The sequence below is a fragment of the Motacilla alba genome, chromosome 15 (genome assembly GCF_015832195.1).
Source record: "Motacilla alba alba isolate MOTALB_02 chromosome 15, Motacilla_alba_V1.0_pri, whole genome shotgun sequence".
Classification (NCBI taxonomy): Eukaryota; Metazoa; Chordata; class Aves; order Passeriformes; family Motacillidae; genus Motacilla; species Motacilla alba.
In genome coordinates, this window is record NC_052030.1 from 1,988,369 (window position 1) to 2,263,929 (window position 275,561).

The window sequence follows — 275,561 nt, forward strand, 5'->3', positions numbered from 1 at the left end:
TTCCCAGCAGCACCTTCCCTCTCTGAGGGTTTCTCCAGGTGTAAGAAATGCCACGTGGAACTGCATCCCTTTTCCAGGGCTTGAGCTACTTTTGCAAGCAGGGGACAGGAAAGATCACTTGAAACCTGTTCTTGTCCAGCTGTGGTCTGCAAGGAGGGGTGGATACTGCAGGGGGTCCAGGCAATGCCACCTCTGAAAGGGCCACCAATGCTCCCCCCAGCACAGGGAGAGGAGCAGGAAAGAGCTGGAGGGGTGTGCAGGGAGCTGCTCCTGTCCTGGCACTGCTTACCCTGGCTGGGGCTCAGACCGGCTGTGACACCACTGAACTGGCCATGAGCTCCTCTGCCTGACTTGCTCACGAGAACTGTAAAAACAGGAGGGGGTGCAGGACCCTATTCCTGCACAGTACTCTGTAATTCAGCATTGCTCTGCTCCTCTGAGCTGTTTCCAGCTTGGATATATTCTCTGTTCTTCATTTTTCAGGCTGCTCCTGCAGAGCCACAGGCACAGACAGGGATCTGGGATGGAGCAAGCCTGGCCCTTCTCAGAGGAGTGAACATCTGGTTTATCAGAGTTTGCTTCAGCTACTGCTCTGCCCCTGGGCAGGGTTTAACATATACCACTAGAAATACAGTTATTTCTAGACCTGGGACTCCTCTGACTAAATCACACCTACTCATTTACATCTGCACCAACTCCATGCTCTTATTTTTGAGGAAACACGAATTACTCCTGTCCATCACTTGTGTCAGCCAGAGCAGCACCTAGAATGGGACCTGTTTTATCCGGGCAGGACTTGGCTGCTGCTTTCCCTCCCTGCTGCACTCAGAGCTGTGAGTGGCAGAGGAAAGCTTAGAGACAACCGTGAGTGTCTGCAGCCTGCCTCGTGTGACAGCTGGAGGTGTGCAGCCAGCCAGCACTGCTCCCCCAGGACCAGCTCCCCTCTCCTGCAGCCTCTGCAGAGAGGGATTAGCAGAGCAGCAATGACTTCATGAGTCTGATGCAACCCTGGGAGCAGGCTCAGATCCTCCCCCAGCCCAGCAATGCCCACACGCTGGGCAGCAAAATGCCTTTGGCAGCTGAAGCACTCCTGAAGTGCTCCTGGGCAGGGACAGCCACAAGCAATGGGAGCATTTGTCCCTTCAGCTGTGCTGCTCCCCTGCTCCAGCCCCCAGGGACCGTTCAGGAGGTGCTGCTCACCTTGCAGAGGCTGTACATGATGATCAGGACGCCACCCAGGAAGTAGCTGCTGGACGGATCGTCCCCCATGATGTATTTGTACCACAGCTGGATGGGCACCAGCGAGCGGAACAGCTGGCTCAGCTCCTCAATAATCAGATAAAACTTTCCCTGCAAGACAACCAGGCAAGCGAGACACGATCATTATCAGGAAATCAAAAGAAGAACATTTAATTTCTGCAGGGTTGGTGTTCACTGATCACTGCACTGTTAAATGCTGCAGAGACCTCATGAGATGCAGCTTTCTCTGCAGCCCCTCAGCTCTGTGCCCAGAAAGGATAAATATCCCTTCATTCCTCCACAGGGCTCAGCTGAACACCAGCAAAACAAGTCACTAAAATATTCACTTGTTTTTTTACTGTCAACTTAAACTTGAAATTTGAAATCAATGAAATCTGCTATGCAGCATTTTGGAATTATAAACTTTAGAGCAGGTTACGGATAGGCAATAAATTGTGTGTCTGGACAATGCTGCAGAAAAACAAAGGTTAATATGGGATTATGATGTTAATTTGTAAATTGTATATATTATTATTAGTGAGAAAAGGAAAGCAAGTTAGATCTCTGACCTTACACCCCTTCTGAAGGTACAGGGATTAAATGTAAAGGGACCCCAGTCTTCCTGACAACTTTTTAGGTAATCCTAAATCAAATTAATTCTGTTTGACAGCATCCTCCCCTTCAACACCCCTGGTATTGGCTCTTGGGCAGTGCACAGATAAAAAAACTGGTGCTGGAAATTAAAACCTCAGGGCATTTAAAACTTTAAGGGACCAAACCTTCCTGAGGACCTCAAGGAAGGAAAGGTGGGGAGGGGGAAGTGTGCTGCTTGAAATGCTTCTCTCTCAAAAGAGACTCAAAGAATGGGCAACATCCTTTGTCAACCTTCACCAAAGCCTGAGTAAGTGTCTAATTTCGGGCCACCCCCACTTTGTTCTGTCCCCCTCTGTTTACAGGGACAGCTGGTGGCAAACCGAGCCCAGAAGGATGCTTAATCTGCAACGACATTATCTGGGCCGAAAGATTTGGGTTTGTCCTGTCAAAATCCTTTTATCTGCTAAGCTCCTGGAGAAGGGGAAATTCCCCTGGAATTTTGCTGTGTTGTCCCAGTTAGCTCTGTCATCAGTGATGTCATCGCAGGCCAATCACTAATTGCTGAGCTGGGGATGGGGATTGAGTCCTCGCAGCCGGGCTGGCAGCAGCCAGCGCCCTTCCCCGGGGGCTGCGATGAGATCACTCGCAGGCCATCCTGCTGCTCCCGACAATCCAATCCTTCCCACAGCTCTGGCACGCTCATGAGCTCATGTCCCCCGGGACGCGAGTGAGGTCACACCAGCGGCTGCTATCGGACCCGGCTGCTTCCCTGCCCTCACCATCCCATTCCCATCCCATCCCCATCCCCATCCCCCCTCCAGCCCCATTCTATCCCCATCCCCATCTCATCCCCATCCTCATCCCTTCTCCATCCCCATCCCCCCTCCAGCCCCAGCCCCATCCCCATCCCATCCCACTCCATCCCCATCCCATCCGATCCCCCTTCCATCCCCATTCTATCCCCATCTCATCCCCATCCCAACCCCACCCCATCCCCCTTCCATCCCCACCCCATTCCCCTCCGTTCCCCCATCCCATCCCAATACCCATCCCCCTTCCATCCCCCTTCCATCCCACCCCCATCCCATTCCCATCCCAACCCCGGGCAGCAGCCGCAGCAGCCCTGGGTCGGGAACGCCCCAATTTATTCACTGAGCACTCGGGTCTCTCCCAGCCCGCTGCTGCGATGCAATCATGGTTTATTTTGGGCGTTGCTGGGGCAGAAATGACAGCGCTGTCACCGTGTCCCTCCACAGGGCTCTGATGAAAGCTCCCAGCAAGATAAAGGCAGCGAATTTTGCTTTCGGCTCTCGTCCCTCCCACCCACCACCCTCCATCGGTCCCCGCTGCTGGCTGGGACAGGTCACTGCTTGCTGTCCCATTGCATCAGCCAGAGCTGCTGCGTCCTGCATCCTCCATCCTGCATCCTCCTGCATCCTGCTCGCTGCATCCTCCTGCATCCTGCATCCTCCTGCATCCTGCTCGCTGCATCCCGGCTGGAACTCTGCTCCAACGCAGCCTCTGAGCACCGAGAGCCCCGAGGGCACAGCGAGCTGTGAGCAAAGCTGGGCACAGCCCCGGGGCACAGCCAGGCTCTGGAGCAGCAGTGGCAGCAGTGACAAACTTCAGCATCCAACCACAACTTCTGCACCCTCCCCAGAGCTGCCAGAACTCCCTCATCTCCAGTTGCCAGTGGTAACTGCAGGGTAGCAGGATTTTTTAGCAGCTAGAAACTTGGTGACAGCCCCCCAAGAGTGATGTGGTGTTTTAAGGGATGCATCCCTCCCTGCAGCCCCGCAGCAGCACCCACCTGACCATAAATGTTGGTAGGTTTAGAGTGATTCCAGCAGGGAGGGAGCAGTACAAGGGGAGCTGAGCATCGCTTGAAGAGAACTAGAAACTTCAGGCATCTCAGTGCACCACACCAGACCCTTCTTTAAACTAGAAGCGTCAGAAAATCAGAAATAATTCTACAAAGGGCTGATGCAGAAGTGAGGCCCTCCTTCTGAGCCAGAAGCTTGGAAAATGAGGATTGTTCCCTACAGTTTCAGCAGTAAAATGTAGATTTCTGATAACAGCAACTTGCTGCAGACAGCACCCATCAGTGGAAGCACACTCAACACACCTGCCTGCCACTGCTCAGCTCTGTTATCTCTTGGCTATCTAGGTTACATTTTTCAAAGTCAAATCTCTGTCTCAGCTGTATTTTGTCAGAAAAATTCTGCTAAAATACATCAGCTTTTTTTTTTTCCTTCAAGATTAGAACTGTGCGTTATATGAAGCACAAACATAATTATTTCTCCTGTGCATCTGCTTTGGCACCACAGCTTGAAATAAGGCAAGGTCTGTCTCTGCCAGGTGACTTTTCCTATGTCACAAAAATCCCTGTAAATCTGGGAATTTTCTCTGGAATGTAGAGAGACTGAAGAGCTCTCTAAGATCAGCAGAATCTTTCTGGTGGGCCTGTGAGGCAGCCCCAGTGCAGGACTGGATTGTGTGGGAGCTGAAGTGCAGAGATTAAATAGGATATTTCCTGGAATTACGGCTCCCGATGAGGCTGGGGGTCGGGACCAGCAGAAAGGCTCTGCTCTCATCAAGGGTTAAACCTGCCCAAGAAGTGAGGAGGGCAGTGCTGGCCCTGCTTCCTCTGAGGGAGCTGCTGCTGCTGCTGCTATCAAACACTTCATTAGCACACGTGGGGAAGGGCTGTGCTGGGATCTAATTTTAGCAGCTCTGCTGATGAGCCTCAGATACCACATGGTGAAATTTTGATTCCTTTTTTTCAGAGCTCAGTTAAAAACACAAGTCAATGACTGGTGCATAATCCCCCCATTTTTCTGAACCTCCTTCACCACACAGAAGTACCATTTTTATACTCTAAACCAAGCACTTCTTTTGAAAGAGAGGAATTCAGCATTTTCACACAATTGCACTTTCCCTTCTGTACGTGCAGAGTTTCAGCCTGTGCTGCACTGACTGCTTTTGCATGGAATTTCTGGGTATTTTGTTACATCCTCACTACCTGATGGCAGATCTGCATCTGATCCCTTCCTGCCATTTGAGCTCTGCCCAGAGGAGCACATTCCTGGAATTTCTTCAGTCCCTTTACGACATCAGCACTACAGAAAACACTTTTAAAACCCCTTTATTTTCATGCTGCTGCCTGACCTCAGGGACAGCTTTTCTCTGCATTTTCTAAATGAGAACCTGAGACACACAAAGGTCAAGGCAAGGTTGTTTTGGTGTCCAAGCTGAGGTGCTGGGATTAGACTTTTTATAAAGCACTTCATTTTCTAGATCACGTTACCATTAAAAGCTGAACCCCTGACTTCAGTTTGCAGCTCTACCTGACTTCTCTAGATTCACACAGGAATTACTTGGCAAAGTAAAGGACAGGATTTAATTCTCCAGTGTAGCAACTGAACTTGAACTTGTAGAGCGTTCTTCTCTTTGTTTCTGTGAACTTTCCAGTTGCTGCAACAGCTTCTTTGAATCCCTCACCTTCATCCTTGGGGCGTGGTGGTGAAGGGGAGAAGTCTCACAGAAAAATAACATGGAACAGTGTAATTAAAACCTGAATCCCAAGCTAGACACAGCAAAGGAGGCAGGCTGCAGCAGCAGAGGGAATGCCAGCTCCCCCAGGGCTCAGTGTACAGCCTCCTTTGCCATAAGGCTCTGCCTCAGTGTGCCTCCCACAAGGAACAGAGGCACAGCAAGGATTGACACGGTGCAATCAGACTGGGGCAGGCAGGAGAAGTGAGAGAAGTTGCAATGAGGCAACTGCAAGGTGTGATTAGCACTCGAGGGAAGCTCCAAGTCTCACTCGCTCTGCTGCCAGCAGCAGCATTGGGGCATACTCTGAAACAGGCTTGAAAAAGCTTTGGAGTCCTGCTGGCAATTTGGATCAGAGAAGAGCAGGCTCTGCTGAGATTGCAGGTCATGGTGCCAACAGATCAAGTGCTGGGTAGGAGCAGCAGAACAGAGAAAACTCCCAGACTTACACAGCAAACAGCATTGTGGCAGGGAGGATGTTGGTGACAATCCATGCAGGACTAATGAGGAGTAATGAGGAGTAGTGTCGAGGTGGGACTAGAGGGGAAAATGAGAATTTAAACTGGTGCACAACGCTTCTGAAAATCACATCTTTTGTATCTTAAACTGGAAAGTTAAACTGGGAAAGCACTGAAGAGCAATGATTTTTAACAAGTTCAGTAGCAGTGACTTGCAAAGCAAGTTTAGAGAGGAGGACAGAGGAGTCCCCACTCCTCAGTACCTGCTCTTGTGCTTCAGTTAGTTTTTTAATTTTGTAAATAATAAATCCCACACTTCTGTCTCTGGGACAGCACATCAGTCCCAGCTGCAGCAGGGAAAAGTCCTTGCAGAACATCCTGGAGCTCCTGTGGCTCAAGAGGACCCAAGGTCAGACTGCTCCATGGAGAGTGAATCTGTCTGTGAGTGAGCTCCCCCAAAGAGGACCCAAGGCCAGAGAGGAGAGGGAACGAGAGGATGGGCTGTCACCTGCCTGGGAACACCTCCTCAGCCACACTGTGAGGGAGGAGCAGCAATAAATTCCATATTGCACAGACAAGGACCAGCAACATCTTTGCCTGGCTATTTTTTATTCAATATCATCTGTGAGCCAGCTCCCAGTGAGTTTTTTATTGCTTCTGTATTTTTAGAGGACTCAAATGCTCCAAGAGCCCTTTTTTTAGCCCTTAGGACCAAAAAAAAGTGCAGTTTCAGAGTTTCAGAAGGAATATGGAAATTAATGTGCCAGGTTCCCTGGCAGAGCTGTGTCCATCTATGACAGGAAAGAGGATGTGCACCTGAAGAAGGTTTCTGGTCCAAATGCAGAACTTGCAATTGCTGCCACATCCACGCCACATTTTCTCTGACCAGACTTGATGAGATGGTACTTTAAAAATAAAAAGCACTAATAAAACAATCAACTGGAACAAACCACCAAGCAAGTATTTTCAAAGCTGCAGTGAGGGGGCAGTGTCAGTGTTCTCCTTCTGCACTTTCACTCTCCTGGAAATGCAGTCCCCTGTAATTTGGCTCTGCACATGCAGAGAAAACCCTTCTTTAGGGCCTTTCTTATGCATTAAAATGTTCATGGTATCTTCGTCCCCTGTAGGGATAGGGACACACAGATGCAAGAACCTGGGTAACAGTTTCTTACAGTCCTGTTTGGTCAGGTTTTCTTCTTCCCTCCCCCCAGGTTTCACTCACTTCTCCAGCTCAGATTGCTGACAACAACATGAGGAGGGGACGGGAGGCTTGAAGGCACCTGGGATTTCCTAAGTGAAATCTTTGGCAAGTGTGTCTTTTTATTATTTATTTCCTGATTTTGAATTCCACCCCCCTCAAGCTGTCATTCCTTAGCAGTGAAAATGAAAAGCTGCCCTTGATGTGTGCACAACAATGGAAGCCTCTGCAGGCCACATGGCTCCTGCAGTTTAATTTACTTTAATTCATTTTATATTGAACCAAATGATCTTATTTGCCTTTTTTAATGGAGAGCCTTCAGCCAAGCCCTCCCTTCCAAAGGAATGATGAGCTCAGCTGTTACTGAAACCTGTACCCAGCTCAGGGTCCCTGTCACAGCCTGGGGGCAGGGAGGGACACCTCCAGCACGAGTGGGATCCTCTGAAAACTCCACAGAGCTCTGGCATCAGTCTGATGCTGGGGTTACCTTCCTTCTCCTGCTTTTCTCTCCACTCCACAAGCTCCTCTTTCCCTGCACTCCAGCCTGACTGGAGCCTCACAGCCTCTCCTGGTGCCTCTGTTTTCCAGATTGTTTTGGAACCTGGGACAGTCTGGGGTTATTTTGTCAGAATTTCAGTCTTCCCTCATTCTTTGGAGGAGCTGCTTGCAGAGATCTTGAATTTCTGAGTTACTCAGGCTTGGGGAACTCTGGCTGGCTGTACCCTCACAATAAAGCAGCTCTCATGCTTCACCCTTCCAGCCCCCGTGATGATGGGCTCTGCCCACTGTGCAAAGACAAACTTTTTCTGCCCCTCAACTGTAGTTTGCTTTTTCTCAGATAAAGCATAAACTGATGCTATAAACCACAGCAGTTTACAACAAAAATTGCCCTTCCTGTGATGGGCCACACTAGGAAAACATGACCCAGGTACTTTGGATGGAGGGAACTGAGTGTTCTGACCCGGATTTTTCATGTGTTGACTTTCAAAATGAAAAGATGCATCCAAGTGATGAAAGCAGAGCTTAGTGCAATTCACTGCTGTCATTCATGATCTTGATGGGACAAAGTAATGTACAGCTGACTCTAAACTGTAAGCACAATTGGAAAGAAGGATTATATTCCAAATTCATCTTGACAGACTGGAGAAATGGTCTGGAAAAGAAGGAGGGAATGAAGACAGTCCAGAAGAGAATAGTAAGATCTGGAATTAACAACCTCTGAGAAAAGACTCAAAAAATTCTTGGAGCTCAGTCTACAGACAAGAGTGAGGGGAGATACAGAGACTGATAAATAAAAGCAAAAACCACACAGTATTCAGAGAAAACCAGGATCCCAAGGAGCAGCAGGAAAAGCCAAACTAGGGTTGCAAGTGCCTTTGAACTTCCAAAATGAGGAAAATCTGAAGAGCCAGCTCAGAGGCTGAGTGCAGGATGATTAAAGTTCCCCACATCCCATCCAAGGGCAAGTTTTAGGATCTACTGCTGACTGCCAGCAGCTGAGGATTAAATCCCTGGGTGCTGAACTCAGCCCTGAGAGTGCAGCAAGCTCCACCTCAGGCCCTCTACCAGGGGAGCAAGAGGCTGCTGTTCTGAGTAGTTCAACTGGCACTAAAACATCTCACTATATAGAAATACCTTGAAAAATCGAGCTCTGCTGAGTTAAACTCCTATCTCTCCAGCAGCCTGTTACCATTAAGTGACAGCTACCCAAACTCATAAACTCCAAGCTGGGCTTCAGGCAGAAATACTACTTGGAGGACATTGGGAGGAAAAGAATAACTTTGTATCTGGCAAGCATTCAGAGAAAAAAAACTTGATAAAAATTTTGGTCAAAGTGAATGTGTCTAAACTGCACCAGAAGAGCTCGAACTGAGCAAAAGGTTCCATTTAAATCCCTCACCTGTGCTGGCCTGTGCAGGCCAGGGGTCAGCAGGAAGGAGCTCAGCTATGTGATCAGCAATTACCATTTCCATGGCGTCCTGCGGTTCTCCTGGAGCCCTCCCATCCCAGTTTGATCTTGCTTAATTTGTTACATCTCATCCTTGGCTGGGTTAAAGGCTGCAGAGTGGGGGAGAGAACCCCCAAACCAAACTCAGATCTGGTGGTGGGTGCCAGCAGTGCCAGGGGACAGCGAGACCATCCCCAACATCCTAAGATAAAAAGGGGCTTAAAAAAAGTGAGACAGACATATTGCTCTCCAGAAAAGGTATTAAAAATGAAGCATCTGTGCTCTGAGTCATTACAGGCCCTTGACAGATGTGATCCTACCAGCCTCTCACTGGAGCTGCAAATAAAGACCCCTTCTCTTTCTTCTCTCCAGACAAGGATTAATGAGTACTTGGGATGGCTCTCAGACAAGCAAGCAAAGGCTGTGAACCTTTTCCAACACTGCCATTTATCTTGGGAGGACTATTCACATCACTTCTCCCTCCCTCCCCAGCCTGGATTATGCTCTGACCCAGCACATTAATCTCCCAAAATATAATAATAATAATAGAAGGAGGGAAAAAAAAAAAAAAAGCTGGACAATTGCCAGAATTAAATTAATAACCATCTCAGATAGCCCTGCTGTGCAGGAACAAACTGCTCAACTCCCCTGCCACCCATGTCATTTCTAAGCAGAACTATTCCCAGTTTAGATCCCCCCTGAAGTGCCCTGCCCGAGACTTTCAGCAATTACTGCAGGTACCTGGGGTCTGCAGAGGGCCCTCCATCCCAACAGCTGCCAGAGGTTCCTTTACTGAATGCAAATTGTACACATTGCTACATCTGCCCCTGAAATGGGGACACTACTGAGTGGAGGGACAGGCAGCATGAGAGAGCTGCAAAATCAACATATCAAAAGGCGTTTGGGATGAGAGAGAAACTTTTACAACTTAGGCTTAGTCTACATGTGGTTTCATAAACATTTAAATATGTGAAGCATTTAATTAATTTTTTTTCTCCCGTGGTTAGAACTGCTGCTGCCTTTTGTGGCTTCAGTTTAACCCAGTTACTTCTTTGACCCAAGTGGGAAGCCAAAGAGACAAATATTTGCAATTTTTTCCCAGGAAATGAGGAGGTTTCTGCTCCAGAAATATGAATTTACAGAGATTACTCAGAAAACAAGACTTACTGAGAAAAGCAGTGATCTGGCTGCTAGCACTGATTCCTCCTCAAGCAATGCTCACCTCACTCCCTGGACTTTAATCACTGCTGGTAGTACCAAACCCTTGCTCAGGCCTGTGATGGCTCAAAAACCACCCCTCAATCCTAGGTGATTTTCTGCCAAAGGTTTAGCAACAGATTTTAATGTTTTTATTCTTCCATCCCTACTTAGCACTGGCAGAGAGTGCCCAGAGCAGCTGGGGCTGCCCCTGGATTCCTGGCAGTGCCCAAGGCCAGGCTGGACAGGGCTTGGAGCAGCCTGGGACAGTGGAAGGTGTCCCTGCCATGGCAGGGGTGACACTGGGTGGGATTTAAGGTCCCTCCCCACCCAAACCATTCCCTCATTCTCTGACTCCATGCTGCAAACGTGTGGTAAAGGTATCAGATTATCAAAGACAAAGGTTTGTGCCTCAAGAAGAGTCTCCTACCTTTGACTTGACAGCGAGGATGATCTTGGGCAGGGCCACCACGAGGCATTTCAGGGCAATGGTGAGGTACTTCAGCACAAAGTCTGCAATGCCCACAATCCACATCAGGTCGAAGAAGTCCAGCCTGTCCAGGTTGGGTTTCAGGAATATTAGGCTGAAAGAGACACCAAAGCTCAAATACCACTGAGGAGAAGCTTGCTGCAGCTCCTTGTAGCCACTGCTGGCTAGAGAGAGCCCAGCAAGTCCCCTGAACTTCAGGGAACACACACAAATCAAGTCTGGGCTTCCTCTGGGCCTCCTGACTTTGCTCTTGCCCACTTCTGCAGGGGTCAGCAGGTTGGCCCAGTGTCACAAAACAGAGCCCAAGCACCCATAAAGTCTGTTTGGAACCCAGCAGTGTCCATAACCTGCCTTGTTATGGGGGCTGTCTGGGGGCTGACAGTGCCCTCGGTGCACAGCGTGGCAGCTGGGTGTCACAGCTTGTCCTGGCAAGTCCTGCTCAGGACAGTCCTGCTTCCCTGGGCAAGGGAAACCCCCCTCAGCCCCTGAGGCTGCTCTGCCACAGCGGCACAGTCCCCAAACCTACCGGGCACATCAAGCAAAGTGGTGACAAGGAAACCCTGCCCCTGCCACAGCAGAAAGGTGAGAACTTCACACGTGTCCTGCTCTGACAGTGCCGCTGCCTGAAGCACAACAAGAGCTGGGCTCTGTTAATGCTCTTACCTGAACCAAAGATCCAAAAACTAATGCCCCTTACGTAATGTCATTTACTGGGCTGAATATTTGCTGTTTAAAAAAGCGGGGTCTGGGACAGCAGAATTTCACCCAGCAATGGGCAGGAGCTACTGGCCTGAGCAATAATGAGAACTAGACCCTACTCAGGCTGAAAAAACAGGATTCATGAATCTTCAGGGTATTTACCTGCTAAGGCCTCATAGTAGAAAGCAAAAACTTAACAGTAAAAAAAAAAGAAAAAAAAAAAAAAGAAAAAAAAAAAAAAAAGAAAAGTAAAGTAACCAACCCAAAACGAAAAGCCTGAACATGAATTTAAAATACTCACAACACTGGCACAGCACAACAGGTAAAATTACACCCTAAAAACAGAAACAGAATCAGAGACTTTACTACTATTCATGCACTAGAAACAAGAAAAAAAAATCAGGAAATGAAAAATGAAAGAAAGAAACAGAACTGAAGCAGACATTTCTAATTTGACAAGCCTGGCTTGTGAATAGTCCCAGGTCTAGCAAGCAAGAGATAGACCAGCCTGAGCATGACAGCACTGCAGCACTCACAGGAACAGGGCTTTTCCTGGAGCTGTGGCCCAGCCTGGCCACTGGTAATAAACCACACTCTAAACTGTCTGTAGGATGGCCCCAAATTGCTAAAATCCCTTTATTTTAGATAATCTACCCTTTATTTAGAACTAGTCCCATTCATGCTTTTAACCTTGGCCACCGTCTTAGAGACACCCTGTTACCCCGTGGTGCAAACAGATTTCACTTCCAGACCTTTCTGCCATTCCTGCTCCTCCTTTTCCACTCCCTTCCACAAGCTCCATCCAGACAATCCCACGGCTTGGCCCCTCCCATTCAGCCCCACATTCAAACCTTCTCAGCTCTCCCCCTTTCTCTGCCTCCTACCTGTGATTATTCCTGTCTGATTTACATTAAGTTGTGATTCAAATCCATTAGCAGAAACCTTTCTGTGTTTGAGAACTAACTCAGTCAGGATTTGAAAGGCAAGGCTATCTAAATCACCTCAGATCCAAATGCCTTGAGAACACTGGGGTAAAACTGCTACTTCAGCTCCTGTCCTAAACTCCAACCTGGATAGACTCAAGAGGAAAATCACGGGTCAGTTCCTCATCTGCCTCTGACACCTGCACTTGATGTCCAGCTGCAGTGATCACCATGGGAATTCAGAGGGCATTTTTGGAAAGGATCCACCCTGCTTTGACCCCATCACACCCTGGCCCACTTATCTGCTGATGTGTTATTGACAGGAGCATAATCCCCTGCCAAGGTGACACACACATTCTTTTCCTGCACTGGAAGGTATTACAAAGATGTAACAAAGAGAGCAGATGCTTTAGGGGCACACAGTTCCTCCCAGTGTGAGGGAGAAGCGGGCTTCCCTCTTTCCCTCCCTGGCAATTATCACCTGTTCCACCCTGTACATGTAGAGTTTGCTCACCTGTTGTAAAGCTGCTGAGAGCTGAATGTGTAAAGCAAGTACAGGGTGTTTCCAGTGAGGAAGGCCAGGATCCAGAAAACAACCAGCACTGATCTCTTCTCCTGAGCAAGGAAAAGCAGCAGAGTTATTTCAGCTGGAAATCTCAAGACTTGAGCTGAGCCTTCAACTGCTGAAAAATCCAACCCAGGGGATGCAAATACGTAACAAAGTGTTCAGTAATTAGTTTATTTAGAGGACTAAGAAGTAGTCTGCAAGGTAAAGACACCTATAAACACAAGCAGAAATGCCTCTCACTCATGTAACCTTTTCAAGGGAAACCAATTGAAATAAGCAGGTGAAGATGACAGAATTACTTGCAGAACGCATCTTCAAAGTTGGGATCTTTCTTGGGACACCTAAAATCCCCTGAGATTTAAAATGCAGTATGACAAACAGATTTTAAAAAAGTCCATTCCATGTATTGTCCTAAATTCTGAGCTGTCACCTGGCTGGAGTGACAATTCATGGAAGGGGTGCTTTATAAATAGATCCAAGGTCACTCAGTGGAAGGCTCAGCTAAATCAAATACACCCCACCACTACACGCAGCACACCTGGGTGCTATCCTAAGCACGGTGGTTATGGAACATTCATTTTTGATTGAACAAATAATTAAAGGTCAAAAGAAGTGGAAATTCTGCATTTCAACATATATGGAATGTAACAGACAAGCTGGATGGCAGAAGACACCGTCCTGAGTCTTGGCCCTTGGTAACTTTGGGGAGTAAATTTTATTCCTGAGAGGAAAACACCCACCATTTTTCTTGTGAGCTGATTTATGAAGCAAGGAGGTCTCTGTAGCTGTTCAGCAGCCAGGCCTGCTGTGCTGAGATTTAAAGCAGGCAGATCAAGGGGCACACTGCTGGAAGGGCAGAGGTGCAGAGTGCAAGGCAGCAGCAATCTGTTACTGGGCTGTGCCACTGATGTGCTCCCTCAGTGCTGGATCTCACTGATTCCACTGCTGCTGGCAGGTACAGGCATGCACTTGTGCCACCCATTTTGTAATTTTGACCAAAAAGCAACTCCAGCCTTGTGCTTTTAGTGCTGTTGAACTGTTCTCCTGACACAGAACATCAGCAGAGCTGAGAAGATCTGCTGGTTTCTTCACATTCTAAGCATATTAATGCCCAGAGCATTATAAAGCTACAAGCAAGCAACACATCTACAAAATCTTTCAGCTGAACATCTCAAAGCATTATGTAAATGCTAACAAGCTCAATCTCATCATTAGTAAGTCAAACAGGCTTCAGCATCTCTGCAGCACATGATGGGAAAACCAAGGTGCAGAGAAGGGCTGGAATAGGCACAGCCAGGCAGAGGGAGATGCAGATCACAACATCCCTGACCTGTCCTCTATTTGTTTTACTACACCACATTTCACAAAAAAGCAGGACAGAGACTGTGGGAGAGCATCAGAGCATCCTGCCTGAGAGGCAGGAAGGAGAAGACAGATCTGTGCACATATAAATTCATCCAGCCCTACACTGCAATCAAAGGTTCATCGCAGATGCTATTTTATGCATGGAAAATGATGTTTGCTGGGAACAGAAGTGTTGGAATCCAAAATGCAGGGAATTCTCAGAACTTTGGGCCTGTAAGCCAAAGCTTAGAATTAAACACTGGATTTGATTTGAGACCTTGGAAAAGGCTTCCAAACTTAGGTGCTAGAAGAGAGAATGTGGATTTACAGTTTGAAGCAGAGACACGTTAAGTGGAGGAAAGTCTGGAGTTTTATAGTTTTAAGATATAGAAAAAATAAAAGTAGTTACGAAGGTAAACAAGGAGTTTAGAATACAGTTCTGTAGGTCTGTGTGCCATAACAAGATTAGCTAAGAAAGCTTACACTGTAGCATGAGTCCGTAAGATGAAAGTCCATAAGGATTGAGTCAAAAACATAAATATCCTTGTTAGCAATGTTTTATTAATCAATAAATCATTAAAAGGTCTTGTAACCAGGGGTCTTGTGACCTTCTGAACCATGCTGTAAAGATGTGAGCTGAACTCAGCCTTCCTATCTATGCAGAAAATAAGAAAATAAATGGCACCATCTAAAAAACTCAGAGGTCCTGTCTCCAACTCATTCAAAACTCCTTCAAAAATCCCCATACAGGAAAAAAGTAAAATGCCAGACTGACCTTCAGAGCCACCTGTTCTCGGAGCGTGGAGTTGGCGTAGGCAAAGGTGCTGGCCATGCCAATGCACACAGCAATTCCTGCAGGGAAAGGCTCTGTCAGGGAGAAACTGCTGATGCTCTTTGACTTGATTTCACACCCACACCCCCCCCACAAGACAGGAGTCTCATCCCTCTGAACCCTGCTGTGCCACACAGAAATCTTTGCTGTCACCAGTGCAAGCTCTCCCCATCTCTGCTAGAGAGAGCTCAGAGGGAGAAGCCTTGGTGACATCCTGAGCCTCGCAGGAATGTCAGGGAGAAATCAGGAAAAGGAACAGCACTGGTCAGGACAGGACTCGGATGGATCTGACCTACTGAATTTATCACATGCATTATCCCATGCAGGGGGGAATCCCATCCCTGGGGGAATTTATCACATGCCTTATCCCATGCATTTGAGTATGTTCCCCTCATTCTAGACTCCACCTGGACACAGTAACATGGATAAATGCATCAGACATCAGAGCCTGATACAGTTTCCCAACCATGCTCTAATCACAGCTCAAAAAGGATGGATGCATCAGACATCACAACCTGATAAAGTTTCCCAAACATGTTCCAATCACAGCTCAAAAAGGATGCATGCATCAGACATCACAGCCTGATGAAGTTTCCCAAACATGCTATAATCACAGCTCATGGATGCATGAGACATCACATCCTGATAAAGTTTCCCAACCATGCTCTAATCACAGCTCATGGATGCATCAGACATCACAGCCTGATGAAGCCTCCCAGCCACCCTCTAAATCACAGCTCAAAAAGCTTTGACGAATGCTCACCGAGCTTGTGCTGGAAACAAACTTTAGCCAGGAGGATCAAGATGAAGGGAAGTCCCTTCTGCAGCCACCCAACGACAGCTTTGAGCTCCGAGAGAGCCGGGGCCGGCGTCCCGGCCTGTTCCTCGGCGCCCTCCTCGGCGTGCCCGTGCCGCTCGCCGCCGGCCATGTGCAGCAGCGAGGAGCCGCGGTGGTGCCCGTGCTGGAAGTGATGCGCCGGGGCCCGGTGGTGGAACGGGGCCCCCTCGGCCCGGCCGGGCCCCTCGTCCCTCGGGGCTGGCATCTGGATGAACACCTCTCCGCCTCCGGCCGCCGAGCCCAGCACCAGCCCCGCCGGGAAGGGCGCGGCGGCGATGGAGGCCGCGGGGATGCCGGCCAGCCCCGAGAAGAGCTGCTGAGGGGAGGCGGCCTCGGCCTTGAGGCTCTCGAACACCCCGCTCTCGTCCACGCTGGCCTCCGAGCTCAGCGTCTGGCTGCGGCTCCTGCAGCGGGCACAGACGCCGGGATTCAGCCAAAACATAGACACAAACCCCGGGATTCGGCCAAAATGGGGCACAGGCCCTGGGATTCACTCAAAACGGGGGCACAGACCCCGGGATTCAGCCCAAATGGGGCACAGACCCCGGGATTCAGTCAAAACGGGGCACAGACCCCGGGATTCAGTCAAAACATAGACACAAACCCCGGGATTCACCCAAAATGGGGCACAGACCCCAGGGACTCAGCCCAAATGGGGCACAGACCCGGGATTCACCCAAAACGGGGGCACAGACCCGAGGATTCACCCAAAACATAGACACAGACCCCAGGATTCACCCAAAACATAGACACAAACCCCGGGATTCGGACAAAATGGGGCACAGACCCCAGGGACTCAGCCCAAATGGGGCACAGACCCCGGGATTGAGCCAAAATGGGGCACAGACCCCAGGATTCACCCAAAATATAGACACAACCCACCCCCCCCCAGGGACTCATCCCAAATGGGGCACAGACCCCGGGATTCAGCCAAAACGGGGGCACAGAACAAGGTGCTGGTTTAGCCCAGCCCTGAGTGCAGCAATTCCTCCCTCTCTCTATTGTTGGTTGGGAGTTTGTGTACAAATCACAAACAGGATGGGACTGCCGTGGAACACTTCTCAAGCCGTTGTATTTTCCAGCATCACTCTCATTACATGGTTATGACAGTGGGAAGATGCCAGCAGCTCATGTTCTCGGCAGTAGCCAAAGAACTCAATGCTACAACTCACTCAGAAGTTTTTTGACCAATCACACAAGCAAAAGCATATTGACAGTGGTTCTATCCAACCACTGTAAGCACAAGAACCTTTGGTTAAACCATGCTTGCTTATTTCAAATACAGTAACTGCTTGTAAGTCTTAAAATACAATGCACAGAGCTCCATTATTAAGCTGAGAACTTTTCAATATCTCTCTAGATATACTTTCCTGTAGCTTAGGGAGTTATTCTAGCCAAGCATTAATACACAGACCATTGCTCTATTTGTCCTTACTTTCTACATCTCATATAACTTTTCTGCTGACAAATTTTATGGCTACTGCTTAGCTCCAGTCGCAGTTCTGCTGTCTCTGAGGCCTGCCTTTTGCAGCTTTCCCAAAACCCTCTGATTTTAAGGATTCCCACACTCTCAGAACACCAAGGTCTCCAGATGCTCTTCCCTGTGTTTTCTGTCGAGAAGTCACAGCTGCAAAACTGGAGGCCAGTGACCAGATAAGAGAGCCTCTCCAGACCTGAACACATCAGCTCCCTCAGCAAGGAATGAAGCTCCCAAACACCCTGCTTGCTTTTGGAAATAAACAAAGAAATAAATACATCCAGTACCAAATCCAGTATCTTCTGTATTGATTTGAGTATTTAAAGAAAAACACACAAAACCTCATGGAACCTGACACAGCACCACCAAGTCATACTATAAACAAACAAATTAGCCAAGCTAACTCAGAGCAATGACCTACCCCCAAAATCCTCTGTCTTTATTCTGGGACAATCACTACCTGCCCAGTGATGAATTGCACCAGAAGAGACAGAGTCACCAGGGGAAGAGAAGCATTGAGAGCTGCTTTGTGTGTCCCTGACCTGACACAAAAGTGAAGGATAAAATTCTTTTATTTTAATATTTTTGGCAAATTGGATATGGAAGTACCCAAATTACTGGGGCACTGGGCAGAACTGGTTCTGGCACTGATTCTTTCCTAAGCATGTTGGGATACAGCCAGATTCCAAAAAGAAAGTCTAAATACCTTTATCCTAACAGCAAAAGACAACAGGGGTTATTTTCTTCACTAGAAGTCAACACAAAGAAAGTTTAGGTGAGAGGGAACAATGCAGGTAACAAGTAGAATGATCACCGGGCCCTGTCAGTAAATGCCTGACAGACAGCAAACACTTCTCTAAGCTGCAAAAGCAGAGTAAACAATAAACAAACCCCAGCAAGAGGCAAAGCCCACAAGCAAGGCATGGTGCAGAGCTTTGGTCTCTCCTGATTTGAGTCCTGGGAGATCTCTGACTTTAGGAATAGTGGTTACAAGCTGAGACAGCACACCCAGGGCCCTCAACCCTCTCTCCCCCATGGGTTCCAAAGCCTCCCCAGGGCACAGAGCTCTGCCTTTCACCTCCCTCTGGGGACATCCTCAAACCTCTCTGGCCAAACCTTCCCACTAAGCAAACTCCTAATAAAGCTTTTTGTAGCTGCACCCCATTCCCACTGCATCTCCACAGGCTCCTGCAGGGAATCAAGTCAACAAGACGTTGCACACCTCATTCTGGTCCAAAATATTCATCAGCCAGGCCTTCAAATTCACACCTAACATTAGAACTCAGGGATGTACACACAGCTTAGGGCTGGGAATGTAACAAACAGCCTGGGAGCAACACAGTGCTACAAACAAAGACACACCTATCCTTTGGAATAATATTGCCAAGATACACAGTGTGCTTTCAGCAGGAAGGAATTCATCTATGACATATTTATAAATAAACAAGGGCTGTTTGTTGAAATTGTGAGGCTGCTGAAGTTAACAGAAGTGAAGACCAGTGGCAACAGCATTTCTTTCTACAGTTTGAAAAACTTAGCTTCTGTTCCTATGTATTTACACTGTTAAAAATCAGAAGCATCCTGGAGGAAAAAAAAAAAACTGAAGATGGCTTTCTTTCCCCTGAAATTAAGAATGGTACCATGTTAGTAATGGCCATGATATAAGGCTTCAACTCTAACTGCAAAACCACTGTAGAAAATAAAATATTGACTAATGATCTTTCACTTACAATTTCAGCTCAAACAGAGCAATTAAATTTCTTAGTTCCAGCTTTGTCTTGGAGTAATTAGATTAGTTTCTTCTTTAGGAATAAAAATTTTTAAAAAGTCATACTCTAACTCTGGGAAAGCACCAGGGAATATTTAGCACCAGAACAACAACAGTGGCAAGGCTCCCTTGCTGATGTTATAATTACAGAAACAAATTAGAGGTATTCTAAATACTCCCATACATGAAGATAGATACAGACTCTGGGAAGATGCAAAGGGTCACACAGACTCTTCATGAAACACTAAGTCAAAGTAGTTGGGAGCTTCAGACCAGCAGACTTTTTAAACACCTCAATAAGAGAAGTGTAAATGGTTCCTGTCCACACAGGTCCATCCCTGCACACTGACAGTGCTCAGGGTGCCATGAATCCATCCCTTCCTCCAGAGCTCCACAATCCTGCCCATGCTCAGCCAGCTGTCTGCCAGCTGTGTCCACCTGGATCACCCTGAAACTCTGTGGCTGGCAGCAATCAGTGAGTGACAGCAAGGAGAAAAGTAAACTTGTCTCTAGGATCCCCAGTCTCGAGCAGAGAGCCCGGCCACACCACACACATAGGAATGTGACTTTCTCAATTTTGAGCTTTCATCTTCCAAAACACCCCCTATGTCAGATTAAGCCTTTTCCTGGCCCAGAGATGGGGCACCTGAGAGGAATTTTAAAAACTTTTATTCCATTTTCAGTCTCATGAGAAGGGTGAGACATACGGATGTTATAATTCACACCATCACAATCAGAAGCCAACTATTTCCTAATTACAATACACTGTAAGCGTTTCTTGGCCTATCAGCTTTTGCCACAAGAAAAATGTGTAGAATGTGTCTGGGTCAGAAAAAGGCTTAATCTGACACCCCTACTCTTAAATCAGAACCCTCCTCTTGGGGAGGAACCTGGAGGGAAGAAGAAGGGGAAGGATTTACCTTTCGGGAGGCACGGTGTCCGTGTTGCTGCTGTGCCGCCTCTGCATTTTCCTCAAAACCCTAAAACACAACACGCTCAACATGAACCCTGTGGCTCAGCAAATCCCAGAGTGGCTACTGGCACAGGCCCTGGGGGCAGAGGGCAGTGGCACCAGCTCAGATGGGGACATGGCTGGCAGCAATCATTTGTTTCTGTGACAGAGCACCTCGAGCTCCCATTTGTTTCTCAGCAGGCTTGAAGAGACAGCTTTGAATGGCTCACGGGGACACACGGGCGTCCAGGCTGGGCAGGAGTCAGGCAGGTCCCCTCCTGCAGGGAGTGGCAGTCACCAGGAGGGATGGCATGTCCTGCCAAGGAACATGGGAACACCAACAATGGCTCTAGAGGTGACACGTGACTCAACAGCCTCTTGGGAAATGAGATCCAGTCTTCCTTTTCTGCAGGAACTTGCTCTGCAAAGCAAAACTGAGAGGGAGGAAGAAAAAAGAAAATGTGTAAACACTTGTAATGAAAAAATACTATTAGCTCATGACAATATTCTTTTAAACAAGCAACTCATTCATTTTAATGTACAGAAATGCCATTTGCAAAGTCTGGACAGTAGCCCTAGAGTACAATAGCTTCTTAATAAAATGTCAAGACTAAGATCTAAATACTCTTGAATATAAAAAGTTATTATTCATAACACATGTCAATACATAGATAGATGTGCAGCCCACGTGTAAAGGCACAGTGCTCTGGGAAGGTTTGCCAGCTGTCTCAAAGCACAGTACCTGAAGAACAGCTTTATCCACAGGTGCCACACCGGCAGAGATGGAAGCCCAGGAGTGTGCAGACATTCACAGATGGAGTGCTTCAGACAGTCCAGGACAGTCCAGATATCCAACTCATCCCAATCCTCCCAGGCAGTGACTGTCAGCACCGGCCCCAGTGCTCACACAGGGACACCTGGAGGAAGCACACACAGAGAGCAATTTTCAGCACAAAGAGTTTTGCCTCTCCATGTCCCTGGGAAAGGCAGAGAGCTGCAGGAACCCCGGGTGCTTCAAGCCCTGCCCACGTGCATGGCCCAGCAAAGCTGTTTTCCTGTGGGATTGGCACCTGCAGCCCTGCTCCCCACACAGGCACGCCCTGGAGTGCTCCCAGGGTTGTGCGCTGCCTTCACTGTGTCCATACACACACAGCTTTTATTACACACACACGTGTGTGTGCGTGTGTCTGTAATAAATACAGACACGTGTTCATATATACATGCACTTGTATCACAGAACATATCGCACACATATCATATATACTTTATATATCCAGCTATACATTCACATATGTACAAATGCATGTGTATATACATATCTATATGTATGTGTATACACATATATACACATACTTACACATACATAGATGCATAGATCTGTTAATGTATACCTACATACCCATCTATTACCAATCCTATACATACACATATGTGTATATACATATATATACAGCCATATCTATTAGTACAGTTCTATATATACATACATATACACATCTGTATATATACACACATACACACATCTATATATACACATATACATAGTACACATACATAGATATGCATAGATATATGTAGATAAAGATAGATATACATACACGTATATATACATGTATATATATTTATATACAGACATATCTATTAATGAGGTTCTATACATATACATACATATATAAATCTATATATATATACATATACATACAGTATACATATACAGATATACATACATATACATATGTGTAGGTATACATGCATGCATATACATATATATATAAATATCTATTCATATGGTTCTATACCTATTCATACATATATACATCTCTATATATAGACATATATACATGGTATACATCTATAGGTATACACACATACACATTTACAGACATATAGATATACATACATGTACATACATATACATTCAGACATATCTATTAATACAGCTCTATACATATAAATACATAGATACATCTATATATATACACATATATACATAGTATACATATATAGGTACACATACATGTATATACCTATATATACATACACACACACACACACACACACACACACACATATATATATATATATATATATATATATACACAGTATACATATATAGATATACTTACATATACATATGTACTGGTATACATACATGTATATACATGTATGTATAGAAATATCTATTAATACGGTTCTATACCTATACATACATATATATATGCATATATATATACATGGTATACATCTATAGATATATATATACACACACATATACATATATATGTCTATAAATTGAAAACATACAGTTCTATACGTTCACACATATATACAGGTACACACTGACATTAGCCAGGCCTTTTTTCCGGTTCGGTGGGGGAAGGATGTTCCCGCTGGAATCGGTGGCGCAGTGCCCCGGCGCGGCCCCGCGGTGCCCCGTGCCCAGCGGCGCGGCTCGGCTCGGTTCGGTGCCGGTGCTGCCGGTGGTGCCGGTGCCGCCCCGCGCACGCCCGGCCGCGGTTTCCGCCGCCCCGCCCCGCCGGCGGAAGCGCTCGGGCCGCGCCGGGGCCGCGCGGGGCTCGGCGCCGCTCGCTGCGCGCCCGCCGGTGATGCCGGCCCCGGGCCCGCGCTGCCCCTCGCCCCGCCATGCTGCCCTGCGGGGCCGTGCTCTGGCGGCGGCTGCTCAGGAAGCGATGGGTCCTCGGCGTCGTCTTCGGGCTCTCGCTCGTGTACTTCATCAGCAGCACCTTCAAGCAGGTCAGTGCCGGCCGCGGCCCCGGCGGGCTGGGTTTAACAGCCCTTGTGCCTCGGTGGCTTTCGATCTTCAGGTGCTGTCACCGCAGCCCTGAGTAGCGCTGCCGTGAGAATGACGATCCAAATGTTTAATGGAGTTTAAAATAGGAATGCCTGATTCTGTGTTTGACAGCAACAGCGGTTTGAACCAAAACTGGGAAAAGAAAGTCTCCGCTGGGTTTGGTAGTTGTTGGTGTGTGTGTTGGAAGAGGTGATTCCACTGGCAAAGGGCTCATGAAAGAGAAATTCGTTCAGCTGTGGTTATTTAATATAAAATATACTGCTTTTGTGGTTGTGGTGATTGAGTTCAGCTGTGTTAGCTGGTCCATGGTGAACTGGAATACCCTGACATTGTCTGGAAGTCCAGACAGTGGGTCTTCCTGTTGTATGTGGTACTACAAGCAGTAAATTGTTTGCACCATTGATGCTGGAGTTTCCTGTGCTGGGGAGTTTACAAGTACTAGGCGTCTTTAATCCTGGGAAAGGCACGTGGATTGAAGTGGCAGGAGGAACTGGTATGTTTGGTTGCATTCCTGTTTTTCCTTGCAGGAAGAGAGGATGGTGAGAGATCGGACTCTCCTCCAAGTGCAGGAGCATGAGCAGCCCATCATGTGGAAGGTGAAGTTCAGCTCGGGGAACAGCAGTCAGCTGAGCAACCAGTGCAGGAACTCTGTGCAGGGGAAGCTCCTCATTACAGATGAACTGGGTATAGTTGATATTTAGTTGAATTTGTTCTGCATATGGCAGTGCTGAACGCTGCTTTGCCTGTCTGACTGCTGATGGCACTTTGATGGAACAACTGCTCTTTATTAAGACATTTTCTCCCTTGGCCTGTTCTCCTCTGATGGCTGAATTTCACTGTGGCTGCAGGTGCTGCTGCTTTGGGTCTGTGCACACCAGACTCAGGCCCAGGGCTGTGGAGTGTGACTGTGACCACCTTAAAGAATTCCAGTCACCTTTGCACAGAACCCAGACATTGAGTCCTGCTCAGTTTGCTGTGGTTGCTTGCAGAGCTCTTTGTGTCTCCCTGCAGTGTGCTCCTGCTGTCAGGGAGCTTAGGGAGAGCAACTGAGGAAACCTTGGCCTTGTATGGAGGCAGCTCTGGGCCGGTGTAATTAGTGCTCAGTCACAGTTAACGAGCTTGTCTGACCCTTGTAAACCCAAGGTTATTAACCACTTGTTTTAAGCAGTAGAAGTTAAAGACTCTGTCCTGCCCTGTGCTTGTTGCTTAGACCTGGATCTTTCTTTGCCACAAATCAAGGCTATAGAGAACCCACCACATCTTTTGTGATTTGCATCAATGTTAAATTACCACTGCCTGGCTTAGGCTTAGTTCATAAGATCTCTAAAAATTACAGATCTCTCACTGTCTAACACTGTGGTAGTACTGTTTCTATATACATTCTAATATGGTGTATATTCTATAATATACACCATATTTCTACACTGTTAAGGATTCCACTCAGCAATTAATATTACGCTATCCTGCATGGCTAAATCTAAGTCTCTTCATGCTGAACTGTAAGAGAATTATCCAGACACAGAGCCGTTGCAAAAACGTGTGTTGTGGTTTTTTTCCAGTATAATCAATGCCAGTCCCGTTCCCCCTTTCACCACAAAGAACTATACCCAAAAAAGGTCAGAACTTAAATAATCTGCATTTAAATACTCGTGGTGTATGCAGAGCACATACTAGAGTAGGATATGATAGCTGTGCCTGTAACACCAGGCTGTCTGAAACGCTGCTCTCCACTTCAAAGAGTGGCTGCACAGGACTGAGTGGGATCATAATCTACTAAATAACAAACAAACCTGTTCCTAAGGATTGTGATTCTTACTGCAGATTTCCATAGAACATACAGAGGGGTGTGCCTTGCCACTTGTCACTCCTGTTGCTGTTTTCCAGGCTACATCTGTGAGAGGAAGGACCTGCTGGTGAATGGCTGCTGCAACGTGCACGTGCCCAGCACCAAGCTGTACAGCTGTGACAGCTGCCTGCCCAACGGCTGCTGCAGCATCTACGAGTTCTGTGTGTCCTGCTGCCTGCAGCCCAGCAAGGTGATGCACTTCCTCCTGCTTTCCAGGTGTTCTCAGCTGCTGGGGTCCCTCTGTGCCTAAAAGTGCTTCTTTGAGAGGAGCGTTTTTAGAGGGAGAGTTCCTTTCCTTGGAAGTTTGAGGAAAGCCTCCAAGGAGCGTATGGCTAGCTATAAATAAAGCCTTAACAACAGTCATCCTTCCCACTTTTGGGAGGAAATACTGGGAGCCTTGAAAAGTGTTTCAGCTTCAGGGGAATCGCATTTGCTGAAGAGAAATGATTGCAGAAGAGTTACTGCAGCCACTATTAGTTTTGTAATTGGCATTTCCCCTTTTTCTGTGAGCTTCTCTTAGATTCTTGTCCTGCTGCTGGGGTTCTGAGGCATTAGCCTTTCAGTGCTTGCTAGAAATCCTAAGTGGAGTTCCTTACTATTCCTCTGATACCTGAGCTTTGTAGCCTGGGGTGGGCTTTGATTACTCCTTGCTGAAGCAGAGTGTTTCTGATTTTTGCCTTCTCTTTGCTGACCACTTCAGCAACATCTCCTGGAGCGGTTCTTGAACCGGGCAGCGATTGCGTTCCAGAACCTCTTCATGGCAGTGGAAGATCACTTTGAGCTGTGTCTGGCCAAGTGTAGGACTTCATCACAGGTGAGGCACCAGCACATGTCCAGGGCCCACAGAGGTGCCCTTGGGAGATGGGGCTCCATGCTGTGAGTGGCTGGTTTGAGTCGTGTTTGTGTTTCCATAAAAGCTGAAGCTGTGGCTGAGAGCCAGTCTGGAGGCAAAGCACGCGTTTAGAGCAGGACGAGTTGCACATTCCTGTAGAAAAGAGGGGCTTAACCAAAAAGAGACCGAGTTCAGTGACCAGTGAAGATCTCTATGAGTTCTGGGGAAGATCTCCTTAGGATGAAGACAGTGAGAGCTGTTCCCAGTAGCCTCAGAATGCTCTTTATTTTATGGTACAGCTGGAGACTCACCATGTGCTGGCAATCACCTGCATGGTAACTCAAAAACTGTGTTGTAATTTCTCTGTTTATTAAGGGCAGAGGTGAATTTCTGTTACCCATGTGGTTTTACTAGAAGTTTTGCTCTAAGCAAGCAGTGGCCCTTGGAGAAAGTGCTGTTGGCCATGTCCTGCAGCTTCAGTATTTCAAGTAGCAGTAGGGATGGACTGCAAACAAAAGGTAGATTTCCAAATGTCTCCAAAGTTGCTGGGATTTTTTACCCATAAAATCTGAACTCTGCTTTTTGTCAAGAGAAATGCACACATCTCAAGTTGCAAACTTTGTTGTGCTCTGCTTGCTTAGAACATTTGATGATGCTGCCTAAACAGATCTAAATTTTTTTTAATGAACTCTGTTCCCACCTACTTGAGTGATCTCTTGAAAAGGAGGTTCTGGTTCAACACTGCAGTGCTGTAATACATCTGCTGGCTCTTGTGTGCTGGCAATGCAGAGTTCTTTGACTCCAAAGGCACTCTGATGTGTAGAAGAATTTGGGAATTTTTTTTTTGCCTGTGCTTAAACACTGTGCAATTTTTCCCTCCAGGAAGGGAGCCTTATTTCACTGTGTATATATTGTTAAAGCTTCTCCTCCTTTCCTGGCAGAGTGTGCAGCATGAGAACACCTACAGAGACCCAATTGCCAAATACTGCTATGGGGAGTACCCCCCAGAGCTCCTGCCTGTTTGAGAGCTGCAGATCTGAGCAGCAGGAGGAAGGAGCTGGAGCCTTGAATCCAAAAGGACAAGACAGCAGCTGTTGCTTTACCAAAGCCTCAGTGTAAAAGCTTGCCTGGTGTGGGGGCAAACCCAGAGGTGAAGAGAGGAAGTAAGGAACTTAAGTTCTTCGGGACTGAATCTTGCTTTCTTCAATTTATTGTGCACCTGCTTTGGAGTGCTGGTACTGTGCTGCTGTGCCAGTGCATTATTTGAATACTTCCTCAGAATTTTAGGAATCGTGGAGTCAATCTGGGCTACAGAACATCATGAGAAAAATATCTAATGTGGCTTTGCAGCTGTAAATGGAGGTTCAGCTGTGTCTCTGCAGTCCAGAGACTTTCCACGGTGACAGTAGGAACTGGAGGACTTTTCCTTTCAGAGGGCAAAGCATGCCCACTGTGCTTCTCTCTCTGGAACCCTTGACATGCATGGTGTACACTACATATGTAATTATGAGTTATTTATTCATTTTATATGGGTCACTGGCTGAAAGTATGGATGCTTTTCATAGCTAGTTGTGGATGCCTTTCAGTCCCTGCTTTGCTGTGTCAGCTAGAAGGGATATTTTAGATCCTGACTAAAGTTGGTAGGGTTTTTTTTTTCCTCCTTAGTCTAAAGGAATTGTATTGGGATTTGTCACTATAGTACTTATGTTCCTCTTAGTGAGTTTAAACCATTCAGAACTCCAATGGAGTTGTTCTGCCACAGTCCCATAGCACAAGAGAAGAGCAGGGATCTGCCTAGGATGGGATGTTTATTGTCTCTAAACACTTTCCTTGTTACTCTGCAGCAGTTTCCTCAAAGAGGAGTCCAGTTTTGTGAGCAGCTCTCTGCTGTCCACTTGCTGACAGGGAGCTGGGAAGATTTGTTTGCTTGAGCTTGTTCAGGCCTTGGTATTTCAAATGTACTTCACTCCTGGTTGTGCAGGAGGCCAAAGGGTGGAGCTGAGCTCTCCCCAGCACCTTTCCCAGCGCTGCCTGTGCCTCTCCGCCCTGCTCCAGTGAAGGAGGCAGGGTGGCTCTGCCAGCCTGCTCCAGCTCTCAGGCAGATCCTGAAGTGTTTTACATCGGTGTCTCAGGCAGCAAACAGCAGCTTCCTTTTAGCCCTTGGAACCCCCTTGCACCAAATTCCAGCTGATCTTCACCTTTGACAAACGTAATAAACAGGACTCAGTTAAGAAGACAAGAATTCATTATCCCCTGCTTGCTTTACACAATCCAGTGCCCAGCTCCTGCCGCTGTACCTCAGGCAGTGGGGAAAGGAAGAGGGCAACCTGCGGCCGGGAGTTTAGGATAAAAGGAGGCTGCATCCTCCGAAATCTCGACAGAGACCCCACGGGGGTATGGCGTAGTGGACTCTCTCCCTTTATTCGAATAAAGTTGCAGGACTTCTCTGTCTCCTTTGTGGGCACTGGCTTTGCGTAGCGCGGCTGTTCGCCCATGCTGAGCACACGAGCGGGGCAGGAGGCCGACCCGATCCCCGCGGGGCTCTGACGCGCACTGAGGTAACCCGGAAGTGACGCGCCTGGTTTTTGTCTTCCCCCGAGCCAATGGTAGCGCCGGACGCCCCTCACGTGACATCAGTACCCGCCCTTGGGTCCTAGCTCCCTTCGCCGGGCGCGCGCCGAGCTGAGCATGCGCAGTGCGGCCATCCCGGCGTTTTCCCCGGTTCTGAGGGAATTCTGCGGGAAAATGCTTCATCCCTGGGAGAAACCATCCCCACAGAGTCCCCGCGGGGCACGCGTGTCCCTGTGCCCTCAGGGGCTGTGCTGTGGGGCCGGGGGCTGCTCCAGGGGTGGGTGAGGGCTCCCCCCGGCGCAGAGACCCCGCCAGGCCCGCAGCCCCTCCTGCCCGCCCTCATGGCCCAGGGACGCGGGACGCGAGCCGCGGGCTGAGGATTAGCCTTTACTGCCTTTATTATCCTTGTTTAAACTCTGCGAAAGCCCCAGCCAGGTCCAGGCCGCCCCGTGCCAGGTGCTGGAAGAGCCCAGCACAGCCAGGCCACGGCCGAGCCCTCCATGCTCCTGCTGCAGGAGGCCCTGGCTGCTCTGCGGCCGTGCCCGGCTGTCTGCTGCCCCGCGGGGGACGCTTGGGGACAAAGAGGAGCTTGCTGCACTTCCCAGCACGGGTCTGCTCAAGCGTGCAAAGATGGATTTTTCCCATCCCTCCCAGGGCTGCCGCTCTCCCTGCTGGGATAGGGTGGCCAGGGGAAGCGTAAAAGCTTCAGGTGCCTCTAGAGCCACCTGAGGGCCGGGGACAGGGCGCAGTAATAGGTGCCGTTATCATCCTGGCAGGCGGCCGCGATGGTGAGGATGCAGGCGTTGCTGGCGAGGTCTTTGGTGGCCGAGAAGCGGTCGGGGGTCTTGGCAGGCTTGTGCTTGTCTCGCTCCGAGTTGTAATAGAGCAGGTACCTGAGGGAGTGGCCGGGGCGCTGCTGGTACCAGGAGATGCCGAAGTGGCTGATGTTGTACTGCGGGCTCAGCGTGCAGAAGAGCCGAGCGCTCTGCCCGGGCTGCACGAACACGGAGCTTGGCTGGCTCAGCACGGGCTGGGCCCTGGCAGCTGCACGCACCGGGGATGCAGTTAGTGATGGGCTGAGCCGTGTCCCCCTCGCCCTCTGTCCCCAAAAGGAGACAACGCCATTTCCCAACCACCACCCTGCTCATCAGATCACAAGCCCCGGAGCAAAAGGCCCTACTCAAACCAACCCCCCCTGGGGAGCCCAGGCCTGCCTTCCACCCTGCGGTGCCCCCAGGCAGAGCTGACTCGGCACAGCACCCTTACCTGAGCCCAGTGTCCCCAGCAGGAGCAGGACTGTGAAGCCCAGGGCCATGGCAGGAGGCAGAGGAAGGGAGGCTGCTTCAGAGCAGCTCTGGGATGCTGCACAAAGCCCGGGTGCTGTGCCGTGGCCACTGGTGGGGTGTATGTAAATGACACGGGGGGCTCGGGGACTCAGCTCCCCAGGGCTGCTCGCTCTGCTGCAGCTGGGCTTCAGGGAGGGGGTGAGAGCCACCCACCCTCACCCCAGCCCATTTCCTTCAGCTGCAGCAGCACACCCACAGCTCCCCCCACGCCCCGGGCGCTGGGGAGGCATCGCTGACCATCTCTCCTCGCTGATGGGAGGAGCAGGGAGGTTTCCCTGCAGTCTCACACTCGGGCTCTCTGCTGCCAGGCATGCAGGAGGCCGGGAGCCTGAGCCACACCGTGCCAAGGATGCCCTGGGAAGACAGCAGGCTGGGGGCCACCAGGGAGAACGGAAGATGACAGGCAGCTGTTCCATCACAGAAACAACAGAAGGAAAGCCGCTGCTCCCTTCACACAGCTCCATCACAGTGGCAGGAGTGACTGGGCAGGGTCTCAGCAGGGGCTGGGAGCTGCTGAGGGTGCTGCCTCTTGGCCAGGGCCAGCTCGGGAGCCGCAGCCGTGGGCAGCCCTGGAGGGTGGCTGCTGAGGCCAGCGGGCAGGAGGGCTGTCCCCAGGGAGCCGGGGCAGAGGTGGCTGCAGCACAGCTGGTGCGGAAGGACAGCAGACTGTTACAGCCAACGGCCACCAGCTCAGCGGGCGTGAAGCCACTCCTGCCTATGACACCTGTCACGGGGCCACTGCGTCACACGGCCACCGGCCAAGGCTGTCCCCAGCAGTGAGGGCAGCGGGCATTTCTCATGTGCCAGAGCCTCCTGCCCTCCACAGGCAGGCTCAGCCCGTGCCAGCGCCACCTCATCACCACCAGGGACAGCCACTCCCTCCCTCTGCAGCACCCACAGAGGCCCCAAGCCAAAGATGTTTGCAGGTTTGCCCCTGCAGCTATCAGAGCTTGTGTTTCATGAGCTCTTGCAGGTATGAGCACCCTGCAGGTGCAGCTCCAGCTGCTGCCCACCAGCACTGCCCACAGTCTGCCAAGTGGTGCCGAGATGAACACAAGCACGTGTCCCGGGGGAGGAGTGTCACACACACCCCTTGTCCCAAGCTCTGAGCAGGTCAAGTCCGTGGATTGGACTGACTGTGAAATGAAACCTGGCAAGACAGGGAAATCACCTTGTGCAAAGAGAGGCATTCCAGAGAAAGGGAACTTGTCCTCAGAGCAGTGAGCGCTGGATAATGCAGCACATCAGCGTTGTTACTGGTCCCACCATTCCAGCCTCCCCATCTGCTGAGCAGTCCAGGGACATGATTTCATCCATGTTTTCCACAGGAAAAGGGGATGATGCTACAGGGCCCTAACTGCAGGAACACTTGCACAACATTTGGGCACCAAATAGAAGATGCAGCTGGCACATGACCATGTCCACCATGGGGCTGCAAAACCCCGGTGCCTCCTGCTACAGAGCAGGACCTGCACAGGCAGGGTCCTCGGGGGATTTTTCCAGTGGCATCCAGCCATGTCACACAGCAGGCCAGGCTGGCCTTGCAGCAGCACTCAGTTTGGAGCAGGGTGAACAAATGTGGCACCACCACCGCCCAGATGAGCTGCAGGACAAATGGGGGGGCGGGGGGGCAGGAAACACCACGAGACTGCAGAAAGTCTGAAATTCAGAGCATCTGGGACCACATGGAGCAGGCGGCCTTCCCAACAGGCTGTTGTTTAGCTCAGCCCTTGCCCTGCCTCCTCTCTCCCCCCGCAGGAGGCTCGAGAACCCGCAGGGGCCATTCCCTGTTGCTGGGCACTCTGAAACCGCAGCAGCGGCCGTGGGATGGAGCCTGAGCGCCCGCGGCTCTCCAGCAGCTCCCAGCGCTGCCTGCAGGAAGGGGCACGGCAGCGCCATGTTCACCACTGTGAGATTCGGAGGCAGCTGGGGGTAGCCGGGCACCTGGGCCACCCTCGTCACCCCCACAAGGGGCGGGGAGGGACACAGCACCTGGTGCACAGCAATGGCCAGTGCTGAGGGAACGGGCAGGAGAGCCCTGCCAGGCACAGCAGCATCCTGCACCTCGCTGCTTTTCAAAAAGGGGAGAGCTGTTACCCCTATACTCCAAATCACAGGGAAACCACCCCAGCAGAGCTGAGTCAAGCACAGGGAGGGAGGCTGGAGGTGAGGAGGAGCTCCCAGCCTGGCAGCTCTGGGAAAGCACCGCAGGGGGCTCTGCTTATCTAGACACAACCAGAAGAGCTGTGGGGCACAAGTGCCAGGTGCCAGCAGAGCTCCTCTGTTCTGGGCTGTGTGGGAAGGGTTCCCTGACTGAAAACCTGGCTCTCAGTGTCAGAGAGCAGGCATTTGTGGGAAGGAATGAGCAGCCCCTATCCTGAGCTTACCCAGCTGGCTGAAAGCCTTGGCCTTACCCCAGACACTCGTGGCTGAAGCCATCAGACACACACACAGTCCTAAGCCTTTGCTCCCTCTGCTATTTGAATTGGATCCCCAGCTCTGACTACTGACGTGTGTCAGCCCTGGGGGATTTCTCAATTGTGACAAACTCGGTCAGAGTTCATGGCCAAAATATCCCTGGGTGACTCAGCCACAGTCTCCAGCTCGTTCCCCTTGTGACTGGGAACAGCCCCTAGGAGGGCGCTGCCAAGGACCAGGGCTCACTGCTTTTTCCTACACACGCTTGATGAAACAAAGGTGAAGGACAGAAACACTTCATCAATCAGAACCATTTTCCCCAAATGAAAGTGCTCATCTTCTCCCCTTGCCCTGGGGCACTCTCAGCACCCACTACCCGCAGCCATGGCTGTAATGCAGCTGCTCAAAGCCCTGCTGATGCCACGTGGGGGTCCTGCCTTTGCTGGCCACCGTGGGCACCTCTGAGCCACCTGCTGTGCCTCCTGCCATGCCCATGCGGTCCCTGGGTTTGGGGTTCTCGGGGGTCTCTTAGGTTGAGATGACCCCAAGAAGTGTTAGAAAGTCTCTTTTCCCAGCCCAGCAGTTGAAGAAGGAGTCAGGATTCTTCTGTTCTGGTTTTCAAGGTTGTTTATTTTCTCTTATCTAATACATTCTTTCTCTGAGGTCCATTCAGCCCAAGGCACACTGCCTGCCCTCAGGGTGCTGTTATCTTTTTATACTAAAAACTACATGTACTTTATTTACAATTATTTTCCAATACCTATCACCTATGTTAGACAGTCCATCTCTACTCTAAACCAATCCAAAAGTGCCACCATCACAGCAGAAGATGGAGGCCAAGAAGAAGAAGGAGAAAGAAGAATCTGGGCAGGTCCAGTCTATCTTGGGACCCTGAACCCCCATTCTAAAAACCCCAAAATTCTACTTTTCACCCTGTGACAAACTAACTGTCATTCTACTTAAACTTTCGTGACTTGCAGATCCTCATATAAGGTTGGTAACTTTTCCATGGATCAAAGGCACAGGGGTCTTGGGCTCTGTGCCAAGGTCTCTGAGCCCCCTGACAGGGGCTCGAGCCATCCAGGGCAGCCAGAGGGATGTCCTGGGTTCTGACAGGGGTGACCATGCTCCTGTCTCGGGTCTCATTCCCTGTCTGCAGCCAACTGCCAAGAGATGGTGAACCTGCTCTGCTGCGTCCAGACCCTGACCGGCCACCTGAAGAGGAAGTGTCAGTGCAGGCCTGAGGGTACGAGGGCTCTGGGCTGTGGTCACCGAAGGGTGCCACTCACCCATAGAGAGCAGCACAGGGTAACAAATGGGTCACATGGGAGTCACAGAACATCCCAAACACACAAGGGACAGCAAACCTCCCACTCCCCAGATCTCAGAACAGAATCTGCTAAGTGTAACTTGCCAAGGAAAATACCTCTAAACCCCTCAGGCTCACGTTGGCCCCACAGGGGCAGCCTGGGCTTCCTTCACCACGTCTTTGTCTCCAGACTGCATCGATCTTGTGGATGAAAAGGGCACCCTGATGAACCTGAGCAAAGATCCTGTATCTGAGTATGCCAGTAAATACCTGCAGGGAAGGCAGCGCTACATCCTCGTCAGAGCTGGCCGTGAGTGCCTGTGCAGGCAGCCCCGCTCAGCCCCAGGCAGGAAGGGTCTGCTCTGGGGGCAGCTTTGGGGAGGGCTGGCTCAGCAGCCACAGGACACAGCCCAGAAGCTCTGAGGAGGCAGAAGCCAGCTCAGATGAACAGCTAGAGCTGAGCCTTTGTTTGTCCAAGGGCTGCTCCAGGGGAGAAGGAACTTTTCCTGGGCAGAACCACCTGCCCCAGTTACAAGCCTTCAGTTCACAGCCAGGAGAGAGACTAATCCACTTCTCCCATTCTGCTGCCAGAAGAAAACTCTGAAGCCATGTGCTACAAATCCTTGCTTGAGGACCTGGGGAAACACTACCCTGACCTCCCAGGTAAGAGCCAGGCACCCACCTCACCTGCACAGAGGAGTCAGGGGTGCAGGCATGACTCCTGTTCCCAGCTCAGCCCTCGTACAGCACCTGCGGGACTCTCCTCTGATCCCCCTGTGCTCCTTCAGGGCAGGGAGTGCATTCAGGCACCAAGGGAGGGGACAAGCAGGGCTGCTGAGCAGGATCCCTCCCAGTTAAGAGTGACACCCCACACCAGGCAGAGCCCTGCCCAGCTTGTCTCCCTGGCAAAGAGGGTCATCTCCTTGGAACAAATGTGGGGGGGAAGGACAACAGGAGAAATTGGGAAACCCTCAAGTGTCTCTCCCAGGCTGTAGTCTCACAAGTTGGCAGTGCCAACATGTAATGGGCAACTGACCAACACAGCAGGAAAACACAACTCTGGAGGGGCTTGGTCACTCCACAGATTGGCTGCAGCAGCTCTCAGGAAAGACTCAGAGCACAGAGCAGAGGAAGAAGGGCTCCTTGCAGAGGGCTCAGCCTCACACCAGCACCCGGGCCAGGAACAGGACCACCTCAGAGAGCAAGAGGAGCTTGGAACACAAGAGCACCCCTAAAGGAAGAAGAGACCAATCACTGGTCACCCAGGCAGCACAGCCTCCACCAGGGCTCAAACACCTGCCCAGGGTCTTATTCCAGCACAGCAAGAGTCCCCTGCTACTGAGCCCCTCTCCTGGGATCCCGTCCCCCAGAGCTTCACACCCATCCCAAGCTGCACCCTGACAAACGCAGCATCGCAGCCAGGCACAGGCACCACCCTCCTGCTTCAGGGGGCTCGTGTTCCCCTGGCATGGCCTGCATCCCCAGGGACAAGAACCTGCAGCTCCTTCCCAGCCACCTGCACTCCCAGCACTGCCTGGGCCTGCTCCCACTGCAGCTCTGTGCAGGGGCCCTGCAGGGACTGCCCTCTGCAATCCCAGGAGGAGCTCCAGAGACAGCCAGTGCCCACAGCTGCAGAGGCAGCACCTTGCCAAGATGGGTCAGAGGCAGAACACACCTGCTGCAGGGGCTGCTGCTGGTTCTCCTTAACAGCTTCTCCCCCCAGAGCAACACACCAACAGTCTAATACACCTATTTCTTAAAGGGAGGTCAACAGCTTTGGAGTGGTGCCTCCCTGCTCACACAGGACAGCTCAGCACATGGAGCACTTGGGCTTTTTATCTCTGGCATCTACTTTTTCCCCTGGCTGTCTCTCAGAACACAAGACACCTCTGATAAGGGCAGGCACAGCTCAGGACATCTCTACCAAGAATTTAAGACTGTGACATTTAGAAGGGGCAGGATTTTCAACACCAGCCTCCAGTATCTGCTAACAGCATTTACCATCTAGATTTGGATTTCCTCACAGATCCCAGCAACGGGCTGAGAACTTGTCCTTTATTCAACAATCAGAGATCAAAAGGTTAAAAGACTCATTCTGCCATGAAAAATGCCTGTTAAGCACCTGAAAGTGTCCTGGCTTCACTGCTGTGCCACTGAAATTCCAGCTGAAACCTCAGAATTCCCTCTTAGACCAGTGTGAGGAACAGGGTGTCCTGCTGGAGGCCAGTCCATGGGCAGCAGTCACGAGGCTGTGCTGCCGAGGTGACTGGAAGAGCAAAGCAGCTCCAAACTTCACCTGACGCCAGTGACCTTGAGAACATTGCATAACCTGCTAGAGCTTCAAAGTCAGATCAGCCAGCCCTACCCAAGTGCCACAGCCAGACAGGTCGCACTCTTAGCTCTGAGGGCAGGACAGGTACTCAGGAAGAGGATATCCACAGAAAAGTCACTTGTGACTGAAAATACCACGGGACACGTGTTGGCTTAGCTCTCTGCAGCCTCTGCTCTGCCTGGAGGGCAGCCAGTGTCTGGATCTCCTTCTGCCAAGTCATGCAGGCACAGTCCTTGCTAGGCTGCACCCCCTGTGTGCAGGAAGTACCCACTTGTGCCTTGTCCTTTGGCTGACAATGTTAATGCTTTGGTAGCTTGATTTTAGCTTGAGGATTAAATAAAGAACATGCACAAGTGATAGGTCCAAATAAATTCTTTTATTTCTCTGTAATAAATACAGTGCTATCTGAACACTGAAGACCCTTGGGTCCAATCATTCCTTTCCTTCCCTACTAGTTCAGAAGTGAATTACCACTAGAATACTCCTGGCTGGTCAGTCTGTTCCCTCCAGCTCACTCCCTGTCTGTCCTGCCACTCCCTGTGGAGAGCAGGGCTCTACACCACGATCCTCTTCCCTACAAGGGGCGAATTCTTCACAGGAGAGAAGAAACACCTACAGGGAGGAAGCACAAGATCAGCATTAGGAACATGTTCCAGCAGCTGGAGTTAAAGCTCCCTCACCCAGTGTAACCCGATCATGACCTAAGTACTGACAGCAGCTTGTACCAAACGCAGCAGGAATTAGAGAGTCAGCCAGGGAGAGCACCCGGCTGCCCATGGCAGCAAGAGTGGATCCTCTAAGAAGGTACCGACAGCCTCCCAGCCTTCACAGAGACAGAGCCAAAATAGCTTCTCCTTCCCTTTCCAGCTGCCTTTTTCTCTTCAGGAGATGGCAAAGACACAGCTGTGTCCCACTAAAGCCCTAAAGGGCACTGTATCCCGAGAAGATCGCTTCTGCCACCTTCACAGCCTCGGAGGCGCCGTGCTGGCAGCAGCTCCCTCCCGCAGGGCCAGGGCACGCTCACCGTTGCTGTACTTGCACTGCTTCAGAGCCTCGTTGAAGCCCTCGCACAGGGTCAGGTCTCGCTGGTTGGTAGCGCACTCCAGGAACTGCTTCATCTCATAGTGGCACGGTCCGTACGGCGACTGCTGCAGCACGGCCGGGGGCTCCTGCGGCCATGGGCCGGGTCAGGGCGGCCGGGGGCAGCGGCGCCTGTTGCAGCGCGCTCCCGTCCCCTCGAGCGGGGGGCGACAGCCCGTCCCGTCCGTCCGTCCGTCCTTCCGTCCCTCCCGCCCGGCCCCGCTCCCCTCTCCCGCCGCCCCCCCGCCCAAGGGCGGCCCAAGGGCACAGCCCGGCTCCGCACGCACCTGGGCGGGCGCCGCCGCCTTGGCGGGCTCGGAGGAGCCGCCGCTGAAGACGCCGGTGATGGCGCTGCCCACGACGTGTCCAACGGCGGAGCCCACGGCCACGCCGGCCGCCGTGCTCGCCATCTGCGCCATCAGCCCGGGCTGCGCCGGCTGCGCCGCGGGCGCCGGGGCCGCTGGGGCCGGGCTGCGGAGAGACGAGAGTCATGGGGAGCGGCACGGGGCGGCGTGCCGCGGTGCGCCTGCCGAGCCGAACCGAGCCGAGCCGCGGTACCTGGCGGGCGCCGGGGCCGGGCCGGGCCGCGCCGCGCTCCTGCTCCTGCTGCCGCGCGCCATGGCTGTGCGCGCGCCCCGCCCCGCGCCCGCCTTTAGCCCGCCCGCGCCGCCACGTGACGCAGCGCGCACGCGCAAACGGCGGCCGGGGACAGGCCGCGCCCCGCTGGGGGAAGGGGCGGCTCCCGTATGGCGCATGCGCAGAAAGCGCAGGGGAGCCCGCGCAGCGCCCGCTCGCCACCGGCAGAGGGCGCAAGAGATCCGTGCGGGCGGGAACCGGGCACGGGATCGAGCATGGATCCATAGTGGAACCGATCATGGGATCATGGATCCATAGTGGAACCGGGCACGGGATCATGGATCCATAGTGGAACCGGGCACGGGATCGAGCATGGATCCATAGTGAACCGATCATGGGATCATGGATCCGTAATGGAACCGGGCACGGGATCATGGATCCATAGTGAACCGATCATGGGATCATGGATCCGTAATGGAACAGGGCACGGGATCATGGATCCATAGTGAACCGATCATGGGATCATAGATCCGTAATGGAACCGGGCACGGGATCGATCATGGATCCATAGTGAACCGATCATGGGATCATGGATCCGTAATGGAACCGGGCACGGGATCGAGCATGGATCCATAGTGGAACCGATCATGGGATCATGGATCCGTAATGGAACCAGGCATGGGATCGAGCATGGATCCATAATGGAACCTGGCATGGGATCATGGATCCATAATGGAACCGATCATGGGATCATGGATCCATAATGGAACCGATCATGGGATCATGGATCCATAGTGGAACCGGGCACGAGATCGAGCATGGATCCGTAATGGAACCGGGCACGGGATCGAGCATGGATCCATAGTGGAACCGATCATGGGATCATGGATCCGTAATGGAACCGGGCACGGGATCATGGATCCATAGTGGAACCGGGCACGGGATCGAGCATGGATCTGTAATGGAACCGGGCACGGGATCGAGCATGGATCCATAGTGGAACCTGGCATGGGATCATGGATCCATAATGGAACCTGGCATGGGATCATGGATCCATAATGGAACCGATCATAGGATCATGGATCCATAATTGAACCGGGCACGGGATCATGGATCCATAGTGAACCGATCATGGGATCATGGATCCGTAATGGAACCGATCATGGGATCATGGATCCGTAATGGAACCGGGCACGGGATCATGGATCCATAGTGAACCGATCATGGGATCATGGATCCGTAATGGAACCGGGCACGGGATCATGGATCCATAGTGGAACCGGGCACGGGATCGATCATGGATCCATAGTGAACCGATCATGGGATCATGGATCTGTAATGGAACCGGGCACGGGATCGATCATGGATCCATAGTGAACCGATCATGGGATCATGGATCCGTAATGGAACCGGGCACGGGATCGAGCATGGATCCATAGTGGAACCGATCATGGGATCATGGATCCGTAATGGAACCGGGCATGGGATCGAGCATGGATCCATAATGGAACCTGGCATGGGATCATGGATCCATAATGGAACCGATCATGGGATCATGGATCCATAATGGAACCGATCATGGGATCATGGATCCATAGTGGAACCGGGCACGAGATCGAGCATGGATCCGTAATGGAACCGGGCACGGGATCGAGCATGGATCCATAGTGGAACCGATCATGGGATCATGGATCCGTAATGGAACCGGGCACGGGATCATGGATCCATAGTGGAACCGGGCACGGGATCGAGCATGGATCTGTAATGGAACCGGGCACGGGATCGAGCATGGATCCATAGTGGAACCTGGCATGGGATCATGGATCCATAATGGAACCTGGCATGGGATCATGGATCCATAGTGAACCGATCATAGGATCATGGATCCATAATTGAACCGGGCACGGGATCATGGATCCATAGTGGAACCGATCATGGGATCATGGATCCATAGTGGAACCGGGCACGGGATCGATCATGGACCCATAGTGGAACCGGGCACGGGATCATGGATCCATAATGGAACCGGGCACGGGATGGAGCATGGATCCGTAATGGAACCGGGCACGGGATCGAGCATGGATCCATAATGGAACCTGGCATGGGATCATGGATCCATAATGGAACCGATCATGGGATCATGGATCCATAGTGGAACCGATCATGGGATCGTGGATCCATAGTGGAACCGGGCACGGGATCGAGCATGGATCCATAGTGGAACCGATCATGGGATCGTGGATCCATAATGGAACCGGGCACGGGATCGAGCATGGACCCATAGTGGAACCGATCATGGGATCGTGGATCCATAGTGGAACCGGGCACGGGATCGATCATGGATCCATAATGGAACCAATCATGGGATCGATCATGGACCCATAATTGAACCGGGCACGGGATCATGGATCCATAATGGAACCGGGCACGAGATCGATCATGGATCCATAATGGAACCGATCATAGGATCATGGATCCGTAATGGAACCGGGCACGGGATCGATCATGGATCCATAATGGAACCGATCATGGGATCGAGCATGGATCCGTAATGGAATCGATCACGGGATCAATCACGGGATCCATAATGGAACCGATCATGGATCCATAATGGAACCGATCACGGGATCGATCATGGATAGAACTGGGCACGGGATTGATCATGGAACCGGGCATGGGATCAATCATGGGATCCATCATGGAACCCGTCACAGGATCGATCATGGAAGCCGTCACGGGATCGATCACGGGATCGATCACCGAAGCACCGAGCCCCCCAAACCCCCTCGGAGCGCAGGCGCTCGGCAGCTCAGCCCGGGCCGCCAGTGCCCGGCGTGCCCAGCGCCGCCCCGCGCGGTGTGCGAGCACCCCCAGCCGGTGACCCCAGCGCTGCCCGGGGTGCTGCCCCCGTGCCGGGGCCGGACAGCCCTTCCCGTGAAGAAATTTGTCCCTGATGTCCTAGGAAACATTCCCGGCACAGCTTGAGGCCGTTTCCTCTTGTGCTGCCTGCGGGAACAGAGCGATCCCCCCGCTCCATCCTTGGCCCGGGAGCGCAGGGACAACAGCTCCGGGACAGCGGCTCCGGAACGGCGGCCTCGGGACAGCGGCTCCGGGACAGCGGCCTCGGGACAGCGGCCCCGGGACAGCGGCCCCGGGACAGCGGCTCCGGGACAGCGGCCCCGGGACGGCGGCCCCGGGACGGCGGCTCCGGGACAGCGGCTCCGGGACAGCGGCCTCGGGACAGCGGCCCCGGGACAGCGGCTCCGGGACAGCGGCCCCGGGACAGCGGCTCCGGGACGGCGGCCCCGGGACGGCGGCTCCGGGACGGCGGCTCCGGGACTGCGCCGCAGGGCGGGACAAAGCAGAGCTCCCGGAGCGCGGCTTTGCACGGGCTCGGGGTGCTCCTGCCAGGTGTGGGGCAGGCCGGGAGAGCGTGAAGGGGCTTGTAATGGGCAATAAACGCGGCCGCTGCGGAGGAGAGGCGGGTAATGAGCGGCTGGCAGAGGGAAGGGGAGCGCTCCGCAATTGGGGCAGGGAAGAGGCTGCCAGGGAGGAGGGAAGGGAGGAATGATGTGGTCTAAACCATTGACCGGCAGAACAATTTTTGCAGCAGCCCTCTGGATACAAACCAGGAGATCAAGGAACACTTTGCAAGGCGTGGACATTGTTGGGCAGTAGGAATCCACGAGAAGATGTTGATGAGCCCTCAAATCATGAAGAGACAGGCTGGACGACGCCAGCTTTACCTCCAAACCAATTTCCTGACAATCATCTCTTCCCTGGCACCCCTGCTAGACTCCAGGGCCTCTGTGGGTCCAGGTCTCCTCAGTGTCTCCCTGTGAACTGGCTTTGTTGCCATCTCTATCTTTGGGTGTTCCTTTGCCCAATGGAGAGAAAGACATTTCCAAAATTGAGAAGGATCCAGAAGATGTCCGGGGGAAAAAAAAAATATCCCAGCTGTGTCGTGTCTCTAGGGCTGCGTTCGTACATTCAGCAAGTTGTGAAAAGCAGCTCTTTGGGCTGGTTCATTGACTGGCAGGAATTAGAGAGCTCAGTCACTGCAGGGCTGGCAATTAGCTGCTGTGGAAGTGTTTTTGTAGAGTCAAATTTCCAGCGCGAGGGGAAGAGAAAAGCGTTTGTAAAGCAAGCCGCCCCTCGGCGCGGGAGCCGGGCGGGCAGGGGGAGCTGCAGCCCCTGAGGGAAGGGAAGGATCGTTCCTCAAACACCGCTGCGAGGGGAGCACCCCCAAATCCTTCCCCCGCAGTGTCGGGGGGCTGTCCTGCCCCGGGAGGTGAGCACTGCTGCTTTCAGCTGCATTTTACACCCAGCGTTTCCCTGCCTGGCTTCTCCCACCGACAGAGGGGCCGAGCAGCTGGAAAAGCTGGCATGGGACTGGAAAGCCCCTGCCTCAGCAGCACCTGCACTTTTCCCTTTCCCCAGGTCCTGGAGAAGTGTGGCTCCCTTCCTTGAAGGGAAGAGTGTGGCCCCGTCCCGAGGAGCCCTGAGAGCAAACAGAGCTGGTAGAGACAGGAGAGAGAAAGGGCAGGAGGGGAGACGAGGGTGAGCGACCAGGGGCCCCTGGCTGTGAGGAGCCCCAGCTCTGCCGGCTGAGCTCGGCTCTGCTGCCAGCATCAGCCGTGCTCCCGCGCCCCAGCCACCGGCGTGTGGGGCCGGGCTCCTTCCCCTGCCCGCTCGCTCTGGCCGCAGGCAGGGGCTCGGCATGTGCTGGAGGGAGGAGAGGGCGGACTGGCAGGGGCACAGGGAGTGCCAGAGCCCCAGCCGTAAGAAATCAACATTCATTAGTTCAGCACGCACAGAACTTGCTGAAGGAGCCCGGGCTTCAAGCTGAGCGCGCCCCCTCAGCCGCGTCTGGGGGACCCTTTGATTTGGTTAATTAGACACAAAGTTTTTCTGTGCAGTGGGAGGCCGGCTGTGTGCTGAGGAGCGCAGCTACCCCGGCTTTACTAATGAGATAATTTGGTGTGGCTGGCGGCGAGGCTGTGTACACAGCTCCAGCCGCGCACACCGCCCGCCCCGAGCCCCGCTCCCGGCCGGAGAGGCCTCGCAGCGGAGGCGCTGTCACGGTGTCGGGGCTCCCGCCGAGGAGCCGTCCTCCCGCTGCGGGGGGCCTCATTTACATCGAAACACCCTCGCAACAATTTTCAGTTTGACTGGCCGTACTTCCTAATTCCGCTATTTTTCACCCTAAATTTGACCTTTGATTCAGTGAAGTGGCTTCGTTTTGCCTCTCTCTTTTCCCCTGCCCCAGATCTCTCCGTACACAGTTCGCCTGTTAGGGCTTGCCCACACTTGAAGGTTGCCTCTGGATTGAAGGACATATAAATCTGAAAGACAGTAATTAATTCTTGAATACATCTGGAAGGATTTACTCAAAATCAGTAATTTCTGAATAACTTGGTGCCCTGGCTCCCAGTTCATCCTCCTGTTAGCAGCAGGAGCAGATAAGGCAAGGTTTGTAAAAGGCACGTCCGTGTTTTTTCAACTGCTTTCTCTCCATTGCTCTAAAAGGAACTCACAACCTCCCCCTCCGGAGTCTGCCGCACTTAAATCCTCTCTCTGTCACAGCTGAAATGCGCTACAAAGAGATCCAGGAATTCCCCAAGCCTTTGGCTCTCCGGGCTTGTTTCACAGGTAAGGAATGCAGCGCCGGCCTCCCTCCCTGCGTCTCCCGCCTGTCTGCCCCTGCAGCGGGCGGGCTGTGCCAGGCTGCCCTCGCAGGGTCTGCCCGGGCCACGGTGCCACCCCCGGCTGTCCCGGTCCCGCGGGAGCCTCGCCTCGCCGGGCACATCGCGGCCGGTCCGAGCCGCCGCCGCGGGGAGCGCCGGGGCTGCTGCCGGAGCCTGCCGAGCTCAGCGCGGCGCCTCCATGGAGAGCCCTCGCCAGGGCGTGCAGGGGCAGATCCGGGCCCTGCTCCGGCTCTACCCGGGCTGGAGTTATTTAGGTTAGCAGCAAATTGCACGGCATGATTGCTCGGGGATCTGGGCAAACTATTCAAAGCAGAAGAAAGTGTCTGATGGATTCGCCAATATTTTTGTTTGTGGACGATCCCCCAAAAAGACAGAAGCGAACCCTCCAGTTGTTACCAGTGTGTTTGCTACTCAAAATTACCCCATGAATCATTTGTGACTGAGTGTGTGCAGTCAGTGAGCTTCTCATGTCCTCCTTTTATTTTGTTCTTTGAGCTCTAGCTAGTCCTAGTTCGCTTGTGCCAAGTGGCTGATGTCAGTCCCCAGGTTCACACAGCAGAGCACTCTGGTCAGAAGGAAATACGCCAGAACTACCTTTTTATCCTATACAGTTTTTAGCAAGTAGAGTTGCGGCCAACAAATAATAAACAAACAAATAAACAACCCCAAAAAAACCAGGCAAGTTGCTAAACAGAAGTCACAGGTTTTTCATGAGCAAATGGCACATTTCCTACGGGCCTGCCTCACCACCGCTCCCCAGGGGATAACAAAAGAGCAGTGTCACCGGCAGGTGATGTTCCCTGGCGGCACACAGCCCTGTCTCACCCCGGGTGCCGCTCCCCACACCCCATCTTCCTGTCTGCATCCTTGCTCCGCTACTCTTTAGCCAAAACACAATGCCTGACACGAAGTGCCTGTGCTGCAGGAGCGGAGGTGAGCGATGGGAGGAGGAAAAGCCCGCGGTGTGTGACTGGAGGAGCCGCAGATGGCCCGACGTGGCTGACTGCGAGGGGAGGGAGCAGCGCCCAGAGCCCGTTTCAGCTTTCAAGTCCCGTGCTCCAGGATCTACATGCCATTTCTTGGATGTGGTTTGCCCCCAGGGCAATCTCAACAGCTGTGAAGTTTCAACAGATGAACGATGGAGTTTTCAATAAATTTCACCAAGCAGAAGAAAGCATTTTAACTCGTTCATGCTGTCCCACTTTTGGTCTGAAGGCTCTTCTGGACCCGAATCCATTCAGGTCAGGAGTGTTTGCTGTTTGAGCCCCAGGCACAGCTGAGCTACACTGAGAGGTTTTCCCTATCAGAAGAGGCTTCTCTCAGCCATGCCCGTGGCTCCTGGGAGGTGCAGGAGCATCCCTGCCTTTACCTGTGCCACTTAAACCCACTCTGGTGGAGGAAGGTACCAAATGTGGATGCCCTCAGCTCCTGGTGGGGAAAGGAGAGGCAGCAGAAAGACAATTTTCCAAATCTCCTTGTGGCAACTGCATCTTGGAAGTTCCATTTCCTTTGTACTCTCACATCCAGAAGTGGGGCTTGTGCTCCTGGAGTCACGTTCTCATCCCAGCTGAAGGCTGATGTCATTAATTGTAACTGAAAGAGGGGCTTTTGTGTTCCTCAGTTCTTCAGTCAGAGAAGTCAAGAAATTCCCTCTTCCAGAACAATCAGGTGTATGCTCAGATCACGAGGACAATTACTGTGAATTCACCTGCTGTACACAGGACAAGACAGCAAACCTGGGTCCTGAGGTAAAAAGCCAGCAGAGGGGTTTTGGTGCGTGTCTGGGGGATCTGAGCAGTGGGGCTGTGACCTGTGCTGCCTCTCCTCTGGCTGGGGTCTGTCAGGGGCTCCAAAGCAGAGAGCTCACACCCCTTGCAGGAGATATCAGTGCTGAGTGAGCCCTGGAGGGTCTCACACCTGCTCAGGCTCCCTGCTTCACCCGGCCCTGCTTCACCTTCAGTGTCCAGGCTCAGGGCTGAGCGTTTCCTCCTCACCCAAAAGTCTGCCCAGAGGCCATTCCCTCCTGCTCCTGCACAGCTGCTCCCTGGCCAGTCTGGTTCTCCCTCTCTCTGCATACAGACAGACAGACAAACAGCGAACATCTCCAGGAGCTGCCCCAGTGGTTCCCCGCAGCTCTGGAGGGCACTGATGGAGTTTCCCTGTAGTGAAACAGCACAGGACCAGCTACAAGCTCGAGGGTGGGTCTGTGTGAGGCAGGGTGCCCATGGCCTTCAGGAGGCTCTTAGCACCAACCCATGAACAGCTACTGCTTTGAACTAGAACGTGGCAGTGACTGCCTCCCAACCTCTCCCCCTGCCTGAGCAAAGACACAGCTCATATGGCACCCCAAGAGATCTTGTGGGTTCTGCAGCCTCTACACAACAGTGCACAGACACCTGTGATCTGGGGTCTTGTCCCAGCTCTCCAAAATGTTTCGTGAGTTTTAGTCACCACATTGCTCTCTCTGTCCTACTGAGGCTTCCCAACCATCAGCTTCCAACAGAAATTTCTCAGACAGAAACTAAATATCAGATCTCATAATTTCCTTCCTGTAAAAGAAGCCAGTGGAACCTCCTTTTGACATGGAAAGTCGATAACCCCTGTAAATGCACAGGGCAGCCTGGTTGTGCACTCTGATTTCTCAGGATTTCTGCTGAAGTGCTTTTCTTTGAGTTGGCATCTCTGCCAGAGTCATCCATGGGCTCCTCCACAGGGACACTGCAAACATCCTCTGCAGCAACAGCCTGACCTTTTGAAAAATCAGTGGTCTGAGCAAACCCCTCAGCTCTCTGGAAAGGCTGCACACTCTGGACGCTGTGCTGGATTCATTCCCAGCCTTGTGCAAGCTCTCGTGGTGCCCTTTTCAGATGGCTCTTCAGAGGGGTCTCTGGGTGCCCCCCTGGGTCTGAGGCTGCCACAGGGAGTTTGTGACAATGCAGTCTCAGAGTTCAGCAACTGCAGCCCAAGAGAAAGCGAGGAAACACTTTGGGAACTGATCTCTGCCACCGCAGACGCACCTGTACAAACAAATTTATTCCAGTGACATTTGCCAGTAGCAGTGCAGTGTGTGTCACACGGAGCATCCAGGGTAGTGTGGAATGGCAGGACATGGCATCACTGCTGTGCAAAGTTACTGCTGGAGAAGCACTTTGCATCCCAGAGGGAGCCAGGAGTGTGGTAACAGCAACAAAATCCACATTTCTGCGGTCTCTCTTTGTGGATATCTTCTCTGGGCCAAATTTTTTTGCTCTCCTGTCTTCCTTCCCCCCCGGCTCACATCCCCACTGCCTTCACGTGGCTTTATTCAGTCAGAGCCCCGTGTCTGGCTGGTTCTGCTCACCCAGCACCGAGCAGCCCATGAGTGCAGCCTCCCATCCTGCCGAGGCGTGGGAGCCCTGTGTCCTTGCTGCTGCTGGCCCTGCCTTGCCAAGGTGGCCTGCACATCCCGGGGACAGACCCCTCTCGCCTGCCGCGCTGAACGCGCCCCAAGGGACGATGCCAGGGCAATGTGGGGGGCAGGAAGGTCCCGGCGCTGTGCCGAGAGGAGCTGGGGGAGCGGGACCTGCTCCAGGGAAGGGAGTTCGGCAGCTGAGGAGGGGGGAGAGGGAGCTGAGGGGCTTGGCTGCTCTGAGCAGAAACGTGCGTGAAGAAAAGCCTCGACCCACACCCTGAATTCCACAGCTCGACTCCAGGGACAGGGAGAGGGAGAGAGGACAGGACGGGACAATTCCAGCAGCTCTGCGACTCGTTCATGAAAGCCTCGTCTGCTGCCTGCCTCCTCCCCCATCGCCTCCACAGCTCTCGCTGGTTTTATTAACGCAGTTCCCCTCGGGCTAGAGGGAATCACGTCCCAGGAGACATTCCAGTCTCAGCTCAGCTTCGGAGGGGATCAGAGGGAGCCAAGGGTGGGGGGCGTTTCACCGGGCCGCTCCACTGGCGGGGAGCTGGCAGGTCGGCAGCGCTGCAAGACGGCACTAGCAGGCTCCTTATCGACAGGAGCCCGAGCAGCCGCGGGCAGCAGCCAGCTCTGCCCGGCCCCGTGTCCCAGCCCCTCGCGCTCCGGCCGGGCCGCCGGGGCCAGCTCCTGCCCGGGCTCTGCCTGGGGCCGGTGCCCGGGCCGGCTCGGGGCTCGGGGCTCGGGCAGGCGGTGTGGCTCGCTGGGCACGCTGCTGGTGACCCGCAGCCACAAGGGCTCGGCCCGGGGCCCCAGCGCCAGCTCCTCGCCACCGCGGCCCCTGCAGCAGCCCGAGCGGCGATTCCCTCGCCAGGAACGGGAGCCGGCTCCCCGGCGTCTGGCTCCCCAGGTGAATTGCGGTGCGCCCTGAGCCCACGCCAGGAAAATGCCAGCAGATGAAACTGCATCCCAGGCCAAGAGACACGAAGATGGATGTGTTTTCCTCGCCCGGCTTATCTCGCAGGCAGCGCTTCTCAGCCGGGCCCGGCTGTGTTTGTGTGCGCTCGGCTCCTGGCACGGGGCAGGAGATGATCAGACACAAACACTGCGGTCGGTGAGCTCCCCGAGCTCAGCCCGGCCCTGCCCTGCCCTGCCCCGCCCGCACCGCGGCACCGAGCCGCCCCTCGGGGCCAAACCCAGCGCTGGGCCCGGGGCTGGGGCTGAGCCCAGGGCTGAGCACAGGGCCGGTCCAGAGCTGAGTCCGGGGCTGGGGCTGGGGCTGGGGCTGAGCCCAGGGCTGGGCACAGCCAGTCCAGAGCTGAGCCCAGGATCGAGCCCAGGACCTCCTGCAGCTGCTCTGGAGCTGCAGTGGGAGGAGGAGGAGGAAGAGCCACAGGACCCCGCAGCTGCTCGGGCACTGTGTGAGCTGCACTGTGAGCTGTCCTGCACTGTGAGCTTCCTGGCAGTTTGAGCTGTCCCTGGCAGTTTGAGCTGTCCCTGGCAGTTTGAGCTGCCCTGCACTGCGAGCTGCCCTGCACTGCGAGCTGTCCCTGCACTGTGAGCTGCGCAGGGGACAGGCTGTGGCTGTCTCAGTGCTCCCCAGGGACCCTTCCCAGCCCGGAGCCCTGAGGAGTGCAGTGCACCTCCGCAGGGTGAGGGGCAGCCCGCTCCTGCCAGCGTGTCCCTTGTTGCACGGAGGCAGCAGCAGTGCCTGCCCAGCAGCCCTGCGGGCAGTCTCGACCCTGTCCCACATGTGTCCCTTGGTTTCATTAGGACCCTGCATCAAACTGATCCCAAACTCCTCTCACTCTGCACCGCTGGGTTCAACCCAGAATTAAGGTCAAAGAAAGTGGAGGGCAAAAGAAAATAGATGTAAAATAAGTAGTAGGGAATCAAACAAGGCTTTCTTCATAGTGAGACTGACCTAGTTAAGCTGAAGTCTGGAAAACTTTGGTGTTTTCAAGGTTCACTGTTAGGATCCAGGACAGCCTGCACAATTCCAGCATTTCCATTTAAAAGATTTTTTAAAAACCCAAAAGAGATTTGAAGCAAAGTGCTTTGCTGATCAACATACATTTTTATTTTACATATTACTTTACCTTTCCGCTTGTGAGTTCAGGCCCAAAGGCCAAGTTCCCACTCCACAGCCTCTTTTTGCCCACTCCCCATGCCCATGTCTCGGGCTGCCAGCAGAGGAGGAGAACTGGTAATTCAAAAAGTACTCCTGATCAATCATGTTTACATGGGCAATCCACTGCACATGACCCCCAGCCTTGTTTGCACCCGCCACCACCTGTACAAACGCCCACTTTGGCTGCCCAGGAGAAAAACAAGGTGCCAGGGCCAGAGAAAAGGGGGATCCCGAAAGCAAGAGGTGAGAACAGAGACTTGCCTGATGGGGACATGTCCTCATCTGTCACCCACTGAGCAGTGATGCTGGAGACATCAATTCATGAGGTTATCTCCTACAGAGAGAGAGCAGGAAAGACATTAGAGAAATCAAAGGGGTTTCTCTGTGCTGGGGATTTGGCTCCTGGAGCCTCTTCCAGCTGCTCAGGGAAATGCCCAGGGGGCGTAAAGCTCCATGCTGACTTTTCAGGGCACCTCAAGCCAGGTCCCCAGGCACACAGAACACAGCTGTGAAAGTCACACCAGGGAGGTGGCAGAAAACAAAGGACTTTGGACAGACAGGCTTAATCCATTTAAATTCAGTTTCTCTCTCACTTCCCTCCCCTTTCCCCTTGGCTCTCATGAGAAGCTCTTCCCCCAGCTCCCCTCAGTCCCAAGTGCCTTACAGCAGTGTCACACCCAAGTGGCCCATGGGCTGAGAGAGTCATTCCACCTCTTTGCTGCTCACAGAGAATCAAACCTGCTGCTCTCTTCCTCTGGCACAGCCCCTTTCCCCCTAACACCTGCTGGGTGTAGAGTGAGCTTATCCCCAGCTGCTGGTTCCTGCTGAGACTCACATTACGATGCTGCTTTGCCTGCCCAGGTGCTCACAAGGCCCTCCTTGTTGGGAAGCCTAAGGGGAGTGGGAGAAGAGCTAACGCTTGTGGTCAGCAGGACTTGGAAAACTCCTGACAGCTCTGCCACTTGCTGGGGCTGGAAGGCCCTGAACAGATGCTGAGCAAGAAGAGCTCCGTGTGGGGATGCTGAATCAGCAACACCAGTGACCATCGGGACCTCTCAGCCACGAGAACTTCCACTGAGCTCCTGCAGCCGCCCCAAGAAGCCCAAGTTTGGCCCCAGCCTGGCAGGAGCTGCAGGAAAGCAAGCAGACAGTGAGATGTGGGGCTGGGAGATGTGGGTCTGGGAGATGTGGGGCTGGGAGATGTGGGGCTGGGAGATGTGGGGCTGGGAGATGTGGGGCTGGGAGATGTCGGGCTGGGAGATGTGGGGCTGGGAGATGTGGGGCTGGGAGATGTCGGGCTGGGAGATGTGGGGCTGTCGGTGCTCTGGGGCTGGGGTGGGAGCCCTGTGCTCGTCTGGCAGCAGCCTCTGTCATCCATGGGGCTGCATGGACAGGACAGACAGTGGCTGAGAGAGCCCCCAGCTCAGGAACACAACAAGGAGGAACTCTGCAGGCTGCACACAGGGCACAGGAGTCTCCAGAACACCCAGCAGCCATCTTCCTGCTGCTAACCATCTACTGGCTTGGCTGGGAAATATCTGTGATCCCAAACTCAACATGCACTCTCTTTTGTGCTGAGTGCCTTGGCAGGAGCCAGCAGTTCTCACACAGTTCCATCTCTGCAAGGTCCAAGTTTCTCAGAACACCCCTTTTAAAATCTTCCTTCATTAAGAAGAGCCAAACTGCCTGTTGCTGCCTCACAGGCTGCTCCCATGCCTCTCCCTGCTTCCCCGGGGCTCCACTGCCATGGGCTGGAAAGCACTGAGCTCCCAGAGACACCAGCATTAAAAGAAAAGACACTAAAGAAAAGAGAGACAAAGGCAGGAAAGCTTTTTTCACTGGGACCCAGCTGTCTGGCTCAGAGAAAGGCAAGAAACAAGGGTCTGCTCTGCATTCCTGGGGCACAGCCAGAATAAGAGCAGAAGGGTAAATTCCACAGTGCAACGTGGTTTTCCCTGCTCCCCTGTCCCCTTTACAAATAAGGCCTCGGGGATACTCTGAGCATGGTGCTCCAGTGCAGGGACATCTTGCTAACAGCCTGCGAGTTAAACACTGTAGCACCTTCCAAAGCCAGCCAAGACCAGGCTCTTTCTTCTCACATCTGCTCACCGTACCCAGTATTTACATCGTCAGTATGGTTTCCATAAAACTAAACATGAACAACTGATCACAGACAAATAAAGCAGTAATAGAGCCCGGGATGTCAGGAAGCCTTACTCACCCCCTGCACACCAGCCCAGGCAGCTGGAGATCAAAGTTCTCTTATTTGCAATACATTTCTTGAAACAATTTTCAGCTAAACTCAGTCTGCTGAGAGGATGCTGACACAGTCCAGGGCTTCTCCCATAGAAACAGGAACCAAGAAACCAGATCTGTGCATTGCTGCCTCCATCTCCAGGTGGCTGAGCAGATGGAGAAGGCTTTGGCATCTCCAAAATGGGGAGCTGCTGCCTTCTTTCTCCTCCCTCAGCATCCCTGCTCGGGAAAGCCTTCTTGCAAAGGGTGAGTGAAAAAGTGAGCAAAGCAGAGCCCTGCACAGGCAAAGCAGGGGTTCAAACTCATTAAAACACGGCTGTGAGCTATTCCCCATGGGGACTGGAGTGGTCTCGACGGGCCCTAAGAGGATTGGTTTTAGTCCTTGGTGCCCGTAGGCAGGAGAGGTGAAAGACACCTTCAAAGAGGCCCGTTTAGAGGCACCCCCGGGCAGGCAGGACCCGGAGGCCTGGGAGGCGTGGGAGGGGGGTCCCGCCCCGCTCCGCCCCCGGGGGTGGCGGGGCGGAGCAGACGGGACGGGCGGGACCCCCCCTCCCGCGATGCCGCCGGGCCGTGTCCCCCCGGCCCGAGCAGCCGCGGCTCGGGGAGAACAAAAGGCAGGAGCGGGAGGAGGCGCGAGGAGGAGGGCAGGCGGCCACGGTGGGGGGATAAAAGGCTCAGCGAGGACCCCCCCCCTCCTCCTCTGCCCCATGTCCGAGCCCGCTCCGCCGCCCGGCATGGCCCGCCCGCCGCTGCCCGCCGCTGCCGCCTTGCTGGCCGCCGCTCTGCTGCACTGCGCGCCCGCCGCGCCCGCCCGCCGACACAAGCCGGTGAGTCGGGACCGCCCGGTACCTCCCTCCGTGTCCCCCGCCGCTCTCCGATGCCGTCCCGAGGGCGGTATCTCCCCGGCAGATCCTCCGCTGGACGGGATGAGCCGTCCCTCCCCGCCGCTCCGTCCGTCCCCGAGCCGCGCTGGGGATGCCGGCGGGGGCAGCGCCGCCGGGAGTCGCCGGCCGCGGGACCGTGCCCCTGCCCCGGCAGCGCCCCCCGCTCCGCGGGCTCCTCCCGCCTTGTTGGGGAGTTTTCACAGCCGTGTTCCCGAGGGAAAACGGGGACCGGGACAAGGAGAGCTTAGGAGAGGACGCGGCATCCCCCGTGCTCCGCGGGCAGCAGAGCCCTCGCTGCTGCTCGAACACCCCCTGCACGCTGTGCTGGCAGCTCCGAGGAGTTACGGGGAGACGAGACTGAAGGGATGAATCAAAGGCAGGCAGGAGAGGAGCAGCAGGGCTCTTTCTTCCTGCAGATGCCTGCCCGATCCCAGCACCCGGGACGGAGCGGCGAGCAGCAGGGGCTGCGGCTGCCGGAGAGGAGCAGCGGCGTGCGAGGGATTTGGGACGGGAGAGGACAGAGAGCTCCTTGTGCAGGGAATGTGTGCGTGTGTAATCGCGTTATTATAGACATGCGCTTCGCTGCCGTGCCATGAAATAATAACAGAGCAAATGCCCAGTAGCAGCCCAAGGGGATTAGTTCAGGTTCTGTCGATGGTTTTATTATCAGCTCTGTCATCTGAGCACTTTCTAACTTGGCTGCTAAATCTGCTGAGGGCTGGGACTTGGCACCGCGCAGCCTTGGCCCCCAAAGTGCTCGCATTCCTCCAAACGAAATGTCACCGTGCTTGGCCCCGCTCTGCCTCTGGGGAAGGTGAGGCCAAGCGCTCGCTGGTGGCACCCTGCACTCCAGGAATGACGCTGCTCTGCGGGCTTCAGTCCCCTCCGAGAGCGGCAGGGGGTGGGCTGGGAGGGCAGAGCTCCCCCCGCATAAAGCTGGAGGCTGCTGGTTCCCGTGGGACACGGGCTGGGCGGGCAGGTGCCTCGCGCTCTGCCCTGTGCAAGCTGCTGGAAGCTGCTGCTCCTGGAGGAACCTGCACAGCCCCTGGTCCTGGTCTGGCAGCCAGCAAGGACCTGTGTGGGGTCCTGGGGGAAGGGAGAGCCAGCTGGGTTTCACCCTCTGAGCTCGAGCCCAGCCCAGCTGCCGTGTCACCGTTGATGTCCTTGTGCCAGCCCCACAGCTGCTGACTGCCTGCAGAGGTTGCAGGGGCTCAGCTGACCTGGCTGGTACCCCTTGAGGTGGTTTGTACACCAAACTGCTGAAGGGCACAGAGCCAGTGCAGAGGTCCGGGGCTGCTCAGACTCCTGCTCCATCAAATCCACTGCCACGCTCCAGAAGGTCCCCCCAGGTGGCAGTCTGCCAACAGAGAGGTGATTTCTTCCTCATCCTAGGCTAATGCTCTGCTCTGTGAGTGCTGATCCTTCCCTCCTGGCTGGAGTAGCTGCAGGTGATACTCCCGCAGGTCTGTTTTGTTCAGGAATGCCTTGTGCTCGTGTGTTGGACCAGCCACGTGGGGCTCAGGCTTTCAGACTGATGTGTTTGACTCGGCCTTTGCAGAGATGGTGGCTGCACGGGTTGGGTTGGAGATGGACAGGTGATCCCCCATCCTTTCAAACAGCAGTTCTGTCATCCCGAGCAGCTGCTCTTTTGGCTTCCTCATCTGCTGTCAAGGCTTCTGAAGGTTATTCTGCTGCCTCTGAGGTGCAGCCAGTTTTACAGGATGGAGCTGGCAGCAGTGCTCCTGCTGCCCTCCCTGCCAGGGAGCCGTGGGTGCAGGACAGCTGAGGGGGCACTGCCAGCCCGACAGAGGCCTCGGCCACTCTCTGTCCTCCCTCACAGAGAGCTGTGCCACACCATCACGCGCTCCCTTCTCTGACTCCTCCGAGCCTGCTGCACAAAGGGATGTTTCCCTTATGTCTGACAGCAGCTAATTTTGCTGTCAGGTGATGAATGAGAAAGGAGCCAAGGGGCTGAGCTGGGAAAAGAGATTCACACTCCAGTGAGACAGAGCACAGGAGTTCCTCGAGCTGTGCCAGTGGGCAAGGCCAGCCTGGGTGCAGGAGCGTGCTGCACCCAGCTGCTTGTGCTCCAATAGAGAGTCACAACGGCAGCAGCTGAGAGGGGAGGGAATCCAGGGCTAAGATTCACTTTAAAGCCAGGCCATAGGGCAAGCTGCAGAAGGACTCGTGTTCTTTGAGGCAAACCCTGTAGAGCTCCTTCACTTTTATATTAATGCCTAAAGAAAGAAAGAGAAAACTGAGAGCAGAGGAAAGGCTGGGTCTGGTGTCCACTGTAAAACTTGAGAACAAAAGATCTGCAGTCCTCGGGCTGTGCACGCGCAGACACTGAATTCCTGCCCTGCCTTCGGCTCCCCTGGGAAATCAAAGCCCCTGCCTTTGCTGGGAAGGGCTCTCTCTCTGGAGAAGTGGTGGGCACCCTCCCAGCTGCCAACGTAACCCATCAGGGGTGCTGCAGCTGTCTCCTGAGCACAGCAGGCTCCCCTCTGGAAGCAGGGCACTGCCTTCCCCACAGCCCCTGCCCGCCTCGCTCCGGGCTCAGGCGGCTCCCCCAGGAAGGGTTTGATTTGCACTCCTTGGTTTGGCTATTTAAATCCTGCAGTCAGTGCTGGGGTAATTTTAAGCATGTTTATCTTCTGCTCTGGGAGAGACTCAAGACACATGTAAGTAGTTATTCTGCAGCGGGTTTGTTGTGTTTGTGCTTCACAGGCAGCACACACACCCTGCAGTGTGGCAGGGCTTGGGGTGCAGCTGGCAAAGCACATCGGGGAGGGAGAGGAGAGGGAGAGGAGAGGGAGAGGAGAGGGAGAGGAGAGGAGAGGGAGAGGAGAGGGAGAGGAGAGGGAGAGGAGAGGAGAGGAGAGGGAGAGGAGAGGAGAGGAGAGGAGAGGAGAGGAGAGGAGAGGAGAGGAGAGGAGAGGAGAGGAGAGGAGAGGAGAGGAGAGGAGAGGAGAGGAGAGGAGAGGAGAGGAGAGGAGAGGAGAGGAGAGGAGAGGAGAGGAGAGGAGAGGAGAGGAGAGGAGAGGAGAGGAGAGGAGAGGAGAGGAGAGGAGAGGAGAGGAGAGGAGAGGAGAGGAGCAGCCTGGGGAGAATCCCCCTCTCCAGGTTATGTTGCACTTGCTTCCCCCATGCTTATCCTGCCCTGGCATCATAACTTGTGGGGCTCTGCAGAAGAAGGGATGCACTGTGCAGGAGTTGTTTGAAAAGGATTTTTGGTGGGAAGTTGTCCTGCAGAGATGTTGATCCTACCTTTTCCTACTAAGTAGCTCTTTCCTACTAATCTCAAATATATGGACAGGTAAATAAAGGGTGGGAGTTCTTGCACTGGGGATGGCTCAGCCAAAAGCAAATGGGAGCACAGCTGAGTCTGCACATAGCTGCCCAGCAAAATGAAAAGCAGAGCACTTCAGGAGTTCACTAAGGGCCACAGACATGTTTTTAGATGTTCACTGAGATCCTGGTGCTGTTAGAGGAGTCCCAGAAAGGACAGGCAGGTGACCAGACTTCCTCCTCTTGGTGGATTTGGGCAGGAGAGAGGTGCTAGTAGCCCATGGCTCCCCTTAGCTTGGATGTAACTGCACAATGAACAAAACATCTCAACCCCCTTCCTCCCCTGCCAGGAGTGTGCCACATCCTAGAGCAGTTTCTTCATTTCAAGGGGAATTCTAGGTCATCAGATTAAGGGCTCTTGAAACCTCTTGCTATGTCAGCATCCTGGGGCGTGTTTGCTCAGTAAGTACTCCTGTTTCTGGCAAACTGTTGCTTGGGAGACACCAGCAGCTTGGTTGTGGTGTTGTTGATGGAATAGTCTCACAAACTGTCACATAATTAAAATGTCTAATAATAAAAGTAGTCCTGCAGTGTTTATTCATTTGCTTTCTCTTGTTACACCAAAGCCTGGTTCTTCTCATTCTCTCTGTGGCCATAAACATTTGCAGTCCATAATGTCTCATGTTCCATGTTGCTTAGGAAAAATAAACATTTTCCTTTTTTCATTGCCAACAACAACTACCACCAAGTAATCCGGAAACAAACTGTTAGGCCCTGGGAGGTAGTGCTGGATGGTGCCATGGGGTGTGGGGAGTGAGGGGAGAGGAAAATCCAGCAGCGTGTGCCTGGCCAGGCACTGCAGCAGCTCCTGTTTGGCCTCAGCCTTTGTGCTCTCCCTGTCTGCAGTGGGACCAGGCTGCATGGAGGAGTCCTGGAGCCGAAGCATTTTGTGTGAGCAAAGAATTCATGGAGGGGTTGGGAGACCTTGTCCTGGGGAGGCAGGATCAATAAATCTGCTGGCTTTGCCTGGGCATTGTTTCCAATAACAGTGCCTTGACCAGCAGCATGTTTAGCTCGAGGTTAGAGCAGACCACAATCCCGATTCTGCCATGAAATTCCACCTGCAGCGTCAGCACCTTCCCAGCCCAGGCTGCTCCTGGAACATAACCTGACTAGAATGAAGCTGGTTCCAGTTTTCCCATTAGCCATCAGCTGTAGCTGCACTTTCAAATCCAACCCCTGCAAATCCATGCTGGGTTGAGAGGCAGGCTGCCCCAAAAGCTGTCTCTGCATCAGGAGAGCAATGCTGATCTCAGGCAGGAATGCTGCTGTTCAGGGGGTACAGAGCCCTTGGGAGGCAGGGCCACCCCACAGTGGACAAAAATGGGGTGAGAGAACTGTCTTACATGAGAACTGCAAGAGAAAGCATCTCTGCTGTCCTTCCCTGCTGCAATAAGGGCAGGAGTGCTCCACGGTGCAGGCTCGTAGGGAGGAGGGGGATAATGCTGCCAGCCAGAGGCAGCAAACACCAGGGCTTGGAAACACTGTGAGTAACAAAAGGAGGAAGCAGAAACAGAAGCAATGGAAAAGCAGGAGCAGAAGGGACAGGGAAATGGAGACAGAGTCCATGAGCTCATTCCCCAAGTGAAGGGGAAGCAGTCCCAGTGAGAGGGGAAGCAAGCAAGGCTGATGGATTCAGGCTGTAACTTGTCCAGTCACTCCTGTCTGACAGGGAGAGGGGTCTCCTTTCATGTCCATGCCACAGGAGCAGCCAGGAGCCCAGGTGCTCAGGTGCACAAAGAGGACACGAGTTTAAGTTCAGGCAGGCAGAGGAGGATGGAGCCGGGCACAGGAGAGCCGTGGGTTTGTCAGCACCAGGCAGCAGCCCCACCCCTGTGCTCATTTAGGCACGGTGCTGCTGATGCTCCACGGCCCCTGTGCTGCTGCTGCTGCTCCCCAGGGCTCTGCAGGGTGAGTGCTGCCCAGCACGAGGAGGTTAAAGATGCTCCTGGCTCCTTGGGATGGCTGGAACGCTTCCTGGGAAGCTTGGCTGGTGTTCATCTGGCTCCAGCAGAGCCAGAGGTGATGGCTGCAGTATCACAGCACTTGAAGGCTGATAAAGCTGTGAGGAACTGAGTGGGCAGCCTGCACCTCCGCTGTGGTTTCTGCTGTCCCGTGGGATCTGTCCTTTCCCTCCTGCTCCCCCTCAGCTTTTCAGTCACGAGGCTGCAGGAAGAGGCACTTTCTTTGTGAGGAGCTGTGACCAGCCTGCAGCACAGCCCTCTTTGGTACAGCTTTGCTCCTCTGCTGTCCTCACTGCCTTCAACCCTTGGTTTCAGGCCTGGAACCCTCTCTGTGCTTGTGCTGTGTTCACATTTACTGATCAGCCTCTGTTGCAAAGCCCTGGTCTCTTCCTTGACTCCAAGGCAGCTGTTCCCATGCCCAGCAGCCACCCCAGCTGTGGGTTATGCAGGGAGGGGCCCTGCAAGTGGCTGCACACACTCAGCCAGAGGCTCAGATCTGCTCTGCACTCTGCTGGGACAAACCCTGGGATTTTCCTTCGCTTCTGTGCTCAGGAATCCCCTCCCCTCTGCTGGTGGGGATGCCCTGATGGGTACCCAGCAGCCAGTGCCCTCCTCCCCTTCCCCCCACAGCTCTGCAGCAGCCCGGGCAGCAGCAGGGCCCCAGGTGAACCCTGAGCAATGCAGCCAGGGCGTGGTAGCACAGCTCAGGGAGCACAGCAGGTCTCCCCACGAGAGGGAGGGCTCAGCGCTGGCTGGGAAGGATGCAACCTTAGCAAGCGGACGCGGTATCTAATCCCTGGGAAGTGCCTGCAGCAAGGTGTGTCCAGCCAAGGAGGCCAAGATCTCCAGCCTGGGTGTCCCCTGAGCATTGTTTGGCAAGTGGTTTGTGCCTGTCACATTTCCCCTTGCCTGCAGTGGCATTTTCCAGCCCTTTCCTGCCATGGTGCTAATGTCGGTGCAGTGACGACAGGGACGGAGTCTCTGTTTGTGCAGGGGCACACGCAGGGCAGCAGGGCAGGTCCTGCCTCCTGCCCCACCCAGAGCCACCCACGGGAGCGCTGTGCCCCCTTCCAGGACCGGGTCTGCAAAGGGCAGGAGGAGCAGGGAGGGTCCTGCTGTTGCAAGGTGGAGTTTGGAAAGCTGGGATTCGTAACAGTGCCTTGAGGTAACCAAAGGGGGTGAGAAAAGCTGCCTCTGCTCTGCCTCTGAACATGGGATTCCTCGGGGCAAGAAGGAAACAGGCAGCTTCTTCTCTCTGCTCCTGGTCAGAGGAGAGAGACAGCCTCCAGTTCATGGCAGTGGCCCCAGCCTGTAGGGAAACCGGCCTTCCCAGGAGGGGAATGTGCAGAGCATCACCAAGGCAAAAGAACAGGGGTAAGGCATCTGGGTCAGCCTCAGCCCACCCACCCACCTGAGCACTTCTTGAGGGTTTTCCTGTGCTCCTAGGCCCTGCACTCTCTGGCCTTGGAAAGCCAGATGCTTTCATCACCCCAAGGCCTCAGCTGCCAGGACCTGGCCGTGGGTGCACCCAGGAGCAAGGGGCTGAGCAGCCCTGCAGGCTGTGCTCTGGTGACACGGAGCCATTGTGTGCTTCGGTGTCATCGGGGCTGACAGCAAGATGTTGGCCAGAACATGAACTTTGTCAGCTTCTGCTGCCAGCTGTCCCTTGCAGCAGCAGCTGCCAGCCCAGGCAGGGTGCCAGGTGGCTCTCAGAGAGCTCCTCTCAGAAGACAGGTACCTCCAGCCTGGCAGGGCTCCAGGCTCCGCAGGAGCAGCCCGGTGAGGCTCCTCGGGACAGCCCAGCCCGTGCTCCTCCTCCTGAGCCCTGAATGGATGCTCAGCGTGTGGCTGGTGGCTTGGGCAGCTTTCGCTGCTCAGGATGTGAGAAGGGTTTCTCTCTTTGCTGGTGCAGTTCCTGTGGGGTGTGAGAGTGCACTGGGACACCAGGCTTGTATCAATGGCTCTGAGGCACAGGCTGGCAGGTGCCCAGCCACCAAGGGTGTCTGTCTGTCTGTCTGGGGAGGACCAGCCAGCAGGCTGGAGCGGTGACAGACACACCAAAAGCCTGAAGTGCTGTGTGGACACCCAAAGTGCAGCTTGTGTGCCCTGCCCGGCTCCCCTGTCCATCTGTGCCTGGCTCAGGGGCACGGGGCCGGAGCTCAGCGGTGGAATTAATGCCAAGGCCTTCACTCTTCATTCCAGCCCGCGTGAATGGGCTCATTGTGGGAGCAGAGGGTGGCAGCATGCGGATTACAGGCATCATGGCAGCTCTGGCACCGTGCCATCCTGACCCCCGTGTCGCTGGCAGGGCAGCCAGGAAAGCTGGCCTGGAAGAAGGCAGCTCTTTGCAGGGGAAGAAAGAGCCTGCCTAAAGCCAGGTCCTCCCTCTGGAGCCCTGTGGGACAGAGCCTGCCTGTCCAGCTAGAGACGCACCACTGCTGCATCTCAGCTCCTCCTGCTGCTCAAACACCTTTCATTTGCTGCGCAAAATCAGGCAAAAAAAAAAATCCGTGTTTGGCCCTCTGCAGCACAGTGATGTGGACCAAGCACCTCTCACCCCACACGCCTCACAGCAGCTTGGAGGTGACACCTGCGCTGTGTTTCATGGTGGCAACAAGGGAAACCGGTGTAAGTCAGCTAATTACCATTAATTAATGTTGTCAAGAGAAACCTTGCTTTTCCAGCTAAGTGTGGGAGAGCTCAGGAGATGTTATCCCAAGCAGAAGCACAGGTACAGGGAGGCAAGGGGACACGGTGCAGTCCTTCCCTCAGGACTGGGGGGTGCAGGGACAGTGTCTGCTGCTCTCTGCCCGTGGGCTGGGCTGTCACCCCACATCCCCGTGTCCCCTCTGCCGTGTCCACTGGCCATGCTGAGACCTGCCCACGGTGCCAGGGCAGCAAGAGGACACCACGGAAGTGACAACAAGGAGCACAACTGCTGCTGGGGGCTAAAGACTTCCTCCCATTAATGTCACCTCTACTCGGAGCCAGGAGGGAATAAAGGATGTAGGGCAAAGGGGGAGAATTTATTCCCTAGTGATTTGTTTTATACTTGAAGGGTCTGGTTCTCATCCACAGCCTGCAAAAGTATTTCCTGCCGGCCAGCTGCCAAGGAAATGTGGACCAAAAATAGCTGAGTGCTTAGTGGGTGCCGTGGCATGACACAGTGTCCCCCAGGTGTGAGCCAGCCTCCGAGCAGGGAGCACGGCATGTTTGTGGGGAGCAGGCTGTGCCCTACCAGTGGGGAAGCAGCCCTGGCAGAAGTGGAACCCACCGCTGCGGGACCGCTGCGGGCAGCTGTCCACCCTCTGCGACACGAAGCATCTTCACCGACACCGAAGTCGTGCTTTTGCTTTTGCCTTTCAGGACATGTCTCGGAAGCACCACACCTGGAAGGAGCAGGCTCCTTGGCTGGCTGCCCTGGTGAACGCCGTGGGCACGGGTGTTCCTGCCAAGGGCTTCCCGGTGGCTGCAGCCGGGCCCGCGGCCGCCTGGAACCCGCCCCGCTGCGGCGTGCCCGACCTGCCGGCGCTGCCGGGCGGGAGGAACCGCCAGAAGCGCTTCGTCCTCTCCGGCGGCCGCTGGGACAAGACCAACCTCACCTACAAGTAAGGGAGGCCTGCGATGGCAGCCAGGCTGCTGTGGCACTCAGGCTGGTGAGGCACTCAGGCTGCTGTGCAATCAGGCTGCTGTGGCACTCGGGCTGCTGTGCAATCAGGCTGCTGTGCAATCAGGCTGCTGTGGCACTCAGGCTGCTGTGGCACTCAGGCTGGTGTGCACTCAGGCTGGTGTGCAATCAGGCTGCTGTGATACTCAGGCTGCTGTGGCACTCAGGCTGGTGTGCAATCAGGCTGCTGTGGCACTCGGGCTGCTGTGCAATCAGGCTGCTGTGCAATCAGGCTGCTGTGCACTCAGGCTGCTGTGCACTCAGGCTGGTGTGGCACTCAGGCTGGTGTGCAATCAGGCTGCTGTGCAATCAGGCTGCTGTGCAATCAGGCTGGTGTGACACTCAGGCTGGGGTGGCACTCAGGCTGGTGATGCACTCAGGCTGGTGTGGCACTGAGGCTGGTGTGGCACTCAGGCTGCTGTGGCACTCAGGCTGCTGTGGCACTCAGGCTGGTGAGGCACTCAGGCTGGTTCACTTCTCCCTGCCCAAACGCTCGGTCTGGTATACCTGGAGCTGTGATGTGACCGTGAGAGGCACAGGGGACAGGGGATGCACACGCTGAATCACAGCAGGCTTGTCCCCAGCACCTCCTCATCCCCTCCTGAGCACACTCCACAAACACAGCTGCCTTCCCGCTGTGCACAGCCATTGCCTCAGCCCCGGGCAGTCCCACACCAGCACCCCTGGGCACACAGGGTCCCTGCCCTCACACTGTCACTGCCCTCGCACGTGCTGAGCTGAGCCCCTGCCACCAGCACTCTCCTGCTGTGCCTCTGCCCCCACAGCCACCCCGCAGGGGCTCACCTCACAGTTTATTTTAAAGAGATCTTTTTGTTCAGCTGTTTTTGATGGTCCCATAAACACCACTTCAGTGTAAAGTTTTGCCCAAATCACCGCACACATTCTCAGTTTGAATCTGCCCAACAGGCTGGAGGGAGGGTTGTGCTGCCTCTGCAGCTGCCCTCAGGGGTACGGGTGGAGCAGTGAGCACAGTCATATGGACCTTGACAGCATGTAAATCATCTTGTGCTTAATCCAATACGAGAGACTGTTCCTCACACCATCAGCAGGCTGCAGATAACAGAAAGGTTTATTCCTTTTTTTTCTTTTTGGTCAGTGGTGTTAAAGAAAGAAATACAGCAGAGATTTACATACAGCAGCACTGTTAATGGAAGGGAAAGAGACTTCCCTCTGTGGCAGACCTTTCAGTCTGCTCTTGTTATTGGAGGAAGTGGGAGCAACTCCTCAGTGAACCCAAGATTCCAGGGGCAAAGAATGCAGAGGTTAAGGAGAAGAAATCACATCACACCACTCCCAGGAATCTTTGTGGTGGTGGCCTTACAGGAGATAGACCTGGGGGGTGCTGTGGCACTTCAGAACAAGACAAAATCTGCAAAACTCTCCAGGGAACTCACCTCTGACACACCAGCCAGAGGGTTTCAATGCTGATGGGATTTATCTGCTGCACATGTTGCTTGGTAGAGGGTGCTGGAGCAGTGCATGTACGGACTGGAGATGTTCTGGTGCTGGGAATGGTGGCCCTGGTGATGCTGATTGTAGAACTGCCCGTCCAGGGGACAGCAGCTGATGCTCTCCTCATCCAGTGTCTGTTGCCTTCCAGAATTATCAGGTTCCCATGGCAACTTGTAAAAGCTAAGGTGAGAAGGACCATAGAGGAAGCTTTGAAAGTCTGGAGTGATGTGACCCCGCTGACCTTCACCGAGGTGCAGGAGGGACGGGCTGACATCGTCATCGACTTCACGAGGTGGGCACGGCGGGCAGCACACCCTCCCCCTGCCAGGGGAGCAGGGCTGTAACCAGAGCAGAGACCTGCCAGCACACAACTCAGGCACTTACATGGAGCCTCCTATTTCTGCTTTCAGACACTGGGATCGTTTTAGTTTTGTCAGTCGTGGGCTGCTGGGTGTGAGTGCAGCTGTTCCACACAGCACCGTTACTGATCATTCATTCATCTTCCTGGTACATTTACATTTCTCTGCCCACAGGCTGTTTTCTTAAGCGTTTGTTTTGACTTTCCATCTTCAGGTCCTCCATCCTGTCCCTTGACTAAAGGATGTAACTGTCTGCCCAAAGACAAATACAGTTTATTGGTTAAGGGAATCTTGGCTCCTGGCCTGAAATTCCCTTTTGGCAAAACACTCACTGGGGCAAAGACTTCCCTGAGCTGCGTGTTTGCACAGAGCTAATGAGGGCAGTGGAGACTGTCCAAGCAGTGATGTGATTTTCATGCTGTGTATTTGTCTCCCTCAGCTCTCTCAAGTGGCCACATCTCTCATGGGTTTCCTTCATTACTCATTGGTGGCTTGGCTTGAGCGAGGACCTGAGAGTTTGGCTGGGTTTGCTGCCAGCTGCCCCTCTGCAGCCCCTCACCACCCAGAAATATCAACTCAATCTTGGCTTAGGCAGTCTCCTCCTTAATTCTTTTGGCTCCACAGTCACTTCTGGGCTGGAAGCTGGAGAGGGGAGGGGAAGAAACATCCCTGAGAAAACATACAAACTTCCCAGAGCTTGGTGTGACTGAGATCTGCTTCCTCAATGCTTGGTGTGATCAAGCTTCTTCCTCGGGGCTCTGAAGCAGAATTTGGCTTGTGGCAATTGGAATAGCTCTGAGCAGTTGATCCAGACCAGTGGGGTGAACTCAGGATGAGAATGAGAGCTGCTGTCCCCTCTCAGTGCCTCCCACCTTTGTCTGTCTGATGCTGGAACCCCACGGCCCTTTGTCTGAGGTGCAATGTGTCTTCCCTCCAGGTACTGGCACGGAGACAACTTGCCTTTTGATGGGCCTGGAGGGATCCTGGCACACGCCTTCTTCCCCAAAACACACCGGGAAGGAGACGTGCACTTTGACTATGACGAGACCTGGACCATTGGGAACAACCTGGGTACGGTACTGCTTCTAGGGGAGCTGTGGCTGCTCCGGGATGCTTGTCAGTGAACTTGGAAATGATTCCCTGTGCCGTGAACAGGGACCCTGTAAAGCTGAGAGGGAATAATATTTTTGTGGTGAGCACTGTCATCTCCCACCAGTTAGAAGCCTGCTGTTAACATTCAAGCCCAGGACCCCGGCTTCCCCATGGACTCCTCCTGTGTGGGGCAGCAAGAGATGGCTCTTCTGCCCAGCCATGTGCCCTGCCACTGGGGAACTGCACCCGGCATTGGCAGGAGTCATTAGAAATGAAACGAGGAAAGGATGAAGGAAAACTGAGGCTGGAGCTCCATGTGACACCGTTGTCCTCCAAAGAACAGCCTCAGTCCCAGGCCCTGCACGCATTGTTCACCATCTGCCCTCAAACAAGTCCATAAAGGGAAACCACCCAGGCTCCAGCTCTGTCCCTGTGGCCTGGGAATGCTCTGACCATAAACAACACCACATCCAGTCAAGACTCTTTTTTAAATTTTTACTAATAATAGATCCAAGCTGGTAGCTCTCTGCTTGGGCACTCAGGGTCTGGTGTCAGTATCTCATGAGACACTGCAGTACTGCCTGGACCAGCTGGAGCAGTGCCCAGAGCATCAGTTTCTGGAAGACTCACCAAAATTAACCCAGGTCAGCTCCTCCTCCTCCTTCCCAGTTTATCTACATGGACAAAGAAATAAGCACAAAGCCCAAGCTAACCCCAGGCCTCTCTGGGGATTCCCAAAAATGTTGGCCATGTCAGTGGGCACTCCCAAAGCCCGTGGGGTGCCACTACCATGTCAGTGCCAGCTGTAGGCCAGTTTGACTGCGTGGGGCAGAGCACTGCTGTGTCTCCAGCCCTGCTTATGCTGACCCAAAACAAAAATCACAAGCTCGGGACCTCTTTGCTGAGGAGTTTCCTCTCCTGGGGCAGGGGTGGGCTCTGTTGGTTTTCACCCTCTGTTGTTGAAGAATTTCCTGCATTCTCCCATAAAACAGGGTTGGGGGCAAACCAGGAACCAAAAGTGGACACCAGTTCCCATCAGAATCCAGCTCCGTTCCATGGCATTCCCCCTTCTCTCCCCCTCCCATATCACCCATAAATAACTGTTGTAAAAGCTCTTTGGAGCTAATTGCCATTTAATATGCTGAAAAGAGCTTTATGATATAAACATGGATAAATCCTTGACTCAGCTCTCAGTGAGACAGGGAAATCCTTGGCCTCATTTTACTGACGGGAGAGCACAAGTGTGCCCTGGGGTCACTCCAGGGCCGTGCAGGAGGCAGGCCCCACATGGAGGACCATCCATGAGGGATGCTGTCCAGCACAGCTCCTTCAGCTGTGCTGTTGTGCACCTCCCCTGCAGAATCTGACAGCACAGCTCATCTGCCAGCACTAGAAAGCAGCAAGTGAGGAGCCTGCCAAGCTAAACAGAAGTGTCTGAAAGTTTGTAATAAATCACAGGCATGGAAATCCCACTGGCTCAGCTGACCTAGATGTGTTGATTTAATCAGGTCAGTGCTGTGCAGATTCATGGCTTGCAGGTAAAGCTGGCCAGCAGAGGAAGGCAGAGCTCACCTTCCCCTCCACCCTTCCCAGGGGTTACTCCCCACTGTATTCACCCTGCTCCTGGTGCTGAGCAGTGACCAGGGAATTCTCCCCTGGAGCCAGCAGGGAAATCCTGCTTGGAGCACCAAGGCTGGCTGACCCACATCCCTGCTGCTCTCCTCACTTGGGCTGCAGCTCAGAGGATTTCTGGCTGAAGGCAGGTGAGTGAATATGCTGGGACATAGTGAAATTTACCAGCTTTAGAAAGGACCCCTTGGAAGCTAAAGAAAACCTGCCAAACAATACAAGTTTGTGTACTGAAATCCCCGTTTCCCCCTCTCCTTTTGTAGATGCTCCAAGATTATGTATTCCTAAAACATGGTCTCCTATAGATGTGTTTAAGTCTCAGACCTTGACATTAGATAATCTGTTATGGATTTATTTCTAAATGACACCTTCTTGACACAGTCCCCAGAAAAGCAATAAATGAGCTCCCTCTGCTGTTTGTGACAAAGGCCTTTGGCAAGTGTTGATCCCAGAGTTCTCTCACCAACACCAGTATCTTCCCCAGTGGGTGTGATCTAACTGGGACTTGCTGAACTTCAGCTCTAGCCAGCAACTACTTCAAGCTGGGTGGACAAACCTGACCACTCCACCTCCTACACCTCTGGTCTAGACTTCCTTCTCTGTGCAAATTTCTCCTTTCCAGAAGTGCATGGAAAATTCTTTTCTTCCTGGTAGCTGAGGAGGTGGCAAGACCCTCTGACAACAGAATTGCAGATTACCAACATGTCCAGGTTAATACCCAAGTGTATGAATTGACTCATGGTGCTTCTGAACCACTGAACCCCTTTATTATGCCCTTAAAAAAAACCAAAAAAACAAAACCCACAAACATATTTTAGATCTACACAGGAGATATCTGGGAACAACACAGTTTGAGGTAGATTTCCCTTTCCTCTTTTTGGACTCCTATAACACATGTCAGTGTCTAGTAACTGGTAAGAACAGGCCCAGAGGCCAAAGCATGTGAGTAGACAAAAGTATCTTCCATCTTTTCCCTTTGCAGGCACTGACCTCCTGCAAGTGGCTGCCCATGAGTTTGGCCACGTGCTGGGCCTGCAGCACACGGCCGTCTCCAAGTCCCTGATGTCCCCTTTCTACATCTTCCGCTACCCCTTGAGCCTGAGCGAGGATGACAAGCAAGGTATCCAGTACCTGTACGGGAAACCCTCACTGGATCCCGAGCCCACCCCAACCCAGCCAGCACAGCTGCCCCAGCCAGACCTCGAAACAAACGAGATCACCAACGTGGAGGTGAGTGCAGGGCTGCTCTGTGCCCTTCCCCGACACCCCGGCTGGGGCTGCCCTGGCAGCAGCCCGAGCGGTGTCTGCCTCTTCCCCCAACACTGCCGAGCCCAGGCCAGACCCCACGGCTGCACTGGGACGTGCAGGGAGGGGATCTGCCCGTGCCCAACCCAAAGGGGCAGCTGCCTGGACACCGAGCCTCCCCTGGGCTGAAGCCAGCCAGGCTCGGGGGGCTCTGCGTGCCAGCCCTGAGCCGCTGTGCCCTGGCAGGCCGTGCAGCCCGACGCCTGCCTCACGGCCTTCGACGCCGCAGCCACCATCCGCGGGGAGCTGTTCTTCTTCCGCTCGCGCTACGTGTGGCGGCTCCGCGCTGGAAAGCTGCAGGACGGCTACCCAGCTCTGGCCTCTCGCCACTGGCAGGGCATCCCCAGCTCTGTCGACGCCACCTTCGAGGACCCTCTGGGCAACATCTGGTTTTTCCAAGGTAAGAGCTGGAGCGTGATCAGATGGCTCAGAAATCTCAATTACTTAGGGGCAGCCAGGACCCAGCAGATTCCTGGGACAATAAATCTGGAAATCCTCAGAAGTCCAGTAACCCTTGTTAATTGCTTCCCTATCTATTTAAACTTTTTATCAGATATTGAGGACAGAGAACAAGGGTTCGCTTTTGTTTTAAACACAGCCACAATATTCCGTTCTCCTTCTCTGGAACACAAACATCTGTAAGGAGCCTCTGCCCTGGCAGAGGAGGAGGAAGGAAACATTTGCTCTATCTCTCCAGCTGTCACGGGAAGCACTGTGCCAGAGGTGAACCCCAGCATTTCCCTGGTTGCGCCTGTGTCCCCAGGGCCCTGCTTAGGGTGGGGACAGCATTTTCTCTGCTCCTCAAAGACCTGGATGTGGAACTTCCCTAGTACCCCATGGCTTTAGGAGCCTACAGGGAGTCTGGGTGCAGAGCCAGGCAACCTCCAGCAACCAGAAAGATTAGGAATGAAACCACCTCCCGGCCATCTCTGGGGTTCAAGGCCAGCAACAGAACCTGTTTCAGCTCCACCATTTTCTTTAATGCTCCCCCAAGTGTAGGTTTAATAGGAGGCATGCAGAATGACCTGGGAGCTCATTGTGGGTGTGCACACCTTGCCTGCACTCCATGAGACCGAACACCAAAATCACACCAGTGGCTTTGCAGGCAGAGCTCCTGCATGAACACATTTCTGAGCACCTGACCTGCACACAAGGGCTTACAGTGCTAAAATTGGCAGGCTCCTACAGTGAGTTAAAATGAGATAAGGGGAAAGTATTACATGCTGTAGGCTAATTACAGAGATTCCCATTTTAATCTAATCTGGAACTCTGCTTCCAGTCTCTGTATCAATTTGGCAAATTCTTCCTGGTTCCTGCAGCTTGCTGCTTTCCAGCCACATGCCCTCTTTGTGCCTGTGCATGCCCACATGATTTCCAGGTGCTGAGATTGCAGGGCAGAGGCTGATCCCTCCAGCCAAGTCCTTTATAACTTCCACAAATAGAGAAAAATGCAGCTGAAATGGACCTTCCTGTCCCCCACCAACACCCACCAGGCTGGACAGAGGTGGGATGAAAATGCATTGACAGCATTTTGGACACACAATAGTGGCAGCATCCATGACACTTGGTGCTGTTTTTGCCTCTCAGGCACAGCTTCCCGTGGGAGTTCTGCCAAGGCACCAGCTCCAGTTGCACATTTCACTGCCAAATTATCAGAGTTTTTGACCCCTTGTTTCCCTTTTCTGTCTCCTCGATAGATTCTCAGTACTGGATTTATGATGGTGAGAGACGGGTATCTGGTCCCACCCCAATCGTGGAGCTGGGCCTCCCTGCATCCCCAGTGCAGGCAGCTCTGGTGTGGGGGGCTGAGAAGAACAAGATCTACATCTTCAGTGGAGGCAACTACTGGCGCTTCAACCCGCAGAGGCGCCAGGTGGACAACATCTACCCGCGGGCCATGGCCGACTGGCGCGGCGTCCCGCCCGAGATCGACGCCGCTTTCCAGGACGAGCTGGGTCAGTGCAGCAGCAGCACGGCCTGCTCTGGCTGACAGCACTGCAGAGTCACACATGTGGTAGTTGTGGGTATTGCCCAAGCACAACACATCCCATACAGTGTAGAGGGGCAGTTCCCTCCAGTGGGGAGAGAACTGAGAAGTTGTTTCATTCCCATGAGCTGCAGCAGCTGATATGTAAGTGTATGATAGGGAGAAGTCAAATATCTGACCAAGGAATGGTCACAGAGTCCTGCCCACCTCTCACTGCTCCTGCCAAAGCAAGTGATGAGAAGACAGTGGAAACACTTCCACCCGTGGAGCTGAACAAAGAACAGGTTGCTTTTGGTATTGACCAGTCCTCCTCAGTGTGCCCTGTGCTGAAAACAGTAGGCCAGTGCCACAGAAACACTGGGGACAGCCAGGGTGCTTGGGATGACAGGTGTGGCGAGTGCCTCTTTCCTCTCTAAGGACAAAGTGAAACAACTCTCCACTGCTTCCAGAACATAATTTTCAGGGCAGCTTGCCCATAGGAACAGATGCTCTGAGCAAGTCTTCACAAGTTTCCTGTCCCTGTCCTAAAAATCCCCGGCCCTCACAGGGCTGAGTCACTACAAGCAAATAGCACATATAAATCCACAAGGAAATTAAAATAAAATCCATCCTGTGTACTGCCCAAAAAGTAAAACTAGAGTTTTATCTAAACTAAAACAGTGTGAAAGAAAAGTGAATTCCACAAGCCTGGGTTCAAGTAAAATCTCCTGCCTCTTCCAGCTCTCTTTCAGTACCGCATGTGTTGCAGTGTCAGCTGAACAAAATGAGCTCTGAGCCACGTGAATGCTGCCTCTTCTAAACCTTCCTCTCTCACCCACAGGTTTTGCCTATTTCCTGAGAGGCCGAGACTATTGGAAGTTTGACCCGGTCCAGGTGAAAGTGCTGGAGGGCTACCCACGCCAGATCAGCCAGGACTTCTTCAGCTGCACACCCTCCTCCAACTCCTTCAGATGAGGGGGATGCCTGTGTCCTCCACGCTCCCCTGTCGTCTCCCTTTACCTCAAGCAGCCACACAGAGGGTTCCCTCTGCCATTCCTGGCTTCCTTCCAGGCTCAGCATCTGACACAACAGGTGTCTGTCACAAGTGACAAAGTTTGCTCCTCTCCAGTTCCAGCAGCCCCAGCTTCAGTTGCTATCAATGTAAAAGCAGCTGCCATGTTCTTTACAGGCAAGGGAGGCCACTCTCTTCTAGCAATAGCATCCCAAAAGCCATCAGGCCAGCCTGGAACGGGATCATGCTCTCATAATTAATCTGAACCCCATCCTGTAGAACTCATCCACGGCATTTCCTATGTTTACATAACTCACCACGGCAGCCCTTCGCTGCTGCAGACGCTGGCCAAGGAGGAATGACCCCAGAGCCCGGGGCTTTGAAGGACACCGACCCTACCTGCAGAGGAGGGGGACTGCGACGTGCGGCTGCTGCCAGAGCCACCCCGCCGGGGCAGCCGTGCGGACTGCCAGGGCCCTGCCGCAGCCCCAGCCCGGCCTGCCGCTGTACCCCTAGCATGCGTTAGGATTTTGTACCGATCTGTATATAGACAAGGGGCCCCCTCCCTCCCCGGTGCTGGGTGCCAGTGCTGGACACTGCCCCGCGCTCATCCCGCCGCGGTTCCCATCCCGGGATGCTCAGATGCACTGATCGCTCTCGAACCGCCGCTCCCGGCCCGGGCTGGCGCCGCACACCGCCGTGCCTGCCCAGCCTTAGGCCAAGCGCCCCGGGCTGCGGACAGCCTCTCCCCCTCGCCCCTGCCAGCCGAGCCCGGGTGCGCGGCCGGCGGCAGGGCGCCGGGGCTGCGCCGTGCGGCGGCGGGCCCGCGCAGCCCGCTCCGGGTGTATTTATGTTCCGCCCCGCCTCAATAAAATCCGCCTCTTTTCTACATCCCGCCTGCCTGCCCGCCCCGCCCGCCGCATGCGCGCAGCCGGGCCGCACTAGGCCGCGCTCCGCCCGCCGCCGCCGCCGCCGGGCCGCGCTCCGCTCTCCGGGCGCCGCCGCCCCCGCCGCCGCCGCGATGATGATGATGGCGCTGAGCAAGACCTTCGGGCAGAAGCCCGTCAAGTTCCAGCTGGAGGAGGACGGCGAGTTCTACATGATCGGCTCCGAGGTGCGGCCCGGGCGGGAGCCGGGCCCGGGCGGGAGCCGGGGGATGCGGGGCCGGGCCGGGGGATGCGGGAGGCCGCGCTCAGGGCGGGCGAGGGGCGGAGGAGAGCCCTGGCGTGGGGGGAGCGGCCTTCCGGCCCCGCGGGTCCCCTCTGCCCCGGTGGGCGCTGCCCGGGGGCCTCGGCCGTGCTGGGGGGACGGGAGGCATCGGTGCTCCCGAAAGGGCGGCCCCTGGCACCCGCACGGGTACGCGGGGAGCGGATCCTCCCCGATCGCCGCCTGAGGCCCCGCTCCCGATCGCCGAGAGTTTCTGTGCACGGCTGTTGAGGGATCCGGGTTATTTCACGTGCTGCGGGGCAGCGAATCCCTCACCTGGGCCCTGGGGCTCAGGAACAGCACCAAAATCCGGCGGTGCGGCCCTTTCTGCCTTGTGCACAGTCTGGCCAGCGAACACCGGCGGGCAGAGTTTCAGCACCCCGGAGTCTGTGCTGGCACTGTGTTGTCCCGTGCTGAGAGAGCGTTGAGGCTGCCTGACAAAGAGCCTTATTCAAGCAAGAAACACTGGCCCTTTAGCACCAGGGAAACAGCTGAAAACAGGAAAAAATGTTATAGCCCCCAGCCCGATGCAGAAAAGGGACTATTGGCTAAGTTTAAGTGCCAGCTCTGTAGGTTGAGCAGGGACTGAACACCCCCTGCTCTCTCATGTGAAATGTAGAGTTTGAAAACAGTCCCTGCAGTCTGCTGAGCTGTGAGATTGCCATACCAGGTACATGGAGAAGAAAAAGGCTTGTCTTTTTTTATCTACCATTAATTTCTGTCTGTTGTTGAGCACTGTAGAGTGAAAGATATAGCTAAATCTAAGATCAAAAGAGCGTCCTCTCAAGGAATAAAAACCTTGTTGTGTGGCAGCTTGCCAGTGTCTCGGCAGTCTAAAAATTTGATTTCAGAGTCTAGAAATAGTTGTGCTGGTCAGCAAGGCCTGCTGTAGCTTTCAACACAGGTGAGGATCTCATGCCAGGAGGAACAGAACTGCTTTACAGATGGTGAGTAAATCTGAAAGAGGACTATTGGCAGCAATCACATTTTTGATGTTCAAAGGGTTTAAAACAAAATACAAGTCTCTGGGCATTTGCTGTAGTCAAATAATGTCTAGATGATGGGGAGGTTCAAAGTAAAAATAATGTGTCAGAGAGCTGGATATCTGGTTTAGTTTAATTCCAACTGAGCCCTGCACATTGATGTAGCAACTGAAGTAAAGAAGGGGTAGGTTGTTCAAAAATACATGCAAATGAATGGAGTGTTTTCCTGTTATCAGTGGATGGGAGTTTTTTTTGGATCTACTGAAGTAAGATAGCACCAGTGAAATAAGTGCTGATAAAAATTTTGTTTTCTGTATTGCCAGAAAAATCTCAGTGCTATTTGATGCTAAACAGCACAAAACCCTATCAAAAACACCCTCTTAAGAGGTTCTTTTTATCATTAAAAAGAGCTGAATTTCTTCCAGCTTCTGCTAAAAGTCTCCTAAATGGAATTCCAGGCCACATGTCCACTTCTCTTCCTGCAGGTGGGGAACTACTTGCGCATGTTTCGGGGCTCCCTGTACAAGAGGTACCCCTCGCTCTGGAGGCGCCTGGCCACCGTGGAAGAAAGGAAGAAGATTGTGGCCTCTTCACATGGTGAGAAGATGAGTAAACGTTCCCAGTAATGTTTATCAAAATTTGTTGCCTTGAACAACTGTTCCTGGCGATTCAGAAGCTTGTGCACCGCGAGGGCTGTGTGAATCACTTCAGGTTGGCCCAGTGATGGAGCACCCTGCAGCGGTGGCACTGGTGGCTCCTGGCTCACCCTGGCAACAGATAGCACCTGGTCAAAAACGTTCTGAAATGGAAACATCCATCATGGAGTTCCTGGGGTTGGCTACATTCCTCACAAAGCAAAAGCCACATCTCTAAATCAATACCATATTTCAGAAGAAATTTTTTGTGGACTACGAGGGTCGTCTTTGTCTCTCTCATCAAATAGGCAGGAGTGTTGCAAGGATGCCCCATTGAAGATGTGCATCTTTGCTTCTTGCAGGGACTGGATGTTTGTGCCTGCCAGAATTTGTGGTGTGTTGCTACTGATGTGACTGCTACAGGGAGGATATTGGTATTGTTTTTGTTGAGGCAAGCAGTTGAATTTCTTAGCCATATGACTTCTTGTATGTTCTGTAGACTAAAGCATAATAAAAAGAACGGTTTACTCTGGGCTTATGTCTCTTTCCTCCAAGTATCCTGCTGACCTCTTGCTTTCTTTTTTCCCCCGACAGAAAATCAGCGGTCTCACAGTCCCCGAAGATGTAAGTCTCATCTGTGTGTTATTCTTAGCTGTGCTAGAGGAGGAATGTCCACCGTGACCTTTGGTGCTATTGCAATAATATTAATGTCTAATCCTCTTCCTCTGATCTCTGTCTGTGGTCGCCCTAATTGTGCCTCCCAATCCCATGCTGACTCTCCTTTCTCAGAACCTTAGCAGGACCCTCCAGTGCAGATGGTCTCTGTCATTCAGCAAGAGCTGTCCTGAGCTCTATCCCCCTTCCCCAAATCCTTAACAGCTTTTCTATCAATCCTTGCATCGCTATTTCTGACCTTTAAGTCCACATTGTTTTCTGGGCCTTTTAAATATCTACAAGAAGATGAAGCCCAAAGGACACTTGTATCTTTGTGCTAGTCCCCCCTGCAGTGACAGGGAGGGTTTGTCACTATGTACCCTGTTAATGCTACAGTGCCATGTAGCCCTTTTCCCTGTTGATTATTGCCCTCTTTCCTGGTAACAGATCATGGCTACACAACGTTAGCCACTAGCGTGACGCTGCTAAAGGCCTCTGAAGTGGAAGAGATCTTGGATGGAAATGATGAGAAGTACAAGGCGGTGTCTATCAGCACAGAACCTCCTACCTACCTCAGGTAACCAGTGTTGGTGAGGCCAGGCTCAGGACGGAGCTGCCTGGAAGGTGTCAGCTGGGGCAGGCAGCACGAGGAGTTCATAAACCCCGGGCATGGTGCAGGGCCTGCTTGCCAGTCTGCATGCAGTATTTGCAGTGCTGGGCAAATGGGGATCTCCAGAGTGTAAGGATTGGGTTACTGCCCACATAAAACAGGAAGAAAAATCCAAGTGTTTGTTGATACAACTTCTTTTGCAATTACTGCATTCCATCTGTAACAGATGTTTTACAGAATGCTCTCTGCACATACTGCCTTTTGGAGACCTTGCATTTCTCAGCAGTCCTTTTGTTAAGTATAGACAGAAAATCCAAATATGAATCTAGTATTTATAAAGGTGCACCTGGATTCAAATCTGATGGATATTTGTGAGCTGGAGAATGGCCTTCCGAGAGGCTGGTGTGGAACATGAGTTCCTGGTGGAACAGTAATGTTAATGGTCCCAGAATAAAATATCAGGAACTCGTAATAGCACTTAAAGATTACACCATTGCTTAAGTAGCAGCAGCGGTGCTGAGGGCCTGCAGGTTAACATCCAGTCTCCTTCAGAGAACAGAAAGCAAAGAGGAACAACCAGTGGGTGCCGACCCTGCCCAACAGCTCTCACCACCTGGACGCCGTGCCCTGCTCAACAACCATCAACAGGAACCGCATGGGCAGGGATAAGAAGAGAACATTCCCTCTGTGGTAAGACAGCTTCCTGCTTCTGGAAAGTGGGAATAGCTACCAAAATGCAGCCAGGGTAGTACTGATGAGTTCATGTAATGTTGTGATTCATCCCCAGCTCAGAAGACCTACCATTCATTAACTTGGAGGTTCTTAGTTAAATTGTGTGTCCTGAGGCTCTGTTGCAGTAGCCACCCATGGCTCAGAGTGGAGGCTTTCCTTTTGTCAGGAAAAATGTTCATTCTTTTCCTGATGAGTTCCTTCTACTTCCTGCTAATTTGCTGAGCAGTAGTCATTTGAGAAGCCTGCAGATCCTCTTTGTGAATGACAGACTGCTTCTCACTGACATGTTCTAGTACCTTTGATCTAGTTTGTTTAGTGGAAAATGCTGCTGAAGCTCATGACTAACGTTTTTTCCATTATAAAACTTAAGGCAACCAATATAAATCTAGTCTTAGAAAACTTGCTAGTTTTATTTGCAGGAATGTGTTATGATAGATGTAATAAAAGGTGATGAACTGGTATTAGTTGCCACAGCCCTGTAAGCTTGCCTTGAGGATTCAGTCTATAAACAGATCGGGGAGTTGGAGCGTGGGGATTGCTTCCAACAAATGTTGCCTTCCCTCTATGGATGCCAGATGTGTCATGTGCTCGTTGCATATACTGTGTTGTTGCTCTCCACTTTAGCTTTGATGACCATGACCCAGCAGTGATCCATGAGAATGCATCCCAGCCAGAGGTTCTGGTTCCAATCAGGCTCGATATGGAAATCGATGGGCAGAAACTCCGAGATGCATTTACGTGGAACATGAATGGTATGTAGCAAGGAGAGTTTCCTGAGGCTGGAGAGATAAAGCTGTGTCCATCACCAAATGTCCTTGCCCCATACAGACAAAGCTCTAAAGCTCTCTGTTTCTGGTCTATATTCAGTGCTTGCATCTCTTAGCAAATGCTCTGCCGCTTCCATGGGTTGCAGTCATTCCTGGACATGTGTAGTCTGAAGAGTTTAACTGGCAGATTTTCCTGAGCCAGTTCATCAGCTCAGTGGTCTTAGAGTACTGTTAGCTGAGGTTAATGGCTGTGGCTCCTGTGGCCACACTGTCTGGATACCATGGAGCAGGTAAAGAAGGCTCTGAGTCCCTGTATCAGTGTGTCTGCCCTTACAGACCTGGTACAAAACACTCTTTTAAAAAGAAAAGGTAATGCATTTCGGATTCCCTTTGTCACCTCGCCCTGTGGGACTGTGTGTGTCTGTGTGGCAGACATTAATTTCTAAGGAAGCTTACAGTGTTCATTCTTGTTCTGTAACAGAAAAACTGATGACCCCAGAAATGTTCTCCGAGATTCTTTGTGATGACCTGGATTTGAATCCTCTGACCTTTGTCCCTGCCATTGCATCTGCCATCCGACAGCAGATCGAGTCGTACCCGACTGACAGCATCCTGGAGGATCAGTCAGACCAACGAGTGATTATTAAGGTAACACAGGAAGGCAGGAGAATGAGAGCTGAACTATTTGGGTTGCTCCAGTTATGTTATGGGGGACTGAGAGTACAAAAGCTTCCCTCAGAGCAAAGGAGCTCTTAATTCCTGTCCTCCAACCAGATTCCCCTTTGTCCTGTGTATTGAGAACAGAACCAAGGTGACAGATGATTGAACATCTGTGTGCCCAGCCTCTGAGATGGTGAAGCAGCTCAGTTAAAGCATTGCCGTCTTCCTTTGAGAGATGAACCTTGGTGAGCAATGCTGGGTTGTCTTCATGCTACTGAAATGAAGAATTCAGTTAAGGAACTCTGCAGATGTTCCTACCAGTAACTAGGAGTTACTGCTCTGTTCTTTCAGCCTCTGCCTCATCAGTTCAATCACCTTGGACAAACCTTTGTGAAAGTGGAAAATAATAACCTGTGTCTTCCCTTATCTCCAGCTGAACATCCATGTAGGAAACATCTCCCTCGTAGACCAGTTTGAGTGGGACATGTCGGAGAAGGAGAACTCCCCAGAGAAGTTTGCCTTGAAGCTGTGCTCAGAGCTTGGCCTGGGTGGGGAGTTTGTCACAACTATTGCCTACAGCATCCGGGGACAGCTGAGCTGGCACCAGAAGACCTATGCCTTCAGGTACTGAACTGCCACCTCCTTGGCTGGCTCTGGGGGGTGTTTGTACTTCATGGGCATTTGCATCAATGCATCTGAAAACAGCTGACCTGATTAGAAAGGTTTTGTTTGAAATTAGTCCTTATGGCTCGCACCCTTTCTGTCCATCTTAACAATTTTTTGTGCTTGTGCCTAAATATCTTTTCCTGATGAGTCTAATACATTTCAGGACCAAATATTGATGAAATGTCAGCTTCTGTTGACAGAATTGATTAACAGGGATAATCTCTCTTCTAAGGTCATGATGAGCCCCAGATACATTTCTTTGTTTTGTTGGCTTTGCCTAACTTGGGCCATCCACTGTTTCAAGCTTGGGTTGTTTGAACTCGGATTGATGAAAACTGTCCCTCTGTACCCAGACTGATGTTAGAGGTGGGTTGATCTGATCATAGGCCCTTCTCACAGCTGGAATGCAGCTTTGTCAGGTTTCATTAGTCAGCCTTGTAATTTGTCTCCTAAATGGCTTCCAGTTGTGCTGTGCAGCGTTCTGTGGTGAGTTCCTGCACTGATGTTATCCACAGCACAGTGCTGAGTCTGCAGCTGTAACAGTCCTTTAATGTACACTCTGAGGTTTTGTGACCTTGGGTCATGGTGACAGTCAAGGAAGTTTAAGAGTTCAGCAGATGCAGTATTTGCAGAGGAGGGAATGGTGCTGTTGACACCAGTTTTGTAGGGGTCAGTTCAAGGAAGCAGCCCAGGGAAACGTGCCCAGCCATGTCCTACCTCAGGCAGAGGACAGGGAGAAGCTGGAGTGGGAGTAAGCAAACAGGAGCAGGAGACTGTGGGGAAGCTGGCTGATGCCATGAGCTCTGCTCCTTCTTCCTGCTCCATCCAAAGGGTTCCTGTCTGGTCAGCCTTCCGTGAGAAATGGACCCTGATCTTCTCTGGCTTAGTTGCTCTTGCACTGGTCTCATTCTGCTTCCTGTAGTTATAGTTTTTATCCTGCCAGTCTTTCACAGCAACTGCCTGGTTCTAAAGTGATCCCCAGAGTGATTCATATTAGAAGATGGAAAGGGACCCTTTAGCACACGTGAATTAAACTCTGAACTCAATTGTTAGAGTGTGTGTCCATCCTGCTGATGTCCCTTGGAAGGTGGGAGGTGCCTTCTACCTTTCCCTCCACAACCTTAGACTCATACTTGCAGTTTTGGCTTGGGACTACATCCAGCAACAACAACAAAGCAGTGGGGTGAGCATTCCTGAGAAGTGATGGGAACTTGAAGGGTGGTAGGTGAGAACCTGACGCATGTTGTGCTGCAGCACTGTCCTAATTGTGGCCTGCAGTGAAGTGTCTGTCCCTCCTGCCTCTGCTTCTCCAGGTACTGCAGATCCAAGAAGCAGTCTGTGGATGTGTTGACTCCTGGGAGTGGGGTGCATTTCTCCCTTTGCTTCTGCTCAGTTGCTGGAACTTGCAACAAGTGAAGTTTTAGTCAGTACTGCCCAGGCTCATGTTAATGCCAGCTTCACTGATGTCTCTAAAAACATATGTTGGGCCATGGTACCAAAGGGTGCTTCCTCTTAGGGGTAGTTCAAACAGGCAGATTTCAGGCTTTCTTTACACTGTGGCAGTATTGCAAGAGGGACAACAAAAAACTAAAAAAGGAACCCCACCAGAACAAAGTACATAGACATGAGCTGTTCAGAGAGAAAAAACCACCTAATTGAAACCTCGTTTATTTTTGTCATAGTACAAACATGTCCTCCTCTTCCCTTTTTTCTTCTAGCAAAGGAGTACTTTTGAAACCTTACAGTGATTAATAATATTTGGGTTCTGTGGTTGGTTAGTTCCTGAATTTCCAAACCACAGGAGTGGTGGTTGCTCCAAGATCATTCCATTGATGTAAGGAAAGGGTCTGCTTTAGATGTATCAAAAAAACTTTAATATCTCAAGGGATTGGGGATTTTGAGAAGTCATGTGCCTCTTAATCATCTGAGGGAGAGGTGAAACTGTCTTTTAGTTGATGAAAGCCAGGGCACTTTTTTCAGCTGGGCTGCTCTGTGCAAAACAAGGAGAGTCAGAAGTCCAGTGGCAGGGCAGGACTGGAGGACACAGGTGACTGCTGCCTGTGGGATTTTTGGGGCAGTGTGGGCTGTGATGTTCCCTCCTGTGTGCTGAGTGTTTCTGGTGGCAGCACACAGCACCTCACAGCCAGTTTTGCCTTTGAGACCTGAGTGATGGCACGGGTTCTCCCACACACCAAACCCATGTGCCTGAGGAGTCACCTGTCCAAAAGATGATGTCTCCCTGCTTCGTTGGCATGCCCCTGACACTACTGCCTGAGGCCAGGAGCCTGAGCAGAGGCAGGGCCTGCTCTTCTGGGATCCCTGCAGCTGACAGTGCCTTTCAGCCATTCTTGGCAGCAGCACTTTCCTCCTCATCAGGAAAAAACAATGGAGGGGGAGCCGTCTTAGTGTAGAGCTTGGGAGATGAGGAAGGATTTTTCAGTTTCTCTCTGATTCTTTGCTAAAGAAATGTGGTATCTGAGTTGCCTTGCAGTTAGGCTATGCATGAGTCCAGCTTTCCACCCCCTGTTTAATTCAGTGAATGCTCAGTGTTATGCACAGTGAGACAGAGATCATGCTATCACTAACAAAACCCCGGTTAATATCTAATTTTGCCTGGAATGTGTGGCATTCTAGGACTAAGATGAAATTCCTGGGTTTAAGTGTTGTTTAGTGGATGGCAGCAGTACTGGAAGTAGATTTGATTAAAGCTTCCTGCCTGGATCAGATACCAAAGGCCCTGGAATAATTTTTCATGGTAGAATTACTTTGAAGACTTGTTATTTTAGATTATTAGCTTTGATGCAGATGTTGTGCGTTCCCATGATGATTAGCATTCGAGTTCTTTCCTGAGGGAATGAGAGGGCTGAAATCCTGTGTAGGGGTGCACGGCCCTGGGGAGGGGGCAGGATGTGTGTGCACACCTGTCCCAGGGCTCCTCTCACACACACACTTCTGCAGCTCAGGCTGAGGCACTTTCGAGAATTCAAAGCAAACATTTACATTCCGAGGCTCCTCTATATTTATGCTGGGCTTCCGGCTCCACTGTCAATATTTGGGAAGCTACTCTTGGTCAATTCCTGTTGACTTTTACTGAAAAGCAGCTAGTGAAGCAGTAAATATTTTGTGCATGTGATAATACAGCTGCTCAGGGCAGAGGAATCTCTGAGGAACAGATCTTGTGATCTGGGGCACAGCCTGGTGTTTCGTTGCTTGTTAGCCACAGTGGGTCCTAAAAGACTGCTCTTTCCGGTGTCAGGCTCCCAAGAAAGGCAGACTTTTGCCTGGGAAGAGCTGTCAGGGGTGTGCTAGGCAAACTACAGCTAGGAAGTGAGAGCTGCAGCACAGCCAGGCTGGACAGGGAGCCCTGGGAACAGTCCCAGCTCCTGGGCTGTGCTGGGAGAAGCACTCCCAGGACAGATGGACTGGGAGGAGCTGTGTCTTTTGGGGTTAAACCCTGCCAGCCAGGGATGTGACAGCCTGTGTGGGAAAGGTCCAGCACAAATCCCTCTCCAGTGGTGGCTGGAGATGGGTGTAGCTGCTTTCCCAGGAACTTCTGATTCCACAAGAGTGTAACCAGGAGCCTGTGGTGAACTTGAGGGACCCAGACTGTACTAAGCAGAGCAAAGAAGGAACGCTGAAGCCTGAGATGCTGTAAATGATGCTCTGTTGTGCCTGGGCTGGTGACCCGGGGGTGCTCTGGGCCCACTGATGGATGTTGCTCTGTTGCCTGTGCCCTGCCCTGCAGCGAGAACCCTTTGCCCACTGTGGAGATCGCGATTCGCAACACGGGGGACGCTGACCAGTGGTGCCCTCTCCTGGAAACGCTCACAGACGCCGAGATGGAGAAGAAGATCAGAGACCAGGACAGAAACACAAGGTACTGCCACTGCTTTGGGCGGTTCTCTTGGCCTGTCCCTTGGACAGAATCTCTGAGCTTTGATGTTTGTCTTTCCCTACTGAGACCTAACTGGCAGGATGTCAGCCTTGCTCACAACAGGAGCTTTGGCTTCAGGGTATTCAGCTGTCATCACCTTCCTCCACAAACTTTGAAATGTCTGCTCTACCATCTCCTGCTTGCAGGTTTCTTTTTTCTTTTTTTTTTTTTAACCATTTTTTTCCTTTGTCTTGGGCTCTTTGGTCATCCAGGGGAGTTGTTTGTATAGAAAGTCATGAATCAAACATATTGGAGTTTCATGCACTGTCATTCTCCCTAGAATCTTGCCACAAAGCTTCCTTTTATGTAGTGTAAAGTTCAATTTGATGTAGCAATGGGCAAGCTCCCAGCTCTAGCCTGAGTGATGCCAACCTGTTTGCCAGCACGGGGAGCACTGTGTGGTTCCAGGAGAAGCTCTGCCCGCCAGAGACCTGCTAAGTGATGTAAGACAAGCACTTGAGAGCTTGCACCTACTTGATGAAATTCTTCCTGGCAGATACAAATGAGTGGCTAGTATCTCTCCAGAAGATACATTGTGGAAACAGTGAATATACTGGCTCAGCTCTTTCCCAGGATGTTTTTTTAACTGCTGATTAACAGTAGCACAGTCATTTTGTGTATCAGCTCTGGCTGACTGAAGAGTTTACAGTAGCAGTCTGTTCAGTCTAAGTTAATGAGCAAAAGTGCCCTAACAGCTGTTAGTGAAAATAGTGACCTTGCCTTATCACCAGGCGCACTCTCAGGTGACTGGGGAGTTCTGTGTAGGAATAAACCTGTCTCCAAAGCTGGCAGAGCTGTGCAGCCTCCCCAGAAGCATTGCTTTTGCTCAGACCTCCCATGTCTGTAACGTGCACTTACTGTACTTCTCTGTCTCTCCCTTAGGCGCATGAGACGTTTGGCCAATACTGCTCCAGCCTGGTAACCTTCCTGTTGTGACACTGGTGCTCTTCCTACAGACTTTATCCCTATTCCTCTCCCCAAATGGATCTAGAGTTGGCAGGGGTCTTTCTGTCTCTGAAGGGGACACACATTCCACTTGCCACGAGTTCCCAGTACTGCTGACTTCTGCCCCCCCTCCACCCCAGTGCCACGTCCCAAGAGCGCTGAGTGAGCAGCGTGACCTAGCTGGGACTGTGGCAGGCGTTGGAGCCCTCATATACCTGTGTGTGGACAGTGTAAAGATTCTTTTGTATAGGTGCAACGTGCACTCCTAGGACAACTTTTTAAATAAATGAATGCATACAACGTAGGTTGAGTTCAGTCAGTTTGCATGAGCAGTGAATCTCACCATGGTTTGTGCTGCTCTGGTGGCTGAGCAGTCCCAGGGCCCAATATTAATGCTTCTGGGTGTAGTGCTGAACACTCACGTGCATTCAGTTTTCCTGGGTGCTTTACTTCAACAGGTACAACAGCACAAAACCTTTTGCTGCAGGGGAAAGTGAGGAGAAGGTTTAGAACTAGAAGCAGCAAACAATTCTCTAAGGATTGGTCTGTCACCAGACTTGGCACGGTCTGTAATGACCTCAGGGAGATGTTCAGCTGGTTTACTCAACAAGGTAAAACAGTTTAACTGAAATCACAGACTTAAGAGTCATTTCTGTCAAATGTCAGCCTGGTGTGTGGTCAACCCTGATTTTTGTGAAGACTGCATCTGGAAAACAGCACAGTCTCTGCACTGGTACAGCAGGTAAAACCTCTGAGACTGAAGCTTCTCTGCAGCCAGTGCCTTTGCTGTGGTCACTGTCAGCACACAGCACTGCCAGCTGCAGTGCACAGAGCAGTCACAGCAAAGTGGGTGTCATGAATGCCCTTGGCACTGCACTGTTGGGATTTTGCAACCCAAGAAACCTGTCTTTCTCTAGGGAGTTTAAAAACAAAATCCATTGAAGTTAAAGAAAAATCCAAGCTTGCTTACAAACTAATTAGAATCTATCTTGCTGTTGAGGTACCCCATCTCTTTGATAGAGTTCCTACCATTCACTGCCAGAACTGATGAGTCTTGCAAGCAAGGCAAATTTTGCTGGCAGTCTGACAGTTCTGTTCAGGCCTTTATGATAAAGCCATAGGTTTTATGATCCTTGCTGATCCACCCACCCTGCTAGCACAGTCAAGAAACACTTTCTGGCCTTAATTTATCATGTTTAGACTTGAATAATAACAGAGACAGTTCTGATTCCTGGGTGGGAGGGAACTTTTTCCAGATGTTATTCTGCAGAAACTGAAAACTTGCAATTTAGTAATAATATTATTCAGTCTTATCCTAGGCTCCTGTGCCAGAGTGGTACTCCATGCATTACTTCATATTAGAGAGGTTGAAAGGTTATTTGAGCAAGGAAGACAAACCCTGGGAGTGCTGCTGCATCTGAGCCTCCCATGTAAGACATGTTTTGGCTCATGGACATAAAAACTTTGAGCCTTCTTGAGAACACTTCAGCCTGCCTTTGTTATATGACTGGGGACTTCTGCCAGCAGCCTCTTCAGGGAATTGGACTAAAATATGTGTGAAACTGCTGTAGCCTTGAATTAGCATCTGTGGTGCAGTTTTTTTAATTGCTTAGTGAAGTTGGTGATTACCAATCCCCAAGTTCACAATGAGGTGCAGGCACACAAGGACTGCAGCACTCTCTGCTTCTCAAGGCCAGAGAGGCTGTAAAAATTGTTCCTCAGAGCAGCAGAGACAAAGCAGGACAGTCAAGGGACCAAGTCCAGGAAGATGGGAACTTCAGCCAGCTTGCTTTATGTAGCATAAGGCCTGGGGACCAGCCGGGAGCAGCTTTCTTGCTCTAAATCACAATTCCTTGGGTTAGTCTGGTACCCCACCTAAAAGCATAGCCCAACTGTTACATTTCAAAGCCCCAGCTCAGGCAATTTAAACCAGAACTTCTGCAGACTTCAAAGACAAACTCGTAGGGACTGAAACCCCAGCTCTGTTATCATTACCCTTAGTGCCACTGTATCTTCTAGAAAAAATTACTGCCTGTCCAGGCCTCTCAGCCTCTTTGCAGAGGGAAGCATAAGTGCAGCAAGAGCTTGTTCAAATCAGGTCTGATTTTGGATAAAGTGTTTCATTGGAAGAGCACAGGGGAGGGGGAGTTGGTGTTGTGGGGTTCTGTGTGTGTGCTCCATCAGATGCTGGTTACTCCCATTGCACAGTTTGGTGGTGGTTTGCAGGTCAGAGCAGCCAGCCTGTTGGGAGCTGCTGCAAGACACAATGTGTGCAGACTCCTTTGAGGTTGGGTTCAAGCAGTGGGTACTGTGCTAGCAAGAGTGATCAGATCCATTTCCTACAGGTGTCAGGGTAGGGATGAGCTTGTTTCCTTTTCCCCTGAAACTCAGATGTTTAAGTTTCAGAACTAAAAAAAATTCAACAAGAGTGGAATTACACTGCAGGTGCAGACAGTTTTTATTGCCAGTGTCAAGTGCTGCTTCCAGCCACTGCCTGGATCAAGTGTCCAGCTCAGTCCCTTTGTCCTGTCTCAGGACCCCTTTATCCAATTAGACATCCCCCACACTTCTTCTCATGCTCTGCAGCCCTGCTGAGAGGAGGGAAAGGACATCTTCCAGCCTTGCCCACCAGAAAAGAAAATCCCAAACCTGGCAGTTTTGAGCAAATTCCTGCTGAATTGCTGCCTCTGCCCCTGGCAGGAATGGACACACAACTGAAAAATAAAGACTTTAATGTAAAGACTCTTTGGAAACAACCACCAGAAAAGGAGTGGGGGATGTAAAGGAAAGAAAGAGGCTGAGCTGCATTCTACCATGGTACAGAACTGCTTCACTGAAAGCCCACAAAGAGGTCTCACAAGAGTGAGGGCCAGGTGCACCTTTTTGTACAGAGGGTAAGAGTGACCTGGCACACAGCAAGTCATTGACAGCAGAAGAAGGAACTGGTTTAACAGCCCATTTGATAGTTATTTCACACCAGGGAACTGAGGAGCCATCACAGCTTCAGCCCTGTCCCTAGCACACCTCTAAGCATTCAGGAGTTCTTGTGTGCAAAGCTCTGTGGATCCACGTTGTACAAGGGGAAGATGGGTTACCCACACAAACAGCGACACACGACACATCGGAATGGCAACTGGTGTTATTCCAGGAGCATCTCCAGGCCACAGCCAAAGTCCAGCCAGGAGGGAGGAGTCTGGCCACATGAAGAAGTCCCCCATGCTACTGTGGATCCTGCTGCTCGTTCTGGTCTTGGTCTCTAGGCAGGTGTTCTGGACGATCCTCAGGGAGAGGGTTGTAATTGGGATCCTCTTCAGGTGTGTCAAAAACCATCTTCCTGGCAAGGGACATGCCCATCCCAGCAGGCAGGTTAGGAAACTGAACTGAGGATGCCAAACCCCCACCCCTCCTAGGAACACCCTGGCCCTGCGTGGGGCTTGGCTGGCAGCCACAGCCACTGGCCCTTTGCACCATCACCAACCATTCTTTTGCTCAGCTCAACACACAGTGGTGACAGGACCTCCTTCCCTGATCACCAGGTCAGAGTTGATTGTCAGTGCACAAAACAGAACATTTCCTGCTTTCTTAAACTATGAAAATACATCAGAAAAATCCTGCCTCCACCCAGCATTTCCACAAGCAGTAAACTGACTAGTTCCACTAGCAAAGTTGAAGGTAGCAGCAGCTGCTGCATGGGCCCTGTCCACGTGCATGAACGTGCAAATAATGCAGCAATCCATGACCTGTGGAGCTGAGGTGCTGTCAGCAGGCAGTTGCCTCTTGTGGTCACAGTTTGCTGTGGAAGTGATCAGGCTGAGAAAGCCCATGGTAAAGCCCAGAAAGAATCAACTTTACTTACAGAAAGCCAGGGGTTAACAGCAACTTCTTTCCTCCAGGCTGATTGGGGAAAACATCTTCCAAGAAATAATAGATATGACCCACTGCAATCCCTGGGGAGAGATGCACCAAGGTCAGGCACAGCTGTGAGTGACTCCTTTGCCAGCTGAACCAGAGCTGCTGGGCCAAACTCTAAGAACCCCCCAGCTGTGTGCCCACACCCAGCTCCCTCCAGAGGCAGGGATGCTGCAGGCTGCTGTGATCAGCAGGCAGGGAGCCCCTTAGCCTGAGGGCAGCGTCACACACCCTGGCACAGCAGAGTGTCAGAGCTCACCACACCCAGCTTCTACCACCACAGACAGACACCAAAAAGCAGGGCACAAGCAAAAGCCCAGGCCCGAGCCCAGCCACCCAGAAACCCAGGCAGCTCACTTAGGAAACCCAGTATCTCAGGTCAGGTGGAACCAAGAGAAGGTGCCAGCGTCCCAGTAGCACCTATGAGGACTGAGCTCTGTGGCTGCAAGTGGCCCTGTTGCCATCACCCACCAGCTCTGACTTACCCAGCAGATCGATGATGATGGAGTTGCCCAGGAGCAGAGAGAATCCCATCAGGACCCAGGGCAGGAAGGGGGCTTGGAAGTTAAGAAGCCCAAAAAAGTTCATGCGGATATAAGGGTTCCTGCGACTCCACACGTAGACCAGCATGATGGTGAAAGCCTGGCCCAGGAAAAACAGGCTGGCAAAGAGTCCAAACAGCTGGGAACTCCCGAGTCAAGGAAAAACCTCCCCACCCTGTGCCCACCTCCAGGCAGCACAGCATGCTTTGGGATGGGAAACCCAAACTAGAGGCAGCTGATCCAGCATTCCCAGACATTGCCCGTGTCACCAAGCCTCTCCTGGCTGAGATATACTGCCCACCACTGTCCCCACACACATCTCCCTCCATGCCACCCCAGAACAAGACTCTGTAGTGCACATGCAGGTTGCTCACTCCTTAAGCTGATGTCTACAACCACCAGAGACCAGAGAGCTCTACAGTCACCTTTGAAAATGAACATCAAAATGACCTTCAAAGAAGGCCTTTCACAGTCTTACAGCACTCGGGACAGTGGCATATCTTAACAGCTAGCTCACATCCAGTATCTGCCTTCTACAGAAGTTCAGCAGTGAGATGGCTCTGGGAATTCAGAGTCCTCTTCTTCACAGCACGAGGAGACAGAGAAAGGCAAAAATTTCCCCTGCCCTTGTTGCAGTTGGACTCCAAATCCACATCTGGCCAAGCATATGGCTGCTGCAGCCACCTGGATTCTAATGGCTTACACAGCTTCATGCAGAGCTCCCTGGGAACAGCAGTGCTCTGAGCCATCTGCATAAGACAGCAGAAGATATTCAGAGAAGGTTTATGCTTGGGAGGGAAATAAATTTCACCATCAGATAACTGTGTTGTGAAAAGAACTTAAGAACTGTGTGATGGTACCTCCAGCTACTGACAGGCTGCAAGCTCTGGGCTCACACCTGCTGAGTATGTGGGAACCCACTCCTTGTCCTCATGGCTCCACGTTCTTGCCCTTCCTGAGCCAGCCTCAGGCAATCCCAGCCATGCTGCACTCAGCAGAGCTCAGTCAGTGCCCCTGGCACAGCTGGACAGTTCTTGCAGCAGAGCACGTGGCCTCCTTTCAGGCTGAGCCTCCCAAGCCCTCCGCCACGTGTCCTTCAGGGATGAGAAACCCAGCCCCCTGCCAGGGGCTTCGGCACTTCTGCAGACAGCAGCACAACCACAGGCAGCTTTTCTCTCCTCTAAGCACGCTGGGTAAAGCACGCTGCCAGCCAAGGGTGGCAAAGATGAGGAGCACAAGCTGTGCCATGCAGCCAGAAGCTGCCCCTGAGCCTGCTCAGCAGAGCTCTCCAGGTCTCGGGGAGAGGCCCTCTGCCCTGAGGCACCAGGAAGGTTGGTGAGGCAGCTGTGCTGCTCAGCAGGCAGGCACCTGCTCCACTGCACACCTGGACACAGACGCGGCAGACAAGCCCTACACTACCCACAGCATGTCAGAGACAGCAAGGAGCCTCAGCCAGCTCAAAAGGATACTGTCATGAGAAAGCCTCCAAAGAGGAACATGAAGACAAAGTCAGCCGTCCTTCCACGGAAGGAGCCTTCTTCTAGCATGCGGCAGTACCTGTACCTGAGGGCAGGAGAGAAGGGAGGGGTTGCAGTATAGGAAATTAACAGCTGGCCACCCTGTGCCCACAGCAGGACTGCCCAGGAACAAGCTGCTGCAAGCTCTTGCATCCCGGGAAGCTCAGCCCAGAGCAGAACAGTGCAAACTTCACCTCACCCCACCGACCCCACGGACAGAGAGAGGCACCTGCTGTGCTTCAGCCTGAGCTCACCCCAGGAGTGGGCACTGCTCTCCAGCAAGAGCCACAGCAGCAGCGCTGCCAGCTTCCCTTTAGGCAGGGTCTGCCCTGCAGCAAGCACAGATGGAGGGGCAGGAGGGGCTTCAATTCAAAAGAGCCAAGGGAAGAACCCACAGCCCTAGAGTGCTGCCAAGGCAAGCCATGCTGGGGAAGAAGATGGGTGGGGGCAGCTGCATCTAAGCCAAAATGGGAGCAGAGAACTTCACTGAGACCAAAGGATACAGAAATATCATGTTGAAAAAGAAACTGAATCCCAGGGGCCCAAAAAAGAGGAAGTTGGTGATCAGCCTCCATATCTGAAAGAGAAGAGAGAGGAGAGAGAAAAGGAGGTGGACAGAGATCTCTCCCCATCACATGTAGAGCAGCCCATCACACTGTCCACAATGAACGCTCAGTCAGGCACCTGTCCCTTCAGAACCACCCCAGGACACCAGGCAGCTGCTCCACCCTCTAGGGGGACCTCCTTACATGGCACCCTGATCCATCAGAGTGTCTCACCTTTCCAGGTATGAAAAGAAGATTTCTCTACTTTTCTAGAGGTCAAACAGCCACAATTCAGCACCCAGAGCCAAATCAATTACTTTTCCTGCCTCTCTACAATAAAGCCCTCTCCAGCCAGCCCAACAGCAGCGGCCACACACGGTGTAACAGAGGGGAAGGAGCTGGCTTTTGAGTCAAGGAGAAGCCAAGGTGGTGTGTGGCAGGGAAAGGCTGGAAGGAGTTTTCCCCACGCAGGTGCCCGTGACAAGAAGGGTCGCTGTGTGGCTGAGCCGGCTGGCAGCGCTCAGGGAAGGCTGGAGCAGCGGGACAGGAGCCCCTGGGGATGACACAGCACCGCCCGGCCACCCTGCGGAGCGGGACACCCCGGGCCCCCGCGGGCACAGCCAGCCCTGGCCGGCAGGGGCACGGCGGGCCCCGGAGCCCGAGCGAGGCCTCACCTGGAACTTCCTGAAGATGAGGTCGGGGTTGAAGTACAGCTGGAAGGGGGTGATGAACTCCAGCTGCTGTGGGAGACAGGCAGAGCAGCTGCCATCACCCGCTGCCCTCGGCCAGCCCCGGCTCCCGCCCCGCGGCCCCCCGCCCCCCGGCGCGGCCCCCGCTCACCACGGCGGCGGTGGTGAGCACGCAGGCGGTGGTGTAGGCGCGGGTCACGGCCGGCATGCCCAGGTACTCCTGCGCGAAGCCCTGGTACGCCATGGCCGCGCCGCTCCGCCCGCCCGACGCGGCGCCTTTAACGCCCCCCCCCGCGCCGCCGCGCGCCCCGCCCCCGCGGGGAGCGTCCGGCCAATCCCCGCGCGACAGGCGGCGCGCGTCAGCCAATGGGAGCGCGCCTCATGGCCCCGGCCCGCGGCCGCCGCCAACCCGGAGCGGCCCCGCCCCGCGGCCGCGGCAGCGCCGGGGGAGGGCGGGGCTCGGGGGGGCACGGGCGGGGCACGGGCGGGGCGGGGCGGGGCATGGGCGGGACTCGGGGGGGCACGGGCGGGGCACGGGCGGGGCACGGGCGGGGCCATGAGGCGCGCTCCCATTGGCTGACGGGCACGGGCGGGGCACGGGCGGGCCGCGGGCGGGGCACGGGCGGGGCACGGGCGGGCCGCGGGCGGAGCTCGGGCGGGGCTCGGGGGGGCACGGGCGGAGCTCGGGCGGGACACGGGCGGGACACGGGTGGCTGAGGGGCAGAGCCCGGCGGAGCACCTGGGTTAGGCGGCGCGCCAGGCGCGGGGCCGTGCCACGGGGCCTGGGACAGTGACACTGACCTGCCCGGTTGGGAAGCATCCGCCCGGTTCGTGCCGCGGCCGAGGGAGCCGCGGTGCGCTCAGCTGCGGCCCCGCAGTGTCCCCGAGAGCCGGGGGCTCTCAGCGCGGTGTTCCCCCCCTGGCTCGGCGGGAGAGGAGCCCGCTGGGAGAAGGGCGGCGGTGCCGCTGCCCCAGCCCGGGCGCGTTGCCGCTCGCTTGGCTGATCAGAAGGGTCTTGTGTTCACTAAGGCACGGAGGGCTTGGGGTTTCAGTAATTCCTGCTGGAACCTGTCCTGCAGTGGGAGGGTGCCCCTGATGGAGCAGTGAGGCGCTTCCCCAAGCTGGGCGGGATCGCACCGGGCTGTCAATGTCGCTGGAAGAAACCAAGAGATGTGAGGTCCCACCGGGTGCTGCGGGGACCCGGGAGGAGCAGCAGCGCTGCACTCAGGCCTCGGGAGGAGCAGGGTCTGTGCTGGGCCCTCGGGAGGAGCAGGGTCTGTGCTGGGCCCTCGGGAGGAGCAGGGTCTGTGCTGGGTGCTCGGGAGGAGCAGGGTCTGTGCTGGGTTCTCAGGAGGAGCAGGGTCTGTGCTGAGCCCTCGGGAGGAGCAGGGTCTGTGCTGGGTTTTCAGGAGGAGCAGGGTCTGTGCTGAGCCCTCGGGAGGAGCAGGGTCTGTGCTGAGCCCTCGGGAGGAGCAGGGTCTGTGCTGGGTTCTCGGGAGGAGCAGGGTCTGTGCTGGGTTCTCGGGAGGAGCAGGGTCTGTGCTGGGTTCTCAGGAGGAGCAGGGTCTGTGCTGGGTTCTCGGGAGGAGCAGGGTCTGTGCTGGGTTCTCGGGAGGAGCAGGGTCTGTGCTGGGTGCTCAGGAGGAGCAGGGTCTGTGCTGGGTTCTCGGGAGGAGCAGGGCCTGTGCTGGGTTCTCGGGAGGAGCAGGGCCTGTGCTGGGCTCTCGGGAGGAGCAGGGCCTGTGCTGGGTGCTCAGGAGGAGCAGGATCTGTGCTGGGATCTCGGGAGGAGCAGGGTCTGTGCTGGGTTCTCGGGAGGAGCAGGGTCTGTGCTGGGTTCTCGGGAGGAGCAGGGCCTGTGCTGGGTTCTCGGGAGGAGCAGGGTCTGTGCTGGGCTCTCGGGAGGAGCAGGGTCTGTGCTGGGCCCTCGGGAGGAGCAGGGTCTGTGCTGGGTTTTCAGGAGGAGCAGGGTCTGTCTCTGCCCCTGTGTCCCACACAAACAGTGCTCCTGAGAACAAGAGCTGATGATACACATCTCCAGAAACCTGGCATCCTTCACTCTCCTGCTGATTGTGCTTCCCAGACCTGTCTGCCCTGCGCAGCAGTTGGGTCTAATGTTACAGCAAGCCTGGATTCAGATGAGGAACGGGCCTGGTGTTGGGTTTGTGCTGGAGAGGGTTAAGCTGTCATCAGAGCCTTAATGAGTCCTGAGATTTCCTTTTAAACCCTCAGTTAATGGAAATTAAATTACTGAGGGGGAAGGGAGTCTTTGTGTCTTCCACCACCTCCATCCTGACTGCTCTTTGATGAAATACAAAACCCAGATGGAAGATGACGGGACATGAGGTTAGAGCAACATAATGGGGGGAGAGGGGAGAAGACAAGAGGCCGGAGGGGTCTGTCAGACCAGAGAATGGGCTCCTGAGTGCCCTGGGCACTGGGGTGCTGAGAGCACCTCTGATGGGGCTGGGGGAGGAGGAGCTGCATTAGGGATGCTGGGAATGGAGCCGAGCGAGGAACTTGCACTCCAAACTGCAGCACTCACCCCACTGGCCCCAATGTCAATAGGCTTGGCTGTGTGGGCACAGGCTTTGGTGGGAGCTGGGATGGATGTGAGAGCTCTGGCAGCTGAGAAGAGCTGAGCTTGCAGGGAAATTCATCGGGCCAGGAGCTCTGCAAAGGGCTGCCCTTATTCAGCTGCTGCAGCTCAGCCCTCCAGAATGCCACAGAGCTCCCAACACAGCAGAATGGGCAGCTGAGCTGGAGAACTGAGAGTCAATAAATGGATAATAAACGAAATAAATGCACACATATCTGTTCCTTTGGGTGAGGAATTATAAGTTTCCTATCTGCTCTTGCTGCTTGTGGACTGCAGACAGAAGCTGAATTCAAGTGCTATGATCCCTGCCCCTTCCTTATTTGAACCAAGGCTGGGAGATGAATATTGGGAGCCTCTCTGCTGCAAGGAGGCCCTCACTAGCTCCACAGAGATGGGAATCCAAATAATCAATCCCACTCACTCTCTGTGAAAGACTATGTGCAAATTAGACATTGCATAAAATCTAAAAAAAAGTAATAATCAGTTTCTTAATTTTTTTCTCATCCCTTCTTTTCTAGCCAAAACTGGAGAACTCCACTTGTCCAGGCTTCTACTTAAGGCCTCTTTTCTAAGGTTTATGGGGGAAGGGGGAGAAGTGATGAAATCATCGGGAAGCTCACCAGCTCCCACTGGGAGAGGCCAAGCAAATCTCAGTGTCACCCTGAGTTCCCAGGCTGCTTTCTGCCCATGATCTCAGTCCCTTCGGAGCTCAGCCACGCTGACTTCATGCACTACAGTACACCAGGGCAGCTTTAGTCTCTATTACAATCTGTGTCACATTTTATGGGTTTTTGGAGTTATGGCCTTCCACAAGTCCCCATCAGTGCAGGCACATACTTGGGTTCACACACACACCTTCACAGTGATGCTGACATGGGGCCTTGTATAAAATCATGAAATCTAACTAAAAACTGAAAAAAACAACAAAGCCAAACTCTTTGTCTCAGCTGCAAGAAGGTAAGAGAGACTGCCAGAAAAACACTGTCCAGGAGCTTTTTCACTGATTTCCTCCTGCCTTGTCCTGCCCTGCCTGGGGACTGCAAGCAGATGTAGCACAGTGATGTGCCATTGCTTCCTGCCGTCTGCTGGGCTCCCCTTCCTTTTGGGATCAGCTCAACTGCTGTCAATGTGCAGCATCAGCTTCAAAAGCCAGGATGTCAGAAACTCAGGCTCCACACAAATATGTGCGATGCCCAGACTTCAGTCCATTTTGGACAGGCTTTGAAAAAGGTTTCTGTCTGCATGCTCTTGGAGCATGCCAGAGGACCTAAGGAAGGACTCCCAACCCTAACCTTTACACAAGTCCTTCAGAGGAAGAACTGAAACATGATGGCATCTCTTTGCCAGACAATATTTACCAATTGTGCATCTGCAGGCTCAGTGATAGTAACCTGCAGCATAAATTCAACAGCTTCCCCTCTCAGTTTCTGCAAACCAAAACTGCAGTTAGGAAACAGAGAAAAATGCTATTAACTCTCCCCATGAGGTAAGCAGCACACAAACCTCAAGAAGGCACATGAGCAAAGATAAATGGGCTGTTGCAGCGGTCATCTCTTTTGTTTGTAGTAAATTATCGTGTGTAATTCATGTTTCCTGTCCATAAATACCAGAGGAACTTGAAGACATGGAATCCATTCTAATTCAGTAAAGACAAAAACAACTCCTTTTGAGCCCATCTGGAACTTGTTTTATCATAATTGTTTTGGGCTCAGTAACGAGTTCAAGATCTAACTGCCGTCTCTAATTGTTTCAAGGATAAACAGCTGCTTTGTTTAAAGGCAGCAGCTCCCATTTTGCCCAGCACAGCAGTCCTGGGCTCGCAGGATGAAAGGAGCTGTGCCGTGTCAGCACAGGCCCTAACGAGCACTGGCGCCCTTGGCAGGGCGCTCACGCTGCCCGCAGCTGATGGGGCAGGAAAACAGCCCCAGGCACGCACTTGTGAGTGTCCAGCCGCTGCCAGTGCCCTCTGCTCCTACACGTCATTGGCATTTTGTTTGTAACTCCATCTGATGATGTTTTGCAACGCGTCCTGCTGCGACGAGTCACGCCTGGCCTGGTGACGCACAGGCATCTCCTCCAGCTGGGCTGCTGGGTACTCAGGGAGAGCATTCACTCCCTGGCCACATCCCCCCAAGCCCCTTGCTTGGGTAATGCTTCCTCCCCTGCTTACAGTCCCAAATTTTTCCTTCATCTGAAAACAAAGATTTGTTTCTCACACCACTGTGAGAGACTCCCCCTGCCAGGGTATGAGACCATGGTGTGTCTCAGACCCGCTGTGTTCAAGGTCTCACCCACGGTGCTCCCCAGGACCTGCCATGCCTGAGAGCCCCGGCAGCCTTCGTGTAGAAGTCTCTACGCGCCTGCTGCCCTGGCACTAGGAACAAGTGAGGCACACCAGCCAGGAGGACCTTTCTGGGAGGTTATTGCAGCCCCCAAACTCAGTCCTTGGTGGCATGGACAAGCAGTGCAAGAGCTCTGTGAACCCGCTACACATAGATAAGCTGTGTAATCATAACTGTTGAGGCACTTGAAATGTTTACTTTTCCACGTGTAATAGCCATACACAAATTTTTCCTCCTTCATTAAAGGATTTCTTGTTCCAAATCAGCTAACTCTGGAGTGTGATGGCTGAAGTCAGGAGAAAGTGAATCATACAGAATTGGATGGATTTTAAAATTTGTTTGTTTGTTAGAAAGAGACTAAAGATAGCACTTAGAGTTCAGCCCTCCAAGGACATGTGGTTTGCACAGGATTTGCTGTAAATCACAGTTAATATTATTTTTATTTCCTATGGTTTTTAGTTCAAAAATACAGCTTGTGTCTGGCATGAGAAAGATCTTGTTTAAATCCCCTTGAGCAGAGCCTCATCACATATCCAAATAAAGCACCTCTTCCAAAACAGCTTCTGATCATGAGTTGAAGACATCAAACAAGAAAATGTCTGTCTCTTTGTGCAGTTATTTTTCTCCAGTGTTTAATAATTCTTGTTAAATTCTTCTGCCTTGTGATCTGTCCCCTACACCACAGGTCACCTCCCACAGCTGTCAGCAGGGAATATCCTTCCAGGGGCCTTCATTTTGTAACATCCATTTCATAAGCACCGTGGCCAAATCAACAAATCAAAAAAACCCAATGCTTGTGTCTTGTAACAAGAGGTCTGTGCTCAGCTCACAACAGCAGCACATCAACTGAGCGTGCTGTCAGCTGCTGGAGACCCCTACAAGGAGTCAGAAAAGGTTTTGTCCTTGGGTTTTCGCCAGAGGCAGGACTATGTGTCCCAGTCCAGCTGCCTCTCAATGAGCCAGGGCACAGCTCTAGTGAAAACCTCGGTCTGAAGGGACTGGTAAATAAGAAAGCAGGATGAGTCTGACACTCTGACACTGCTGTACACATTTTCCTGTCTTCTGATGGGAACATTCAGCAACATTTGATGCCTTTTGGTAGAGTCTAAATGCTCTTTTCTGACTCACAGGAACAGAGGTTTTGTTCAGGCAAGGACTTGGTTCCTTCTGGCCTTGAGGTCACTCAGTTTCAACTAACTGCCTGTATCAGTGTCTGATACAGAGATGGAAGGAAAATAAACAGTTCAGCCACAGCATGACCTACAGCTCACAATAGACTGAAAATAAAAAGGTATTTCCATTATTTTTAGTATTTTGGGTTTTCTCAGTTTTCCCAGAGAAGATCCAGTGCTTATCAGGTGGAGGAAAAGGCAAACTGCTGATCCAACACACAGAACATGCAGCTGTTCTTCTGACATCCAAAAATCCCAGCTAGCAAGGGAAAGCAGCAAGTTCCCTTGGCTGTCTCAGCCCTCGTGTCCTCAAAGGACTCAGCTCCCATGGATCTCCACTGCCCTGGAAAGGGTCCCAGCGACTCTGTGTGGTAGCAGAAGCTCTGTCAGCATTGGGTCCCTGCCCTGAGAAACCTCTGTGATGAAGCTCATTTCCTGAAGTTCTTTACAGTGCCTTGAACTTACATAAATTGTGGGGTTTTTATTAAGAACATTAGCAAACTGCTGGAACTGAGAATAGTGGTGTCACAGCAGGGCACTCATTTCCTACAAAGAAAAATCCATTTCAACAACTAAATAAACATAAACATTGCTTTCACCATGAAATCAGCAAACCTGCTGCATGTTTCTTGAGAAAGCTGCTTGTTTGCAGATCATATTATTTGTCTTTGTATTCTGAGTGAGTTCTGCAAGAGTCAGGACGAGCAAACAGAGGCATTTTGTATCTTACAGTGATGGTCCTTACAGGAAAGTGAGAAGGGATTGCAGAAATAGCCAGGCTAGAGCTTGGGAAAGTCAGCAACCCGCCAGGGAGCCACTCCAGATCTCTACTGCAATTTACAGGGTAGCATTAGTAGGGAGAATTCATCCTGTAGATCCCAGCCTCCCAGATGGAAATGAGGCCCCTTTTCTCCCCTTGGAGCTGGTCCAGGTGATTCTGGTGTGAAAACACACTAAAACATTGGAATCTCCCAGTTGGTGACACATCAGAGAGCCGGTGTCGATGGTCTTTCCAATGGCAGCATTAGCGCTTGCTTTCTCCTGCAGGCAGATAACTGCAGGCAGAGCCTGCCATCACCTTCTCCACACAGCTGCTCTCCCATGCACATGGCATTGTGCTTCACATCGTGCTTCACCCTGCTTATGACGGGTTTGAGCTCAGTGAAGGACTGTTTGAAGGAAGAGGGTGGTGGGTCCCTCAGTAGTGCTGGAAACCTGCCGGGTTCATGTGAAGGCTTCCAGCACCAGGAGCTTGTGTGACTGCAGGGCAGTGGTTGTACCTTGGTGACAGACCCTGACCCTGGAGATTCCTCATCTACAACTGTGACTCTGAAGCTCTGACAACAAGGATGAAACATTGGGAAAGTTGGGGGTTTGAGGCGCAACAAAAAGCCAGTTAGAAACACAACCAGTGTGAGCACCTCTCAGCACCAAAGCACGAGTAAGACAGATGCTGTGCAGACAAAAAATATCTATCCCTTCACTCCTCATCGAGGCAGCTGTTGCTAGAAAAGATAGAGGATGACTTCTGGAGCTCCCAGCTAGCCAGCTGCACATAGATCTCACCACAGCAACATCCAGTTTATGCCCCCTCTGGAACAAGGAAGCTCATGAAACCCACGATCCCCAGCCACTGTCCCCAGCATCTCACTGCCCACACACAGGACTTCCCTCACCTCCGGCAGCTGGCACAAGTTCAGAGCAGACAGCATGAGGGAACAAGAGCTTTCATTTTTGAATTAATTTCTGTTCTTGATAGATACTGCCTAAACTCTCCAGCAGTGCTGTTGACTGGTGCAGTCACGTCTGTTTCCCAGTTATTGTTTGGGAAGCTGCTGGAAGCATTCAGCCAACCCCTGCCACATAACACAGGCAGCACAGTGCTGGCAGGTCGGATTCAGAGCCTCACACAGCAAATTTTGTACTTCTCCTGCCACTTAGTGGCTGCAGCTGATGCAGCACCACATCCCTGGCTACAGATTCACCAGAGACTACCTCTGTGGTGTGGAACAGGCTCATATTTCTGCTCAGGTGCACTAAAACCTGAATAGGGACAAAGGGGCATTTAAAAACATTTCAAGTATTTCAAACTCTCTGAAATCTGTCAGGGCCCTCACAAATCTCACTCTGCAGGATGAAAGGAAGTTAAAAGGATGATTACTCCTGAAGGCCAGACATTTTGTGAAGCAGAAGCTTTAATGTTACTGCTGGCAGTGCAATGTGCCTCCATCTCCATCTCTAGGGTCTGTAAGGATTCACCATTTCCCACTATCGAATGCAGAGCACCCCCAACATCTGGGAATGGTTGGCATCTGACTCCATTGATTCAGAAGGCTGAACAATTGCTTTGTTAAAACTATACTACATTACATTAATACTATACTATATTAAAGAGATACTATACTACAAAGAATGCTAAAGAATACTAAAGAAAACCCGAGACTGTCTCAAGACAGCCAGGACACAGCTTTGAGTGATTGGCCAAGGAAACAAAGCAATCCTCAGCAGAATGCAATTGGCAAATCCCTTCAGGTAAACAACCTTCCTAACACATTCTACATGTGCAAAACAACAGGAGCAGCAGGTAGAAATAAGAATTGTTTTCTCTTCTTCTCTCTGTGCTTCTCTAGGAAAAATCCTGTGAGAGAGAATTATCTCTCTCTCTCTGTCTGTTCAGAGCATGTGAATGCCACATCCCGCGGCCAGGCAGTGCCTCTCTGCTCTGGAGAAAGAAGCAAGGCTGGCGCTGCTGTCTGCTGCTCCTGACAGGAGCTCTGGGTGGCTGTCTGCTGTGTGCCAGGCTGTGCAGAGGGAGGAGGAGCACAGCCTTCCTTCCCAGCCGCAGCCGCAGTGCCTGCCTGTCACCAGGACAGGGGAGCATGGGAAAGGCCTTGCACAGCCAGGGCTGGAAGGCTCGGGCTTCATTCATCCCTGTCACTGATGGCACCAAGGGAGAGAGTCTGGTTTGTCTTTCAGATCTCAGTTTGTGTTCCAGGACAAATACAATCAGGAAAATATTGTGGTTCGCTTCTGCTTTGATCGCACCTAATCAGAGAGGTGATGGTGGTAGCTGTGCCAGGTGCTCTGAGAAGGAACTGATGCTGTAAACCACGCTGGCCTTCAAGAGCGTGCAGACAGATCTGCATCTTGGAGAATCATTTCCCTGGACTGGCATGGACTTTCAACAAAACGAATTGAACCATCGTGCTAATGAACGTGCAGCTCAGTTTTGGGAATGTAAATCAGCTGGCAAAACACCTGCCAAATCAAGTGTCTTATCCTAACGTAATGGGTGACTAAATACACATTCCTGTGCTGGAGATTTAAATAATCCTTCAGAGCACCGTGAGAGTACCAGAGGCTTGGCAGACAGAGGAAAACCTACGAAAGAGGATGAACAAGCTGCAGAGACTGGTAAAACATCTATTTTACTATTCTTATTGACAGATTTATTTTTTTTTAATTTGGATTTTTATAAGGCTGTGTAAGTGCTGTCAGGTTTGCACAGAATTATTTTTCCAGTTCATGACAGCCCTTGGGATAAAGCTGACAGAGTAATGGCTCTCCTGGCAGCTGCACACCACCACGGTGCCTGGGAAAACACTGCAGCAGCCGGGCGTTACGGAAGGCTTGGGAAGGTCACTCTGCAAATACAGCTCAGCTCTGAGCACAGAGCTGCTGGCTGGCCCCTGAAGGGAGAAACAAACCGTTCTGCTTTAGCTCATGCTCACTGAAGAGCTCTGTGACACACGAATTGATAGGGGATGTATTCTATAATGAAAGCAGGGAAATGAGCAGAAGGAGTGGTATATTCCTAGACATTGTAAATGAAAAAGAAATGTGCTATTGTAGGGAGAGGAAACTCTCTCAGCTGGAGAACGAGGATAATGAGGAGTAGCAGAGATATGAGGTGCCCAATCCTTAGCTCAGTTCTCAGTAACAGCACAGGGAAGTGGAGTGGCCATGGAGAGTGCAAGTGAAGTGTTTCTGCTGCTGGCTGGGACAGGAGAGCTCAGTCTCCTCTTGCTGCAGGCTTGGAATAGTCTGGGTTTATTTCTGTCCTGGAGGACATCTTGTCTTGGGCTGGTATGGAAGTTATTTAGAAGAAAACACTTTGAGGAAAGGGAAAAAAATCCAACATTATTTGAATTTGTGGTTTTAGAGCTTATTGTGAGACTAGACCAAAATTTCCTTTTCTTTGGTGGATGGCTCTGTAAGAAGAAACTGAGCAGGTAAAGCAGAAAGAGGTCCTCAGCTTTGGGTTATTTAAGTTCCCAGGGTCACTGGGGTCATATTCATGTAGCAAAACACAATCTGGCCTGAGGTGCCCTGCACTGACTGGCAAACAGCCGAGCCTGAGCATGGGCTCTTTATGTGACACTAGAGCTTTCCCAGTGGCAGGGTTTTTAAGCAGGGGCTGGCAAAGGCCATCCTGGCCTTGGGCCACCCAGAACATTGTGCAGGAGGTGTCAGGCTAAAGACCAGGGGGCCCCAGCGTGCTCGGAGTGGTCTTGAGATGTGGAACAGAGCTCCCAGTCCCAAGACTCCCTCAGGGCACATCTTCCCTGCCGCAGGATTTCACCTACAGATGGGGAAACCAAAGGCGCAGGCACAAAACGGTGGAAAGAAGCTGTCTGGTTTTGCTTGTCAGCCTGCCAGTGAGCTGTCAGCTGCAGAGCTGGGCCAGCCAGGACAGCTTGTTCTGCACCCTTCAAAAAGTCAACACTGATCTGTGATGCCACACGAGGCAGCCCCTTCCCCTGCCCGTGCTTCCCAAGGCTCAGCAGTGCTGACACTGGGCAACGTGAGCGAGTGGCAGTACTCGTGCAGGAATGTCCCAGGGAGACCTGAACCTGCTGTCTGCCACATATCTCACAATGCTCATAATGCTGAGTGCACATTTACAGGCTGCTTAACATTGTCTGCTCTGTACAACAAGTGCAGCATCACAGGAAAGACACTCTAATCTAAAATATGTGTTATTACCATGAAAGGATGGAAATAACAGCAGACCAAGGAATCCCAGCTGCACTGGGTATACATGGCCATGGGAAAACCCCCCGGCTCACAGCCTCAATGCCTTTTGAATCAGTTTACTCTGTACGAGGAAGCCATCCATTGTCTGCCCCTTTCCTTCAGCTTCAGAACAAGATCCTGATCCTGACAATATGTGCTGCTGGGATTGGAGGCACCTTCCAGTACGGTTACAACATCTCCATCATCAACGCCCCAGCCTCAGTGAGTACTGCTGCTGTGAGTGCCTGCCCTGACAGACCCTGGGAGCAGAGAGGTGCCCCTGGAAACCTGCAGGCTGCTGCTGAGGGACAGAAAGCAAGGATGTGTTGTTCCCTCTGTGTAATTCACATCCAGAGCACAGGACTTTGTTGTCAAAAGCCATCCTTGAGCAGGACCGAATGACACAAGAGTTTATTCAAAAGCTTTCTTTCAACTGCTTTAGCAAAATCTAATTCTAGAATATTCCAACCTGCATCCTTTGAAGTTGGTTTTTGCCCTTAGATTGAAAGTGAGACCCATGAAATCAATTTTTAATTATCAAAAATAACCACATAGAGATATAAACCAACTGCAACTTTTCAACAGCAACAGTTTTACACCCTAAACTCTTTGCTAAAACCACGTGTAAGAGCTGGAGGAGATTGGAAGCATGAACACAGGAGAAATAGATTTATTAATAAGGGAGCATTTCTCTGTGTCCTTCCCCTCTCCGGTGGCTCTGCAGCTGTGTCCTTCTCTCTCAGTACATCCAGGGGTTCATGAACACGACGTGGCTGGAGCGCATGGGCGCTCCCCTGGACAGCAACATGGTGCTGCTGCTCTGGTCCTTCACTGTCTCTGCCTACCCTCTGGGAGGCCTCACTGGGGCCGTGGCTGCCGGGCCCATGGCCATCATGCTGGGCAGGTAAGAGGTGCTGGAGTTTAATTTAAACTTTGCAGCCTCCCTTAGTCCCAGAGGAATTAGGATCCCTACAGCAAAATACCCACCGTGGTTAAAAATAATGAATACCTCCAAACTCAACGGGGAACTGTTTTTCCCCACATTGCCCTCTCATCATTCCAGCCCAGCTGAGGGGCTACATGGATTTCAGCTCCACTCCTTACCACAGTACCCACTTACATAATCCCTATCACTTTTGTGTCCAGTTTTCTGCCATGCTTTTTAATGGGAAATCATAATGAGATTATATCATAATGGATGATATTGTAATGATTATCATAATGATAATGGATCAGACCAAGGATTTGTCTTCAAAATAAACTGTGGGAATGACACCAGGAAAACAGAGGGTGCTTACAAAGAGCAGTGGGTGCATCCCAGCTCCTTTTGTCTCACAGGCTGTGTATCCACACTTTGGTCTGAAATATTTCAGGAAGTATTGATTAAATCTCCACAGTGGGATATTTTCCTCTGTGCTGGAGTCTTTGAAAAGTATCTGTCTTACCTCATGCATCTTTCATACACAGTTCTATCCCCAGCTCTCTTCAGAAAAAAAAAATAAACAAAACCAAACCAACCAGTGTTACCAACATAAAGTACATAAACGAATTGGAAATTAGAATTTCCTTCCCTGTCTCTTGACCCCAAGATTTTCCTTTATCTGCTATCACTTTGGTTTGCTCCTCTTATATGATAAAGGAGGCCCCATTATGGTTTGAGGTCCCATGACTTACTAGTTTCATGGTTATGAAGACCTGAAAGTATATGGCTTCCTTAATCCATTAAATTGTTGGGATTTCACCCTGTTCTACTTTGGAATAAAATCATATTCCATCATAACCAAGAGAAACAAATACTGACTGGTAAGGCAGTGAGCAGGGACTAGAGAGAATTTCTGGCAATAATAACAGTAAGGGTCAATAGAGGTTTCCCACCCCCCCCCCCCCCCCCCCCCCCCCCCGGTTTTCAGCAGAAATTTCTCCTGGGACACACGAAAACTTTCTGACAAAGTTTCACAGTGATTACACTATTCCATGAAAAATGCCCGTTTCAACAAATTAGCACTTTCAGACCAAAATGCGCACGGCTTGCTGAAGGAATATTCCTCTCCACCCACATGGAAACCGTGTGTGGGCACAAGAGCCCTGAAGCTGGGGCAGAACCTGGTGGTGGCCTCAGAGAGCCTGGAGGCAGCACGGCAGGGACACCCTGAGGTGGCACAGGGACTCCTCCTGCAGGGCTGGGTTCACAGGAGGCTCTGTGGTGGGGCTGCAGCCGCCAGGCGTGGCAGGTGGCACCTGCCAGGGAAGGGTCGATGCCAGAGCTGATCCTGCCACCCGTGTGCTCACAACTGTCTTTTCTCTCGGAAGGAAGATGTCCCTGCTGCTCAACAATGGCTTTGTGATCATCGCTGCAGCCTTGTCTGGGTGCAGCAGAATGGCCAAATCCTTTGAAATGATTATGCTCAGCAGATTTTTTACTGGCGTGAATGCAGGTATGGCAACAGGAGAAATGGGAAAAATGTCAATCACTTGTTTTTAAAATTTTAAGAGTTTAATATTAATAAAATTGTTAGAAAGATAGTAATATAATTAGAGTAATAAAAATTTGGATATTTAGGATTTAGGACAATATGAGACAATAAAAACAAAGAGTTATGGATAGTCCAGGTACCTCTTTCTGGGCAAAATAAGCCCAAAAAAGGACACACGTTTACAGAGGATTAACCCTTAAAAGCAATAGCCTGTTGCATATTCATACACCTCATACATGATGCATAAATTCCATTCAAACAAAGGATTCTGTCTGGGCAGTGTCAGCTTCTTCCTCTGAAGGTGGAAGAAGGGCTGAGTGAGGCAGGAAGAAGTTAGTTACTTCTGATAAGAGAGCAATAAATTCTTTTTCTCTGAAAGATTTAGGTGTCCTGTGGCTGCTATCTCAGTGTGAGTACCTCATTCTTCTCTTGAAAAAACATATCTCACATACATAGTTTCTATTTTAACATTATGTTATAACCTAAAACTGTATTTAAACACTACTTAAGAAAATTAATACAGCATAACTTTCTAACATAGCACATGTAATATTCATTTTAATATTTGTGAAAAGCCAATAATAAAATACACATTTTTCACAAGAAACATAGAAGGATGAAGGTGGTAACAATTAGAAGAAATTTAAGTAGGAATGATTCAGGATATTAAAGCAATTAATCCTTTAGGCTGACCAGACACATGTAAGTGAATTAAGAAGTTGTATATACAGATTTTTATACTTTGCTTCTAAGGGCTTTCTTTTACAGCATACACAGGCAGGGGGGTTTTGTACTACACATAAGCATCTCTGTGCACAGGGAAAATCTGGGCTGAAAATGGATCCCTATCTGCTTGTAAGAATGTCACTCACTCACCAGCAGGAGCACCCACGCAAAAGCTTTTGTAGAAGTTCATCCCAGGAAATGGTCAATATAAGGGACCTAAAATACCATATTCCCCTCAAAAGGGGGAAGTCGAGGGAAACATTACATATAACCTTGGATTTGGTGCTGACAAGACCACAGGGCTGAGGCCCTGAAAGGTGCCAGTTTCGCTGTCCACTGCTGCTGCTGAATATTGAAATGTGTGTTTAGTTACACAAGGACAGGGTGAAATTGCAGTGAAACTGAATTGAACAACAAGCCCTGGTAGATTAGTTATCACATGGCCTGCAACAGAAGAGTGCAGCTGGCAACCTCGAGAGGTGCTGCCTGCATTTATTCTTGTCTCCTCTGCCCACAAGCTGAGGTCAGCATTTGTCTGCCTTGCCCAGGTGTGAGCATGAACATTCAGCCCATGTACCTGGCAGAGAGCGCCCCAAAGAAGCTCCGAGGAGCTGTGGCCTTGACCTCTGCATCGTTTACAGCCCTGGGGCTGGTGCTGGGGCAGGTTGTTGGACTCAGGTAAGGTAAAGCAAGAAGCTCACTCATTAAATCCTTCCTTCTTCCCTCCCTTCCTTCCCCCCTCCCTCCCACATTTGGCAGATTGTAAAAATCCTGTGTAAATTGTGTTTGTTTTTCTCTAGGGAGCTCCTAGGAGGGGAGGAGAGCTGGCCATTCCTTTTAGCAAGCAATGTGGTTCCTGCCCTGATCCAGCTCACAGCTCTGCCTTGGTTCCCTGAAAGTCCCAGATATCTCTTGATTGACCGTGGAGACAAAGAATCCTGCATCTCTGGTGGGTTTAGGGTGACTTCACGGAACATGTGAGACTTGAGCCCAAACATATTTGGAATGGTGCCACAAATTTTACATGTAGGAAGATTCATATCAGATAGTAAATATGATCATCTCCTCCTTCCAAACGAAAGGACATTCTATAATCTTAAATATATTTGATCTGTTGTGGGAATTGAAAGGCATCTTCCTGCAATAGGCTTATTTGCTACAGTAATAGGGTCAAAAGGTAAGACTTGTGTTCACAATGGCAAATGTTTTGTAACTATGAAGTGAAATAAATGCTGGTTGAAGAGCTCAGGATCAAATCTGAAGCCAATTCATATTAAAGGATTTAGTTAGATTTGTGGCATACAAATCCTCATATGCATGGAGTGGCTGGAGTTATTTTGTGGGAAATATGTGCTGTGTACCAAGAACATCTTAATTGCCTGCATTCCCCAGGGAAGGCACTTGAGATCTGAGTCAGAAGCATGGCTGCTAAAGTGGCATGTTGGGAAATACTCAGTTGTCATACGATGGTGAGGGATTCGCACTCTCTTTCCCCCAAATCTTTCAAGTGGCTGCCCCACAGCTGATGAACTCTGTGAAGGTCACAGCATGATGACAGGCTCTGTCCTGAAGCTTTCTGCAGCTCGATCCCTCACCCTGCAGAGCAGCGAACTGAAGAGAAAGCCCAGGAGTAAGAGGTTGCCTTGTCCTTGCAGCGCTGCAGAAGCTCAGAGGCACCAGTGACCTGAGTGCAGAGCTGGAAGAGATGCTGGCAGAGCAGGCTGCTGTGAAAGGCCAGAGAGCAAAGAACCCGTGGGAGCTGTTCCAGAACCCAGGCCTGCGGTGGCAGCTGGTGAGCATCGTGGTGCTGAGCAGCGCCATGCAGCTCTGCGGCAACGACTCGGTGAGCAGCCCGTGTGTCCTGGGACGCGCCTGGGGGCTCTCGGGCTCAACATTCTGGCAGCAGGAGAGGAATGAATAGTGTCTCTCTGCCTGTGGAGATCGTCACATGACAGGGGTTTGGTTCCCAAAAGGCACCTGTGCATTATGGGAGGATTCAGAAGGATGCTGTCAAAAGAGCCTGTGTGACAGCGCCTTGGTCACTCTGCACGGTCCTTCAGGAAAAACGATGGGATGTATTTTCAGATGTCTTCCCTTACTGCTTTCTCCTTTCTTCTCTTCACAGATGTATTTTTATGCAGCTTATGTGTTCCAAGAGGCTGGAATTCCTGAGGACAAAATCCCCTATGTTGTAATCGGCACGGGAAGCTGTGAGCTGATCACGTCTGTCACTTGTGTGAGACTCTCAGTGCACTCTGGTGACATGCAGCCTCTGCTGGCAGGGAGGAGGCTGTTCGTTACAAGCTTGGGGCTTACATTGCTTTTCATGCCAAGGAAGCCCTTTAGGCACGGGAGCCAGGCTGTCTGGCAGCACCCCCAGCCAGATGGGTTAATGCAGAGGTGTTTGGTCAGACACTGCACTGCCATCACTGCCTGAAATCTCTAACAAGTGAAACTCTTGCTTTGTGTTCAAATGGATGGTGGCAGAGTTCAGGTGCAGCTGGGACATTCTCATCTCCCCTGAACACCCTTCTTGCCTGACTCCTGCCACCAGAACTTTCTTTTGAGTTTGGTTTTTTTTTTTTTTGCTATGAAGCAGACAACATCCTGAAAGTTATTGTAGAGCAAACTAGGCATGGAGAATTGAAAGGTAAAGAGGAAAGAGGCAGGAAATATAAACCCAGGTTAAATAATTTGCTTTATTTCCCTGTGTCACTTGGTGCAGAACATGATTATAGACTATGCTGGTCGGAGGCCGCTGCTGCTGGGGGGATACATCTTCATGGCAGGATGGGCCATTGTCTTCATGGTCGCTCTGAGCCAGCAGGTAACAAACTTCACTGAATTACTTAGGTGGAATGGAGTTGGGCTTTGCCTTTTATATGACTGGGGTGTTCAGTGGTGGCAAATAAGTGCCCTCACTGGTTTTCCATTGGTCTCTGTGGCTGTAGACTCAGATTAGCTGGATGCCTTATCTCAGCATGGCCTGCATTTTCGCCTATATCCTGAGCTTTGGAATCGGACCAGGTCAGTTCCCTCAGTGTTTTCAGTGAAACTTTTGGGTACTGCAGGGGTTTGGAGATGTGTGCAGGCATCTTATGGAAACTCTCAGACCCTCTTTAGCTGCAGCATACTCCAAGGAGCGAGGCAGTTTCTGCTGCTGCTGTTTGCCTGTGTCACAGGGGTTTGGTGCCCCCAGTCAGCCAGTGTTGTGCAGGGCCAGGCTGTGCCTGTTTTTGTGTCATATTTTCCCTCACAGTCATCCTGGCTATTAGGCCAAGGCACTTGGAAGTGATTCTTGTCTTAAATAGATGACAAGCTTTTGATTTGCTGCCCAGTCCATTAGGTCTGTAAACCAGAATTTCTAATGCTTCACTTTAATCCTAGAAATTGTTGGCTGTGCCATCTGCTTATTTTGTTGCAGATACCTGGAAGCACAATTTCCACGTCTATCTGTTAGCTACTAATGTGCCCTTCTGTGGCAGAATACACTGGTTTCTGGGGGTGGGCAGCACACAGGAGGCTGTGGATGTTTGCATGGTGAATATAGAGATGTGAGACTCTGTTTGCTCACATGAGTTTGAAGGAAGGCAGGTAAGAATAGAACCAAGCTGCCAGTGTCACATGCCACACAAGTTGGCAATAATTTCTTCTCCCAGTCCCTACAGTGCCATGGAGTTGAATTAATTATAAGCCTTTCTCACAGTTGGGTCCTGGTAAGAATAATGGGGATTACAAAATCTTTTCCTGGCAGTTCATTCTAACATGAGAAAGTTTGAATAATTACTCAGTCCCTTAATGTTTAACCTAAAAATTGACCTCTTCTTGTTGGGTTTTCTTGTTAAGATGTATTCTCTTGTTTTTAATGTAATGTCAACAACATTATTAACTTTCTTGCCATTTCTTTTTCCAGCTGGTGTAACAGGAGTTCTGCCCACAGAGGTTTTTGATCAAATGTCCCGACCAGCTGCTTACATGATCTGTGGCTCCCTGCTCTGGTTCAACCTGTTTCTGGTGGGAACAGCCTTTCCGTTCATCGTGGTGCGTTCCCAAAGCAAAGCAGCTCTTTAGTGCTCTGTGCAAGGGAGAGGCTCTGGCAGTGACCAGGAACAGAGAATATTGCAAGCAGCAAGACAGCCCTTCTTTGAAAAGTATCTTTATGGGGACAGTGGCCAGAACTCCTTTAAACAAAACTTTCTCTGTTCCCTTTGGTGATTTCTGATTTGAGGTTGGGAGTGGAATCATTTGAGGGATGGATGATCAATATTCTTCCTCTGTCCTCAGCTGAGAACAGCTGGAACTGATGATGTGATTTAATTTCCCTTTCCCAGACCCTGGCACTACTCCTTAAGATGATTGCTGAAGCAAAAGGGAGCAGAACTCCACAATATACACTCCTGTCTTATTTCCTACTGAGAGCCCCCATGCTATAAAATTATATATAGAGAGAAAGACAGAAAAAGACATTTTAAAATACTGTTCTTGCTATGTCAAATTTCCCAGTCTATGCTAAGGAGCTCTTGCATCCAGGCATGTGAGGCCCTCACCAGGATTCACAGAAATACTCTCTGGGTGACTTTAGACTATGCAGGGAGAGGGATTAGTGGCCTTTTTGTCATTATAATGCCACCAACACTGTCTTGTTTCTCCTCCTCTTCAGAAAAGTCTAGCACATTTCTGCTACATCCCATTCCTTGTGGTCTGTGTCTGCACTGCCCTCTACGTTTGGTTTTTCCTTCCTGAGACAAAGGGAAAATCCTTCCTGGAAATCTCGGAGGAGTTCAGGAAACGGAACTTCAAAACTAAGACCCGTGGAGGTTTCTATAAAGGCCCTGAGGAGATCAAAACCACCACCTTGTAGCAGAAGAAAGGAAGATGGTATCTGGAGGAATTCTGCAGTGAATTCGGCAGTGGCTGTGTGCCCCTGCAGGGACACAAAGAGAGAAGTTAGGGGCAATATATTACTCTTAGGTTCTTAAATTCACCTTGAAAACATACACTTGAACTGATAAATCCAAGCAAAAGTTCAATAATATGTTCTCAGCTTTTAGTACTGAGTAACTCATGCATGTTTTAGAATCCGTCTCAGAGACTGACAGAATGATGCCTTATTCTCTTATCATCATACAACACCATGTAATGCTTTAGAAAATTTCTTCAGAATTTCTCCAAACAGTAACTTCCATCTCAGAAGTCCTTCTTTCCTTGCCCTTGAATCTGGGCTTTCTAACACAGAAATTAATGCGATTAAATTCTGTTTTCAGACACCAGATGAAATTTTCAGTACCATGTCTTGGTGCTCCCGTTGTTTCTGTTATTAAGTGATTTCAAATAGACCCCTACTTGTTAAGCAATAGTGAGCAGTTAATTATTTTCAGCTATAAAAACATGTGACAGATGGATTAGAAAGAAAGCTTCTAGTACTTGCTAAGTGGCTTATTATACAACAGACTTTTGGGCATTGTTTTGCAGACTATTTATTCTGGACTGGTTTTCTTCATGGCTTGTTTGTTGTCTTCCAGTCGTATGTTGTAAAGCCCAGGTAATTCTCTGGTGCAGTTTGTCCTGCTCCCATGGACACTGCTGGTGCATCTCGTGGGGTTCTCACCCGTGCTGATGATAAACGTGGTGAGGAGCTGGCGTGGCAGCAGCTTGGTTTGGATGTGCATCTCCAGGTGACACCACAGTGTTCTCTGCAGCTCTCTCCACAGAGCACATTGGCAAAGACCCAGCTGTGAGATTGGTTCTTTTCAGTTACCCTGATACGGCCCAGGGCAGCACTCCTCACTGACCATGGCCTTTCACAGGCACTGGCCTGACTGATAAGTTTCTCCCAGTTTCTTCTCAAAGTCATAATCAAGACACCTCTTTTCTTTTGACTTTGTATGAAAGTCACAGCACTGCTCATGTTTACAAGGAGGAAGAACAGGTGCATTTTCAAAATGAGTAGGTAAAGTTTCTTTCAGTGTATTTTAAACTATATTTTAAAGAAAAATGCAGCATTTTTGAATAAAAAGACTGTAAACATTTCTGGAGTGTATTACTGTCATGTTGGGCATGAGTGGAGCAGCAGATCTATTTCTCAGAAGAGGAGTCTGTGCAAGAACTCTTTCACTACCCAAAGTTTATAATGTATAAAAAATAAAAGTAAACTTTTCTTCCTTTGTGGTTGGTGCTGTTTTAGAAGTCATTAATATCTAGACATTAGAGCAAGAGCAGCTACATCTGCTCTTGGAAAACACTGAGATTTTGAAGTATGCAGGATTTTGAGACAAGACAATCAAGAGCAGGACTCCATAGAATTGGAGACTGAAGAGATACTTTTCATTACTATAGTTTGGAGAGAGCAGTGAGGAGCAGACAGGAAGAGTGAAAAGCAAAGTGAAAGGAAAATTGCCACTACCATCATAAAGGTGGCAAAATATTCTGTAATTGCTTTGGTGAGGACCAGAGGAAGGACAAGAGACAGAAGTGAAGCAAAGAGTGAAGAAGAGAAGTGGATCAGGGGGGAGCATGCAGGGTAGGGCTGAGAAGACTGCCCGGGCAGAGGGAGAGGCCTGGAGCACACAGGTCAGAGAAGAGAGAAGTCCTCCAGTGTCCAGAGGTCCTCAGCTTGGCCACTTCTGTGGCTACTGCCATGAGTCAGGACTGTGCCTTTTCCCAGAGCCCTGCAAGGACAGAGGCCATCTGCCCCTGGCAGTATGAAACAGGCTTGGTCAGAAATAATACACATTTACACATTTATTTGCCTTCCTGACTTTTAGAGCCAGTGAGTACATGTGGCAGAAAACATTAATTCCAACTTCCAGCATTTTTTTCTGACTGTGGCCTGAAATCAGGGGTCTATAAACTGATTAAGCAAACACAAACAGTGGTTACATTTCAGTTGGTCTAAGTTGTTAAATTTTAATTGAAGCATTTAACAAGTTGGTTAATTGATACTGAATTAAAACACCTTCAGCTGAGAGATCTATGACACTTGCTCACATTTTCTTATATGAAGTGTTAGGCAAAACCCCATCTTGAAAAGTGATCCTCAAAGACTCACAGCTGATATTACTGTTTGCAAATCAAATAATTGTGCACGAGTAGATTGATTAATAACCATCAACACTAGAGAAAACTGGTACTGCTGCTGTCCTCAAACACTGCTCCTCTGCACAAGCTAGCTCTCACTTGCAACCAGCTGGTGTTGGGGGCTCTTCCAAGGACACACAGCATCCTAGCCTGGGGAACCACCAAGGACAGCCACTCACCTGGAGAGGGAATTTTCCCCTGAGCTGTTTGGATAACTTGTAAAAGCCTTTTAACAGAACCATCCTGGACACTGCCCTTCAAAAATTATGGATAAAACTAAAGATGTTACAGCCAGGATTTAAAACTGGCATTAAACTCTCCTAGCATCTGCCATGTATTATATGGACACAGACTTGAAGTTTCAGCCATTACTCTTAAAGAGACAATTGACCAGTCAGCTGATAGCAGCTGGACACACAGACACTGTCTGTCTTGGCCACGTAGGGCTTAAAAAGGCTTTTCTGGATTGAGGCTCCAGGGAGCAGTCAGGAACTTTTCCTTTGGATGTGATAACTGATTACCCAGCCTACCACCCGGGGAGTCCACGCCAGCCCACTCCAGTTTGCACCAGTCCGTGGACTTTGACTGCCATCAGTGCTTTCCTCCGTGGCCTTTACTCATCTCCCACAGCTCCTCCTGTCCCCAGCTGCTGCCAGAGCACTCCCAGAGCCCTGGCAGGAGCACACAGCTCACCAGCTGCCCTCAGCTGCACCAGTGACCAACACCACAATGACAAACCACACAGCAAGAACTTCATAAAAACCAAAGGGAGCACTGACACTGTGAAACAACAAAATTGTTGCAGTAAGGTAGAAAAATCATAGAGAAAGTCTTAATAAAATCAAGCCTGCTCTCCTGGAATCAGTGGCTGGCCTTGTCAAAACCAGCATTTTGCAAGTTCCCATGTGAAAGCAATCCTGTTGTGAGCAATTTGTTAACATAACAATCTATTCCTGGGTGAAAAAAATAACTTACACCTGCATAAACTGTTTTTGCACCATTAGATAGAAAACTGAAAACTATCTTGTACAAACAACTGTCCCTGTGTAGACACTGAGAGTTTGAGTGACCAATCAATAGAGAATAACTTGTTACTAACCAATAAAGTAATTAGCAAGAAAACTACTGACCAATTGGAGTCCCACACGAGGTCTGTAAAACTGTATTAAAAAGGAGTTATGTGGATAAAGAATGGCCTTTTTCCACCCTGAGGAAAGTGGAGTCCCGTGTGATTTATTCCCATACAAAATGATGCGTTGAAATATTATCTCAGGTTCCTCTTTCTCTATATAAAAAGGAACTTTTTCCACAGTAGCCAAAGAAAGCATCAGGAAAGGCCTAGACTGCAAGTGGGGATGACTACCTTTGCATGCAAGTTGGTGTGAAGAGGTTTGATGCCCATTCGAGCAATGACATGCCCCTGATTAGAAACTGGCTTGTGAGTGCTGGGCAGTCATTGTTTGAATATGAAATATCCCAGGCACAGAGGTGCAGCATCACTCTCCTGGTGCTGGCCAGAATATCCCCAGTAACAGGGAGCAGTGGCAGTGAGAGGGGTTGAGGTGCAGGTATTGCAGTTCTATATTCTTACACCTCCTATCAGAGAGTTCTAAGAAAAGGTGAATAAACCATGAAAGCAGGAATGCCCTTCAATCCCCAAATGTTTATCTAATGTCAGCCAAGTCACTGAGCAAAATATTCATTTAGGTGAGATAACAAGTGGGATAGGAGGAGGAGAAAGAACAAATAGATGGAATTGTTCACAAAACGCTTTTGCACACTGCACTATGCTCCCACAACTTTGACAGTGCAGATTAAGATGGCCAAAGCACTGAAGTGTGTAACTGGGTTCTGGGAGGCATCTGTGAGCTTTGCCTCCACTCAGCATTCTCACTGTCCTGTGCTTCAGCAGCTGTGCTTTCCTACTGCTCCTTGGAGGAGGCAGGTGTGTCCATTGCTCAGATTGTTGGAGCTCCCAAGGACAGTACAGCACATTTGGAGGCATGTCTGGATAGCTGGACCTGTTTGTTTGCTGGTTTTGTTTCCTGCAAGAAAATGAGCTACAACCTTTTTCTCCTGGCTTTTGTCCTGGGCATGACTGGAACCTTCCACTATGGATTGCAGGTCTCCATTATCAATTCTCCTGCTGAGGTAAGCATGGAGAGCTCAAACAGTGAGCTACCAAGCTTTCACTGCTCTCAGACATTCATGCCTCTATTTGTAATGGCTAACTTTACTCGTGCTTTCAAAATTAGACTTATCGTGGTTTCTTCGTTCTAAGAGCAGCTGCTACTGCTCTCGTGTTTCATGAGGTTTGAACTTCTGTCTGATGTGACAGAACGGGGAAAGGGAAGGATGAATCATATCCATAAAGTCAGCCATTTTCCTCCTACTGAGCTGAATTGCTCCCAGGGCATCCTCCTGTCTGTGTTGCTCAGGGAATCCCTTGTACCATGTGCTTGACCACCCACACTATTTCCAAGTGGCTGTGAGGTGAAATAGGGCAGGGAAGGACTGCAGCTCTAGAGCTGAGGTCAGCACTCCTACCTGCAGCTGGAAAAAGAAAACTGGGGGTGGCGTTTGTCATCCTGAATGGTACCAAGGACACTGAGCTCATCCTATCACCACAGATGAGTGGGAATGGCAGGAAAAGATCAGGGAGAGAAAAAATCAGGGTTCAGCACAGAAACAGAAGACCAGCCTACCATTCCCTTACTGGAGCTCACAATTGATATTCAATATTGCTACATTTATTCCTTGGATCTCATTGCTAAAACATCAGCTCCAGGGATGGTAATGGCAAAATTACTACTGGGGCTAAGATTTCAACCAAGGTTATTGAGAGAAATGTATCAAAAACACCGATAAGCAGGTAAGAGAATTAAAAAGCAGTGCAATTATGCAAAAACATGTTGACTGAGTCCATTGTGGGGTTTTTTTTTTTCTTTTAAAGTACATCCAAAGTTTCATCCATGAGACCTGGCTGAAGAGATATGGCTCCTCTCCCAGTGCAGAGATGATCACTTTGATGTGGTCCCTTATTGTGTCCATCTACAGCATCGGCGGGCTCCTGGGCTCCTCCTCTGCTGGGTACTTGTGTGTTCGATTTGGAAGGTAGGAGGAGTGCTTACACCAGCCCTTCTGTTCACACCCACTACTGCAGAAAAAGAAACTGTGTCTCAGGAGAAACACTGCTTGTAGTTTGGCACTGGCAGCAGCCCAGGGCTTCCAGTGCAAGACCAGTATAGTGAAGAAACAGAATGGGAAATCACATGATCACAAGGAAAATCATACCCTCTCCCTTATACAGTGCAAAACAAATCCAGTCCAGAAAGGTCGCACAAGAAGTACATGCATTTTAAAGAGAATTTCAGAGACAACCACTCACAAAACTTGTTCTCCAGTGTAGCTATGACTCTACTAGAGGCATCAAAACCTTCAACTAACTGATCAGTCTGTGACAAGTTTCCCCATTGCCATTTCCCATTTACTTCAGCTGATCTCAGAAGCCAGCAGTGAGTCTGTAACCATGTACAAGTCATGCCACTCCTGTCAGGCTGGGAATGAGGCAAGGGCAGTATTCACGCTCACATTAATTTGAATGAATTCCAGGAAGAAGGCCATGCTGCTTTCCAACATCCCTGCTCTGCTGGGTGCAGCTCTGATGGGATTCAGCCGGCTGTGTGGATCTTTTGAGATGATCATTGCTGGAAGGTTATTTTCTGGAGTCTGTGGAGGTAAATTGGCATTCCTACCTGTGGTATTGAAGAGTGGGAAGAGCAGTGGTTGAGGGTCACAAGGACTCACCAGCCTGAGTGAACAGATCACAGATTTTTTACTACATTCTGCAAAGAGCATGATAGCTGAGTGCATTTTTAACTAAATTAGAAACCACAAACATAATTAAATTAGTAATGTATGACATCTCTGTTTCTCTTTCTTCTATCTTTATCTCCAGTCCATACAAAAGGTACTGCCAACTTGTGAAAAAGCCAAAACATACAATATTTCAGGGAAGCATGCTCACTTGATAGAGAACTGGCCTCTGTGGCTCCTGTTGCTTTTTGCTGTGGCTGATGCTGCCCTCCACATTACAGAGAAGGGAATGGTTTTCAAGCAACTCAATTAGAATTTACAATTCCAATTTCCAGATGCCTCAGAAGGTTACATTCTGCCAGTGCTTTTGATCCCTGAGCAATTGGATAAAGATAATACTAACCAGAAAAAAAAATAATTGAGAGGATAAATATTAATTAATTCACTGAGCAAATAGAATGTACAGCATTTGCCAACTTGGTAGTTTCAAGCAGAAAATAAGGCACATGGCATCTGAATAGCCACTGAAAAATGTCATCTAAGACTAGAGGGAGTAACCACAGCCCTGTCTGTATATGGGGCTGTAGGAAACAATGTAAGGGAAGGCCAGGCTGCTGAAGGACAGATTTCCCACAGGCCCATACTTACTTGGTGAAATATTTAGCCATGGCCCAAGGCCATGGTATGGGGCACATGCTTTGTGTCAGGCAGCCACATCCTCAGCACAGATAAAAATGAATCTGAGAGCCAACCCTATAGGCACTGGCCAGAGTGGTCCCCTCCAAAACACCAGAGCTACGAGGGTTTGCGTGGCCCTGACAGTCCTTTGTCCCTGCAGGTTTAACTCAGAATGTCCATATCATGTACGCTGGGGAATGTGCCCCACGGAGGCTCCGTGGGCTGATTGCCATAACAGCTTCTACCTTCTCCGCTCTTGGAAAATTTGTAGGATTTGCTCTGGGTCTCAGGTAAGAGAGTCTGAAACATTCTTCAATTTCTTCTGTTATTGAAATACATGCATATATCAATGCACACCTGTGCCCAGAGGCTGCTATTTGGGGCAGTCAGTACCAGTCTGGTAACTCATGGATCTTGTAAAAATGCTAAGGGAGCCTATTTGGATCAGAAGCAGAGAGATCAGCCCCTGCAGGTTTTCCTTCAGTGTTTGTGCTGGGACTGTTGGTCCCTGCGAGCCCTCAGGACACAGGAGGACACAGGTGGCCTTGCTGTGCCCGGCACTGAGCAGCAGGAGCCGGGCACTGCATCCTGGGCTGCAGGCGAGGCCCCTCTGCACTCCCTGCCGGAGACTCCCGGGCGGGAGCTGCCGGGACACAGCCAGCAGGGCTGGGGAATGAGCCTGTGTCTGCCTCTGCCCACACGGCCAGCACACACCGTGCCTCAGCCCCTCTGACCCTGCTGCTTTTGTTCCAGAGAAGTTCTTGGAGTGGAGGCTCTCTGGCCCATTCTGCTGGCAGCCAATGCAGTCCCTGTCCTTGTTCAGCTTCTCACCCTCCCCTTCTTCCCAGACTCTCCCCGCTACCTGCTCATTGACCAGAAGGACAAGGAGGGATGCATCAAAGGTAAGGAAATGGGCCTTAAAGCATTCATTTCAGGAAAAAAGGGAAAATACTGTAAAGCCCCAGGTGAGCTGGAAGAAAGCTGCAGATGGGAAAAAGAAATTGGTGTTTTGGCTCTGAAAGCACCTTCAGCTTAAATGAAAGTCAGCCTCTTCTGTTTGGATATTAGTGCTCTCTTGGCACTAGTAGTCCCTACCCTCTGCCAGGGTCCTTCAAGGGAGGTGATCACACACAGCTTGTATTTCCAGCAATGCAGATTCTGCCTGAGCAGTCAGAGTACAGATACAATTCCTTCTCTGTGTGAGAAAGAGAGGCTCTGCACTGCTGTGCTGTATCTGTAAGCATTCCAGTTCTTCAGTAACCCTAACAGCAGCTACTGACAGCAACTGAGGAACATGCACTGTGGGTATTTGTGGCATTCACATTCTCTGAAAAAATTCCTTCACCCAGAATTTTTCTCCTGAGAAGCTGAGAAGCCTCAGAGAAAAGGAAAACAATTCTTCTCTCATTTGCTTCTCCTGTGTTGTGCTCGTGTGGAATGTGTTTGGAGATTGTTTACCTACAGGTGATTGTTTTATTGGATTCTGCTGTGAGTTGTTTTCACTCGTTGGCCAATTGGGGCCAAGCTGTGTCAGACTCTGGAAAGAGTCACGAGTTTCATGATTATCTTTTAGCCTTCTGTAAGTATCCTTTCTGTATTCTGTAGTATAGTATAATATAGTGTTCTTTAATATAATATAGTATCATAAAGTAATAAATTAGTCTTCTGAGAACATGGAGTCAGATCCATCATTCCTGCCTTCGTCGGGACATTCCCTGCAAATGCAGTAGGTATTTAACTATCAAAAGATAGAACTCCTTGAATGTAAACTTACTTTTTATATGTAGGAGTCATTTTATCTAGTCTGTGTTTTGGAGTGTGCACTAGAACTGCACCTTTAGCAGGAGGGTGTTCAGGGAAGGATTGGTAAGGATGTTCAGCAGCTATTGGCCAAAGGTGAGTTTTGGAAATTAAAGCAACCCTGACGAAGGGAGAAATGACAAGGTGGACTCTATGGATATAAGAAGGTTAATTAATTATTTTATTATACTATATTATTCTATATTACATTACACTGTATTACATTACATCTAAACTGAAACTGCACAAGTACTTAACTGCACAGAATGTCGTGACTGTCAGCTGACAGTCTTGACACACACGTGGATTTAATTGGTCAATGAATTAAAACACTTACACTGGAATTTAATTACCAATTCTCTTTAGGTAAACAATCTTCTACTATGCACTCTATGTTCTAAAACACAGGAGCAGTAAATTAGATAAGAATTGTTTTTTCTTTCTCTGAGGTTCAGAGAATGTGAATCCTAGAAAATCTTTTGGAAGTTGTGTCTTGCTTTTCTCTGTGAAGAGAAATGCAGCCACAGGTGAGGTCATGTTAGGATTTATGGGTAAAACCAGACAGCAATGATGTGGACCTGTGTCATATCTGAGCCCTGATCTCTAGGAAGTTCACACAAGAAAAGAGCATGAAGTTCTAATGAGATACTCTGCAGAGCAGGAAATAATCTTCTGGACTCATGTCTGTGCTGGTGAGCTTGGTCACCTCTCCTCCTCTCCTTGCAGCTGTGAAGCAGCTCTGGGGGGACGGGGACCATCTGGCTGAAATCAATGACATGATGTCAGAGCAGAGGGCCATCGGTGGCGAGAAGGCGAAGAGCGTTTGGGCCCTGCTGCGGGACAGAGCCGTGCGCTGGCAGCTCATCACCCTGCTCCTCGTGGTCTCCTGCATCCAGCTCCTCGGGGCCAATGTGGTACGTGCAGCGCTTTGCTCTGCCCTGCATGGCTGGCAGGCTCCTCAGCAAAGGTAACCTCTGAAGGGGTGGGAGCGACTGCAGCAGTGCCCTAGGGAGGGATCTGTTGGTACTGTTTGTTACAACCTTTCCCCCTGGATGTTTGGGACCCGGGATAAGTCAAGAGCTGTGTTTTAGCAAGTCTTCTGAAGGCGTTTCTATGGACTACCCTGTCAGGATAAGATGGTTTTCTATTTTGTTAAGGTCTAGTTATTTTCTGTCCAAAAAGACAGACACTAGTAAAAACATGGCCACATGTGTACAGCTTTCACAAATTTCTGTTCTTTCCAGGTTTACTCTTATGCATACAGTATCTTTACAAAGGCTGGAATCCCCCCTGCTCAAACCCATTATGTCTCCCTGGGGATTGGGACCACTGAGATCCTCTCCACAGTTCTGTGTGTAAGTGGCTTTTCAGCTGAATTTTGTTCTGCTGTAATACATTGCTCATTTTGATCTTTAGAAATACTGCAAATGGAGCTGCAGGAGTCAAATTTTTGCAGCAAATCAACCCTGGAACTGATCAGATAAAGCCCTCTCCCCACACCCTGCAAACCTGGACAATTCTATTGAGCTCCTGGAAAGAGTTCAGAATCTTTCTGTCAAAATCACAACGCATTCTGGGCCAGACTCGAGGGTCTGAGTTCCCCCCTGGAGGAAGGGCAGATGTCATGTGTCAGTAGGACCCAGGGCTGTAGGAATCACAGCAGTGTAAGCATTCCCACTCTGCTCTCCTGCCTGGCTCTCCTTTGCCTGCAGGATACCAGCTCTGACCTCCTCTGCCCAGACAGTGCTCCCTGCAGCCCTGCACCTCCCAGCTCCTGCTCCTCCCTGCGGCTCCTGGTGCTGCTCAGGCCCCCAGATGGGGCCAGTGAAGGCAGAGGTGGGGCAGCTCACCAGTGGCTGCCCTCAGGCTGTCCCTGGGAGCTGGCAGCATCTCCTCCTGCTTTCAGGGCTTCCTCATCGAGCGTGCAGGGAGGAAGACACTGCTGTGGAAAAACTACACCGTGATGGCCTTGGCTCTAGGGCTCCTCACAGTCACACTGTCCCTGCAGGTAAGACCCCTCTGATGCATAGAGCTGTGCCCATGTTTTATTGTATGACAGATCTCATGACTATTTCCTTCCCCACAAATCACTTTTTAGTGAGTAGAAGTATTTTTGGGGCTAACCATCATATTCATAGAGATCTGTTCCCAGCCATGGACATCTGGATTAATAACAGTAGCTTTACTAGCTTTACACAACCAAGATCACTGCCAAGGCTATCTCATTACATTTCTGAAAGCAGAGGAAATAGATCTATGTTAAACATTGACATACTTAGTAGTGATGAATATTTGTAATGGAGCTAGATATATAAAATTTTATTTTCTGATTTTATTTGCTTTTCATTTCCTACTACAGGACTCCTTTTTCTGGGTACCATACTGCTCTGTTGCACTTGTCTTTATTTTCATCATGAGCTTTGGCATTGGGCCAGGTTGGTATTTTCTACTGGAATGGTTTCATTTATTCACTCATTCCTTCCTCACTTCAGCCTTCAGGAGGGATCCCAGGCATAGCTGTTCCACCACAGGCATGAATCCCTAATTCCCATTCAGGGCAGGTGTCAATATTTCACTCCATACTATGGTAGGAGGTAAAATTAATTTCTTATTGCATTCCTACACGCCTTTTTACTGAAGAGCCAACCACCATTTCAGACACTTCCAGGGCACTTAAAGCCATGAACTTATGCAGCAAAATAAAGTCTGAGGTACGAAAGCATCTTGCAAAATTTCTAAGCTTGCTTCTTCCTTCAATATTTTTTTCAGGTGGAGTAGTATGCCCCTTGATCACAGAAATATTCATTCAGTCATACAGACCAGCTGCTTATGTTTTTAATGGTGTTATAAACTGGATCCAACTCTTCATCCTTGGGCTGGTGTTCCCTTTCATTGTGGTAAGCAAAGCCGGGTGTTTGTTTCAGTTCAGAGGAAGTTGGATCCCTCTTGAACCCAGAGCATGCTCCTTGTATCAACACTTCATGCAGCAGAGCCCCGGTTAATTGCAGTTCTGACGGCCTCTTCCTTTTTAACCAGGTATTTACTGGAAGTGTAGCAAACCCACAAAATGCTTCTAACTCTACACAAGTTAGAGTGACATAGGCAACACAGATGCAGTGACAGAGGCACCAATACTGTCAGTTGTCATTTGAAGCAGGATTTATATCAACTAAGTCCCTGACCAACTTCTTTTAGTAAACCCAGAAACTCTACATCATAAGAGAAAGAAATCAAGATAAATGTTTATGAACACGTTTTTTCTCTTTGTTTCCCTGTAGGAAGGTCTTGGTAATTTCTGCTTCATCATTTTCCTGACATACTGTGTGTCCATGGCTATTTTTGTACTCCTGGTGCTGCCAGAGACCAAAGGAAAGACCATGCTGCAGGTCAAGGAGGAGTTCAACCGCCTGAACTACCGTGGAAAGAAGGGGCAGGCAGCCCTGCAGCAGAGTAACTGCTCAATGGTGACTGTTACTAGGCTGTAAGAACAAACCCTCCACTTCATAGTTTGCTCTTTTATTGCTGTAGTGCCCAGAAGTTTCACTAAGCAAGAGAGAATCTATAGATCCACCAAAAAAATCACCTTCAGTGCAGGGTGCAGCATGAACTTGGTGGTTCTCTCCAGCTCCTGAAATACCAGCTGAATTAATTCCTCTGCAGAAAAAAATTAAACACAGTTTGTAGAGAAAATAAGATCTTTGTCAGTCCCTCCAAGCTCGCAGTTATAAACTGAAAACACAGGATCTGCTGTTTTCTTGGCAAAACCAGGACTTCACAGTTGGCAGAAGTGATTCTAGAAGGCCTAGAGGTACAGCAAACTTGCAAAGAAGACGGAGCTTTGACACCGAAATTATCTGCTCCTATCAACAAGTCCGTGCCAATGAGCTTTCCCAGAGAAGAAGCTTCAGTTCACAGGAACAGAAGTGTTTAGCTCTTTAATCCAGTGAAAGAAGAGTGCCTTGCCTAGCAGCAGGCAGAATCAATGTGCAGTGTTCCCCCACGTTTACAATCTGGGAAAGTCAGGGATATGTCAGCACTGAAAGAAAGCAATGAGCAAAGAAAGAGCAGCAGGAAATCATGAATGGGCAAATCCAGAGTGCAGATTCTCCTTCATTGGCAATGACTGTGCAGTGTCTCTTCAGCCTGGAGAACACTGGGATTCAGTGGGATTGAGCCCTGAGAGTGACTGGTACTGGCGAGACAGAGAAGAGGGAGTTTAATCCAGATGTGTGACTGTTTGTTCTCTGTTGTGATGCACTGAATAGTTATTTGGATGCTGCACTGGGTGTTGTGTTACATGAATGTTTCCCCTTTCCCTCAGGTGGTTTGTTCCCTTGGTAAGGTGGTCTGTCCCTTGTAGCCTCTCCCTTTGCCCCTCCTCACTGGTGTCCCCTTGGCTGTGGCCTTCCGTCCCCGCCTCCCATTCCGTGGGTATAAATGTCCCTTGGGATTGGAATTCGGTCTCTTTTTTCACCTGGATGGTCTCAGATACAGATGTCCCTTTCCAGCCAATAAAACAGGACATCAGAACCACGTGGAGAAAGAGCACTTCTCGTCCTTTGCTTCGTCCATGTAGGATCCGTGCTGGCTTAAATCCCAAACTAGCCGGGGGGATTTACAGCCCGAAACCCACGGATCCTTCTGTTCTCTTTCCAGGTCTCTGAATACTTCACATTTTCATTATAAAACCTGGTCAAAATGGCTTCACATCTGTGTTCATTGCTATATGACATGACTGTTTTTTGGTCTTCTCCATATTTAACAGTTTTCTGATGAGGAAATAAAAAGCAGTGACCAGGGAAACACATCCTTCTGATTGTGCCTGGATTGATTTTCATTGAATGAAGAGTAGGGACAGAGGAGGCCCCACCTTCTGGGGCGGTGTTGTTGGGCTCGAGGAGCTCTGTGTCTGTCTTGTTCTGGAGATGAGATCTTCACTACCAACTGATGCAGATGCTGCACAATAAATTTTGCAAAAGGATCTGAATATTGAGCAGCAGTTTCTTTCACAGCCCTAAGGCTCCTGCTATTTTATCTTCACATCATCCTCCAGCAGTATTTGTGGCAGTGCCAAAAGCTAATGCCAGGAGCAGGGAACTTTCCCAACACAGCCATCCCTCCCATGACAATCATCACACTGCCAAAAAAAATGGATAAAGTTTATTGTTTCAAGGCTTGAGATCATTGATTGCACAGTGCCACTTTATTAACCAGCATACATTCCTTCTTCTGGTCAAAAATGTAAGGGAAAAAAAGAAGCATTGGAAGTATTTTGAAAAGAAAATATTAGGTAATTGATGATTTTAAAAGTCCTTATTTGGTTTGGTCCTTTCTCAAACTTACTGGTTCCCAATGAAGAAGTTTTTATTGCATTACAAGACATTAGAAATGCATTTCTTTATACATGTCTTTCTACAAATGGTTGTGTTCAACCTGCCTCACTTCTCCCCTCCTACTAAAGGCTGTCCACAAGAGGGAAAGTGTGGTAAATCATTAACACTGCCACAAACTGTCATGGACTGGGAATAAAGGTTGAAGAAGTACTTGTGAATCTGCAGTTCCAGGATCCAGGATGGATCCAGGGTCGCACAAGTGTAACACAGGGCATCTCTGAAAACAAAATCCCTCCAAGTCCAGGTATTGGGTGAGCTCTGTGCTGGGTCTGGAAAAAGCCCATTTCATGTAGTGTTCAAATCCCAGGTGGAGGGACGCATCTTGTCCTCTTCTTTCGGAAAAGAAATAAAACCTCTACCTGCATTTAAGGCTTGCTTTTTCCATCGTACAGCACTGAACAATGGTGTGAGGCCAGATGAGAATGAGACAGCAGTAGGAGTATTCTAGGGGGACACAGACAGCAGGAGGAACAGGGCTCTGCAGGGACTGCTTGATCAACCAGATGTTAAAAACTGGTCACAGACAGTGTTTAGAGACCTCTCCAGGAAGGTCCAGAGCTGCCATGTGAGTCCTTCCTTCCATCCTCAGCTCAAAGAAAAATCTTCCTTTCCCCTCTAGTTCCTCCAGGCTCATCAGCTCCTTGCCCACTGTGATGTGGCATCGTGCTCTGGCACACAATGGGTCAATTCCATTGTTACAGAGAGGCCTCTGAGTGGTTCTGGGAAAACTCTGAGCCTCTAAAGAACTGGGTGTTAGCAAGGACACAAAATGCCAGTATTCCAATACTTCACTTCCTGCATCTGGGAAATTGTTCAAGCAATTGTAAATCTTCTAGCAGGCAAGAAGAGGCATTATGGCTGAGCTCCAATTCTAAAGGCCTGTTGCAGACTGGAGGGATGGAAAACCTCCCCTGCCCAAGGTGCTTTTCAGAGAGGTGAAGAGGGACTCTGTTCCACTGAGGGGAAGCTGGTGCCACTGTCTGACTCCTCACACAACAGGAACACTCAGGGGTTGTAGCAGTGTGAGTAAGAGCCAGTGCTCCCACTCCAAGCAGGATAAACATTTACCAATGTTGTAATCAGCTTGTCATATCTGGGTCTTAGAATAATTAAACCAGCAAGAAGAGGCCCTGGCCAGTGTCAGGGGAGGACACAATTTGCTAAAAGCCACACAGTTAGAATTTAACTTCTGTGCTGTGAGCCCAAACTCTTCCAATCTCAGCGTGGAACCCATCTCTCTCATCTGGCAGACTTGACAAGGGCTCTCAGAGCGGGCAGGGTGTCAAGGGGAAATGGCTGGTTTCCTCTCAGACCTGGTGAGTATCCAAATTCTTGTGTTCTAGCCCTGGTCACTAACAGCAGCATGGTCTAAGATTGCAGCAAAGGGAATCCTTCTCGTAATAAAAATGAACAACAGAGCTTGGGACAACACTGGTTGAGCAATGACTGACTAAATGGCATCTGCAGAAAATACATTAGAAATGCAAAACAGTGAGAGGTTTAAAAGAGGACCTGGGAAACCAGGAAAGATGGGAATTTGGGGGGGGAGGTAGAGAACACAGTATCAGTGAAAAACACAAAGCAGAAAAAACTCCCCCACTCTACTGCTCTGTGCTCTCAAGGACAATTGAGGATACTCATGAGTTTAAAATGTGACCTGACTAAATGCCTGAAAACATTTGTGCTTGTGAGAAATGCTCTGAAATTCAGTGTATATCATGGAAACACAGCATTTCCAATAGCAGTCATTCAGATTGGGCCTCTAAAAATGTCATTTCATACAGGGTGATAAAAGTAAAATGTAAAAACAAAGTTTTGAGAGGACAGACTTGAGTCATCTCTGGAAAATGGTGAACACTGTCCCTGAGGAGGCAAAGATGAAAGCAAAAAGGGATTCAAGAAAGCTGTAGCTTCTTTCTAGTACAAAGGTATACACAAATTATCTCAACAAGGCTTTTATGATTTTTGTTTTCTGTGGCTAGCAGAAGTAACAGAATTAGAGAATGTATCTTTTCATATTGCTAATAGCTGAGAGAGGAACACAGCAGAATGTGCAGATGTGTATTTTAACGATTTAATAAATGAATTTTGCTTGATTATTGTGAAACTGAAGATGGGTTTTTGCATGTTAAAGGTTTCTTAGTCATAGAAGTGTGAAGATATAAGAAGCTGTAAATCATCTCATGCTCTGAAAGGCGTGCTGGTATCAGGAGCTTAGGATGTGTTCCCTTCTCCTTGGCAGGTTCAATACCAGAGGCTGCTGCTCATGATTGTGGTGCTGGGAATTGGTGGAACCCACCTCTCTGGTTTCCAAATGTCTGTCATCAATTACACTTCTCCGGTAGGCAAAGCTGGAGGAAAGAAAATCCCATCTCCAACTGTTCTTCATGGTCCTAAGCCTTGCACTTTGTAGATGCTTGACAAAAGCTCTCAGGTGTTGCTGTGTCAGTTTATTGCCAGCTGTTTCCAATGCCATGCTGTCCCTGTAAAGTGTGCATGACTGCAAGGAGCTGTGCTCCAAAGACAACTTCCCACAGAATTTTGTGGAAACAACGTATTGAGATACCTCCCTAAAGTTTATACCACGGAGAAAAAACCCCCCAAAAATAGCTGATGGAGTCAGCCTTTAGCTCAGCCCTTTTCTCTTTATATCCATTACTGTCCACAAGTACATTTCACTTTACTATAATGAATACAAGGTCCTAATTTCTTGGTGTAGGAGAGGTAGGATTCAACACACTAAAGAGTATAATTAATTTTTGAAATATGCTTGTGCACTATTAGGCTGTATGAGAGGAAATATCAATCCTTCTTTGCAAACAAATGTCCTATAGTCACGCTTTTTGTCACAACTATTAATCTAATTTTTTGAATTGTAAACATCATGAAGAACATTATGATTAGTGCCTTGGTGGAACGAAAATCTCTTTTTTGTCCCAGTACATTCAGAAGTTTATCAATGACACTTGGCTGGAGCGTTATGGTTCTGTGCTGCCTCAGGAGACCCTGACGCTGCTGTGGTCCCTCATCGTGTCTGTGTACTGCATGGGTGGCATGATAGGGTGTCTGTGCAGCGGCTTCCTGACTGCAAAATTTGGAAAGTAAGTACATTTCCCAGCACCTCGCTACCCAGGGCGGTGACGGGGGAAGCTATTAAATATTAGTCAGCTAAAGGAAAGGATACCAGAATTTCACTGCCCCCTGCTGCCGCAGAGTTTACCCAGCACATAAAATGAAACCAGGGTGCGTTGGAGACACAAGAACAGGCAGATATTTCTGATTCCCTTGCCACAGCTTTTGTTGACATACAATTCCCATAGTTTTGCTGGCATTTTACCCTGTAAGGAGTTTCCTTCAGCCTCATGGTTTGCTCATACAGTGAGTAAGAGGAATGTAGTGTTGTGATGTACTAGATAGTTATTTGGATGCTGCACTGGGTGTTGTGTTACATGAATGTTTCCCCTTTCCCTCAGGTGGTTTGTTCCCTGGGTAAGGTGGTCTGTCCCTTGTAGCCTCTCCCTTTGCCCCTCCTCACTGGTGTCCCCTTGGCTGTGGCCTTCCGTCCCCGCCTCCCATTCCGCGGGTATAAATGTCCCTTGGGATTGGAATTCGGTCTCTTTTTTCACCTGGACGGTCTCCGATGCAGATGTCCCTTTCCAGCCAATAAAACAGGACATCAGAACCACGTGGAGAAAGAGCGCTTCTCGTCCTTTGCTTTGTCTATGTAGGATCCGTGCGGGCTTAAATCCCAAACTAGCCGGGGGGATTTACAGCCCGAAACCCACGGATCCTTCAATGTAGCTTCTCCCTTTCCACTCCTCTGCAAAGACATCATCCCTTTTTATAACCAGATTTGGTTGTCCTATAAGCAATGGGTTTAAACATGGCCATGGCTTCAGTAAATCCAGAGGAGAAGAGTCAAACATCAGTCAAGGAAGAAAAAGTAAAACATGGGTCGTACCCAGGTCTCGCTCACGGTTGCAGGAAGAGAAGTCTGCTGCTCAACGACGTGGTGCTAATAACAGCAGCACTGCTCACTGCCTTCAGCAGGAGAGCCAAGGCCTTTGAGATGATCCTGGCTGGGCGCCTCCTCGAGGGCATCGCTGCTGGTAGGACTCCCCACTTTAATATTAATGGGATTTCTCTGGGGTGGGTACAGAAATCTTCCTGCTGGGAGTACCCAGGGATGTGCTGGAACCCAGTGGAACAAGGAACAGACTGGGGCAAGGGAAGATGAGCTGTCCTTTGCCTTCAAGAGCTCTTGTAGAGAGATCTGATGGATTAGCTAAACATCTTGATTGAAGTAAAGGTACATTTTCAGCCCATTATTGCAGAGTATATATGGGAAAGGGTTCAGAAGAGAGAGGAGAGAGATGAAGGGGAACTGAAAAGGGACCCTGACTCTTTCTTTCCACAGCTTTAGCACTCTCCTGTCTTGTCCCTTAGGAATACATATGAACGCCCATGTTCAGTATGCTGGAGAGATCTCACCTAAGAAGCTGCGTGGATTTATAAACGTGACCTCCACAGTGTTTCTGGCACTAGGAAAAACTGTAGCACGAATTCTTGGATTAAGGTGCCTGTGCTACTCCTTCTCTGCCTGTTTTATATTTATTTTTCTTCTATATAGCAGGGAAGTGGTGTTCTCCCAGTGTTAGAATCACACATATACCAAGGGTGGGGTTTCATTTTGCTTAGCTGCAGCAGACAAAGAGGAGGCATCTACCCCATACAAGTCACTGAGGTTTCCATGTTCGTTCCCTGGGGACAGAAAGGCCTTTCTCTTGGGAAAGGATGACTCAGTCTCTGGAGGTGCAGTTAATAAGAAAAGGTTGTATGTGAATACTCTTAGTAAGCTTGTGAGATCTAAAAGTTTTGTTGATTTCTTGATAACCTCATGCAGAGTTGCAGTGTTGGTTCAGAGAGCTGTTGTGGGAATGTTTTGACCTTCAGAAATTAAAAGTCTAAGAAAACTGTCAGTATTGCAGAAGAAATAAAGTATTAGTCTATTTTCCTTTCACTAACCTAAACATCATCTATTTAAATTGAACTTTTCAATGACTCTATGTATTTCGTGTCTCTTTAGCTAGCCTAGAATTTAGAAAATATCTATTTAGTTATAAACTGTAATTTTACTAGACTATAAATAGATTCTAACATGCTTTCATAGAGAACTTTTAGGGACTGAAGACATGTGGAACGTGCTATTGTCCTTCTCTGGGCTGGTGGCATTGATTCAACTGATCTTTTTGCCATTCTTTCCTGAGTCCCCACCCTATCTCTTGCTGCAAAAAGAAGACAAAGCCGGTTGCTTGAAAGGTAAAATAAAACTTTAGATCCTTAGTTTGTTAAACATTACTCTTGAGAAAGTGAAGCTAACAGCAGGAATTGGCTTTTCTATTAGCCAGCCACAGATTTCTTGATAATTGCATGATTAAAGTCCTCCAGACCAAGCAGAGTCATCAGAGACATTTAAGATCTGCCCTTTACTGCTACAGCATTTTCCAGGGAAGTTTCACCATGTTCCAGTAAGTGATGTTCCTTCCAGTCCTTTGCTCAGTAACTGATGAATCAAAGCATGAACTCGAGTGCAAATGTTCAGTGTCATTAAAAGTTGAAAAACGCAGAATGATGAGTGGATCAAATGATGGAGGAGTATACTTCATTCTGTCTCTTCTGTAGCCATGAAGCAACTCTGGGGAGAAGGGAATTACCACACAGAATTTGATGACCTGATGAAGGAAAAGGCTATAACAAAAGGCACCAAAATCATGAATGTCCTAGAGGTGCTGAGAGAACGATCTGTGCACCCACAGCTGTGTACCATGCTCCTCCTTTTGCTGAGCCTGCAGCTCTGTGGCCTGAGTGCAGTTGAGTATGCCCTATTTCCATGCTTGGCTCTGCTATTAAGTGTCCAAATTACCACAATGCCAACTTGTCCCTTTCCTCTGGGTCTGCATTATTCCTCCTCACACAGAGCCCACTGCCTGACACCTATGGTATCATCCCCAGGATTGTTCATAGCTTTCAGGGAGCTTCTCAGGTGGGAATACAAGAGCTCCAGCTCAGTCTAAGGTCCTGCCTGGGCCCTGTGCCTTCATTCCCCTGGTGGTACAACCAAGGAATCTGTAGAGGAAAGGGTTACAAGTATCCTAAGTTACAGCAAGCCAGCACTACTTTCTTTGACTTCTGCACTAAGAGATGGCCAGCTATTGCCCTCCAGTTTCATTTAATCTGAGAAAGGACATTTATCCATTAGCAGCCTCCTTTCAGCTGTTTCCACATACAGCTGGCTGAGCCCAGTGCAGCCCAAGCTGGCAGCCATCCCCTTCATGTTATCACTTGTCTGGGGGTCTGTCCATAAGCCCTGGATCAGCCAGTGCTGGAGATGGTTCATTCCAGCTGTCAGCAATGGAACTCCCTCTGCACTCTGCTGGCAGGGAAGTGGTGCCCATCCCCTCAGGGACCCTGCAGATGAGCAGCTTCTGTATAGCAACTGGAAAAGATCAGAATCAACTGTTTGCTTGACAATGCCTGGTGTGCTAAGACTGGGATTTGCTTTTCTTTCTCTTGTCTTGTCCCTTTCCTTTTCCTTTTTGCCAAAACAACACCTTTTCTCCATGTCTTACAGGCAATATGCTCCTTTCAAATAGCCTTTTTTTTTTCCTTTTCTTTTTTCCCCCTTACAAATCCATTTCCTTGATTGCCATTAACCTTTTGATTTCTCACATCTGGAGCAGTTACGTTACCTCTACTAAGGCCCAATAATGTATTGCTGGTTTTGCAGTGAGGACAAATCTAGTTCAAAGTGATTCTGGATAAGCACATATCACATCTATTAACTGTGCTTTATTTTTCTTATTTCCCAGATCACCTTTTACACCTCAGAAATTTTTGAAACAGCCAACCTGCAGGAAAGCATAATCCCATATGTATCTCTAGGAGTTTCAATCTCTGAACTAATCTCTATCATATTCTGTGTAAGTCAGAGCTTCCTGGGGTTTTAAGAATTAAAGTATTCTTCCTAGAAGCAAATGAATCTTCTCCTTATTAACCAAAGAATTTTTCTGTGGTGCTGCATAAATCTGTGCAGTGGTTGTTACCATCCACTACAAATTTTGTCCCAACTTTCATGTGTTTCATCCCATCTTCATTCATCCAAATTTCTTATAAGAATCCCTTACGAAGTGTCATTCAAACATAAATATGTGTACTCATTTCCCCATATTTGTGTACATCTATACATTGCAATGGAGTTGTACCATGCTTCCATCAATTACAGTGTTTAGAAAGTAGCTGCAATGCTGGGCAGTGATGGAAATTCATAGTATTAGAGAGTGTAGAAGGAATTCAGTAAAATAACGAAGTCGGTACCAATAAGATTTGTGTTCTCTGAAAGAGAAAGAGAAGAGAAGAAATAGAAGGAAAGTAGAAAGAGCTCAAGGGGAATGCTTGATTTGTTGGATGGCTCACAGTTGGATTTTGCCGTGCTTCCAGTGACAGGCAATGTTTGTTTCTGCTCCTCAGAGCTCCATAATCGATCGCTTTGGACGCCGAATGCTCCTGTGTGGTGGATATTTGCTGATGGCACTGATCCTGGTGCTGCTTGAAACGAGCCTTCTGCTGAGTGTAAGCAAATGTCTCTGCAGGAGTGGACCTGCATCAGAATTCTCTGTGCAGGACAGCAGCCTTTGCTCTCATGTCCAAACCAGCAGGTCAGAATGTCTCCTAAATACAAGCTCACCTCTGTAGACGTGACACCACCAGCTGCTTCTTGTGGCATTCAGGGCAGCCGGGACAAGGATGAGAGATGTGAAATCTTGACTCCGTGTTTCAGAAGGCTGGTTTATTATATTATGATATATATTATATTAAAAATGCTATATTAAAACTATACTAAAAGAATAGAGAGAAAGGAATCATCAGAAGGCGAGACAGGAATAGAATGGAATGAATAACAAAGGCTGTGACTGACCAGAGAGTCTGACCCAACTGTATCCTTGATTGGTTATTAAGTAGAAACACCCAACATGGACCAACCAAGGAAGCACCTGTTGCATTCCACAGCAGCAGATAGTTACTGTTTACATTTTGTTCCTGAGGCCCCTCTGCTTCTCAGGAGAAGAAAATTCTGGTAAAAGGATTTTCATAAAATATCATGGCTACAGCTTCTGGTTCAGTAAAGAAAGATAAGCAGGTCTAGAGAGCATCTATTACACAGCTCAGCATCATGGGCTTTTTCACAAATATTGCTGCTCCTGTGCTTGGATCAGCTGTGTTACAGCTATAAAATTTGTTTATGTTCTCTTCCCTCCTTTTGCCTTTGTCTAGGATCAGTTTCTCTGGCTGAGGTACTGCAGTGTTATTCTCATCTTTCTGTTCATCATTGCTTATGGACTAGGACCAGGTGAGCACCACAATAAAACCTTGGACCACAGGGATAAGTACAGGCCATGAATGTATAGAAGTAGAACTAGAATGTGTGAGTATATCTTTGAAAATCGACAGCTTAGTTGAGACTGAGATTGAGGGAATCTCAATTTTTAATTCATTAATTACCCAAGAAACAATTTATTTAACGAATCATTTACACCCAGATGAATCAGAACCCTGTTTGCTTTCACTGGATTACAGGGTCAAACCAAATAAAGTCTTGTTAATCAATTCATGAAGACTTTTTTTGCAGTATTTGAATACTGTTCAGTGCCAAAGGTTCAGATGGCTGATCTCTGCCAAAGGGCAGAGGTAGCCTTTTCTAAAATACCGGAGTTTTTACCTGTAAAAGCCCACTCTGTGAAAGACTGACACCTGACAGCATGCATAATCTGCCTCTTGGCACTGCTCTGTCCTTTCCTGTCCTCTCTTAATATCACCCTTAGTCACCCACATCAGTAACACCAGACCCAAACTTGCAGCTCTCTGGTAGAACCTCACTCACCTAAGACCAGGATTTGCTCTGGAACTTCTCTGACTAAACACTACCAGTAGTTACTAGAGCCTCCAAATTCAAATGGCAGCCTTTAGTGTTGTAAGGGTTGTACCTGACAGCCATGAATGTCTTGAAAACACGACAGAATTCCCACAGTAGCAGAGCTGAGGTATCTTCTATGGGAAATGGTCAATTACAACAATGTTTCTGTCACTTTTTTATGTTGTTTTTTGTCCCTCAGCTGGAGCTGTTGTGGCTGTCATGAATGAAATCTTCACCCTGTCAACAAGGGCCTCTGCTTTTGTAATTGGTGGAATCGTCATTTGGCTGGGCCTCACCTTCACTGGAATGGTTTTCCCCTTTGCTGTAGTATGTAATTGGATTAAAATCTTCTCTTTGACTGTCAATTTAATCTGGGTTTCTAGGCTGATCTGGACAGGGAGTAGGATGAAATGACTTACAGATGATCAAAACTGTGAATCCCTTGTTGCTATGGCATACGGAGGCCGTCTATATAAAACATTTCCCAGTACTTCAGAAACCACTTGCTGCCCCAAGAACAGATTGAAAAGATAAATAAATATTGTTTCTGTAAAATGAGCCTATTCCTTATTTCACAGGAACAAATCATCAAGTTTCAAGAATCTGTAGGTGCAAGTGTTGCCAAGGAATCACTCATCTTGTTCTATTTTTTATCTCCAGATGCTTCTTGGTCCTTTTTGCTTCCTCATCTTTGTTGCTGTCCTGGTCATTTCAGTGGTTCTTATCTACCTGTTCCTCCCAGAAACAAAAGGGAAGTCAACCTCTGAAATCACAGAAAAATTCAAAAGCTGCCAGTTTAAGAGGAAACGTGATCCGGCTGTGGAGATGTATGCTGCTGAAGAAAAGACATTTTGCACCAAGCTCTGATAAGCCACCATAAGTCATTTCTACTGTTCTGGCATAACATGTCAATTGTATTTTAAGTTTTTCTCCATTGCTTTCATTTTAAAGCAGCAAGATTTGTGTCTATGTTTCTCACTTTATAAGAAAGTTCTGTTCAGGATTAAGAGCAGGATGAAGATAGGATTAAACATAGCCATAGTTCTTGCAAACAATTTTCATGTCATTTCTTTTTGCTATCACACTGTAAAGGACTTAGTGTTGATTGTGAACGCTGCGCATGAACAAATACCAGGTGGAATACAAATTCCAGGTGGAATACAAATTCCAGGTAGAATGCAATTGCCAGGTAGAATAACATCTATTTCCTTGAGCTGACATCAAGTAACTGCACGTCCTGTTTGTCTCTGTGACTGTCGGGGATCAGCCCTGGTGCCCTGGCATTTGGTACAGAGGAACTCTCACTTGTATCCTCTGGAGCAGACTGGCTGCTCTCTCCATGCAGATCAGCTGTAGCAATATCAGGAGGGAGTTCTTGGAATATATTCTGGTGCCTCCAGGATGGCACAAGGGTTAACAAATACACACACAGTGCTGAGAGCTGGAAGAAAAGAGCCCTGGAGAGAGACAGAGAGTAAGATTTTGAGAGACTAGATAGCTTGAAAATTCAGCCCATTTTATAAAAAGTAACTGCTAAAAAAAGGGAGAAGGTATGATGGCCAGTGTCTGGTGGCTGTGTGCTGCTCGAGGACAGCCTGCACTTTGCTGCTGCACACCACACACAATCCACACAATCCACACCACACACAATCCACACAATCCACACCACACACAATCCACACAATCCACACCACACACAATCCTACGCCTCAGTGCTGTGCTGCTTAGCACCCCTGCACTGTGCTGCTCAAGGGCTGCCAGTCCTGCTGGCCCCTGCAGTGTCTAATCACTCCCCTCCCCAAACTCTTCTACCTTTGTATAGGATGATCAATTATTTTTCCTTTTGCTGCCAAGGTATTTCATGCCTCCTCTTTAGCAGGACCATATGTCCTTTCTTTCTGTATTTTACCCATTCTTATTTATTATCATTGTGCTGAGGTCTGAATTAGTGTTGAGATTTAGGATCTTTTCTACTTACAAATTTCAAATAGTATACTCACTTCTTCTGAAAGAATAACCACAGAAGAATCTCTGATAATAAAGTGCCAGTGTGTGTTCCAGCAATTGAAACCTGATTTAGATTTAGATTCACTCTCTGTATCAAAACAGAGAGCACTCCTGATGGTGAATGTTCCCATTCAGAGGGCCCTCTCCTGTTGAGGGACTGAAATATTTAATCCACCCATTTTAAGCATTGTCCAATTGCTACAAAAACCATAAATCAACAGAAATCATACGAAGTAAACATTAACCTCAGCCTCAGAGTAGGATGGTCGCTTAAGCTGAAGGTGCAGAAGAGGCATGAAAGAAAACACTTCCTGAGCCTGCCAGAGCTCTGTCTGCCTGGATCAGCCACTCTCCTGATGCAGATGGACAAGCTCCTTCCAGAAGTGTGAGTACTGCAGCTGGCAGCACCAGCTGTTAGCATTAACTTTCAGAAGAACTGAGAGGTTGCCTGTTGCAATTGCTGTTCCTCAAGATAATGCATTACATATTTAGCAAACTTTTTTTCAAAATAATATGGTAGGCAGGGGATAATACTTTAAAATTAGAGCTAACATTTAAAATTTAAAAAATCAAAAGACACAGACTTAACGCTCTGGACTAAATCATCATGAAAACTTTGAAGGAAGTTCCAGCTGGTTAAAAAAACTAATTTAAAAAAATTAGAATATAAATTCCTGTACTTCTTAGATGGTGAGGTATTTCTGTACCATTTTTACCTTCTTGCTTCTGTGTCCAAGTGTGATACTAACAGGGTTCTCTCCTAGCTAGTAGCCTGATAATGTTATGAAATGGTTCATTTGAAAAGAAAGGTTTTGTGTGTGGTTTGGTTAGCTAATGTGAAGAAAAGCAGCAAAACTGAAAATCCAGAAGCTTTATCTGGCCGATCTTTTTTGCATTTCTGCTTTGCATGTTCTGCTGAGATGGTTTAAGCATCATCTAACAAGCCAATATCCTAGAAATGCAGGGGCTACCATATCACAGCTTCCTCTGTCATGAGCTTGAACCGTTCCTTGCATGTCCAGTACCAGTGGTTGGTTGTAATGCCCTTTGTGTTGGGAACTGGTGGATCCCTCACAAGTCCCTTTCAGACCTCTATGAACAAATTCTCCTCCATGATAAGAAAAGCAGATACAGCATCTTCAGGAGCCATTGATGGTGGGGTCAAAATGTAAAGGATGCCTCCCAAATCCAATTGCAAACTTTTTCCATTGACTTTTCATTCCCAGCTCTTTCCCCCCACTCCTCTTTGCAGAAAAAAAAAAGGATAAGAGCTTGCATATGGCTGCCTCTGAGCACCCTGCTCAGGTAACAAACACATCAGTGTCTCCACTCAACAGATGTTGCTGCCATGCCCTCTTCCCTATGCCCTCTCTGACAGTGCAGCTTGCAGCTCCCCTAGCAGGGTTATCCAGGGGAATTTCCAATGCCTGTGTCTCCTGAGAGAGACAAGAACAGCATGAGGCCCAATGGATTACAAATGTACCACTTCTCTTCTTCCATGCTGTTCTTTCCCGTCTGCCCAGGTTCCACAGTGAAATGCAATTGCAGGTGGCAGTACCTCTGACCTGTGCTGAGCAGATATCAAAGCCATGGAGTTGCTAACTCAATAGACAGATGGAAAAATACCCCTTGGGATCAGTGCTCACCATTGGCACTGCACCAGATCAGTGGTGTGTTCTTCTGCAGTAACTTCCACTTTCACGTCTCAGTTCCTCCTCTCTGATTTCACTCTTTGCTGGTCCTTTTGCAGGAGCTGCTCTCAGCAGAAGCAAGCTGGAGCACTGCAGAGGGACTGTTCATCCCTGTCACACAGCACCAAGGCTGGATTAAAAACAGCTGCCTTGCATCCCTCTGTCCCTTCTTGTGGAGTGGCTGGCTCTGACACAGCTCCAGTGTCTCCTGCAAGAAGCCAGGTTGCTCTGCTGGGCTCCTCCTCTGTTTCATGGCCTTTCCATCTCCAGCATTCCTCCCCCCAAACCACACCATCCAAAGTGCCAGACCTCAGGAGCCCTGTTCTCCCAAGTGCTCACTGTTGCTGCATCTCTTGCAGTTACTGATAAACCAGAGAATTGATGATTAACCTGCCAATATTAATGTTTGTGAGTTGTTTTAATCCCATCCCAAGGCCTTTCTCTCATACATCTGCAAGAGACATCTCAAATTATTTTGACTACTCACCCTACCTATCTTGCCTTAAAGAAAGAAGAACATTTTAACTATTTCATTTCTATTGCTCTTTCACACCTAAAGACTGGAGTGCATCATGTCACAGTAACCAAACAAACTGGATTTCATGAAGTTAAACTTTGCTTTCTTTGTCATCATGTTGTCATCAAGTTCAAAATGCTGTAAAAGGAGGAGCAGAAAATAAAATAAAATTTTCTTTCTCTAAATCATTCCAATCTCTTTCTTCTTCCTTATCTTTACTGAGATCCTCATTAGCTCAACATCTTCATCTTCCTTCCTGAGACAAATGAAAACTTTTTAATGAAAATAATGATGAATTTGGCATGTCAGATTTTAGGAAGAGACATAATTCCTTTACAGGAAATACTTCCCTTGAGGAAGTACCACCTACACCAACTGGCCAGCAGAAATACCATATATTAAGTCATAAAAGACCTTGATGCTTACAAACTGCAAAACAAAGGCAGATTATTGTTTTCTATTATGGGAAAAGAGACCAATATTTTTTCACAGACACAAGTGGAATCTTCACAAATGAGTGTCACTCTCATATGACCTTGAAGATGTGAGAGCAGTCAACAATCAACAAGTCATTGTAACATAAAACATGTGCTATGTTAAACTCTTAGATTTCACTTAGAATGTGTTTTGTACCTAAACATCTTCTTTAGCTCCAGTCCCCATGATTTTGTTATTCAGAATTTCGTTTTGAGTTTTGGATTACAACAAACCCAAATCAAATCTAAAAGAAACCACTGAGTTTCTCCAGGTGTGAAATTAAACTGCAGGTGGCTTTGGTCATCCACAATGAGTCCAGGGTGGCTCAAGCTGGCTTAGAACCAAGCCTGATTTTCAGCTCTTTACACAAAACTGTTTGACACACCTCATGGAGGTGGGGTTCATGTGTTTGTCCATTTCACAGCAAGCATTTCTTACAGCTCTATTAAAAAAATAATTACAAGGTCTTCTTATCTCAGTACTAATTCTCTAAACATGAAATCATGCACAACTTCCCGTGTAGCAGCTTTTTCAAGAATGAAGGTGGCATTTCCTACAGAAATGGTCAATTTCATTGATATCCCAAAAATCCAAGAAGTAAGCTCCTAGAATTAAATTCTCCTAAAATTGCTAATAAGGTGAAATAGTACCATGGCTCAGAATCACCATAAATCCCTCAAAATGTAAGAGACATTTCACTGTGAGCTGGTGGGGTTTGCTGCTATTTGGGGTCCTCAGTAATGATTTTCACGGGGTGAATCCTTATGACATAGCCTCCCTCCAGCTCACTGCAATTTGAGAAAAAATACATCATGAAAAGAAAACACTGACATTTTGAAACAATAGTCAAGAGACATGCAGGTAGTTACAATGTCAGTGTTCAAGAGAAAATACAAAAAATGCCAAATCATTCTAAACACTACTGCCAGCCAGGATAAACAGCATTTGCTATGCAGACAATAGTTGGAACTACACAAGTTACCAAGGTTTTAATATTAACACGCTTTTTTTCCTCATTTATTTAGACTCACAGGATTTGCAGTGAACCCCTCTGTAAATAATTACATTCTGTGTTTTATGAACTGAAATTACAAGTCCTGAGGGTGAGTTTGAGCATTTACTGGGGGCCTCAGTATAATCCCATTGCCCCATTTGCCCCCACCAGGACAGTCCCCTGGCGTGAGGAGAGTGAGCAAAGGCTTTGAAGGCAAGAAAAGCACAGGGCATCAACCACACAGGAAAACCAAGCTCCTTTCCCCAGTGCTGGCTCCACTGGAAGCTACCCAGAGCTACAGTTGGAGCTTTACCTCACAAGAAAGAAGCCTCTGGGAATCAAAAGTGATTTTTCACTGCCTGCAACACTGATTTTGGAGCCATTCTGTGTCAAAGCTGAAACCTGAGGGAGGAAGATTCTGGTGGTCCTATCCCAATTCATTAGGGCATATTTATTTTTTCTGACAACTTTCATGGGTCTAAGCCTCTTACTGCTTTTTCACCACACCTGGTCAACAAACATGCCTGTAAACACCAGACAACCAATACCCTTCCTCAGCACAGTCTAACTGATCCATAAGGCCAGAGCAGCAAAATTAGCCTCTGAAATTCACCTATTTTTCTTCTAATTACAATATTTACATTATCAAAGAATCTGAAACAGAACACATACTTTACTTATTAATAAATAAGGGTAGCTAAACACCAGCTGCTTTTTGTTTTTCACAGATTATGGCAGATATACACACTAGTCTGTACCACAGAAGTGAAGCATTTTACTGTTCCTGGAAAACTATTTGGATTGTTTTGCCTGAACTCTTGTTCTTTCCCTTCCCAAAGCCCTCACTCGTCCCCACATGCTAATTTTCTCTGCTTTGAAACTTTCCCCCGGTAGACTGGACTAGATGTAATTATTTCCTGAAATATTTAATCTGTCAGTGTTAACTTTGGCCAGTTGAAGTAAATATAAGTGAGTGAAGATGAAATAGTAAAAATTTAACTCTGATCCCTGAAGCCAAATGCCCAGTGCTGTAGCAGCAGGCAGGAGACAGAGGGACACAAGCCTGTGATGACAAAGACACATCACAAGCTGGACAGCCAGCCCTCAGGCAGAAATGACTGGTTTCCTTTCAAACCTGGTAAGTACTTGGTGGGGTATTTACATCTGGGACATTTTTGTGTGCTACCGGGGCTTCAAAGAAAACAAAATTGGTGTCTTGATAAGAACAAGACTCCTGTTCACTACAAGCATCTTGGAAGTGTTTCTGCCCACTATTTTGAGGTATTACAGCACTTCATATGCTCTGCTGTCCATCTTTACCATATTTTTATCAATAGGTTAATGTGTCTTAAGGGTTTTCCTGGACTGGAAAATATTTGCTTATCTAGAAACACAATTTGCTTTGCTTATCTGGTAAAAAAGTGTTTTTTAAAATACATCTAATTATTTAGTGCAAGACTTGGCAGCTGAGGTTTTGAGAGGCAGGGACTGGACTAGGACTGGATCTAGAAGCCACGGTGCCTTGACAAGGATGTTTGTGGAAGCTGCACTTCCTTGGGTTGGATGTAGGGAAATCACAGGAGGATGTACATCTCACACCAGGGCAAGCAGAGGGAACATTGCTGCCTGAAAATCCCCTGAACAAATGAGATGTTTCTGGAGAATGAAAGACAGATTTTGAGAACAGCCTGATGTGGATACAACCTTAAAAAGATTTTGTCCTACCTCTGCAGGTTCAGTACCAGGGGCTCTTTCGAATGATCACTGTCCTGGGGATTGGTGGCACATTCCAAATTGGCTTTCAAATTTCGACCATCACCTACATGTCTCAGGTAGGCAGAGATGCACCTGGCACTGTGGTTAATGAGAGCACTGGCTCTCCACTGCTGCCTGAGCCTGCTGCTCTGGCATTCAGAAAGGCTTTGATCACAGTATTCTCCTCTCATTTCCCATTTGCTGTGCTGTGCTATCATGAGGAGCAGGGCATGTCAAAGTGTTGCAAACAGAAGAAAAGAGAGATTTGCAAGTTGTTAATAGAAGCGTTCCTCAGAAGACACGCACTAACTAGGGTGGCATCTGTCTCCCCCAAAATCTCACAGCACATGTGCCTTCTTCATTGGTTTCAGTTGATATTTTTATGGTTATCCATCCTCACAGAAAAGAACAAGTGAGCCGTGCTCTAGGAAGAGTCTGCTTCTCTCTACTGATCACATTAAGGGCACTGAAGTCTAGAGAAAAGACATCATTATTTTGTAGACATCACCTTAGTGGAAAAGCATTATTTTCAGAGCACTAAGTTCTGAGTGAAAAAGTATTTAGGAGTTGCACTGACCAGGCTCTGTGTAATGTGGCATTCTTGGCAGGAATGTGAGAGAAAATCCATAACTCATTTGCAGGACTTTGTAGTACTGTTTCCACTGTTCTTTAGTACCAGTCCATGCCTTGCTTCCTCACATTTCAAGGATAAAAATCCCAAAGATTGAACTTTAATGGCAAAATGAGCATAGCACACTCTATTATACCATGTCTGTTAGCTAATACACACTTCTAAAGCCCATGTGAAATAGTAACTTCAGCTGAAGCAACAAAATTCTTTTGTAAATATGATAAAATACCTGCAGTGCTCTCACAGGCGTTGTTAATGATTTTATATTTTCTCTCTCAGCACGTTAAGGCTTTCATTAATGAAACATGGCTGGAGCGCTATGGCTATCCCATCCAGCAGGACAACCTCCTGTTCCTGTGGTCTATCACCGTGTCCATCTTTGGGATAGGAGGTCTCTTGGGTTCTTCAGGAAGCAGATACCTCACGGTCAAATTTGGCAAGTATGTATGTTCAAAGACAATGTGTAAGTTGAATCTTAGCTTAAGGAAATGGTGGCTGAGGTTTTAAATGAGACAGGCTTTTAGACTCAGTGATGGCTGCACACAGCTGTGGTGTCAGCTGATGCTTCCTGCCCATGTCCCGTGCCATGGGCTGTGCTGCCAGCCTGTCACACCAGGCACGGCTCCTCAGGGTCATCTCAGCAAAGGGGAGAGGCAGCCCCTGGCTGAAGTCAGAGTGGGTTCTGGAAAGTGCTACTCAAAATGCAGAAACACTGAGATCCTTGTTGGTGCTGCAATGTGTTTCACAGTGGCTGCTCAAGTGCAGAAAAGCTTTTAGAGTTTTCTCTGCACACCCCAGAAGTGTTCCCAAACCCCCAGGTGCAGCCACGTGCCAAGTCACAGCACGAGTCCAAAGCACCCAGTGCTTATTTTGTCTGGGACCACACATGAGTCATTTCAAAAAACCATCGAGACAACTTCAGCCAAGACTTCCATCAAGTGCCATTCCCCTTCTGAGCCACAAAAAATCTTTTCATTTTCTTGCACTTACAGAAAGAAATGTCTCTTGTGCAACAACGTACTGATGATAGTGGCAGCATCTATCATGGGCTGCAGTAAAATATCCCAGTCCTTTGAGATGATTCTAATTGGACGATTCATGTGTGGACTCAGTGCAGGTGAGTGACTTCGCCCACGGGTCAGCTGAATCTCACAAAATTTTACATCTTTTTTCAAAGTAAATAACAAGCTTCCCAAAGAAAACAAAATGTTGAAGTCAGTGATCTTTTGTAAGAAGATTTTCTATAACGCTCTGCAATAAAGAGTGTTATAATTATTATAAATTATAATTATATAATAATTGTTATCAATTTCACTGATACCAAATGAAATTCAGCTTTGCCAAGTGTATGAATTTTCAGAGATGTCAGAAATGTTGTGATACCTCATGAAACAAGGGATTTTCTGAAGGAAAAATGTGTATAATATTTTCTTAAATTTAGCTAGAAGTACTGAAATCATACAGTTTAAAGCTAGTATTTTCATAGGGAGGAGTATTCCAAGCAGTAAGTCCTTGAGTTAGTACAAAGATCTGGGCTTAATAAAGCAAAATCACTCCTGGCAAGTAGACTACAGGCAGTAAAACACCCTGTGCTGCTATCAGTATTTTTTTGTATTCTTCCCTACACAAAACTTGCCTTTCTATTGTTTACATATTCACAGGCATGCCTCTTTTAACTTATTAAAGAGTTAACTTAGAAGTTAATGCCTATTTTTCAAATAAAGAGATTTTGTACATTGCTTCTCTGACAAAGAGATGTGTTCAAGAGCTATGGTTGTAATTTGAGAGCCTCGCTCTGTTCTAGAATCTGTATCTAGATGCCCCATTCAAAAACCTGATTTTTGTTAAAGAGACTGCAATCCAAAGAGATTGCTTTGCCATCACATGCAGCCGAGAGAAGAAGGTGCTGCATTTGAAACAGATAAAAGGGGCTGTGACCACCATATCAGGAAAAGCTTCTGTTCTCAGACTAGTATTTAGCATGTCTGAGTTAATAAATATAACTGGAAACATCAGCTCTGCCTGAAATCATAAAAATTATTGCTGGATAGCAGAAAATAAATACTCACGTCTCTACCTAAATCACATACAAATCAACATTGTCTGTAGCACTATATGGGATAATTTGCCATGAGTCTACCATGCAGCTCTTCAAAAGCATCACCTCAGAAAAGGTTGAGATTAGGTGGGTTAACTAGAAGCATATTAAATACTGCTAAAAAGTGTTAAATTATGCAGCACTTGCATACTCTGTGTTCTTTAAAACATGCTAAAGCTCACAGGAGAGTTTATGATGAGGCTACACCTGCACTTCAAAGGCAAAACTGTACCTTTCTTACCATCAGGAAACTGCACTCTGCAAAGAGGACCAATACTTTTGTAGAAAGAGTTTAAAAATCTAGTACTGAAAGTCTCAGATGTGAGTAGAGGTATGTGCCAGAGACAGCTGTATTCTGTAATATTTAATCATTTACATCCAGTGGATATAACTGGATTTCCAATGGTTATGTTTTCTTTCTTCTCTCCCATAATTCTCTCTTCACCTCAAGGTCTTTGTGTTCCCCTACATCACCAATATGTTGGAGAAATTTCCCCTAGGAAGCTCCGTGGATTTGCAAACTCTACTTCCTCTTTCTTTTGGACGTTGGGAAAAGCCATAGGGCAAATTTCAGGACAAAGGTAAAATGCAATTGATTACCCACACAATTAATTTCTGGATCCCTTCCACCTTTTGCTTCTCCCTCTGCTTTTCCATCCCTTCCCTTCTCTCCTCAAAGCAGATGCAATGAACTCTAACACTCCTTTCCTCCCTGCCAGGGAGCTGCTGGGCAGCCAGTCGCTGTGGCCCGTACTGATGGCCTCCTGTGGACTCCCAGCTCTGGTCCAGCTGGTCACGCTTCCCTTCTTCCCAGAGTCCCCACCCTATCTCCTCATGCAGAAAGGAGACCAGGAAGGCTGCAAAAAAGGTAACTGAGGGCTTCAGGTTCCTGTTCCTCACTTGACTTAGAATCATTTTGTGATGCTTGCTTTCCCCATATGGAAAGAAATAAATAGGACAAGGTTTCTCCCTGCTCATTTCCCACATGGCTCTGTGAACACCTACTAAGTCCATTATTGTTGTAGTCCCCACATAGAGCACAAAACTACTTCCCTCTACAGCTCTGTGTTACAAAACCTTTCGCATTTGTCTGACACCACCTGCACTGTCAGTCTGATGATTAATGCTAAATAATAAATGAAAAATAGCTGTTTGCACTGCAGGGCTCCACTGGGCACCCCTCAGCTCTGGTTATTGGCTGTGTACCCTGCTCACACCCTGAGAGAAGAGGAAGGCAGAACAGTGGCCCCATGGGCAGGGAGGGAGCCCTTATGCACCCCACTAGGCCCCTCTGTCCCAGCAAGTCCCACTGAGCAGGAGGGGATTAGGGCTCTGGAACACCCTGTAAGACATCTCTGCCTCTCAGCACAGCCCCAGCCCAGCACACTGGGCTGCCAGACACTTGTATCCCCTGCTCAGAAACCTTCCCAGGGAATCAAGAGACGAATTAACATGGCAGGTCTCGCTCTCCTTCTTCACAGCCATAAGGCAGCTTTGGGGTGAAGGCCAACACCAAGCAGAGATTGATGACATCATGAAAGAGAAAGCAACAATGAAAAACACCAAGATCTTGAGTGTCCTGGAACTAGTGAAAGAACCAGCTTTCCGTTGGCAGCTGTACATGATAGTTACTCTGACCGCCACAATTCAGCTATGTGGCATCAATGCAGTTGAGTGTGTTTCCCCCTTAAAGTCCCAAGATATCACAGCTCACAGGAGCTCCGTCCATTTTCCTCAGGCTTCTCAGCCCAAACCTTGCTGTCTGCCAGCCCTTCTACAGGCCAGCAGCAGCCACAAAGCTGGTCTGGGCTCCCTGTGTGACATCCCTCTGGCCAGCTCTCATCCTTGCTGGGGTTACCTGCCTCTGTAGATAGGCTCACTGAGCAGCCCCTTTGGGAGCCATTGCAGAGCTCCAGAGCTCACTCTCAGGAATGAGCCCACTCTCTACTGGCAAAATCTGTAGTTTTATGTGATTGCTCACTGCAACTGCTATTTGTCCCCTGGCTCTTAGCACCCAGAGATGTTGGGATGACGGGCTGCTCACTCTGCCCTTAAAGCTAACAGCAAGCATGCTCCCTGTTCTGCAGCTTCTGCAGCTCTGCTCTTCCTCACAGCAGTGCTTTTCTGGGGCCCTTCTGAAGACACAGCTTTGCATGACCCTCCTACCTCTAACACCATGATGCAGCAGCATCTGCAAAGGAAATACACAGCTGAATCTAACGCAGTTTAAACTGGAATCTTTATCACCTCAGCATATCTCCAAACACTAGCAGAGATAAAGATGTTTGGTTTACCCCCTCATGGCTCCATAACCCACACTCCTCTTTCTTGGGAATGTCCTACAGTGATGGTTTTGGATGGGCTCTGAAAACAAGATATACCTGGCTGTTTCTGAAAGCACCTAAATCAGGAATCTGCAAACCTACTTGCATTGTAGTAGCTGGAGATCAAATTATCCCAACATTTTCTCTTTTATTAAATTCATTAATGAATTAATTATATAATGCTTTATAATATTTTTGTCTGCTGATAGAGTGAATACTACCAAAAAGAGTACAGAACTCCAGCTCACTCCAAAGCTGAGCTGCATGCTCCCTGGTTAGCAGCTCATATCTAGGGCAGTGTCATGCAAGTTTGGATAAGAAATCAATTATTTTCTTCTCTTACTGTTTGATTTTTTTTTCCAGATTTATTTTTATACTTTTGAAGTCCTCCAGGCAGCTGGCTTTGATGAAAAAATGGCCTCCTATATGACCCTGTCCATTGGACTCTCTGAACTCGTAGCTGCTGTAGTCTGTGTAAGTCCCATGACCAGGGGAGTGGGGCACCCTTTGCTCTCCAGCACTGACACTGATGTGATTTCTGTCCTTCAGAGCTCCATCATCGAGAGGCTGGGCAGGAAAGTGCTCCTAAGAGGAGGCTACTGGATCATGGGTTCACTGCTAGCTGCTATCACTGTGACTCTGTCCCTGCAGGTAAGGAAACTCTGCTCACAGCAGATTGCTCTGTCTCTTCTGTTTCTGATCTAAAGCTCACTGGCAGGACCCCACTACTGAGAAAGGAAAGTGAGGCTTAGATCAAGCTTGCCTATATGTAGGATTAAACTCTCTCTTAGCCAGTAGTCTCATGTACTCCTGCCTTCCTTTCAACATGACCCCATGGCCTCAGCAAGGAACACATAAACCACTGGGAGGGTGTTCCTGACTTCATCAGAGTGCAAACACCAAACACCAGCCAGCACAGACCACCAGGCAGTTGGAGGAAAAGGGCCCTTTCCATTCATGCTGCTCTTAACAAGTAACAGCAAAACCCCAGACCTTTGGCATCAGTTAATTTGAAACTGAATTTGCTGCAGATGATTGTGGGAAGGGTTCATAGACTGGAGACCAGTTCACTTCTCAAACAGTGATACCTCTGTGCCATTGCTGCAGCTTTTTCAGAAGCAGATCACCTGTGGTACCAGGTACCAGTACTGTGTTACCAGTACTCATCCAGAGCTACTCTGCAGATACACTGCAAAATTGACCTGGAAGCAAGGTGGCAGCAGACTTCTGGTTTTGTTTCACTCATGAAAGCTCTCAAACATAGGAGAGAGAAATCTTTTTTTCCTAAAGCATCGAGTCTCTTTTCTCCTTGATTAAAATCTAGAAAAATTGCTTCTCAGTACCAGTTTTTAAATCTATAACTTAACAAAAGTTAAGAAAGATGTGATTTGTCTTTCTCATATCCCTAAGGATCAGAGGAAGCACTATGAAGTCAAAAACAAAGGACAGGGTGCAAAAGAACTCTTCAGACTTCATTTAATGGAAGCCTCCCTAGATTTGCAGCTGCTCTGCACTGGCAGACCTGTCTGCTCACCTAACAAAGATCTCAGCTGCTCCATCCACAGAGTAAAGCACTCACAGCTCTCAGTTCCCACACACTGAACATTTCTTTTTTGAGGTGACAGTGTTAGAAAAGCAGGAGCATTCCTCACCTAGGGCTGTCAACAGTTTTTAACCAGAAATTTGTTATGGCTTTTTTCCCCAGGACTGGTACTTCTGGATGCCATACTGCAGCCTTGCTCTCATTATCCTGTTTACAGTTGTCTTTGCTGTTGGGCCAGGTAAGTTCTCAATCAAATGAAATAAAGGAATTCAGAAATGAGCATATTAATAGGGTTAGGAAAATACTGCCTTATATTGCAGAATATCTAGCATAAATAATTTAATATAATCTTGCCATCATTTAAACATTGTGGGTCCAATTATTCACTGGACATAAAATTCAATACCATCAGGTTTGAGTTTTGCTAAAATGAGGAAAGGAGAATACTGGAAAAATACAGCAAAAATAGAGCAAAAGCAGATGGGTAAAAGCTTTTTTTGAAATGCTAGGGGAGAAATAAAAAAGAGAAAAATAAAAGCAAGAGTTCTTTTAAATTCAGTGTTGTATAATGTTACGTCTTATCCCACCTAGACAGCAGTGCAGAAGACCTACTTTGGAGTAATTTTTTTCCTAGCATTTATTGCCTGCTACTCATTAAATTTTATTTTATAAAGGCTAATAATTTTTTTAATATTTGCCTTCCCATATGGTAGGGCTGAATTCTTTTCCTGACTCAAAACAGCTGAAATCCTGTGACTTCAAAACAAAACTGAAATGCCCAGGAAGTAAATCATTGGTAATGATTTACTCATTGGTAATCTAGCAGAATCACACCGAAAATTCATTTTATCAATAATAATTGTCATTCTATCCTGATACATCTTCTTTCATGAGATGATGTCAGGCTTTCTCAAGTGTCAACTACTTAATTCTTGGATGTCCCTATTGCCACACATCCGGGGTCACCATATATTACCGTGGGTCTTCTGGGCAGTCAGGACTTGGTGGAGTGAAGGAGAGATCTTGACTCCATTTCAGAAGGCTTGTTTATTATATTATGATATATATTATATTAAAAAGACCACACTATAACTATACTGCAAAGAACAGAGAGAAAGATTCATCAGAAGGCGAGACAGGAATAGAAAGGAATGAATAACAAAGTTCTGTGACTCCCAGAGAGTCCGAGAGCTGCTGCCTCCTGGATTGGCCACCAAGCAGAAACATCCCACACTGAGCAATCGAGGAAGCACCTGCTGCATTCCACAGCAGCAGATAAATTGTCTACACTTGAAGCTGAGGCCCTCTCAGCTTCTCAGGAGAAGAAAATCCTAGCAAAGGGATTTTCACAAAATATCACAACCACATGTCCCCAAAAATTTATTTGAGTATTGTACCACTTTCATAAACTGATGTCTAGCAGTTTATTAGATGCCACAAACGTTTTCTTTTGTAACAAAGAGCAGCATACTCAATGCCACTGCACAAATCTGGCACTCATGGCTGCCCCCTATAGCAGCATCTATTAGCTGACTGTGTAACAGGAACACTAACCCAAATGTGGAAGCCAAACACATCAAACAAGAAACGATTCTTGTTCTTCTTTCCTTCCAGGTGGTGCCACAGTTTCCACCAGGGTTGAAATTTTCAAGCTGTCCTGCAGACCCCCTGCCTTTGTGATCAGCGCCGTTCTGAACTGGCTGGGAGTGTTTGTGATCGGCACCACGTTCCCGTTCATCGTGGTGAGTGCCGCTGCTGCCTCGGGCTCTGGGCCCCTGCTCTCCCACGGCCACTCCTGCAACCCAAGGGCCCTGGTTTGCCCAAGATACTCATTCAGACTGAAATATTTGTCAAAGGTCAAAATGGAAAGAATTCTGTATCAAATTCATCACTGGGTGATGAATTCATCTTTGGGTGATGCCTCAAGAGGCTACCTGGAACAGAGGCTAGGCAGAGCTGAAATAATAAAGCAGGTGTTTATTCAAGGCCTTCAAAGGATACACCTTGGGCAGTGCAAAATCCCACAGAGGCTACACCCAAGGTGGGCAATGGTCACAATGAGTTTCTCGACTGATTTAAGTTTGGTCTATTTGCGTATCAGAGGTTAATTGTCCAATTGTAGCTTCAGGTAATGAAGTCACATTCCCTCGGTTTCCTCCACCCCATTCCCTTTTTTTTATACTTTTGGGCCCGAGGCTGTGGGGATGACCTTGGCTCTCAGGCCTGGAAGGATTGTTCTGTCTGCCCAGAATGTGAGGAGAGCTGACTAAGGCTCCATATCAGTTCAGAGTTACACATAATGCAGGGCAGGATCTGAAAAGCATAAAAGCTGAAACTTAAGGCATTGTGGGACCCAAACACAAAAATGTGCCAAGAAAGTGACTAAAGCAAAGATATGCTAATCCTGCTTTCTTTCTCACTTTGCTCTTCCCTGCAGGAAAGACTGAAGCAGTTCTGCTTCCTCATCTTTATGGTGGTACTTTTCACTTCAGGGATGATTATCCACCTGTTCCTTCCAGAAACAAAAGGGAAATCAATCATGGAAATCACAGAAGAATTCAATAAGCTAAACTTTAAAAACAAGCACATTCCAGCAACTCCAAATCATGTCACAGAGGATTATACCTTCTGCACCAGGCTTTGACCGACCATGAGGGGGAATCAGATTTTTGTAAAAAAGTAGGAAAAAAAAGACATTTGCCATTTTCTGACTAACAAGTTGCTCCAAATGGACTGTCAGCTTTCCTATCTGTCCCAATTTGCCAAACCAGCTTCTTTCTCAAGCACTCCACTCTGGGCAGCTCTGAAAAGTGATAAGGGCTGATATTAACAGGACAGACTTGTGTGAATCATGAGCATTTTGGCTTAATGTGCTGATGTGTAAATCTCTTCTTAACAGAGCAACTAATACACACTGAAACGACACACGTAGAATTTATAAACACTCTGCTGACCACAGAGAAAGGAAAGACCTGTGATCCTCTCTCTCTATGATTTCTGAGTATGTTTTTATAGTGCTGAAATGGGAACAGAGAAGTTCTTGGCTTGCTGTCTCTGGCTAGTGTTCAATCCATAACAGATTAAAGAAAAAATTTAGTGGAATAGGAGATAAATTCTTTGTTTCTCTAGATTCAGCTGAATAACCAAACCTTGCCTGGTTCCCATGCACAGTGCCATGTTGTCCTTGTGTGGTGTCTTGTTTGACAGGCTTCAACTATTTCAGATTGCCTTTCAGCAGCGAGAGAGCTAAAAGGACTGGTGGAGAGAGTCCAGCCACCATAAACCCCAAGCTCCCACAGTCAATTTAGATACTCTGTGCTCTCCTGCCCATCACTGCTGCAGCTCCTCCTCCAGGAGCAGAATTCCCACAGATATCTCAAGGGCTGTGAATCCCACAACAGCTGAACTATTTTCTTCCTATGACTTTTGCCTACCTGGAACCTCTTTGCTCCAGAAGAACCTCCTCAGACTGGAACAGATTGAACCAGAAACTTTTTTTGAAATATACAGGCTCATGGGACTTCTCTTTAGAAGGTGTCTAACATTCTGTGTGTTTCCCTCTATTAATGAGAGGCTCACATGGTTGTAGAAGGAAAGCAACTACGAGGAAGAACATGAACAAATCTAAGGCTTACTGTGAGGCACACAATACAATTTAAAGTCCAAACTCTAGGCTTGCACAGTAAAATAAGTGGTTTTATCTCTGCTGTTGCTTTGGCATATTTACTTCAACTCAAATAAGGTTATTCGAATTAAGAATCCAATTGTTCATCTCAACTGCTACTTATTTTTAATTGGAAATGGTAACCATAATAAAAATGGCAGATTGCCTTGTAATAAAACTTCTGGCCTCCACAAACATTTCTTTCCCCACACATCATGATCTCCTCAGGAGGAGTTGACTAGAAAAAGTTGTTGGTGTGCCTAACCTTCCATGATTGAGGTTTTTCATTATTCCTGTCTTTAGTACTGAGTGATACTTCAGACATCTCATCAAATATGACATAAATAGAACTGTGTATCTACAAAACATGAACTGTCCTAAAGCCAGAAAACTCAATAACTTTGTAGTGCTCCATATACATGTAATATGATTAAAATCTACCAGTCATCTGGACACAGCTGCCAATATAGATCAGAAATACCAACTTTTTTGCCAAACAGAATTCTCTCTTCTCTACCAGTCATTCTGGAAACACCATTCCATTACAACAATCCCTGAAACGTGTGGAAAGAAGAGCAGAGTGGCACTGTGTAGCGCTGCTGACAGACTCCCCAGTGAGTCACTTCTCTGTCTCAGTTATTCATTAGGTGCCATTTAGGAAAGCCTTCCCCCCAGGATGCTCCCCGGGAAGCCAGCCATGCCCTGTGGAACATTGCTGTGACAATCGAGTGGAACAGCCACATGGAGCACAGGTCAGCCTTGGCCCGTGCTCAGTGGAGCAAGAGCTGTGTCATGGGGACAGTGTGGTCAAGGGATGAAACAGCAAAAGGGACGGCTCAACAATACATGGGAGGGCACAGGGACAAAGGGGACAGTAATTCAGGAGCACTGCATGCACATTATCTTCCAGAGACATCAGCTGACAGGTGAGATAGGTCTCAAATACTAATTAAGGCAGATATAATAACTTTAAAAATCTATCTGTGAACTTCAGTCAGTTTTTGTGTGGACACAAAAAATATGGATCTGTACTAAGGAAGGCTTAGCACAGCTTTGGATATGTGTGTCACACATGCATAGATAAATGGCTAAATGACCTGATGCTGTGAGATTTACTGTCCCGAGCACAAATCTGACTAAAGGATACTTGTAAGATATTATGGAACGTCTGATAAAGGGGATCTCAGAACAATCCAAGCAGCAGCAGCATACAAGAAGGACAGTCACTAATCACCATAAATGCAGAAGACATTACACAGGAAGAGAGTTATGAGATTCAACCTAGCCAAAGAAGGAATTCTAAATTAAAGTACAAGAGCAAAAAGTGTAAGTTCCAACATGTATAAATACACAAAGTAGAAGCGGGTGAAGTAGAGCATTAGAAAATATGTGCAACAGGCTGCATTTGAGAAGGAGTGCCCCATGCTGAAGTCTACATGTTTGTGTGTCCCCCCAATATCATCTGAGCAAGGCAGATACCAGTGACTAAGGGAATTTCGTCCCTTAGTCAGATGCACATCATGTTGTTTCAACTTTTTATAATTTCACAGAAAAGAAAATTAATTCTCAGCATCAAAGGGACGGTCTCATTTGCACTGTAACAACAACTGATCTGCTGAAAAACCTCAACTGAAAAAAAAATCCCTCCACGCACTCAGCACAAATCAACAGCAAAGTCAAGGCCATGATGAGGCCCGAGAGTGGCAGGAGAAATGGCTGGGTGGTGCCACACACTACATTTCAAACATTAGCTAGGGAATCCAGGAATATACTTTGCATATGAAGTATTTTCTAGTAAGTATGACTGCTGGCATCAACTAAGCCTTTTATGATTTCTTCATTGTCTCCTTCAACTGAAGCATGAATGGCAAGTGATAACTAAGCCATTTACCAACTAAATTACCAACTATTACCAACATTCAAGACCCTCTTAATTAACTGAAGTTGAAGCCTGAGAATTTTCTCTCAAAAGAAACAGACATCAATCCAGCTGTGGAGGTTACAAAACAGCTTCAAAACAGCCTTATTTTTCCTTATTTTTGTATTTCCTTATTTTTCATGGCAGACACAGAAATAAGTGCACTGACTGGTGGAAATGCCAGACAAAACTGTGCATGATGAATCTTTCTCACTACCAGCAAAGAAAAATCATCTACTAAATACTTGGCTGGTCAAGCCTAGTGTACCACTGTAGAATTGTAAAGTTTGCACCCCATTTCAAAACCATGGAGTAGTTCAGTTCCTTCCAGTAATGATTAAGTCACGATGTGCTCCAGTTGCCGTCACCTGGAGAGAGGACAGCTCTTTCCTGTGACATGTCAAAGTCCTGGAGTTCACTGCCCAAGCCCCATCTAAGATTCCCAACAGAGAACTCTGTCTCTAAGTTTCTCACTTATATTGAAAACTGAGCAGGTTATGATGGTGGGAATCCTGTTTAAGATTGTTTTCTCTGTCCCCTGTCTCCCTAGCAGAAGATAGAGTTTCTGAAGTACACAGGTCCTGCGAGGGACACCATCCTGTTCACTTGGGCTACGCATGAGCATTGGTTGAAATATTTAATCCAGCAATCCTAAACTTTGTACGACAGCTGGAATATGTGCAATTAACTCAAAACCCTCTGAAGTAAAATTTAACTCCAGTAACATGGGGCTAGTTCAGTGCTACTGCTGCTGTATCATGTGAGCATTTGGCTCCTTGGCAGTACCAGCAGTGAGCAGCAGGCACTGGCTCATTCATAGGAGATGGCTGCCTTCCTCTCCAACCTGGTGAGTACCTGCTCACGCCTCCTCAGGCCTACAAAAGACAAAGATAACACAATACTAGAGATTCAGGCTCTTGAAAGATTTTCAATTCCTTTGTTATAGAGACCATCTTTCCTTTCCGTGTTTAAATGTCACAAAGAGCAATAGGGCAATGAAGATCCTGTTGCACTGTCTTTTCTATGTAACAAGATAAAATGAAATTGAAATGAAATGAAATGAAATGATGAAATGAAATGAAAAGAAATGAAATGAAAATTTAACAACAGCTCTGGCTCTTCCACCACTGATACTTTACTTTGTCTTCTAAATTACTGAAAACAATACTAAATATTAAGCACTCTGATTACTTTCCAAAATAATGAATATAGTAATGTTACAGCAAAAGGCTAAGAAATCATGACATAACCTTTTAAATAAATTACTTCCTTCACTTCATCAAAAGATAATTAATATAATCCATCAAGAGTTTCCATAATCTTTAAAAGGGAAGAAGTGATATGTCTCATCATCTGTTATGGTTTGGTGTACATTGGTTGCTGCCCATGGCACACAGGGAAAACGATTCCCTCTTCCCCATGTCCAGGTCTGACCCCTTTACCCAGCCCACCTGTCAGCTGGTGCAGGCACACAGTGAGAGTTGCACTATCAGCAGTATTTCAACCTTTTCAAACTCCTTTTCCTTCTTGCAAGCAGTGTGCTGGATTAGCACCTTACACCCATTTGCTCTGGCACTGTGGCTGATGGTTGTGCCTTGGCAGTAGATTAGAGGGATTTTGGAAAATGTTTACATTCAAAAGGATCTGAAGTGGACAAAGAGGAAAGACCAGCGTGGCTACAAAGTCTCAGGCCTTGCACAAAACTAGAGTAGTGAGAAGCTAATGGAGATTTTATTTTTGCTTTGCAGGTACAGTTCCGGGGCCTACTTCAAATGATCTTAGTGCTGGGAATTGGTGGCAGTTTCCCATATGGATTCCATATTTCTGTCATCAACTATCCTTCTGTGGTAAGTAGCCATCTCTCTGAGGCTGAGAGCACAAAGGTGAGAGCCTCTGTTCTCCCATAAACCCCAAATTTACTGAGCATTCAGCTGACATGTCTAGGCCTTTTCTTTGGCTGACAATAACATCACATGTAGGGAACTTTTCTTCCTTAAAAGATTTGGATAGCATTTTGTGTTTGAAATAAGCTCTTGCCAGGCAGTGTACAAGCCTCCAAAGGAGGGCACAAAATGAGCTCTCAGCATGCTCCCCAGGAAGCTTCCTGACTGATACACTGGTGAAGAATTTGCATTGTGATCTCAATGAACTTGTTTTACTAAAAAAGTCTCAAAGCAAGGCTAATATGAGAGCCACAGGCTGGTCTGAAGTACAACAGCCTGTTGTTGTATGTGAAGGAATCTTATAGCCATTATCCAGGCAAATCTCCTTTTCTTTTTCAGCACATCAGGAGGTTTATTAATGAAACCTGGATAGATCGACATGGGTCTCCCCTCCACCCTGAGACAATCATGCTGCTGTGGTCCTTCATTGTGTCTGTTTATGGGATAGGAGGATTCCTGGGAAGCCTCTGCTGTGGCTACCTGACTACAAAATACAGGAAGTAAGTGCTCCTGGTAACCACTCAGCAGCCAGAAAGTACAGGGAAATACCAAGGGGGCAAATAAGTCCCTTCTTTTTGGTTGAAGCAGCCCTGTTGAAGACATTTGATTTGGTTACCTGGCTCATCTACTTTTCCCAAGCAGCCTTCTGTCCTTTTTATCTGCCCTCCCCAGGAACTGTGCTCTGTGAGGGCTGCAGTCATCAGCACATCACCGGATCAGTGCCTCTGGGAGTAGTGGCATAGGGCCACATTCCCTTCAAGGTCCCTATCATCCTCCTAAAGATCTCCCAAGCTCTACAAACCCCATGAAGGAGCTGTGTGTCTTGTGTTGTAGCACACTATATGCAGTTACTCAAACACCTGGAAAATATCCCTATGTGACAAAGAAGAGTCAGATTACCATTTAAATACACTCATTTTGGGGTGGTGACGTTACATTAAATATTCAGACTGACTCTAGTGAAAATATGGAGAGAGGAGAAAAAAAATTGCTTGTCATTTCACTGTAAAGATATAATCAGCACCAAAACAATGTCCAAGAGACATCTCTGGTCTTGCCAATCCATTTTACTGAAAGCTAGTTCCAAACTATCTTTGCCACTGGACAAAGGAAGGATTCCTCACCAGTCTGGTCTGTTCCCGGTGCCTTGTGTGTAACACCACTAATTTCATTTGCAGAGAAATTGGCAAACATATCTTCTTGGTGTGACCCACTTAAAGATCTGCTCCACAACACACTGATCCAGGGGCCCCTCATTTGGGTCTCAACAAACCATCTAAACCCGCCTGCAATTGTGTTCTTTCCTAACAGGTAAGTGCCCCCAAGAAATTTCTTGTGGGACACTGCCTCATCCCACACACTGAGAGTCTCCCAAGACTGGAAACAGGATCCTGCACCTCTCCCATGGGTTATTTAACACGTGGTAGCCCAATTGCTGAATCGCAGCCCAAACACAGAGCCTCTGTGATCCTCGAATGTGCAAGGGGGCTCTTGTCTAACAAGTGTCACAGTAAAACATCTGAGTGCAAAAGACTTGGAGCCTGAGACACCAGGGTGGTGAACACACCAGCCTGTGATTCTCACAGAGGGACTTTTGAAATGAAATATGCCTCTAAAAAATTCTATTTGCCATCTCAGAGCACCCATTTAGCCAACAGTGTCATTAGCACGAGCCATTCTAGAATGGGACCTGTGGACTCAGACTGTTTCTGGGGTACAACCTGACATGAAGACTTACAGCCATTTAAAAATCTTGGTGACAAGCTCGGCCACTCCTTCAATCTTTTTCCCTACTTGTACTGTGGAAATGCTGACAAAATGTTCAAATTCTAACCTAAAAAAATTTATTAATTCAAATCTAAAAGACCATAAAGTTTTAAAGAACCATTTTGACTATCCTAAGTTGCAATTATTTCAGCCATTCCTCAAAACAGTAGGAATGGCTGTACCTACTTCCTGTCACAGCAAGAGTAGCCAAAAGAGTACTAGAGGTTCTCACTACATTTCACACTAAATTCTCAAGGTCTTTTTTTTCTTTTTTTTTTTCAGGAAAAAGTGCCAAATGTTCACCAACCTGATCATGTTGGTAGCTGCACTTTTCATGGCCCTCAGTAAAACAGCCAAATCCTTCGAGATGATTCTGGTTGGGCGCTTCCTCTACGGCATTGGTGCAGGTATGTCACCATGGCTGCAAGGCTGCAGGCCCTGACCTGCTGTCCTGGGCCTGTCCCTACAGCCATCCTTGAAGAATGGTTTTTAAAGCAAATAAATCCAGGCACTCAATAAAAGTGAAAGTATCATCTCTTTTGCAAGAAATTGTAACCTAAATAGCAGAGTGAATGGAAACAATATAAGAGAGGATGGTCAAAAAGTTAATGTTTTCTGAATATTTAAACTGCTATTTATCCTCTTGTATGTTCAAGGTTTTTCTCTCAATATACATCCCCAGTATGTAGGAGAGATTTCACCCAAGAAGTTGCGTGGGTTTACCAACGCCACTGTTGCTGTTTTTCTGACACTGGGAAAACTCACAGGACAGGTTGTTGGACTACGGTAAATTCTCCAATTTTTCTATCAGGTTACACTAAAGTAAAAATGTTTCTCTAACTTTATCCTCTCACCTAGTCAGTGACTGAGAAGCACTCTCCTCCTCCCCAAAACCTGTCTTAGCTTATGCCAGAAGAAAAATATTGATTGTATTTGAGGGAAATATAATTTCAAATATAGAAGGCAGAAAATTAGTTACTGATATCTGATTTCTTCTTATTTCCACACTCTTTCTACTAGGAGACTTCCCCTTCAAAATTTATTGTACTTACATAAAAAGCCTTAGCAAATGTTTGGCTCTTGTGGCCAAGCAGTGGTCAAATGAGTCTCATCAGCTCTCTAGATGTTATACTGGGTTCTAATGATATTCAGAAAGATTTTCAAAATATCAGATAATTCCTTTAAAATAAATTGTCAGAAACAAAAACAGCCAAATATGTGAAATCTGCCAAATTAAAATTCAGGGGTTAACTCCAGTGAACCCTTGAATGGAATCTGAGCAATCTTTATCACTCAGAAAAACTTCCTGAACATTCATTCCATTATTTCAGCATAATTTTGTTTCACATACACTTTCCAGGGAGATTTTAGGAAGCGAAGCTTTGTGGCCATGGTTGTTAGCATCTAGTGGACTTTCAGCATTGCTTCAACTGGTTACCCTTCCATTTTTCCCCGATTCACCATCCTACCTCCTGATACAGAAGGGTAATGAGGAAGCCTGCAGGAAAGGTAGAGTGTCTGCTTTCCTCACCTACTTCCCTTCATCTGCTGTGTCGCAGGGAGAGCCTCTGCAGCAGAGGAGGCAGGGCAGAGCCGTGCTGCACAGCGCAGTGCCCTGGAGCACAGGCAGCTTCACAGACTGCAGCCGAGGTAGCCATGGCAATGTCTGTGTTAACCTGGGCCTCAGGCCATGAAGACAAGAAACACAGATGGATATCAGCACATCTAACACTTCCCACCTTGGTGGGCGCTGCTTTATTTCTTTAAAGGGAATGGTTCAGGCAGCTGTCCTGTTTTGTACTGTTAAATAACAAGTGCTCAAAGGTTTATTTTGTTCACAATTAAGTAAACTCCATATTAGAAAGCTGTGCTATACTGACAAACGGACAGACAAAATCCTTCAAAGTGCTCACTGTCCCTGCAGCAACCAGATGGCAGAAGCAGCACCAGCACCTACTCCCATGGACAGGCAGCCTAAAGGGTTTAATGCAACCACTCCTGAAGGAGCTGTCCCGGTAGGGTAATCCTCTTGCCTCTTTCTCCCCTACAGCCATCAGGAAGCTCTGGGGGGAAGGAGACCACCAAGCAGAAATTGATGACATTATGAAGGAGAAGGGTGCAATGGCGAGCACGAAAACCTTGCGCGTCCTTGAAGTAATAAAAGAGCGATCCTTGCGCTGGCAGCTCTACATTTTGGTGATTGTCATGACCACCTTGCAGCTCTGTGGGATAAATGCAGTTGAGTGCTCTCTTTATCCCCACGACAAGAGAGGCAGCATTACAAACCTCTCAAAATCAATGTTACTAAACCAGCTTAGAACTGTATCTCAAATGCAACACCTTTTTTCACAGGTTAATTTCCTCTTTGCGTTTTTCAGATATACTTCTATTCTTTTGAAGTCTTCCACACAGCCAAGTTTGAGGAATACCTTATCCCATACGTGTCCCTGGGAGTTGGGTTTTGTGAGTGCTTGTCCTCCATACTGTGTGTAAGTCTTTTCGGATTTGACTTTGAAGGAAAAATTTATTGTGGTCAACAACTGTGCCTTTCCTTTCTTATAACTGGGCTCAGGGAAATTTTGCATAACCAAAGCCACATCTTCCTGCTTCTGCAAAACCACAGGCAGGATACAAAGAAGTATTTCCCCCCAAATTATTTGCATGAGTGTGTGTCTTTAGACTCACTTTTTCTGCAAAATAATAACCTTCTGATGTTCTGGATTTGATGTGTGTACATATGTGTGGATAATTTGACATATGCCAGCATGCAAAAGAGGGAACAGTCTAATAACAGCTTAGGGTTGACTAATAAACACAGCTTAAGTAATATTGAATTTGTTTTGAAGAAACTAATCAAATTCATTAGGAACTAAGAGGCTGTCAACTGACACTGATTTATGGCTATTGTTTAGACAAATCTTCTGCACAGAACATATGGAGAGAGGAGGAATGGTTTCCTTTGAGGCCTGGGGTTTGTGAGCCGTGTTTTCTGCTTTCCAGAGCACCCTCATAGACCGCTTTGGGCGGAAGGTGCTGCTCTGGGGTGGATACTTGCTGATGTGCTCCGTGCTGGCACTGCTCACCATGACCCTGTCACTGCAGGTAAAGAGGCAGCAGCCTCCTGGCCACTTCCCAGCCCCAGCCCCCCTTTCTGCTCCTAACTTGCAGGAGATGTATAAAATCTTCAGCCAGTGGCAGGAAGCACAGAGCTCTGCTATTCTGTCCTGTGTGTAATGCTTTGGTATCGCTGGCTTCTCACTTTTAGCATCGCTTTTTCTGGATGCATTACTTCAGTGTTATCTTGATCTTCCTGTTCGTTGTCTTCTTTGGAATTGGACCCTGTGAGTACATCAGTGGTTATGCTGGGAGGAAATTTGGTGTTGAATTGGTTGGCAACACAACTGGCAGAGGAAGAACTGGCTAGTGCCTTGCTAAAAAGTTCTGGAAATTAAGGAGGGAAGGGCAGACGCATTCAAATGGGGACAGGAAAAGGATGCAGACACCTCAAATTTTATTACTGATCACATGATATAAATAATTTAAAACAGTATCATCTTCTCCAGAGGGTGTGAGATAGAAATTTCAAAACAATTTCTAAATTAATCAGCTAAAAACAGGATTGTAGGCATTGCCAGGTATGTTAAAGTAATCACCTTCAATAACTTTACAAGTTAAGTTTCTGCCTTCCAACATGCTCCAGGTGGAAGTGGCCACAGGAGACAAAAGGGAGGCTGGGTTTATAAACCCTGCACCAGTAACAACTACCAGTGCAGTATGGAACTGCACAGATCCACTGATACCAGAAAAACTATCCCAGGACATACAAGAGGAACATAAATTAACTGCTGGATTCCATTTCTGGAATCAAGGCCTTTCACCCTCATAGCAGAGGCCACCTACCAACAGGTGACCTATTCTGCCTGTCTGTCCTCTCTGCCACTGTCACTGGGAGGAGCTTCAGCAGAAGCAAGGATACAAATAAAACTGGTGTGTGTTTGGCTTTGCCTTTTCAGCTGGAGCCACCATATCTGTGATGGTTGAAATCTTCAGCCAGTCATACAGACCATCAGCCTTTCTGATTGTTGGCTGCATCAACTGGATGGGACTCTTTGTACTTGGGATGATTTTTCCAGTCATTGTTGTAAGTGACTCTCAGGGGATCCCTCTTTGCAGGCTAATCTATTTCTGAATGCCAACAAGGGGCAAAATAGTAGCAGCAAATTGCAATGACATGCAAAGCTCAGCACTCTGTCCAAACACCAAACCTGCTCAGAAACTCCCCAGGCTTGTCAAGGAGCAGCAATTGGACTCAGTGGGAGCTCCTGGTTTGGTACCTGTCCTGGACTGTGTATTGAGCACACCTTTGAATCTGAACTTTTAAGACACAGGCTTGCACTAAAGGGAAGGGAAATAGAAATAAGTTTCTTATTTTCCTTACAGTTTCTTGCATTTCTGCCTGCAGGATAACCTTGGACCCCTCTGCTTCCTTATCTTTTTGGTAATCCTTGTTTTATCAGTAATTTTCATCTACCTGTATCTTCCTGAGACCAAGGGAAAATCAATAATGGAAATAAAAGCAGAATTCAACAAGCTGAACTTTGGAAAAAAAGAAACCTCTGTCACTGAAAATAACTTCCCTAAGGAAAAGTTGTCTTGCACCAAGCTCTGAATGTTCAGAGAAGAAATTTGCATCTCTTAGAAAAGACAGGAAATAATGTTGCAATAGAACTAAAAAGGAAACATTAAAAACAGACTGCAAACTCTTCTGTCTCATTTGGTTTTTTCTTTTTTTAAGATAGATATGAAATTCATTATTCTGGAGAAACACTAAGTACCTCATGAGCAGGAACCTGCTGGCAAACAGCTCAGAGAAGAGTATCAGAAATACAAAAGAACAAGTGAAATATTTTCAGATGAACCAAGGTAAAGAATGATTAAGAAGGCTCAGTGACCAGCAGTCATGAGGCTGGGGAAACACAGAAGCCTAAAGTATTTGGCTGACAGGCATGCAGAGGAAAAGATAAATACATGGTTTAGGGTGACCCAAGATGATACAGACTGAAAATTAACACCTCAAATTCAGAAAGCAAGTTTCAGCATGACAAAAGAGAAAAACATTGAAAGTGAAATCTGCTGCACAACAGTCCACGAGATGTAATGGAAATCTCAGTGGAAAACATCCCAGTAACTCTAGGCAGGGAGAAGCACCTGCTAAACAGAGATATTCTTGCATGCAAAAGTAAAATGGCTGCTATAAAATAAAGCAGACTCTGGAGAGCATCTCTGGTGTCTAAGGAACTGATTTTCAACCTGGTGCATCAACTTCTGGGAATTACATCAGATGTTTTCACAGAAGAAAGAGTTTGTTTTGGAAATGTTTTTCTTGTTATGTAAGCAAGCTGGGAATAACGACTGATTATTGTACCCAGCAGTAAAAATAGGTTGTGAAGTTCATTGGAAATAGTCTAAGTTTTTCCAAGTGACAAGTATAGGATGGCTTGTAACTAAACACTTTGGGTCATGCCACCTGCTTTCCTCTAGCCACTGAAGAAAAAATGAATCAATATTACAAACGACAGCTCCTCACAGACGGAGGTGTCACTTGTGTTTGTTTTTAACACTTTGGCTTAGGAACATACCCTGAAAAGGCTTTTTGTAAACCAGATTTTATTTCTGGGTTTTTTTAGGGTTTTCATTATTTTCAGAATGCATACAGGAAACACAATCCACAAACGTGGGCTGTAAATGAACACTGGCACAGTAATTTAATCTCCTTGACTTTTTATATATTTGCTGACTTTTAACAGCAAGGGTGCTACAGTGAAGGAACTAACTAGGAATCAACGTACCCCACACAATCATAGAATGGATTGGGATGGAAGGGACCTTAAAGATCATCTAGTTCCATCCCCTGCCACGGGTAGGGATACCACCATTTAGGTCAGGTTGCTCAGGGCCAGTCAACCTGACCTTGAACACAACCAGCTTCAGCACGTTCACACAGAAGTTTTCACTAATAAAAGTGTTTACTTCAGTTACACCATTCAATACAAGCATTTAGTGCAAGCCATAGAAAGCCTGGAGAAAATGGAGTGAGTAGTAAAGCTCTTAACTCAGAAACTACTTGGCACAAAGACACCCATCACTTTTAACATGGAGAGATGGTCAAACCATTTATTTTATCCCCATCAGCATTTTCAACCTGCTCTCCCCACACATCTCACTGTGAACACCCCCTGCCAAATGCCATCTGATCCCTGTCCATCGCTTCTCTCACATACGGCAGCAGTGAGAACTGATCCCAGCCTTGCCACACACTCCCTCCAGCCTGGATAAAGCAGCTCATGTCAGAAAGCCTGTGCATTTCCTATCTCTCAGCAGTTATGACTGTTATGGAACTATTTGCACAACAAAGGAGCAAGATGAAAACAAGCCTTCTCTGAGCATGTAGAATCCATCACGACAGTGGAAAATCAAGACTCTGATTTTAAGGCATCTTTGTGGTGACTTAGTCATGGCTCAGGAAAGGTCTGCACAACATGTGTCACTGGGGTATTTTTTTGTTATGGTCTATTCCACAGAGAGAGCTTCAGACCTCACAATTGAATAGTTCATCCAATTTTTAAAAAAACAATTACTAGGCTTGCATAAAGAGGTGCATTACAACCTGCACTCAGTCTCTGAAACGCTTGCTCTTTCACTGGTTTAGTGACTGGGCTGTATCCAAACACGAGGGGTCACTTTGGATGCTTTGGTTTCCAGAGGGCACAAGCTGGGCTCCCTCCCAGGCCAGTGCACTGGCTGTGCGTGTCAGCAGCCTGCAGATGGCACATTCAGCCTCACCCTCCTGAGGCACTCCCACCCCTCTCAATGCACCTGCTGAAGGTGTCCCTATTTAGAGGCCCCTGAGGTGCTTACTGGTGCAGTGGGCTGGGTCAGCTTGTGGGTGAGTTAGAAATAAAGCTGAGAATAAGGTGAGCTGGGAAAAAACCTGCTTGTGATCCAAAGGTGCCTAAATTAATTGTTAACACAAATATAAGCAAGGCTAAAGTTCCAGAATCTTTTGCAGGGGAGCTCACCCAACAATTATCAAAAGCATTGGGCAAGCCAGCACAGGTAAGTTCATTTGCTGAAATGTTTTCCTTTAGCCAGCTGTGCCTATGCAATGAGCTGTTTCTGGGTGATAGCCTTGATAAACTAATATAGCTAAAGACTCACCAGTACTTGCAGTCTTCTCTCTGGGAGAATATCAAATACTTCTTCACTGTAACGTAGCTTTGTTGAGGTCTCAAAACCCCGGACTATTCAAACTAGCTTTGTGTGGGATGACATTGCACGTAGTTTTCTGTATATGAGGACACTGGTTGTATGTGGGGATGTGTCACAGGTACCTGTGAAGATCTCTCAAGAACCTGGCTGACTGAAAAGCAAACCTCAGCCTCCACTTCCTTGCTGAGTCCTGTTGAATAAGTGCCTGCTAGTTGCCACCAAACTGCCTGTAGCCTAGTGGTTACAGTTGAAGTACAAAAATTATTTATTCAGCTTGCTTGGACATCTGGCAAAAATATCTGTGTGGCATCCTGCTATTTGTAGTCAAAATAGCAGAGTAAAAGCTGCCTGCTGGTTTCACTACCAAACTGCAGGGGTTTTACCTGCCAAAACACAGCAGGTAAAATATGGCAGTATGCTACTGAGGTGGAGTCCTGAAATACTGGTATTGAGATATACTGGTCCTTATACCAGTAAAAGGATTTATAAGGCTGTTATTTTCTTAATACTGACTGGTCACTAGTCACTGTATCAGTTGCTTACTGAAGGTTGTAGAATATGAAAAACTGAACGAAAACTTCTCTACAGAGCTGTAGACCTCCTAACATGAGCTGTACCTCAGTTGCTGTAGCAGCAGTAGCTTTAGTGAGCTAGCTGTGGATCTGTAGCTGCTTGTTTAAGCACTTTTTGTGCATATTCACAGCCCCTTTTCAGAAAATGTTTACTTTGCTTTGGGAGTGATGCCGTGAAACTGTGGAGAGAATGAAGTTTTGGTGCCTACAGAAAGGTTTGCTGGGGAGCCCTCAGAGCTCTTTCTCTAAGCACTGGGACACCTGAACACATCAAATTCTTACAAAAAAATTGATGTGTTTTATCCCTCTTTAAAAAGCCAATTTTTATCAGTCTAGCAAACAAGTACTTTCTGTTGGGGGGGCAAGGGATGTGTCTTGCATAACAGCTTCTGAATATAAAGCCAGAGGTCAGGGCTGGGATGCAGCAGGAACAGGTTTGTGCAGCTGTGTGGAAGGGCTATGCAATGGGACTTAGAAATATACAGGGAATAACAAAGAGATCTTTCTGAAGAGGACATACAAGCTCTTCGTGACAAAGGAGGCAATAGGAGAGTCTCTTAGTTATAACACAGAAAGAAGGAAAGGATTAGGGTGGGCTGGAATGCAGAGCTTTCCTCTCACAGGAAACCGCGCCATTTGGGAAAAATACGGATTTTTAATCAAATAGGGTTTTTTCCTACTGGAAAAACAGTTTCAAATCTTTTCAAACTGCTCTAAGAAGAAAATAATACTGATTAATGCCTCAACTTGATTTTTCTTTTAATAGTGATAACCTGCTTCCTAGGTAGGAGTTAAAGGCATGGATGTACCTACATTTGGCATAAAGTCAAGAGCACATGGTGTCCAGACAGGGGAGAACAGGGCCAAGCAAGTGGTACCTCAGCAGGATCTCCTTGGCTTATCCTGTACTGCTGTGGTCTGATGCACCTCACACCCAAACAAACTGTAAATGATGGCCAAGACTAATTACCCAGACAACTCCTGGTACTCAGGCTAGCTTGTTTTACCAAGAGGGTTAATTGCGGCTGAGTTCCAACGATGCGCTGCTAATAAACGTGGGTAAGAACAGCAGAAGGCAGATGAGTGCCAGAGGAACTGATCCCCAGATTCCCCAGTGTGTGGATCTGACACTGTGTATTAGCAGCAGGGAAAATCGAGGGCTGGTCATTAATATTAACATAGATACTTTCTTCTGTTTTTCCTGATAACAGGAACAAAAGCAGGATTAGGCTGTATTTTGTTTAATGAGGTGGATGTTGATTTAGGCCTCTGCCGTGTCAGTTCACATTTCCCTCAGCAGGGGAGCCTGCAGCAGGAGCCAGTGAGGTGCAAAATCTCTCTGGAACGCAATGCGGCAGCAGGACCATTGCACTCCCCCTCGGCCCTGACCTTCCCACACAGGCAGGGAGAGCCTGGTGGCTTGGAGGAGGTGCTGCAGATACCACACTGAGCTCCTGGAGCACCTGGACTAGGAAGCCTAAAAACTATGGAGTCTTTGTACTGGCCTTTGACACAGCAGTGAGGATCTTGGAGTAGAACGCAAATCTAGACAGTAAGATGTCAGCGTGTGAAAGCCTAGCATATCAAAAACATGCACTTATTTTCACTGCAGTTTAGGTACATAAATGCCTTCCTGTATTTTCAAAGCTTTTCTTAATACAGCAAAGAAAATAACATTCTTTTTCTTCTTCCAGTATCTAGCAATACAGAGCTCTCCTGATCAGGTGATGTCTGTTGGTGGCTCCGCAGACCCTTGTGCTATGTGCTTTCTCTATAGCATTGGAAAGATAGGGGAGCAGGAGAACAAGGTCTACTCCAAATTGCTTTGTGACATGATGAGCAAACAGCTGAAAATACCATCTGACAGGTGAGCTCATACAGCAGCTTGTCTGACATGACTTTCCACAGATTTTTAAAACTATTCATCCCAGGCTGGTCCTGTGGTGTCCTCTATTAATGTGCTGATTGAAGACATTAAATGCCAAGTCAACCGAGCAACTCCCCAGCTAAAAAGAAAAAAGCCATTGCATGAGCTGCAATGCCAATGTCCCCAAGCTGCAGAATTCCTTGGTTAAAGTGATGTAGGCTCAGGCACTGTATGAACCCACAGATACTGTGTGCACAAGACCCAGTACAGACACAAGACCGTGATCACTAGGAACTCCAGAATGAAAGTAGACGGGGCATTAAAAGGGGCAGGAGGAAGGGAGTGTAAGGCCTGGGAAGGACAAAGGCCCAGGGGAGATCTGCAGCGTGTCCTGGTGCAGGAACACCCTGAGCAGCCTGCAGCACTCTGCTCTCAGCTCTCAACGGTGCCTGTCTTCCAGAATCTATGCCAGCTTCTTTGACATCAGCCCTGCCAATGTGGGCTGGAATAACAGCACCTTCACTTGAGGAGCCCTGGGGTGACCAAAGCTTATTCCTGAACCCTCACCGTGGTTTGAGAACTGCAGTTCCAGTCACCTTCTGGCATCTGCCAAATGCAAAATGCATTGGTATCTTAGTTGCTGCTACTCACTGCTGTTTATCTTGTCTGCTGCTTAAATAAAAATGCAGCAGAAACCTTATGGCTGACACCTTCTTATGCTGGGAAGACCTGTAGTTGAGATGGAGGTCAAAATACTCTCCAGAGAAACTTTTCTTTCAAAAAAAGGTTTAGTCATATATGAACACTCCTTTTGCCTTTGCCCTGCACTCAAGAGCCAAATTTCAAGAAGAGATAAATATATCTTGACCTGGTTTCAAATGTTGCACGTGGACCTGCCTTCAAAAGGAGCAAAGACATGATTACCACTTATTTAAAAGGGATGGATTGCAGTCCAGGCCCTCTTTAGGCCTAACACTACAGGGATATCTAGCTGAGTAGCAGAAAAATTTGTGCTATGAGTCTCCCAGGCCTCAGCCCAGGCAGAGGGAGTGAGTGGAAAAAACCACTGCTCGCTGCTGTGCCCTCCCCTTTTCATCCATTGAGCAATTTGTAGTGACAGGGAAGATTAGAGCACAGCTCAGAAAGAGGCAGAGGCACAGCAAGCCACAGTAATTCCTAGGGACTGAAGTGGTGAATTAATCATGAAAGGAAGATTTGCATACAAATATTTATTATTTAAGCCCTTGGTCAGATAAGATCATTTGCTTCCAAAGTAAAATAAAAGATTGAGTAGAGATGTTTCCTGAAATTCTATAGTTAAGTGTATTGTGAGTTTTTTTCTGGAAGAGCAAAGCTTATCACACCCCCGTTCTGAACTCTATTGTTAACATCCCATTGTGTCCCTACCACAGCTTTGCTTTGCAGCCATGGACTTTAAATACAGACCTGCACCTCAAACAACAAAAATGCTTTGTTGGGATAACAAATGGAAGCTGCTTTGGTGAAAGTTTCTTTCTTAGTCAGGGAGGCAAAAGAGAATGCAATTGCAGATGTCTCTCCATCGAGTGACAGCATAGCCAGAGGCTGCCATTCTGGGCCTGGCAGGCTCAGGGCAAGCACACCAGTGATGATGTTGCCCTCAAGCTTTTCTCCCTGCACAGGTAGAATCCCCACCCCACCTCCATACAACAAACCTAGGAGGCAGGAAGGCGAGAGGAATAAGTGGGACTATGCAATGGCAGGGAGCTGAGGATATCAAAGGCAGGAAACTTAATCAGTTCTTAGTGCCTGTTCTTAAGCACTGTTAATCACTAGAAAAGAAAGTGCTCTAGTTCTCAGCATTATAACCGGTGTCACTCCAATGCACTCCCGTATGACACCATCCCTTACCCCTCATTCAGGGCTGAGTGCTCGCATCTGTAGCACGTACGTGGGGGCAAGCTTTCTAGCAGCAGCAGCACACGACTGCTGCGTGTGCAATGTCTGGGCAGAGAGGGCACCGGGCCTGATCCTCTTTAGCTTTCCTGTGAGTCATTTCGTGAGCAGAGCAGCGCTGCCGCCGTCGGGGCAGGCAAGAGCCAGGCTGGGAAGCCGTGCCCTGGCAGCCTACGTGCATCGCATCACACAGCGCGGCGTACGGCTCGGCTCTGCCGCCTCCCACCTCCAACAGGCACGCACCAGTTCATTCCTAAGCAAAACACAATTCAGTTCTGCCTCTTTCCAGTAGAAAAATATGATGTGAAAATGGGGAGGCTGAAGAGCAATAGGTAATTTTTAATTTGACTGAAATACATTAGAGAATAATTTATATGGCAAGCAAGGCAGACGTTTCTGCTTACACCGAGCTAAAGCTGTACGCACAGTTAAAGCAAAACTGCTACAAATGTTACTTTATTTTGAAAAAAGAAAAAAAAATTCTCAGAGTCAGCGCAAGTATCCCTTTTTGCAACTGCCAAGCTGCGGCCTATATCCCCCTCTGGCCCTGATCCCGCAGAAACCAGCGGGAGTGCCACAGCGGCAGCATCACATGCGCTGACACCGGGTTATGTATGAGCTGCCCAGAGCGCCCGGACCCCGTTCCAGGAAGGAGCCTGCAACAAACCCTCAAAAAATGCTCAGTGGCAGTAACAAAGGAATAACGGCGGAGCGGGAGAGACCCCTCCGCTCGAGAGCTGGCCGCGGGAGGGGTCAGCACGCCGCAGCGGGGGCTGCAGACCGCGGAGCCGGTGTGAGCGTGTGTCCCCGCCCCGCTCCCTCCCCCCGCTGCCGGGCGGGGCCGCTTCACGTCCGGGGCGGCTCCGCGCACTAAAAGCGCCGCTGACGCCTCCCCGCTGCACTGTGCCGGTCCCGTCGCTCCGTTAGGCTCCCATCGCCGGCCCCGCCGCCCCCACCGCCGCCACCATGCCCATGTTCGCCATCTACACCAATGTCTGCAAGGACGCCGTGCCCGACAGCCTGTTGGGCGACCTCACCCAGCAGCTGGCCAAGGCCACTGGCAAGCCCGCGCAGGTGAGGGCGGGGAGCGGGGCGAGCACGTGCGCGGCGGGCCCGGCGGGAGGGGCGGCGGCGGAGCGGCCCGGGCCATCTCCGCTCCCCCGGGCCCCGGGGCGGGCGGGCCGCGGCCGCCGAGGAGCAGCTGCCGCACAGCTCCGGTGGAAGGAGCTGGCGCCCGTTCCACCCCGCGGCGCCGAGTCTCCCGATGGCCGGCCCCTGGCTGGAGCAGCAGCCGGGCCTGCAGGAGCGCGGCGCTCACGTAGCCGGGGATGCGCTGCGCCTGTGCCGGCGGTCGCGATTCGAGCGGCGGAGCTGCGCCGTGGCACGGACGCGGCCGGGCTGAGGCTCGGATAGACCGAGCGCTGCGGGCAGCTCCCGCCGGCTCAGCCGTGGGACACGGCCCCTCCTGGGCCAGGCCGCAGCAGCCCCGAGAGCCGGAGCCCGATGAGACCGAATCGGTGCCCGGCTCTCCGGCAGGTCCGTGATTTGGGGATGTGAGCCCTGGCACGCAGACGCAGGTTTTGGGCCTTTATCTCGCTCCGCCCCGCGCGGTGGCGCGGCTGTGGCGGGCAGGAGCGCCTGCCTCCCGGCGGCTTTGTGCACGCAGAACCGCGTTCCTCAAGCCGAGAGCCGGGCCGAGGGCCCCCGCAGCCCCCAGGGCCGTGCCCCCCGTGGGGGCTGCCGGGCCTGAGCCTCCCCTGGGCCTGGGAGGTGCGCAGGGGGCAGCACTGAAGAGCTGCCTGACCCCAGTACTACTGCTGTCTAGAGTTGGTGCCTAAAGCAGATTTTCGTCGGGAGAGGACAGTTCAGACAGCCTGTAACGGAGTGTTTGCCTCCCTCCCGCAGTACATAGCTGTGCACATCATACCTGATCAGATGATGTCCTTCGGGGGCTCCACTGATCCCTGCGCGCTCTGCAGCCTCTACAGCATCGGCAAAATAGGAGGGCAGCAGAACAAGACTTACACCAAGATGCTGTGTGACCTGATCTCCAAGCACTTGCATGTATCTGCAGACAGGTAAGGCTGGGACACGGTTTAACCATATTTACCTGGCTTTCTGAAACTGCTTTGAAAAGTCTATTTAAAAATTTAAAATGCCAGGAATAAGTCCATGTGCTTTGGAAAATACCAAGTGGTGGCTTGTAGCACTTTCCATGTCCGTGTAAGAATGGACAGTGCCTGCCTCTTTCCCTGGAGAGTCTTTTGTTCAATGGCTTTCTGCTCTGAGAGTAGGGAAAAACACCAGAGCACTGACGAGTTGCCCTGTGTGTCTTTTGCCTCTGAGGTGTGATGCCTTGTCCTCTGGGGAAGCAAGGCTGAAAGCACAAGCAAGGAGCAGGAACAGCCTGGAGCTGAGAGGCAGAAGTAGAAGGCAGCAGGCTGTGAGCAGCTCTGCTGCAGAGTTCAGCAGGGTCTGTGTGCAGCTGTGAAGGATGGGAAGAACCTGGTCAGGGTTGAAGGGTGACACGCAGAGCCAGGCCTGAGGGCATGCTTAACTCTCCGAGGCTGCCAGTCTGTGTGATTGTGTGAGGGACTGCAGGGCTCAGAAACAAAAGGGGCTGATCTCTGGAAATTATTGACTGCTTAACAAAATCTGTCTGGTGTCCGACAGTCCCCGACTGCAGAATAATTTGTATTTTAAAAAAAGAGAGAGTACAAATCTGAGGACTGAGAAATATTGACTGTTCGGAGGCTCCACCAGATTTTTAATAAAGATGAAGCTTGATGTTTTTTCAAGCAGAAGAATGGGAAGCACTGTCCCTTGTTGTGTTGTCCCAACTTACATAAATGAGTTAATAAGGTCGTTATTTCCTCCCGTACCTCTTCTGCAGGGTCTACATCAACTACTTCGACATGAACGCTGCCAACGTGGGCTGGAACGGCTCCACCTTTGCGTAGAGCTCTCCCGTCTGTCTGAAGAGGCTGTTCCTGGACCTCCCCTCACCCTGCCCCGTAGCAGAGACCACAGCACAAATGGCCCCGTGTTGCACTTTGTGCACTCTCACAGATTGATGGCTCCTTGCTAGTGTGTTTAAATATTGCTGCTTCAACATTCCTCTGTTTTCTCTGTGTAGAAAACAAATAAAGATTTAGAAGTAAGCTGTGTGGTGTAGGCTTTGGCAGGTTGGGGATGGAGTTGGGCAATTGCTGACATGTCTGTTCCACTCTGATCCTAAAGCAAACAAAAGGAATGTTTTGGGTTTGCCCGTGTTTCTTAGTATTTCACACTATGGTGGTGGTGCCTGGGGCTGGTTCCTGACAGCACTCCAGTGATTTTTACCTTGCTGTAGGTGAGGCTGTAGGTGTGTTCAGGGCTGCTCACTGCTCTGAGGTTTGTTTTTGGGTTGTGTCTGCCGTTTCTGCAGTCCTTAGACCAGCCCTGTGCCTGCTGCTTCAGGGCAGCTTTCCCCTGAGGATGTGCCATCTGTGTGGCCAAAGGAGCACAGAAGGAGTGTTTTTGCACACTGAGGGGAAATGCTGTTACCCACATTGCTACACTGCCTGCTCCAGGCAGCGGGATTGGCCCTCCTTGCCTTGGGAGCTCTGCAGGGGCCTGCAGCACTTCAGGAGCTTCAGTGTGCTCTGCCAGCCTGTCCCTCACTGGTGCTGTGCTCTGTCCCACACGGATGCTGTGCTGTGCCAGCCCGTCCCTCGCCACTGCTGTGCTCTATCCTGCCCCGTCCCTCACAGATGCTGTGCTGTGCCAGCCTGTCCCTCGCTGTGCTGTGCCATGTCCCTCACAGGTGCTGTGCCCTCTCCCAGCCCATCCCTCGCCGGTGCTGTGCCGTGTCCCTCACAGGTGCTGTGCCCTCTGCCAGCCTGTCCCTCGCTGTGCTGTGCCCTCTCCCTCACAGGTGCTGTGCCCTCTCCCAGCCTGTCCTTCACAGGTGCTGTGCCCTCTCCCAGCCGCCCCCGGCCGGTGCTGTACCCTCTCCCAGCCTGTCCCTCACAGGTGCTGTACCCTCTCCCAGCCTGTCCCTCACAGGTGCTGTGCCCTGTCCCGCCCCGCGGCTCCCGGCGCTGCCGCTCCCGCCCGTCCCCTCAGCGCTTTCCCGCCCTCCCCTCAGGGCCCCGCTGTGCGCACGCGCGGCGCTGCCCCCATTCCACCCGCGGCCGGCAGGGGGCGCGCCCGCCCCGCGCCTGCCGGAGGCTTTCCTGGCGGGGCGCGATGACGTCATTCCGGTGCGCCGGCGCGGCGCGGCGTGGCCATGGCGCTGTTCTGCATCCGCAGGTACGGCGGGCACGGACCCGCTCCCCGCTCCCCCTTCCCCTCCCCGCTCCCCGGTCCCGCTCTCCTCCTACACCCGGCCCCTGTCCCTGCCGCGGGCGCTGCCTCAGCCCCGGGCCGGGCGGGCGGCTCGTGCCTGAGGCGGTCTGTGTGGGCTGTTCCAGGTACGGCGAGGAGGACGAGCACAAGGAGGAGGCGGAGGCGGAGGGCCGGGCGCGGGTCCTGCTGGAGCGGCTGCAGCGCCAGGCGAGGGCCCGGCAGCAGAAGAAGCAGCGAGAGGCGCCGCCGCAGGGAAGGGAAGGGCCAGGGGACGCGGAGCTGAGCCCCGGGGGGGAGCCCCCAGAAGGGAAGGGGAAGAGGAAAAGGGAGAGTGAGGAGCAGCCCAGTGCGCGTAGACAGAAGAAGCTGAAGACAAAACAGCCCCGCAGCTCTTCGGAAGAAAGGGCTGGTACTGAGGAGGCGGCAGATGGCAGCAGTCCCACAAAGAAGAAAGCACATAGGAGAAAATCGAAAGCGCAGCAAGAGGGGACTGAAGCAGGTGAGGATAAAGCGAGGCTGTAGGATTTCAGTTCATTGTGGTTGACAATTTCCTCAGAAAAGTGGACACGAGTTGCTCTTTGAGTACCTTGCCCGGTTTACCTGGTTTTGTTTTCATCTCCTTATTTTTCAAGGGAAGGCCCCATACTGTGAACTTTGAGGATCAGTTTAGTGTAAGGGCAGGAGGGAAGCATGTCACATCACCTCAGTCTTTTGTCTGTACCAGCAAAGAAATGTTTGACTTCTGCACTTGGCTTCAGGAAAAAAGAGCTTGCAAGCTGTTGCTTAAGTCCTGGGTTGTAGTATTGCCAAATGCCTTTTCTGTGGTGTGCTCTGACCTCTGGCTTTGTATTGCTGGTACCCACATTCCAGATTCTGAAGAAGACATCAAACAGCAAGGCAACAGAAACAACTTTAAAAAGAAGTCTGATAAAAGGAGGAAGACAGATGAGGAAACACAAGGAGATGAAACAGGGAAGAAAGAAAGCAGTGAAGAAGGTGAAGGAAATAAAACTACAGAGGAGGAGCTGCCCTTAGCAGCCTCAGGGGAAGGGGCTAATTGTGCACCCTCCAGTATGATGATTCTGGGAGACTACGAAGCAAAGCCAGTGCAGAAGGTACCAGCTTGACTGAATTTTGGTGATGGATAGGAAAGGAATGCTTGTTACAGGTTTGTTTCACGTATGGTGTTGCCGCATTCTCCTTGCCCGCAGGTGCAGCCCTTCTTGCCACAGTGGCTGGCTGAGCCCCGGCGGGTGCAGAAGCGCATCAGGGATCATCTGTGTCCAGTCACAGACGTGCCAGGCATCCATCCCCGGCTGCTGAGAAAGCTGCAGATCAATGGAATAGACTCCTTTTTCCCAGGTGCCTTGGTAGTGCTTTTGTTTCTTCCTGAAGGGACTTGGGGAGTTCCTGCAGTCTGGTGCTGTATGCTTTGTGCAGGCAGTGAAGTCAAATGCAGGGCAAAATGTAGTGCATGAAAGTGATCGGAGGAGATTTAACCCTTCTTCCTCAAAGCTTTGACTGGGCTGAGTACAAGTCTGTTACCTGCTCATAAATACAGCTTGGAGTGTGGCTCAGAGCTGCCCAAAGAGGGAAGTCTTACTTGTGTCCTCACACTTTTCCTCCTTGGGGAAGCCTGTGCTTTAGCTCCTTCCTTTCCACTCTCTCTGCTGCTGATCAGAGCTTTCTGGGAGCTCACTCAGCTCATTAAAGCACTACAAAAATATCCAAACAACGAAAAAAGAAATCTGTTTTCTGTTATTTTGCCAGTTTTGCCAACAAGTACAATAAATGCCAGTTCTTGAATAAGAAAGGACAGCTGGATGCAAGGACAGAGACAGAGGGTGACCTTAGTCCAGCTGAGCCTGGAGACTTAGGCTGTGTCTGAGGCCTATCAGGGTCATGCTGGGAAGCCAGCACACATTTTCTCATTTCAGTGATGCTTTTATATAACATTTTCAGCTCTTGGTGAGCTGGTGAAGCATACAGTTTGTGTTTGTTTCTGGTTGTGCTCAGTCCAGGCAGAGGTGATTCCTGCCATTCTCCAGAGTGCAGCCCGTGGGTACCTGCTGGCCCGGGGCGGGTACCGCCCCAAGGACATCTGTGTCTCTGCACCCACGGGCAGTGGCAAGACCCTGTCTTTTGTCATCCCCATTGTGCAGGTGAGTTCATCCTCAGGGAAGTAGCTCTGAGGAAATGCTGGCGCTGCTTTTGTTCGAGCAAAACCTGAGCTTCAAAGCAGGTCAAAAAGCCAAGGAGTTTGTGGACTTAAGGAGGCAGATTTGCAGCTGACAGCTGTCTGAGGGAGCTTCTTGTCAGCTTCCCACTCCTTTTCTCAGACAGCAGGCACAGCATGAGCAGTTGGGAGGGCGGAGGGAGAAAAATGGAAACATAAAACTGGGAGAATGTGTCAAGCCCGTCTTCTCTCTCTAGGTTAGGCCCAAGAACCCTGTTCTCCCCTGTTCTGTCAGGGGCTCACTGGGCCTTTGTTTCGGCAGGTTCTGTTAGATCGAGTGGTTTGCCACGTTCGAGCTCTGGTTGTCCTGCCCACCAAAGAGCTGGCACAACAGGTACGTGGCTCCTCGCCGTGTCTGAGCAGAGCTGGGCTGAGGGGCAGGCTGCTGCAGCCGCTCCTCTGGCTCTTCTGTGCAGCAGGCTGAGTGAAGACCTGCCAGAGGGTTTGGTGCTGTTCATGTAGTGGAAGGTACTTCCTGCAGCTGATGCTGTGGCAGCTGACAAAGCCTCTTAATCTCTTTGCAGGTGAGTAAAGTGTTCAACGTTTACACTGACGGGACAGGTCTGAAGGTCGTTTTGATTACTGGCCAGAAATCTTTTGCAAAGGAGCAGGAGATGCTTGTCCAGAAAAAGTAGGTGAAAAGGTATTTTGACAAGGTTTATAGAGATTGCGTGCTCATTAATATCATTAAGGTGGGGTCAAGATATGGACTACTGCAGCACAGCATCATGTTGTCATGGTTTTGGATAATGGGTTTATATGCTGGATTCTGGTGGTTCTGCTTTGTCACAGTGCTTGTTACTACCCCTGTTTTGTGATTGTAATGTTTCACTGTATTTTTGGGGTTCTTCACCAGCAAATGCTCAGAATGCAAATGTTTACCTTGTGCCCATGAGTACATATGACTGTGTGGAAAAAACAGATTTCAGAATTTTAGTTAGAAAAAACTAATTTTTCTACAATTAAATTTTTTTGAAGAGTAATGAAGAGTGATGCTTTCTGTTTAAAATAAAGCAGTGGAGACTGGTGTTTGGTGTCCACCACTGCCCCTGCATGCTCTCCAGTGTCAAGTCCATATGTGAATTTTGTTATTCCTCAGTTAATTGAGTGGTAGGAAAACCTTAAGGTCTGCTTCTTAAGGTCTGTGCTACAGGCTTTATTGTGAGGAGAGATTGACTGATGGGCTGCTTGTCCTTTCAGAGTGACAGGCTATTGCAGCCTGGCAGACATTGTGGTGGCCACGCCAGGGAGGCTCACGGATCACATTAACCAGACCCCGGGCTTCAGCCTGACACAGCTTCGCTTCCTGGTGAGTCACCACAGCTCTCCCATCTGAGTGCAGTGTCTGCTACAGCAGTAATTCCTGTTTGCTTCTTGCGTGGAACATAAATACCTCTCTGTTGGAGCTGTTGTGTGGGCCTGTCTGCACTCCAGATTGTGGAGGGAGCAGTCACAAGATGAGATGTTTGATTCCAACTCGTGACACCCAAGCATCCACCCACTTCCCCTTCTCTCTTAGGCTCTTGCAAACTTGGAGTAAGGATGGGCAAGGAAAGCAGTTCTGTTGACTAGAAGCTTCCATTATCTTACCTTCTGGCTCACTGGTTACAGATACCAAGGAAAATAAAAGCTCCCAGTATTTAACAAGTGTGGTTTTCATCCTTGTGAACTCAGATAGTGGATGAAGCTGACCGTATGATTGATGACATGCACCAGAACTGTCTGAACCAGATTGTCAAAGCTGCATTCCAAGGAGAAAATCACTCTGGCTCCAACATGCTTTTTCAGAGGACCAAACCAGGGCCTTTGACAGCAGCCAGGTAAGTTGTAGAGTGCATTTCTTTCAGCTGATAGTATGGACACCAGCACTTGGCTGTCACTGCCCTGCCACACAGAGTCTCAAAGCTTGATTGCTCTGAGAAATGTCTACCAAAAAAAGGCAGTGAACAGCTGATGCCAGAGGATGTCCTTCAGACTAAGCATTGTGTTCTCCAGGCTTTCCTTAAATAGACTGAAGGAGCATCAAAAAAAAGCACAGATATTGCAAATCTGTGACCCATTTGCACAGTAGCTATAGTAATGCCTTCTGGCAAAGCTGAGTAATGGATTTGGAGGAAAACTCTTGCAATTAACTATCTGCAGCTGCTGGTTTTGTACAGCAATGGCAGAGATGTGTCAGAAACTGAGATGAATGGCCAAGGAAGGACATGACTAGAATGAGAACGTGTAACCAGTGTTCAGGGACTTGTGCAGCAGTAAAGGATTGGGGTTGTGCACTTGACTGAGAACGCTCATCAGTTCTGTCTGTGAACTCCACCATAAAACAAGGGTGGAAAAGAACCTACAGGAAAGGCCCAGGGCAAGAAAAGAGCATCAGAGAACACTGATTGCTTCCCTTACATCATGTGAAGGCACTTGGGGTGAAACCCCTTTGGCCCATCCTCAAAGCCCAGTTTCTGTGTGCTGTTTCTTTCAGTTCCTGCTCTCCTCAGATACCCTTACAGAAACTGCTGTTTTCAGCCACACTGACTCAGGACCCAGAGAAATTGCAGCAGCTGGATTTATTCCAGCCTCGTCTCTTCACATCTGTGTATTCTGAGAAAAATAGAGATGGACCAGAAGCTGAACAAGATACTAATAAGAAATACACACTCCCAGAGGGGCTATCGGTATGATGTGAATTCTTTTGAATAAGTTATACTTGAAGATTTGTTTAATTCTGAACTAATTGTGGTTTTAACCTAAAACAAGTATGTCTTTCCTGTGTTTCCTTGCAAAAGTGGCTTTGGGAATATATATGACCCAGAGAGCTGTACCTTTGCACATTTGTTTTCTCACTACTTAATGCTCATTTGGTTAAGACTTGATTATTTTTTAAATTAATCTGTCTTCATGTGGAATTAAATTTAACAGCAATGGGGAGGGGAAGTAGGAGGTCATAATAATGGAGTAGCACCTATCAATTGTCCATATGTGTAACATTTATTTCAAGACATGTACACACAGGCCAGCCTGTAGGCAGGAGGGCAGTGCATGTTGTTACTTGCTGTGGAGATGTAAGAGCATCAGAACAACTCGGGTCTCCTGTCTCCACTCGTGTTGTTTCCTGCCAGCCTGTTCATTCTAAAGGGGATGGCGTTATGGGCTCTGGTTTTGCTGCTGTTAGTCAGCCATAAAACATCCAAGCCTGTGTAGGTCATGGACAGGTTTTAGGGAAGGTAGTCTTGGCAAGAAGTGATTTTTCTCTCTGAACTCCTTCTCTGTTGACTGCAGCAATGTTACGTGCCTTGTGACCTGAATTCCAAGCCCTTGCTCCTCTTGTATTTCATGCTGAAAATGAAATTCACCCGCGTGTTGTGCTTCACCAACTCCAGGGAAGCCTCTCACAGGTAAACATAAATGAGATCTCTCTGGTGGGTATCTTACAGAGATAAGGAAGTGACAGTTTGTCTCTTGTTTTCCTGCAGGTTGTTCCTGCTGGTTCAAGCCTTTGGTGGAGTCACGGTGGCAGAGTTTTCTTCTCGGTTAACTCCAAATGAGAGAAAGAGAACCATGAAGGAGTTTGAACAAGGAAAAATACAACTGTGAGCATTTTAAACTAGTTTCTGTATGTTTTCCAGCACAGGCTGTTTGCAGTGTGAAAAGCTAAACAGAACAAGGGACACAGACTTGGGGTCTTCTAAAACATGCAGGAGTGTGTTGCAGGGGGGGTGTGAGACTTGGATTTGTGGCTTTGAATTGTTTATCCTTCATGTAACTCAGCCTGTTCTAATCTAGCTGTAGTCTGAAATTCTACTGTTGTTTTCTAACAAGCAATAAATACAAATGTGTGTTCACAGAGTTGCCAAAAACACAGGTTTGCAAATCTGGAGTTTAATGTTTGTGCTGGGCATCTGGTGTTTGTAGGGTGGAAATGGATGTTGGTGCTGAAACTGTATTTGGTGTTACTGCTTCCTACCAAAGCAATCCCTGCTCAGACTGGCATACAGGTCTACTTCTATCCATGTGTTTGATTTGCATTGTGGTTTTGGTAGCTATATGAGATTGTATCTGTGCAATGTCTCTGAGGAAAAGGTAAAAACTTTTTTTCTGGGTGTTCTTTTTATCCAAACCTGGTGTATGAATGCCTCCTTGACTACTGGAATTTCCCACCTCTCTATTTGTGTGTTCTGTGCTTGTATGGAATGTTCAGATTCCTTAGAGATTTGTATGAGCTGGGAGGTGTCTGGCATGCTTGGAGAACCTGGAAACACCCAGTAACTTTTCATGCTCAGCAGAGGGTGACAAGCCTGCAGTGATGCTTGGAGGTCTGTGGGCAGCTAACAAGGCCAGTGGCAATGAGGGGTGACCTGCAGTGCTGCTGCCAGCCTTAGAGGCAGAGGCTGACTGTCCAGTTTGAACAGACATTAGCAAGAGTTGTGCTGTGTTCACTGGTGTTTTATTTGCGTGTGTGGTGCCCGAGATGTTACCTGAAAATGACTATATATACATTTACAAACAGGTTAATCAGCACAGATGCCACAGCCCGCGGGATTGATGTGAAAGGAGTGAATTATGTGATAAACTATGATGCACCACAGTTCATCAGGACGTACATCCACCGGTAAGAGAACAGGAACAACAGGAAGATGTCTGAGCTTGGTTTGTTTTGAAGTATTTAGCAAAGGTGACATGCTCTTAAAAAGGCTTTTAGCTTTTCCTTTTACTTTACTATGCAAATAGCTTTCTAGCAAAAATTAAGCCTAGTGTTGCTTGGAATCAGACTTTCTCAAAGCTGGAGAATTTCAGCATCAAAATCTTGCAGTTGATAATGGTAGGGACTGTGGGCCTAAACTGACTTGAAGCTACTTTCTTTGTTTTCAGGGTTGGAAGAACAGCTCGGGCAGGAGAAGCAGGTGTTGCTTTCAGCTTGGTCCTTAGAATTCAGGTATGTCTTTGGTGTGGGATTCATTTGATAAGGGTGCATGCAGGGGCATAAGGATCATAAAGGTCACTCTACTTCCCACCTTTTCCAGTCAGCTGAGCTTTGTGCTTGGAAACTTCAGTTAATTCCTGACTAGGCAGCATGTTCCCACATGGGCTCATTTTGTAGCTGCTAGGCAGGGGGTGCCTCATCTCCAGTGCTGTCTCGTGCAGGAGCGGCGGTTCCTGCGCATGTTGAGGGATGCTGGCATCCAGGATATCAAGAAACACCCAGTGAAGGGCAACTCATTGAAGCCATTGGTGCAGCAGTATGAGGGAGCACTGTGTAAGCTCGAGAAGACAGTCAAGGTAATTGAAATGGGGAAGAAAACAAACTGTGCAAATTGAAGTTTGATTTTTTTATTGCAATTCATGCTTAGCACAGGTGTTAGGGTCCAGGATCCTTTCCTGCATCTAAAACAGTACCAGTTCAGCATTGGTGAAGGCAGCATTGATGGATGCATCGTTATGGAATACTCAGAAAGGGTGGGGAGGGGAGAAAGGTTTTCTGTCAAAAGCTAGGCAGCATTCCTGCAGGGGTTTAAAAGATGTGTAGATGTGGCACTTGAGGACATGATTTAGTGGTAGGCTTGGCAGTGCCAGGTAAAGTAAATGCTTGGATTCAGTGGTCTTAAAGGCCTTTTTCAACCAAAACAATTCTGATTTTTGGTGGGTTTTTTCTATTCTGCCTTTCTCTTTACTTCTGTAGCTGGGATTTTGACAGCTACCCAAAGGACTGCAAGCAAAATGCAGATTAAACCTTTTGTCATTACAGAGTTTAAGACTGTAATGTACAGCTCTCTGCAGGCCCTGTTTTATACACCAGTGTGAACTTGAGAACTTTGAGACAAAAGCAGGGTACAATTTACCTTGCCAGATGAGTGGACTAGGGATCCTAATAGACTTTGTGCTGCATGATTTGGGCAAGTGTTCTGCACTCCAATCTGAGAACTCATAAATACCCGGCCCTGAAAAATGATGATTTCGAGTTGTAGACTAGAAATGTTTGAAAATTGGGACAGAAATTTTTATTAAATTGCTTATTAAATTTACTAAATTAATCCTGTTCCTCCCAGAAGTCCCTTCTGTGTGACTCTGGGACAGGGGCATCTTCAGTCACCTTGTCACCTTTAATTTTGAACAGAACGAGCGAGCACAGAAGCGAGCCTGAGCGAGTGGACGCTGAGCTGGCTGAAGTGGCACTGGAGCTGCTGCGTGGGACAGGCCATGGGCTGCTGCCCAGCACAGCAGCCCTGAGTCATGGGCCCTCAGTGCTTGTTCCTCCCCCTTATCATATCTGAAGTCAGCTATTGCAGGCCTTATTCCTCTTTCAAGGACGCTGTGAACCGAGTTCAGTTACTGGTTCAAAAAAAAGGAAAAAGATAAATTTTGAGATACAGGTTGTCTTGAAGAGGACTTTGCATCGAATCCTGCTGGCATATGTAAATTACCAGCAGCTCCATATGTAAATTACCAGCAGCTCCTGAGCGTGGCCTGATGGAACTGCTGTCCTCCAGTGGTGAGGGCTGGGCCCTCAGTCCTGCAGTGGGACAACGGTTCTGTGTCTGCAGCTGCACAAACACCTGTGCAGTGCCTGTGGCAGAAATGTGTGTGAAGAGCTGCTCTAGGCTGCAGTGACTCCAACTTTTAAGTAAACATTAAATAAATATTATTTATATTTTTAAAACACTGCCTGATATTCCTGGGCTCAGCAATTGGACTTTATGATCTTTGTGGGTCCCTTCCAACTCACGGTATTTTATGATTAGGGATGGAGATAATGCTTAAAGGACTTTTCACTGTTACAGCCCTGTGCCTTGTCCTTTTCTTGTCTATGTTGTTTCCCTCCAATGTTCTGTACCAGAGGTAACAGCAGGTATTATTTAGTGTAGAGTGATGTTAATGCAGACTGAAATGTCTGATGTTTAATATGAGTGTCCTGGAGCCAGCTGGTGTCACTGCAAGCTATAAGTCTGTATTTGACACGTGCCATGGTATTTTTAGCTGTCCTGGCAGAAGGCTTAGAGCTGCCATGTAGCTGTGGCCTGCAACTACTCTCCAAGGGTTGCCTTTCCTTCAGCAGGAATGGCTCCAGCTCTGGCTTATTGGTTAGCAAAGCAAAATAAAGGTACACCAGCATTAGCAGTAAATGATTGAAAGCTGGGAATCTTGAAGAAAGGGGTTTTGGGAATGGTGGTTGAATCTTGTGAAGATAGGAGCAAGGTTGTTTTATAGCAGTGAAGCAGTGTGTGTTCTCCTGCTGTGACTGCTTGCTCTCCAGTTGTTTTTCCATAGCACGGGTGTCTGGGCTGCTGCTGGAGTCCCAGGAACGGAAAGTGCTCTTGTGCAAGAGCTGTGAGCTCCCACGGGCAAAACCAGGATCTGCCTCCCGCGTCCCCTCAGCCGCGCTGCGGTTTGAGGGCAGTTATCGGGACAAGCCAATGTGCCACCGGGGGTAAGGTGGCAGAGCCCATCTGAGGCTTTGCTCCGCGGTGCCCCGGGCCCTGTCCGGTGAGTTGGCACCTCCCCTGGCGGCGGAGCGAGGGGCGCTGCCGCTCCGCCCCGCCCGGGGCGGGCCCGGTGTCGGCGGGACGGGATTAACAGAACCGGGCGCGGGCGGCAGCGACGGCGACAGCGGCAGGATGGGGCTGGAGCTGTACCTGGACCTGCTCTCGCAGCCCTGCCGGGCGCTCTACATCTTCGCCCGGAGCAACAACATCCCCTTCGAGTTCAAGCGGGTGCAGCTGACCAAGGGTGAGAAGGGCCGGGGGGCACCGCTGTGTCCCAGGGGTCCCAGCCCGGGGCTGTGCGGGTGTCCCAGGGGTCCCAGCCCGGGGCTGTGCGGGTGTCCCACTGCTCGGTCCCAGCCCCGGCCTGTGCGGGTGTCCCAGGGGTCCCAGCCCCGGCCTGTGCGGGTGTCCCAGGGGTCCCAGCCCGGGGCTGTGCGGGTGTCCCAGGGGTCCCAGCCCCGGCTGTGCGGGTGTCCCACTGCTCGGTCCCAGCCCCGGCTGTGCGGGTGTCCCAGGGGTCCCAGCCCCGGCTGTGCGGGTGTCCCGCTGCTCGGTCCCAGCCCCGGCTGTGCGGGTGTCCCAGGGGTCCCAGCCCCGGCTGTGCGGGTGTCCCGCTGCTCGGTCCCAGCCCCGGCTGTGCGGGTGTCCCAGGGGTCCCAGCCCCGGCTGTGCGGGTGTCCCGCTGCTCGGTCCCAGCCCCGGCTGTGCGGGTGTCCCGCTGCTCGGTCCCAGCCCCGGCTGTGCGGGTGTCCCAGGGGTCCCAGCCCCGGCTGTGCGGGTGTCCCGCTGCTCTCCGGCTCCCTTGGCCACTCCCGGGGGGATGCTGGATTCCAGCCCGCAGAGGCAGGAGGGTTGCTCACCGCCCCGATCAGTGTGAGATGCTGGCAGAGGGTGGGGTGACCCTCCTGCTGCAGGGGGCCCCTGGTGCCTGCACAAAAGCCATACTAATTCTCCGAGGCAATCCTGTAGTTTAAGTACTGATTTCAGTGCCTGTGCTCGTCTGCAGCAAACAGGACTCTGCCAAGGCATGTGATATCTTCGAAATCGGGAAATCGGCCCCACCCAGCAGAAATTGGGTCTCTGTAAACAGAGACGCTTTTCTGAGAAGCACTCAGGATGTGCCAGGTCTGAGGCATTCCCCATTGAGATGGGAAATAAAAAGCTGCAGAGATGGGACATTGGTGTATGGGCGAGGACAGCTGAGGTGTGTGGTTCTTGTTCAGGAATTCAGCTTAGAAAAATGTGTGCTCTGGTGAGCAGCAGCAGTTGCTGAGAGCAGCCCTTCTCCTCTTGGCAGGGGTTAACCCCCTCGGGAGGCTCATCATGCCCCAGCTTGCCAAGCTGTCCCCCTGGGCGGGTAGGGCTGCCCCTCTGGGGTTCCACTGGGGCAGTGGTTTGTGGTCTGGTTATTTTGGGAGGGTTGAGGACCAGCTTGAGAAGGCTGTGGAGCGAGACAGTGCAGCTGGCAGTAATCTGAACAGTGAGAAATGAAGGGAGGTGGTTTAGTTGGGTTAAAACCAGCTGATAACTGGTAGGAGCCTGTCCAAAGGTGTCTTTTCACCAAAGGAGATCCAAAGATCTGTATCTTCTCTCTTTGTAATTGAAGCTGGTAAAACCTATCCTTCAACCTCTCCAGATATCTGATGGATTTGAAATTAAGGTAATGTATTGGGCATAAAAAGGCCTCAGTAAGTAATGCTTAAAAACAATGAAAGGTGAGAAGGCTCCTGGAGCTGAAATTGAGAAAGGAACAAAAGAGACTCCAACCTGAGAGAAACTTCAGACGTGTTGTGGTTGAGTCTTTGGGTGTTCCCCTGCACCTGAGCTGTGTGGTGGTTGTACCTTACTGTGACTTTCCACCCACTTGTCTCGTAACAAAAAGTTTTGCAATTCTTTGTACCTAGGGGCTGGTTCATCTTGTGTCCTTCCCCTTCTTTCCCAATAAATTAATTGTTGTGGTGAGACACTGGAGCAAAGGAGAGGAGACTGGCAAGGCATGAGAGCACCAAAGGAGCAAGGCAAGGATAGGGGAAGTGAAGGAAGGGGAATTACATCACAGATTCCCAATGCTCTGTGCCCCTTGGGAATCTGCTTTTGGCCTGTGGATTTGAGATGGGGGATTTGGGTGCGTCTCATCCCATTCCTGCAGAGTGCACCTCCCATGCCTGGGGAAGCTCTCCAGGCACCAGCACTGGGTGCCACAGTGGGGGAGGCTCACTGCACTGTACCTGTCACTGCACAGTTTGTAAGGACAAGGTGAGGGAGCTGAGATCAGAATTGAGCTGGTGGATAAATGTGATGCTCCAGAAAAGCTCTCAGGCCCCAGTAGGGCAGGTGTCAATGAAAGGGGTAGAAGGAGTGAGAATGGGTAGGGATCACCTGGCATTCAAAGGACACCTGAAGACTTGGAATCTGCACACTTCATCTTTTTGAGAGGGGTAGGGGAAATGGGCTGTGAGCCAAGTGACAGGGGAATAGTCACAAATCAGGTTTGCCAAGCACCAGAAAAGCTAAATTTGCCTCCAGAGCATCTCCTCTGGCACACAGGTTCTCAGATGGCTCACATAGCAGGACAGGGCACAAGGTTAGTTACACATTGGAGAGACTTGAATACCCAGAAAAATCTGTAATGAAGTACCCATGGTTTTACATGGAATCACAGGAATTTATTTCCATCTGTGGACTTTAGAAAGTGCCATTATATAAATATACATAACGAATAATGAACATAAATTACATTATCTTCCAGGAAAAGGTATCTGCTTTCTCACTGTCCTCCCTTACTTGGAGGAAAGGGTTGGTGAGATCCCTTTCCTCCAAGGTGTCTGGTGCTCCCTCTGGGTTTGTGCAGGACAGGTATCTCCAGGCACAAATTTGGAGTGGGTAGAGCCCCAAGCTGTCACGTGCTGTTGGTATGAAAGGACTCCTAACCATCCTGCCCCTGGTCCATAGGTGGGTCTGGTATGCAGGCAATAATCAGCAAGTAAGCTGATACCACAGGGCTAGCCCCCTACTCACCCTGCAGCACTTATTCATTGCTTATAAACTTCATACAAGACTCAATTAGTACAATCAGAAACAGGAGCTTGAAGCTAGACAAACTCCTCGGATGTTTACAAACATGTCCTGAGTATCCCTGCCAAGTAAAACTTCTCATTTCCCTCCTCAGGGCAGCACAAGACAGAGGAGTTCCGGAAGGTGAACGTCCTGATGAAGGTGCCTGCACTGAGGGATGGTTCTTTCACCTTAGCAGAGAGGTGAGGCTCAAATAAGCTCAATCCCCTGCTGCAGTGTTGTTTATCCCAATGCTTGGCTTCTGCCAGGGTACTGCTGGCACTCCAGTCCAGGCAGGTTTTTGTCTCCCTCCTGTCCTATGTTCCACTTGTACATAACAAACCTGTGTTTCAAGAAAAGCTATCTTACGTAAGCAACCTGAGCAGCATTAATAGTAGAAAAAGCTGCTGCTTGGAGCTACTTTGCTGCTTTGTAGGCAGTGTTTCTGAGCTTAAATACCTGTCCAGGTGTCCTGCTCTCTGCCTGCAGCTGGAGGCTGTGGGCAGTGCAGGAAATCTGACATAAAGCACCCACTGCTGGATGGCCAGGCAACGTGAGGCTCAGATTTGGTATAAGCTCATTCTGCAGCTTCCGTTTGCTCAAAACTGTACCAGCAGACCACTCCTGTCTTGCTGGGCAATTACTTCTATTAGATTCTGGTTCACAGGCAGCAGCACAAACTCTCTCCTGTGCTGTGCCCTGCTGCACTTCTACCTGACTCCCATCAGGTTTGTGTGGCTGTTTGTTCAGCAGTGCAAAATTTGGGGGGAAAAGAAAGGATGAGGTGCTTTAATCTCGGATGATCAGCTCACCGGTCTGTCTTGTTCTCTGGGCAGCATTGCAATCCTCCTGTACCTGGTCCACAAATTCAAGACTCCAGATCACTGGTACCCATCTGACCTGCAAAAAAGGGCTAGGGTTGATGAGTACCTGTCCTGGCAGCACGTCAACATCCGTGCCAAGGGGAGCAAGTTGTTCTTAAGCAAGGTAAAACCATTATCTATCAAAAATGGGGTGCTAAGGACTCTAAGTGAAATGGCCTGCCTGTCTGCAGGGCCTTTCTCAGCAAATGTACAAGCCAAGCAAGAGATAGGAGCAAAACTGACTTGGCTGCTGAGGCGAGCCTAACTGAAGTAGCCTGGATCCTCCATGCTGCAGCCAAAGGTCCAGAGCAAATGCAGTGGGTGAGCAGCTCCCCCCAGACACAGCTCAGTGCTGGCAGCCTGGCTTCATGGAAAGAAACAGTCTCCTTCTATAAAACAAAATGCAGGTGCTGGCAGATGATACAGTCTTCCCTTTGATGCCTCAGGTTTGAGCTTTTATATTTTTTCAGATTCTGTGCTGCTTTAGCGTGTGGTCTGGGCTTCATGTTAGGGGATGGTGAGCTCTCTGCACAGAGCAGGGAGACAAAACAATTCCTTCTGTAGCTGGGGACCAAGGACAAATGATCCAAATCTCAGGCCCAAGAGCACAAACACCGTGGGCTGAAGAGAGAAAAACAAGGATGGGGCTTGATGGGCTAAATCTGGAATTGGACGATGAACTCCAATATGCAAATGGAGCAGAACTGATCAAAGTGAGAGAGCCCGTGACCAGCCGTTCATTTTGGGACCATTTTGGTTCATCTTGGGTGTAGCCCTGCCTGGGCTCTTGTGCTGCCCAAGGTGGATCCATTGAGGCCTTTTAACAAATCCCTTTATTCTTTATTCTTAGCTCTGTCTAGTCTCTGTTCTAGGTCAGCCTTCTCAAGGCATCACTTGGAGAGGAGACTCTTGTGGTTGAATTTTCAGATTTCTAGGCAGCAGACAAGGAGAGGCAGGAAGTAATGACTGACATGAATGTTAATCTGGCAAGGTTGATGAGCAGCTCTGGTTATTCCCATGCATGGCTGGTGAGGGATCCTCAAAGGTGGCAGTGAGAGTGTGATGACTAGATTTGGAAGGAAGCACATAAAAATCAAGTTGTTTCTACTCCCTGCCAGGTGCTGCTGCCTCTCATCACAGGCCAGCCACTTCCTCCAGAGAAACTGGAGTTTGCCACTGAGGAGCTGAACGTTGCCCTGAAGCAGTTTGAGGAAAAGTTCTTGCAGGACAAGCCCTTCATCGCAGGCAGTGAGGTCTCCCTGGCAGACCTCGTGGCACTGGTGGAGCTCATGCAGGTGAGCATCAACCCCAGCACTGCTGGATGTGTGAGTTGGGCTGTGGGCAGGCCAGGCCAGGGGGGGCTGCTGCTGCACCCCCACCTCTGTAATGGCAGATCTTCCCTGGAGTTAACTCTTGCTCCTTTTTGATTTTGATCACAATTAATTTTACTGGGGAAAACCTACTTTGATGAAACATGCACAGAATCCATCAGGAAAGAAAGATAAATTACAAACTAGGCAGGAAAGTACAGAGATTTGGAAGAGCTGTGCTTTGTGCATGGACTTCCATGATCTGCATCAGACCATTCTGGGGTTAGCCATGGCAGAGCTCTTGGCTGCACGTCCCCAGGGACAGCAGCTGCTGAGGGTGTCACCACTTGCCTCCTGTGACCTGAGAGCCAGAGATGAGCTCCACCTAAGTCAGGACTGCCTGCTGCCTCGAGCCAGAAGCAGATCCACTGTCAGTGGGTCCAGCCCTGGCGGATGCCCTGTTTGCCTCACTCGGGGTGCTGTGTGTGTCTCTGCAGCCTGTGTGTGCTGGCTATGACCTGTTTGAGGGGAGGCCGAAGCTAACGGAGTGGCGCAGGCGGGTGGAAGAAGCTGTGGGGCAGCAGCTCTTCCAGGAAGCCCACGAGGAGATCATGAACGTTAAGAACTTGACTGCTGATCAGTTTGCGCCTGAGTTGATGGAGAGTTTCAAGCAGCAGCTCCTAAAGCAGAATTAGAGGGTTGTGCTCTAATAAAATGGGTTATTTTTCTGAAGGCTTATTGTAGTCTTTCAGCATTTCTTCTAAAAATCATAAATACCATTCCACAAAACGCACTTCCCTTCATTCACAGCCTTTCTGCAACTTAGAAGGGAAGAAAAATACATCTTAGACTGCTGTGAGCAGCTTTTCCTCTTGTCCACTGCAGCATGGAACTGTAGCCCTGTAGGCTTTTCTTTCACGCTCCAGCACCACTGGATGTGTTTCAGGGCTGAGGTGATTCAGTCTGTGTGGGAACAGGGGCACTCAGAGCTGCCCTCCCCCCTCGGCTCTGAGTTTTCCAGGCCAGAGCAAAGGTTTCCTGAGGGTATGGCAGAACTGGGGTCCGAAACAAGGAAAAAACATTGTAGCAGATGGTTTTCACTTTGCCAAGTGGAAACAGTCTGCTGGAGATTTTTGCTCTTTAGGAAAGAGCCAGGTCAGGACCCAGCCCCGCCTGGGAACCCTGCCAGGGCCCGTGGAACACCGGGCCACTAGATGCTGCTGCATCACCTGTGAGAGCCAGGGGACACAGAGCCCAGGGCAGGGAGCTGTGCTGGTGCCCAGGGGCTGCCTCCAGCTTCTGGCAAGGACAGAGTCAACAGAGCTCCTCTCCCAGAGACTCATGCTGCATTCCACAAAGAACATCCTGCACAGTGGAAAAAAACTGCTTTTCTTGGTCAGGCTGCTGCAAACCACACGGTTCTCTCTGCAAACCACATCAGGCCCTGTCCCTCTCCCAGAGTGGTTTGTGAGCACAGCAGAAACCATTTTGGCCAGCCTTGGCACGGAGTGCTGCTGCTGCTCTGGTAGCACAGGGAGCTCTGCTGGCCAGCCCTGCGTGAGCAGAGGGCTCGGTACATGAGCTGGGGAATGTCCCACACATGGCTGATGCTCCACTGCTCTTCAGTCTCCTCAGCTCTGCCTTTGCCAGGTGTTGTTGCTCTGTCTGGATTTGTAATCAGGATTTGGAAGGAAGTGGACATCATGTCATCATCCACACCTGCGCAGCACCCTTCATAGCCATAGCCTGTGTCCCTTTGTGCCATTCCTGCTTTCCTGCTCTCCTGTCCCTGTGAGCTCCCATTTCCAGGTACAGGCCTCCATGAGGAGGGTTCCAGTTTGCAGAATTGTTTTTCTCCCCTCCTTGTTAAGCTGTGTTTGCACCTGGAAGTCTGTTTGTCTCTGCTGCTGGTTGCACCATCCACAGGGAAGGCTGCTCACGATGCTGGCTGTGAGATGTCAGTAGTCTGGATGCAAGTCATGTTATTGCAGTGCCCAGAAATGGTGAATGTAGCTGCTCAAAGTCTCGCACATTTTTTCAGTTGGATTCTCTGGTTTTGGGGAATGAGCCAGCTGGCTCTTCTGTTTGTTTTCTGAGTAAACCTGCCTTTTAGTTCAAAGGGCCACAGGAACCATAGTCTGCATTGCACATGCCTGCAGGCTGAGCTATAGGAGCAGGCTGGTGCCTTTACTTTCCATCCTTCCAACCTGCAGGAAATCCTCAATATCAGTGGTGAAAAGGCACGTTTGCCCTCAAACTCTCTCCCTTCCCATGCTGACACATGCAGGGATATTTGTCTTCTTACCTGATGTGTTATTGGTGCATTTGTTGAGAAGGGCCAGTTGCTTGCCAGCGAGCAAAGCCAGCGACAGCAGCTCTCTCCTGGCCCTGGCAGTGCTTGCATGCCTGGTGCCTGAGCAGCAGTGCCTGACACCCTGCCCTGCTGCAGCTGCCAGCGGGCTGAGCCCCAGAGGTGTTTACGTTGTACCACTTCCTTCCCATAACTGCAGCTTTGCCACGCTCCCCAGCTGGGCTGCTCTGCATCCTGCAGTGAAAGGCACCCCTCTGTGCCTTGCCAAGGCTCCCCAGCCTCGCTGCACTCTGCTGCTGGCACCTTGGTACCTTCCCTGACTTTCAACCTTTCCTTTTCTTGGAGAGAGCAAACTTCTACCAGCATCATAAATATTTCTCACATTTTCTGTTCAAGTATAGGCAGAGCAGAGGAACAATCAAAACCAAGAGTCTATTTTGTGGGGTGCTTATCTTGACAGATCTCAAAATGTACTTAAGAGCAGAGCCTTTTGTGACACACATGTCCCTGCAGAATCTCCAGACAGGGCTGCTCTGCATGCAAACCATTGCACAAGCCAAGGCAAATAAAGTCTTTTTAAAACTTTTTTATTTACTATATTTGTAGCACAAAAGCTCCCTGTAAGAGTCTTGAGCCAATTTTCTGCTTGTTGGAATGAGGCACAATTTCCTTAGATGTTACCCATTGTGCACTCCTGCAAGGAAGGCTGCCTTCAAAACCAAGCTGTTCAGAGCTGGCTCTCTGGTGCTCCTCCACTGCTGGTTCACAAAGGATGAATACACTTGCCTCACTCCAGGCTGGTCATGATGACAGGAGGGGATTTTAAATTGTTTTTCCCATACTTTCTGCCTGCCATGTATGCAGTGACCAGTGGCATTTTGAGCCCTTCCACTCCCACAGGACAAAGCACCTCCTCCCTAGAGTAACTCCTTGGATGGCCACAGAGGTAAAACAGATAAATCTGCCTTGTTCTTTGCTCTAAATAGTGGAGATAAGGCTGCTCATCCTTGTACTTTGCCTTCTGCTATCCCTCTACCTCTGTATTTTGTTCCTTTCTGTCATTGGATCTTGTCTGGTTCCAGTTCCTAGATGGAAAGCCCTGGGACCTGCCTCCCAAAACCCAACAGGTTGTGCAAGAATTTTGCTTGCTTTGGTACAAGGTCTGTTGAGTGTCTACTCCCCTTTCACCCTGAAAAGGGAGAGGATTACACCTCCACTGTCAGCTTAATCGAACGTGTTCGATTCAACTTCCTCAATTCTTGCCAGGGCTATTTGGAAATGAGTGAGAACCTGGGATTTCTGGAATAAAATGAAGCTGTAACACACAAATAGGAGGAATGTTTAAAAAAACCACAAAGACATCCTGAGACTTCTTCTAAATTTTTAAGAACTAAACTGCAAAACTTAATGCATTTTTTTCTGTCTTGTTCCTGCTTCCAAAATGCTGACAGAGAAAATAAGGGCAGGAAAAATGGTCTTTGAGGTGATGGAGTCAAATGAAAATACAGTGCTAGAAGCACTAGCCTGGAGCCAGGAATAATCAATCAAATGCCCTATAACACAACCAGATAAAAATACCTCTTTGGTTGTGTGGGCTGTGCAGTGCAGTCAGCAAATTGGAGAAAAACTTAAGGAAGGAACATTTCCAGGAGGCACATGAAAAGATCTTTGAAGTTCAGATAGGACTAATGGATCAACTGAACCATGAATAAAGGAACCCACACTGCTAATGTTGCTGCACACTGCTGAGATCAACACTCTTCTCAATGATCTCTCAGAGTATGGGCATGGGAGCACTTTGAAGCTCAAAGACTGCTCTGACTATTTACCTGTGCAGAGCCACTTTCATGCTCCTTTTCCCCACTCCCTTAACATTTCAGATTCCTTTGCACTGAAGGAGTTTGAACTCAAGCAGCTGCCAAAGACTCTCTGAGCTGTGATCTCCAGCATATCAGTGCTGGGTGCAGGTGCTCAAGAGGCTGAGCTGTGCTGCAGGGGAAGTGAAGGGGGTGCACAGCCCCTCTCCCTGTTCTGGCTGAGAAACTGAAAAATTCTTACGGTGCTCTTCTAAATCTGAAAGTTCTAAACCCCTGGAAATGTTCCAGTTTGTAATTTGTCTACTCCACAAGCTCCCAGCTCAGTACCCAAGCCTTTCCACAAGAAAAAGAGCAACTGATCCTGCAGTTCCCTCTCCCTGAGATTCCCATGGCTCTTTCCAAAGATCTGCGTATGGCATACAAGCTCTCTGGCACAACACTGATAGCGAGGTGTCAGCACAGCTGAGGTGGGTTTGACTGGGGGTGACTTTGCCCTGACTGGTTCAGCTGCTCTATCTCACAGGCCCCAGAAGTCCCTGTACTCAGCCAGCACGTCACCTTCCCGAATCACACAGCTGTGAAACGCTGTGGACTCAGTGCAAGTGACAAATACCAGGGAGAGGAAAGTCACTTTGAGCGAGTAGGCAGATGTAACGTCCACAGAAAAGTCCTCCACACTTCACTGCCATTCAGATGTCACCTTGCAGCAGAGACTATGTGACCAAAGAATTATGTTCTGAACAGAAAGCCCTACTGAGATCTGGCGGTGTGTGATTTAACACTGCCTTACAGGACACCGGGCAAAGGCCCTGTCTGCAGCGTGGCACAACCCTGCACAAGCGCGTTCCAAAACTGGGATGCCATGGGTGAGAGTAGCTCCCGAACCCCCGCGGTGCCGGCCAAAGCTGTGGAGGAGAGTGACAGCCCCCTCTCTCTTACTGCTTAGTACCAACCTTTCAGGGTGGTAACTGACCGCTGCTCGTGTCGCTACTCCCGTTCCCTTCCCTTCCCGAAGGAAAATGAATGAACACGATGCCAGCCAGCGGGCCAGGGCCGCCTGACGCTGTGGGAAGGGGAACTCTGTAAGCCCTGTGCCAGCTCCGGCCGTGCCTCCCTGCCCCGGCTCAGGTGGGCTCTCCTGGGGCCCCCCGGCACTCTCCAGCGCTCGCCCCGGAGGAGAGCGGCGCCCCGCGGTCCCCCCGCGGCACAGACCCCGCTCCCTCCGCCCCCGCCCCGCACGGCGGCCGGCGGGGCCCGGGGGAGGGCAGGAGGAGGGAGGAGGGCACCTCCCGCCCGCCGCGGCTCGGCCCCCGCGGGGCGGCTCCGGGCGGTCGGCGGCAGAGCCGCGGCAGCTCCCCGCAGCGCGGGCCGGGTCGGGATGGGGCTGGAGCTGTACCTGGACCTGCTCTCGCAGCCCTGCCGCTCCATCTACATCTTCGCCCGGAGCAACAACATCCCCTTCGAGTTCAAGCACGTGGAGCTGTTCAAAGGTGGGACGGGCGCTGCCCCGAGGCGGCGGGGCCGGGGCGGGCGCGGCCCGGCGGGGCGCGGGCTCAGCGCCTCTCTTGGCTCTTGGCAGACTCGGTGCTGGGGAAGAAGCCGGCGGCGGGGAGCGGCGCGGAGCAGCCCCGCGCAGGTGAGGGCAGGGACGGGACGGGAGGGTCCCCACAGGCCGGGCGGGAGGGAGCGGACGGGCCCGCAAGCCCCGGCGCTGTAACGCGATCCCCGGGCGGGGGCCGCGCTGAGCCCCGGCCGGGCTTTGCTCTGGCGGAGCCCGCGGGAACGCCTCGGCCTCCCGGCACGGGAGCTGCAGCGCGTCCCCGAGCCCGGCGGGAGCGAAGGACGAGCTCCCGATCACCCGCGGGATGCTGAATCCCTGCGCTGCCCAGGGGCGCTGAACGCCGCGTTTTGACCGTGCGGCTCCAGCCCCTCAGAGCAGCCTCGTCGCTCTGCTGCATCTATTTTTGTGGCTCTCCGAGGAATGTTCCTCTAGCCCGTTCTAGCAAATTAGTCACACTGACAGCCGAGGAGTGCTCTGGGAATGCTGTACTTTGCGGCAACATTGTTCAGGCTCCTCCAGCTGTATGACTGTTGCCCAGTTAAATGTTGCATTTTCCTATAAATTGTTACTTTTGTGCCTAAGACAAAGCACGTTACTTCGAAACCCTTGGTTGAGGATTAGATGATTAGGCAGGTATGTGATTGGTAAATAGAGTGGGATTTCCACACTTCTCTTTCCATAAAATCTTCTCCACTTGATTGGCAAATAGAGTGGGATTTCCCCCCTTCTCTTTCCATAAAATCTTCTCCACCGCTCTTTTCACCCACCAATAAACCTCCTTCTCTGCACTATGACTTAGGCTTGGGATTCCCTCATGTGGGCAGCCTGCCCTGCTTTTTGACTGTCGTACTCTGCTGGTTAAAGTTACACCTCAAAGCCCAACAATACACACTGTGTATCTACATCTATATATCTATACCTCCATCCATCCTTGGGAGTCATCAAGAACTGATTACCCCAAATACAACTGATTTTAAACAGAACTGCAAGTCAAGCCGACATCACAGCAATGATAAAGATGGACCACCCAATACCAGTAGACAAAAAGGCTGGCTCTCCTGGCTGGAAGAGAGGCACAAGCTTAAGTTCTGCTACACTGCAAATACAGATATTGGTCTCTATTTTCATGCAATAAGCAGTGGGTCCCAATGAAGCAGCCTGGAGTTAGTGTTTGCACCAAGGCATTTACCAGTTCACAGCTCAGTCAGAGTGTCAGCACAGATCTTTTATGTCTATTTGCAAACCAAAGTAGCTGATTCCATCCCCAGGCTGTGTCACAGGCACTGCCCTACTGTCCAACCTGCTGTAATGACATGGTAGCACCGTCAGGGAACAAATATGCTCAGTATTCCTGCTAGAACTGCTGTATGATGAAAGCTCTCTGAAATCTGATTCAGGCTGCCCTCACCCACTGCTTACTTCTCATGTCCTTGTTTCTTAGTTCCCTGCTGCCCTGGATAATAAACACAGACAGCAGGACAACCAAACAGCTGGGTCTGACGAGGGACTGCTCGTTAGCTGTAAGCTTTGCTGACTGGCAGCTCTCTACTGCGTTTCCAAAGACCAGGCGAACACTAGAGATCTCACCAGAGCTGGGTGTGTGGTGACCACGCCTTTGGGGCCATTCTAAAAGCACAAAACAAAGCATCTTCCCTGAGCAATTCCTTGCATTACAAACATTTGCCTCGCAGTTTCTGTGGTACAGATCATGGGGGTGAGACATCCTGTACTTTGCCCACTTTTGCACATTTTTATTTTTATACTAAATTTTCTCAGTTATTAAGCTTAACTTGAGGTTTCTGACAGGCCGTTATTTTCAAGAAGCCCTACCTAGGGTTTCCTACCTCTCTTGACAGTATTGTCTGGTTCTGCTGTGCAGATGGAACCTCTCACCCAGCTAAGCTGGGTATATCCACAGCAGGCAGCCAGAGACTTTTCCTAATGAAAGGGAAAATGTGAGTTTGAATCTCCTCAAATAGCAGAGGAGTGTCAACTTTAGTCCCTGATGAAGCTCCTTACACTGGAATTAAAAAAAAAAAAAACACTTCTCAAAGAAGAAACAAGGTAGAGGCTGGTCAGCTGGAAAGGAGAACAAGTGGTAATGTATGCTCTGCTTGATTTAACTCATTATGTGAAATCGATATAAAGGAAAGCAGTAATGCAGCAACTGCCTTCTCCCAGCCCTTCCCAAACCAGCTGCAAATAAGCTTGTTTGTCCAGAGGCTGGTTTTATTTCCTACTGCACATTTGTCCAGTAATGTAGACACTGCTACTGCTTCCTCAATGGGTACAAATAGTTCTTAGAGATGGAGGTCACTATAAGTTAATGATCCTTTTTCTTGTCTTTTTTTGAACAAAGGGAGTTTTGTACAAGACCTCCTGCTGGTCATGCTGATTTGATCAGTATTTGCACTTCAATTGTCATGTCTCCTCAGGAGAACTTAAAACAAGCAAAGCAAACAAATTCCTCACAGCTTTTCTTACTCAGGTGTTCCTGGGCTCTTGTGCAATTCCCTGGCATTTAGCTGCAGACTGTCAGGTCTGGTGCCAGCAGTGGGAAACTGAAAGCCTGATTAGATAGTCAGCTGTTAATTCCTCCAAGGGACTGTGGAGTTTAAATTCTTACAGAATGGTGTCTTCCTCCTGTGTTCTCCTGCTAGAAGTAGGTTGATGTGCAGAGCCAGGAGTAACAGAGTCAGGAGTAGTGCAGGGTTGAGTGTTTGAGCTTCCCTGCCCCTAGCCATTGTCCACTCTGCCAGTAAGTTCTGCAAGTATCCTGGTACCTGAGCCAAGCAAGAGAACTGCTGTTAGAAATACAAAAATATAAACTGCTCCATGCCACGTGGCCAGCCTGAGCCTGCTGCCTCTGCAGACAGCCCTTACTCTGACTCTGCCATTTCATCACCTTTCACTTGTGAGCTATGGCCCTATTGGGAAAACCTCACACAGTTCACTGACATCCAGCTGGCTGCAGGTATTTCATTTATCAGGCACTGGCAGATACACCTCTAACCTCAGATTTGTCTGTGTTCTTAGGGCCATCCAACAGTGAAGGTGCAGGCAAAGTCAGCCTCTTGAAGAAAGTACCAGCACTGAAGGATGGAGACTTCACCCTTGCAGAATGGTAAGAACTCAGTCCTTAGACTTCCTTGGGTACCAGCAGTCTGTGCTGCATTCAGAAGATGTCATTCCCATGGAATAATTAAAGATCACAGAATATATGAACACGCTGGTTATTTTTAATAGTATAACCTCATTTGATCTCTTTCCACTTTCTGTTTGAATTATCTTTCAGAATGTAAACAACTCAGCTGACTTAGCTTCTTCATCTCACCCTGAATGCACTTACCTCAAAATGGGATTATAAACATTTCTGGGAGATGTTTAAAGCTTATAAAAATCCCTTTCACCCTAGGAAAAGAAATCCCTTTTACTCTAGGAAAGAATTCTGTTTATCTGAATTAGTCATAAAGGCTGAGAGAACATCTACACAGATAAAATTTAGGCTTTACATTGAAAGATTAATATGGACACTGGTTAATGATGTCATAATACTGAAACAATTGAACTATAGCAGTATCAGTATGGCAGGGGTGTCTGCATTTTCTTCCATTTTGTCAGCACATTTTCTGTGGCTTTTTTTTTTTTGATAATAATAGCCTAAGTATTGTTGCAGATGACTAAGATATTTTTCCATCTGACTTCTGCCAGTTAGTGAAAGTATAAACATCTGGACAAATACAAAAAGATTCTTAGGTTTCCTTGCTGAGACTTCCACTGACTTCAGTGGAAGCTGCATGCTGGAGACAGACCTGATGAAAAGGCAGCAATAACCCATCAGAGAGTTTTATTTGGTACACAGGCACAGAAACAGCGCAGGTCTCAAAGAGATGGGTCAGAACAGGCAAGGAGCAAGTGGAAGTTCTCATCACTGATAGAGGATCATGGAGGTTTATTGTTTGTTTACCCCCAGTACCGTCCAGCAGCACTATAAAACAGTGATTTTCCAGCAGGTTACAGTTTTCCTGGAAGCTGAGGTGATTAAGGGCCACTGATGTCAACATGAATTAGATGCCTTTATATGGTCCCTAGACTCCGCTGGAAACCCTGATCTGAATGTTTTTTAGTGGAAGCAACAAGTTGAGAAGGAGCAGGAGAGGGAGCTTAGGCAAGAGCGCTCTGCACCGTAACTGCCTGACCCTTTCTTGTCTCCTGCTGGGTGAGCAGCACTGCCATCCTGCTGTACCTGAGCCGCAAGTACAACACTCCTGACCACTGGTACCCCTCCGACATCCAGCAGCGCGCCCGCGTCGATGAGTACCTGTCCTGGCACCACGCCAACATCCGGGCCAACGCTCCCAAAACCATGTGGATCAAGGTGAGGAGACTGGACGCAAGAACGTGAGTGAAGTGATGTTGCCCTGGGAGAGCAATGAGCATCTTAACAGCCCCAGTTCAGAGACTGTTGTGGTGAAACAACAAACCTGGGCCATTCCTAGCTGAAAGCAGCTGTTGGGGAGGGAGCTGTTCCAAACTGATCAACATCAGGATCTGGCAAAAGAAGATGTGGCCATTTTGGTTTTCCCTGAAAGAAGGACTGGTACAGAATGTCTCAAACCCAGCAGACTTTCATTGCCTGGATTTGTGAGCGAATATGTAACAGACTTAGTATTGCTTCCAAGGGCCTCCCCCTCCCTGCACAGCTGTGCAGAGTGTGCACATAGGCAGTTTGGCTTTGGTGAACATGTGCTTTGTTGCTGGCAGCAGAAAGACTTGCATTCTTCATACAAGTTACTGCAGCCTGCTGAGGGTGAAAATCCAGGAGTCTTCTGCTTCCAGCACACTTATGGGCTTCTCTGAAATAGGCTCAGCGACAGAGAGCAGAGAGACTCTGAGAGGCAGATTTTCTTCACTCAATGTAGTCAGACAAATTTACATTTAGGCAAAATCACCTGATTCATCCTGAGCCAGAAAATCATTTAGTATGAGATGATTTTGCTGGACACCTATTTCCAGCCAACCCACCAGACAGTTAATGCAACTGTCCCTAGAGAGACCTAGGCGCACGTGCAGTTCTGCAAGGACAGCTGGTATGGAATTTCAGATGAAATCGGGATTGCTAGTAAACAGGTAAGAACTTCACTCCTCCCTTGTAAAGTTTGCCCTTGTTTGTGCCTAACAAAGCATATCAGGACTCATTTATCTTCTTGAATTTACTGGTATTTGATTTTTATGGCTATGGAGTACAGAGAAGCAATTCAAATATGAGGCAAATTCATACAAGAAGCAGTTTCTTCCAGCCTCTGCAGCTGTCACTGCAGTGGCCAAGGGAAAGAAATCCCACTAATTGCTGCTGATGGTGATTAGATAGCCCAGATGCAGAAAAGGTCCTCAGAATAACTGTAAATATGGAAACATATAAAGCCACCTTGTAAGAGAAGCATATTAGCTAGAAATGGGAAAAGATAGACAGCTCTAAGATAAGGAAAAGGAAGAAGATGCTGTTTCAAGTAATTTTATCCAAAGATCCATCATGCATTATTGGAACAACTTAGGGAAGAGAACTGGCCACGAATTTTCTGATGAAATGGATTCCACATGTATTTGGCCAAAATCCTGGCTTGGATTGAGCAATCCCAACTTGAATGTTGAATATACTAGCAGTAAGTAGAAATTCAGTTCACTCTCACCGATTGAAGTTTGTGTTTATAATTTTGATTCTCTAAACAAACTGTACTTCTTTAGCTGTGGAAGGTGAAGGCAGCACAGCTGTGAACCCCTGGGGGCTCCAGTGGTGCATATACCTCTGTGACTGGTGAAAGTGTTATAGAAAGGCAACTACCCCCTGTGCCAGCAAGTCTGTGCAGACACAAGGACTGCACTTCTGTGATTGCTCCACAAAAATTTCTAGTGGTTTAAAGAGTGATGCTTTAAGCCACTGAAATGTTTGTGTAAAAATGGTGTTGACCACTTCCAGCCTTGCTGGCTGCTGTCACACAGAGGAAGCCATTTCTGTCTCTCCAGCCAGTGTCGATGCATTCTAGTTCTCCCGATGCTCCTGCCACAGGCAGCACCATTCCCTCCTCTCCATCACCCTGCAGGACAGGCAGCTGCCTGCAGCACCCAGTTCCACAGCAGGGTGGCTGGCAGGGGTGGCTGCTGGGCAGCTGCTGGTGACACAGAGCAGAGGGGGCTGTGGCAGAGATTTGTCTTCCCTGGAGCTGTCGCCCATTTTTCTTTTGTAGCCCAACAGGGTGGAGGGAGAGGGCACAGCTGCCAGGCACAAAATGAGGTGAGGATCCTTGATTTTGTTCCTCACATTGCTGCTGATTATCTGGAGGTCACTGCTGTGGCAGGTCACACCTAGGTCTGCTGGTGTGCCCTTTCCAGGAGCTCTGTGGAGCTGCCACAGCACATGAAGCTCTGCCATCCCCTTCTGTGGCTTTACTGCAGGGCACCGATGATCATGGGGTGTAACTTCAATTAAGAGAAGATGATCATGTGCTATGTCCCTTCTCTCCTCAGGTGTTGATTCCCCTCTTCACAGGGCAGCCTCTGCCCTCAGAGAAGCTCCAGGAGGTTATGGAGGGGCTCTCCACTTCCCTGAAGCAATTTGAGGAGAGGTTTCTGCAGGACAAGGCTTTTATCATTGGGAGTGAGATCTCCCTGGCAGATCTTGTGGCCATTGTGGAACTGATGCAGGTGAGTGCTTGGAGCGTGGTGAGGAAGCCTCAGCACAAGGAAAGCAGACACTGCTGATCAGAGAGGGGCAGCACATGGCAACTCCTCACTAGGAGGAGAATGAGGGCATATTTCAGCAGAACTGGCCTAAGACAATGGGGAGAGTGTGAGAGTGGGTTCAGAACAGCAATGAAAATCAAAAAAAATTAGCTGGCTGCAACAGATATCTTTTGTTTCTCATCTGTAGTAATAACCTTTTTGTCATTTTTTATCATGACTTTCTTTTTAACCTCCAGAGAAGGAGGTAATACATATAAATGAGAAGCAATAGCAGACAGGTCTGATGAAATGAGACAACCATATACGAATATTTCTATCATTCAAGAATATAATACTTGCCCATGCCATGTCTGGAAGATGAAATAATTAATCTCAGAGGCAATAAAATTAAGTTTGTTACCAACTGATCTTTGCCTGCCAGGCCACCAGGGCCTGGATCCTGCAGCCCAGCAGTGATTTCTTTCTCCAAGGGACTGAAAACCAGCAGTTCTGCTTCTCTACAGTGTTCCAGAGAGTGGCACATGCAGAAAGCAGGAGGGGGGTAGATTATGTTAGTTGGGACACTGGTTCAGTTAAACACAGGTTGTGCTGGGTGTTGCTGTGTAATCCAGCGCTCTCTACTGCAAACTGGGCAGTGGTCCCTGGAAGTGCCAGCCAACATCTTCAGTGTCATGGCTGAAAACCACTCACAGAATGTGATCATCTGTGCTCTAAACAGCTATTCCAGCACCCAGGATCTGAGTTGTAAATGCCCTTTAAAATACAGGTTAGCTTTTGTGTCCCCCAGACGGGTACACTGACCAGAGATTTCCCTCCTTCCTACTGCTCCTCCATGAGCTCTTCCTTTTTTTCCCCTTTACCTGCAAGTATCCTCTCAGTGCCTGTTGTCCCAGTTAAGCAGTGACTGCCCCAAGCCTCACTGTTGCTCTCTCCCCTTTCTGCAGCCCGTTGGAGTTGGTTGTGACATCTTTGAAGACAGACCCAGGCTGAGGGAGTGGCGCAGGCGGGTGGAGGATGCTGTGGGGAAGGAGCTTTTTTTCCAAGCCCATGAGATGATCCTCAATATCAAAGAACTGAGCAATATTCAAATTGATCCACAGCTGAAAGAGCAACTGGCACCTGTGCTGATGAAGATGTTGAAATGAATTAACCTATCTTGGTATTTTTCCTGTCTTTTTTTTTTCTTTTTAACTTCTTCTCTGACATCCAGTTCTCCATGTAACTGGAAAGAGCACTGTAATTCTAACACAGAAATTGCAGAGTGGGCCAGGTTTTTCTTGTATCTTTGGGGGTGGAAGCTGGGGAATGTTTAAGACCTAAAACATTAAATTTATACAGAAGGCTGAGGCCCTACAGGTCACTTAATGTGCATCTGGATTTTATTTCAGTGTCAGTCTTCTCAGAGATGGTAGAGACAAGAATGGTATTTCCTGACAGAATCCAAGCCAGCCTACAAACTGGGAACGTTAAAGAACTGAATAGGGTGAGGATCATTGCTTCCAGTTTTAACATTTGTACTGCTAAGAGTGCCTGATCCTCATCTTCCCAGCATGTGTCTGCACAGACAAGTAGAGCACAAAGGTACTTCACAAAAGTGGGAAAAAAGAAAAATGTAAAGGTTTCTTATTATTGAGGCATCTTGCTTGGCTGTCCATGTACATTCCACATTTCTTTTTCCCTTGAAATTCCTTTGAGAAATTTCTTTGTATTTGTCTACAACAGTGAATCTTTATAATTCTTCAGTTCAGTTGCTGCTTTGGGTTTCTGAAAGCCTGGCTTGTGTTGGTGCTGTCTACCAGTACATGTGTGGCAGCAGCTGTTCTTGGAGATTCACGCTGCTGGTGGCCACAGCCTTAGAATAACTGCCTACCTAAAACCCCATGTTGATATGAGACAGGGAGTACCCCGAAAGAGTGCCTTCACAGTGTTTTCATGAGAGACAGTGTAACAGTACACAAACTGGGGTTTTTCTATGGTAATACTGTAATAGCACATTTCTCCTAGGAAATGCAGAGAGGGAATAAATGCAGACATGCTCTTCTGAGACTGTTTTGGATGGAAGTTCACCAAGTAAGTCACCCAGAGCAGCTGAAGTAATAAGGGAGGTTTTGTGGCATTGAGCAACACATGTATCACAATAAAAGGGCAAAGAGTTGTTTTGGAGCTTTCGGGCTCTTTTTCTTGGCTGTTTCTGCTCAAACACAAAATCTTTTTGTATTGCAGCACAATTTATGAGATAAAACGGAGCAAATCCAACCATTTCCAGTTTCTTCAGTTGAAAATAACAAATTGTAAAGAATGCAGAAATTGGTGGAATATATATCTGTATATTTCCATTCATAAGTAGTTGTTGCCCTTACCCTAAAATCCTTGCCAAAAAATTCTTCCTGTAAAGACTAAAACAAAATGAGAAATGGAATTCAGGAATTGCTTCTTTCACTAATCAAATAACTGGTTTTTTTTCCTCTAGTGGTACCATGTTTTGGCTAGTGACATTTTTTGCTGGCAAGTTCTAAAAAACGTGTTGTTTTCTCATGGTGTTTTTCACCAAGGTTTCAGTTCTAGATACTACTCTGTCCTAGAAATCTTTGCCCAGCCTTCTTCCTGGCTGTTTTTTGCACATGACTCTTTGTGCCAGTATTGTCCTCACTAGCAGCAGAGAAGGCCAAGCAATTCCCTAAACAAAAAAACAAAAAAAAAGAAAAGAGCAATTTCATCAGTTTTCATTAGCGTTGTCTAGAAGTGTAGAAAACCAAGATGTCACATTGCACAACGCAAATTTTCCCAACAGTTTTGTGCCTTAAATGATGACCTTTTATATCTAGTTAATAACTCTTTGTTGTAAATGAGCTCATGGAACCTCACTGGACAGTATCTCAGCTCCTGAGAAGCCTCTGATCTCTAGTTTAGACACCTGTGATCTGTAGATTAGACTGTCCCTGTGAGCCAGCGAGCTGAGGTCACTTACCAGCTTGAGAGTTCAAAGTCCTGATTGCTCAAAGTCCTTGTAATTAATACACGTTGGATAAAGCAGTAAATCTCTCTGCTTGCTTTTTAATTTCTTGTCGTGTTGGTTGTTCAGAGAAATTACCGCATTTCCATTCTCAGCCCTCCCAGCACAGAGGTCTCTGTTGTAGTGATCTGAAATGTTTTTCCACTGGTGGTAAGGGCCATCACAAAACTCATTTTACCCATCCGTCAGTGAGATGTGATGGTTTTGGTTATAGAAAAGCAAGGCAACCCCAACGCTCAAGGAGAAATGATGCATCTGACTCCATCTTATCAGAAGGCTAATTCATTAGTTTATTATACTATATTATTCTATTCTATATTACTCTATATTACATTACATCTAAACTGGATCTGCCAAGCACTCAACTGCACTCATCTCGTGGCTGCCGACTGTCCTCACACACACACACGCTTGGCCCCGACAGGCCAAGGAAACAAAACATCACTTTGGGTGAACAATCTCCACATTACATTGTACTTTTGCACAAACACGGGTGCAGCAAATGAGATAAGAATTGGTTTTCCTTTCTCTAAGACTCAGAGAATGTGAATCTCAGAAATATTCTTGGGGAGTTGTGCCTAGCTTTTCTCTGTGAGGAGAAATGTGGCTGCATTTGGTCCCACCAGGCACACCCCAGCAATGCCCACGGTGCGTGCCAAAGGCTGCTCCAGCCGGTGCGGCTGAGCTGAAGCGGACTAACCCGGGGCCGCTCGGGGCTCGGGGCAGCGGCGGGGCCGCACGGGGCGAGGGGCAGCGGCGGGGCCGGCTCGGGGCTCGGGGCAGCGGCAGGGCCGGCTCGGGGCTCGGGGCAGCGGCGGGGCCGCTCGGGGCGAGGGGCAGCGGCGGGGCCGGCTCGGGGCGAGGGGCAGCGGCGGGGCCGGCGAGGGGCTCGGGGCAGCGGCGGGGCCGCTCGGGGCTCGGGGCAGCGGCGGGGCCGGCTCGGGGCGAGGGGCAGCGGCGGGGCCGCTCGGCGCTCCCGGGGCTGGGCCCGCCCCCGCCGCGGCTCCGCTCCTGGGCGGCTCCGGGGGCCGGCCGGGCAGAGGCGGTGCAGGCCGCGGGGCAGCAGCAGCAGCGCCATGCCGTTCCTGGAGCTGGACACCAGCCTGCCGGCCGAGCGGCTGCCGCCGGGGCTGGCGCAGACCCTGTGCGCCGCCGCCGCCGACATCCTGGGCAAACCGGCCGAGGTGAGCGGGGCCGGGCCGGCGGGGCGGGGCGGGGGGCGGCGGGGCTGACCCTGGCTGACCCTGGCTAACCGTGGCTGTGCCGGCAGCGGGTGAACGTGACGGTGCGGAGCGGGCTGCCCATGGTGCTGTCGGGCTCGGCCGAGCCCTGCGCCCAGCTGGCGGTCTCGTCCATCGGCGTGGTGGGCACGGCGGAGCAGAACAAGGCACACAGCGCCCGCTTCTTCGATGTCCTGACGGCGCAGCTGGGCCTGGGCCCCGATCGGTGAGTGCGGCCTGGCGGGGGCTCAGCCCGAGGGCGGCCAGAGCGTCCTCCCATCGGGCCCGCGGGTCTGCGTGGTCCATGGTCATGGAACACGACAAACAAGTGCCGAGGGGATGTGCGGAGCAGTGGAGATAGTGGCAGTTCCCGTGTACTCCAGGAGACTAAGCTGTGATACAGAGCCAAGACGAGACTGCAAACTCGACTAAGTGCTCGAGGATGCTGAATCCCAGACATGTGGTTTGGAGCCAGATAAAACCATAGACTGGTATGAACTTGTTGAACAGTCTGGGCATTAACTGTTCTCTGAAGATCAGTAGTTACAGTTGGTGAAACTGGTGCGAAACCCCACCGGGATTGGTAGAGCTTCACCCTGCCAGAGTGTCAGCCTGCCAAATGCTGGAACAAGGCTGTTCCTGAAGGTCAGACATGTCCATCTCTGCTTGTCTTAACCATCTCCCCAAAGGAGAGCGATAATAGTACTTCCCTGCCTCTTGGGTGCTGTCAGGATTAACCCCTGGCAAGATTATGCACTATGTGACTCCTAAAATGGACAAGTATCTCATTTAAAGTGTTGAAATACAGACTGCTTTTGTTTGTGTGGCTGAAGTCTGTTTGTACCCTGACCCATACACAGCTTATGTTTCCTTCTGTTAAATGAACACCCTGAAGTGTAAGACAGTCAGACCCTAGTGCAGATTTTCTACTATGTTGCAAACTGGGGAGCAATGTAAAATAATGTTTCCTGTCCACATTTTTCTCTTATACCCAAAAGGATTGTCATCCGCTTTTACCCACTGGAGCCCTGGCAGATTGGCAAGAACAGGACAGTCATGACATTCCTGTGATCCTTGGAGCAGCTGCTGGAACAAAGCCATCGTGAAGGCAACCCAGAGATGATCAGCTCTGTCTGTCTGCTTGTTTCCTCTTGTGATCAAATCTGTGTAGTTCGATCACTTTTGTCTTTGCATCCTGTACACACAAAGCTCAAGAGTGAGGCAATCAACTGATTTTACTGAAATAGTTCAAAGTCTTTGTCTCAAGCTCAGGCCTAGACAAAGCTGCTTGTAGCAGTAAAAAGTTTAATTCTAGAACATTTGGCTTTACTGAGGACCATAGAGGTTCTGAGGTTTATCTATTTTTTTCTCATAATTTGCAAGGCAGAAAAAATCCTTTTTTCTGTTTCTCTGTGGCAACAGAAGGGTCTCAGGCCAATGAAGATGACCTGGAAGTCAAATTCTTTTCTTTTTCAGGCTCCCCTAAAAGCCCTTTCTGGAAAGAGAGGTGATTATTGGGAGAGAAGTTTAGGCATTGAAGGCTCATGTCAGATCTTGTGCTCTGTGCTCTGCCCTTGCCACCTCCTGTGACTGCTCCTACAAAGTGTTGCTTGTTCACAAAGTTTCCAGGGCTCAATGTCTGTCTGCTGTTAGCAGTGGCTGGAAGAGAGAGTCACTTCTGAAGACCTGCACTGTGCCACCAGAAAATATTAAAATATTTTGAAGTTTCTGCTACTGCCATCTTTAATTCTTGTTATTCACTGTTTGCTCAGAGTCCTTTTCCTTGCTGTTATGGGGAGTTTTGGGATGATCGAGCATCTCACTGTGATCTGTGGCTGATGGATCTGGCTCAGTGTCCCTGCAGAGAAGTGTTTTGGGTTTTTAGGACCCATATACTCCCTCACTTCTTAACTAGAGTACACAGGGCATTTCATTATAACAAAAGCAGGGTACTTTTTGTGTACAATGTTGCCTCTGCCTTCTGCTGCTAATAAAATAATTTATCAGTTCCCTTTCACTTTTTGTGTACAATGTTGCCTCTGCCTTCTGCTGCTAATAAAATAATTTATCAGTTCCCTTTCACTTTGTGACTTGGTCAGGGGGAGGTCAGGGAGCCCAGCAGAGCTCAGGGCACATCCCTGGGGCATGGGGGTGCATGAGAACACAAGGCTAAAGGGGGCTTCTGTGCTCCTTCATCACTCTAAATGGAGTTTTATTTGTTTATGGCTTGAGGTATCTTCTGATTACCATTTAAAAGTTGTTTGTTCCCTATGCACCATAAATAACTTCTATGTTTGACAGATCTGACAGGAATACAATACCAATCCCAAATTTGTGTATCGGGCTGGGGGGCTACACCTTCTCTGATTAATAAACTGTCACAAAGCTTCTTTTGATGAGTGTCAGTTTGCTGGCTCACAGCACTGGGGGTCTGTAGGTCTTAGTGCTTGGAGACTGACACTGTGGCTGCCCAGGTCTCTCTGCTTTCTCAGGAGGTCTTTCAATCAAAAGTTGTTGAAACTCAGGCAAGGACCAGGTAGGTGACCTGAGTCTGTGAACCCTGACTCAGCAGTATGGGATTGCAGAGAAGGGGGTGCACAGCCCTGGCTTTGCACCAGCTTGAGGTGAATATTCCAAAATGCAGAAAATATTCTCACTTTAATTCTGATCTGCAGATGGTTCATTTCCTGGAGATCCTTCTGCCTCCTGAAGTAACAACCACAGACCCTTTCCAAAGCCTTTGTTTCCTTCAGAGAAAACTTGCTCAGCCCTGGGCCCCAGCTCTCTTGGTTTTGGGCCATGTTTGCCACCCTGGGGACTTCTGCAGGCTCTGTGCTTTCCTCACCCTTGGCTGCTCCCAGTGTGGGCTTGTGCCTGGGAACAACTTCCCCAGGATTGCAGAGTTGAGCAAGAAGATGTAAGAAAGTTCATGTTGATCTGAAGGAATGGCCTAATTTTTACTTCACTGATCTAATGTTGGAGTAGGTTTGACAGTATTTTGGGACTCTAACCCCCCTGCGAAGGGGTTATGCAGGCCCCTGGAACCCCCCCAGGCATGAGCACATCAACCAGAAGAGCAGGACACGTTTCTCACTCCTCAGATTGGAGAAAATCAGATACACCACCCTTATCTATGGCTCAGCAAGGACATCATAAAATCCCTTTCCCTTGCATGCAGATGGTTCCTGTTCCATGGGCTGGAGCCTGCCTGACATCTGGAGTTAGTAGCTCCCAGCTATGGTTGATCTTTTACTGTTGTAACTTCCCAGGCTCAGCCTCCTAAGGTTAACAAATATTTCTGCTCCCCAAAGTGCCTCTGTTGTCTGACAATGCTGTATAGGCGTATGTTCAAACTGAAAGGCAATGCCCTGATTTCGAACACTGAGTAACCATTTCCTAGCCCCAAACCTTTGGACTTTGGACAATCTTTCTGTGTATTTACACTAGAGAGGAGCAGTGAGGCCCTGAGGATGATGCAGGGCACCACGGACAGGAAAGTACTGCAGGGTTTGTAAGTTCCTCTGCAAACACAGCAGGGGGATGCTGCTGCTCACAGCAGCCCTGTGCTTGGTGTGTCACGGTGGAAAGAAGGGCATCAACACAAGGGGTACATCTGAGGTGAGCAGGGCTGCTGCTCATAGTGCCAAGTGGTGATTCAGTGCAGTGCTTGAGCACGAGCTTACCTTCATCAGTGTGTGTGATGTGTAGCAGCAGGAGTATTTAAACATGAGGTTCTGTCCCACAGCTGGGGCCTTGCCAGCCTGTCTGGGCTGTGCTGGGGTCTCTGTGGGGCTGCAGATGGCACATCTGCTCTTTGACACTCGCTGCTGCCTGACCACCTTACACCTGAGAAATAAAGTAATTTCCACACGGAGCTGTCTCAGTGCTGCTGGGCTCCACGTCCTCCAGATCCTAGGGACACAAAGTGTGTTCCCATCTCCAGCTGGTTCCATGGCAAGCTTTAGGGAAACTCAGTGGCCTTGGGCTGATTTCCAGCCCCCTGGGCAGGGGATCCACGCACATTCACACACCCCACACAAACTGCATCTGAAGCTCCTGGGGCAGAATAACATGTGACCTTCCAGTCACCTGTTGAGCAGTCTTTAGACCTCTTAATTTCTGACAGTGGAATCCAAATTTTGCTGATGGGCTGCAAAAAGAGGACGAGAAGGCCTTACTTTGTGAAGGAAAGCAGCTCTGCCCAGCATTGTTTGTGCAGTGTTAGGGTGTTGGAGGGCTGAAAAAGCAACCCTTTCTGCCCTTGCACCATTTCTCTGTGAAAAATCCCCAGGCAGATTCCGTTTGGAAGATCAGTTCCACATTTTGGAGTTGGGCTGCTGAAAGACAGTGACAGTACCTTTCCTTGGCAAGGAATGCTCGTGGTCCCAGCGTCAATGGGTCAGACAAGACTGTCCAGGGGCACAGAAACACCTTTCTGTCCTGACAGCTTTTGAGTGGGATCAATCCTTGGATGTATTAATTCTTGGAGGTGGTATCCAAATTTTGGTGGTGGATCCCTGAAAGGGCATGGTGACACTTTTCCATAGGAAAGAAAACAGCTGGCCCCAGTGTTTCAGGGGCAGAGCCAGGCTGCCCAGAGGAGGTGAAGGCCAGCAGCACTTTGCTGTCCTGGTACTTTTGGTGTTGGTGCAATCAGAGTCTTAAGCTGCGCCAGGGGACGCTTAGGTTGGATATTGGGAGCAATTTCTCCACAGAAAAACTGATTCAGACATTAGACCATGCTGCCTGTTAAAAATGGGACCAGCCTCCCGGTACTAAAAGTGATTTCAGCATTTATTATAATAAAAATAAAGGCCGAAAGCAAGGGGGCCCGGGGGCCGAGCAGGAGTGTTCCTGTCGAGGATGCTGCAGCGCCGGCGCTGGGGCTTCTCAGCAGCGATGGCCCCGATGTTCCAGGGGGAGTGGCACGCTTCTCTGGGTCAGATGCCCCTTTTTATCCTGTTTTCTGTCCCTTTGGATGGCTTCTGTTTGGATCCTTCACTTGCACGAAGGCTTAAGGCGCTTGAGTGGCCCGTGACAGTTCAGTCCAGGCTGGCTCGTTTCGCTTGGGGATGGTGCGCGTTACTTAGGTGTAATGCGGTACGGTGAGTACCGTATTTCTTATAACTACCCTTTAACCCCTTTTATCATAACCGAACTATAGTACATGCTGAACAACTACCGACTATTCTACAACAGCTCCTAACCTATTTGTAACACTGCCCAGGGAGGAGGTGGAGTCGTCACCCCTGGAAGTGTTTAAAGAAAGACTGGACGTGGTCGGGCTGGCACGGGGGTGTCGGTTCCCGGCCGGGATCCCGAGCCCGGAGCGCTCCCGGCCGAACCGAACCCGGAGCGTTCCCGGCCGGGATCCCGAGCCCGGAGCGCTCCCGGCCGAACCGAACCCGGAGCGTTCCCGGCCGGGATCCCGAGCCCGGGGCGATCCCGGCCAAACCGAGCCCAGGGCTCCGCCACCACTGAGGGCCCTCAGCCGCCGCTCCACGCTCCCGCCTCCCAGTGCGCGGCGCTGCCGTTGGCTGGCTGCGGCAGGGCGGCTCGGCCAATGCGGCGCTGCGTTGTTGGCGCCGCGGCTCCGGAGGCGGTTGCGGTGGAAACGGGCGGAGCGCGGCTCCCGGGGGAGCGGCGGGAGCCCGAGGGACCCGCGCCGGGAAACCGCGGCAGCGCCCCGGGAACCCCCCGGGAGCAGCGCCGGCATGCCGGGGGCGGCCCCGCGAGGTGAGTGTCCCGTCCGCCCGGCCCCGCGGAGGGGCAGCCGGCGCTCGGGCCCTGCCCGGTGAGGGGAGCGAGAGCCCGGCCGGGGCGGCCTCGCCCGCGCCCCTCCCTCCGCGGAGCCGCGGTCGGAGGCGAACGTGGGCTCCCGCCTCCCGCCGGCCCTGTGTGCCGCCCTCCGGGCCCGCGGCGTGAGAGCGTCCCTGGCCTCCGGGCAGAAAGTGATCGTGGTTCCGGCAGAGCGGCTTGTGCTCAAGCGAGGCGGATCTTTGCAATGTTAAAAAAAGAAACCCAGAACAAAAATCAGGTGTTATTTAAACGTGTACCTGCAACCTATGGAGCCCAAGTGCAGCAGGAACAACAAAAGCTGGGAGAGCCCGAGTCGCTCCCTTTGTTTCTTACTTAGAAGTTGAGAACACAAGTTCTGGGAGCAAGAGCTGACACTGGAAATATTTACTTAAATTTGAAACGACTAAAGTTAAAGGAGAGAAGGCTTTGAAGGCAAAAGGCTTGCTGCTTTTCAGGATGTGCACACCTGTTGTAGCTGCAGATTTATAGCTGAGACACTCTTGTATCTGAAAAAATTCAAACTGGTTTGTAGTACTTAATGTGAAAGAGGAATTATTTTTTGCCTGCTTGTCTCATGTAGCCGTGTTCCTCTGGAAGTGCTTGTAGTGACACACTCAGTTCCTAAGTGCTGTGGCACTGCTGTGACTCGCTCCACAGGCAGGGTGGTTTTGCAGCCATGTACAGTGCCTGGTTTAAACCAGAATGAAATAACACCCTGCAGAAGCTGTGTGGGGCAGCACCCTGCCCCTGTTTGCCAGCAGCACCTCAGTCCTGTTCTTTTCTGTGCCTGTGAACACCAGGCAGGAGAGATGCTAAGTGCTTGTTTCTAAGTTCCTGTGTGTTACAAGCCTCCAGTATAAATAATAAGTGGAACTGAAATTGTTTTCCCACGTTCTCCGCAGTTGCAGTTTCCCCAAGAGTCCAGCCTCGGATGTGAGGTCTTGGCTGTAGTCTCTGCTGTTGACTTCCTCTGCCACCTTGAGCAAGATTATTTGGATTCAGCAAAAGACTTGGATATATTACTGAATATAGGCATTTTTGTAAGTGGATTTAAACCCCATCAACTGAGACATGTAATTGATTTGGGATCATACAGACTGGCTTACTTTAATGTCGTGAGCATCTACACCCTGTCCAAATGTGTAACATTCAGTCTGTCTGAAAGAGGTGACCATTAGTGTGTGTGCATGTATTTTCTTCATGTGAAAGGTACACAAGGAGTCTGTCCTGAAGGAGATTTGAGGTTTTATTGATGTTTATCTGGTGACTTTAGAGAGAAAAATGCTTCCTTGCTGTGCAGTTGTCAGTCTGATTTAACTGCAAGCAGGGAGAGCCAGTGGTGCATGGGCCAGCAAATGCTCATTGCTGAATGAGTGAAATTCCTGTCAAGGCATTATTTTCTCTGCATGCAGAACTAATCATGATGATGTGTGAGTTAATTCAGCTTTTAGTTCAAAACTCCCACTGCTTCCTGCTGTGGTTAATTCTGGACTTACTCTTCTATTAATGTAGTCTCCCATACTAAAGACTGTTTTTAGCCTGTCTTGCATATGTCACCTTCTTGTTTGAATTGATGGGAAGGTTTTATCATACAGCAGTGCAGGTTTTCTATAAAAGCAGCACAGAGCTCTTTAATATATTTCTGCCTTTACTAACATGATGTTTCAAGCAGTTAATTGAATATAAATGATGGGCTTACTTATGAGGAAAAATTACTTACAGGTTATAAAGGTGTATTTACCCTTCAAACTTTTTATCAGTGGTTAAAAGGACTGGAAATATGAGTATCCTTTCTCAGAGTGAAGAAATGCTAGTTAGTAAAGTTCAGTTTCTTTTGTTTGCACCTTCTAGCAGATCTAAGTGTGTCTGCAGTAGCTGTAGCTTGTTTTTGCATTGGGGCTGGTCTGTAGAGGTTGGTCAGTGCACTCAGAACAACTGTGGGACAAGCACTGGTTCTGGTCTGCCAGGGGTGGAGGTAATGAAAATTACTCCTCCGTGGAATCATTGTTCCTCAGTTGTTGGGCTATCACTTGGCATGGGATGGTGGTTAAGTGGTTATTAAAGTATGTTTGTAAAGTATTCAGAGCTTGTCTTTTACTTCTGAATGTTTTCTTTGTGAACAGAATAAATCTAAAAAATGGATTCTATTCCTGTTTGCATTCCAGGCCTGTTTGTGGTAGACTCTTCCTTCTATTCCTGGAGAAAGACATTGTGAATAGCTGTGAACATGGTAAGGGTTTTTTGAGATGGGTTTTAATGTGTTTTGCTAGCAATGAAATTGAGAATTTTCCTCTTTCCTTGGGGCTAAAATAAATTGCCATAATGAGAACATTGGTTTTGGAGTGATTGTAGTTATTGGTAAATTTAAGAATTTGGAAAAAATCACTGTAATGCACGTGTCTATTCTAGGAAAGCTGTTGCTTGCAAGACACTTGGAATTTGGTTTTTTCAGCTAATTTTGGATAGGAAATGGTTTTGATATTTATTTATTTGCAATTAGGGATGATTAAATTAATTACAGCTCTTATAACTTTATGTAGAGATCTCTCAGTATTGTTCATGTACCAGTTAATCACAAAAAAAGAGAAAAACCAGTTTTCAAAGGACACTGGGACATCTGTAGGTGTCACATTTCTTGTGATGTCTCAATTCCAGATTCGCATTGCCGCGCTGAATGCGAGCTCCACGGTTGAGGATGACTATGAAGGTACCTTCAAAAGCCATAAGACACAGACGAAGGAAGCTCAGGTAAGTAATCCCACAGTTGTCTTAATGAGGTTTTGTCTTGATGGGAGTTTTGTCCTCTAGTTGCAGGGATTTGTTCAACCATGATATGTTGTTCTTCTGTAAGTTTAGTTACTCTGTCTCTTGAACCCTCCTTTAGCAAACTACAACGTCGCTCAAATGAGTGTTTATTTTAGGACAGTAACACAAATGCTCTGCTGTGTAGCAGAAAGTATTAAAAGTGTGAAACCACTGAAATACATAATAAATGTAAGTGCATTTAATAAAGTTGTCTGAATAAATACATTCTAATTATTTAAATCACAGGAAGCAGAAGCTTTTGCTTTGTACCACAAAGCTCTGGACCTTCAGAAACATGACAGATTTGAAGAGTCTGCTAAAGCTTATCATGAGCTACTTGAGATTCGTCTCCTGCGGGAGGTCAGTGACCTTGGGAGAATGACACTCTAGAACTGCTGTATTTTGTCTTACTTCAGTTCTGACTGGCTAACTAGAATATTCGTCAGTATTATCAATTACCAAGTTGTTTGCTGTTCTTGTCACTTGTCTGGTTCCTAATGCCCACGTTGCATTTATTCTATAATTTCTAGGCAGTTCTTTCTGGTGATGAGAAAGAAGGGCTGAAACACCCGGGTTTGATGTTAAAATACTCCACCTATAAAAACCTGGCACAACTGGCAGCACAGCGGGATGACTTGGAGACAGCCATGGAGTTCTATCTGGAGGTACAGTGTGGCTGACATTAGTCACCGGAGCCTTAATGTTTGTAAAAACTTTCTAAAATGCAGACAGACACATCCATCATACATCGTGTCAGTGCACAGTTGACATTCAACAACAGTTGAATACTTTCTGATGCTATATGGGATAAAACTGGCCCACCATTCAGCCCCCAAAGCAGTTGTGGTCCTGCTGAAAACTAAAGCAGTGCCAGTCCCTGCAGCAAGGTGGGTATGCGTGTCTGAAATGTGGCTGATGTTGTTTGTTGTGCTTTCCAGGCTGTAATGCTGGACTCCACTGATGTCAACCTCTGGTATAAAATTGGTCGTGTGGCAATAAAGCTGATCCGCCTGCCCTTGGCTCGTCATGCTTTTGAAGAAGGGCTCAGGTGCAATCCCGATCACTGGCCTTGTTTGGATAACCTTATCACAATCTTGTATACACTCAGCGACTACACGAGTGAGTACAATGCACGAAGAGCATCTCGGTATATGTGTGATTTTACATACCAAGAAAAATGGTAACAATGAAATCACATAGGTTGAAGTGTATCTTGCTTAAGCAATGCAGCAGGGTTTGATAGAGACTGCTACTTCATGGTAGAGATTTTACTGAATTCTAAAGCATGATGGTTTAGGTAAGTTTTGGTTACCCTAAAAATGAATGTCTGTGGTCTCACAGATCAGAGCCTCTGCAGGAAGTTTCCCCATACACTGTTCCTCTGCCTTTCCACGTATGTTGGTTTTGGCTTTCTGGTAATTTCCTGCTGCATAGCTCTAGGGTTTGGGTATAACTCTACAGTCTCATTCATAGCTTGGTAGGATTAATTATAGTTACAGCAGTGGATACGCTGCTTGCTTCACTAATGGAATCTGCAGTTATCAAAGACATTTGATAACATAAAAATGATGAATAATTGTGTTTCTGCTTTATGGTTCTAATTTCTTCTGTGCCAGAGCAGGCTTGAAAGTAAGTGAAAGATGTACTGCAAACATTGTTTAAACAAAATTAATTACATTCTTTTTCTGGATACAGTACCTAGGAAGACCAATAGGCTATTTTAACTGTATGCATGTAATTATTTGACACCTTACAAAGCAATTGGACTAATTCATGTAAATGTCACATTTGGGTGGAATTCAGTGGTGTATGTGAGGCCCAGAAATGGGAGCTTTGAATGAACCAAAGCAGCCATTGACCATTCCATTTTTATTTCTCTGTCAGCATGTTTGTACTTCATCTGCAAAGCTCTGGAAAAAGATTGTCTGTATAGCAAAGGATTGGTTCTGAAGGAGAAGATCTTTGAGGAGCAGCCTTGCCTCCAGAAAGATTCCTTGAGGATGTTCCTCAAATGGTGAATGATGTCTTAGAGAATGTGCTGCCTTTGGGGTGTGAATTTTGGGTTTGGGGTTGCTCAAAAAACCTGCTGAGATCTTGTGCTTGAAGTGGTAGGAACACCTTGCTGACCTTCCTTCTGAACAATAATGTTACGTGTTGGTGCTGCTGACAGAATGTTCTTCAGGAATTCCTTTTGGAGGGAGGTAGAAAGAGGAAAAGAATCCATTTGTTGCTGCTCATTTATTTTCATACCTAGATCTCTTGTAATCGTCTGCCTTTGTTTTACTAATTAGTTCCTGATCCCTGCAGCATTCACTTTAGTTTTCCTAATTAAAACAAACCAATAACAACCAAAACAACTCTCGCCCCCCCTTCCCCCAGGAAACCTCACCAAAACCTCCCCTTTTCTTTCTGTATGGATTTTATAGTAGGAGCAGATAGAAGGAGAGTGGGAAAATAAGAAGCCCATAAAATTTACAGGATGTGTCTAAGTTAACTGATCATTCAGAGCAAAGATTTCTGGTGGTTGAGGCATCTATGTGTGTGCCATAAGGTTGGTAACATGATGTTATGTGCATGCTTCTTTTAACGCTGTTTTTGTTACGTTATATGATGGTATTAAATGAATCCCCTCTAGGCTTTAATAAAAAAAACCCCAGCAAACAAAATCTTGAACTTATCTCCATTTTTTATTACTTCTTAGTGACATGTCTATCCATAATGTGAATGTGAGTGCAGCTGAAACAGGAAGAATCATAAATGAAGCACTGGAGCTCCGTAAGAAGAGACAGGCGTTGCTGGTGCGTGACAGAGAGCCAGACCTCAGACTGGTGCAGCCAATTCCCTTTTTCACGTACGTCTTTATATTTTCTCTTTTCAAAAAGCTCCTCTGAAGCGCATATTCTGACAACTGTGTTGTGCTTCAGATTTCTTCAAAACACCTTTTTTTCCTTGTAAAAACAAACCAGCTCCCCCAGCATTTTCTTACTGGCTTATAGGTTGGTTTGGTGTGCTTATGTTTTTAGCATAAATCCCATAGTTATTAGTTTTCTACTTTTGATTTTAAACCAGTGATGTAAAAAACAGATCTGGTATCTGAGAATGATTTCACAGCCATTGCAACATATTATAGGATTTTTCATATATGACTAGTTTGTATGTGAATTTCAAAGCAAGTTTAGCTTTTAAAAATTGTTTTTACTATTGAGTAATGAAAACTCAGAAAAAAAATTGCAGTTCTTTATTTGCAGGAAGATATAAGGATACTAGTAAGTTGTTATGTATGTCTTTTTTAAGGCCTAATGGATTGGGATTTGTTTTTTGTATTACACATGTTTTTCTGGAATATTAATGGACTCTGCATGTAGTTCGTATTAGCAGAGAAGTTCTTTCTACTTGTGAATAAATAGGGATGAGTCCTTTTAGTGTTGCTGATTGAATGCAGAACCTGAAAATTTTCTTTGACACTGCTTTTCTGGCTTTTGGTATAGAGTAATTTCCTCAGCAACTACTGCATGGACCTTGTGTTTTTTAGAGACATTTTTTGAGTGAAGGGACAGGTTTTTGACCCTCAGGTGTGTATCGCTGTCCCACTGAGAAGCTGCTCTTGCTATCTGTAAGCTGTTAGGGAAAACCAATGTTGAATGCTGTTAGGTTTGTAAACTTAATATAGAAAATAATGTGACAAGAACTGAAGACATTGTGATGCCGTTGTGTTTCCACTCACAGGTGGAAGTGTTTAGGAGAAGCCTTGCTTGCCATGTATCAGCACCTCACAACATGTGATCCTCCTCGACCCAGTCTGGGAAAGAGAATTGATCTCTCAGAGTACAGAGACCCAGTTCAGCATTTGATGCTTTCTCCCACCTCTACTCCTGTCAGTGTTATTCAGCCAACTCCTGCCAGCACTAACCCAGTGGTGACAATGCCAGATCCTGTATTGCCTTACACTCCAACCACGCCCAACTTCCCAAGTCACAGTCAGAGTTCATTGGAACCAGGAGCTACTGTAGGTGAGCAAGGTACTTCCATCTAAGATTCAAGATACCTTTCCTACCTACTTGGGTATAAAAAACACTTCGGAATTCTTTGAGACATGCTGTCTTTCACCTGCATGTTGGTGGAGTCAGAACCTCTTCAGCATATGTGTAACATCTGATAGAGAAAGTGAAGGAGTATCTGACCTTTTCTGGTTTTGTGCTGTTACCTCCCACTTCAGTTTTTCAGTCTTCAAGATGACAAAAATTGTGACTCCATTCCAGCAGTGATGCATATCAAACTTTTAATGCTGGGAAGGGCCTCGAGCTCCTTAGAATGAATGAGCTGTTTTGCAAAAAGATGACTGTGTTATTCCTGTGCTCATGTGTCACTTTAAGGAGCTGAGAAGACCAAACTGTCAGCTATATTTATTTGAAATCTGTATGAGATTTTTTTTGGCACTGTCTTCAAAAGGAAACCAGTGAATCTCAAGTGTTGCCGTGTAATTATGTTTTTAAAAATAAAAAAGATTACTCACTTTTTATTTGTCAATGTAACCTGTCAAGTTTTGGTTTTTTTTCATTATGTTTTAGGTGACATATCTTCAGGTGATAAATCTAAGAAAGGAGTGAAGCGAAGAAGAATTACAGAAGATAGTGGTGAAACAGCCAAGAGGAGATCTGCTAGAGTTCGGAACACCAAGTGTAAAAAAGAGGAGAAGGTTGACTTTCAAGAGCTGTTGGTGAAGTTCCTTCCTTCCAGGTACTGTACAGCAGCAACTTTCATTATGAGATGATCACAGAGAAGAAGCTGTTTGGGATTTTGTTTGTTTGATACCCCCCAACCTTAAAACTACCAGTCCCATGGGGTTTTTTTAAGCAGATGTGGTGCATTATTCTCTGATAAATGTAATAATATTGCTTTTAGTAAAAAGTGCTGAATAAAAATTAAAAAATAAAACAGCTTTTACTATGTTAAAGTGAATTAGTGGACAACACACATATCAAAATGGATAAGATAAAGTAATCTTGATTTGGCCAAAAGGAACTGGATGCAAATCTCAGAATTTGTTTCAGTAATATATTCTCACTGTTAAAATTTGCACAGTGTTTCATATTTAGATTTCATCTAGTGATGAAAGAAAGAATGAGGACTTTGTTGATATTGTGGGTTTTGTCCCCCTTTCACACACAGATTAAGGAAATTAGACCCTGAGGAGGAGGAGGACCCTTTCAATAACTATGAGGTGCAATCGGAGATCAAAGAGGAGAATTTTCAGCATGTTGGACCACATAGAATGTCATTTGATTCTACAACATTTATGGAGTCTGGTAGGGATTGCGTTATAACCCCTGTTCTTTCTTTGTTGTCTTTGCCATATTGTATGCTTTATTGTCTGTATTTTCCTGTCATGCCTAGAAAATATGGAAGTATATGCTTTTTTAAAAGTATAATTTTATGGTATAGAAGTATCTCAGTAGGTACTAATTTTGTAAGCTTTGGGGAATTGCTCAAGCACTGTGTGCAGGAGCCCTGTTGTGTAGAATTTCCATTTAAACAGATTGGAGTACAGTAACTGAATTCTGCACATGTGCAGTGCAGGAGAACTGTGATAGAAGTGCACAAAACACTGTTGAAACTTAATTGTTTCAAGTTATGATCTACATGTAGGCCTTTGTGTTTATCTGCTCTGTAGAAAAACAGGATGTTCATGAATTCCTGCTGGATAACCTGAACAATGGTGGGATCTTGGAGCTGATGATGAGATACCTGAAAGTCATCAGCCAAAAGTTCCTGGTGAAGTGGCCTCCTGGCTTGTGTGAGGTGGTCCTCAGTATCTATAACAGCTGGAGGAAGCACAGCAGTAGCCTTCCCAACCCACTCCTGAGGGACTCAAGTAATCAACACATCAAGGTAGTGCAACACCTTTCCTTATTCCATGTTTGCTGTTGTCCTGGTGTCAGGGTGCCCAAAGTACCCAGCTGAAATCCAGCAGACACAGGTTTGGCTCAGATCTGCTTGTCCCAGCTGTGGTGAGTGTCCTAAACTTGGGTGCACTGCAGCTCCTGAGCTGAACAGCCCTGGGTGATGCTACATGCACCTCTGACCTGTATGTAATGTGTGTTTGTGCACACATACACCCGTAGAGATGTAATGGACACAGATTTTACCCCTTTATTCTGTTGTTGCTCTTTCTCCCCCCCTCTCCCCCTGTTCTTCTGAATGACACAGGGGTTTTTTGTCATCAGGTCAGTACAGAGGCTGCTCTGTTCTCACTGGCTGATTGTGGCTCAGCACTGCTGCTTTAAGTAGAGTAAATACTCTGTAGTTTTAGGATAACCTGAAATTTACAGTAAAAAATCCCAAACAACAAAACAAACCCAAACCACCTCCTCAGCATCACCTTTTATTACCTTTATAAATCTGGAATTTCCTGAAAGCAAATAGAAGAAAGAATAAATTCTTTACATTATTGTTAAACCAGCTTAATGATAGAAGATGATATTTCTTGAATTATAAAACCAGTTCTGACACTTCTTGGCCACTGAGCCAGCCTATATTATCTTTTTAGTGTTAGCAGTCTGTATTCATTTGGAAAGTTATTTGCCTTTGGTATGAAATTGGAATATTTCCTTCAGTTGGAAATATTTTTTCAGATCAAGTGTTTTTACTTCTTTGCAAATTAAATATTAATTATCAAAATTGCTGTGTTCCATTGATGTCATTTACAAAACAAACAAAAGTGCCTCTATGTAGCAAATGTTAAATTTTTATACATCCTGTGACTTATTTATGTATATATTTTACATATACGTGCCCTTTTTTAAACAAATGTAAATATATTTATAAATATATTCCCTTGGTTCTCATTATTATTGCATAACTGCTTACTTTTCTTATATTTTGTCTCATTTTTCAAATGTCAGTGCTACTGCTGTATTCTGGAATCATGCTCTTGGCATCATTTGGCAATTTAATACAGTTTTATTTTAGCCAAATTAAAAAGTAAGGATGACCTTTTTTCTAACATCGGGCAATGCTGTTCTGACTTCCTTCCATGAACTGAGATTTTTCTTTTTTAATGGTTCTGAGTATTGTTTGGCTTTGTACCTGTTGATTTGTCAGTGGTATTATACACCTTTCAGGCAGGAGAAGTAGTTACAGCTTGGGAATAGAAATCCCAAGAGGACAAGATCAAGGCTTTCTTTGAAGTAAATTGCAAGTTTAGTGATTTTTTTTTAAATTTATGCTTCTTTTAATGTATTTCTTTCTGTGAATACTCTTTTGATATCTCCTTACTTTTTCTGAAGGATATGATGTTAATGAGCCTTTCTTGCATGGAGCTGCAATTAGATCAGTGGCTACTGACAAAAGGGAAGAGTTCTACAGGTGAGAACTTGATGTCATTTTCTTCAGACTCTGAAAACCCTGGGGTGTATGGAGAAATGTTTCCAGGAGTTCACTAGATTTTGGAGCTATTTTTCCTTAACATCTTCCAGGTTTCTGTTTTATTGCTCTATCAATTGTTTGCCTTCAGGTAGATCAGTGCCTTTGAAATTCTGTTATGTGGGACTCTTTCTCTGGGATGCCAGTTACTTCATGATCAAATATAATTAATTGACTTGCAGTTTCTCCCCGAAATTGTCCTGCTGCCTCTGTGAACGGCAAGTTTGGTCCTGACTTCCCAGGAACTCATTTTTTGGGAGACCTGCTGCAGCTGTCGTTTGCGTCCTCGCAGCGAGATTTGTTTGAGGAAGGCTGGATGGAGTTTGTCACCCGGGTCTATTGGCTCAAGGCTCGGTTTCTGGCACTGCAGGTGGGGTTCACGTTTGGTTTAACAAATACAGCTTGTCCCAAATTCAAGTCAGTATCATTCAGATGCACCTGATTCAGGAATCTACTCTTTTAAGCATGTGGATAAAATCAGCTTAGAACATAGTGATTTCATTTTGCTTCTAAATATAATTAACTTCCCCTGAGGGTTGAGATGGAAATGAAGTAGGAGGTCTCACATGCTCAGCAAATATTCAGATATGTTTAATATGTGTCTTTGTTTAAATTAACTTGTAGTCAGCTTAAAAAAAATATTTGTACTAAAGTTACTTGGAATAGTGTTGTGGAGCTGCAGAACATAAGATTTTTAGGGGCCTGGACCTGTGGACACTATCAAAGTCTCAGGAAGTCCAAAATTCAGATTTGAACTGAAGCAGACTCTGTTTTCATTACTGTTCCCTCTGCTTTTTCAAGGTGGCATGGTTTTGCTTTTGAAGAGTTTTAATTTAATATGCAAATTTTGAAGCAGAGGGTTTTAAACCTATCACTAAGGGAATAATTTGAAAGAAATGTTATTTGATCCCAGTCTTTTTCTTCCCCTCTAAGTGTTGCTTCCCAGGACATCAAAGAAGGTTTTTTAATGCAATAATTATGTTTTAATCTGTTGTCAACTAGTTATGTGAGTCAGTTTCATAAGTGTGAACTAACTTGTTCCTTCCCCCTTCTTTTCCCCTGCATCTAAGGATTCCTTTCTAATAAAGTTATTTAGGAAAAATGAGAGTTCCTATACAACTACTGGCATTTTTTTCCTTTGATATGCAGAGTTGTATTTTGCCTGTGCATTCCTTCCTGATCTCTCAATTTCAGTAACTACTTTGCACAGAGCAAGTAGAATTCATTCACTTTGCAGAATATACGAATGTTTCTTTACTCAGTGTTTTAATTTGCACAAATGGAGGAGTTATTTCTGCTGGTTCACTCTACTGCCTTTTTAAACGAAAGGGATTTTAGCACTCCAGACCAATCTTACAAATTTATGCAGGCTGAATTTTGTTTTTCTGATATGTTTTATCCATTATTGAAATAATTGATAAGATATTTTAAAATATTTTTGCTTTAATTGGAGCTGTTCAGTTGAATTTGTAATTTTTGAGGACACGCAGTAATCACACTGGCTGTACCTGCATTAAATTTAAACATTTTCTACAAGTTTTGGAGACTCTTTCTGCAGTGAGAACCATAGGGTTTTTTGGTTGATTGTTTTCCTCTGCACTGTTTCTATAGGGAGACATGGAACAGGCACTTGAGAACTATGATATCTGCACTGAGATGCTGCAGAGCTCCACCAGCGCCCAGGCTAAAGCTGGCAGTGAGTGTAGCATCGTGATCCGGCTGCCCAACCTGCACGTTGATTCTGTGGTCTCTTTAGAAGAGGTAAGAGCTCATTTGCAGGTGTGTGTTCTCTGTTCCATCCCTCACCTCTGCCAGTTTCAAATGTCACTATGAATTAGTTCTTTTGTGATGGAAGTTTGTTGGATCTCAGAGTGAGGGTTTGGTAGTTTGAATATTATGTCAAGACTAACCTCTCTTTCTCAAAAAGAACAGTTTTTGTACTGTTGGTCCTGTACATCTTTAATAAAAATATTAAAGCAGCTGCATGCATTAAAGCAGCAGTAGATTATTGAATCAGTTTCTCTTTTCTTGTCTTAAACATTAAGAGCTGGGAGAAGTGTCAGTAGTCAAATATATGTGAAAACAAAAGTTAAGATTATATCGTCTGTGATGTTTGCAGATTGAAAAGAACCTAAAATCTCTGGAGAGATGCCAGTCTTTGGAAGAGATCCAGCGACTGTATGAGGCAGGGGACTATAATGCAGTGGTGCATCTGCTCAGGCCAACCTTGTGCTTCAATGGTTATGGCAGAGCCAAACACCTGGAGTTTGTCACGTCCATACCTGAGAGACCAGCTCAGCTGCTTCTCCTCCAGGTTTGTTTTGTTTCTTACAAAATCTGTTCTAGTAAGGAATTAAGACTTATTCCTGAAAACAGGATGGAAGGATTTCTGGAGTGGGTGTTAACAGTTAGGAGTCTAATTTACAAAGCAAAACATGGAAGCAAATCTGTAAATGCTCTGAAGATCACAGCTTTATCAACATCCTTAGCAATGTGCCAGCTTTTGCTGACTGAGAATGTGGCTAAAGATACAAGATGTTGAGGCCTCCATGGAATGAACAGAAACTGGAATAATTTCCTGAGTTATTTTATGGATGAATTCATGCTGCTGTTGACTATATGGTGACCTAGAACCATTCTGAAACCTGGTTATCTAGCATATGAATGATTTTTATGCTGTAAAGACTCTCTCCTGCATGAATGAGAAACTGTTGATACATGCAGTATAATTGCTGTAGAGTTAGTCCACTCGACACTGTAAAGATAAGTGTATAATAAGTGTATTAATGAGCTCAGCTCAGCTGAGTTTACTAAGTTAGTTGGGGGAAAAAAGTTTGCACAAAAAAGACTGATGGTCTTTAACTGGACTGAACCAAGTCCTGCATTTTCCATGCTATCTTGTGACCCAGCCTCTTCAGAGTAGAAAGAAGCAGGAGAGGTTGCTATTAGACAGGCCTTAGAGTTGCTACTTTGTTATTTATAAAGTAATAAAATGGTAGCAAGAGATCATAAAAATCCAAACCGTGTTTCTTGTAAGGGCTCTATTCAGCTGTTGATCATTAGAATTACAGACCTACAGCCATCCCTTTCCTATTTTCTTTCCTTGCATCTCTTATTAAAGCAGAAAGATGTGATGTTTTTTTTGTATTTAGATCCTACTTGTGTATTTGTCATCCAGGATCCGTGCACCTCCTATTGTCCTTTTAATGTTGCATTTAAAGGTGTTGCTTCATCTCATTGAAGTAATCACATTAACTGAGTACAGTGTTTTGCTTTGCCCTGCTGTGCATTCATGTTTAAAATAAACTCTTCAGTTATAATAGATCTTTTTCATATTTACATTCCCTAGGACTCCCTGCTCAAACTGAAAGACTACAAGCAATGCTTTGAATGCTCAGATGTTGCCTTGAATGAAGCAATTCAGCAGATGATTAATATGACAGCAGCCTCTGCTAAAGAGGAGTGGGTTGCTACGGTAACCCAGCTGCTCACAGGAATAGATACTTCATTATCATCAGTTTCCAGCATCCTGAAAGACTCCTCTGTCACCCCAAGCTTGGTTCGCTTAACCAACAACCTGATCCAGGTAAGCCGTGGCTGGCTCCAAGGGACATGTGCCATGTGCTGCAGAATTCAGGGCATGCTGCAGTTGCTGTGTGAATTCCCACCCACTCCTAGTGATGGCTTAGGTCACATTTTTGGGAAGATGGGTATTACCATATTGTGTGAGCATTGTCATGGTGTGCAGTGTGATAGACCTGCACTGAGCGCACACCTGTGCTGGATCCACTACCAGCAGGCACCTTTAGACACCGAGCTGCCTGAAACAATCAAAATATGGTGGTGAGATAACCCAACACTGCGGTTTTAGGCTGTTTGAAATGGTGCTAATGTGAAGATTGATTGACCTGCCTGGATGTAGCTTGTAAGTTATGGCTCTGATCTTGCCTGTGTGTGCTTCAGGCTGGAGGGCCAGGTCCCATAAGCCTTATAGGCATGGTAGAATTGCTTGCAAGTGCTGGCCAAACTAAGTGTTTTTCTAGTAAAAACAGAGAGGGTCATCTGAACAGGGAAGGGGAAAAGTGAAAAGTGAAATGTGAAATGTGAAAAGTGAAAGTGAAGTGAAAGGTGAAAGGGGAAATGTGAAAAGTGAAATGTGAAGGGGAAAAGTGAAATGTGAACTGCTTCTAGAGTTATGAATACAGCTGATTTTAGCCTTTTACAGAAGGTTGTTTAAAACCTCAAAACTGAATGAGCGTTTTCAGTCCCGGTAACAAATGGCAGACTTACAAATGGCACTTCTATTAAGAAGCAGGTCTAGTTAATGTCAAATTTCAATGTGCTTGCAATTCTCAAATCTCCATTTACTTCTGTGAAAGCCAAGGACCCTTCACTACTTACAAAATCATACTCTTATTGTGTAAAGTTGTATGTTTTATAGAATGTAATGGAATTCTGGAGAACAGAGTGTTCAGGCACATCATTTATATAGCATCTTTGATGATTCTAGCTGGTCTTTAACAGTTGTTGTAAGACCTGTTCTAGAATTCAGGAATTTTTTTAAGTTCCTCTTCATCTGGGTTGTAGGGAAATTTCTTGTACAATAATGAGGCCTAGTAAAGCTAAGAATTGATGCTGTGTATTTGCTTACTGTGAATTGCTCACATAGCGTATTAACAGAGACACATCTAGGTGGAAAATGAGGGTGCAAGAGGAATCTCAGATCAGGGCAAATAATCTACTACCCTTCCCCTACTGATTGATTTACCTCTAGCATTTTTACAGCCACTTGTGAGAAGCTGAGACTCAACTTTAGATTATTTCCTTGGGGTAAAATGTGTTGCCAACTTTGGGTTGTTTGGGAAGGATTCACACCCGACCTGTGTTCACATCACTTTGTCTGTATGTCTGTTTCTTTATTAGATCATAGACTGCAGCATGGCTGTCCAGGAAGAACCAAAAGAGCCCTATGTGTCCTCAGTGCTCCCATGGATTATCCTGCACAGGATCATCCAGCATGAGGAAGATGCTTTTCGATCCCTTTGCTGCCAGCAGCAGCAGAACCAGGGAGAAGAAGGTGGATTATTTCTTCACTTTTACGTAATGGACCTGAGCTCTTTACCATCCAGCTCAGGAATATAAGTAATAAAATACTTGTTTGTTGTCTTACCTTGCTGGCTGAAGGGAGGAGAGGGCTATGCAAGCATCGCTTTCCACACCAGAGAGGAAGCTGTTTGCCAGCTGAAGCACTGACTCAGATTTAACTCAGTTCTGTGTACTTTAATATTTACCAATTTCTTTCTTCCAGTGAGTCCTGATACCCCTATGTTGCCTTCTTCACTTATGCTGTTGAACACAGCTCATGAGTATTTGGGAAGAAGATCCTGGTGTTGCAATTCAGATGGTGCTCTGCTTAAGTTCTATGTAAGTATTGTCATTATGGAATAACTGAGAGTGATTCTGATTGATCTCTGAAAATCATGTGGCCAAGCCACCTCCCAAAGCAGGAAACAAAGTTCAAAGTTAGATTGTTTATTGCCTTATCTCCATGTTAAATATACACTTTTAAATCCACTTTCCATCTTCTCGCAGACAAACATATGAAAGTTTCAGTCAGTTTAATCTGAATAGCAAAGGCTTGTTATTCCAGACCCTTTTCTATTGGTCTGCTTCTGTCATACTCCCCATTGTTCTCTGGACTTGCCTCACTGAGAAGAAGAATTGTTTTATTCTCTTTTTTCTCCTTTGTTTTGCTTCTTGCACTAGTATTTTATTTTGTTCATGGGATTTGAAAGGGAAGTAGGAATAACCAAGCAGTTGGATAGTACTGTACATCATTCAGGAGCTAAAAAACCCTGTTGAGTTACATCTTTAAAATTACTGCTAAAATAACACAGTGGGATTCCATATTCATCTTGTCTCAGTGATTCTAAATAAGTTGCTCACTTCAAAGGACTGAATTTGTCAAGTGTTAGGTAGGGTTTGCACATTTTCAGTGTACATAAATACTGTTTATCATGTAAAAAGAACGTATTTAAACTTTCAGCCAAGAAAATTCAGTTTTGAACAGCTTGGTTGTTTGTTTCTTCCAAATCATAAGAGTAAAGATTTGCAGCCCATCATCTATCCGCAGTTACCCAACTGGAATACTCCTGATTGCTCCCACATCCTGTGGTGTTACCTGGATTTGCTCTGGAGCTGTGATGCATTTCATTGTTCTGTGATTGATAAATATGTCTTGTTTGATTGTACCTACCTTGATTTTATACCACAGTCTGAAAAAAATAGCACTTCTATTGTAATTTCTATGTTATTAACTATATACTATTTAAGATCTACATACACAGTTAATCTGTTGAACAAGGATGAGAATGAAGAATACCTTTAGCCCTCAATTTTCCTGTGTCTTAAGGCTGTTCTTTGCTCTGTTGTTCAGATGGGTGTGTTACATCTCATCTCGTGTGCTCCAGGAGTGGGTGTCTGGGCACTAATACTGTAGCATTATTAGATGAAAGGACTTACCCATTCATGGTTGACCTTTTCAAGATTATTCCTTGAGGTCTCATTGTTACACCAGAAAAGAAGTTTCCCTTGGTTAAGTAGAATATTTCTATGTGTTTGCTCATTTTCTCGTGGCTCAGAAAGCCAAGTGTTTTCCTGAGCAGAGCACTGACAGCCTGGGACAGCCTGGGACAGCCTGGGACAGCCTGGCTGCTGGCAAGTCCCAGATAATGTGATGGCACGGCATCCGCTGGGCTGTGCTCTACAGGGACATTTCAGTGGCACTTTGCAGATTCAGCTTGACTTCAGTGAGGTTTATTACCTTCAGCCAAGAGAAAATCGTGATTAGTTCTGCATAGAGCTACTCAGGAATCTCCTAATTTCCCTTCTCAGCACTCCCTGGAGCTTATTAGCCACAGCTCAGTGCCAGACCCCATCTACCTCTGCGTTTGAGCAGTGGCATGTCCAGGACAGTAATTTAGACAGCTGGGAAGGATGGCACAGAGAGCCTGAGGGGTTCTGCAGGAGTCAGCTCACCCTGGCAGGGCTGGAGTGAATGAGCAGTGTTTGAACTGAGGCTGATTCAGGCTAGAACTATCAGATTATCTCTATGTCCTGCTCTCCTCAGCCTCCCTGGTGTTAGGAGCATAATGCTGATAGACCTGAGCTGCCCCTGCAGGGACTCCAGAGGGTTTATTAGCTCAGCCCTGTGCTTGATGAAAATAGATGGGCTGTTCCCAGGCCCGAGCTTGCCCACGGATGTCATGCCCTGAAGTGATGAGTCTGAATTGTGCCTGAAAAATGTGCCTGTACCCACAGCCTGGGGAGTCACAGAGAATGGGCTGGGAACCTGGGCAAAGTACAGATGACCGAGAGCTGGCAATGTCTTTGCAGTGAGATCTTTGCAAATGTCATCGGGTACTTCAAACAAAATGTTCCATTTTCACTGGCAGAATTGCCTGCTTCTTAAACTAAAATATATTACTGTATTATTAAGCACAAGAATGTAGTTTTCAGAGTTTTCAGAGACAAGAGGGTGTTGGAAGGATAGGGAAAGACAAAGATAAAATGGGATGAATTATTTGAAGAGAAAGGCAGCTTCAAGAATGTGAACAATGTGTTTTGTAGATTAGTGTTAAATGGTCACCTTCTGCATGTGAACTGTCTGATCGAGGACCTTATAGTGCTTGTGGATGAATGTGCTGTGCAAAAGAAGGTGTTAATATTAATTAAGGCTTTTAGCAATAGTCTGAATTATTAGGAACAGTTCTGGATTTCTGCCAAGAACTTGAAAGTTGAATAATAACACAGGAGATTGTTTTGAATGCTGTTGAAGTGAGAATTCTGTTACTGCTGTTAGATGTGCTTTTGTTTGTAGCACTAGGAATATAAGGCTTTTGTTACAATATCCTCTGATGCTCACTGGTTTTCTTCAGCTTATTTAGCTACCCTTTCTGTAAATTTCAAATGTTGTTCACAAATTCATACAGGGAAAGTGCTGGCAATAAGGTGTCTGCTGGGACTCAGTATGAATGAGTCTGCTGTGACTCCAGATGTCATTGAAATGCTTTCTAAGAATTCTCTTTGCTTTTCTTTTTCAGGAGTTTGGCTCTTAATAAACAGTACCTTGATCTTAGCACAGATATTTTAATCAAAAGAGAATCAGCATCTTCTATTTAGTTCCAGCTCTTGTAAATGAGCTTCTTACATGTAGAAAGTCAGACTTTTGCCTTGTCATGCAGTGTTTGTATTGACAGGAAAGCTTCGTGTAGGATCATGCATAAATAATTGAGTTTGTAATTCTAGATGTTGAAAAATGAGAAATGGTCACAAATAGGCATTTCTTCTTTAAATTGAAATTCTGTAGTGGAACACATTGAAATTGAACCTTAAACTTCAATGGTTGTGTGGGTCTTGTTTTAGTTATGAAATAAATATTCAGAATGGCCCTACACAGGTGCTAAAATATGCTTGATGAGCATATTTTTATTGACCTTGAAATGTCTTCTTGGAATGTGTTCTTTTGGGTTTGTTTTTTTTATGGAGGCTTAGTTAGAATTTTCAAAGAGTTACCTTTCTTCTTCTGGCATTCAGCTGCAGTTTTTATAATGAATGTCTTAAAGTATCAACATCTTCCAAAATATTCTACTGATGGGTGCTTTCTCTTGTAGTGTTGAAGGTAAAGATAGCAACTTGCTACAGTGTTCAGTAATTTGGGATCAATCCAGCCACTTTCCTTGGTGTGTAGCCATCTGTGTAATACTGTTCATACTGTTCAATTCTATAGTCCTTTTAGCCAGATTTTCATTAACTCTCTCTCTTCTTTTGCTGCCAAGTCCTCTCCATCCTGCTTTTTTCATGCAGAGGAAATTGCTGGTTGGGAGTTAGGGCAGAAATTCTTCTGTACCTTTTCCTTATTCACAGCATTGATGAACTGTAGTTCACAGTTATATTCACAGAAGCAGCTTGGTGTGTGGGGGAGAACTTTGAATGATTTTAAGTTTGAAGCATGAAGCTGATATTTAACCTCATTGATTAAAGATAAGTGTTTGTGAATTAATACAGGAAGAAAAATAAAAGCACTTCAATGCTGCTGCAGTGCCATTGGAATGACTTGTGTGAGACCAGTTTACAGAAATACATGAGTAATATTGGGTTGTTATTGGGGAAAAATCCATGTAAAAATCCCTTAAAATCCCTGAAAGTTGTTTTCATCATCTGCCTCAGCCAGCTGGGCAGCTCACTGTGATCTGCAGGTGACCTTGTCCTTGGTGCTTGGCTTGTAGGTTCAGGTGCTACAGAAAGAACTTGCAGCTTCCACTTCTGAAGATACTCATCCGTACAAAGAAGAGCTGGAAACAGCCTTGGAACAATGTTTTTATTGTTTATATGGTTTCCCAAGCAAAAAAAGCAAAGCAAGGTACCTAGAAGAACATTCAGTACAGCAGGTAAGTAATGTGTTATCCAGTGTCAGTGGAATATCCTGAACTGATGACAGATGCATTCTTGTTTTGTTCTAATGCACTTTGGTATATTTTGGAGAAAAACTACTTTTATTTCCTTTTAAATTTTATGTATTTTACACATTATAGAGAATTAAAAAATATATTTTAAAAAATTATAAATGTAACAAGTAGATTATTTTAAGTGCTAGTCTTATCCATAGTAGTTTGCCATCCTGAAAGTGTTGAGAAATTGATTTTATTAAGCTATCGCTTTCCTGTTTTCAGCTGAGAAGAAGTTCAAGGTTGAGGAAAATTTAGAGAGGAAAAGTCAGCTTGAGAGAAGAAAGTTTTAGCGGCCAGCCTTGCAGTTTATGAAAGTGAAAAATGTCACAGTTAAAAGTTTGCAAGTACATTATGTTATCACTTATTTTGACATCTCTAATGGTAAATACCTGGTAACTGTTTATGAGAAATGTGAAATTCAGTTGAATTTGGGAGAAGGGCAACTACAGAGTGCCTCTGGAAGAGGGTTGTAATATTAAGGGAGGAAGAGAAAAATACAGGGCAGCAACACAATGTCCTGCCTTGAGAAACATCACTGGTTTTATTCAAAAACCCCTGACTATTTTGCACTTACCAAATGCAAGTGATCATAGAATTATCAATCAAAACCATTTTCATACAAGCAAAATGATTGTCTGGCTCTGTTGAATGAACCTTTTAAAATACACAAATACTCTTACATTACTGTTCATTGAATACTTGGAAATTTTGTATGTTATATGTACATCTTAGAGAGTGAAGATAACGAGAGAAAGGGGATAAATAAGAAAAAGAAGTGTAAGGAGATTACCCTCTGCAACTTCTCTGCTTTTCAATGCAGAGCAAAATTTGCTGTAAGAGTAAAGTGAGCAATAAAAGGAGAAAAAACTTAGTCTAGCAGAAGAGAACTGTCAATTATTTTGGGTATTTTTATTGCTTTCAAGAAAGAAAAGTGAAGAGAAGATGAGGAGTAAATTCTGGAAGTAATTTTCTGTAGAGAGTTCAAAGATTTTTGGGGCTCAGAATTTTGTCTGATTCCATTTCATGAACTCTTCTTACTTGGCTCTGAAATGGAAGGGGCAGAGCTCTTCTCCATATCTTACCCATGATCTCAGTGTCACTCCGAATGTTTACAGTTGGTCCTTGCTTATAAACAATTTTTCTGAGCAAGTCTTCTAAGCCAGTAGAATGAATTTATTTTTACTTTATTTTGACTTTAGTGACCTACACTAAGTTACAGCAATATCTTTGTCTGTTAAATCAGTGAGCAGTATATTGTATTTGTGAGCAGCATAAATTGGTAGCACCTTTAGCTCTGTTCTTGGGTTGTTTACTTTGGTTCTTGCTAGAGTAATTTGTACATTCCTATGAACTAGGAATTAGTAGACTTGAATTTTAGAATTTGAAGTATTTTTCCCCTCTCATCTACCTCCCTCTTCAGGTTGATCTGACATGGGAAGATGCTTTGTTCATGTTTGAGTATTTTAAACCTAAAACTCTTCCAGAATTTGATAGTTACAAAACCAGTACTGTGTCTGCTGATTTGGCCAACCTTCTGAAGAAAACTGCCACAATTGTTCCTCGAACTGACAAGCCTATGCTGAGCCTGGAGACTGTATCTGCCTATATTGAAGGAACATGCAGCAAGGTATAATTAATTGGTTTTTTAAAAAAATTAAATTGAAGGGAGGAAAAATTGGTGTTGCTGTTTTTATGTTGACTTTGAGATTGTTAGTGGAATGATTTATTCCATGATGTTGGGTTTCCTTGGGTAATTGCATTTAAATAAAATAAGAATGATCCCACCAAAGCTTTTAGTCTTTGAATGGTAAAATACAGTCAGGATGAGATGTTCATTAGTGTTTGTAAGTGCTCTGTGTATCTGTGAAATGCTTTCAATGTCTTCATATTCAAACCCTTCATATTGTGTGATGAAAAGGCTACTTCCCATACAAGGAAGCAGCAAATGCTCATTTAATATGAACCTTTGCCTTTTTGATTTTCAGGCACCATCTCTCCCCGAGGGTGCAGACTACTCTCCACCAGTGGTGACTGAGCTGTATTATCTCCTGGCAGATTATCATTTCAAGAACAAAGAACAGTCCAAGGCCATTAAATTTTACATGCACGACATTTGTATCTGTCCAAACAGGTCAGTATTCTGGAATCCTGCTGAGTGTCCTTCATTCTTCTCACTTCTTTCAGCACTGAAAAGCAGACAACTGGTTTCAGGAATGGGAAAAAAACCCCAAACAACCAAAACCCCCCACCTGCAATCCATTATCACAGGTCCGTTGTATAATTAAGAGCATCTCTAAAACAACCCAACAGAGAAAACAAAACCCAAAACGTAGGGTTAAATATTTGATTGCTTTGAAATTAAAACTAAAAAATGAAAGAGGGAGGGGAAGCTAAATTGAAATAAAGAATAACTGTGAAGAATGAACTGTTTGTACCTTTTGTTCTTTGCTTTGGCATGTTCATGCATGATAAGGAGTGAAAAATATCAGCATTTGATAGGTACCTATAGCACAAATGGCATCCTTTAGTGCATTAATTGCTTAGGCTGACCTCTTCCTAAAAGTGTTGATTTTGCTGCTAGAGAACTGCACAGAGAATACAAGTAAAGTATTTAAATGATATTTAAACAAAACAACCTTGTTTCTTGATAATTTACAACTCACTGAAATACCATCAAGATTAAGCTCTCTCATCTTAAAAATAAAGCATGTGCTGAATATCAGTCTTCTAAATTAAATTAAATAACCTTTAAATTTACTGATTAAATATAGAGTTTGCATATTAGGTGCTATCATTTTAATTCTCCTTGAAGTTGATAGATCAGGGTCAGTGACAAAAACCCTAATTTGATGACTTGAGACAGGAAAATTGTTTCTAAATCGAGTCACGTAACGGAGACAAAAGGGAAGGTGAAGGCACAGAGCAATTTTAGATGTGAAATCTTCAGAGGAAATAGCTGTACTTTAATGTTATTGCATCTACTAGTCTGGGACTTGTGACTAGCAAATGGCTTAAACTTTTGTTTAAAGGCAGATAAAGAAATTACCATTACCACCCCCTACCCCATTTTTATGCAGTTTTGGTGTTCTAAAACTTAAATTCAAAAATAAATGAATGGAATGCATTTTTACTTTAATGTGTGGCATTTTTTTGCTCAGAAGATGCCTTATGTGGTAGCACAGTATTTTTGCCCCAGTCAAAATAGTTGGTACTTGTCTGTACTACAGTTCCTGTTCCATTTCCCTCCGGAATCTGACTGTTGTGGTCACTTGACCTAGAAATGGATTTTCAGTTAGAATCAGAAGAAATTGCAGGCAAAAATATGAGAACATGATTGTTATTGCCCTGGTGCTAAAATCCTGGTAAAATTGAAAAACCCCAGAGAAGAGGAACCCTGATGTTAAAGTGAGATTCTGCCCTATGGAAACCACCCTTCAGACTGTGTTGTCAGCAAACACAGGGCTGGACCCTCAGCAGTCCTTCAGATAGAAATTACAGTTTTAGTTCATCAGGATTTTCCTACTTGAATGCAATTTTGGCTTTGTGATTTTTATGCTGGGAAATGATGATGATTATTCACAGTTGAGTCCAACAGTACAAGGTGTCACAATGTCTGCTGGCCTGCAGGGTGACAACATTTTGACAGGGCTGTGTGGTTACTGAGAAAAAAGCAATGGGAGTGCTGCCATTAGAAATACAGATATACTGGCTTGGCATGGCAAATAAACCTGGATTTTTCATCTGTTTTCCATGTGGGACAGTTACTGGGGGCAGTGCTTTGTTAGGAAACCACTTTAAGAAAATCAGTATGATTTAGGCTGTACAGCTTGTGTTCCACTCTGAGGAGAGGAGGAAGTGCAGAAATCTGTTTTGTGTGATGAAAGGAGGAAAAAGTTGTAGATAGAAGATAAATCTTGTCTATGCCTTCAGTGTAATGTTCAGGAGGGAGCTTGTTCATGGCTTTAAGAGCCTGAGACGAGAGATGGGGGACTCCAGGCAGCTCTTCAAAATGCTGTTCATTGTGTAGAAGATGTTACAGCAGTCGTGGGTGGTAGAGCCATCCCTACAGCTGCCAGCTACAGCTATAGGCAAGCCTGAAGCTGCTTTAGTTCTGGTTACAATGTATTGTATATTTTTCTTTGCTGAGCATCTTAATTCATAACAACCAATCAGCAACATACACAATACCTTTACTGTTACCTAGAGCCTATCATAACTACTGTCATTACCATATTATGGTCATTACTATCCAATCACCTGAGTTAGTATGTTACAGTTTAAGCCTAAAGTTGTTTTTCAGTCTTCTTGCAGTGGAAAATTCTTAGACCTTTTTTCTACTTGCCCCATTGGCATGTTGGTTTGCCTATGGTATCTTTCTGCTTTTCCTAAGACCTATTTCTGCTTGGTAAAAACATCTTTTTTGTTTGTGGTCAACATATCCTTTGCTCTATTCATAAAACTCCCTTCCAACTTGACATAACCTTTGCTTTCTTAGTTGTCCAGTAATGACTGGCTCAGCAATTCTCAATTTACACATCTATTGTTCTTTATCAAAACTTGCTTCAGCTCGATTCCATTCTCAGGTTCTACATTCAGAGAGCTTTCTGCCAAGCACACATATCTGTGAAACTTTCTTGTCAAACTTTCATCTTTTCCAACAATGGGTTATGTTCCTGCCTGCACAGGTTTGACTCCTGGGCTGGGATGGCTCTGGCTCGAGCGAGCCGCATTCAGGACAAGTTGAACTCCAATGAGCTGAAGAGTGATGGCCCCATCTGGAAGCACTCCACCCCTGTCCTGAACTGCTTCAAACGGGCCCTGGAGATCGACAGCTCCAACCTCTCCCTGTGGATCGAGTACGGCACCATCTCCTATGCCCTGCATTCCTTTGCGTCCCGGCAGCTCAAGCAGTGGAAAACGGAACTTCCCCCTGAAGTGGTGAAGCAGGTGGGATCTAACAGAGAGAGTATACAATTTTTAATATTTAAAATTAGGTTTTTGTCTTGGTTTGAAAAGACAGGTATCCAAAGGGCAGGAGCCACCCCTGAAATGGAAAAATATAAAACCTCTCCCTCTGAATTGTTATAAATTTGAAATTAAGGAGCTCTCGGGCAAAAATATGGGAGCAGGAATAACAGTTCTTTATTAGGGGAAAAAAAAAAGATAAAATAAACAATGCAGTAAACCAAAACAACACTGACAGAGTCAGAACACAGCCTGACACCCTGTGGGTCAGGGTGGTGGCAGCAGTCCAATTGGAAATGTGCCTGCAGTCCTCCTGGAGTGTCAGGGGTGGTTCTGCTGGAGCAGGGATCCTGTAGAAGGGTGTAGCCTTCCTCTGAAGATCCAGTGGAAGAGGCAGCTGTTCTCTGGGAAACCCAGTGGAGAAGCTGTCTTGCCTGTCCCAGGATCTCAGATTGTATCCAGGTAGGAATGCTTGGCTCCTCCCTCTGGGCAGAGCATCTCCCATGGGATGATGGAATTTGATCAGCCATGCAGGGACACTCACTGGCCTGTTATCAGCAGGTGTCTCCCCGAGGGAGGAGTGGCTGTGGAAGAGATAAGGAAAACTGCCCAATTAACAGAAGATAACTGCCCCACCTCTGACAGATGGCACAGAGAATACATCTTGCCTTGCAATCTAGGACAGTTTTCTAACATAGTATTTTTTTAAATTAAGTATTTACGTGTTGTATTCTACATATGAGACTGTATGGTTGCTTAGTAATGTTGGAAATTCCAATATTCATTCCAAATCTGGTGGTGTCAAGCAGCATTTGAAGGTGGGTTTTTTTCCTTTCTTTTTCCTGAGTAAAATCAGTTTGAGCCTAGTCTTTGAATTATCTTTTGTAGGTGACACAAAATTATTGTAACCTTCTGAAAAGGGGAATTATATTTACTTTCCTTTCTGTAAATGTCATTCAATGTTTCCAGGAAAAGGTGAAATGCATACATATTGAAATAGTGAAGAGATCAGAAATTACTCTGATATCTGTGTCCACATGTCATCTCTTATATCGAAAGAATCCTCCCCTTTTTTGTGGTTTTGAGCCATTTACCTAAACAAAAGATCAAAGTGAGAAAATTGGTAGAATTTCCATTGAAAACATTGTTATGAATTCATTGTCTCTTTCTGCTTAAGGGAGGTAAAAAACAATATGAAGAAGTTTATTGCTAAACCAAAATGAACAATTCTTAATATACTCTGACGCTGATAAGAGTTGCTTGGGAAAATGTTTTGTCTTTTTGGACCGGTGAACTCCATTTCTGATTTAGCTGTTCTGACTTCCAAATGTTACCTAGTCTGCAGCTGGAAGCAGGGTGAAAAAAAGGAAGTGCTGCTCCTGTGCTGTAATTGGTAGAACTTTCAGTGTTTGAACTACAGAGATCAGTGCTGGGAGCGCCCTTTGCTTCTGGGAGAAGTATTTGCAGGAGGTGGTGAGTCCCAATCTGAGCTGCCTCCAGCACTGCACTTCCCACAGGCGCTTTCTTGCCTGACAACAAAGCTGATGTCAGCCTGTATTGAAAGGAACAAATAGTTTATTAAACAGTATGTTTGAAATTACAGTTAACAATAGAGTTTTCTTCTGGAGGGTTATTGCATCCAACAGCTCTGAAATGAACTCCTCAGAAAATGAAGTTACTACATTTTATGTCTTTGCCCCATCAGAAGTTTGGTCTTATGGTCTTGCAGCCCCTTGGCAATTTGGGATTTGTTGACGAATTCCAGGGATAGTGCTGGAATTACTTCATAGCATCAGATAAAAGAACAATACAAAGCAGCCATCTGAAGTTGAGGATTAAATGAGAGTGTTTATTTAGGACTACTTAAATCTTCATTTTTTAAAAGTGATTATATTAAAAATGCATAATTTAGTAAGAAAAGCTCTATTATAATAAAAGATAAGTTGAAACAATTTCATCTCACTTCCACAGATAGATCTCTTCAGGAATGTCTTCTCATACATAAAAACCTTATTATTCTCTTTTTCTTACAGAATGTTTAGGAAAGGAAGTTCTTAGTTCTTAGTTATAGCTACACAGCTTAAATTTATAAACTTCATTTTCAAAGAGAGAAAATTACATTAATGCATCTTTTGACCTATTTTTTTACATGAATTTATTGGCATTTAGCTTTAATTTATGCTGCTGGTTTTAATTTTTTTTTGACAGGCTGAGGTGGGGAGAATATTCATCTCAAAATTAGATACATTGCAAGCAAGATGAAATAGTTTTCTTCACAAATGAGAGTGGTCCATAGTGGCTTTAGCAGACTTCAGTTGCAGAACAAAGCAAATAATTTTTTTCTTTGAAGAGTTAAGATAATTACAGCTGCAAAAAAAGTGGTAGAATTTCTGTAGACATGAATATTGGGTTGTTATTTTTCAGATTTATATTTCTATAAATATAAATATGTTTTCTGTCTTACTGTTTTGTTCTGGTTGTTTGTGCCAGCAGTCACTGGAGTGAACAAAAACCTATCCACAAACCCGTTTTGTGGGCTGTTGGGGCGCGTTTCACCACTTGGGATGTATTTGATCCCTTCTGCATCTTTTATGCCGAAAGTGTTTACAAGCTGTACCGCGTTCCCCTGCTTTTCCCCGGGCAGCAGTGTGTTTTTGGGTCTGCCAGGGGAGCTGTGGTGAGCTCTGTGCTGTGTTGTGCCCTGTGCAGATGGAGGAGCGCAGGGACAGCATGCTGGAGACAGCCAAGCTGTGCTTCACCTCGGCGGCGCGCTGCGAGGGCGACGGCGACGAGGAGGAGTGGCTCATCCACTACATGCTGGGCAAGATAGCTGAGAAGCAGAAGCAGCCTCCTGTGGTGTACCTGCTGCACTACAAACAGGCAGGGCACTACCTGCACGAGGAGGCTGCTCGCTACCCAAAGAAGATTCACTACCACAACCCACCAGAACTTGCCATGGAAGCGCTGGAGGTAAAGGAATGTTCAATGTGTAGCTGGAAGCCTTGTTCTCTGCAGGCTGTTAGGCACATGTAGATGGTGCTCTGCGTTGGGGAGTGTTTGCAAGACACACTTGAAGAGTGACATGGAGCCTGGTCCTCAGGCTGGTTTCATTTCAAAGGCAGTTTGGACAGGTGGGTGGCAATTCCACCTCTGAATTTTGCTGCACACAGTGCTTTGGTTGTTATAAAAATCAAACATTGATGGGATTTACAGGCATCTCATACATAGGGAAGCACAGGTTCATCCATGAAGTGGGACCTTTACTTTCACTGTGTTGTCTGGTAACAGTGGTGGCTCTAGAACATACCCAGTGGTCACTTGCTCTCAGTGAGGCCAGTTCTGCTTTCTTTGTTCTGTTCTGTAGGTTATGGTTATAAAATTTGTACAGTGTTCAGATTTTGTAATTTAAGAGCAACTTTCAAAGGCAGGGAAAGTTCAATTCAGGTAAGTTTAGGTGGCAGGTAGCTGTCTTAACTAACTCCTGCAGACTCTATAGAGAAAAGGCTATTTGTAATAGATTACAGAGCTACAAATTCTTTACTGATCAAATGGACTTTGGTGTTTTTTTAGGTATATTTTCGACTTCATGCTTCTATTTTGAAACTTGTGGGGAAACCAGACTCTGGAGTAGATGCAGAGGTACTTGTTAGTTTCATGAAAGAAGCTTCAGAGGGACCCTTTGCCAGGGGTGAGGAGAAGAACACCCCAAAAGTTGCAGAAAAGTGAGTGCTAGTTTCCAGCAGTATCCCCTGAATGAATGCTGATAAACTACTGTGCAATAAACTATTAAAATGAAGCTGAATAAAATACAAAAGGAATTAAATTTACAGTAATGTTTGCAGTTTTCAGGTACCATGAATAAGATTACATGCTACTCTGAGATCTCAGTAAGTGGCACAGAGGAAATGGGAAGTGAAGAAAACAGAACAATTCTGATCTTGTGATCCATTTTGAAGCCACTGATTTTATTTATTCATAAATTTGATTTTTAAAATCAACAGTTAAAAAATGCAAACGCAAATTATGGTCACTTATAGGATGAGAGATTTTAGTCCTTACAGTTTTTCTCATTAATAACTACAAAATAAAGAAGAGTTTACTATTGACCATAAGGAAGTGGCATGGTGGAGAAACTTCATAATTGCAAATTTCCCCAGGCAGCTGTTAGTCATAAAAATTGAGAACTACAAAAAACTATTTTTTCCTCTTATAAAATCTCCATAACATCAACAAAAAACCTTATCTCCCTAAATAAACAACAACAACAAAAAAAACTATTTTTAAAGTAATAAACTAGCTAAAAATTTTCTATTTTATTTCTTTACATTATCAGTAAGAAAAAAAAAGTTACTAAAAAGTGTTCTAAAAATTTATTTTAATTCTTACTACTTTTTTTCCTTTAATTACTGTAAATACAATTTTCTTTATACCCTTTTAAAGTTTTAAACCTACTTTACCTTTCTCCTAATCCTATCTTCCTACCTCACAACAAGAAATAAATACATGAGTGATTAACCAACACTAAAGCCCACCACACTCATCAATACATTAGTTAAAAAAATCTTAAATTAACAAACCAAAACCAGTACAGGGAGTAAAATAACCTGTAGTGTTGCTATAGGACACGAAATAAAAGGATGCGGATACTGGAATTTTTAAGGTAAAAAGAAGGGAGTTTAATTTCTGACTTCAACATTTATAGATTTTCAAAAGTGACAGTGGATTGGAGGGTGACAGTGCCACCTCTCCAGTGACACTGGACAAGCCAACAGTCCATCAAATTTCTCCTCCTCCAGAAAAGAACATAAAACAATAATTATTAACAGAAAAGTACGTGAGACAGTTCATTACAAGAATGTTAACATCAGAAGGCTTAGAAGAGCAGGGCAACATTGCACCAAAAATCCTTTATTTAGAATTTGTCAGTGAGATTTGATTGCTCTGTTGGAAATGCTTGGAGAACGTGTACATAAACACTTCCCCTTTCTTGTCGCCCTCCCAGAGAAAAGCCTTGCTTGATAGATGAAGACTCTCACTCCTCAGCTGGAACAGTGCCGGGCCCTGGGACTTCCCTCCCCTCCTCCTCGGGTCCAGGTCTGACATCCCCACCTTACACAGCCACTCCAGTTGACCACGATTACGTCAAATGTAAAAAGCCCCGTCAGCAGGCAACGCCGGACGGTACAGTCCTGTTCTCAATTCTGCAGCAGGGAGGTGCTCTGCGCTGAGCATGGGGGGCTTGAGCAGTTTGATCCAACTGCTCAAGGAGGGTGAGGGGTCTGTGGTATCACGGGCAATATTGAAGCTCATTATCTTTTTATATATTCAGTGCCTTAAATAGAATCAATGTACAGTCAGAGCTTTAAATACAAAACTTAAAGTTGTCACCTGCCACCGCTGGTGCCTGTCACTTAGTCAAAACAGTAGTGTTGATAGGAGAAGTATGAGCTCAGTGAATTTTCAGTGATTTTTTTTCTTCAGAGCTCTTTAGGAAAGATGTGGGTTCAATCTTTAGAAGACTGGACACTCTTTCGGCCTGTGTGAAATGAATGGTGAAAATTCAAACTCGTTCAAACAAGACAAATTGGTAAAAAAACAACACAAGCCTGTATTACAATTTCTTGAAGGAGGCAGGTGGCAACTATTTTGAATATATTGTGATTCAGCACGAAGTGATTTGCATGACAGTCCAGTAGATTTCATCTTTTAATTTTTCTTTATCATTTACAATGACTGGTTAGCAGCTCATCTCTGAAGAATATAAAGTGAAGGAATAAATAATTGGCTTATAAATGTAAGGAGGGGGGTGGTGTCATAATGAAGATTTGCAATTGCATATATAATAGAAATTAAGTTACAATTTAAGTAACCTGAGTTTATTATTTGGCTAGGAATTTGATTCTGATTCTACTTTTCCAGCCATTTGTTTATCCATCTGGATCTATGAGTATCAGCACTCAAGGAGTAAAATACCTACAGTGTTTAGCTTGGTGTTGGTAGAATGTGCCAGGCCCCACAGAAATGCTCTGCTTGATATGAATTTATTTCTGGAGGGTGGGCTGCTTCCTATTGTCATTTTCTGAAGAGTGGAAATTGTAAATACCTTCGTTGACACAGTTTTGAAACAAATGTTCCTATGCCTGAAATTTTTTCAGGGTGAATTTATTTCTTTTCCTCAACAATTCTTGGTGCAACTGACAGAAGCTCTTTTATTTCCCTCATTATATTGAACAGAGAAATGTTTGTTTTGTTCCTGCTTGCATTTCACTTGGGAGTAATTCATTAGACTCTTTTGAGATCATTTGTAGTGTGGAGGTGTCAATGGGTTATGTAGTGATCAGGCTCTTTTATTGGCTTTTTGATGTCTTTTGATACAACAGCATAGAAGGGAGCAAATATTTGAATATTTCTTAAGTAATATTCCCTGTGGGGAGCATTTCTGCCTAGGACTACATCTGCTTAGGTCCTGAAGAGTGTCTCAGTGCTCCCAGGAGAGCCATAAGCTAGATAAATCTTCAGAGTGTGGTTAGTGCCTCCTCCAGTGAGACATTCTGGGCTGTGGCAGCCGATGGCCCGGTGGGAGCGCAGGCGGCTGCTGAGCCGAGCCTGAAGGTGCCAGTGCAGCAACATCTGCCTCTGCCAGGGCTGGAGGAGCAGTGCCTGGATCTGCAAGCTGAGCCTAGCTGGGACTGAGCTTTGTGCTGTCAAAGCAATTCCAAATGTCAGCTGCTGGAAGAGGCAGAGTTTGGGTGATCTTCAGGAAGGCTGCGTGTAACCGTGACAAGGAGAATTGCAGAGTACTGCATCATTCATAATGTTTTGTAAGTTGCTGGCACAACTAAACCCTGGGTACAGCATATTGAAGAGCCCCAGGAAACTGAAATATTTGCCTTGGGGCTGTTACAGATGGAAGAGCTAACAGGCTGAGCTAACAGGCTCAGAAGTCTTCCACTTTTATATTATTACATATACTGTGCTCTTCTGCATTCATTTGCATTTTACTTGTATTAAAATACAGACTTTTGAAGTAAAATGCTCTTGACATCTTACACATAATCACATCACTGAAGAAAGCTGGCGCCAGCATTTCCATTGTACCATTCCTAAAAATAGCAAGAAAATACTCATCATTTGACTACTCTTTAGATTATTTTTTAACTATTCTGACAGAAATGAAGCAGTCTATATTGTTGTTCAGGAATAAATAAATTGACCAAAATTCAGCCTAGGTATTTATTCTTTCTGAGGCTTGACAATACTCTTATTTACTGTTGCATTGATATTGTTGATCATAGGTGGCATAAGTAAAGTAAGGGTATTGTACAGTTTTACACACTTTTCATATATTACCACAAGCAAGATGCTATTTGGGATCATTACTGACCTCAGAGACCTTTTTTGACACTTCTGTGTTCTGTGCTTTGAGAGAACATGACCTGTGAGGAAAGAGAGAAGGAAATGGGATGGTTTGTCTGCAGAGGAGAAGACTCAGGGGAGACATGACAGCAGAGTAACCTAGATAGTGTTGGAAGCTGTACAAAGAGTTAGAGGCAAAACCCCAGGATGCCTGTGTTCATGGAAGACAGAACAGATGATATTGCACTTAAATTGCATTTTCATTCTGAACATTACAAAACTGTGTTAGAGTAGTCTTAGGAAATTCTGGTTTTGTGTAACCCTGCAATATTTTAGCACTGGAAGTCATTAAAAAGTGGCAATGCAGCTGTCTGCCAGGCATGATGGAGATATAATTTATCCTGATGACAAAGGAATGGACTAGATGAACACTTGCAGTTCCTTCTGAACTCTACTTAGTCTATTAATTTTGTGGGTTTTGTGGGTTTGGGTTTTGGTGAGGTTGCTAGTTTGGTGCCTTCAAGAGCAGCAAATTATCTCATTACAGGCTGGAGAGAATTGCTGTACAGCCAAACATCTTTTCTTGAAAATCCTGGGGTTTTAATCTTCAAACATTTATCTGTAAACAGATGAAGCTGTGAGGGCAGACTCACTTTGAATACATTCTATTTAAATGTGTCATTATAGTTCTGTAGCTCTCTAGGATGTTTTGCTGGTGGAAGATGATGGCTGGGATATGCAGAAATCAGTGTTAAATCAGAGAGCATTGAGAGGCTTCAGATCCAGTGAGTGCTGGTGATACTAGTTTCAAGCCATGTGTTTAATGAAAACAAGAGAAAGGAACCAGTAAATACAGCTTGTAAAGTAACTGAACTTCTTTTTCCTCGTGGCAGCTGCTAGCACATATCTCCTTCAAGGAGACAAAAGTATTGCTGAGTGGCAGCTGTTATTTGCTGGCTGACTTGCTGCTGTCATGTGTGTAAAATGGGCAGCTTCCTTTCTCTTTTCTTGTCCTTCCATTTGGCAACATCTTTTCTTTCCTTCTGTTAATCCCATCTTTCCTGTCATCACCCCTTCCTACTGCTATTTTATAACCCTCCAAAGGGAAAACTTGCATTTGAAGTCTGAAGCATAGGTTCAGACTCTTATTTCCTAAGAGCAAAATAGGGAACAGGAAAACCCAGGAACTTGCCAGCCACTCAGACTTTCATTACCTGTGCTGTTACTGTGTTTACACAGCTAAATGGTCAGTGTTACACAGCAAAACAGATAAGCTCTTTGTCTTCCTCTGTACAGGGTGGATGTATGCAGTCAGTAAAAACCAATTGCAGTAAAAGCAATGGAGTTAGTTCAGAAAGCAGGAGTAGTAATAAAACAAAATAAAAAACCTGAATAAGGTATCTGTTTCCCAAAAAGTAGACTGGGAGATTGTTTAGGAGTCAGTCTTTTTTACTGTAATATGCCTTTGTTGTGTTGATACTCAATTCCATGTTCCTGTGGTGGTATGCAGATGATGTATCCGTGGCTATTGCAGTGTGACAGTGTTGTATTGTTTAAGTCTTCATCCATGTCATGTAGTATGTCGTGTGTAGTTAGATTTGATTGTCCTTTTTTGTGTTTGTCTTTGCCTGATTGCTTTTGCAACCAATATTGCCCGTGCTGCCTCTAACCTTTACACAAATCTCTGTTCCCCAGGCATTCTCTTCCTGCTTTTACCTGTCACGGCTTGCTTTTAATAATTGGCAGAACCTGCATGATAAACTCACTGGGAGAGGCTCCTTGCTTCGTGCTGTGGGAGAAGTCTCACTCCATAGTTTGTCGGTCTGTAACTCTGCAAATGTGATGAAAATGCACAGTTTTTGTAAATGGGGGTTCTCAACATCCTGATGAGACAAAGGTGATCTCTGAGCAACTTCTTGCACCAGGCTGTCACTCGTGCTAAACTAAGTCAGCTTCTGGGATGGAGTGGATGTTTCTGTGCATAAAAAGAACATCCACTTTGCATTTTGGAACATTAACATCTTGCCCTTAAAATTCTCTCTCTTCAGCAGTTAGAAATGAAATCTTTGGGTCTGCAGTGCACGTGCTGTTCTGGCACGTGGTGCTGGGTGTCCATGGGGACTGCACACTGGACTCCATGAATAATGAAGCACACCCAGTTTATTGCAGTGTGCTCCATTTTTACCTTTCCCCAATTTAACCTCTCTCTCCTTAGTACAAGTGTCACACTGAGATGTAGTGTGAGATTATGTAAAAAGCATTTGTCCAAATAGATGGGACATGGGTGAGATACTCTGGTGCTCTGCTCTTGAAGACAGAACAGCAATATAGGACTGTAAGTTAGGGAAACACATTCTGTGTTCGCTACAGCCAGACAAAACATAGACTCTCATCTTTGACTCATGTTAAAAGAGAACTCCCTTTAAATTGCTGTCCTCAAATTAACCTACTCCCATGCAAATCTTTGCAATTCTTTTGCTTTTTAATAATGTGCAAGTGCCTTTTGATGCAGAGCTAAATGTTGTCTTCCGTTATGGGTGGAGTTTGTTTGCAGAATGAGAATTCTGTGATACATCATGTTTCTGACTGCAGACCCGTGCAGAAATGCTCATATGTTCAAGTGGAGAGGGGAGAGATGGTGCCAGGCAGGACAAAGAGAGTCTGTACCTTCACAGCCTGTGAACAACCCACCTTTATTGCATGAGACAAGATTTTTTTTTCAGTTATATATAGTTGCTTATTCATAAGCTCTGAACTGTGGAGCAGGATGGTTTTTTTTCTGCAAATTGAGTTAGCATATGTATAGAGCTCTGTAGAAAAGCTTTCTGGGCCACTAATTTCTGATTTTTTGACTTGTAACTGATTGTTTATCATGATTCAGACACCTTCTTAAAGTAACTGGATGCACATTTTCCTTCAGATGTTTAAGACAAAGATATCATTCAAAAGTGAGTTGTACCCTCTTGGCTTTCTGAGCCTTTTACTTACTCCTGTATGCAGATGTCTCAGAGGTCTTCTCCATCTTCCTTTTAACTTTCAGAAAGTTTCAAAAGAGGATTACTGAGCTGCACAGTAAATAATTGTCAAAGGCAGAACACCTCATTGCCACTGGCACCATGGAGCTGTGCTTCAGCTCCCCTGAGCAGAAATTCTGTAAGTCTCTATCTGCTCGTCATGCTTAGCAGTGAGAGCTCTGGCACTGGGATTGTCTGAGCTGCTTCAGGCCACTCACACTGTGACACATCACCCTCCTTGTCCCTGTCCCAGTGCTGAGGGGGCTCAGTTTGGTCACTCATACTGACACATCTCTCTCCTTGTCCCTGTCCCAGTGCTGAGGGGGCTCAGTTGGGTCACTCACACTGTGACACATCACCCATGTCCCTGTCCCAATGCTGAGGGGGCTCAGTTTGGTCACTCACACTGTGACACATCTCTCTCCTTGTCCCTGTCCCAGTGCCTGAGGGGGCTCAGTTTGGTCACTCACACTGACACATCACCCTCCTTGTCCCTCCTCAGTGCTGAGGGGGCTCAGTTGGGTCACTCACACTGACACATCTCTCTCCTTGTCCCTGTCCCAGTGCTGAGGGGGCTCAGTTTGGTCACTCACACTGTGACACATCTCTCTCCTTGTCCCTGTCCCAGTGCTGAGGGGGCTCAGTTGGGTCACTCACACTGTGACACATCACCCTCCTTGTCCCTCCTCAGTGCTGAGGGGGCTCAGTTTGGTCACTCACACTGACACATCTCTCTCCTTGTCCCTGTCCCAGTGCTGAGGGGGCTCAGTTGGGTCACTCACACTGTGACACATCTCTCTCCTTGTCCCTGTCCCAGTGCTGAGGGGGCTCAGTTTGGGTACCAAGGCTGATGGATGGTGCACAGGGCTCCCGTGGGAGGGTGCTGGCACAGGGCAGTGTCTGCTGCAGTACTGAGCCCTGTTTCCTGCTGCATTTTAAAATGAAACAGTCATTTCTGCTCTCCAGAGTTTGACACAGCTCTGTCCTGGTGGTGGGCTGGCCTGCAGGGGCTGTGCCCAAAGGCTGAGGGAGCAGTGACAGTGACATGCTGATTTCTGTGTCTGCCTGTGGAGCAATAGTGGGGAACAGGGATTTTTGAAGTCAAGCCAGTAAACCTGTTTCGTTCAGGATAAGATTAATGTTAAAATGCTCTTAAGCATGGAATTAAGGCAAACAGACTACAGATATTTTTTCTAACATCTGTGACAGATGTGTTTCAGTAATGACAGTGATGTAATCATCTGTGTGACTGACAGGACCTCAGTGTAATGCAATAAAGCTCTTGGCAGTACTGATGAATATACAAGTTCTTTCTTCCCAATGACATCTTTCTAATAATAATTAGTATTTTTTTACTAATGTCTTTGAAAGTTAACAAGATTCTTCTTTTGACCTTTTTAAATCTCCAGTCCAAAGCTGCTCTTTTGCACCAGTTGACAGAGTAGGGGACGTAATCTGACATAGATTTGAAATGAAATGTCACAAGTTGAGGACATTATGACAAATGAGGTAAAAAAAAAACCAACTTGCTTTCAGGTGCCATTTTCTGAAATTTTTAGAGATAAACATGAAATATTTACTTTACATCAAATTGAGATTTCAGCTCATCAGGTTGTTTGAAATCTTCTTAAAACTTAGGAATGATGCAATGAAACAAAATATAATAATACCGAGGAGAAACATCTACTATCAGATCATATTTTTTCATAGGAATAGAGTTGCAGTTACTTATGCACAATTTAGTAGAACTTTCTCCCTAGGCTCTTCATTTCCGCTACAGATAATAATTTTGGGACATTAATACCCAGCTGCATTTTTATCTTAGCTTTTGAAGTAATAGGAAACTTTACAGGGAGGGACCTCAAAAGAATATTTAGTCCTTGATTTACCAATCTCTTACAACAAGGGACCACCCCAGCTTTTTGGAAAAGCTTGCCTTATTGCTATTGCTGGGTGGGGAAACTAAGAAAATAGGTAAACAAAATACAAAAATATAAAATATTTTAAAATTGAAATATAAAAATATAAAAAATATATTTTTAAACTCTTAAATTGCACTGGGTTGCATTAAATAGTTTCTAATTATGGCAGAAATTATTAAAAAGCACTGATGTTCTCCATGGATTGGTGTCATTCAGAAGGGCAGGTGTTGAGAGCAGTTGGGAATTTGGAATTCATTCTCTGCCTCACACACTGCAGTCTTTGGCACGCAGGCTAAGTAGCACTAATGACTGTCTCAACTGCACTCAGCTCTTACCAGAGAAAGGAACAGCTTCACAGCACAACAAATGTAAAATATCTGCTGTGTGTCCATCTAGCATATTTATATTTATAAAAAGAGCTGTATTTGGCAGCTAGGCTAGAAGAGAGTAGTACTTTCATGTATACAAAATATACTTTTTTTTTTTTCTTTCTAGAAAACCAGAGTTAGGGTGTGAATTGGTGCAGTTACCAACAGTTCTGCATTGCATTCTGCAGTATTAGGTATTGACAGAGTTTTTTATTATATTAAGGAACATCTTGGGTAACCTAACAAATGATGGCTGTTTGTCTGCCTGTCTTTGAAAGCCCACAGTGACTTTGTAGGCTGGTTCACTGTGCTATTTTCTAACTGTATGTAGCAGTTAAGATAGAGATGAAGGCAAAAAAAGTCAATTTTCTTGCTGCAATTAAAACCTATTGCCTTTTGCACTGTACCTAATGAATATGAACAGCAATTATTGTATTTTTATTTTGGTTAATCATATGTATTTGGAAATTCTCCCTCATCTTTTTTAAAAAAAGTCCAATTCTCCTGGTAATTTTCATATGTCATCTCATTAATCTCTCATTTTTATCCTCTCCTCTGAATTAATTTTTCCGTATTTCAGTGTCTTTTTAAAAATGTTCGTCCCAAATACAGACACCGTAATTAAGTTTAATTTTCATTAGTGCTCAGTAGAACAGGAAGACTCTTACATATTTTTTCTGTGAAGTTGCTGATTACACATTCCAGAGTGCTGCTTTGCTGAGGTGTGTTTAGGGTAGCCTGACATTTTGACCAGTTCTGGTTTGAGACACAAATTCCTCACAAATGCACACGTGTGAATGTGTGTGCTGGGATCCACTCACACATTTGCCACTCCTGATCCTGTTACCTTTTAGGTGCTTAGAGAAGGATTTATTTATTTGTGCTCAGATAATTCTGTGGAAGATGAAGGCTGGCTGGCTCACAGCTTTGACCTTTCATCCTTTGTAAAGATAAGTACTACACTTTGTTTGACATTCCCTGGGACTTTACCCATCCTCTGTGATTTCTGAGAAATTAATACTAATAATTGGTGGCTGCTACTAATTTCTGGAATACTACAGGGTTTTCCATTTGGCTCACTTAGTTTGAAACTATCTGCTGCATTCAAGGAATTTCTAATATAATAGAAAGTTGTCTCAGTGGTCATATTCCTCTGGTTTCCAGTGATTGAGGAGCCCAATGTTAATATCATTTTTTAAACAGGGTTAATGTATTGAAAGAAAAGGAGAATAAACATCCCTACCTAGACCCGCACTCATTTAAGCAGAAATTTCAAATTAAATTAGCTAGCTAATTGTAAGGAGGTGTTTACATTTGTTCCCATAAGGAAAAGCTCATGCACACATTTGAAATTTAATGTGTTGAATCATTGCCTGTCTTTGCATCATGAAAAACTATTGTAATTTCCCAGTGATCTGATCTCACCCAGGCATATTGGTCTGGCACTTCTTGATTTACATTCCAATGCTTCATCTGTCATAACCCACACATCAGAACTGACCTGCAGGCTTGTGGCAACATCTGGAAATTTGCCATTTTTTTTCCCTAGATGACTAATTCAGCCTTTTTGCCACAGATACAGAAACTTCTTTAAAAAAAATACCAAGGGAGCTACTGTAAATGATTTTCCTGATGTCAGCTGGGAGTTCAATAGTATTGATTTGTACCACAGAAAGTTATTAAAGCTTTATAAATGAGTCATTTAAAGCTTGACTGACCTCTCTTCAGACTCCTTCTCTTCCCATTCTTTGTAATTATATTCTTTCTGTATAAAACTTGTCATCATTAACCAGCTTATATAGCTTCCAATTAGGAAGCAAATACTGTTCCCCCATTCTTTTTCAAGATATAGTTTTGTTAAGATCTGCTCCCTGAAAGGGAAAGTTTTCTTTGTGTGGTAGTGAAAAACCTACAGAGTGCATCAAATTTGGTTTAAATTCATTGGAATCCTAATAAGCAGAACCTGATCTGCAAGCTGAAGCTTTGCAGAGGGATTTATCTTGATAAAATAAATTCATAGGAGGCCCTTAGCTCTCTCCTGAACAAGTGCAATTCAGATGGAACACAAGAAATTTAATTGAATTATCCGCTCATCTCGAAGCAAGGGCTTTTACTTTGTTAATTTTCTTTCTTGATCTTATCAATAAAATTAATGAATCAGAATGCAGTGGAACTACCTAGACAATGGATGTAAACCCCTCCTGGTTATGCCATTTCTGTATAGAATCATGAAATGGTTTGGGTTGGAATGGACCTTTAAAGATCATCTAGTCCCACAGCCCTGGGGCACTTTTAGCTAGATCACAGAATCAAGTATCAGTATCTTAAGAAGAGATTGGAAATAATTCTTGTGGACTCCAGATTGAAAGGGAATTGCCTGTATTGGAATTTTATATTGAATGCTGAATTAAGTTGGCACAATATGGAAAAATGCCAGTTTCCCATCTCAGTGGGAACGTGCAGGCCTCTTTCTGTCAGAGAGACTCAGCTGTGTTCTTTAGTCATGCAGGCTTGCCTCTGATAACCCTTGATGTAAAGAACTTGGGTTCTATCTGGCAGGTTTCAGACGTGAGTGGGAGGTTTTCTCTTGCCTGTTCTGAGGTGTGTTTTATCCCCCCGATAAAGTCACAATGCCTGTTCCTGTGCAGATTACAGCTTGGTTGTGACTGTACTGTAGTCAGCAGCCACTGCTCCACTCTGTCAAGGTAAAGTCACTTCTCCTTTTCTTCTGTGGCTGCCTTGTAGTCCAGTTTCCCTGTCTATGTTAGGCCTAGTTCTTTGATGTGTTGTTTATTTGCCATATCAAATCACCTTTCAGAGTGTTTGTTGAATAGCATCTTACACCTGCAGGATAGTTGGCATCAGAGATCACTCCTGTAAGTCTTTGCCCTCGAATTTTACTGATTTTTCTTTCCCTCATGAGTAATTTTTATCAGCATTGTTCTTCATGGTTTTCTTGTCAGTTGAACTTTGCTTGTGTCAGGTTCAAAATTATACTGGGTGCTTTTCAAGGCAAATGGTCCAGTAAACCTGGGAGATTTTACAGGGCCATACTACCTGAAATATTGTGTCCCCAGTCTAACTGCTCTTGAAAGTTGAGCTTTATGGCTTTTGAATCAAATTCCAGGATTATAGTCTAGGAAGAAATGTGGTGAGAATGAAATACCTTTTCTTGGTGGTGGTTAGGGATCCTGTGTGGCAGTTGTCAGAGTTTTGTGTTGCTGTTACCAAGAGACAAGTAACAGCTTGAGGAGTATGAAGTGGTGCATTCCTCCTTTATCTCTTTTGCAGAGAGGAGTCAGGATAGCACTGGAGCAGTGCTGTCTGACTCCAGTTCCACACAGGATATGTTTAATGAGCCTGCCAATTCTCAAGACAGCCTGAAGAAGACTTACACAGAGAAGAGGATTTCTGCTACCTGTGCTGATACACTGATGCTCAGCAAAGAGAGCCTGGGATCTGCAGAGGAAAAGGGTATGCCTGATTTAATAGATCATGTCAGCTGCAGTAGTCTCAGCAAAATGTTTCTTCTGGCTTGCAGATGCACTGAAATATGCTGCACTGGAACTAAGGATTTTAACTAGGTATCATTGCTGCCTGTATGTGTGTAGCTTAAATTTGGAACTGTGCCTCACTTATGTGGCCACCAACACAATTTGTTCTATCTGTTAAATCTTACAAAGAAAAACTAAACTGCTGTCTGCTGGCCCCTTGACTGACTTGCCTTCTTTTTAGGTTATTATTTACTTTTTCTTCAGTGTTTCATATTTTTAAATAATTTAAAGAGTAGTTATTTGAATATAGTCTCAAACAAGACTTTTTTACTTTTCCCAGGAATAGATGCCCTTTTTGTTCCGTCCCAGTAGAAGCTTAATATTCAGTACAGAGAAGAGCCTAAGCAGTGGAATTTAGATGCTTTATTCCATTGTATACTTCATTCCAGTGGAGAACTAGAATTGCTCTCTACCAGATTTTTCCATATATAATAGTACTAAGTGTTCTGTATTCCCCTGGAAAAATGGTTTCAAAATCCATTAGCTGGAATTTCCCTTTGTCTGATGTTTGTACAGTTGGATGTGGCAGTAGATAAAGAGGCTGGACTTCAACGGGAAAGACAAACAAAACCAATGTGTAAATTTTGTCCACCTTTCCAGGCTGTTGCTTTTCGTGGGATGTTAAGTCTTCTTTGCCAGTTCACACTTTGCCAGTTCCAGAGATCCAGAGATCATGCTATGTGGAGAGTCCTGAATCACTTCCCTGATCTCACCAGGAACAAGTGCCAAGCAGTTATCTCTTTGTTTGCAGACTTGGATTACCTTGGTTCCTTGTTTCTAAAAATATTTTACTTCAGTCTTGCCTAAGCTAGGGAAGCCTGTGGTGGTGCTTGCATTAACATGCTGAAATAGATGCCAGTTCCTAGTTTTGTGAAATACTGCTTCCATAATCCCTAAATCCAGTAGTCTTTTGGCTACTAGACTAAAATCATGGCTCTTTTTCAGGCTTCCAGTGAGCTGTGTTATTGTCCTCATTTGTCTGTCAGAAAAACCATCAAATGCAGTCTAAAATTACTGGTGTTTATTAGAACAGATGGTGTTTCCCATAAAGCTACCTGTACAGTAAAATAATTTTGCATGTAGACATCAGGCAAGCACATTTTGAAAAATGTGTGTTCAGTAAAACATGTTTGACTCAAAAGTTCAACCTTAAGAGAGAAAAAGTTATGGAGCAGCTTGATATTTGAGGATACATTTTAGTGTATCTCTACACTCTCTGCTGGGAGATAAGATCTAATGTAAGAGGCTCTTTATCCTAGCAAAGACAAAGACTTGGTAAACTTCCATGACTAAAAATCAAAGTTAAGGAAATTAATCTGCTTGTAGCATGTGTGTTTCCAGCAGCAATGGTTAGCTAACAGGAGATGTGGAAGCTGCCACTGTAACAAGATGATCTCTGAAGTAAGATTTGGTATCCTTCAACAAAAGATGGGTCAATTGAATTATGAGTTACCAAGTTAATCACAAAAATATTTACATGGAACTGTAGGTCCTACCTTATACAGAAGACCAGGTGAACTGCTGCTGATCATTCTGTCTGAGTCCATTTTGTGTTCTAGGATTGTGTTCTAGGCAGACAATTAAGAATAATACATTTCACTTAAGAGGATGGTTTTAATTTTCTGTTTTGTCTTTTTTTCTTTGCAATAAAATGTTCCTGAATTTACTCTTTTATTTTGGCTTTTTTCCCCTTCCTCCTCCTCAGTCTTCCAAGAGTATGTAAAACCCTGCATTGTGTAAGGTGTGCTGAATTCATACTATTGTTCAGGATAAAACCCAATGAAGACAATGGAGATACCAGGATAAAACCCAATGAAGACAATGGAGATACCACTGTGTGGCTCTGTCAATGAGTTGCAGATTACTTGTTCAATGAACTTCACAAATAGTCATAAATTTTTTTCACTATTTCTGTCTATGCTTTAATGAAGAAAAGGATTACCTTTTGTCACACTGAATTTTTGTAATTTTCTATATGAAATTTGCCATTTGGAAATGGCAATTTCACTGTCACTTTTCTCTTACTGTTCCAGCTGCAGGAAAGTCAGAAGAGCTGCTGGAGATCTCAGTATCTTACGATCCTACTGAGCCCACCGCCCAGAAACTGCTGGTGGATCCTCAGTGTGCTTCTGGCAATGCCCTCAAAGCTGCCATGCCCCCAGCCTCGCAGTGGGACTGCAAGAAGAAGGCTGAGCCTTGTGTGGAGGATGTCTGTGAGTTTCCCCAGGGCCTCCCCGCAGACCTGGAGGAGCAGCGCAAGTTCCTGACGGAGCAGTGCATCTCCTCCTTCTGCCTGTGCCTCAGCCGCTTCCCCCAGCACTACAAGAGCCTCTACAGGCTGGCCTACCTGTACACCTACAGCAAAACCCACAAGGTGAGCTCTGAGCCCCAGTGGGGGATTTGATCTGGAGAGGGTTCTCAGTGTGCATCTGCGTGCAAACCTGGAGATGAGAAATGCTGAGTTAGGAATGCCATGGCATGGGACAGACATTGTTGGGAGAGAAACGGAGCTGGAAACAAGTTTCACAGGATGGCCTCACAAATAAAACTGGATACTTTGGAGAAACAGAACTGTGAAAGATGCACTGTAGTGGGACCCACAAGGGGCAGTTTTAGATGATTGGCTTTAAGGCATTTACAGCATGGTGTGGCTAAAGCTGACAGGCCAAGAAACTCTTACAGTGTATTATAATTAGGAAATAGTCACCTTCTGATTGTGATGGCATGAGTTATAACATCTGTTTGTCTCACCCTTCTCATGAGACTGAAAATGGAATAAAAGTTTTTAAAACACCTCTCACTTGCCCCATCTCTGGGTCAGGAAAAGAGTATTGTCCAACACCCCAGCAAACCAACTGTGCTGCCCCTGGCACTGGTGCAGAGGTCTCAGTGCTAAAACACAGCTTGTTCAGTGCAGTTTGGAAAGAAGCTACACTTGGGGAAGTCTTCAGCCCCTAGATTGTCTGACTCATGCGTGAGGTCAGTTAAGGAGAAAATTTCTTTTTATTACTGAACTAAGTAATTTTCTGTCATTCAGCAGAGAATTACATTTTAGATATGTCACATAAATTAAGATGTTCTCTAAAAATGACAGCAATTATTTATTTTACTGAATAAGTGGACTGAAAAGTGACTTGGAAGCAGAAATTAATCAATATTGTGTAAACACATCATGTGACACAGATAAATGTTCTGGGTATCCTGGGTCTTTGTTGGTAAAATGTGTAGGAATAGTACATGGAAATGATCAGAGGTATTTCACTCTTTGTCATAATCAAGGTTTGAATTCACAGATTTTAGATTTGGAAGTCTTGTATTAGATCATATGCTGCTGTGCATGGCTTCCTGAGTTTTCTTCCCCACCAGTGCTGAAGCTCATGTGAACAACAGGGAGGGGAAACAAATTGTACCCCTGGCCTGGGAGCAGCAAACGTCACCAGTGTCACTGCAAAGTGAGCACAGGCAAGTCTTGCCAACCTACTGGAAGGTGATGAATATTCCACTTGTCTGTAGAGTGATTATCCAGAAAAATATCACCCTTTTTTCTAGACAGCTTGTTTTGAAAACATTCTTACGCTGTTTGTATGTAACAGTTGTTAATTTTTCCATGGAGCTAATCATGAATAGGAGCCATAGATTCCTGCAATCTGTCATTACTGTTGCTGACATGATTTTGTATCAACACTCAACAAAAAAAGCTGCCTGTTTTCAATTTATTGGTTCAAATAGCATGGCCTTGCCTGAGGAACTACTTGCAAAATATTTTCTTCCATTATTTTTCCCTGATGAAGCTTTCTCTTTTGCTTTTTATATCTCCATCCTTATATAAATGTCAACTCAGTGATGGATTTCCATGTGAAATACACATTGTTGTCTAAATCTGTTTCCTCTTGGAACTCAGAAAAACTGAATCCTGCCTGTTTGAGCCTAGTAGTTACCAGGCTGGTTTCAATGAGCATTTTTGGGTTTTACTGTCCTTTCTATTACTTCTGCAGAATGCATAATGAACAGCCACTTGACACGGCAAAACCCAAAAAACATCTTCTTATTGCTATATGTGCACTGCATATTTTCACATGGGTTTTGCATTTTCTTCAATGACTCATTCAGGTTCTTTTGTAGAGCAGTGTCCAATGTCTGTGTTTTAATGGCACATTAATGTGTCTTTAGTGGAAGTTACACTCCTGCAGAAAATTCAAACACAGAATGGATCTATGCATTGTCAGCAGTACTGCAGTAAGAATGATGCTTTTTACATTTACTCATGATCAGCCTGATTTTAAAAATGAGATAAATTACATCAGGTTGTGTTGTTGGGGGGCAGAGTGGTAAATTTTAGAAAACTGAGATTAATTTTTAAATGTGTATAACCATCTTGGAAAATTCAGCATTTACGTTCCAACGCCAGGAATTTGCATGAAGAATTTAGACTGATGGCCAAAATTCATGGTTGGCTGGGAAGAGGAGAGGATTGGCAGGTCTCCATAGTGCTCAGAAAAACAAGTTTTCCATATGCAATCTGTTTTCTCCCATTTCACAGCTTTCCTGGTTTTGCTGTTGTGAGATTAGTGAAGATAGTTGAGTGCTTTTTTAAACATCTTTTTAAACTCTGTGAACATTTTGTTTGGCTACATGTTCTGTTGGGTTTTTTTCCCCCTGCAAAATCCAGCTTAATATTTGGAGTCTATTTTTCTTTGTTTTAGTCTGTTATCAGAAGAAATTTATACATAGCTGTTTTTAGTTGGAGTAAATGTGCAGGGAAATACAAATGAATTTTCAGAAGTTGCTTCATTGCCAGTTCGGGCAGTAGTTTCAGTTTCCCATTAACATTGTCTTCAAGTAAAGTCTTCATCCTTTGTGACTTTTGCCTTCAAATATATTTGTTGGCACAGTTTGGAAGGAGAAGTTAGGACATGGCACTGTTTGTCAGTGTGAAGTATTCACCTTGTGGTCCTTATGGATCAGTATGTGGGACTGGTCTGATAATCTGTAACCAGCAGCTTGTCAGGAAAGAAAAATATTTACTTACACATTTTTTTTTTTAATCTCAAAATAAAAGGTGCTGTGTAAATCCTGGGAAAATCCGCTCACAAAGACTGTGTGAGTTTTTAAGTTTGTATGTTCTGTAATGTCTGTTATTAGCAGAGCCCTCAATGGGGAAATGAATGTTGGGTGTGACGTGAGGTCAGTGACGTGACAGGCTGGTCAAACCAGGCATAATACATGCATGTAAAAATTACAAGATTATATGTTTGAAGGCTTAATATCTACTTAGGGACAGACATAATCTGGAAGCATAATAATAGATGTAACCACTTCAAGTAGAAACAGTTTGATAATAATAGTTCATTTAAAAGGCCACCCTTCAAATCAGTAGTCTTTTTATTTTGCTTTTATTTGATGGAGGAGTAGGAGAAGGTTTTTGAGCCAAAGCCTTCTAATGGACTGTAAATGAAATCAGAGGGAAGGATTAAAGTATAGTGGGGTGTTTTGTTCACCTCCCAGAAACACTTTGTGGAGTTTCCACTTCAGGTAAAGGTGCTTCTGACACCACTGAGTTAAGGGGTGTCCATCCCAGGTGACTCAGTTCCACTTGGTTGACCCAAAGAGATTTTCCTTTTCTACTTCAGCTTTTTTGCAAGTTACTGTACCCTGTCAGTCATCTTGTCTTTGAATCTTGGGGTGATAAAGATGTGGGAGGCAACAGCTGAACTGGAAAGAGTATTTCATAATTGCCCTGAGTCAGACAGCCAAATCCAGCATTTGAGGCTGGCAAGCAGTGTGCCAAGAAGAATAAATCCTTTTTGCTGTGTCCTGGATCCCTTCACCCACTCCTAATAACTTCATCAGCTGAAAACCAAGCCGAGCAGACTCTGTGAAATCTAATGAGTTGAGACCTGCTCAGGCATATTTACTGGGAATAAGTGATCATGCTGATTTAAGGAGAAGGGTAGTGGAAAATCTGTAACTATGTCTTTTATTCCTATTAGCTTTGATTGTGTGAAGTTACCGTGTAATTGCCCCATTTGTCTGAATGATCTTTTCTCCTCCTAGCTGGGTTACTGCCATCATCTTGTTCAATAAAAGCCTGTGAATTATGAGTACCAAGCACATGCCTGTGGATGGTCAGTGTAATGTGCACAGCACATCCCAGCACCAGAGCATGATGCTGCAATTACTGATACAATTAATGATCTTTTAACCTTTTCCTTGTACAGTTTCCATTTGAGAATACATCCACAGCTAACTTTTCTTTAGACTGGCATTTTAGATTTAAGCTTTGTGGTGGGATGGTAACTTTCTAAAGGATTTTGTTTTCCTTGAATTTTTATGTGATAGTTTTAACTGTAAGATTCAGATTACCACACATTAGGCAAGTCTTACTTCATTTTCACACTTGGAATTAACTTACACTTCTGATGACTATGATTAGCACAAAATAAAGCATTTTCTCTGCCTGGATCTTGGATGATCCAATAGGCTTATTTTTGTTGGATTCTGATTTTATTCAAAACAAGATAGTTTTCGTGGAAGACCAGATTTTTGTAGGATCTCTTGTGTTGTATTTTCTTCCGTATGTATTTCCAGGTATTTTTCAGGATTAGGTTAACAGGATTACAGAAATACATATTACAAAAGAAGTTATGTAGAAGAAGGTTAGTATGCAGCTGAGTTTACACCTTCTGCTTTCTTCAGCCTTAATTAAATTTGACACTCAGTGATAATAATTAAATTTACTGATATCCATGACCAGCCAGAAAGTACCTTGTGATGTCTATGAGTGAACATGTATTTGTTCCATACCAAAACAAAGCTGTCCAAATCCTCTTGATTGTGCTGCACTATAATCATGAATGTCCTGTGTAAGTCCCTCTGTGAGCTCTTGGAATGAGGGATTTTTGACACCCATAAATATCTGGTTATTGTTGCCAGTGTTCAGCTCTCCTGCACGTGAATCCATAATCAGCATTTTGCTGGAGGGGATGCTGCAGTTCTGGTGAGACGTTGGAGATTTCTGCATGATTACTGTCATTAGCACAAAGGCACTGATGATTGAGCAGAGCTTCTACTGTTTCACCAGGGTCTTATAAATAAAAATAATCTGGAACACAGGAGAAGAACTTTCCTATTAGCCCCCACCCCAGCACACAAACATATACACAAAAGAAAGGATATTACAGCTGGAATATGCTTCTTGGATGGACATGATTTAATCACATTTATGACTCACAGAAGTGTATTTCCAGACCACAGAACACAAGCCAGAGTGCAACATTCTTATTTTTCTCTATGAACCCCACATCTTCCTCTTTCTTTCATGTCCTCTCTTGTGAAGTTTTCTCTACAAAAGCTGGTCAAATGCAATTCAAATGCCACTTTTGAACCCTGAAATAAAAAATTAGGTAAAGCAAAGCTTCCATCAATGAAATCTCACAATTAATAATTGTCCCATCTGTTGGTAACATTCTGCCTGGAGCCAACAGCTGTCCCTAGTTCTCAGCTACAAAAGAGAGCTTCATGCATTGAACTCTTAGAGGGATAGTGCTTTTATCAATTTGTGGTTGTCATCTATCATTTGGTTCCCTACTGATAATTTCTTGTTAATTCACTGAGCACTGTTAACCAAGTTTGATGACAGTCGTGGAATTTCCAGGGAGGGGAAGTGAACTTACATGGAGGGCAATGGCTGGGTGGGGCCAAAAGCTCTGAATTCACCTCCCCACTAAAAGAAGGCTCAGTTTAAGCCTGAGGGTCGAGCCCTCAGCTCTGGCAGGTTACTCCCTGCAGGTGCTCGACCCGAGGGAGGAGCTGGGAGTGCTTCCAGGGGCTGTGTGGGGAGAATGGAACAGCAAGTATGACAAAAACGAGAGAAGACACTACAGGTTAATAAATAAAAATATACTTTGTTTTGTGCTTTTACCGGTGGTGGCTTTTGCATCCCCTGCCTCCGTGTGACCTGGCTGTTGTTGTCCACAGAACCTGCAGTGGGCCCGGGACGTGCTGCTGGGCAGCGGGGTGCCCTGGCAGCAGCTGAAGCACATGCCTGCACAGGGCCTCTTCTGCGAGAGGAACAAGACCAACTTCTTCAATGTAAGTTTACACAGCTGATAAACACAGTGCACTTGTGTTCTCAGCCAGCCCTGAGACACCTGTTTCTCATTGGAAAGGTCTGCAAAGGGATGGGGATGTGAAATTCCACACAGGCGTGTTAAACAAGCCATGAGCAAGTAAAGGAAAGGAGAATTACAGAGATTTACTGAGTGAATATCTCTCTTGAAGGGTTATTTCTGGTGAGCTTGAAAACATGGGGAGGGAGGCACCAACATTTTTTCAGTTATGCATCATTTATCATATACTTGATGGCTGAGCCCTCTTTAAAAATTCTAATTTTGTTCATCTTAATTATCCTCTTGTTTATTGTTTCTCAACTCAACCTGCAGTTCTCATGATGAAAAATAGTGCTATTTGCTCTAAGAATTCTGCGGAGTTAGGAGGAGCTTTGCTCTGCTCTCTGTAGCATGGCTCAGCAGAAGGAGGGTCCCAGCCCCACAGAGAGGCAGCAGCACTGTCACAGGGACTGTCCCTGTGGCTGTGATCTCTTCCACAGGGTGCCTGTGCCTCTCACTGACATGGACACAGAATGCTCCTGAGACTCAATGGGCATTTATCCCTCAGTTCCCTGCTGGGATTGCTACTCACACACTGCTGTTGTCTCTGGTATCTTTGGCTTTTCTGTGCTGCGTCCCAGGGTTTTTGCCTTTTTTCTTTTGTGATAGGGTTTTTTAGCAGTTCTGGTTTGCAGTGTGTGGTGAGAGCCTGGAGATGCTCTGCTTGTCATTCTGGGCTGAGTACAGTCCAGATCTGTTATGTGGCTGCCTGGGATGGCGGTGACAAAATTTTGTGTCCCTGCTTTCCCATCCGGTGCTTCTGTTTTAATATTGGAATTGTGAAATTTATTTCAGCTTTATATCTGTTAACACCTATCTTCATTTTTACTGTATGTTGTGTTAATTAGCACCTCTCTGCAAACCTCTTTTAAGTACAAGGTGAGTGCTCATCTCCGATTATAATCCCTCAGATGGGTTAAACAGCTAAGGAATATTGACAATGCTTCAACATTGATTCATGGATCAGTCTGCAAAAAGGGTTTCTATATCATTCCATCTTTCTGGAGAGAAGTTTTGATTAACAAGTGCTGTCAGCCAGCAGCTAAATACCATGCACCCATCTGATCACTCCCCTCCCATACCCTCCATGGGATGGGGAGGAGAGTCAGAGAAAAGGTAAAGCCCATGGACTAAGATCAGTTAAAAAACTGAAATAAAAAATATTATAATAATAGTAATAAAAGGGAGATAAGAAATAGAGAGGAATAAAACCCAAGAAAAGCAAGTGATGCCCAATCCAGCTGCTCAGTAGCTGCTGACTGATGTAGCAGTTCCCCAGCAGCCATCAGCCCCTCCCAGCCAGCTCCCCCCATTTCTGTACTGGTTTATTATATACCTATTCCACCCTCTGGCCAGTTCCAGTCAGCCTTCCTGGCCATGCTCCCTCCCAGCTTCTGGTGCACTTCCTCACTGGCAGAGCCTGGGAAACTGCTTTAGAGTAAGCACTGCTTAGCAACAACTGCAACATCAGTGTGTTATCAACATTATTCTCACACTGAATCCAAACCACTGCTGCACCAGCTACTAGGAATAGAATTAACTCTATCCCAGCTGAAGCCAGGGCACAGCTGATGGGGCAGACTAAACAGTGGCACCTGATTGATGGCTACACAGCTGATTTCCCTGCGCTGGCTGCCAGTTTTCCCTACAAAAATCCTGCTGTGATTAGCCCCTGACACTGCTGAATGCTTGGACTCAGATTCACATAGTCCAAAGTATTCTTGTGGAAATTAATGGAATTATTCAACATTCTTCAAGCCAAGGGTGAACTTTGCATGATCAAGGCTGACTTGTTCATCACTGCAGGGTTAAGTGTCAGAAGTATTCTGTTTTAATGTATGAGGAAGATGAGCAGTAGGGAGCTGAGAGGTGTGTATAAGGGAGTGTTTCTTCTTGAAAATGTGAATTGCCACATTAAGAGAGATCAGTGGTTGACCTAAATCGTGTCTAGTTTTTGAATGCTAATGCTAGCTAATTTAATTTAAAGAGATTTCACTATATTCCTAGGTGGAATTTTCTAGCATTATTTCAGAAAGTAATTATTTCTAACTCTGCATACTGATATTCTTATACTCTGAAGGATGAAAAGTACTAGTATAGATACTTCACATCAGTATAATAATTTTATTTTGTAAATCAACAAAAATTTAATTCCCATAATTGATTTCTTTAATCAGAAATCGGATACACTATGAAAAAAAAGACAACCTTCAACAAAAGGTATATGCTGGCCCAGTGCAATATATTGGGAATACTGGTAGAAAAGATAGAAGGTATTTGTAAATGATATTCTCAGTTTGAACTTGGGTCTGTCACCATACAAAGGTAGTGTTAGTCTGGAGCCCTCCATGTAGATCACTGTCTCCAGGCATTCAAAGTTTTGGTTTGGGGATGCACTCCAGTGTCAGCTGTGGGGACATCTTGACTTACTCTGCATGCATGTAGGTTAGTCTTCCTGGTAACAGGCACGAGTTTAGCATGATGAAATATTTTGGTGGTCTCATTTTCTACCCAGCAATATTTTCAAAATCCTCTTCAAGTAACATTGTGTGAAGCATGTGGCATTAATCCAGAACAGATGACACAGACAGCACAGTGAGAAAATCCAGATCTGCGAGGGAAAGGGCCACAAGTGCCCATGACAAAAAGCTGGTGGTGTCAGCTGACATTCCAGAATTGGACAAACCTAAATCTGTGAACAACTTGGAAAACAACCTCTCAGCTCTGCATTGACCTTGCCTGGGTTAAGCCACAACTATTCTGTTCCCATGCAAGGCTCCCAGGCAGGCAGTGGGGAAGAGGCTGAGCTGCACCATCTGGGTCAGAGCTCTGGTGTGTCATCCCCTGTGCAGATGGTGCTGCAGCCCACTGTCCCAGCTCCTGTCTTCACATACAGACTTGGGTGATAAAACACAAATTCTAGCACTCTACAAAACTAGTCTCATCTAATCTTAGAAATTAAATGGCCAACCTTAAGATTTTCTTAACCTATTAATGTCCCCCAGGGTTATTTCCAATAGAAACCTTTTACCCAAAGTGTTTATTTGCTTCCATAAAATGCCTTTGGTTTTCTGTTTTGAGAACTCTTCAGCCTTCATGATACAAAAGAATTAAATTAATGTCTCAGTGGCTTTCTGTAGATACTTTACTAGTGGAATATCTTTTTCTTCTGCAGCAAGTAGCACTGGTGTTTTTAATCTCTTGTAGAGAAGATTTAGGGTTGTTGAAATTACAGCTGACTCAATTTTACAAGTACAAACAACAGAGTGCAAGAGAGAAAGCTAGCAGCTCCTCCCAGACATTTTATAAATCATGCATACTCCTAGTAGAATTATTTATGAAATGTTTATGACAGCACTATATGAAAAGAAATAAACCTGGGTAAAGCTGACTCTTGTTAAATTTTACTGCAGAACTGCTGGTCTGGATCTGTGTGTCACAGGCTGTTGTATAATTTGTTAGCTGTCACTTATCTGCAACTTAAATGAGCAAAGAAGGCATGTTCAGTTAGCCCTGACTTCTTCTTATTTGACATACTAGAATAATGTCAGGATGCTCAGAACTTCCCTTTTTCAATTCTAAGAAAAAATAATGTTACTGCATTACTGTACCTATTTGTTTCCCGAGCAGCAAAGAAAGGCCCTGGTTTTCTGTAAGCAGAGGTTGTTGCATGGTTATGGCTTTGTTACTGATGGCAATCATATGAATGAATATTGCTCTTAGATTTTAAGGAGTTTCAGCTGTATTCCTATAAATTACTGTCAAATCTGGTGGTTTTGGCCATTTGTCTTTTGCATGTACAGGTACATTTCAGCTTTTCTCCTCTTCTTCTTCTCAGTGCGAGTGTAAATATATACAGAGATATTTTTTTTTAGGATGGCTGCAGGATGGTTTCTATAGTAACTAAATTAGAAATTATTTCAGCAGGAGAAAAAAAATCCCAATATATTGCTTTATATAGTAGGAAACCTTCTTATATATCCAGATTTTGTGGTACTATTAATAAAACAAAGTTAAACTTTGTGCACAGATGATGGGCATTGATCGGGCTGTGGGTGGGTGGGGATTGTGGAAGAAGCACATTGGTGGTTGAGCTCCATGTACCAGCAAGTTCTCCATATGGTTTAATATACACTGTTTGTATTTTCCTGGCACATCTTCTGCGGTAATGATAATCTCTTGTAATAAAGATCTTCATGTCCATCTTTGGTAACTGTTCCCCACAGACAAAAGCTGTGCATGCACACCATATACTACAGTGTTGACACTGGTGTGCACGAAGTCTTGCTGCAAACTGTTATGGATAATTGTTCTGGTTTTAATTCCAAAAGCAATGCAGTGTGTTTATTCTCTGCTGTGGGTGTAAAGCCCTTCCTTCTGTGGTCTGGCCAAGCAGGGTCAAATCAAGGTGGGGGCATCCACTGAGTGCCTGAAGCTGCAGACAGCAGCCAGTTCCCTTTATTTTGCCTTTGTTCATGCCAAGTGTGACTGGGCACTGGCAGGAGACTCTGCTGAGCAGAAGGGCAGGCTCTGGACTCTGAGTAGTTGAAGTCTAAAGCTGCTGCTGCAAGTTTCTAAAGGCAGTTCTTACTACACAGCATGGTGTTACCCAGTGGGAGCTTTCTCTGGTACTCTCTGTAGCAGCTTCTTCCCTTAGTTGTGTTCCAGGCTAAGAGTTACATCTGCCTGTCTTAAGAGGAAGGTTGGTTCTGAAAAGGAGAGCAGGGTGCTGTTCTAGGATTCTGTGTGACCAGAGCCTTACAGGTAAATTTGAGATGCAGGAAAGAAGGCTCTTATGAAGTCCCCAGTAGAGGGGACAAACAGGCAACATGCCTCAGCTCTCCTGGAGGTCGGGCAGTTCTATCAAGGAGATTTCATTTTATGCCTCAGTTGTTTTTATACATTCCCATAGATACACATTACGGGTCACTGTCAGAAATATGGCATTGAGTGAATATATGGGATTTTCTTTTGATCCAATCCAGCTGTTGTTTGTTTCTCTCCCATTTCCTGAAGTGCAACCTCAGCATTAACGATTCTCACGCCTTTGATTAAAATGAAAGATTTGTTACAGAATTTAATGTTGCTGTTAGAGACAGCTGGCTATCTATCATCCAAGGGAAGAGGGAAATCCATTAGCAGTGCTCTGAACCCATTTTAGGTGTGTGTTCTGCCCAGTCTGAGTTTGCTGCCCATGTTGGCTTGAAGAACCCCCAAGCAGCACGCGCTGCCAAGGGGCAGCTCTTCAAGGCTGCTTGAGACAACCCCACTGAAACCTAAGGTTCAGTATTTCCTGCCGTGTACTCAAAAACTTGAAACTGGAGGAACAGCAGACTAAAACCACTTTTGTGGAAATCTTACCACTCTGCTTTTCTTCCTGTCCTTGGCTGGTGAGAGATCTGAGCTACTCTCCTCCTGCTCATAGTTGATGTGTCTCTTTTTGGTTGGCAAATCTGCTTCCAGCACCTAGACATCTGCTATGGGAACATGAGCCTTCCAACCAAACTACTGCCATTTAAATCAGACTGGAGGGAAGTGGAAAAATCTTGAAGAAACTTACTGTGCATCCATTGAGTTGAGATTGTGCCCTCAGCATGGTGAGAGGTGGAGTTTAACCATGTGTGGAGGCTCTGAGAAAATTAATTATTATGTTTTAGTTTGATCATGATTGGTTCTGAAAAAATGCTGGTCTTTTTAGTGCTTCTAATACTTTATGTGAAAATAAGTACAAGGGGTTGCCAACTCAAAAAGAAAAGAAATCCCAAGGGACATCCCAGAAATCACAAGGGTTTAGTTATTCCGTTTTGCCGTTCTTACTTCTGAGGGGTTTGGATGCCATTTTTATGCAGCCACAAGGGAACAGAAACCATAAAGGAATCATTAAAAAAAAACCAAAAAACACTTTGATTCCAGCAAGTAGATAATGCTTGAAGCAAGTTATTAGACTTAGTACCCTTCAATATGCAAAAACAAATGTCTAGAAAAGGTGACCTCCACCATTGACACTGTGGAGTTGCACTAAACAAAATAGCAACAATGCCATAATGGCAACATATAATAATAGTCTAATTTTTTTTTCTACTACTTATTTTTCTTTTTTGTGTTTAGGCTAGGTAGGGCCCGTAGGGACAGGGACATCTGGTTAGGAGATGGGTTCATTCCTACCTACTTTAGAAGATAGAATTGTCTTTAATCTCTCCAGGACGTGGCCATGTTCTAGCCATGAAATGTCAGTGTTTTCCCTGGGCAGGAACAGGCCCAGTGCTCTGCTCTGTGCAAGGGCTGTTCAGTAATGCAGCTCCTCCTGCCAGCTCCCACCACTGGGAAGTGTTCAGATGCTCAGGAGGAGACATCTCTGTGCTGCAGATTTCTCCTTGTGCTGGCAAGAGGAGGCTGCTCCGTGCAGTGATGTGGCACTTTGGGAGCTGCTGCTGGCAGCAGGGCTGGGCTGTGCTCAGAGGCTCCTGCAGTGCTGCCTGTGCTGCAGAGGGGCTGGGAGAGCTGAGCCTCTCCTGGGGCACAGATAGCACAGACCTTGCTGCTCTGCCTCACGTGGGCTGGAGCTGCCACACTGCCTGCCTGGCTTGCTGCCCCAGGAATTTTAACAAGGATTTCTCAGCTTTCCCTACGTTCCCCAATAATGACATTATAGACCTATTGTTCCTCGTCTGTGTGAGGAAACTGTTTCTGGTGTGGTGGGGACATATTTGTGTGGAAAACTGCTGGGAATAAATGAAAAACCCTCCAGGAGTCCCTTCTGAGCCAAAGGATTCTATGATCATATGCCGTAATTTGTAAATACAGTCAGCTGTATAAAGGCAGATATTTTATAGTTACAGTAAAAGCTAAAGTTTGGAAGACTGAAAAATGCAAAGGAATCAGTGTTTTCCCATTCTCTTTTCCTTGATTTTCTTCCTTGTTGGTCTTTGCTAATTTTCTCCATTACCCTTCACTGTGTCTTCTGCAGAGCAAAATAATGTTACAGGTGTGATGCTTCCAGCACTCATCCTTGAATGTTCCTTGAACCACAGGATAAAGGAAATCCTGCTGAAAAATATCATTGTCATACCTGCCTGCAGATTCAAGAAAGCATATTTGCATTGGTTACATATAATTCTTATTTACAGGATTATTTTTGCATCAAATATAGAAACTAGAGGTGGTTTTTTTTTTTTTGGTTTTTAATGAGCACTTAAATTTTAGACAAGCTGCTTCAATAAAATGTGTAATAAGGTGATAGCCCAGCCCTTTTCTTGTGATTTAAAGTCAATTTTATGAAACTGAATGTATGAAAGGTTAGTGACTCTGACTGTTGAATTTGCTGAGGACAACTGTTTCTGTGTGGAAAAGGTAGCTTTTCCAAAATCCACATATTTTAGTCAAGTAATCATTAATGTGATTGTTATATGTTATATGTCCATTGTTTTTCTCATCTAGCATGGTAAATGGCCTCCCCTGGGGAAAGGGGAAGCAGGAAAGTATGATACAAGTTGTCCCTACAGTCAGAGTTAAAATTAAATGATTTCTCTTCTGACTTTACCCTTGATAGTTGTTCTTTTGTCAGTAAAAAGCCATTTTTCATCGTTGTCCCTTGTTTTTCCATCTGTAAAGTTAATTTCATTCTATTCATCCATCCCCTGTCCACTGATTTTCTAACAGTTTAGTTGAAAGAATGCTTTTAGCAGGTCCAGAGGAGTTGTACCTCTCACTGTCTGTCACTTGCTCACTCTCTCTCCTATGCAACCTTAATACAGCTCTGGGACAAGGTAAGCAAGGAGTTAACTGTGCAAGTGAAACTTTCATAGTGATTGGCTTGAGCCCAGAAACCCAGCAAGCAATGAAGTCTTAAAGTTGCCTATAAAAAGCTAGATAACTTTTTCAACCTCTGCCCAACATGTTATTTACAGTTCTTCACTCCATCCTCTTGGAAAAACAGAACTCATCAGTGAAAAATGTCCGTCGTTCACAGAGTTTTCTGTCTCAGTATACACACACTGTTCTTCCTGGCCAACTTTGCAGGCTTCCAAGACCCAGCTAGTAAAGATGCCAATAAATCTAAATCCCTGGAGATACAAGCATGGGGTTTGGAACTGTCATTTGTGCCAGTGGATATTAAACAGCTATTTTTTTTTCCATTCTGTTTCCCTAGGAAAAGTTTCTTCTTTTGTTGAGTAAATGAATTTTTAGGCAAAGGTAAGCAAGGGAGCAAATGACCCTGAAATAAATGAAGCTATTGCTTTGTGCAACAGAGATTGTCATGGAGATTGCAGTGTGTTAGAGGACATAAAGCACTTTGTTTTAAACCTGGATCTTAAAAGTCTAACAGCAACCATTCCACCCACTCTAAACAGTGTTTGAAAGGTGGAGGCTTGCTGGAATACTGTGTGATCAGTGTCCTTTTACAGATGTGTAATGAATAAATCCATTATTTGATTTTTCCATCTGCTAGCTGTGTATCAGGTATGGGTGGGAGAGCTACCTTTAGGCACTTAATGGGATTACTTTTACACTTGGGTTGGCTTCTTTCCTCTTAAAAATTTTTAAATAGGATTTTTTAACTAACTTATGATTTTTAAATACAGTAGGAGAACAGTGTTTTAAAGATGGTGATCCATGAAAGATCTTTAAAATGCATGTTTTTATATTCTCTGTGTATTATATGTCTATTTATCAGACTAGTTTTTGCAGGTTCTTACTATGAGTTATTTCTCCCAGTTTTATCATGGAAATAAATGGCAAGAACAGTTACATCACTGTAGACTGCTGCATAAACAAAACAAAGCAAACAAACCCAGAAAAGACTTAAGTCTGGAATCTTTGTAGAAAGTCTAAGACATAAAATTGAATCTTTATTAACTGCCATTAGCTTCCCTTTCTCCTACAAATTCCTGCAGTCTCTCTCTGAAAGCTTTGACACAGAATTCCTACTCATATCCATGTGTGGAGTTCACACAGGAGTGTTGAGCAGGCCAGTAATGCCCATGTATCTGAAGTGGTGAAGTTGTACCTTTTGTCTTTAAATACCCTCTTCTTTTTTTCTAAAACTGGTGGCATCACTCTGAGGAGCATTTATGCAATGAATGTTGAGCCAGCATCAAGCCATACTCGGGAGTTTTCTTCAATGCTTCCTTCCTAGGTGAAGCTGTGTGTGATAAACCAAGGTGAACAGTGCTTTTTGATGGGCTGTTTCCTCCAGTTGTATGTTCAGAGGATCTGTGATGTTAACCAAGGCAGTTTCCTCTTCTGTACATTCAATTTTGTAGATTTTTCCATGACTGCTTCTGGGGGAGATATCAGCCTGTACATCTTGCTCAGCTCTTGTCTGTTCCATATTCCAGGTATGGGAGATTTTTTTCATTCCTGTATCTCGTCTGTGTAAAAATACCAATCTCACTCTGAAAGGTCCCAAATGGCAGTAAGGGAACACAAAACCACTTCCATCAAACTGCTCATCCTGCCTTTCTGGAGCCCTGTGAGAATTTCCTTCTGCACCAGTGATGGTTTTAGTTTACCTGGAATTATGGTAATTTATAATAACTTCCATCCTTGTAGAAAGAAGAGCATTAATAGTGAAATTAACTTTATTTTATTAAAGAAGTGTATTTAATGAGAAATATTCCAGGAATTTCAGTTCTCTGGAAAAGGATGTAAGTATTTGTCATGGATAAACAGTGCCTTAGTGCAGAAATGAAAACAAGAATGTGGGATGAGAGCAGCATGATGCAAGCCTGTGTGTACCTGTGCAAGCAAGCAGCATTTCTAGATAAATATTTTTAACTTAATGGCTAAAGCAAAATATAATTGGCCAAGTTAAAAAGGTTAGGATGGAGAGGATAAGATGGCAGATGATGGTAGGTAAGAGCATGTTTGTTGCTGTGTAGGCTGACCAGTTTGCAATGTCACTGCACGAAGCTGAAATGTGGACATTGAAGTGGGAGTTCTCTGAGTAATAGTATTCCATCTTTTGGCAAAATTCCTGAAGTTAGAGGAGTAAAAATGTTGAATATTGTATAGTGTGTTATTGTTGCAGACTCTTTGGCTCCTGTGGAGGAGGTAGGATTTCCTGGCACAATGTGAACACTTCTGGAGTTTGCGTGGTGGCTGCTGTGGAAACAGCAGGGGTGAGCACTTAGACAAGGTGACTTTCTCAGCCTCCTGAAAGGAATTAAAGCAAAATAGGATTGAGTGGGTGAGTGAAAGTAATGAAGCCCATAGTGGTCAGTATCTCAGCGTGCTCCTCTGAACACTCAGATGTATTACTCTGATCCGACAAGGGAATTTCTGTAAGAGCTTGAGTGACAAATGGCTTTTCTCCATGAGCTTTATGGCCTTTGTTCATTTCAGTTGCCTCCACTGCATCTCCTCCAGTTTGCTTACTCACCTCCTGTCAATAAAGTTTCACAAATTCGGCTTTTTTGAAGTTGTTTAATTTTTCTATAGGTTAGAGGAAGGAAAATCAGAAAAAAAGCCCCCACAAGCTTTTCACTTGAAGCACTTCCTAACAGTTACTCAGAATGAATTATGAATTTTGCTGGCTATTTGGTTTGCTGACACAGTAAAAATCAGAACTGGAAACTCCTAGCAGGTCATTTTCTATTTAAATCTTTATCTCTTCAGCTGCTCCCTGTGTGTATATTCAAAGTGAATTAGCACTTAGACTACGATCTCCTGTTTAGCAGACTGAAACTAGTGGGAGTCATTAATGCAATGGCATTTTCTTAAGTATTCAGATGTTTGAGGTAATTTAATGAGCTTGGTGTAACAGCTAAAATGATTTCTGTTTACACATACCTGGTTTATTCCTCCTGATAGCCTACACTAAGGGTTTAAAAGTATGTGTTGGGGTTTGTTGCTCCTTTTTTTCTTAATTAATAGTACAGCTATCAACTACAGCATTTCAGAGTCACCAGGCTCCAGTTATTCCAGTGATACTGAAGTGACTAAAGTATTTCCAAGTGGGAAAGATCTGGACAAACCTGAAGTTAGGCCAGGCTTTTATGTCCATGTAGCTCATCCATGGAGAAGTTTGTGTGCAGCCATCCCAAACTCAGCGACACTTCAGCACTGCCTTCTGTCATGGGTGATCTGCTTAGTATAGAGTACATATTTTATGTTTGTAACCATGTGTGTCACAGCTCGTGGCAGATTCATTGTTAAAAAAAGCTGAAGTAGAATCATAAATCAGATTTAAAGAGAAGTGGGGCTTGCAGGCCTGTGTTGTTGTATAATGAAGATGGGATTTCTGAGGTGAATGCAGTGCAGTGATTTCAAAGGTATTTTCTTGGTAGCATAAGGGAAAATACTGGTAAAGGGAATGGAAGTGTTGAGATGAAGTGCACATTCCAAATACTTTGTAAGCTGAAATACCGACAATGGGATAAACTTAATCCTTCAAAATTGTATTTAGTGACACATAAAGGTGCTGTTTTCATGCCTGTAGCACAGTAGTTTTGTCAACAGGCTTGAAAGAAAAACATATGGCTTTGTTTGCCCTTAGACTGACAGCTCTGTACTAAAGGTCTTACTGAAAATTACTTACTTCCCAGCAGGTTTCAGGTCAGAGTATTTTCATTGTAATTTTTTTCCAGTTAATAAGAAAGCAAAAGGATTTTTCTGAATTACTTATACTAAAGAGAACATTACTTTTAGGACCAACAAAAATAATACTTCACATTTTCTAGTGTTTCAAATAAAACATGCAGCTATGCACACAGGTATTTTCTGAAGGTTAAGCTTATTTCAAACAAAGAGATTTTGGAAGCTTAGGCTTTTACTAAATATTTTTTAAAAACCTTCTTTTCAATATTTGAAGTGCATGAGCAAATAAGCAATACTCTATATAGTTTGTAAACAGAACGCTAAGCTGTAAAAGTATTAGAAACTGACTGAAATTTAAATTAACAGCAGTGTTCCAGCTGGAGGAAGTTCTAGTCAGGAAACAGACTTGGGCTCTCAGCATTGCTAGGTTGTGTTACAGAATTTCAAGTGAAGAATTTTACCAAAAAAGCCAGTGTTGATTGCTTTGGAGATCATCAGTGTCTTGATGTGAAATTCCAGAACAGTCCGTTGCCCTTGCTGACATGCAAAAATATCCACTCCTGTGCCATAAAAGTTATTATTCCAAGTTGTGCCCCTTGTCACCCAGGCACTCAGAAAGCAAAAGGATTTGAATTAGGGAAGAAAAGAGGAGACATATAGACAGGATTTAACTGCCTTACACATTTCCTGCCCAGGGAGTTCTCAGCCCAGCATTGAGACAATCAGTCACTGTGACCCTGCTGACAAAGTGTGGGAGAAATCATTTTGAGCAGAAGGGTGGGTCTCCACTTTGTGAATTAGTAGTCAGTGAGTATTGCTCTCTCTCTGAAATCGCTGCTAGAAGTCACAGCCACTGTTTTTGGGCTGAGCATCAGGGTGACAGGGCAGGCAGGTAAACCATTCCCATGTAGGCCCATTTTCTGGGTTATTTTGTCACTGTCTTCTCAATGTGTCACTTCTCGCCCTTCAAAATCTGGCAAGTCTCTGCATGCTTTTTGTGAATAATTGAGCCAGAATAAGATTTCCTGCCTCTGTATGTTCTCAAATCAATAAGGTAAAGCAAAACAGAGTGTCTTCCTGCAAACTTCTGTCTGAGAGCTGTCTCCAGCAGCAGACTGGAGCTGACAGAATGAAAGGCCCACCAGGAGATGAATCTGAAGCTGAAGTCTTTTGAGTATGTGGGCAGCAAGGTGAAAACAGCAAGACTATGAACTCAGATTCCTGTTCCAAGTCTCCTTTCAGCTTCATTTATTCCTATTGCTGCCTTTTGACATCCTTCTCTCCCATTTTTCTATTTGCAATTGTTCTTTCTTCTTCCGTTTGCCCTTTTGAGAACAACAGTTCAAATGTCGTGTGTAGGCAAATCATTTGATATGATTTTACATTTGTTTGTCTCTAGACAGACAGCATATGGTCCATCTGTAATTCCCAAAATAACAGCTTTATCTGTAAAAATTACTGTTCTTGAGTAAGTTTTTGAGGTATAAAATTATATCAAATTCAGTTCTAGCACTGATGGAAAAGAGAAATTTTCCTGTAAAATACTTATATAAGACCACAAAATTTGCCAGTCTTGATTAGACAGGGCTTTCTAGGCAGATATTTCAATTTGGTAGCTATTGTTATCTGACTGTTTGCAAGAAAGAAACAAGAAAGAACTCTAGAAAATATTTGAGTTAAAGAGGTAAATACTGCTGCTGGAGGAATGATACTTTCTAGTTCCTGTAGGACTTGCACTGAACTGGAAACTTCAGATTACTCTTATCTCTACAAGGAAAATGAAGTCATCTATAAGTGAAAACAATGTCCTACTTCCTTAAAAACAAGTGGTGAAATCTACCTCTGCTAAGTGGAAATAGAGTTCATGCTAGGATTTACAGTGCATATCCTTCAAACTGAAAAAAAAATTTGAAAATGGAACAGAATTTCAAGTGACCTTAACAAACTCATATGCTGTGTTTGCAAGGAAAGCTGGCACCCTTATCTCAACAGTGCAGAGAGGCCTGCAATCTTTGTGAACATTCATTATTCACCCTAGAACATTGCATGGAGAAATCCCAGAGTGCAGAAGTGTAAAATCATTTCCATCTGGCTCCCAGTGTTGTGGCACTGGAGAGCGCATGCTGGAGCTCACATAGTGTAGGTGATTCTGGCTGAGGGGATCATCAGACTTTTTCTGATTGTTACTGATTTGAAGAACCAAAACAAAAAAAAATTAAATGAGGCTCAAAGTTGGAAACACGGAGTGCAATAGAAACTTGTCAGTTTTAATGGCCTTTAATGGTTTTAATGGTCTTTGCCATAACTGAAGGACAAGTGCAGGACGTGGTCTTTGAGGATTACCAGTTGCACCTAGGATGATTGTTTTCCTTTCTCAGAGATAGTTTGCTGAGCTGAAACTATTCATTCCGAGTATTTATTTTTAAAAGGACAAATGTTAGGTCATCTTGTTGACTCTGGGCATGTTTCAAGTTCCCTGTAATTGCCCTGTCAGTCTTTTTCCCGTCTATTCTTCCTTACCAAAATGCATAAAGCCACATTGTTTTGTTCCTATATCACCTAAATTAAACTTAAAAAGCAGTGGATGTTAGCTGTTTCTACAGCCCTCATTTGCACAGTGATTCCAACTAATAAAACAAGAGAACAGTGTATCCTCTTTTACCCTTAACCAACCAGAAAACTTAAATATTGTGTCCCAAATATTGCTCTCTATAAAAGTGGTGAGTGAAATGGCCTGTGATTTTAGGTGGTGTTGAGTCTGACCCAAGAGCCCCAGCGGGATGGTGCCAGCCACCCTCTGCAGGAGCCTGGAGCAGCACTGTCTGCACAGGGCTGCAGCTTACAGGGGTGTGGGAGGGTGCCTGGGAATAACTCAAGGACATTCTGACACAGGCACCAAAGGTTTGGTCCCTTTCTATGAGCACCAGGTGGTTTTATCCACTTGCTCTTCACAGCCCTCCTGAATTTGGAGCGTCTCTGTAACATGTGCCATGTCCAGAACGTGCAAATCCTGTGGTGTGGTGTTTTTCCCACAGGTACAGGGGATGCCACCTACCCTTCATCGAGCAGATGTATTTTTTACCTTAGGTAACTAATTTGGAATTATTCTGCTCAGTAGCACTGTAAGCTATGTACACCTGCACCTGCAAATATTGCAATGTTCTTTCTGCTTGTGAGGGTTCAGACAACTGACTCATGTGTGCTGTAGGAGTCTGCAATGCAAACATGGGAAATACCATGGTGATTACTGGAAATGCCAGTCAGAGAGACAAAAAGTTGATGAGAAACCTTCGGAATTGGACAGAATCAAAGATAATACATGGTGAAAAACATATCCTTTTAAACTTTAAAGATAAAGAGATAATTTCAAACGAGTGAACAGCAACAGTGTATTTAATTCCAGGTACAGCAACTACTTAATTTGCATAAAAAATGACAATACGTAGGAAAAACCCCAGTGTAATAGAGGAGATAGGAGCTCTACTGTGACTAAAGGAGCAGATGAAAAAGGGCAGGTCAGAAAGAAGCTTATTTGCATGAATACATAGAAAGTAAGTATTCATTTCAGTTCTGTATTTAAAATGTAAATCTGTGCTGTGCAGTCAAAAGAGTAAAGGTTAATGGATTTTTGAAGTGGTAGTGTCAAAACTGTGTTGTTAATCAATATAGAATTTGTTATTGCCTTTGGTGGAAAGATGTGAGAGGCAATGAAGACATGGGTTATTTTAGAGAGTGGCAATGCCCATGGTGGAATCTTTAAAACAAAAGACTTAAACCCTCTTACAGTTTAAGTGGAGACACAGGGTATTGTTGATTAATATCATTTCATAGAAGGTAAATAGGGTAGCTTAATTATTCTTTAGCTATTTTTTCAAGATGCTGTTAAGCATAGAAGTATGTGTGTGATTTATGCAAATAAGTAGGAAGTGGCAAGGTGTATAGGGTTTTCAGTGTGAGAACCCTTGAATTGCTGTGCTAAGAAAATAGGAACATGAAGATGGGTAAAAAGGGGCTAAAATGATGGGAAAGGAAGATAATGTTGGCACCTGCTTTCTACTTACAGTGGGGACTGTCGTGGTTGAGAAGCAAGGTATTAAACCTGAGGTGTTAGTAAACAGGATGGATTTTGAGTGCTTCTGAATAATCCTACTAAGTGGGAGAGGAAAAAACCGAACCAAACCAAGTCGCTGCAATGCTTGGGAAGGCAAGGAAGAGGTCAAAGCAATTGCCCTGCCTGCAGAAGTGAGAGAAAGGAGCAAGTAAAGATAAAATGTTTAAACTTCTGAGATGAAGGTAATCTGGAGCAGAGCCTGGATCAGTGGCTGGGAAAAGAAGATGAGTTTAGCTGTGCTGAGCTGAGATGGAGAAAGATGTATCAGTGAGTTTGTGAGGCAGGATTACACGGACTGAGGTTGGCAGCGGGCTGGCACACATGTGGTGTCTCTTAAAGGGAGATTGACCAAAATCATCCAAAGTAGGGAGAGAGAAGTCCGGGGGAAACGACAAGGGGAGATCTTTTGTTTTTCCCTCAAACAGTGTGAGAAAGGCAGAAGGATGTAACGAAAGAAGTGACAAAGGGCTGGAGCGAGAGCGCTGCCAGCAGCACCCCCGGTACCGCAGGAGCCGGGGAGGGAGCGATGTGCCAGCGCCGGCCCGGGGGCTGCTGGCCGAGGCCGCGGCGCCGCGTGTCCGCGCCGTGCGGGGGAGCTGCGGGGTGGCCCCGCGGGGGCAGCGCACGGCGGTGCGGGCCGTGCCGCGGCGGGGGCGGCCCCGCGCCCGGCCATGGCGGCAGCTGCGGCGGGGAGGCGGCCGGCGGCGGGCTCGGCTCCGCTCCGAGCATCCCGGCGGGCCCCGCCGCCTCGGCGCTGCGGGCGCAGCAGCGAGCCGGCCGCGCCGGGGAAAAATAGGTCACGGACGGGCCTTCGGTGGCGGCGAGGTGAAGGGCGGCGAAGCGGCACCCGCGGGGTTAAACTGGGTCAGGGAATATTTCGGGAAGGTTTGGCGGACAGGTGGGAGCAGATAACTGGTTTTTATTAATGCTCGCGAACCGACAGCGGCAGCTGTTCGCTCCGTTGCCCCGAGCGGGATGGCTGCGAGCCGGGCTCGGCGGTAACGGGCACCGACATCCTCTGTCGGGCACGGCCGGCCCCGGCCCGCAGCCTCCCGGCGGCGAAGGCAAAGGGAGAAATAAAATAAATAACTCTCCGCGGCGGCAGGAAATCCGAGGTATGCGGCTTCCAGGGCTCGGGCAACTCCGGTGCGAGAGGAAGTGTGAGCCGGGCGGGGGCGGTCAGGTGGGGGCGCGGGGGCGGCGCGGGGCCCGGCCGGGGGCGGGCGCGCTCCGGCTCCGCGGCCGCCGGGGAACTCCGGCGGAGCCAGCCCGCGCCTCGGTGATGGTGAGTGCGGGGGGCGGCTCGGGGAACTTCCCCCACGCACACGCGGGGAGCCCGGGGCGGCGCGCCGGGCTGCGGGTGATGCCCCGCGGGGAGGCCGGGGGCTCCGGCGGGGACAGATGCGGTGCTGGAGGAAGTTGGGTCTCTGTGCCCGCAGCAGCACGAACAGCTGCCGGCTGCCCTGCGCTGTAGGGCGTTCCTCGGCGTGCCGTGCCTTTGCCCTTTCCCGTTCCGCTCGCCCGCGGGCTCTCAAAGCCTCCCGGGCAGCCGGCCGTGACCTGCGGGGAATCCCTTCCCCGGTGCTGGGCGGGCTGCGGGCGCCGCTGGGCTCATCCGAGCTGGAGGGAGGGAGATGAGATCTGATGACATTTGCCGTCGTGGTTGGGAAATACTTATTTCATTAGTTCGGTTCGCCTGCGGTTAGAGGCTGAACAGAGCTGCTTTGCTGCACGGGAAAATCCTGAGGGCGATGGGAAGCGGAGGAGTCGAGAGAAGTTTGGAAGGGGGGACGAAAGGGTGAGGGATTTTTGTTTGATTCGGTCTGTATTGTTTGGGATTCCTCCTTCCTCCGCTCCCTGGGTGGGATGAATTACTTAGCACCCTCGTTCTCAACGCAGCCCTAAAGCTTGCGAGGGGCGGCTTTTCGGTGGGTCTGCCGGAGCCCGGAGCGGCGCGGAGCAGCCCAGCTGTGCTCTCTGCTGTGCGCTCCCCGCGCTGCTGCGAGAGCCGGGCGCACACGGGAGATTCCCCTGCTTAGCGGTGACCTAACAGGAAAGCCTGTTGTTCAGTGTCTGTTTTGCCTGAGCCACGGTGCTGTAACAGTTGCTGCTTCATTCAGCTAGAGAGAGAGAGGATAAGAGGATTCCAATTTAATTAGCAGTTTGTTAAAACCAGTCAGCTTTGTCTGGTCACATGTTTATAATTTTAGAACGTATGTCTTAATTGCAGTAAATTCTGGTGGTGTGCACAAAGCAAGTGCCACATGCTGTTTGCGGCATTGGCTGTGGCAGCTCCACGTTTCTGGTTTTTTTTAATTTACTGCAGCCTCTGTTTATTTGTGCAATGGCAGATTTTTGAGTGTGCAGGGGGCATTTTGCATGAAGCAGATCTAAGAATTAAAGCATATGCTGTAGAGGCTTTTTATTAGCCAGAGAGCTGCAAGTTGTGTCCCTTCTATTGGAGCATATTCAGGTTGACATCTTGAATACCCAGATACTGTTTTCAGTAATAGCTCTGTTGTGTGTTTTTAGCATCTTTATTGGAGTCTGAAATACTCTAAATGTTGAGGCCTTCCTAACTCCTCCTCCCCCTCAATAATTACTCTGGTTGTTCTCAAATAATTTCTGTCTCACAGTATCACTGAAATCAAACACTGTACCCTGTCTTCTGAGCTGAGACACTGCCGTGCCTTGTGGCAGACTGAGCTCTTGTAGTATTGCTGCTGGTTGAACACTGAAGCTCCCCTGTGTATACTGTGATTTATGTTCCTGTAAATAGGGTAATTAAATTATTGCTTCCCTGCAATGTCTTGTTCCTCTGGTGTTACCAAAGATCAGTCAACTTTAGTTGGGGTGCTGGGCAGGCTGCTGCCTAGATGTTTACTTGAATTAGGCATTTCCACTAACACAACTGCATAAAGAGCTGCTTTTGTTTTTCTGAGGAAGTCCTGGCTGTGTCTGAAAGCAAGACAGCATAAGGTGTTAGCACACATATATGTCCTCCCCCACAAAAAAAAAAAGGTAAAATACATGAGAAACAGAGTTACTGAAATTCTTTTTTTGCATGAATTCCTGTATCAGAGGAGATAAGATTACTTGAGATTAGCTGTGGGGTGCATAACAGAAAGAGATTTTTTTACCTTTTATAGCCGTCAGGATTCCTTCAGGGCCTCCACTTGCTGGACAGAGGAGGGAAGTGTTCTGTGGATGCTGCTGTAGTAGGGGGAAATGAGATAATTAAATTAATTACTTGTCAGCTCCTAATGGCTTAATTGGAGGCTCTTAATTGTTGAGGATGAAATGTGCAAACTCATGTGGAGCTGTAGTTTTTGGAGAGGAGTATGTCTTCTCCAAAGCTTTACCCACTGCACATGTCTTTTTCATAACCTCTGCTATGGGGTATTTATTTCTCACTACCTATTTCAAATAAGCTGCTTCCTGCCCTCAACTTCAGCTGACAAACTGTTTGAAATCCAGGATGTGTATTTCTGTCACTCCTAAGCCAGTAGGAAACCTCAGGCAGAGCTGGGACCTTCAAATATGAATTAAGTCATGTGTTTACAAACACAAGTCTTTCTAGAACTGCCCTTAGAAAAAGAAGCAGGGAACCCTAGTCAGGATTCTGGTTTGAAAGGCTTTTCTGCTAGCTCCTGCTGTCACTTTACCTCTGTCAGAACGCTAGAGGG

General features: G+C 47.2%; 19 protein-coding genes across 30 annotated transcripts in view; 15 read left to right on the forward strand and 4 right to left on the reverse strand.

The window, feature by feature from the left end:
* Nucleotides 1-22,579, reverse strand: part of RNFT2 (ring finger protein, transmembrane 2) — a 28,304-nt gene extending 5,725 nt beyond the window's left edge. The window contains exons 1-9 of one of the 2 annotated variants that reach the window (XM_038152182.1): nt 22,422-22,579; nt 20,820-20,994; nt 20,252-20,511; nt 20,046-20,105; nt 15,806-16,284; nt 14,986-15,062; nt 12,813-12,913; nt 10,617-10,770; nt 1,201-1,350 (exon numbers count right to left, since the gene is read on the reverse strand). In XM_038152182.1, coding sequence (XP_038008110.1) covers nt 1,201-1,350; nt 10,617-10,770; nt 12,813-12,913; nt 14,986-15,062; nt 15,806-16,284; nt 20,046-20,092 — 1,008 coding nt within the window. In that variant the 5' untranslated portion in view covers nt 20,093-20,105; nt 20,252-20,511; nt 20,820-20,994; nt 22,422-22,579. Of the gene's footprint in view, nt 1-1,200; nt 1,351-10,616; nt 10,771-12,812; nt 12,914-14,985; nt 15,063-15,805; nt 16,285-20,045; nt 20,512-20,819; nt 20,995-22,421 lie in introns of both variants that reach the window. The other variant, XM_038152181.1, reaches the window with a different exon arrangement.
* A 41-nt stretch (nt 22,580-22,620) lies between these two features.
* SPRING1 (SREBF pathway regulator in golgi 1) lies at nt 22,621-28,016 on the forward strand. Its single transcript, XM_038152184.1, has 5 exons — nt 22,621-22,831; nt 23,417-23,573; nt 24,774-24,925; nt 25,436-25,549; nt 26,509-28,016. The coding sequence occupies exons 1-5, from the start codon at nt 22,721-22,723 to the stop codon at nt 26,590-26,592; spliced, it is 618 nt and encodes a 205-aa protein (XP_038008112.1). The 5' UTR covers nt 22,621-22,720; the 3' UTR covers nt 26,593-28,016.
* Nucleotides 28,017-28,159: 143 nt separating this feature from the next.
* VPREB3 (V-set pre-B cell surrogate light chain 3) lies at nt 28,160-30,872 on the reverse strand. Its single transcript, XM_038152186.1, has 2 exons — nt 29,405-30,872; nt 28,160-29,182 (listed from the first exon to the last, which is right to left on the reverse strand). Exons 1-2 carry the CDS (start codon nt 29,451-29,453, stop codon nt 28,854-28,856), a joined length of 378 nt encoding a protein of 125 aa, XP_038008114.1. The 5' UTR covers nt 29,454-30,872; the 3' UTR covers nt 28,160-28,853.
* Nucleotides 30,873-30,921: 49 nt separating this feature from the next.
* Nucleotides 30,922-34,612, forward strand: C15H22orf15 (chromosome 15 C22orf15 homolog). Its single transcript, XM_038152865.1, is given in 4 exon segments — nt 30,922-33,148; nt 33,402-33,527; nt 33,806-33,874; nt 34,296-34,612. Coding segments are annotated over 4 exon segments (585 nt in total). The 5' UTR covers nt 30,922-33,075.
* A 1,288-nt stretch (nt 34,613-35,900) lies between these two features.
* Nucleotides 35,901-37,307, reverse strand: CHCHD10 (coiled-coil-helix-coiled-coil-helix domain containing 10). The gene is made up of 4 exons (XM_038152185.1): nt 37,182-37,307; nt 36,911-37,094; nt 36,568-36,712; nt 35,901-36,155 (listed from the first exon to the last, which is right to left on the reverse strand). Exons 1-4 carry the CDS (start codon nt 37,241-37,243, stop codon nt 36,136-36,138), a joined length of 411 nt encoding a protein of 136 aa, XP_038008113.1. The 5' UTR covers nt 37,244-37,307; the 3' UTR covers nt 35,901-36,135.
* Nucleotides 37,308-51,226: 13,919 nt separating this feature from the next.
* MMP11 (matrix metallopeptidase 11) lies at nt 51,227-70,280 on the forward strand. Its single transcript, XM_038152542.1, has 8 exons — nt 51,227-51,515; nt 60,251-60,492; nt 62,173-62,316; nt 63,321-63,454; nt 66,087-66,334; nt 66,596-66,809; nt 68,107-68,364; nt 69,217-70,280. The coding sequence occupies exons 1-8, from the start codon at nt 51,246-51,248 to the stop codon at nt 69,348-69,350; spliced, it is 1,644 nt and encodes a 547-aa protein (XP_038008470.1). The 5' UTR covers nt 51,227-51,245; the 3' UTR covers nt 69,351-70,280.
* An 18-nt stretch (nt 70,281-70,298) lies between these two features.
* On the forward strand, nt 70,299-81,483 carry SMARCB1 (SWI/SNF related, matrix associated, actin dependent regulator of chromatin, subfamily b, member 1). The gene is made up of 10 exons (XM_038152543.1): nt 70,299-70,501; nt 72,062-72,173; nt 72,806-72,835; nt 73,313-73,442; nt 74,028-74,165; nt 74,832-74,959; nt 75,456-75,622; nt 76,068-76,258; nt 80,046-80,177; nt 81,117-81,483. Exons 1-10 carry the CDS (start codon nt 70,409-70,411, stop codon nt 81,154-81,156), a joined length of 1,161 nt encoding a protein of 386 aa, XP_038008471.1. The 5' UTR covers nt 70,299-70,408; the 3' UTR covers nt 81,157-81,483.
* A 2,044-nt stretch (nt 81,484-83,527) lies between these two features.
* DERL3 (derlin 3) lies at nt 83,528-88,684 on the reverse strand. Of its 4 annotated transcripts, none has more exons than XM_038152544.1 (7): nt 88,533-88,684; nt 88,367-88,432; nt 87,630-87,724; nt 87,100-87,193; nt 85,574-85,769; nt 85,036-85,126; nt 83,528-84,513 (listed from the first exon to the last, which is right to left on the reverse strand). In XM_038152544.1, exons 1-7 carry the CDS (start codon nt 88,623-88,625, stop codon nt 84,399-84,401), a joined length of 750 nt encoding a protein of 249 aa, XP_038008472.1. In that variant the 5' UTR covers nt 88,626-88,684; the 3' UTR covers nt 83,528-84,398. The 4 variants fall into 4 exon arrangements, with proteins under 4 accessions (XP_038008472.1, XP_038008473.1, XP_038008476.1 ...); XM_038152545.1 differs by having other exon boundaries at nt 88,367-88,429; nt 88,533-88,681; XM_038152548.1 differs by having other exon boundaries at nt 87,651-87,724; nt 88,367-88,429; nt 88,533-88,679.
* An 8,649-nt stretch (nt 88,685-97,333) lies between these two features.
* Nucleotides 97,334-120,569, forward strand: LOC119707615. The gene is made up of 25 exons (XM_038152868.1): nt 97,334-97,908; nt 99,634-99,732; nt 100,254-100,414; nt 101,821-101,945; nt 103,259-103,388; nt 103,511-103,659; nt 104,366-104,553; nt 104,836-104,946; nt 105,436-105,537; nt 105,662-105,737; nt 106,624-106,751; nt 107,371-107,570; nt 108,233-108,241; nt 109,475-109,479; nt 111,607-111,938; nt 112,741-112,901; nt 113,400-113,524; nt 114,442-114,571; nt 115,035-115,183; nt 116,808-116,995; nt 117,326-117,436; nt 117,988-118,089; nt 118,441-118,516; nt 118,851-118,978; nt 119,360-120,569. Exons 1-25 carry the CDS (start codon nt 97,888-97,890, stop codon nt 119,564-119,566), a joined length of 3,213 nt encoding a protein of 1,070 aa, XP_038008796.1. The 5' UTR covers nt 97,334-97,887; the 3' UTR covers nt 119,567-120,569.
* A 2,042-nt stretch (nt 120,570-122,611) lies between these two features.
* Nucleotides 122,612-134,842, forward strand: LOC119707546 (solute carrier family 2, facilitated glucose transporter member 11-like). Its single transcript, XM_038152681.1, has 13 exons — nt 122,612-122,790; nt 123,717-123,815; nt 124,415-124,575; nt 125,459-125,583; nt 125,921-126,050; nt 126,645-126,793; nt 127,157-127,344; nt 128,344-128,454; nt 129,002-129,103; nt 129,806-129,881; nt 130,645-130,772; nt 131,106-131,325; nt 134,203-134,842. The coding sequence occupies exons 1-12, from the start codon at nt 122,767-122,769 to the stop codon at nt 131,310-131,312; spliced, it is 1,500 nt and encodes a 499-aa protein (XP_038008609.1). The 5' UTR covers nt 122,612-122,766; the 3' UTR covers nt 131,313-131,325; nt 134,203-134,842.
* Nucleotides 134,843-137,120: 2,278 nt separating this feature from the next.
* LOC119707545 (solute carrier family 2, facilitated glucose transporter member 9-like) lies at nt 137,121-148,324 on the forward strand. Of its 2 annotated transcripts, XM_038152679.1 has the most exons (12): nt 137,121-137,269; nt 137,865-137,963; nt 138,797-138,957; nt 139,510-139,634; nt 141,067-141,196; nt 141,335-141,483; nt 142,097-142,284; nt 143,303-143,413; nt 143,489-143,590; nt 144,645-144,720; nt 146,097-146,224; nt 146,920-148,324. In XM_038152679.1, the coding sequence occupies exons 1-12, from the start codon at nt 137,246-137,248 to the stop codon at nt 147,124-147,126; spliced, it is 1,500 nt and encodes a 499-aa protein (XP_038008607.1). In that variant the 5' UTR covers nt 137,121-137,245; the 3' UTR covers nt 147,127-148,324. The 2 variants fall into 2 exon arrangements, with proteins under 2 accessions (XP_038008607.1, XP_038008608.1); XM_038152680.1 differs by lacking the exon at nt 137,865-137,963 and having other exon boundaries at nt 137,130-137,269.
* A 2,450-nt stretch (nt 148,325-150,774) lies between these two features.
* Nucleotides 150,775-158,538, forward strand: LOC119707544 (solute carrier family 2, facilitated glucose transporter member 11-like). Of its 2 annotated transcripts, XM_038152677.1 has the most exons (12): nt 150,775-150,911; nt 151,813-151,911; nt 152,347-152,507; nt 154,057-154,181; nt 154,431-154,560; nt 155,135-155,283; nt 155,825-156,012; nt 156,153-156,263; nt 156,775-156,876; nt 157,040-157,115; nt 157,788-157,915; nt 158,237-158,538. In XM_038152677.1, the coding sequence occupies exons 1-12, from the start codon at nt 150,888-150,890 to the stop codon at nt 158,441-158,443; spliced, it is 1,500 nt and encodes a 499-aa protein (XP_038008605.1). In that variant the 5' UTR covers nt 150,775-150,887; the 3' UTR covers nt 158,444-158,538. The 2 variants fall into 2 exon arrangements, with proteins under 2 accessions (XP_038008605.1, XP_038008606.1); XM_038152678.1 differs by lacking the exons at nt 154,431-154,560; nt 155,135-155,283.
* A 393-nt stretch (nt 158,539-158,931) lies between these two features.
* Nucleotides 158,932-164,093, forward strand: LOC119707616 (macrophage migration inhibitory factor-like). Its single transcript, XM_038152869.1, has 4 exons — nt 158,932-158,958; nt 160,783-160,890; nt 163,310-163,482; nt 163,943-164,093. Exons 1-4 carry the CDS (start codon nt 158,932-158,934, stop codon nt 164,007-164,009), a joined length of 375 nt encoding a protein of 124 aa, XP_038008797.1. The 3' UTR covers nt 164,010-164,093.
* Nucleotides 164,094-166,271: 2,178 nt separating this feature from the next.
* LOC119707653 (macrophage migration inhibitory factor) lies at nt 166,272-168,578 on the forward strand. Its single transcript, XM_038152925.1, has 3 exons — nt 166,272-166,491; nt 167,323-167,495; nt 168,311-168,578. Exons 1-3 carry the CDS (start codon nt 166,384-166,386, stop codon nt 168,375-168,377), a joined length of 348 nt encoding a protein of 115 aa, XP_038008853.1. The 5' UTR covers nt 166,272-166,383; the 3' UTR covers nt 168,378-168,578.
* Nucleotides 168,579-169,613: 1,035 nt separating this feature from the next.
* Nucleotides 169,614-178,229, forward strand: DDX51 (DEAD-box helicase 51). 4 transcript variants are annotated; one of them, XM_038152538.1, is made up of 16 exons: nt 169,614-169,710; nt 169,872-170,245; nt 170,617-170,861; nt 170,958-171,108; nt 171,763-171,908; nt 172,242-172,316; nt 172,507-172,613; nt 173,183-173,291; nt 173,657-173,802; nt 174,459-174,651; nt 175,256-175,371; nt 175,450-175,566; nt 176,484-176,585; nt 176,846-176,909; nt 177,119-177,253; nt 178,089-178,229. In XM_038152538.1, exons 1-16 carry the CDS (start codon nt 169,688-169,690, stop codon nt 178,113-178,115), a joined length of 2,130 nt encoding a protein of 709 aa, XP_038008466.1. In that variant the 5' UTR covers nt 169,614-169,687; the 3' UTR covers nt 178,116-178,229. The 4 variants fall into 4 exon arrangements, with proteins under 4 accessions (XP_038008466.1, XP_038008467.1, XP_038008464.1 ...); XM_038152539.1 differs by having other exon boundaries at nt 172,245-172,316; XM_038152536.1 differs by lacking the exon at nt 178,089-178,229 and having other exon boundaries at nt 177,119-177,329.
* Nucleotides 178,230-179,555: 1,326 nt separating this feature from the next.
* Nucleotides 179,556-185,413, forward strand: GSTT2B (glutathione S-transferase theta 2B). The gene is made up of 5 exons (XM_038152541.1): nt 179,556-179,698; nt 182,624-182,711; nt 183,345-183,495; nt 184,490-184,666; nt 185,179-185,413. The coding sequence occupies exons 1-5, from the start codon at nt 179,587-179,589 to the stop codon at nt 185,374-185,376; spliced, it is 726 nt and encodes a 241-aa protein (XP_038008469.1). The 5' UTR covers nt 179,556-179,586; the 3' UTR covers nt 185,377-185,413.
* Nucleotides 185,414-190,102: 4,689 nt separating this feature from the next.
* LOC119707485 (glutathione S-transferase theta-1) lies at nt 190,103-199,274 on the forward strand. Its single transcript, XM_038152540.1, has 6 exons — nt 190,103-190,299; nt 190,389-190,445; nt 193,407-193,494; nt 194,598-194,748; nt 196,896-197,072; nt 198,056-199,274. The coding sequence occupies exons 1-6, from the start codon at nt 190,188-190,190 to the stop codon at nt 198,254-198,256; spliced, it is 786 nt and encodes a 261-aa protein (XP_038008468.1). The 5' UTR covers nt 190,103-190,187; the 3' UTR covers nt 198,257-199,274.
* A 1,861-nt stretch (nt 199,275-201,135) lies between these two features.
* On the forward strand, nt 201,136-203,356 carry LOC119707637 (D-dopachrome decarboxylase). The gene is made up of 3 exons (XM_038152894.1): nt 201,136-201,308; nt 201,395-201,570; nt 202,343-203,356. Exons 1-3 carry the CDS (start codon nt 201,201-201,203, stop codon nt 202,413-202,415), a joined length of 357 nt encoding a protein of 118 aa, XP_038008822.1. The 5' UTR covers nt 201,136-201,200; the 3' UTR covers nt 202,416-203,356.
* Nucleotides 203,357-206,933: 3,577 nt separating this feature from the next.
* CABIN1 (calcineurin binding protein 1) overlaps nt 206,934-275,561 on the forward strand; it is a 110,566-nt gene continuing 41,938 nt past the window's right edge. For 2 of the 3 annotated variants that reach the window (XM_038151935.1, XM_038151937.1), the window contains exons 1-30: nt 206,934-207,080; nt 208,046-208,183; nt 209,309-209,373; nt 209,799-209,891; nt 210,195-210,308; nt 210,479-210,613; nt 210,887-211,067; nt 211,833-211,962; nt 212,650-212,799; nt 213,675-213,967; nt 214,517-214,685; nt 215,118-215,254; nt 215,620-215,837; nt 217,235-217,313; nt 217,553-217,740; nt 218,982-219,131; nt 219,490-219,684; nt 220,720-220,956; nt 222,294-222,447; nt 222,679-222,794; nt 226,658-226,819; nt 228,300-228,506; nt 228,865-229,010; nt 231,565-231,826; nt 234,554-234,814; nt 235,415-235,566; nt 236,847-237,025; nt 247,796-247,978; nt 250,092-250,432; nt 256,036-256,149. In XM_038151935.1, the coding sequence (XP_038007863.1) occupies nt 209,371-209,373; nt 209,799-209,891; nt 210,195-210,308; nt 210,479-210,613; nt 210,887-211,067; nt 211,833-211,962; nt 212,650-212,799; nt 213,675-213,967; nt 214,517-214,685; nt 215,118-215,254; nt 215,620-215,837; nt 217,235-217,313; nt 217,553-217,740; nt 218,982-219,131; nt 219,490-219,684; nt 220,720-220,956; nt 222,294-222,447; nt 222,679-222,794; nt 226,658-226,819; nt 228,300-228,506; nt 228,865-229,010; nt 231,565-231,826; nt 234,554-234,814; nt 235,415-235,566; nt 236,847-237,025; nt 247,796-247,978; nt 250,092-250,432; nt 256,036-256,149 (4,749 nt within the window). In that variant the 5' untranslated portion in view covers nt 206,934-207,080; nt 208,046-208,183; nt 209,309-209,370. The remainder of the gene's footprint in view (nt 207,081-208,045; nt 208,184-209,308; nt 209,374-209,798; nt 209,892-210,194; nt 210,309-210,478; nt 210,614-210,886; nt 211,068-211,832; nt 211,963-212,649; nt 212,800-213,674; nt 213,968-214,516; nt 214,686-215,117; nt 215,255-215,619; nt 215,838-217,234; nt 217,314-217,552; nt 217,741-218,981; nt 219,132-219,489; nt 219,685-220,719; nt 220,957-222,293; nt 222,448-222,678; nt 222,795-226,657; nt 226,820-228,299; nt 228,507-228,864; nt 229,011-231,564; nt 231,827-234,553; nt 234,815-235,414; nt 235,567-236,846; nt 237,026-247,795; nt 247,979-250,091; nt 250,433-256,035; nt 256,150-275,561) is intronic. The other variant, XM_038151936.1, reaches the window with a different exon arrangement.

Excerpts from the sequence above, each read along its gene's own strand:
- SMARCB1 (XM_038152543.1), top strand. The coding sequence starts at position 70,409 with ATGATGATGATGGCGCTGAGCAAGACCTTCGGGCAGAAGCCCGTCAAG. Across the intron at positions 70,502-72,061 it reads TCTACATGATCGGCTCCGAG|GTGGGGAACTACTTGCGCAT; the intron begins GTGCGGCCCGGG and ends CTCTTCCTGCAG. Across the intron at positions 74,960-75,455 it reads ATTTACGTGGAACATGAATG|AAAAACTGATGACCCCAGAA; the intron begins GTATGTAGCAAG and ends GTTCTGTAACAG.
- LOC119707615 (XM_038152868.1), top strand. The coding sequence starts at position 97,888 with ATGAACAAGCTGCAGAGACTG. Across the intron at positions 103,389-103,510 it reads GGGCAGGTTGTTGGACTCAG|GGAGCTCCTAGGAGGGGAGG; the intron begins GTAAGGTAAAGC and ends GTTTTTCTCTAG. Across the intron at positions 117,437-117,987 it reads TCCTCTCCACAGTTCTGTGT|GGCTTCCTCATCGAGCGTGC; the intron begins GTAAGTGGCTTT and ends TCCTGCTTTCAG.
- GSTT2B (XM_038152541.1), top strand. The coding sequence starts at position 179,587 with ATGGGGCTGGAGCTGTACCTGGACCTGCTCTCGCAGCCCTGCCGGGCG. Across the intron at positions 179,699-182,623 it reads GCGGGTGCAGCTGACCAAGG|GGCAGCACAAGACAGAGGAG; the intron begins GTGAGAAGGGCC and ends TTCCCTCCTCAG. Across the intron at positions 184,667-185,178 it reads CACTGGTGGAGCTCATGCAG|CCTGTGTGTGCTGGCTATGA; the intron begins GTGAGCATCAAC and ends GTGTCTCTGCAG.
- LOC119707637 (XM_038152894.1), top strand. The coding sequence starts at position 201,201 with ATGCCGTTCCTGGAGCTGGACACCAGCCTGCCGGCCGAGCGGCTGCCG. Across the intron at positions 201,309-201,394 it reads TCCTGGGCAAACCGGCCGAG|CGGGTGAACGTGACGGTGCG; the intron begins GTGAGCGGGGCC and ends CTGTGCCGGCAG. Across the intron at positions 201,571-202,342 it reads CTGGGCCTGGGCCCCGATCG|GATTGTCATCCGCTTTTACC; the intron begins GTGAGTGCGGCC and ends TATACCCAAAAG.
- SPRING1 (XM_038152184.1), top strand. The coding sequence starts at position 22,721 with ATGCTGCCCTGCGGGGCCGTGCTCTGGCGGCGGCTGCTCAGGAAGCGA. Across the intron at positions 23,574-24,773 it reads CCTCATTACAGATGAACTGG|GCTACATCTGTGAGAGGAAG; the intron begins GTATAGTTGATA and ends GCTGTTTTCCAG. Across the intron at positions 24,926-25,435 it reads GCTGCCTGCAGCCCAGCAAG|CAACATCTCCTGGAGCGGTT; the intron begins GTGATGCACTTC and ends TGACCACTTCAG.
- LOC119707545 (XM_038152679.1), top strand. The coding sequence starts at position 137,246 with ATGACTGGTTTCCTTTCAAACCTG. Across the intron at positions 137,270-137,864 it reads CTGGTTTCCTTTCAAACCTG|GTTCAGTACCAGGGGCTCTT; the intron begins GTAAGTACTTGG and ends CTACCTCTGCAG. Across the intron at positions 139,635-141,066 it reads CATGTGTGGACTCAGTGCAG|GTCTTTGTGTTCCCCTACAT; the intron begins GTGAGTGACTTC and ends CTTCACCTCAAG.
- DERL3 (XM_038152544.1), bottom strand. The coding sequence starts at position 88,625 with ATGGCGTACCAGGGCTTCGCGCAGGAGTACCTGGGCATGCCGGCCGTG. Across the intron at positions 87,725-88,366 it reads TCATCTTCAGGAAGTTCCAG|ATATGGAGGCTGATCACCAA; the intron begins GTGAGGCCTCGC and ends CTTCTCTTTCAG. Across the intron at positions 85,127-85,573 it reads CATCATCATCGATCTGCTGG|GGATTGCAGTGGGTCATATC; the intron begins GTAAGTCAGAGC and ends ATCTCTCCCCAG.
- LOC119707616 (XM_038152869.1), top strand. The coding sequence starts at position 158,932 with ATGGAAATCTCAGTGGAAAACATCCCA. Across the intron at positions 158,959-160,782 it reads TCTCAGTGGAAAACATCCCA|GTGCCTAAATTAATTGTTAA; the intron begins GTAACTCTAGGC and ends TGTGATCCAAAG. Across the intron at positions 163,483-163,942 it reads CTGAAAATACCATCTGACAG|AATCTATGCCAGCTTCTTTG; the intron begins GTGAGCTCATAC and ends CCTGTCTTCCAG.
- LOC119707653 (XM_038152925.1), top strand. The coding sequence starts at position 166,384 with ATGCCCATGTTCGCCATCTACACCAATGTCTGCAAGGACGCCGTGCCC. Across the intron at positions 166,492-167,322 it reads CCACTGGCAAGCCCGCGCAG|TACATAGCTGTGCACATCAT; the intron begins GTGAGGGCGGGG and ends TCCCTCCCGCAG. Across the intron at positions 167,496-168,310 it reads TTGCATGTATCTGCAGACAG|GGTCTACATCAACTACTTCG; the intron begins GTAAGGCTGGGA and ends CCTCTTCTGCAG.
- LOC119707485 (XM_038152540.1), top strand. The coding sequence starts at position 190,188 with ATGGGGCTGGAGCTGTACCTGGACCTGCTCTCGCAGCCCTGCCGCTCC. Across the intron at positions 193,495-194,597 it reads GACTTCACCCTTGCAGAATG|CACTGCCATCCTGCTGTACC; the intron begins GTAAGAACTCAG and ends CTGGGTGAGCAG. Across the intron at positions 194,749-196,895 it reads CCAAAACCATGTGGATCAAG|GTGTTGATTCCCCTCTTCAC; the intron begins GTGAGGAGACTG and ends TTCTCTCCTCAG.
- MMP11 (XM_038152542.1), top strand. The coding sequence starts at position 51,246 with ATGCCGCCGGGCCGTGTCCCCCCGGCCCGAGCAGCCGCGGCTCGGGGA. Across the intron at positions 66,810-68,106 it reads CAACATCTGGTTTTTCCAAG|ATTCTCAGTACTGGATTTAT; the intron begins GTAAGAGCTGGA and ends TCTCCTCGATAG. Across the intron at positions 68,365-69,216 it reads CGCTTTCCAGGACGAGCTGG|GTTTTGCCTATTTCCTGAGA; the intron begins GTCAGTGCAGCA and ends TCTCACCCACAG.
- CHCHD10 (XM_038152185.1), bottom strand. The coding sequence starts at position 37,243 with ATGGCGCGCGGCAGCAGGAGCAGGAGCGCGGCGCGGCCCGGCCCGGCC. Across the intron at positions 36,713-36,910 it reads AGGCGGCGGCGCCCGCCCAG|GAGCCCCCGGCCGTGCTGCA; the intron begins GTGCGTGCGGAG and ends CCATGGCCGCAG. Across the intron at positions 36,156-36,567 it reads GCAGTGCAAGTACAGCAACG|GTGTTTCTTCTCTCCTGTGA; the intron begins GTGAGCGTGCCC and ends TCCTCCCTGTAG.
- DDX51 (XM_038152536.1), top strand. The coding sequence starts at position 169,688 with ATGGCGCTGTTCTGCATCCGCAG. Across the intron at positions 172,614-173,182 it reads GAGATGCTTGTCCAGAAAAA|AGTGACAGGCTATTGCAGCC; the intron begins GTAGGTGAAAAG and ends TTGTCCTTTCAG. Across the intron at positions 175,372-175,449 it reads TCCAGGGAAGCCTCTCACAG|GTTGTTCCTGCTGGTTCAAG; the intron begins GTAAACATAAAT and ends GTTTTCCTGCAG.
- LOC119707544 (XM_038152677.1), top strand. The coding sequence starts at position 150,888 with ATGGCTGCCTTCCTCTCCAACCTG. Across the intron at positions 150,912-151,812 it reads CTGCCTTCCTCTCCAACCTG|GTACAGTTCCGGGGCCTACT; the intron begins GTGAGTACCTGC and ends TTTGCTTTGCAG. Across the intron at positions 151,912-152,346 it reads TCATCAACTATCCTTCTGTG|CACATCAGGAGGTTTATTAA; the intron begins GTAAGTAGCCAT and ends TTTCTTTTTCAG.
- VPREB3 (XM_038152186.1), bottom strand. The coding sequence starts at position 29,453 with ATGGCCCTGGGCTTCACAGTCCTGCTCCTGCTGGGGACACTGGGCTCA. Across the intron at positions 29,183-29,404 it reads GCTGGGGACACTGGGCTCAG|CTGCCAGGGCCCAGCCCGTG; the intron begins GTAAGGGTGCTG and ends CGGTGCGTGCAG.
- LOC119707546 (XM_038152681.1), top strand. The coding sequence starts at position 122,767 with ATGGCTGGTTTCCTCTCAGACCTG. Across the intron at positions 122,791-123,716 it reads CTGGTTTCCTCTCAGACCTG|GTTCAATACCAGAGGCTGCT; the intron begins GTGAGTATCCAA and ends TCTCCTTGGCAG. Across the intron at positions 130,773-131,105 it reads TGGTTTTCCCCTTTGCTGTA|ATGCTTCTTGGTCCTTTTTG; the intron begins GTATGTAATTGG and ends TTTTATCTCCAG.